This window comes from Trachemys scripta, chromosome 8 (assembly GCF_013100865.1).
Source record: "Trachemys scripta elegans isolate TJP31775 chromosome 8, CAS_Tse_1.0, whole genome shotgun sequence".
Classification (NCBI taxonomy): Eukaryota; Metazoa; Chordata; order Testudines; family Emydidae; genus Trachemys; species Trachemys scripta.
The window spans coordinates 33,782,246-34,070,603 of NC_048305.1; the positions used below are offsets into that span (position 1 = coordinate 33,782,246).

Below are 288,358 nucleotides of genomic sequence, written 5' to 3' on the forward strand. Positions count from 1 at the left end.
TTTTGAGAACTAGCCACGACTCCAAGATCTCTTTCTGAAGTGGTAACAGCTAATTTAGAGTGGTAACATACATTATTTTGTATGTATACTTAGGATTATGTTTTCCAATTAGCATTATTTTGCATTTATCAAACACAGGTGAGGAGAAAATTCAGGACTGGGAGTGTGTTGGGATCATGCTGCAAGTAGTAACCATGGCTGGTGAAAGCCAGAGTGTGACTAGTGTGTTGCTGACAAGCAGTTGGGGTCAGAGCTGCTGGACCAGGCTGTAGCTATACACAGACACTCAGGATGTGACCTGCCTGCTGGTAGGCTGTTTGTGAGCATCCCAGGTTGGGAGTTATAACAGCAGAACACTGTGAGGCACCCAGCGTTGCCGGGCAGTGGCGACACAACCCCTTCCTGGTCTAGATTGCACCCCAGAATGTGATAGTGGTGTAGTCAAAGCAGGATTTATACAAAGCTAGATATTTTAACTGAGATTTACACTGGAAGCACTGGTGGAAGAGTTTTCAGTTATTCTCAAGTGTGGTAGCTGGAAACAGTCAAAATAATGGTTACAGCTTTATTATTTTCTTTTTATTTTGGATAAGGCAAATAGAACAAAAGTAAAGCAGGAACATGAGCATCAGGAAAGCACCCATGTTGTTAGAGCTGGGCAGGCTGGAGAATGAGCAGAAAGACATAGAGCGTGAACCCCAAACGTGGGAAGCAGAGATGAGAACCAAGGAGAGGGAGGCAGAAAGGCAACAGCAAGAAGCAGTACACCAGTTGTTTGTTTGGTGAAGGAGCTCAGTGTTGAAGTACGGGAGAGGAAAGGTTGGGTTGAAAGAGGGGGATGGGAAAAGGAAGAAGGAATTAGATGGAAGGAGGTAGACAGGAGAGATGGGAGGAAAGAGAGGGAGAGGACCGTAGCGGGTAACATGGAGAGTGGGGCTGGGCAGTTGCTGAGTTGTAGCAGTGGGGGAGAGGTGGGATAGAGATCAGTTAATGGCAAGAGCATCCTCAGGGTTTCTATAGTAGCCTGGGCTGCAACAGCTGCAGTGGGACAATAAATTCAGCCAAGGAGTTGCATCACATAGAGGGATCCTTGCCACCCCTCTCCCTTTTCTGCCCAAGTTCCCTTTTCCCTACTATACCAGCAGCAAGGATGGTGAATAGGGTAAGAATCTCTGGGTTGGTTGTGTACTGCTAGGAGAGGGATTACACTACAATGGGGTGATCCTCCAAAGGCAGCTTAGATGGCTTCTAGGCCTGCTGATGCCCTCACTGTGGTATAGAGTGGCCACAGCTGAGATTCTGGTCCATGCTGTGTGAGCTCACAGTATCTGTGGAACCAGTGTCTGAGCGCCTCACAAGCATCAATGAATTTATCTTCACAACATCCCTGTGAGGTAGAGAAGTATGAACATTCCCATTTTGCAGAGGGGGAATAGACATACACCTCTACCTTGATATAACGCGACCCGATATAACACGAATTCGGATATAACGCGGTAAAGCAGTGCTCCAGGGGGGCAGGGCTGCGCACTCCAGTGGATCAAAGCAAGTTCAATATAACGCGGTTTCACCTATAACGCGGTAAGATTTTTTGGCTCCCGAGGACAGCGTTATATCGAGGTAGAGGTGTACATACAGAGGTAAGTAATTTTGCCCATGATCACAAAGTCCCTGAATCTTAGTCCACTGTCTCAATCATAAGAACATTCTTCCTCTTGCTAATACAAAAACGCATAGTTAGCCACCACCCCATAACTCTTTCCTCCCACCCCCAAGAAAGGTAGACTACTAGAAATAAGCCATAGTGCAAGTTCAAGGAAACAGCTGGATACTGACCCAAACAGACTGCATCCTCCTCAGCTGCTGAATATTCACATGGGGAAAAAAATAGTACACAAATGCCCAGATGTGATCTATAATGCTAATTCAACAGCAAGAACAGGAGCTAATAGCATCCACCTCAGCTTCCTACAGCATATTCATCCTGAACGAAACAGGTGAAAACCAAACAAGGACAAATTATCCTGCCATTCCAAAGGGTACAGGGGTGAGTCTTAGTGCTGCTTTACCAACTACTGAAGAGTGTAGCTGGAGCAGTTAGCATTCACCTGAGGTTCACACAGCTTTAGTATAATGAATCATCATAGCCACAGAGAAGGGAACATTTTAAAAAAAGACATGAGGCAATGCATAGCTAGCAAAACCTAAGAATACTACTATATGAGTTGTTTGCCTCCACACAGTGCATCTACTCTGCCTTCTAATTAATAATTTTTTCCCCATTTCTATGGCACCTATCTGGAAGGATCCCAAAGAGCTTCATGGCCTAAGGGCATGCAGCACCATGAAGTGAAGCCACCAAAGATGTGGACACAGTAGCCAACTGTGGAGAAGAGAAAATTTTGGCCAAGAACACCGAGAAAATCTCCAACTTTTACATCAAGTACCATAGGAACTTGGGATATTTAATGTCCAGACAGACAGGATGGTTTTGGTTTTCCAGGTGTCATCTAAAGAACAAACTTCTTGGCACTGGGTTATTTGTCTACTTCAGGATGAGTTAATACAACACTGCTAGGATGTGAACCTGACATATCAGGGAATGTAAGAATCCCAAACCAATGCCATACAATTGATTCATCACCTCATAAAAGCTTGTTTCCTTCCTAAAAGGATGACCCATGTACAAATACAGGTTGCTAGGAGACAGAAATCAGTGGAAGAAATAGCATCCACCTTGAATCCATATAATTTATGTCCTTCCATTTAAAGTGCACAACTCCAAGTTTGTTTACACTCCATAGCATGTTCCATGGAACTCTGTCAATAGAGTTGCATGGGAGCTAAGCGAGGGTAGAAGCTAGCCCCAAGCACCCAATGAAGCAATGGGTAACAATACATGGAAACTGACATTCTTTCCCAAGGTGCCACATGGAAGTGATTTGCCAGGTAATCCCACAAGAGAGTTAGGACAACTGCTGAGTCAGCCTGAATCCCTTCACTCCTACATTAAAAGATTAAATCCCTAAACCAGTCAAATTGCTCTGTTCTTCTGCCTTTTGATCATCTGAAATGTCGGGGGAGGCAGGTTTGCAAATGAGTTTGGTCTGATCCACTGTTATACTGAGGGGAACTGAAATGCAGTTGCAGATTGAGTCTCTCATTAAGCACTTCACTGGAAATGCTCAAAACACTTGGATGCAAAAAGGCTTCAGAGGAATGTCAAGATTCTCTAGTGCAAATCCAGCCTCTTTTCCTCTGCCACCTGATAGAAGAGATACATGGGCTTTACCATTGCTAGTCGTAAACTTTCATTTCTTCCCAAGGAGAAATTTCAAGCAAATCACAGACTAGTGCATTCTCTTTATGTCTCTTACTGCTTTCTGCCTCTCAGTTCTATTGAATTCAATTCTAAACTCCTCTTTTCTAACACTCCTTGTTACTGTATTACACACGGAAGAATATTGATGACATGCCTCTGTAATGCATACATATAGCTGTCTCTTGTTCACTGTAAGACAGATCTTTAGTTTAAGTATCAGGGGGTTTTTACCCACGAAAGCTTATGCCCAAATAAATCTGTTAGTCTTTAAGGTGCCACCAGACTTCTTGTTATCTTTAGTTTAGTGTCCAGGCTAAGTAGCTCAGATGGGTGCTGGGAAATGCACCGAGGGAAGGAGTCCTTCCCACCCAGGTTTCAGAATAGCTGTAAAGCCCTAACGTGTTCCTTCCATTGGGGAAAGTCAGGAGAATACACATAGCAGATCTTCTCGCCCCAACTATATCCCCAACTGCTCCACAAATGCGGATTCATAGGGAGCCTGTAAAGAGCTGGATGAGTGCACCTGCCCCCCATACCCATCTAATCTCCCCTTTCCTTGCACTGCCTTCAGGAGCTCTGTATAGATCAAAAGCTTGTCTCTCTCTCCACAGAACGTGGTCCAATAAAAGATATTACCTCACCCACCTTGTCTCTATAATTATTCTTATTTAACCAAGAGGGAATCTGAGGTGGAGAGGTTCAATGACATGCCCCAAGCCACACAGCAAATCAGTTAGAGCCAAGACTAGAATTCAGATATTCTTGAGTCCCAGCTCTGAGCTCATTCCACTACTGGAAGGTGCCTGGAACTATGGACAAAAGCAATCAGCCTCCCGCTTCATCAAAGCTAGAAACCTGGGCTCATGCAGCAATTGAAGAATCAAAACTTCATCTAAAGGGAGGAACAACCCTGTTGCCAAGGTGAAAAGAATTGCTACCAAAATGTGATCAGAGAGAGAATTATCAACATAAGTACACTCTGGAGCTCTTGCTCTCAGACAAGAGAATTATCAACAAGAAATCTGTCCTATAAGGTAGCTGCTACTGATGGGGAAGTAAAAGGAATGCGGTTGTTCTTATCAGACAGACCTAGGTTGCTCCCAATAGCTGTCAGGTTCAAATATCTTGCTGATAATTTGTCTTAGAACTCTTTCTCATTTAATTTGATTTGTCGTTGTATAGTGGAAGATCTATTCAACACAGAATCTAAAGAAAATTCTTGTTGCCCTCCTGCTGTATTGTTTGTGATCTCTCATTTTCTCGTTGGAAACAATATTAAAGGGACACCATCAACTTGATAAAAATAATAAACAAAAAAAATTGCACTGTCTGAAAATATTGTACCTACTATTGTTCCATGTAACACCTCCAATTACTAGGAGTGAAAGCAATTAAATAACATTTTCTCCCTGTGGTTTTTTTTAAGTTTGTCTATCTTGTGCATTTGGCAGTACTTTGAGTAAGGTCTCTTTTGCTGTATCTACACTGGGGCTCAGGGTAACAATTTCCTACCTCTGCTAATACTTGTGAAGCCCCATTGGTGAGAGCACTAGTGTAGACAAGGCTACAGGGGGCTGCCAGTCATCTAACGTTGTGTCATCTAACCCTGCTCAGAGCAGATCTGAACAATTATATAGACCTTGCTTCCTGCTGGGTGTTTGGGGCCCAGAGTAGAAGAAGGTGATACTAACAAGTAGGCACAGCAGAGATCGGGTGCCAGATCCTCACAGGACAGCTGGCTTTTGAAAATCCCAAAGGCCGAGCATGCAGCTGGATCCAGAGCACTCATGCAACTTCCATGTCCAGAGCAGGAAGCAGATTTTCAAATCTCAAGTTCTGTCCATCCCCAGCTTTGAACCATCCCAGAGTGCCTATAACTCAGCACCCAAGATGCCCCATTCAAGGTTCCTCTGTCCACATGTCTTCCAAGTCTCAGAACATGACAACCCTGCATGTTTTGGGGAGTGTCCTGCATATGGATGGTTTTGGTGCAGAGATGTAAATAAAAGCCGACCTTTTTCTGGTGGCTGCCCATTGTTTTAGAAGAGGCAGAAGCAGTTTGCCAGAACAAGGCAAAGACAGGTGCACCTGATTTAAATACTACCTTAGTGCACAATCTCAATATTGGTGGTTCCATTAAGATTTCAGTTATTGATGCTGTGCAAAAATGTATTGTAATTTCCTCCTCTGAAGAATTGTGTGCCTGGGCTCCCAACCACCCTTCTTCTTCTGAGGGGTAAAACAGGGTTTCCCCTTTACACTGGGCTTGTGCCCCTCCTTCTGTGTCTTGCGCTCACTAGACATTCGGGTTTGCCCAAAGAAATCATCCGGGATGACAAATTCCTATACAGATTTTAAAGATTTATCCCATTGCATCTCTGACCTCCTCAGAACAGATGGTTAAGAAACGTTCTTCAGCCCCCTTTCCCTTTACCCATTTCCTCATTAGGTCACACATTTTATAGGCGTACTCACTATGCCTTATGCCAACACTTTTCTTGAGATTTCTAAATTTCAACTGTACACTTCAGGGGTAACATGAAACCTTTGCAAGACAGGTTTTTAAAACTCAGCATATATCAAAGCTTCTTCAATCCACATTTCATTAAATACATTTAAAGATTTAGCCAAGAGTTTTTCAATCAGTGTGGGGACTTTCTTATTCTCTGGAACTTCATGTACTTCACATAGCCTTTCAAAAATGGTGAGGTATTCTTTAATAAACTTCTTTGCAAGGTACAATTTATCCCAGCTGGGTGATCCTTGGATGGAGGGAATACCGAGGGATGGTGAAATCTGACCCTGCCTGTCTATTATGCTCTGGGCATGCAGTCTTTCCTTCTCTTTTTCTTAGGATTCCTTCTATTATGGCTCCATGGCCCACTGGTGTACTGGTTTTTCCCCCTGTGAATATTCAGCAGCTGAGGAGGATGCAGTCTGTTTGGGTCAGTATCCAGCTGCTTCCTTGAACTTGCACTATGGCTTATTTCTAGTAGTCTACCTTTCTTGGGGGTGGGGGGAAAGAGTTATGGCTAACTATGCGTTTTTGTATCAGCAGGAGGAAGAATGTTCTTGTGATTGAGGCAGTAGACTAAGATTCAGGGACTCGCTGTTCTCTTCCTGGTTCTGTCACAGACCCCCTCCCTTTGTGATCATGGGCAAAATTACTTACATCTGTATGAACACCTCTATCTCGATATAACGCTGTCCTCGGGAGCCAAAAAATCTTACCGCGTTATAGGTGAAACGTGTTATATTGAACTTGCTTTGATCCACTGGAGTGCGCAGCCCCGCCCCCCTGGAACACTGCTTTACCGCGTTATATCCGAATTCGTGTTATATCGGGTCGTGTTATATCAAGGTAGAGGTGTATGTCTATTCCCCCTCTGCAAAATGGGAATGTTCATACTTCTCTACCTCACAGGGATGTTGTGAAGATAAATTCATTGATGCTTGTGAGGCGCTCAGACACTGGTTCCACAGACACTGTGAGCTCACACAGCATGGACCAGAATCTCAGCTGTGGCCACTCTATACCACAGTGAGGGCATCAGCAGGCCTAGAAGCCATCTAAGCTGCATTTGGAGGATCACCCCATTGTAGTGTAATCCCTCTCCTAGCAATACACAACCAACCCAGAGATTCTTACCCTATTCACCATCCCTGCTGCTGGTATAGTAGGGAAAAGGGAACTTGGGCAGAAAAGGGAGAGGGGTGGCAAGGATCCCTCTATGTGATGCAACTCCTTGGCTGAATTTATTGTCCCACTGCTGCTGTTGCAGCCCAGGGTACTAGAGAAACCCTGAGGATGCTCTTGCCATTAACTGATCTCTATCCCACCTCTCCCCCACTGCTACAACTCAGCAACTGCCCAGCCCCACTCTCCATGTTACCTGCTACGGTCCTCTCCCTCTCTTTCTTCCCATCTCTCCTGTCTACCTCCTTCCATCTAATTCCTTCTTCCTTTTCCCATCCCCCTCTTTCAACCTAACCTTTCCTCTCCCATACTTCAACACTGAGCTCCTTCACCAAACAACAAAATGAAAACATTTATACTATAAATAAAAGATCAAATGTTCAACTAATGGGCGCTTACCATGCACCCAACTTCTTTAACTGTATGTTGTACCTGTTTCCTATATGATCTCTCTCTTTTTTTTTTTTACTGTAAATTCTTCAGGGTAAAGATGACAGTCAAATGCCCAGCACATTTGGGATTCTACTGTAATATAAGTTAAAAATAAACTTTGGTCTAGAAATGTTTTACTTATTGTTAAAACATCTACAATTACTGTACCTGAAAGAGGCTGGAGAATGAAAGTATTTGTATTTGTTTATGCTTTCGACCTCACTCTTTGTATGGGCCGTCCTTTGTAGGTGACAAATCTGAGGAATTGTCACAGATTGAAGTGTCATTAGAGGAGATTTTGGAATTAATTGATAAACTTAACAGTAACAAGTCACCGGGACCAGATGGCATTCACCCAAGAGTTCTGAAAGAACTCAAATGTGAAACTGTGGAACTATTAACTAGGGTTTGTAACCTGTCCTTTAAATCAGCTTCTGTACCCAATGACTGGAAGATAGCTAATGTAATGCCAATATTTAAAAAGGGCTCTAGAGGTGATCCCAGCAATTACAGACTGGTAAGTCTAACATCAGTAACGGGCAAATTAATTGAAACAATAGTAAAGAATAAAATTGTCAGACACTTAGAAGAACATAAATTGTTGGGCAAAAGTCAACATGGTTTCTGTAAAGGGAAATCATGTCTTATTAATCTATTAGAGTTCTTTGACAAGCAGGGCCGGTGCAAGGAAGTTTCGTGCCCTAGGAGAAACTTTCACCTTGCCCCCTTCCTCCCCCGCAGCCCTGCAGCAGCTCCCTCTGCTCTGAGGCACCCCCCCCNNNTTTTTTTTTTTACAGCGGCTGCTGCGCTGGGAGGGAGAGGGAGTCTGAGCCACCGGCAGGCAGCCCAGGCATTCCCCTGGGTCAGAGCTGCCTTGAGGCGCCCCCCCCATGGCAGCTCCCCACCCCCCGGCCCGGGGATCTGTGCGGCAGCTCTGACCCAGGGGTTCCCCTGGGCTGCCAGTGGCGCGCTGACTCGGGGAACCCCTGGGCTGCCGGCGGTGCGCTGACCCAGGGGAATGCCTGGGCTGCCTGCCGGTGGCTCAGACTCCCTCTCCCTCCCAGCGCAGCAGCCGCTGTAAAAAAAAAAAAATCTTGGCGCCCTAGGCAATCGCCTAGTTGGCCTAAATGGTAGCACTGGCCCTGTTGACGGGGTCAACAAACATGTGGACAAGGGGGATCCAGTAGACACAGTGTACTTAGATTTCCAGAAAGCCTTTGACAAGGTTCCTCACCATAGGTTTTTACGTAAATTAAGTTGTCATTGGATAAGAGGGAAGATCCTTTCATGGATTGAGAACTAGTTAAAAGACAAGGAACAAAGGGTAGGAATAAATGGTAAATTTTCAGAATGGAGAGGTAACTAGTGATGTTCCCCAAGGGTCAGTCCTAGGACCAATCCTATTCAATTTATTCATAAATGATCTGGAGAAAGAGGTAAACAATGAAGTGGCAAAGTTTGCAGACGATACTAAACTGCTCAAGGTAGTTAAGACCAAAGTAGACTATGAAGAACTTCAAAAAGATCTCACAAAACTAAATGATTGTGCAACAAAATGGCAAATAAAATTTAATGTGGATAAATGTAAAGTAATGCACATTGGAAAAAATAACCCCAACTATACATCCAATATGATGGGGGCTAATTTAGCTACAAGTAATCAGGAAAGAGATCTTGGAGTCATCGTGGATAGTTCTCTGAAGATGTCCACGCAGTGTGCAGCAGCAGTCAAAAAAGCAAACAGGATGTTAGGAATCATTAAAAAAGGGATAGAGAATAAGACGGAGAATATCTTATTGTCCTTATATAAATCCATGATACGCCCACATCTTGGATACTACGTACAGATGTGGTCTCCTCATCTAAAAAAAGATATACTGGCATTAGAAAAGGTTCAGAGAAGGGCAACTAAAATGATTAGGTGTTTGGAATGGGTCCCATATGAGGAGAGCTTAAAGAGGCTAGGACTTTTCATCTTGGAAAAGAGGAGACTAAGGGGGGATATGATAGCGGTATATAAAATCATGAGTGGCGTGGAGAAAGTGAATAAGGAAAAGTTATTTACTTGTTCCCATAATATAAGAACTAGGGGCCACCAAATGAAATTAATGGGCAGCAGGTTTAAAACAAATAAAAGGAAATTTTTCTTCACACAGTCAACCTGTGGAATTCCTTGCCTGAGGATGTTGTGACGGCTAGGACTATAACAGGGTTTAAAAGAGAACTAGATAAATTCATGGAGGTTAAGTCCATTAATGACTATTAGCCAGGATGGGTAAGGAATGGTGTCCCTAGCCTCTGTTTGTCAGAGGGTGGAGATGGATGGCACGAGAGAGGTCACTTGATAGTTGCCTGTTAGGTTCACTCCCTCTGGGGCACCTGGCATTGGCCACTGTCGGCAGTTAGGATGCTGGGCTGGATGGACCCTTGGTCTGACCCAGTATAGCCATTCTTATGTTATTAACTTCACTTCCATTATGTAATAATCAATTTCCCTTGTGTGTGGGTGTTTTTCATATAGCAAAAAGAAGAGAGGGGAAAAAGGAAAATGAGATTACAAAACCACAAGTCTTAGCAGTGGGAACTCAGGAGCAAATATACCATCTCAGACAACTTTTAAATACTTTTTTTTTTTAAAAAAAAAACCTTGACTGGTTTCAAGTTGCTAGTGTTGTTTCTCTCTTAATGATGATTTCTATTCTGGGAGTTTCTGCTGCTGTTATGGGTCTTTTGTTTGAGCAACACCCTCTGTTTTATTCAGATTGATAGAGTTCCCTGTTATCGTAATCCAGGGAGAGCTATTAATCAGGAGACAAACTCCAATCTAGTCCCTGAGGTGACTATTTTTATATCTTTTGCTTTGATTGCTGTATCTTTAAACTTGTGATACATGAACCAACAGAACTGCCACTTAATCTTCTATCCTTAGTTAGCTAAAAGGGATTGTTGCCTGCAATGTTGTGCTGATTTCTATCCAGCATTTTGTCTCAAAAAGCATGTGAGATAAGTGCTGAATGCAGAAGCCACCGCAGGAGGCCAAGACATAATATTAAAAGAATTAATGAAAGAGAGCAAGCCATTGAAGTATAGACTAAATTTTATTGAGAATATGTTACAGATCAAAAATAAGTGATTGGAGTCTCTGCTGCCAGTGACACTGAAAATATTAATGGTTTGGTGCAAACTGAATACCCAAAGCCCTTAAAAATCTGTCTGTTAAAGAGCCTGTTTGTTAAGAAGACTGACAATGAACAGTTCATGCTATCTTAATAATTTGTCTCTCAGGCAAGGTTACAGTCATGGAATTAGGACCTGATCTTCTTCCCATTGACTTCAATGGAAAAACTCAAATTGACTTAAATAGCAACAGGATTGGTTCCTTGGTGCATGGGGTCTATTTTCATTGAGGACTCTGGAATGATGGCCTATGCTCCTTTCTTTGTCCTGGGACTAAATGCTCCCCCTCTCTTGGTTAAACCCATGAGAGGGGAGATGATCTGAAAACTCTGTCCAGTGCATTATCTCTTCTAGGGCCAGGGACTTATTAATATCCGGGGTGTGGGGGGTGGTCCATGATCTAAGGGGAAATCTACCTTCATCCTTGCAGAGCATGGATAGGTGCCTCCGCTGTGATGTTTCCTGGCCCCACAGCATGGCTCCCATGGGCATCTGGATGAGAAATGCTTTATGTCCCCCTGCTAAATCACACAGAGCACAGCTATACTCTCTTTGACAACTGTCTCTGTTGTTTTGATTGACATCAGCCAGACAATAGAAACAGCAAGTAGATTCAGATGACTCCATCATTGACATGATTGAGATATGAAAAATTAATTTAATTCAGTCACTATTACAATGCAATCATAATTTCTATAGAAATGTTCATATAAAAAGTCATCTCAAGGTGTGCTACAAAAAGCAATCCAAAAATCATTGAATATGGCATAGAAAGGGTCAATTTCCCACACACAACTGGTACTTTGTGAAAAACTTTGGGAAAAAAAGCTATTTAAAGACAACTCTTCTCATACGCAAACCTGCCAACCCTACCTCAATTAGATTAAGTCAGTTCTTAAAAAAGTCTGTTTTCTTCTGATGAAGGCTCCTGCTCTACGTGATTCAATTAAACATTTAAAATGGTATGCATCATTTTCTGAAATCTTCCTTGTTTGCATTATCACAGCTTGACAGCCCTTTTATGACACAGATTTCCAGTATTTTCTGTATTTAAGATACTTGCATGAAAACAGGAACTTTTTGTAAAAGCAACACTGTCAAAAATATTAACATATAACATTTAGATTTTATAAAGGAAAAAAAGCAATTAACAAAACCTGAGAGAAATAGAAGAGTTTGTGACATTTATTTTTTAAATTTCAGTGAAAAGATTTTAAAAAATGTGTGTGTGTGTGTGTATATATATACATATATAAAATGTATATATGTTTATAAAAAACCACCACTCACTACTTTCCACTTTGTTCTAAACCGTAAGAACTAAAGACACACCAAACTTTTATTATGGAATTTGAAATACATTAATCATGCCTGGTATCAGGCTTCAAGACAAGTCAAAGCTCTGCCTATGTTTGTCAAATGATTCACTAAGGTTCAGAAACCATGTAAGTGGAGAAATGCCCAAATCCAAAAGTCCCAGTGTGGATTTTGAACACTTGGTCTGAACCATTCCAAAGCCATTATACATCTGCAAAATTCACCTAAACCTCTTTTCTGGTTTTGGTTCCTGTGGTTTTGCACCCCATCTCCCTTGGATTTTACATTTAAATAAAGATAAACTCAGTCAAAACCAGTCTTACTGTACATGCTTTTGTATCAGCACTAGGCAAAAGGGCAAGTTTCTCATATATTTGATGTGAAATTTTAAATTGACCCAGGTTTTCTGGAAATTGGGTTCAGGTTCACTCAAAAGTAGAGATGGGCCTGGACCAAAAACCTCAAACCTAGATCGGAAATGAGAAATGCCCAGTGCTCATATGAAAGCAGTTACAGTAAGACTGATTTTGACTGAGTTTAGCTTTATTTAAATGTGAAACTTCAGGAAGTGTGCTGTGAAACCACAGCAACCAAAACAGGAACAGAGGTTTAGGTGAATCCATTCAAAACAAATCACACTATTGTACATGCCTTTGCTGAGAAAGTGAAATGAAGCCCTTGAGTTTTCTTTGCCCATATGAAGATGCAGAGTGAAAGACAGTATGACCAACTCATTCAATAGTGGAATGCAGTTGGGTTTGACTAATCTCCAGTGATCCTGGGTCAGAGGAAGTGTTTGAGGAGTGCAAGTGTTACGTATAGGTTTATCTATCTAATTCTAAGCAATGCTCATCATGGTAGTAGTGGGATGATGGGTTTTGGGCCTGAACCAAACACTCCAAACTTTAGGAGGCGGGTTGGAATCTGGACCTGGATCCTGATTTGAATTTCTCCTCTGGTGCCTCATATTAGAATGGGCCAAACTCCAGACTCAAACTTCTTCAGTGAATGAGAGGTTGAAATCTGAACCCAGATTAGATCCAAACTTCATGATTGAGTATCAGTCTGTGAAAGGCTGAACCAGATCCAATGCCTAGCTTGATTGCCTTGGGAGTTGAGATCCAGACCTGAACCCTGATTCATGGGGCAGGCCTCATTCTTCAGCCTCATTCTACCTCCTTTGCCCTATCCCTCTGCAGCCGGGCACCATGATGCATCCCATTCCCCTAGGGAAGACCCTGTTAGCAGCTCCAAACCCCTGTGCTGTGGGGCAAGGCCCTCTGACCACCCAGGTCTCACCCCACCCAACATCCCCTGTACTCCCATCCCTCAGCCTGGGCCCCCTGCCCCACTCCACCCCACAGGCCTCCCTCACCCCGCCCTCTGCCCCCTTCAGGTCTCACCTCAGTCCCTGGCTCACTGCCCCCCATCTCCCCACCTGACACGCCAGGCCTCACCTCACTCCCCTGGTGCTCTGCCCCCCCCAAACTCACCTCCCCATCTGGCCCACTGCCCCCTCTGAGACCCCACCCCAGCTCTCTACCCCTCCCCCAATCTTCCCGCCTGAGAGTGACACACGCACCCCGACCCAATCGCACCCCGCTCACTGCCTCCCAGGCGGGGCCCTCCCCTGCTGCCAGCGGCCCAGGCACCTTCCTCTCACCTGAAACTCTGACTCACTCTCACTGCCCCCCCTCCCCCGGCTGTTCCCGCAGCGGCCGCTCCGCCCGCCATCGCGCGGGCAGAGCTCCTAGCCTCTCACCTGCGCAGGGCGGGCGGCCCCGGGAAGAGCCGGCGGAGTTGTAGGGGGAGGTGCCCGGAAGAGCCGGCTAGGCCGTAGGGGGAGGTGCCCGGAAGAGCCCATTTCCTCCTCTCCAGTCGGGACGGGCGCGGCGCAGAGACAAAGCAGCTGAGGCGGCTCCGGGCTCAGGATCCACCGGTGCCTTCTTCCCGTCCGGGACCCGCAGGTAACTTCACGGCCCGGGGCTCCTTCCATCCCGCTGAGTTGGAAACTTTCCTTCCCGCCGCTAACGGGGCCTGGCCCACGGCCCCACCCCCGGGTCACCCCTCCCCCCGCCAGTGGGCCCGGGCCAGACAGCGCGCCCCGCCCCGGGCAGCCCCCAGTCCCGGTAGGCCCCAGGGCGCCTTATGGTGCAGCGGTCCCCGGCCGGGCCGCCGTGGTCTGAGCAGGGCCCCTCGCCCCGCGGGAGCCGCGCTGCCCCAGCACCGCGTGGGGCGGGGCCCGGCGCCGCAGCCGGCCTGGCCCGGCCCGAAGCGGCTCGCACAGCTTACTGGGGCCGCCTCCCACTGTTGGGAGGATCGGGCCCCCGGTGGGGGAAGCAGCTCCCCGCCCCACGCCGGTGCAGCCCGTCGCCTCAGTCGTAGAGCCTGGGGGTGCGCCCAGCCCCCTTCTCCCGGGAGTCTCGGGCGTTAGCGCTGCCCCCAAACTCTAGCTGCTGGCTTTGTTTTAGCTTCCCGGCTCTTTGAGCTCTGGTCAAGTGAAAAATTCTCTAAGCTGTAGCCGCGATAGCCCTAGATATGAGTTGGGTGGGGGAAATATTTCTTATTGACCCCGCTGCTGTTGGCGAAAGAGACACGCTTTCGAGCACACACAGGTCTTGTCTCTGCCACCAACAGCAGTGGGGCCAAAAAAGAGATTCACCCCACCCACCTTTTCTTTGTTTTACCAATACGTCCCTACTCACTATGTCCAACTCCCCATTGGATCATGAAAGACCTACACAAACAGGAGCAAGCTGACTATTGTGAAGGGCTGTCAAAGCACAAGATGACAAAATAGAAAAATAATTTTCCTTAATCTTTCAATTATAGTGACTTTTAGATATTACAGTAACATTAGTAGGGAAAAGTTTTCAGACAAGTATAACTTTGACTTGTTTTGTAAGCTAACATTGTTTCTTGAAACTCTCAATGTACAGAAAATAGTCTGTTAGTACACAAGTAATCCCCAATTTTTTAGTGGGGTGGCAGGTGGCCTAGTATTCTACATCCACTTACACGACAGCTTACACAGTACTTGCATCATGTATTTGGTCCATACTCCCACTGATGGAAGTTGTGCCAGTTAATAAGAGGACTGAACTTAACCCTATATGCTTTGCTCTCAAGGGCAGCGGTTGTAATGGGAATGTGTTGGCATGCTCTTTCATTATCTGTGGAGGACTCTGTCTAGTGGATTTTGTTTTGTAGTTGAAGATGTGTGGCTGGAATGAGTAATGTTAGGCCTGTAGTCTGCCAGACAAGTACAGTACTTCCATTAATGCAGTAGCTTAATCGTCATGTAGGCCTCATGCCAAAATCGACACATTGCTGTGCTGTCTTGTAACTGTGAGGTGGTGTTTCTGTACTCTGTTCACTGTAAGAAACGAGAGAAAGTGGTACATAAGAGCCTGAAACTCACTTTATTTTATAAAGAAGAATGGCTACATCACTGGATTGGTTTTCACTTTAGGCATGAATAGCTTTATTTTAAGGCTGTCTTGTTGTGTAGTCTACCTCTGACTTGCAAAAGCAGTAAAACACATGAGAACTCTAATGATATGCTATAGTAAAGTTACACAAGTTCTGGGTGGGGGTAGAGAACCTGATACAAGATGTATTTTTCTTCCAAAGTTACTTATACAATATCTGTACAGCTACCTGGTGATCCTTCTGAACACTTCTATTTCTGGTCAGTAGCACTGGTCAGTTTCTCCCATTGATCACATGCTATCAAAATCCTTGTCTATCACTTGACTAGTCTTGTATCTGGCCTTGATGCTTGCGGCCTGGCTCCCCTCAAGCCCATTCAAAATGTGGGTGCAAAGATAAGAACATAAGTGGCCATACTGGATCAGACCAAAGGTCCATCTAGTCCAGTATCCTGTCTTCGGACAGTAGCCAATGCCAGGTGCCCCACAGGGAATGAACAGAACACGTAATCATAAAGTGATCCATCCCCTGTCGCCCATCCCCAGATTCTGGCAAACAGGCTAGGGATACCATCCCTGCCCATCCTGGCTAATAGCTATTGATGGACCTATCAAGATAAAGAGGAAAGGCTTGATTGTCCTTCTCCCCTCCTCACTCCATCCTTCAGTCTTTTAATTGGCTTCCCCATCTCCTGTCACACCATACACACCTCTACCCCGATATAACGTGACCTGATATAACACGAATTTGGATATAACGCAGTAAAGCAGGGCTCTGGGGGGCGGGGCTGCGCACTCTGGTGGATCAAAGCAAGTTCGATATAACGTGGTTTCACCTATAATGCAGGAAGATTTTTTTGGCTCCCGAGGACAGCGTTATATCGAGGTAGAGGTGTACAAACTTACCCTGAAAGTCCTTCTCAGTTTTGCTCGTCTTTACTCAACCTATGATGCTAGCCTTAATACTACAAGAATTATACCATCTTCATGCATGAGGGGTAGCAAAACTTCCTGTCTAAACTTGTAAAATCACCATATTTTCCTCCGTCATTCCTCAAAACGTACCTGTGTCCTAGTAGGTACTGGAAACCACAGTCTGAAAATTACTAAGCAGGTAGAGATTTGTAATTCCAGTCCTTGTCTTGCCTAAGAACTGTGCATATCCTGTCTGTTTCCCAGTCTCTTCCTCCCTCCTGTCTCTCTCTTCTCCCCCCCCCCCCCCACCTGTTTTATGTTGTCTATTATTCGACTGTAAGCTTCTGGTGTCAGAGACTGTTTACTATGTCTGTACAACATCTAGCACAATAGGCCCGTGATTTGGCTGATCGCTAGGTGCTAGCACAATGTAAATACATAATAATGAGCTGCCTATGTCTTTGAACAAAGTTTTTTGTTTAAAAAAGGCCTCTTTTGAAAATGAAACACTTTACATAAATCTTCTTAAGAAGAATCATTGTGCCCTTTCTCTTAAAAATACAGACAAAAACTAAACACCAAAACAAACTATCAAATACTATTAAAAACCTTGTCTAGTTTTATTTTTCAACCAATTCTAATAGGACTCTAAAATGGAGTAAATGTTTATGTAAGGTGGGCAGAGTTGGTATTAGAACTCTTATCCTCAGACTAATAACTAAAATATTCAACAAAATTATATTAATATTGAATGTAAAGTTTGTAAGCATCTGAAGGCCCAGAAAGTAAAGAAGTTAATGAGTATATTCACTTCGGTTTCTTCCTGTGAATTTTGAGGTGCTGTTTGGCATGGGTAATGGCAAGAAATTCATACAGTTATGTTTCTTCATTCAGAGAAGTTCCATAGTCCTAATAAAATTAATTGGAGGATAACAGATTTAAGCAAGTCTTTTGCATAGATCAGCTACTTGAGTGCCTCCCTTCTTGCAACTCATTGAGAAATTGATCTTAAAGAATCAACAATGGCAAAGTTTAAACTGGAAATATATTTAAGTAGACTTTTAACATGAATTGAAATTAGATCTTGTTGTTAAACGGTGGTGGCTTCTTAAATCCCTTTCTCATGCAAGGAATTAATTGGAAATGTTACTTACCATCTGTGATGAAACTGAAGTAATCCATAGATTTTTAAGATAAGCCTGGGGTGAGGACTTAGGTGACTGTAAAATGCTGTGAAAATGCTTGTTTTACTGAAGATATAACAATGTTGGATATTAAATTGAGGTTAGTACATCTTTTGAATTTACTGGACATCAAATAGAATATGGCAGGTAGAATACTTACTGAGGTGTTAACCTGAAACTGTAATGTAGGCCCAACGAATGTTTGTTCTTCTCTTGTAACACAATGCCTTTTTCTTGGAAATCCCCAAATGCTTATTCTGCTGAACTTTAAAGTTTATGCGCTAAAGGGTTTGTCAACACAGGAAAGCTATACCAATATAAGCTAAGGAGTGAATTGATACTGGTGAAGCTTCCCATGTGGATATACTTTCTGGTGTGGTCTAGCTTTGGTTGCTGTGCAAGGAGTTCAAGCTAAACCAAAAATAGCCATTCTTATTTCAGAATAAATGTCCACAAGACCAGTTATACAGATTTAATCTTTAGCTGATACAACTTTCTTGTGTAGACAAGTCCTATATTACTTTTCAGGGTGGATTTGATTTAAATCACTAGTCAGGAAGACTTGATTTAATCATGGATTTCTACAAAAAAGTGTATTCTTGTTGGCTGTTATGACCTTAATACATAGTCTTCACAATTCAGGGATAGATGTAGGTTTCATTTTTAGAAGGTACACACTATATATTTTTTTAAGTGATTTATTTTGAAAACCTTTCAGATTAGTTTTACAGCTATATCAGAAAATGAATGATTGTTTATTTCATTTACCAAAGGTAAATGAAGCTGATAGTTCACCTCCCTATGACTTCATAAATATCTCCAATTCAACAGGTTAATGATTAATATTTGAAGGATTTTCTTGCCATGCTGTATTAGGAGGAGAACATCACCAGACAGACATTTAAATTGTTTTATTTAATTAAAACAACGTTATGTATTCAACAGCAAACCTATAATATTTTAACAAAACAAGCATATGAATTTTTGAATTTAGTTAAACATTCAAGTTTTTGTTAAAATTGTTTTTAACTAAAATAGTAAATCGAATATTTAAAAAAACAAAACAAAAATTAAATCTCCTATGTCAGCTAGGTCAACATGAGAAATTTAAAATGTTGCCTTCTGCAGCTAACTCAGTTGTCTTCACCTTCATGTTCCTGTTTGTTCATAATCTGGAAAAGAAAATGGATAGCAACTCTCCAATGTCTTGTCTACACTAGGAAAATGCATCCTATTAAATGCCTTACACACATTTTAATATAATTTAGCATAGGCAAGGACAAGATGTGTATAAAATGACAATCATGCCTTAAAATGTTAGTTAACTTCAGCAAAATATGCAGAAGACTGGAGGAGAGTAAATGTTGTATCTATATTTTAAAAAGGCCCTAGTGGTAATCCAGAGGATTGCCAACCAGTAACCCTTACACTTGCATCTGGTAAACTGGTTGAAATAATGATTAAAAATAGAATTAAACACCTGAAAGGTGTGTGATAGGGTCTAACAAGCATGGTTTGTGGAAAAGGAAATTGCATCTTGCTAATCTACTGGTGTGTTCAAAGAATTCTGATAAAAGGAGTGGATAAAGGAAAACCAGTTGATCTAATTTTAGATTTTCAAAGGACTTTTGACAAGGTCTTTTACAAGAAGCTGCTAAAACTAAGTGCTCCTGGGGAAGAAAAGTATTGTCATAAATCAAACTGTCTGGAAGAGAGAAAACAGAGTAGGAATAAATGACTAATGTTCATCATAGCAAAAGGTTAAATGTGATCCCCAATGGCTGCAGATATCCTGGAGCAGCTGAGAACACTGAATTCTCTGCATCATCCCAGACTCTGCAGCTGAGTGCCACTAGGTTCCACGGTAGGTCTGTCTGTATATTTATTAATAATCTGGAAAGGAGGTGAGCAGTGAGGTACTAAGAAGACTGAAGTTCTTCAGAGGGATTTATAGCTGTTGAATGGGCAACATGATGGCAGATAGAAGTTTGGTGTTGATAAGTGCAAAGTAATGCATGTTGTATTAAAATTTGAGCTATTCATATGCTATACAGAGTTCTAAATTATTTGTGGCAACTCAGGAAAGGGATCTTTTCATCAAGCTGTCTACAATGATACAAACTTCTGTTGAATAGGCTGCTGAGGTCAAAACTGGCAAACAAGGTGGTAGGAAGCATGAACAATAGGATGGAGAATAATACAGATGATGTCACAAGGTCGCTATATAAACAGTAGCATACTCTCTTTCAGCATACCCTGGTCAACCCATTTCAAAAAGGATATTGCAGAATATGAGGGCGTTCAGACACTGGTGACAAATGATTAGAGGTGTAGAAAAACTCGCATGAACAGTAATTGAAAAAACTTGAATTTATTCGTCTCCTTTTTAAGGTGAATAGAGGGGGGACATAAGTGTGTATGAAAGTGACGAATGACACAGAGAATGTAGATCTGGGGCTTGTGTCCTTCCCATCTCAACACAAGAACAATGGGGCATTCAGTGAAATTGATAGAGTAATTTGTAACCGATAAAAAGAACTCATTTTTACTGAATGCCTAATTGTCATTGAGGCCAAAAATTAATAAGAATCAGAGGTGGATAACAATATCCCAGGGTAGACAAGGCCCAAGTGATCAAGTGACTTAAACCTTCCCGAATATATAGACAGCCTTACGTTTTACAGGCATAACTCCTACTATTCCAGTATGAGTGGTTTTTTGTTTTAGTTTAAATCCCTTCCCATATGACACAAACTACAAAGAGCTGGAATAATAGTGTCTATACTGGGGATTGGGTGTGGGGTGTTATACCAGCATAACAGTTTTTTAAATTACACCTTTGGCTAAACCGAAAACTTTCCCATGGAGAGAAGTCCTTACTATGTGCCTGTAAAATGATGATGATACTGACTTAAGGCATAGGCTATGTCTACACTACAAGCGCCACAGTGGCACAGCTTTGGCTATGCTGTTGTAGCACTTGTAGTGTAGACACTACAGCGACAGAAGGATTTTTTTCCATTGCTGTAGTAAAGCCACCATGAAGGCAATACCTAGGTCAGTGGAAGAATTCTGTCTTCGATCTAGCTGCATCTACAGTGGGGGTAAGATCAACTTAACTAAGGGCACTCACAGCGCTCTACATCTGCGAATTAAACCAGTGCTCGGAGACCACAGCAGGGAAAGCGCTGCAGTGTGTTCACACTGTCAGCTGCAAGTGCACTGGCATGGCCACACTTGTGCACTTGCAGCGGCATTGGGAGCGTGCATTATGGGCAGCTATCCTACAGAGCACCTCTTCTCATTCTGGCGCTGTGGCTTGTGGGAAGGGGGCGGGTGGGTGCAGGATATTCTAGGTTCTGTCCCAACACCCCATGATGCATCGCTTTGCATCCCAGCAATCCCTGTGCTTCTGTCCACATTTGGCACCATCTTTCAATGTTTTTTGTACTGCGTGCTCTGTCTTCCCTTTCCGTCTGCGGGAATGGATCCCAAACTGCTGAGGACTATGCTGATGGGTCTTGCCAGCACGTCACGAATTGTAGTCGAGTTCCTCCTTAAGCTACAAACTGACAGTGAGGAGTCTGACGATGATGTCAACTTGCATAAAGCGTACGGCATGAGATTGCTTGTGGCATTCACGGACATGTTTACCACTGTGGAACGCCGCTTTTGGGCTCGGGAAACAAGCACTGAGTGGTGGGGGATCACATCATCATGCAAGTCTGGGATGACGAGCAGTGGCTGCAGAACTTTCAGATGAGAAAAGCCACTTTCATGGGACTGTGTGCTGAACTCGCCCCCACCCTGTGTCGTAAGGACACAAGATTGAGAGCTGCCCTGCCAGTGGAGAAGTGGGTGGCTATTGCAATCTGGAAGCTGGCAACTCCAGACAGATACTGATCGGTCGCTAACCAGTTTGGAGTGGAAAAGTCGACTGTTGGAATCATGCTGATGCAAGTTTGCAGGGCCATTAATCACATCCTGCTCAGAAGAATCGTGACTCTGGGTAACATGCGTAACATTGTGGCTGGCTTTGCACAAATGGGTTTCCCTAACCGCGCAGGGGCGATAGATGGGATGCATATTTCAATTCTGACACCAGCCCACCTACTCTCCGAGTACATAAATCGGAAGGGGTATTGCTCTCTGGTTCTCCAGGACTTGTGGATCACTGGGGGCGTTTCATTGACATTAATGCAGGCTGGTCCGGAAACATGCATGACGCACACAGGCCTGTTCAGGAAGTTGCAAGCCGGGACTTTCTTCCCAGACCAGAAGATCACTGTGGGGGAAGTTGAAATGCCCGTTGTGATCCTTGAAGACCCCGCTTACCCTTTAATGCCGTGGCTAATGAAACCCTACACAGGGAGCCTTGACAGCAGCAAGGAGCGGTTCAACAACAGGCCGAGTTGGTGCAAATTGACTGTGGAGTGTGCTTTTGGCTGTTTAAAAGGCCGCTGGTGCTGTCTGTATGGGAAGCTGGACCTGGCCGATGACAACATCCCCACGGTTATATCTGCGTGCTGTACTCTCCATAACATTTTGTGAAGGGAAGGGTGAAAGCTTCACTCAGGCATGGACCTCGGAGGTTCAACACCTGGAGGCTGAATTTGAACAGCCAGAGAGCAGGGCTATTAGAGGGGCCCAGCTGGGGGCTGCAAGGATTAGGGATGCCTTGAGGGAGCAATTTGATGCTGAAAGCCACTAGTAATGTTTGGTGCCCTGCACAGGAGTGAAGTGCAATGGTTCCAATGTTAGTAGGAATCTGAGTTTGCTACATATGATGCACTGACTTGCAGTGCCTGTTGCTTTCCTGGGCTTCGGTATCTTTTACTTAATGCAATAATAAAGTTTTCAAAGCCAAAAAATTCATTTATTTAAAATTTTTTTTTTATTGAAAAGAAACACAACTACTTGGGAAACAGGGCATGACGCATCTGTGCTGTGTGGGATGAGGGAAAGGGGTGGAGTGGGGAACGGGACAGTTGGAGATTCATGTACGTCCTGTTATACTTGGCCTTCCTGTCTGGAGTGCCGTGCAAATGTCAACTTATTTAATGGTGGTTGGATTGAAATATAGAGTCTGAAAATTCCTCTTCATTTCATTGGGAAGTTGTCTTCAAGAAAATCCCATAAGGCTTATGGGGTGGGAGAAAGCTGGCTGAGGTTGAAAAATTCTGTGGGATTATTGGGTATTTGACTCTTTTTTTTTTTTTTTTTTTTTTTTTAAACAGAACTTTAATATTGTGAACACCCATACATCAGAAGTTTAAGGTGACTAAACCTGAAAAGTTCTCTTGCTAGTTTTATCATTGTATAAGCAAATTGTGAAGACCTCTACATGTTAAGTATGCAAGTCAGATAATGATTAGTGATCATTAATACTAATCACTCATTTGCTACATAAATCAGCAGCTTTCACAAATTTAAAAATTAGTGTTGAATTCATTAGGCAAGGGCTTAATCTAAGATTGAAATATAAGTTATCTATCTTTGCATAGGATACATTATTAGGTGCACTGCACTGTGTACCTTATGCAAGCGTCTAGATTCCAGCAAACCAAATCCATCCAATGACTCACAGCTTTGATTCTTGAATAGTCCATTACAATTGACTGCACACTAGCAGTGCTCTTCTCCAATCACCAATGACTCTCTATTCTTTTCCAGCTTCTGCGGAGTTATTTAATTTTCTTATTATCTTCTAATAAACATAACACAAACCTTAATCTCATCACTTCGTTCTTGTCAGATAGACAAGACTGAAATTAGAATCTAGTGTTTCTGATGTCCACTTTCAAATATGTTCTGTTTAAATACTTCAGAAGTTTAAAAAATGGAAAGTGTGGTTTTAAAAATGTCATCCAGTTGCTCATTTTCCTTGAAATGTGGGTTTTTCACAACTGTACCGAACCATTTTCATGGACTAACAAAATTCATCATCGCAGTGGACGAATGAAATTGGCTCCCCATACATGTTGATGTCAAATTTAGAGCTTTAAGAAAGGATCTTTCCTATATGTATGAACTAAAATCATGTCTGCCTCAGTAAGGCTTTGGGGTTAGTCTTTAATTACAGTAGTATTTTGAAGAATGAGGTGATCTTAACTAAAGATTTGCTGTCTTGGCCTCTAACAAACCAGATAATTTCAGTATGTCTTTCTGTATTTAAAACTTCTAATGAAGGTCTGGATTAGAAGACTTTGTTATGCTAAAGAATGCAGTATACTACACATTCATAGTAATTTAGGAACAAAAATGTAGCTTTATGATATGAGTGAGGCCAATCTTCATTATTTCTAACTGCATGGCTTATAGATTGCACTTGAATTGCAGAGGAAGTGCTTAAGAAGATCAAAACAAAAATACCAGGATTTCTTTGCTTCTTATTGCCAGTAATCAGGGTTGTGTGTGATGTGTGGTGTTTTTGAAAGCCAAGCAAAAATTCATCTTGCAGCATTGACAGATTCTTGTACCAACTGTGATAAAGTTGGCTAATTTGTAGCAGAAACTTGAATGCATATTTGCTGGTAAAACTTGCTACTTTATGGGTATCCAAGGATATGTGTACATGTACGGCACTGCAGTGCCATAGCTGTACTGATGCGGTGGCACTGCTGCAGCATGTCTGGTGAAGATGCTGCATGCCGATGGAAGAGAGCTTTCCTGTTGGCATAATAAAACCATCTCCACAAACGGCAGAAGTTAGATTTGCAGGAGAAGCTGTCCCACCGACGTAGCGCTGTGCATATGAGCGCTTGTGTCGGTGTAATTATGTCGCCCTGGGTGGTTGTTATTCACATCTCGAGCTACATAAGTTATGCTGACCTGTGGTAATGTAGACATAGCCCAAACTTTGCTTGTTTGAGGGTTACCCTTTTCTTTTAGGATATGTGTTCAGTGCATAATTAACTTGGCTGATCAGCACCCAAGTTAGCCTAGCTCAGGTGTGAGGTGGAAAGCCGTACCCCAAGCTACTGGCCAGGTCTACACTACAGACCTATATCGGTATAACTATGTTGCTCAGGATGTGTGAAATACATACCCTCTGAGTGACATAGTTATACCGACCTGACCCCTTGTGTAGACAGCATTATGACAGTGGGAGAGCTCCTTCTTCTGACATAGCTATCGCCTTTGGAGAGGTGGATTAACTATGCTGATGAAAGAAGTTCTTCCTTTGGCATAGGAGTGTCTTCACTAAAGTGATGTGGTGGTGCAGCTGCACGGCTCTACATGAAGACAAGCTAACTGTATCCTCGCTAGTGCTGTACTTCCCTGTGTGTCTGGGGTCACATTCCACAGTTCTTTATGCTGAAGTAAGCTGAGCTGCTCTGATTCCTTCCCAGTGAATTATGGGAGAGCTTGTCTGTACTACAGGTACATGGGCATGTGTGTGTAACAGGATGGCCTACTCCTTTTAAGGGCTGGGGTTCAGGGAGCAGCTGGCCCTGTTCTGGAAAGGAGCCCAGCTGGCAGGTGCTGGGAATCATGTGACCCAGTTGGAAGCATTTAGTGACTGGGGCTGATAATTTCCAGCCAGGGGATTTAGAGAAGTGCCCCAGCTCTGAGAGGCAGGGCTTAAGAGAGGGCTGGGAGCACCTTCCTGCCCTCCCTCAGCCTCCCTCTGTAGGCTGTGTTGAAGAAAGACCTGTGTTGGGAGAAGGACCAGCATATTAAGCTATCAGACGTTCTTAGTTGGAGAACAGGACTGTTGCTTTTTGTTCCAGTTTCCTTTTGTTTAAAAAATAAACAGAGATGGCCCTCCAGGATCAGGCTACACACTGAACTGGGTGCGGCCAGTTGTTTGTCCCAGCTGTTGATCTGGTCCTCAAACCTATGGGGGCGGGGTGGAGAGGGGAATTATGAGAAGGCATTGGACTGTCACACTCCAGTGTCTTGACCTTTGTCCACACTGCAAAGTGGGAGGGTTACCAGCTCAAGTGAAAGACCTTTCTTGGCTTTAACTAGCTGAGACAGCTTGTTTGGGTGGAAGCACCACTAAACTCAGATGAGAAGGTTTTGTGTGTGAATGGAAGGTGTGGGGGGTTGTTGTTAGGGGTAACACTTGAGCAAGAGCATGGGCTAACTCTTCAGTGAAAACATTTTTGCTGGGGAAATTGATCTGTTTGCAGATCCCCTGGCATCTCTGCCAAATGAGCTACTTCAATTATTAGCCATGTGTGGCTTTGTCTCAGGTGTTCCAGCACTTGTGGCACTGAGGCTTATGTGGGTTCTAGCATTGCAGTGTAGGATCAAAATGCACAGGTAGAAGTGTGAGGGTAAAAGTAGCATGCTTCTTCCTTCTGTTATGTGTAGCGTACTTTATTGTTGGCTATTAATTGTTCAATTTGAACACTCGATTGAAACACCCCTCTTCTCCCTCGTCCCAAAACCACTGTGATGCAACTAGATCTTTCAAGAAGTAGGATGTCTTCACTCAAGCTTCTAAATATCTATTTAACTTTAGGCATTCTCTTTAATAAATAAAATATTTTTTGCTATATTTTTTTTTTTTTTTTTTTTTTTTAACCTCAAGTAATGCCTTCATACCAAGTCAGGCTTCCCTGCATGTGGCTAGAATCCTGCTTGAATAGTTTAACTTTTGGCAACCAATAGCACTGGTCTACAATTTTTGAGAAGTCGTCTGCTTCAGAGATAAAATGTGCTATTTATTATTTATTTTGATGTGCTGAATTCAAATATGACAATTAAAACAACTGGCTACTGTTTCTAAGATATTTAAGTTTTTACATTTTATGTCTGTGTATATTGTGTAGATAGTAGAGTTTTAATCATAAATTGTAAACCTAGGTCTTTTCATGTGTTTACGGTTGCTTTTCATGATAATATTTCACCTGTCCTGTTTCTGTAACACTTTAAAAATCAGCAAAAGGTTTATATAAATAAAATTTATTATGAAACAAAAGGCAAAAAACTTATGTACATAGTTTAGTCCTATTCGGTGTCTACTCGGCGCTTCTTGGCTTGTCTCTTGTATTCATTAAATGGAGCGTCTCTTGTCACTGTCCAGCAATAGTCTGCAAGCATTGATGGGCTCCATTTGCCCTGATAGCGTTTCTCCATTGTTGCAATGTCCTGGTGAAATTGCTCGCCGTGCTCGTTGCTCACTGCTCCGCAGTTCGGTGGAAAAAAATCTAGATGAGTGCAAAAAATGTATCTTTAGTGACATGTTGCAACCAAGGCTTTTGTATGCCTTGAGGTATGTTCCAACAACCTGTAGTTGTCTGCCTTGTTGTTTCTGAGAGAATTTATTGCCACTAACTGGAAGGCTTTCCATGCCATCTTTTCCTTGCCACGCAGTGCATGGTCAAATGCATCATCTCGAAGAAGTTCACGGATCTGAGGACCAACAAAGACACCTTCCTTTATCTTAGCTTCACTTAACCTTGGAAATTTTCCACGGAGGTACTTGAAAGCTGCTTGTGTTTTGTCAATGGCCTTGACAAAGTTCTTCATCAGACCCAGCTTGATGTGTAAGGGTGGTAACAAAATCTTCCTTGATTCAACAAGTGGTGGATGCTGAAGACTTTTCCTCCCAGGCTCCAATGACTGTGGGAGTGGCCAATCTTTCTTGATGTAGTGGGAATCTCTTGCACGACTATCCCATTCGCAGAGAAAACAGCAGTACTTTGTGTATCCAGTCTGCAGACCAAGCAAGAGAGCAACAACCTTCAAATCGCCACAAAGCTGCCACTGATGTTGGTCATAGTTTATGCACCTCAAAAGTTGTTTCATGTTGTCATAGGTTTCCTTCATATGGACTGCATGACCAACTGGAATTGATGGCAAAATATTGCCATTATGCAGTAAAACAGCTTTCAGACTCTTCTTCGATGAATCAATGAACAGTCTCCACTCATCTGGATCGTGAACGATGTTGAGGGCTGCCATCACACCATCGATGTTGTTGCAGGCTACAAGATCACCTTCCATGAAGAAGAATGGGACAAAATCCTTTTGACGGTCACGGAACATGGAAACCCTAACATCACCAGCCAGGAGATTTCACTGCTGTAGTCTGGAGCCCAACAGCTCTGCCTTACTCTTGGGTAGTTCCAAACACAAGGTCATTCAGTTCACCTTGTGTTATGAGGTGTGGTTCAGAGGAGGAGGATGGGAGAAAATGTGGGTCCTGTGACATTGATGGTTCAGGACCAGAAGTTTCATCCTCTTCCTCGTCTGACACAAGTGAGAATGATTCTGGTGCATCAGGAACCGGCAGTCCTTCTCCGTGGGGTACTGGGCGTATAGCTGATGGAATGTTTGGATAATGCACAGTCCACTTTTTCTTCTTTGACACTCCTTTCCCAACTGGAGGCACCACGCAGAAGTAACAATTGCTGGTATGATCTGTTGGCTCTCTCCAAATCATTGGCACTGCAAAAGGCATAGATTTTCTTTTCCTGTTCAACCACTGGCGAAGATTTGTTGCACAAGTGTTGCAGCATATGTGTGGGGCCCACCTCTTGTCCTGATCTCCAATTTTGCAACCAAAATAAAGGTGATAGGCTTTCTTAACCATAGTGGTTATACTGCGCTTTTGTGATGCAAAAGTCACTTCACCACAAACATAGCAGAAGTTATCTGCACTGCTCACACAAGTACGAGGCATCTCTGCTCACTTTGGCTAAACAGAAATGTGTCCCTTTGCAAAATCAAACACTGACAAATAAGAGAGCACGACACTGTATGAATTCTAGAGCTGATATAGGGCAATTTGTTCAGCAGAGAGATGTAAGCTTCGTTATGATTGCATCATCCATGACTTCTAGGAATAACATGATGCAATTCATATCATGTATGACGCAATACCAGCTTCAGATTGCATCATTCATTGTTTTGTCTAAAAAGCAAGTATTGTCCAAACCCAGTCATAGATTTATTCATAGATCCAGTCAAAGATGTGATGTAGTCATTTCTGGTTTAAATTGAGATCCCTTCCCTTTATAACTACTTATCCTCCGCCATTCCCAAGTCAAGGGTCGTATATACTGACCCAATAGCATATCTTGAAAACTAGAGCCAATCAACAATTTTAAGCATCATTTTTGTTCTCAGTGACCCAGAATTAGTAAAGTTTGACTACATTTATTTCAGAAGCATTTTGGCTGTGGAACAGTGTAGTCTGCTCAGAGATTAAATCAGACAGCTAGTGTGAAGGAGTGCAATATGACTTTGAATAATTAAAAGGATATGAGCATGGTTCTTGTGCTCCATCTGAGGATGTCATCTATCAGTTTAAGGCTTATTGTAACTGAATGATAAACTACAATATCTCCCGTATTTGCTGTACTTTTACTTTGACACAACTCTTTTAACTCTTTTGAGGCAACATGTTTATGCCGAACAAGAATGAAAAAAGCTTTATGTAAGTAAAGGCATCAGGCTATTGTGTAAGCATTTCGATTTTGAAAATGCTTGCTTTTTGTGAAATCATCATTGTTATAGTCTTGAGAGCATCCTATTAGATGTTTGAGGAGAGCATGTCTTCTACCTCCCCCCCATGAAAGAATTGGATTTCATGCTCGTGATGTCTAACTTCAAAAACCTTGGTTGTACTTACTTATTTTTCCCTAATAAAATGCCAAGCTTCTAACTCTTAAAGTGGAGGGTGAAAAAAAATTACTTAAAAGGAATGCTAAAGTTAAATTTTAAGTAATTTGGACCTGTAAAGGAATTATAGTACAGAAGCTGCCAAGATCTGTTGGGCCTTATCCCTCTCCTACTGAAAAGTCTTTATCCCTGTCCTATTGGTAGGGAGGGGTAGATGTAACGAACTGGGACCGTTCTTAATGTTTTCTCTGAATACTGTGTGGGTGCTTCAGTTTCTCCCATGCATTTCTTAAGTCTCTAGGGGGTGAGATTGTTGCAGAGCAAAGGGCCAATGTGCATAAATGGCCAGAACTCTGTCTCATGGCAACTAATGGCCAGGGCCCTTCCCCTCTGCAAGGTGATAGCTAAAGGTGTTGGAGAACAAAGGAATCAGGCGACCTCCTGGCCCGGGAAAGGAACAAAGCGGAGGAGGAGGGGCTGGAGAGTGAGTCAGTTTGGAGCTGGCTGGGGAAATGGAGGGGAGTCCAGACAGGGCCCTGGCCTCCCCAGGGCCCCCCAAGATGGACCCGACTGATGGGGTCCTTTGTCTGTACCTGCAAGACCTCTCTTGGACTGCATTCCTGTCGTCTAAATAAACCTTTTGTTTTACTGGCTGGTGGAGAGTCATGGTGAATCGCAGGAAGCTGGGGGTGCAGGGCCTTGTCTCCCCCACACTCCGTGACAGTAAAGTACCAGAATGTGCATAGGGATATATATGTGACAGGATCACATAGAAAAAATGCCTTTGCGTGAGGGCACCTGATTCAAAGGAAGAATGTGACAGGGTTTTCATGGGTTACTGGAGGATTTGTAGCTGGAAGAAATTGATGTCCTTACTTTCGATGATGATGAGGGAATAAGGCAGCTGGGAGGGAGTTAGGTTAAAGACATATTTTTTAAAAAGGAAATTAAATGTAAAAAGTTGCTGTGACAGATATGACAGTTTCCTGCACTCTCTTTAGGAAATTTTATTGAGGGCACGTCTACAGTGCCACTCAGAGAGTGGAAGGAAAACCGCTGTTGTGTGGTCACACTGACAGTTGCCCGCACAATAGCGTGTTCGCACTTGCGGCACTATTCGGAGCAGTGCACTCTAGGCAGCTATCCCACAGAGCACCTCTCTCTTTTGCTGCTAAGACTTGTGGGAAGGCGGAGCGGGTTGCGGGGCATCCTGGATCCAGTCCCAATGCCCCGTGATGCATTGCTTCGCATTCCAGCAGTCCCTGTGCTTCCGTCCGCATTTGGCATCATCTTTCAACGGTTTGTGTATTGCGTGCCCTGCCTCTTTTGGGCTGCAGGAATGGATCCCGAACTGCTGACCAGTATGCTGTTTGCTCTGACCAACATGTCACGAGTGGCAGTGGAGTTATTCCTGAACTACAAAGGCAAGAGGAGTGCAACATTGATCTCGCCATGTGTAGTAGCTACAACATGAGAAGACTTGTAGCATTTACGGAGGTGCTGACCACAGTGGAACACCGCTTTTGGGCTCGGGAAACAAGCACTGAGTGGTGGGATCACATCATGATGCACGTCTGGGATGATGAGCAGTGGCAGTAGAACTTTCGGATGAGGAAAGCCACATTCATGGAACCACGTGATGAGCTCGCCCCAGCCCTGAGACGCAAGGACACAAGAATGAGAGTTGCCCTGCCATTGGAGAAGTGCGTGGCAATTGCACTGTGGAAGCTGGCTACTCCAGACTGCTACCGATCGGTCCCTAACCAGTTCAGAGTGGGAAAGTCAACCATTGGAGTCGTGTTGATGGAAGTGTGCAGGGCCATTAATTGCATCCTGCTTTGAAAGACCATGACTCTGGGCAACGTGTATGGCTTTGCACAAATGAGCTTCCCTAACTGTGGAGGAGCGATAGATGGGATTCACATTCCAATTCTGGCAGCAGACCACCTAGCCACAGAGTATATTAATCAGAAGGGGTATTTCTCTATGGTTCTCCAGGCACTTGTGGATCACCGTGGGCGTTTCACAGACATGAATGCAGCCTGGTCCAGAAAGGTGCATAATGCATGCATCTCTTGGAACACTGGCCTGTTCAGGAAGCTGCAAGTAGGGACTTTCTTCCCGGACCAGAAGATCACCATAGGGGAAGTTGCAATGCCCATTGTGATCCTGGGAGACCCCGCCTACCCCTTAATGCCATGGCTTATGAAGCCATACACGGGGCACCTTGACAACAGCAAGGAGCGGTTCAACAACCGTCTGAGCAAGTGCAGAATGACTGAGTGTGCATTTGGCCGTTAAAAGCCTGCTGGCGATGCCTGTATGGGAAGCTGAACATGGCTGTAACATAATTGTATGTTGCTTTGCAGTTCTCTTTTTGCTTTCACTTAATAGAATAAAGATTACTTTCATACAAACACAATTCTTTTATTAAAGGACAACAACTGGAGGAGAGAGTCAAACAAAATTCACCAGCAGGAAGGGGGTGGGGTGGGAGAGGGAAGGTTTCGAGAGGAGGAGGCGTCCTGGGATGGCTAAAGATTTGTGTATGTCCAGGGATCATACCCAGCCTTCTCCTTTGGAGTACAATGCTGCAGGTGCTGTACTTCAGCAGGGCCAAACTGCAGAGGGATGGGTGTTGAGCACAGTGATGGGTGTTGAGTGTAGTGGGAGTACACAGTGCTGGACTGGGAGGAGAGAGAAGTGGAATGCTGCAGGTAGAGAGTGGAGCCAGGAGGTTGATAACAGTGTGTTGGCGTTGTGTGTGAAGTGCATGGGGAGGGCTGGTGCGGAGCTGCTCGTTTGAAGCGCTAGTATCGCCTGGAGCGTGTCCACTTGGTGCTCCATATCGTTTAAGAGCTTCTCCGTGGCTTCTTTCTGGTGTGCTGCGTTCTCCTTTTTATTCCCTCTTCTCGCTGTCCCGCCAGTCCTTCAATTCCTGTTTCTCAGCAGCGGAGTGCATCATAACCTCACGGAGAAAGTCGTCCTTAGTTCTTCTTGGCTGCTTTCTAATTCTGCGCAGCTGTTCTGCCTCCAGTATCAAAGAGGGAGGCTGGGCTCCCAAGGTCATCTCTGTAAAGTTTAAATGCAACATTTTACAGAAGCAGTATTGTTTGCAACACAGACAACACTGATTCAGTGCTTTAAACACAGCCAGTAGTCTCTCACCTGTTGCTAACTGGCTGACCCCAGGCAAGCACACATGAGCCACAAGACCTCCAAAATGGTGAGTAGCTGCAGGGGCAGGGTAAATTGGTGTTCCCAGCACTGTAGTGGAAGCCCGATAATCATTCCTGTCCCCACATTTTCCACAGACTGCGTCCATTATAGAAGGTATCTCACTGCTGAGGGTGAGTGGGAACCAAGGGGGAGGGTCTTCTCCAAAGCAGCTAGGATTGCCCAGTATCTCCACAAGAGTTTCCGGGAGATCTGAGGGAGATTCCTGTGAAGTGAGAGAGTATCAACAGCCTGTTCCGCCGCTCAGACTAGGCATGCGATGGGAGACAAGCCTTCTTTCTTCAACTCAGCATTGCTCCAAGCGGGGGATCGCCTGGTGCATGGAACAGGCATGGCCACCTGGAAAGATGTGCTGAGACCATTGCATGAATCACTGAGCAAACAGGAAGAGGACTTTCAAATTTGCAAAGAAATGTACGGGGTGGGGATGGCGGTTGCTCACCTGAGGGCAGGCAGTAGAGTTCAAACTTATGACCAGAGAGGTGAGAACAGGCATTGTGGGACACCTCCCAGAGGCCATTCGCAGTGCTGTAATCGCCACGGTGTCTACACTGGCACCGCAGCACTGTAGCCTCAGCTCAGAAAGTGCCATGCCTTGTGTCGGGGTGTTCTTCCCCCCCACCCAACCCCACTAAGTGGCTTGGCAGTTTGTGCACCTCGCGAGTTACAGCGCAGAAAGCTGCTTTGCTGCGCAGAAACTTGCTAGTGTAGACACGGCCTGAATTAAGTATTTTTGGAGTCTATTGTCTTAAATGCAAGGTAATATATTGTGAGCCAGGATGCTCAAAAGGACTTTACTGAAGAATGGGGCAGACAGGAATGAACTTTTTGGACAAGACATGTTAAGTGGATTTCATTGGAAATATCACAGGAAGGTGAAAACAAATCCTCCCCCTTTTGCCTCAGGTTATATAAAAATCCAGCCTTTTGAAGCTGTGCCCTGAGGAGAGGCCAATTGTCTGCTGATTACCTGTTCCCAGGGTCACAATATCAAAGGCCCAAACTGTATAAAAGAGTGACACATGGCTTGTCTACACTGGCAATTTACAGCGCTGCAACTTTCTTGTTCCGCGGTGTGAAAAAACACCCCCCTGAGCGCAGCAAGTTTCAGTGCTGTAAAGTGCCAGTGTAGACAGCGCTGGTAGCTAAGCCTCTTGTGGAAGTGTGTGTGTGTGTGTTTATCCCCCCAGCCCCAGCGCTGGCAGAGTGCTGTGCTGCGACCACACAAGGCATGTTAAAGCACCTAACCTTGAGACAAGGTGTGTGAGATAATATCTTTTATTAGATCACTTCTGTGGTCAGAGAGACAAGCTTTGGAGCTGCACTGAGCTCTTTTCCCAGACCTGTGTAATTCAAACTTGCCTCTGTCTTACAGAAGTCGCTCCAATAAAAGATTATATCTCACCCATGTTATCTCTAATACCCTGGTACAGACAGAGCTACAACAACATTGCATAAAGGAGTTACTGACAGATTCATGCGGGTGCTAGTTCTGAGCCATGAACTTGTAACCATACAAAGTTGGAGCCCTTGTTGGGGGGAGGAGGGGGCGGGGCTGATCTCTGGTAAGCTTATTAGTATGCATGTAGGTTGACTTGTTGTTTTTAGTGTTTTCTCTGTAATGCTTAAGAGGAGAGATGGTTACTTGTAAAGAGCTGCGTGGTAACTGATAGCTGTGGGGAATTATGCTGTTTATAGCCTCTGAGGAGAAGGCAAAGCAGACTTGTTTAGGCAGTCTGACTTGCTGGGGAACTTAAGCAAGGAACTGTGCAGTTAGGGAAAAATTGTAGGTCTCAGCCCCGGAGAGGGGATGGCTGGAGAGCCAGAAGCCTAAAAGTTGGTTCCCTTGCTAGCCCACAGAGGGGGAATACAGGCGCAGTTGCCCTGAACTGTGATAGTAGCTTCCTCCTTTTTTTTTTTTTTTTTTTTTTAAGTAGTATCAGTTTTAGAAAATTACTTAGGTAATTTTGGGTTTTGCTTCTAACTGATTAGAGAAACATTTTTCTGTATTCTAGTTTATCTGTAACTTCAAATTAGTAACTTCACATAATTCCACATGGGCCTTTGGCACATCAGCAGTAGAGAAAGAAGCATGTAAAATGCGAAGTTGTGACTGTAAAGACAAACTGTGTGTGTGGGGGGGGTAATACTTCAAGGGCTGGTAAAGTACTTGAAACTTTCAACCACTCATTGAAACTGACTAGAGTTGTCTAGCAGGACCTGAATGCTGTGTTATAGGATCGGAGCAAGGGGAATATCTGAAGGGTTTGACAGATGGGTAGAGGGAATTTGGGGTTGGACAGGTGGCATTTAACTAGGCTAGGTACACAGATCCTAACATTGGATTTTCAGCCTGCTTGTAGCATTGCTAGATCTCTCTGCCTCAGTCACTCAGAACAGCTTAAACTTGTCCTTAAGAGCCTGGTTTGTGCTGAATACCCTTGCCCAGGGGTGGGCAAACTATGGTCCAGGGGCCATATCGGGCCCTTCAGACATTTTAATCTGGCTCTCAAGCTCCTGCGGGGGAACGGGTCTGGGGCTTGCCCTGCTCTGTGCTGTGGCTCCGCGTGGTTCCTGGAAGCAGCGGCATGTCCCCCCTCAGTTCCTACGCATAAGGGCAGCCAGGAGGCTTCGCACATGGCCCCAGTGCAGCCCCCGCAGCTCCCATTGGTCAGGAACCGTGGCCAATGGGAGCTGCAGGGGTGGCGCCTGCAGATGGGGCAGTGCGCAGAGCTGCCTGGCTGCACTTCCATGTAGGAGCCAGAGGGGGGACATGCCGCTGCTTCCAAGAGCTGCTTGAGGAAGCACCGCATGAAGCCTGCACCCTTGTCCCCCTCCTGCGCCCCAACCCCCTGTCCTAGCCCTGATCCCCCTCCTGCCCTGAGCCCCTTGGTCCCAACCCAGAGCCCACCTTCCCATCTGGAGCCCTCATCCCCCTTCCCACACCCTGAACTCCTAATTTCTGGCCTCACCCTAGTGTCCTTGCCCCAACCCCCAATTTCATGAGCATTCAGGTCCGCCATACAAAATCTGTACCCAGATGTGGCCCTTAGGCCAAAAAATTTGCCCACCCCTGCCCTTAACTAACAGGCAGTCAAGCTATTCACAGTGCAACACTTCCTGGTGTCTATAACTGTAGCCAGATTAGTGTTTTGAGTTAAGGGCATTATCCATTATTCAGACTGGGAATTATGTAAATTTTTAACAGTGAGGGTAATTAACCCTAGGAACAATTTACCAAGGGTTGTGGTGGTTCTTCATCACTGGTAACTTTTAAATCAAGAGTGAATGTATTTCTAAAAATTTTGCTCTAGGAGTTGTTTTGGGGAATCTGTGTTATACAACAGGTCAGACACTAGACTATCACAATGATCATCCCTTCTGGTCTTAATCTATGAATAACATTCAAAGGGAAAATGCTTATGGCATATGCTAGACATGTGTATTGCAACTGAAATGTATCTAACTTGCAGATCTACAGTTCTTTCTCTTATGCCCATCCTTTACCAAGGGTCAAAACCTGTCTCTGACTTCCAGATGTATTATTTAGTTTGTCTGAGGCATACAAAGCATGGAAGTAAAGTCCCTCTTTTGGCATTTGGAGCATGTTCCTAGAGGGCAATGGTTTCTCCAGGGGCTGAATGTGACACACACCAATTTCCAGCAATATTCTTGGGAGACCCTATTGAGTTAAGTTTAAGTATATTTGGAATCCATTGCATTGAGTGAGGGGGTTATGTATTGTGGGCCAGGATTGTACGTCACTTCTGAGTGAGATGGGATGTGAACCCTGGGAAGTGTTTGTTATTTACTATTGAATAACGTGCCAGACAGGAATGGACTTTTGTAACAGACTGTATCAAGTGGCCACCTGGGGAATATTGAGGGAGAAATGAATGCAAATTCCCCATCTCCAGTTATGTAAAACTCTAGCTTTTTGAAGCTGCATCCTAAGGAGAGGACCATTCTCTGCTGATTACCTGTTCCAGAGTCTGTCAAAGGCCCAAGTTGTATAAAGGAAAGACTAACCTATTCAAGGGTGTGCTAGTTCTAAGCTGATGCTGTCATGAATTTTACCCCACCAAGAGTTTGTGGTTACAAGGATTGAGTCCTACCAGAGTCCTTGCTGGAGTTGTGGGGTGGTGGTGGTCTCTAAGTTTATTAGCATGTGGGTAGGTTCTTCTGTTTTTAATGGGTTTTCTCTTTAAGAATAAATCTGTTAATCTTGCTTGCTGCTAGTCTAAAGGAAATTTCAGGTGAACACAGAAATTTCTGGTTGGAGTTGATTTTTGAACATGGGTCTCTCCTTTTTGCCTCTCCCCACCACACTCTCTCATACCAAACTACAGCCAACAAGGGATAATTGCATTGGCTTGGAAGTTCTGGTAAAGTGATGAGTAATGAAATAGTTTTGCTTAACTGTTACCCATAGAATTTGGAGTCAACATCCCCCTGAGATGAATAGGGCAATTCACACCACTCTGAGCTATCCTTCTGGAGTAGCAGCCGTGTTAGTCTGTATCCGCAAAAAGAAGAACAGGAGTACTTCTGTTTATCCTTCTGGATGCTCTGATGCATTAGCTTCCTGTGTCTTTGAATAGTTTGGAGTCAGTTTCACAAGAGTTGCCAGTTTTCTTGATTCTATTTTACGAGTGACATGTTTGGTGTCTTTACGGTCTCTAGTCTTGAGAGTGCAGCCTAGTCTTAACTAGGAAAAAAGGTCTCCACATACGTTAGTTACCAAGAATTCACACTAGAATGTTACTACATGTTAGTTGACAAGGCGGTCTATCATCCATCCTCTCCCCCCTCCCCCCCCCCCCATTTCCATAAGCTGGTCAAGGTAAACATTAGAGGGTTTATTTTAACCACCTAACATGTGGAAACAGCCAACTGTCTTGTCCACACTATGATTTTACCATTTGGGGGTTTCCACATGGTAGAACCAAAACACATGGATTTTGTGGCAGATATCCTTTGAATTCAAGAAGCCCCATGTGTACTAATACTATTGTTTGTAGCAAAAGCTATATCAGGGTTGCAAAATGGCTTCCTATAACCCCGTTTAGAGGGTGATTAGTCCAAACATAAGACATTTCAGGCATAAGAAGAGGCAAGGAGTTTGGGTATGTCTACACTGGCAGAGTTACAGGACCGGCAGTTACAGCACCTCTCAGAGTGCTGAAGGGAAACTGCTGTTGTGTGTGTTCATACTGTCAGCTGCCTGCGCAATAGCGTGTTCACACTTGGGGCATTTGCAGTGGTATTCGGAGCAGTGCACTGTGGGCAGCTGTCCCACAGAGCATCTCTTCCTCTTCTGCTGCTAAGAGATGGGGTGGGGATTACGGTTGGACACCTGAGGACAGGGCAGTAGAGTTCGAACTGATGACCAAAGAGGTGAGAACAGACATTGTGGGACACCTCCCGGAGGCCAATCTTAGTGCTGTACTCGACCAGGGTGTCTACACTGGCACCCGTGGCGCTGTACCCCCAGCACAGAAAGCTGTATGCCTTTTGGGCTATTTTTTACAGCACTGCAAGTGTTCATTTTCTGCGCACTAAGTGGCTTGGCGGTGTGTACATCTCGGGTGTTATAACGCAGAAAGCTGCTTTACTGCGTAGCAACTTCCCAGTGTTGACAAGGTCTATATCTCAAACTTTGAAGGATTAGATTTTTATTGGTAGATGATTTCACAGTACACACACTGACCAGTTTTTTTCCCAGTGATAATTGAAACCTACTGGTAGGCAGAAAAACGTTACTTGAGAACTTTGTGTGTGATTTAAGGATATTTACCAACATCACTTGTCAAAATATACGAAGTAATTTGTCTTAACTATTATAAAGCCTTAACTTTTTGAATCCTTGAACTTCTGATGTATGGGTGTTTAGCATATTAAAATAAATGCCAACTCTACCTTTGTTTGTACTGCTACCATTTCTCATGCAAGAAAACAATGAAAATTCAATACCTTTATCTTAATTTGGGGATGGGATGAGCACCATCTCTAATTTTAAAATGTTTCGAAGAATGCATGCGCACACTTACCTGAGATTCCTTCCCCTTCATAACACTCATCCATACTTACCTGGTTGGACTGATTAGACTGTGTTGGAGTCTCAAACAGGTCCTGACTTGCAGCATGGCTGGAGTCCCATGCTGCGTCTCCCCCTGTTTCTCTTTCTGTTTGCTGTTCACGGCATGGGTCTCTGTCTGGGGCTTTTTCTGAGGTATCCCCAGTGGTCTGTAGGATGCTGGTGGGTTTTCTGCCAAATATGGCATGCAGCCCATTGTTAAAGCAGCAGGTCCGTGGTTCAGAACCAGATCTATTGTTGGCCTCATGATATGGCTGGCAAATTTCCTTTGCATTCACATGGCGCTGCTGATTCCTGTTGAATCCCTTTGTACCAGGGATGCAGGCAATCTATTAATAACGTCCATCTTCCTATGGCTGGTTCATATCTGGCAGGTCCATATCTGTTTGCGCAGCCTTCTCTTTCCACAGGTCCAAGAAATCCAGTATCTCCTGTCTGTTCCAGGTAGGAGTATGTCTAGTGGGTGGAGCTGTCATGGTCAGTTGCACAAGGGTGAGCTGCTAGGTGTGCTTGCTAAGGTGGACAATCAGGGAAAGATAGTTAAAAAAACATTCAGGTGTCTTAAAAGGGATGGAATGGCTTCCAGTTCGTGGAACTGCTCGGCATTGGAGCTTATACTTGTGACCAGAGTGGACGATGTCACAGGAAATGGACACGTTATGGGACAACTTCTTGAGGACTGCTAGGGTCACCACAGGTCATGCAATGTCTACACTTGCATTGTGTCAACCTCAGTAGATCAGCTGTCCCTGCATTGCTGTAACTGGCTGTTTATGTAGGTCAGAGACAAATTTGAATAGACATATGCACAGACAAGTTGAGGCAAGGCAAGGCAATGCATGTCCTGTATGACTTATGGTCCAGTATCCGGTCTTCAGACAGTGGCAAATGCCAGATGCTTCAAAGGGAATAGAACAGGGCAATTATCAAGTGATCTCTCCCCTGTCATCCAATCAGAGCATCTGTCTGTAAGAGGCTTAGGGACACCGAGAGCATGGAGTTGCATCCTTGACCATCTTGGCTAATAGCCATTGATGGACCTATCCTCCATCAACTTATCTAATTCTCTCTTGAACCCTGTTATCCTGTTATGGTTTTGGCCTTCAGAGTCCCCTGGCAAAGAGTTCCACAGTTTACTGTGCATCGTGTGAAGAAGTACTTCCTTTTGTTTTAAACCTGAGGCCTATTAACTTCATTGGTAACAGTGCAGTGTAGACTAGGCCTCAGTCTTCAAAGAAGTCCCCCCCCAACAAAAACTGGATACATTTTTTTTTTCTGGTACTTCCGAGATAAATAGGGGAATAACTTATTAATTTATCTCTTCGCGCCCCCCCCCCCCCCCCCCCCCAGAGAAGCATGCTTTCAGGCTTGTAGTATAAAGAAGCACAAAGGAGACCAACCAAAACATTTTTATTTGGAGGTTACCTTTAAAAGTAATTATTCTATGTAGGAGATGGAAGGGTGTAACTTCAAACATCAGGTATCCTTTAAAGCATGGAGAGCCAGAAATTATGACCTATGGCCTAAAAATTAACCTGGAACTGGTTTTGCAAACCTGTAAATTATTTAAATACTGGGTTCCCTAGAATCAAGTTGTTGCTTATCTGTGTTTTTTTGTCTGGTTGTACCATTGTTTCAGCAATCTGAGTACTGTCTGGAGGTAAAGCTAAAACTGGGTATTTCCTTAATTCATTTTGTGTCTTCATCATGTTAGTTATATTCTTGAACCATGATACATCTCTCCAAGAGTATCAGGTCTGTTCAGTGTCTTAGGAAAAATACCAAAGAGAATCATGAAGTGCCACTTGACTGTTCAATGGGGATGTAAACATGAAACCCCTTTAGCTATGACTTCGAGCATGTACAGTAGAACCTGAGTTACAAACACCAGAATTATGGACTGACCAGTCAATTACACATCTCATTTAGAACTGGAAGTATGCAATCAGGCGGCAGCAAATACAGCGCAGTGTTGTGTTAAAAGTAAACTACTTTTAAAAAAAAGGGGGGGGGCGGGGGGGGGGGGTTAAAAAAAATCTGACAAGGAAACTGTTTCTGTGCTTGTATCTAAAGTAAGATGGTTTAAAAGCATTTTTCTTCTTCATAGTAAAGTTTCAAAGCTGTATTAAGTCAATGTTCAGTTGTAAATTTTTTGAAAAAACAACCATAATGGTTTTTGTTCAGAGTTTTTTGAACATTTCGAAGTTACAAACATCTCAGGAATGGAGAGGTTTTGTAACTCTGAGGTTCTACTGCAGAGCCTGCACCCCAATCCCCTGCCTCAGCCCGAAGCGCCGTTCCCCCCTGCACCCTGAACTCCTCTTTTCTGGCCTCACCCCAGAGTCCGCACCCCCAGCCAGAGCCCACTCCAATTTCATGATCATTCATGGCCCGCCATACAATTTCCATACCCAGATGTGGCCCTCAGGCCAAAAAGTTTGCCCACCCCTGTTCCACTGTATTCATAAAGCTGTAAAGCAGCCTTGTAGTGGGATATTTTATTGGAAAGTGTTGGTTCTATCCATGAAATATTGATAAATATGGAAGGTGTGTACAGTACAGCAGTTGAACATGCTCAAGCTTTTCAGCTGTATATAGCAGCATTGCTATAGCTGAATGTAAGGTGACTTTGTATTCAAACTGTTAAAAGAAAACAGCCTCCATTTGGGTTTGAGAAGTAACTGGGGGTTGGAGGGAAGCTGGTTTCTGACGCCTAAAATATTAGCTAGAGACTGAACTTGGTCAGAATAAGACAAACTAACCACCAAAGCACTTTTGATGGCACGCTCTGTTTTGGAATACTATATTTTAGGTAGTTTTTCTAGGCTTATTTAACATAAACGTAACAATCATGTGTCATAACTGAAAACACAAATTTGCACTGAAATTATAAAATGGGAAGCTAATTCAAAACTGGTATTCCCAAAGGCAGTGCAAATTTGACTTAAGCAGTAAGTACTTTTAATGTAGCACTTTCATATAATCCTTGTTTCATTTCAAAATAGATCCGTCATAGCAAATAAGACCTAGTAAGTCTGAAGTTTAACTTTTTTCCTTTCTTCTCTCTCTTTCTCTCAAAGAAATGACTACTGTTAATGCAGGCAGTGTTAACTTCAAATGGGACCCCAAAAGTTTAGAGATAAGAACACTGGCAGTTGAAAGACTATTGGAGCCCCTGGTAACACAGGTAAGAAATCTCAATATCAAGCTCTCAAGTTTTTGGTAAGTTTCAATTTGATAATTAATTCTCATACCTTCAAGTTTGAACTCCAGAAATGAAAACCTGGTCTGAAATAGATAAGTGGAAGGGGGTGGGGGAGAAATCAAGAATAAAAGGTTTTTGCTCAGTCTGATGCTTCTAGTCTTAATCTTTGAAGACTTTTTTTGCTTTTGTCACAACTTAATATAACACAATCCTTCATTTAATCAGAAGTGCAAAAAGCACATATCAAATTGCTGCTGAAGTTTTATTGTACTTGCTCTGTTTATTCTCTTCTCTGTAGTACACTTTTTTTTCCCCAACAAGAATCTTTTAGGTGAAAGACTTACTAAATTGTTCTTGTCTAAATAGTGTTCTTTACAATTGTATCATTAGAAACTGAGATGCTGTAGAAGGTTCTATCTTGCATTAGAACTCTGGTGGACTAAAAGCCCTTACTTTATAGTGGGAACAGCAGCAACTGCTATAGTTAAGATTGCATAACAGCTTTTGTTTGAATTCCATGTTAGATAGAAAGTTTATAAGCAAAAGGTTCACTTTGGGGAGAGCAGCCAAACGGTGAAAATTTTGAGCACAAATGGTTGTTGCCTGGAGTACAAGGCAACTAGATATTTTCCTATTTGAAAATACTAGAAGCCCTTTTTGTACATGTCTATAGCCAAAATTAGTTGGGAGGAGTAAGATAGTTGAAATAGGTAATGGAACAAACTCTAATTTAGAAAAAGGGCCTTGGTCAAACTTGGTTTTCATTTGATACAGAACTCTTTGACAACTGCATACTTGTACTTGTAAAGTGTCTGCTAAACTTGTGTAGTGGGCAGCCGCTGAAGACTTTGCTCTGTGTCTGTGACTACCGTATATACTTATTCATTCGTTTATAAGCTGACCCCCCAAGATGGATAAGTAAAAATAGCAAAAACTGTATGACCCTTTCATAAGCCGACCTTATATTTCAGGGGTTGGAAAACTTGGGCTCATAGCCCGTCAGGGTAAGCTGCTGGCGGGTCGGGATGTTTTGTTTATCTGGCACGTCTGCAGGCATGGAGCCCCTCAGCTCCCTATGGCAGCCGTTTGCCGTTCCCAGCCAATGGGAGCTGTGGGAAGTGGCACTTCCTGCAGCTCCCATTGGCTGCGAACGGCAAACCGCGACCACAGGGAGCTGAGGGGCTCCATGCCTGCAGATGCTCCAGGTAAACAAAATGACAGTGTATTAGATATTCAATTCAATGATTCCATAGAGCAGGGATCAGCAACCTTCGGCATGTGGCTCGCCAGGGTAAGCACCCTGGCGGGCCGGGCCAGTTTGTTTACCTGCCACATCAGCAGGTTCGGCCAATCGTGGCTCCCACTGGCTGCGGTTCGCCGATCCAGGCCAATGAGGGTGGCGGGAAGTGGCGGCCAGCAAATCCCTTGGCTTGTGTCTCTTCCTGCAGCCCCCATTGACCTGGAGCGGCGAACTGTGGCCAGTGGGAGCCGCAATAGGCCGAACCTGCGGACGCGGCAGGTAAACAAACTGGCTTGGCCCACCAGGGTGCTTACCCTGGCGAGCCGCGTGCCAAAGGTTGCCGATCCCTGCCACAGAGTTTAAAATCATCAAATTTTGGTGTCGGCCCGTTTATAAGCCAACCCCCGCTCTTTGATGCGTCACTTATTTACCAGAAATATTCGGCTTATGAACCAGTATATAGGGCAATCACATAATAAAGTGTACTGAAGGAGATGGAGAGAGTGGGTGCATACCTTGTAAGGCCTACAGGATGGAGACACCCAATAAAAATACTTTAGGCACTCTAAAGATTTGCAGCAAACCCTTTCTCATGCATTGGGGAAAGTATTACAGTGACATCTAGCCTGTTCAAGAATATGGAACTTAAATAATTTTGCCAGTTTGTACAGAATGTGTCAGTTCTAGAGATCTGAAAAACTTTCTTCAGTGTGTCAAGATCTTGCAATTAGTCAGGTTCTGTCTCCAAAGCTGAAGTAGGAGTTCATTGGCAAGAAGTAGACTCTACTTCTAGATGAACTTACCATTATTTTCTGTCTCCAAAGTTGTAAAACGCGATTGGATTTCCTACCGTTTAGTTCTGTATCCTTGCAAATTCGGAGTCATTCATAGATTTTTCCCTTCAGGGAAATTCAATTGACAACATCAGAAGAACAAACTTTTTTTCCAGGCATTCTGAGTTCAGGGTAATTCTCTCTCGTGAGGTACTGCAACAGCCTGTACCTGCAGTTCCAGGTGCTCTAAGTGGTGTGACAGGGAAATAACCAGAAGAAGTTGAAGCAAACTTCCTCTTGCATTAAATGTAGTGCATGAACTGAGATTATCCGTTGGTGAAAACTGTCCCTAGTGAAGGACTGTTATCACCACAGAGGGCTTCTTACCTGTCATGGATCCACTGATAGGCAAGTAGATTGACCTTTTGAGGAGCTCCAGAACCACTTCATTAGCCCTTGAAGTTTCTAGAGCATCCATTTTGTTTCACAAAGGGAGACCTGGCATGGGTGAAATCTGTCAGAGGTCCTGCCATTGAAGATGTGTGCTCTACATACTGGAGGTTCCCTTATGAAAAGTGAGCTAGTGAGTGGGCTGTTGATCCTGAAGCTGTGCCACAGAAGTGTAGCTGGAGATGGAAAAGAGATTCCTGTGACCTGTTGTCATAAGTGAATACTTGTGCAGATGTCCTGATTTTTATAGGGACAATCCTGATATTTGGGGCGCTTTTTTTTTTTTTTTTTTTATCTGGGCTCCTATTACTTCCCAATTTTTCACACTTGCTATCTGGTCACCCTAGCACTATGGCAAAAACTGAACTTAAATCCTAAAAATAAAAAAAAACAAAAAACAAAAAAACCCAATAGTTGTACCAGTTCAAATCAAGAATGGCCTAACAACTTTTGTCTAGCTAGTGTTTTAAAGCTACATGTCAAGAAGTGGGACTGTTACAGATGAATCTTAAGTGATCAGTTTCGTTAACTCCCTATTAAAAAATGTAAGAGGCTAAACAAATGGCAGATCTTGTACCTCTTCAGTTTGCAATTTGAAGCTACTTACTGAGACTACCTAAGTATAAAGAAAACCAGAATTTATTCCCCATTTTAAGCACATTTCAGAATGCTACTAGAGCATAATATAGGGACCATAAATCAATAGCGGTATTTGTCTTGTCTGTGGTTAAAAGGCAAGAAAACTTCAATTGTCTGTATCAAGGTGTCTGTGCCGCAGAGTCATGTGCTTTGTAGATCAAATAGTATCTTTCTGCCAGTGTCTACCAAGACTTATTTTTCTTAAAGCAATGGCAGCTTCCTGGCTGGAAAGATTACACTTTTGTATTAAGAGAGATTTGTAAGACACCCCGTAGGTTCTTGATCTTTTTAAAACTAGATGTACAAGCAGTGGTGGATGCAATCTATTCTTATTGGAGCACTACCAAGTAAATGGCTTTGTCCAGAGTTGAGGTTCCACCTTATAGTAACACTACTAATAGAATCCCATCTGTAGGATCTGCAGATATTGCTATTGGAAGACAGTGAATTTTCAGATACACTTTCCTGCTGGCTTTTAAATTAAACCTCTCTTGGGGAGGGTGGGATGGGAGGGGAGAGAAGAGGGGAGTTTGTGGTCACATAGCTAGACTCTCATAATGCACATGCACAAGGGGGCCAAATTAAGGCTGTACACACAATCTCAATTCTTTAATTTTCTGACTTTTGAGTACTTTAGAAGAACATTAAGGCTGCAAAGTAGCTTTTTTTACATGTGCCTTATTGAGGCTTTTAAAAGAGTAAATGGGGGCGGGGGGACAAAAAACAAATTTCATCATGGAATTTTGACACCCACATGGGTCATCTTGAGGCAAGAAGAAAAGGAACAAGACAGTCTGCAAAATATATTTGATGCCTGTATAGGGAACAAGAAAGATGAACTGGAAAACCTGTTATATGAAGCAAATTGTGACTTAATTGGCATAACAGAGCCTTGGTGGGATAACTCCCATGATTGTAGTACCAGCATTGAGGGATACAACTTGTTCCAGAAGGATAGGTATGGGGGGCAGGGGGGCGGGGAAGGAGGAGGGATTGTGCTGTATATCAAGAATGTGTACACTTGCTCCAACGTCCAAGAGAAAGTGAGAGGCAGACCTACTGAGAGTCTTTGGGTGAAGATAAAAAGGGAAAAGAATGGCAGCGATCTTATGATGGGGTGGTCTATTATAGAGCATCTAATCAAGAAGAGGAAGTGGATGAGGCATTCTACAAGCAAGTGACAAGATTAGCTAACACACACAAGCTAATATTAATGGGGGATTTTAACTTCCCTGATATCTGTTGGACGCTTATTATAGCAAAACATAATATATCCTGCAAGTTCTTACTTGTGCAGAGGACAACTTTCTGATTCAGAAAATTGAGGTAACAACTAGGAGGTCATCCATTTTGGATCTGGTGTTGATCAATGGGGATGAATTATTTGCAAATGTGAAAGTGGTTGGGAACTTAGAAGAAAGTGTTTATTGATCTGATAGAATTCAAGATCCTAAGGAAAGGAGGACATGAGAACAGCAAAACAAGAACACTGGACTTCAGAAAGGCAGATTTCAACCAACTCAGAGAAATAGGCATGGTTCCATGGAAAGACCAATTAGGAAGAAAAGGAGTCGAAGGTGGTTGGCAGTTCCTAAAAGATGTAATACTAGATGCTCAACATCAAGCTATTCTGATGCAGAGGAAAGATAAGAAGAACTACAGGAGGCCGATGTGGCTGCACAAGAAGCTGGGAAGAGGGGCATGTCACCAAGGAAGGTATACATGGGAATAACATGGATTGGTAACTGGTTAAAAGATAGGAAACAAAGGGTAGGAATAAATTATCAGTTTTCAGAATGGAGAGAGATAGAGTGGTTTCCCCTGAGAGTCTGTACTGGGACCAGTCTTATTCAACATATTCATAAATGATCTGGAAAAAGGAGTAAACAGTGTGGTGGCAAAATTTGCAGATGATACAAAACTACTCAAGATAGTTAAGCCCCAGGCAGACACTGAAGAGCTACAAAAGGCTCTTTCAAAACTGGGTGAATCAAGAAAGAGATCTTGGAGTCATTGTGAATAGTTATCTGAAAACATCCACTGAATATGCAGGGCATCAGAAAAGCAAACAGAATGTTGGGAATCATTAGGAAAGGGATAGATAATATATTGCCTCTGTAGAAATCCATCATATGCCCACATCTTGAATACTGGGTGCAGATTTGGTTGCCCCATCTCAAAAAAGATATATTGGAAAAGGGTTACAAAAATTATTAGGGATACGGAATGGCTTCTTATGAGGAGAGATTAATAAGACTGGGACTTCTCATTTTGTAAAAAAGACTACTAAGGGGGGATATGATAGAGGTCTATAAAATCATGACTGGTGTGGAGAAAGTAAATAAGGAAGTGTTGTTTACTCTTCATTACACAAGAACTAGAGGGCACCTAATGAAATTAATAGGCAGCAGGTTTAAAACAAACAAAGGAAGTATTTTTTCACACAATGCACAGTCAGCCTGTGGAACTCTTTGCCAGTGGATGTTGTGAAGGCCAAGACTATAACAAGGTTCAAAAAAGAATTGGATAAGTTCATGGAGGATAGGTCCATCAATGGCTATTAGCCAGGATGGGCAGGGATGGTGTCCCTAGCCTCTGTTTGCCAGACGCTGGGAATGAGCTACAAGGAATGGATCACTTGATTACCTTTGTGTTCATTCCCTCTGGGGCACCTGGCATTGGCCACTGTCGTAAGACAAGAAACTGGGATAGATGGACCTTTGGTCTGACCCAGTATGGCCATTCTTATGTTATGACATTCTGATATGTAAGCTGGAGAAATGCAGGTGCAGCAGAACTACCATTAAGTGGATACATAATTGGTTAAACAACTGCAAACAAATAATACCTATTAATAGAATGATGCCAGATTGGAAGGAGGACTCAAGTGGGGTTCCACAGGGATCTGTTCTGGATCCAGTGTCGTTTAGTGTCTCTTTAATGATCTGGATGTAGGAATAAAGAGCATACTGATCACAAAGCTGGGAAAGTTGCAGATACTTTGGAGGCCAGTGCTAAAATTCAAAGTGATCTTGATAAATTGGAGAATTGCACTATAGACGACAAAATGAAATTCAACAAAGACAGATGTAAGGCGCCAAAGTTAGGGAAGAAAAATCAAATGTGCAAATACAGAATGGAGGATAACTGGCTTGGCACCAGCGCTGCTGAGAAGGATCTGGGAGTTGTGATGGATGACTACCTCAACCTGAGTCAACAATGCAATGTTGCGCTGTTTGTCTCCCCCCCCCCCCCCCACCTCCCCTCCAAAAAGAAAAGAAAAAGCAAATACGACTATAGGCTACATTAACAGAGGCATAGCACACCAGTCACGGGAAGTGAAAGTACTGCTCTACTCTGTACTGGGTAGGCCCTGACTGGACTACTGTGTCCAATTTTGGTCACCAATGTATACAAAGGATGTAGCAAAACTGGAAAGACTCCAGAGGAAGTGACAAAGATGATCAAAGGGATGGAATATAAGTCACATTAGCAAAGGCTGAAGGAACTGGGGATGTCTAGTTTGGAGAAAAGGAGATTGGCGGGGGGGAGAGATATGATAGTCTTCAAATACTTGAAAGACTGCCACAAAAAACAAGATAAGTTTTCTCTTGCCACAGAAGGCAGGAAAAGAGGCAATGGGTTCAAACTACAGCATAGCAGATTTAGATTAAATCTCAGGAAAAGCTTCTTAACTGTAAGTAGGATGATGGCGGAGACTGCCTAGGGAGGTCATGGAAGCTCCTTCACTGGAGGCTTTCAAAAGGAGGCTGGATAACCATTTTTCTTAGATGGTTTAGACTCAACAAATCCTGCATCTTGCCTGGGGGTTAGACTAGATAACTCTTGTGGTCCCTTCTAGTCCTGTGGTTCCATGATTCTATGAGGGTTGGAACTTTTAAAGCCACAGCACTTAACGAATGGAGGAACTGATGTCAATAGTAGGTTTTTGTGGACTAGCTACTAAAGGGATGACCAGTCTCTCTGGGTTTGCAGATATTTTCTGCTAGTAGAGGAAAGGTGAAACTTGGGAATCTCCCCAGATTGCTCTTTCCAGTCTCCTTGTCCAGTCAGTCCCAGTATTCTCCCCCCAAAACTTCTTGTTCATATCTGGTTCCTCCACCACCAGTCTAGATGTTGTCCCATCTGCATTTCAGTCAGGTATTCTCCTCCTCCTCCCTATTACCTAGGTGTCAGCAGTGGAGGTATTGGGAGCACAGGAGAAACTGCTTCCTACTCTCATTTCTGGTGCCTACAGCATCCAGGATCAGTAAATGTAGAAAGTTCTCCTCAGCCTCTGCTGCCCTGGTCTGGAATATGGAGACTCATTGGAGAATTTAGCTACCAAATCTCAGGGTATGTCTATACTACGAAATTATGTCAAATTTATAGAAGTCGTTTTTTAGAAATCGTTTTTATACAGTCGATTGTGTGTCCCCCCCCCACACAAAATGGTCTAAGTGCATTAAGTCGGCGGACTGCGTCCACAGTACCGAGACTAGCATAGACTTCCGGAGCGTTGCACTGTGGCTAGCTATCCCACAGTTCCCGCACTCTGCCACCCATTGCAATTCTGGGTTGAGATCCCAATGCCTGATGGGGCAAAAACAGTGTCGCGGGTGACTCTGGGTACATGTCAGGCACCCCCTTCCTCCCCCTCTCCATGAAAGCAATGGCAGACAATCGTTTTGCATCTTTTTCCAGCCCAGATGCCATAGCACTGGGATCATGGAGCCCGCTCAGATCATCGCGGCAATTATGAGCACTTTAAACACCACGCGCATTATCCTGGAGTATATGCAGAATCTGCCAAAGCAAAACCGGGCGAGGAGACGACGGCAGTGCGATGACAAGAGTGATGAGGACATAGACTTCTCACAAAGTACAGGCCCTGGCAATGTGCACATCTTGGTGTTAATGGGGCAGGTTCATGCCATGGAATGCAGATTCTGGGCCTAGGAAACAAGCACAGACTGGTGGGACCGCATAGTGTTGCAGGTGTGGGATGATTCCCAGTGGCTGCAAAACCTTCGCATGCGTAAGGGCACTTTCATGGAACTTTGTGAGTTGCTTTCCCCTGCCCTGAAGCGCCAGAATACCAGGATGAGAGCAGCCCTCACAGTTGAGAAGCGAGTGGCGATAGCCCAGTGGAAGCTTGCAATGCCAGACAGCTACCGGTCAGTTGGGCATCAATTTGGAGTGGGCCAATCTACTGTGGGGGCTGCTGTGATCCAAGTAGCCAAAGCAATCAAAGAGCTGCTGCTATCAAGGGTAGTGACTCTGGGAAATGTGCAGGTCATAGTGGATGGCTTTGCTGCAATGGGATTCCCTAACTGTGGTGGGGCGATAGACAGAACCCATATCCCTATCTTGGCACCGGAGTACCAAGCCAGCGAGTACATAAACCGCAAGGGGTACTTTTCAATGCTGCTGCAAGCCCTGGTGGATCACCAGGGACGTTTCACCAACATCAACGTGGGATGGCCAGGAAAGGTACATGACACTCGCGTCTTCAGGATCTCTAGTCTGTTTCAAAAGCTGTAGGAAGGGACTTTCTTCCCAGACTAGAAAATAACCATTGGGGATGTTGAAATGCCTATAGTTATCCTTGGGGACCCAGCCTACCCCTTAATGCAATGGCTCATGAAGCCATACACAGGCAGCCTGGACAGTAGGCAGGAGCTGTTCAACTATAGGCTGAGCAAGTGCAGAATGGTGGTAGAATGTGCATTTCGATGTTTAAAAGTGTGCTGGTGCAGTTTACTGACTTGGATAGACCTCAGCGAAACCAATATTCCCGTGGTTATTACTGCTTGCTGTGTGTGCCACAATATCTGTGAGAGTGAGGGGCAGATGTTTATGGTGGGGTGGGAGGTTGAGGCAAATTGCCTGGCCGCTGATTATGTGCAGCCAAACACCAGGGTTAGAAAAGTACAGCAGGGCACGGTGCACGTCAGAGAAGCTTTGAAAACCAGTTTCATGACTGGCCAGGCTACCATGTGAAACTTCTGTTTTGTTTCTCCTTGATGAACCCCCCCCCCCTCCCATTGGTTCACTCTACTTCCCTGTAAGCTAGCCACCCTCCCCTCCCTCCTTCGATCACTGCTTGCAGAGGCAATAGAGTCATTGTTGCTTCACATTCATGCATTCTTTATTAATTCTTCACACAAATGGGATAACTGCCAAGGTAGCCCAGGAGGGGTGGGGGAGGAGGGAAGCACCGGGTAGGGTGGGGGAGGAGGGAAGGACAAGGCCACGCTGTACTTTAAAACTTATTGAAGGCCAGCCTTCTGTTGCTTGGGAATCCTCTGGGGTGGAGTGGCCGGAGGCCCCCCCACTGCGTTCTTGGGCGTCTGGGTGAGGAGGCTATGGAACTTGGGGAGGAGGGCTGTTGGTTACATAGGGGCTGTAGCAGCGGTCTGTGCTTCTGCTGCCTTTCCTGCAGCTCAACCATACGCTGGAGCATATCAGTTTGATGCTCCAGCAGCCGGAGCATTGACTCTTGCCTTCTGTCAGCAAGCTGACGCCGCCGATCCTCTTCAGCCTGCCACCTCTCCTCGCGTTCATATTGTGCTGTCCTGCACTCTGACATTGTCTGCTTCCACACAATCTGCTGTGCTCTGTGTGGGAGGACAGCATGAACTCAGAACATTTTATCCTGAGTGCGTTTTTTTCGCCTTCTAATCTTTGCTATCCTCTGCGAAGGAGAAAAATTTGTAGCTGGTGGAGGCGGGCGGGAAAGGGAGAGAGGTAGTTAAAGACACATTTTAGAGAACAACGGGTAGACTTTCTTTCACATTAAACCTTGCTGTTCACATTACATAGCACATGTGCTTTCATTACAAGGTCGGATTTTGCCTCTTATATTGAGGGCCTGCCGGTTTGGTGTGAGAGATCACTCACGCAGTGCCAGACAACAGAATTCGGCTTGCAGGCAGCCATGGTAAGCCAGTGTCTTTTGGCTTCTTTAACCTTCATAACATGTGGGAATGGTTTCAAACAGCGCTCTCATTTCCCATACCAAGTGGCCATTGGGTTGGCCATTTAAAATGGGTTTGCAATGTAAAAGGAGGGGTTGTGGTTTGTGGGTTAGCGTGCAGCACAAACCCAAATTCCCCCCCCACACACACACACCCCAATTCTCTGGGATGATCGCTTCACCCCTCCCCCCACTGCGTGGCTAACAGTGGAGAACATTTTCTGTTCAGCCACAGCTGAGCAGGAACGTACACCTCTGAATGTCCCCTTAATAAAATCACCCTATTTCAATCAGGTGACCATGAATGATATCACTCTCCTGAGGATAACACAGAGAAGTAAGGAACAGATGTTGTTTAAATGCCAGCAAACACCTGGACAATACGCTGTGTGACAGACCCAGACCAGTGGGGTACAGGAGTCTGGTAGAGGGCAAATATACTGGTCACTGGATGAGTAGTTTTTTGTTCCCTGAGTGACCAGAGCAGGGGCTGCACCAGAGTAATCAGGAACCTGCTAGAACCAGTTAAGGCAGGCTAATTAGGACACCTGGAGCCAATTAAGATTCTGCTAGAATCAATTAAGGCAGGCTAATCAGGGCACCTGGGTTTTAAAAGGAGCTCACTTCAGTTTGTGGTGCGAGTGTGAGGAGCTGGGAGCAATAGGCGCAAGGAGCTGAGAGAGAGAGGGTGTGCTGCTGGAGGACTGAGGAGCACAAGTGTTATCAGACACCAGGAGGAAGATCTTGTGGTGATAATGAGGAAGGTGTTTGGAGGAGGCCATGGGGAAGTAGCCCAGGGAGTTGTAGCTGTCATGCGGCTGTTACAGGAGGCACTATAGACAGCTGTAGTCCACAGGGCCCTGGGCTGGAACCTGGAGTAATGGGCGGGCCCGGGTTCCCCCCAAACCTCCCAATTGACCTGGACTGTGGGTTCTTCCAGAGGGGAAGATCTCTGGGCTGTTCCCCAACCCACATGGTGAATCTCTGAGGCAAGAAAATCTGCCAATAACCCATCAAGATAGAGGAGGAACTTTGTCACAGCTGCCATGCTTTGTTATGCAATGATTCCAGACTACGTGCTACCGGCCTGGTGTGGTCAAGTGTCCTACCATGACAGATGGAATACGGCCACCCTTCCCAGAAATCTTTTGCAAAGGCTTTGGGAGTACATCCAGGAGAGCTTTATGGAAATATCCCTGGAGGATTTCCGCTCCATTCCCAGACAGGTTAACAGACTTTTCCAGTAGCTGGGCTGGCCGTGAATGCCAGGGCAAATTAATCAGTAAACAGCTTGCTTTTTAACCATGTCTAATATTTACAAAGGTACACTCACCAGAGGTCCCTTCTCTGCCTTCAGGGTCTGGGAGCACGTCTTGGGTGGGTTCAGGGGCTACTGAGTCCAGGGTGAAAAACGTATCCTGGCTGTTGGGGAAACTGGTTTCTCCACTTCCTTGCTGTGTGCTATCTTCAATCTCTTCATCATCATCTTCCTTGTCCCCAAAACCCGCTTCCATGTTGCGTGCTTCTCCATTGATGGAGTCAAAGCACAGGGTTGGGGTAGTGGTGGCTGCACCCCCCTAGCTTGGCATGCAGCTCATCATAGAAGCAGCATGTTCGGGGCTCTGATCCAGAGCGGCCAGTTGCCTCTCTGGTTTTCTGGTAGGCTTGCCTTAGCTCCTTAATTTTCCTGCGGCACTGCTTTGCGTCCCTGTTATAGCCTCTGTCCTTCATGTCCTTGGAGACTTTTTCAAATATTTTGGCATTCAGTTTACTGGAACGGAGTTCAGCTAGCACGGATTTGTCTCCCATACAGCAATGAGATCAGGTACCTCCCGTTCAGTCCATGCTGGAGCTCTTTTGCGACCCTGGGACTCCATCATGGTCACCTCTGCTGATGAGATCTGCACTCACCTGCACCTTGCCACGCTGGCCAAACAGGAAATGAGATTCAAAAGTTCGTGGGCCTTTTCCTGTCTACCTGGTCAGCGCATCTGAGTTGAGAGCGCTGTCCAGAGTGGTCACAATGGAGCACTCTGGGATAGTTCCTGGAGGCCAATACCATCGAATTGCATCCATGCTACCCCAAAATCGACCTGGCAAGGTCGATTTCAGCACTAATCCCCTCGTTGGAGGTGGAGAAAAGAAATAGATTTAAAGAGCCCTTTAAGTCGAAAAAAGGGCTTCGTCGTGTGTACGGGTCCAGGCTTAAATCGAGGTAACACTGCTAAATTTGACCTAAAATTGTAGTGTAGACAAGGTTCAGTCTCTGCTCACCCATGCTTGGTAGAGACTGCTTAGAAGCTTATAAACTGGCCAGATTTGGACAGTTTTTCCATGGGGCATGGCAAAAGGCACATACCTGACACATTCAGCTTCTGCCAAACTTCAGATTTCTGCTCCACAGCATGGAGCACTAAAATTTCTAAGTAAAAAGACTGCCCCCCCCCCCCCCCCTCCAATCTCATTCTCTGAAAAATTCAGCCAAAATGGTTAAAACTTGGTGAAGTTTTATAAGCAACTGAAAACAGGGTCTTAAAATGGGAAGTGTCAGTCAACTTTAAACTTACAGGTGGTGTTACCAACTGCACCTAGAAAAGTGATTGCTGACAGGTTGCAGTCCTCTAATTTGGCTGCAAAATTACCTTGCTTGCAAAGTCCCTCATCTCTGTCTTGGACTGAAGAAAGACTGTGAAGCTAGCTTTCTGTAGATGTGCCACTTCAATCCTATTAATCTTTTAAAATGTTTTAAAGTCTTAAACAGTTTTGAACTAATTGTTTCAAACTTGGATTCTTCTTATGTGAAGCCAAATCCAAATCCTGGCCTCTTACTGAAATTGCAGCTTCATGATGCACAGAAAAAGATGCACCTAACTTTTAATTATTTTTTGTCTGCGTCTTAAAAAAAATAACACACCCCTCACTAAGCACTTTAGCTTAAGTTTATCATACTTGTCTAATTACAATATCGCTATGCTTGTTTGTAAAAGAACCATGAAAACTACTCAAAAATGAATTTACTGGCAATTAAGTACTTACTTGAAGTCAGCATAGGTATTGCAAATATGCTATTGATTCAGAAAATCCGAGCTATTAAGTTGATAAACTTGTATCTTGTTTCATGTTACATATACTTATTCGGTATACATCTCAACTATAAATTATCCCTTTTTTCAGGTTACAACGCTAGTTAATACCAGTAACAAGGGTCCTTCCAACAAAAAAAGAGGACGTTCTAAGAAGGCCCATGTTCTGGCTGCATCAGTTGAACAAGCAACAGAGAATTTCTTGGAGAAGGGAGACAAAATTGCAAAAGAGAGTCAGTTTCTTAAAGAGGAACTAGTGGCAGCTGTGGAAGATGTTCGCAAGCAAGGTAGGTGGTGTATTTTTGAGATTACTTAAATCTGAGTTTCTCTCAAGTCTGGCTTTTAGCTATTCTTTCTAATGCCCATAATGTTATCGGTGTGGGTTTATCTTCCAAACTTTGTTCTTTAATTTCCCTCAGCTTAAATATCGCTTTAGTAGTTTAAACGGCACAGGTGCCACAGGTAAATACTCTACACTACAAAAGACAGAAATGGATTACATTTTTTAAAGGGCATTTTCAACTTAATTTTGCTCCCGAAATAAACTTTCTTTAGAAGAGGTTTTCTGTAAAAGCTTAGTCTTAAAAAGTACAATTCTTTAAACATGGGGAATGTTTAAAACAAAACATTGCCATACTAAAAATCTGAAGGTGAAACTAAGTGTCCAAGCTGAGAGACTTAGTTAAAAGTAAACGATGCATAAATAGTGACAAGCTGAATTGTAAAAGTTATTGAAGAAATGTTGGTTCACAACATAAGACTTTATATATTAAAAAAAATGCTGTCCCTTTTGGTTGTTGTCTTCTCCAAAGAAGTGTAAGAAAAACTTCTGAAACCAGTCACTACAAAACTTGTGTTGGTAAATTTGTTACTCATAATGACTTACACTTCACTCCTGAGTCTTCATTTTACAGTTCAGTGATGTCCAGTCAACTGATATTAATGGCTACTGTTAGAATTTGTTTTTCATTTACTTGTTTGTGGCTGAAATTGACTAATGACAAAGTATCGTTGAAAATGGTTTGAAGTTTTGGCTCAAACTGGCTGACTGAGATTCTCATTTGCAGCATAAATTTAAAAAGGGACTCATGTGGTGTTGGTTTTAAACAGAAATGTGCAGGAACCCTTGCTTTAAGATGGTCTTCCATCTCTTGCTGCTTGCTTGATCTCTGCTAGAGAGGCAGAGTTTAGTTTCAACTGCGACCCCAGTCAGATACAGTAACTCCTTGCTTAACATTGTAGTTATGTTCCTGAAAAATGCTACTTTAAGCTAATCCAATTTTCCCATAAGAATGAATGTAAATATATATAAATCATGATTGTAAGCTTGGTTGAGGTGGTAGAGTAAGAGGGTGAGATTTCCCAGGGAATGCCTTACTGCTAAATGATGAACTAGCACTCAGCTGAGCCCTCAAGTGTTAACACATTGTTGCTAATGTAGCCTCACACTCTACAAGGCAGCACAAATGGAGGGAAGAGACACAGCATGGCAGAGAGAGACACACACACCATGTGTGTGTGGGGGGAGAGACAGAGAGAGACTGTGTGTGTGTGTGTGTGTGTGTGTCTGAGACATGCATTGCCCTTTTCAGTATGCTGACCCCCCTCTAAGTACATTGCCTTTTTAAGTAGATCAGCAAATTAAGACCGCAGCTGCTGCCAGCAAGTTCCCTCTGTCCTGAGCCCTGTTGTGTCCCCTCCATCCCCCCTGCTCTGTGGAGATGACATACAGGAGCGGGAGGGCGGGGGGACACCCTGACATTAGCACACCTCTTCTCCCCCCGCACAGCAAGCAGGAGGCTCCAAGGCAGAGGGTAGGAGCAGAACTCGGCAGTGGGGGAGGGGGACAGCTCACCTGCCCAGCAATTGATAGCCTGCTGGGTGGCTGCTGCACAGGGAACTTAGGGGTGCTGATGGAGAAACGGGGGGCTGCCGATCTACCCTGGTTCCAAACCCCCACCAGCTAGCTCCAACAGGCTTCTCTTCCTGAAAGCAATGGACAAAGCTGGCGGCTGCCAAACAATGTTAAGGGAGCATTTTGCAACTTTAAACGAGCATGTTCTCTAATTGATCAGCAACGTAACCACGAAAAAAGTTAACTGGGACAACGTTAACTGAGTTACTGTAGTTATTAGTGGTGCTGATGAGTTACAAATGGAGCTTTGTGCAAAGGAGGAAGAAATTCCTCAAGCTTTGTGCTAGTTGATCTTTCCACAATATGTTATAGCAGGGATCGGCAACCTTTGGCCCGCGGCCCGCCAGAGTGCCCTGGCAGGCTGGGCCAGTTTGTTTACCTGCTGCGTCCGCAGGTTCAGCCCATCACAGCTTCCGCTGGCCGCGACTAGCCGCTCCAGGCCAATGGGGGGCTGTGGGAAGCAGCATGGGGCAAGGGATGTGCTAGCTTTCCCACAGCCCCCATTGGCCTGGAGCGGTGAGCTGCGGCCAGTGGGAGCTGCGACCAGCCGAACCTGCGGATGCAGCAGGTAAACAAATGCCCCTGGCCCGCCAGGGGCCAAAGGTTGCCAATCCCTATGTTTATAGTGAAAAGCAGTAATGAAGGTTGTCAAACTGCTTCAATATGACTCCCTCCCCCAGTTAACTTTCCAAAACATAGAACTCTTATAGCTGAAATTTTCTGCACCCGAGTCTGAAAGTGACTCTTTGGGAACAAAATTCCTTCAGCTGTGAGCATTCTATAAGGGTGAAATACTACTTTCACTCTTTAAAGTTTCTCCATTTCTCCTTCCTTTCCCACACCATCAACAACTCAAATTAAACTTGATGTATTAGTAGTGCTAATTGGGCTATGGCCACCCTCCGATTTAAAAACTATTTATAAAGTTTATCCAAACAATCTTTTCTAATTTTTTCTGAGTGCTTATTGGGCATCTGACTCTCTTGGCCCATCCCACTGAAGTTTTGCACTCCTTCCTTGTGATGTTGCATTGTATATTGCTCTGGCATGGCCACAGGGCTGAACTGTTGGGACAATTTGCATGAAGGAGATTGTTAATCTAGCCTATGTGCACTGTGATAAGTATGCAGAGCAACAACAGCCCTTCAGAAAACTTTTTAGGCAAATAACAGTAAATGTTGGGCTCTTCATCCCAAAACCTTTTACTACCTTGCTCTTTCTTGTTCCTACAAAATACAGGTATCTCTGCTCTCATTTGTATATTAAATTGTGTAGGGGGAGGCATGTGGAGCAATTGAATGACTTGATGTATTGAGAGGTGGGTGTGTATGTGTATATATAACTTTTTAAACTAGTCTGACATCCTTTCTCCAGCAGAATGTGAGATAATCTTATTTTGTTCTGGAGCCGTGAAGATGTTCACTGCAATTTCCTTATGCTCACGCCCTTTTCCTTCCCTGCCAATTTTCCCCAAACATCAAGGTCCAATGTACTTGGGAGGTCTCTCTGCCTGTTAATTTTGCACCCCCTCCCCCCCCAACTAATGTGATCTGACTTAGTCTTAATTTTGAATTTTTGCTTCACATTGGGAAATCCTTGTTCTCAAAGTGAACAGATGCTGGTTTTCCTTAGCTTGCATTTATATTTCTAAGCATAAATAGCTGAGGTCTCTACAGAGGTAGAACATACAAGAGTCTGACCAAATCCCTGTGTGCTGTTAGTTTGAAATGTTCCTATCTAAATTGCCATCTGACTTTGCTAGCTCTTCATATCTAAGAATATTATAGGGAGCTCTGTCTCTTGAGAATCTGGCTAATATACAGCATGAATATAACTCTCCTGAAGTGATGCTCGTTCACCATAATTGATTTAATTTCAAAACTAACAGGGTTGGTGTTTTGCCTATGTCTGCTGAATGACAGTGCTTTGATTTTGTTAGGGACAAAATGTTATATTGAGGTCAGTAAACTACATCACCTCCCAATCAAGACTGATATAGAATGGAGAGCTGAATATTAGCATAAAATAGCTCTGGTTCTGTAGCTGAATTAGTGAGCTGTAGTTCTCTATATTGTTGAAAGTGCTTCATTAATGCAATATATGGGTCTTTCTTCTACTCTAGAAATGCTGCTGTGCTGTGGTAGCTCTGCAATGTAGACACTTTGTGCAGCAGTGGGAGAGGTTCTTCGGTTGCTGTAGTAAATACACTTCTCTGAGAGGCGGTGCTAGGTCTTCCATCAACCTAGCAGTTGCCTACACCTGGACTTAGATCCGTTTAATTACATTTGCACACGTTTTTTCACACCGCTGAGTGATGTAGTTAAGTTGACCTAACTTTGTAGTGTAGACCAGCCCTTAAATGTTTATATTGAATAATAAAATAAGACTGGCTGTAGTGTGAGCCTCCTGGGTTGTCAAGACTATATGCTTCTTTGTAGAGGTCTGTTTGGGCCTAAGTTTAAAGCCTGACCTGAACCTGAACCCAGCCCAGGAGTGTCAAATTGTTTTCATACCCAACACTTGTAGGGACTTAATTTTTGCTCCGGGAGCTATGCCCAGAGGTGGGATGGTCTATGCCCAGAGGTGGGATGGTCTATGCCCAGAGGTGGGATGGTCTATGCCCAGAGGATCAGTGGTGTTTTTGCCCCACAGAAGCTCGGCCTGTGAGAACTGGTGAGGTTGGCCCCTGTAGCGGGGAAGCCACCTCTGTCACAGGAACCAGTGGATCGGCAGCTGTTTGTACAGATGCCCTATCTCTGGGATAAGAACAGCTTTGCCACCTTATCCAGAGCATCTGCTTGCCCAGCAGTGCAAGCCCAGGGTTCAGACCTCTGCATGCAGGCCTGGGAGGCTGTCACCCACCACCCCATGCAAAGGAAGGAAAGGGACACCTGTCCCTGATTTTCTTCCAGTTGGCTCAACCTGTCAGCAGCACTGGGATGCTCCTACGTACTGCAATGGTGGTACCATTTCAGCTTCCACTCCCCTTTGAATCAACCACAGTTCCTCTTTGGGGAGTTTGGCAGTGCTACAAAACAATGTCATTCGTGTTCCAGGTACCTTGCTACCAGAGGCAGGGCTGTGATGTCCCCCAGGGATCAGAAGGGCTGGGGAGTGAAGATGGAGTTGAGGGAAGGGGAAGAATATGGGGAGAGAGTTGAGGAGAACAGGACTGTGGGGCAGGGGGAATGGCCGAGGAGGAAGGGCTGAGGAGTAGAGAGGAAAAGCAGAGGAGGATAACAATTAACAGACAAAGTCAGAGGCGGGCTTTAGGAAGTTGGAACCACATGCACACAGCAGAAAAAAAATGACTGAACCTGAGCCCTTAGAGGGTCGAGTGTTTTTGTCTTTTCATACCCAAACCTAACACTTGTCACCAGGTCCAGTTGGGTTACAAGGGTCTAGATCTTGGATCCAGCTTATGTTAAAACTTAAGTACATCTTTCTGAATGGTCATGGGAGTAAAGCTGATCCTGGATGAACTATATTTTGGTTCACAACCACAATCCATGCTGTTCCTATCCGCTTCTTGTCAGCTTCATTGTAGTCATAAGACCGTTTTGAAATGGCTGCATGCCAATGAATATCAAAGTGCGTAAGTATTCTGTAGAGAAACCTAGCGCCCTGGGACCGGAAGAGTGATATGAATAAACCTACTTCATCTAAATTGCCAGCTTGGTCCCTATTCCTTAATTATCACTGTGTTTCTAAAATGTTATTTCTGAACAGCCTGTATAAATTATCCTTGCTTTTGTTCACCAGAAACAATGAGAAATACTGCAAGTAACTGACAAGCAGCTACTACTACTTCTCTATTCCTGAGCTACTGTCTCTAAAGTAGTGCAGCATTAGTCAGTTGGTTCAATCAGGTTCAGACTACTTAAGTGTTAGGTAAAATGTGATCAGCAGTGTCAACTTGGTTCTGTAATCCTATAACTTTGAGTAGTATGTAATAGATAAACCTATCAGAAAAAACTTTAAATAAAACCAAACCCTATGATCCAGTGGTTCTCAACCTGCGGCCCAGTCAGCACATAGCTGCGGCTCATGTGACATTCTCAGAATCATAGAAGTAGTATTGGATGCAGTCCACAATGGTAAATAAGTTGAGAACCACTTCTCTGATTTATAACTTTAGATCTAGCTAATGTAATTCTAAAACTTTAAAAATGACCTTGAAACTCCGATCTAAGCTACAACACTTCTCCTAAAAAGGAGGTAGGTTCTTTGACCGTTCTGGCTGGTGGATATAAGGGAACTGAAGAGGGGATGGTAACTTTATATCTTCTGTTAGTAGAATGTTGGGCTCAAGGGATATGGATGTGCCTTCTAAATGGTTCTGTGAAGATAATGTAGTTGAAAAAACGACTGCTATGGTAAGCATTCCTGTAACTAACTAGCTTCTGAAAGGAACTGGTTAATAACACTACTCCCGTTTGAGAGCATATTCAACTAAACATTTTACTTCAGAATGAAGCTATTCTGAAACTGAACAACAGGACAGATCACGTAACAAAATAAAACAAATCCTCAATTTCCCTTGGTACATCAGAGTGATACAGTTTAGGAAGAGACTAAGGTAGAAAATTTCAAAGGGACAGTTGTCCAAATCCCCATGGAAACTTAATGGGAGTTAGGTGCCTAATTCCTTTAAACTGTTTCAGAAAGCTCAGATAGAGCTCTTATGGTTTAAGCAAACAGATTCTAGTTACTTCCTGAGATATCACAAATTTGTAAGGGCCTCTGCTCACTTTTTGCAGGAAATAAACCAGTGTGATTAATACTGTCACTTGTAGCCAACCAGGTTTGGGAGTTCTCAAATTTTTCTGGCTTATTTTGAAGTGTGACTCTTTTTCTAAAGAGCCTGTAAACATCTGTCTGATCAAGCCAGGCCACGGACATTTCTTTAGAACCAACTATGAAATCCTTATTGTCTCTACCCCTCAAGGAAGGCTCAATGAGGAATGGACAGAATTCCATAATTATCAACTTGCATTTTGTAGGCATGGAAAAAGTGAGTAATCGGGAGTTTTGAACAAAAGGTGGTAGATTGGCAAGCTGCAATAGAAGATCTTTCAGATATAGGGGACCGCATGGAAAGCCTCTTACTCAGTTGAACTGAGCATTGAGGGTGGTATCAGTGGCAAGATGCGGGGTTGGGTGTGTACATTGGGGTGGAGCTATACAGATGGGGCCTCTGATACCAATCTTCTATCCTGGCCTTCAAGTGGTGGAGAATAGGTAGCCCGTGGAACAGATTGGGGTGGAGGGGGGGGGAGGTGAAGGACGTGAACAGTCTGACGAGAGAGGAATATGGAGTGTGAGAGGAGGAGCCGTGGGGTGTGCAGTAATCAAGGTGGGGGATAATTGGAGCATAGTTTGAGGTTTTTAGTGGTGACAAAGCCCTTTGAAAGATATATATATATATATATATATTTTAATTACAATCAGAGGAATGGCCCTTTACTTCACAACTAACTTGTTAGCTTGCTATTTTAAAAACAAAATCCCTTCTCCCCATGCTCTTAACCATTCTAGCTAACATCTGAAGCCAGGTGCAGTATTAATTTTAGAAGTCAACCGTCTTGAGTGGGGAATGAGTGAAGTGGACACTGCTGCCTTTTTTGTATTGAATTTTAGCAACTCAGTCTATTTAGAATAGTGAGAGGAGAAGTATGGATCCTATATTTGGTTCTGACAAGTACATTTAAATGTATTCACTTTACCATACTTTATGCCTACACTTAGTGAAATCCAAAGGAGCATTTTGAATGGCGCATATTTCTTCAAAGACCAGGCACAAGATGAATGCAAAGGAAAGAAATCCTGACTGTTATGATTTACGATAACCAATGATTTCGTCATTTACTTGCATCAGAGATACATGCTCTTAAATTTCTTCCATACCATACAATCCATTCAAAGAAGAACCACCTAACATTTGGTAGATCTCGTACACAAGTTCTTGCTCTCTACTTTTTTCCTCCATTTAAGAGATTGTTACTTAAGCTCTTCAGTTTTTCTATAAAGGCTAAAATAAGTCTTGCTAGTGGGCCATACTATGAAAGCTTGAATGTAACTGCACATCTTAATGTTGAGACTAAAATATGTAATGTTGAGACTGAAATATGCTTAGGTCAGAGTTAATGCTTTCATGCATACATAGTGAGACTGATTTCTTCCCAGCCTTGAAAGTCCCCTGCAGGACTCAAATTGGGTGAAATTTGTCCCCCTAGATATTTAAATAATAATGCTAAATCTGCAACCCTTATGTCAAGATGGCATAACTAGTGTGTGTGTGTGTGTGTGTGTGTGGCAGTCCCATGAGAAATATACCCCTCCCCCCAATCAGTTTTTACCTCCTTGTTGCTTTACAAAAACACTAGATGAAGCAATTGTGTTTGACAGAGGAGACGAACAGAGAATTAGCTTGCTTAAACTTCTTAGCTGCCTACTGCAGGGTTTTTTGCACCTTTTGAAGTAAGTTTGTACTGGCTGCTTTTGGAGCTGCAGGATACCAAACTAGATTGACCAGTGATCCAATACGGTTTTGCAATTCCTATGTCTCAACTTTAGATTTATTTCTGTCCTTAACATCTCCAGTTGAAATGCTGTAACTGGGCAGCTGTAGCTTGATATTTGGAATTTGGTTTTGTTTTACAAAAACTCCAAGATGCTTCATGTGGCAAAACACTGAAAGCAGCATATTGCTCATCTTAAATATGGTTGTGAAGAACTCAGTGGTACCTCATTCTCCGTAGTGATCAGACAGCATCCTATTCTTGGGACCATTCTGTGTGGGTGTGAGCAGGGGTGGCAGTTGAATGCCTTGATGTAAGATCTAATAGCCCACTTATTCAAGAGAGATGTCCAACCTTACATCATTTAATGAAATATCTAACTTTAACTTTAAAGATTCAATTCCAAAGAACTGCTTACCATTTGGAGACACTTCCCAGGATATAACACTACTGAACTTCATAGAGTTCAGAATTAAACTAATTCTAAGCTTTTTAGTCTCAAGACTTTTTTTTTTTTGTACACATTCCTACAAGTTAAACTCTTATCAGTTACTGATTTTTTTTTTTTTTTTTCTTTAGTAACCATGTCAAGGAATAACTGATTAAGCGCCTGTCTGAGAAAATTTTATTTGGGTTAGATTACTATTGGTACATCTTCACTATGAAAACTCAGTATACTATTCCAAGTTCTGTATCCTAGACTCATGGGCTGAAATTCTGGCCCCACTGAAGTCTGAGACTTGTCACAGACTTCTGTGGGACCGAGGAGTTCACCAGACTTTGAAGTTCTTCTGGAAGACAATCAGTTGCAAGAGCACTGAGCATCCTTTCTGCCCGCCCTAAACTTTTAACACTCCCCTCACCCCTTACCCTTCAAATTTGCAAAAATAAGCCAGACTTATATTTTAGGTATGATTATCAATCTCTAAAGCTCTTCTGTCCCCTACCATTCCCCAAAATTCATACATGGTTTATAAAGCTGTCTATGCCAATTTTGGGGTACCGATCACCTCATACATCCAAGTTTAGCAATTGGCTTAGTGTTTAACCATTTATTGTACATTCTGGGATCCAACCCCTGGGACTAACTCTGTCACTGATTTTTAAGTCTACGGAACAGATTGTCCATGGTGGTTCTAAATCAACTGACTGCACCAACATATGGCAATATGAAGTACTAGTGCACTGGGGAAAGCACACTTGGTCAACCTCATAAAAGCTCCTATAAACTTTGTGGATATAGAAAATAAAAATCCTCAGTCTTAACTAAATGTCAGAGAATTCTGAGTTCTTTGTTAAAGTTAACTGATGTAAAATGAGGTTTTATATAGAGTCATAAAGCTTTCATGTGTACTGAATATCTTTTCTATAAATGACTTGTGTTAAATGAAGCAACGTTTGATACTCTTTTTGATTCCCAAGTAACTGTTCTCTTAACTCAAATGTAATGAAAAGTAGAGGCTGTTTTAGAAACACCTCCCTGAACATTCACAATTACATGTTCTTTCTGTGGCAGTTATAACAATTAAATATGTGGAAGAGTGATACTATATTAGGAAAATTCACAGCACCTTTAGGTGTCTTATGATTTATCACCTGGAAATAGACTAGCACATTTTCTGCTGATCCCCAGTGATCCACAGGCCAGTGTCTGAGAATCTCTGGCAGACTCTGAACTGAAGCAAATGTAGGGGCTTGAGGAAAGGAGGACAGTTGAGATCTTGAAATACTAAGCAATCCAAGAATTGCTTTTATCCCTCATGATTCCAAAAGTATTTTTGTGATCTACTTCACTGCAGGTAGTGTGCAGCACCGGGAGAGAAATCTAAATGAGACTACTTGCTCCTCTTAATGTGGACGAACTGACTCTTTCACACTTTTGAATGGTCATGAAGTCAAACTGAATGAGGGTGTCTAATCACGCAAGTGGCTCTTGCCTTTGCATTGTAATAAGATACCAGCTGAAGTTCAGATTTGTTTTACTTAAGTGAGATCCATAGACTACAGTTCAAAAAGTACAGTAGGAATATCACAGTATAATTGTCTTCACTAGGCAACTTGTTTGCATCATTTTTTTTATCTTTATACTGTGAACCACTTTGTAACATATTTGGTGTAAATATCAAAACATTTTGGGGTTTTAACTTCCCTGTGGAGGTAGTTTATAAGCAGCTTTACATCAGTATGATGTAATACCCAACATACAAAGCAGTAGAAAGTGTTTTTACTATCTTGTGAAAAGAAATTGAGATACTTTTTAACAATAAGCCGTGTGGTACATCTTCAGGACCATTCACAGTTTGACTTGTAACAATATTTTCAGCTCTGTTTGAGGCAATGTTTTGTGGCTAGCATTGAAAATAGCCAGGATACCTCCTTTTGCTTCAGAGGGAAACTTCAACTGCCTAAACTGGTGGTATTTTTATAAGGACTATAAATAGCCACACTGGGTCTTGACTGAGAGATCCAAGCACCTAGCTGTCGTGTTTGGATTCTAGGTATTTAAAAGTAGAAAGCTTGGGCACGGAGTCTGCCTCACATAGCCTCTTTCTAGAACGATATACAGGCGCCTCCCGGGTTACGCAAATCCGACTTATGCAAATCCGCACTTACGGAAAAAGTTCCGTAAACTAGAAATAGTGGTGTGGTGGTTTTTTTTGGTTTGGTTGGTTTTTTTGGGTGTAATTGTTGGGTATACTGTACGTTCCCAACTTATGCAAAATTTGAGTTACGCAAGGCGTTGCGGAACGTTTACGTACGACTGGGAGCGTCTGTATATACAGGTTTGAGAAATTGTGGTTAAAAACACTGGAAGTTGCTGGAGACTATATTTGATCTGTTAAGTTTGGTGAAGCTGAATTTAATAGCGGCACCAGTGGGATTGTTGCAGAAATTCCCTAGGGGTAGGCCCTGCTGTACCTTTCTTCTTTGTAGATGAAAGATGCACAGGTTGGTGGGATACAAGAGCCAAATTAAAGTTTTTGTTCGAGGAAGTTCAGTTCTGTGTTTCCAGGTAATTAATATAATTGTTTTTTTCAAAACCTAGACCCTTGTCTACACTACAGGTTACTTTGGTATAATTTCTGTTGCTCAGGAGTATGGATAATCCACACCACTGAGCACTGTAAGTTATACTGACCTAAGTGCGGGTCTGGACAGCATTATGTCAGCTTCTCCTGCCGTCATAGTTACCGCATCTTTCCCGTCGGCTTTGAGTGTCTCCACCACAAGTGTTACAGTGGCGTAGCCATATCGGTGCAGCTTTACCGATGTAAGTGCTTTACTGTAGATGTAGCCCTAGCATTAACTGGAAACCAGGAAATTTATACTCCTGTCTCCTTCTCTCCCCATCCCCCATTTCCCCCTCCCCCCTGGATTTTTCTTCAGAGATAGTCAACTTGAAATCGAGCCAACTAGTTTCAGATATTCTATTCTACTTTTAAAACAACACTTCCTTGTGTGGATTTTAAATGTTTTATCGCTTGTTGCTGTGTGAAAAACCCATGCAATCATGGGACTCTGACTATACACACAGAATTTGAAAGATTAGAGAAAAAGTCTCTTCTCTGCTTCACTTTGTTTATTCAAATGCTTAGTAATCTTGGCTGTAAGCTGCAGCAATTTGTAAGGGAGTGAAATTTCCACAAGTGTATTTAAGTTCACTGTAACCCTTCAAGTTATTGTAAGCATATTTAAACATGATTAGAGGCTTCATGTTGTGTGATGTCTGCAAGCTTTGTAAGTTGAACCCTTGCCATACCTTCTTTACTGATGCTTTTAGCGTGCTTGCTGAAACTTTGGTAATTCCCCCCCCCCCCCACCCCCCCCAAGGTTCTAGTTCCTCTAATTTGAAACAAAGGCTAAAACTGAACTTCGGTGCAAAATCTATGAATCTAGTGTTTGTGACATTTTTAATGCTTCCTGTCCACACTGGGAAGAGTGAAGTGTAGGTACCTTCAGTTTTATAGTAATCACTGGATGTAGTAACCCAGGAGTGAACACTTTCTGATACTTTCTAAGATTGAACTCATTCAGATAAATTCCTTATCTTTCAAAGTGTAATTCTGAAATGAAGTATGTAACATTCTAAACCTGAGAAAAGACATTCTTGCTGATATTTGTGCAGGTGACTCAATGAAGAGTGCCTCAGGAGAGTTTGCAGATGACCCCTGCTCCTCAGTGAAACGTGGGAACATGGTACGAGCAGCTCGTGCTCTCCTGTCTGCTGTTACCCGGCTACTTATCTTGGCTGACATGGCGGATGTCTACAAGCTACTTGTTCAGCTTAAAGTTGTAAGTGTGGTTTTTCATCTATAACTCAGTATTTCATTTTCCATCGTCCAGCGTATGTTAGGCTTATTCTGACAAGCTGTCTTTTTTGTGTGTGTGTGTGTGTGTATTGTCCCTACAACTAGTCTGTTCTTCTGCTCCCAAGTCTGTTGCTCCCAGTGCAAACTGGGTCTGTGTTTTAATGGGTGTGCCGACCCATAATACCATATGTACATGATAGTGTTAATGTTGCTTTATCATACTGGGCTCTGGAATTGCCTTTTTAAATACAGAAAAATATGTGGAAGCATGTTACTTGGAGGAAAAACCTATTAGAAAAAGCTGCCCCAACTTAATCTACTAGCTTTCAAGCACCATATAAACTTGTTCATAAGCCGAATTTTTTTAGTAAAAGGAAGCACCAGAGAAGGGGGTCGGCTTATGAACGGGTATAGAGAGGGAGAGGTGGGACACAGCCCCTTCCCCCAACAGCGGGAGCAAGGAGAGGCAGCAGAGGCAGAAGGGAAGAGGCGGGGCCAGAGTCTCTCTGCTTCTGGCCACACTGCTCTCCCCCCATCCTCCGAAGCAGCTGCAGCCATGCTGCTTGGCCCCGCCCCCTAGAGCAGGCTGTGGCCGCACCGCCTGGCCCGCTGGAGCATGCTGTGGCCGTGCCTCCTGGTCTGGCCCGCCAGAGCAGGCTGCGGCCGCGTTGCCCAGCCTGCCGGAGCAGCTCCAGCCAGGCCAGAGACATCCTCCCAGAGAAGGTGGGAAGGGATGGGATGGGGAGAGTGTGGGGATCCTGGGCTAGAGGTAGGGTCATGTGGGGGGTGATCACAAGGGTTACTCCCCTGACTCCCAGCTCCTCTCCCTCCCCCCCGCCCCCCAAAATTTCCCCACCAGTTGCTGTCCCGGCCCATCAGGGTAAGCAGCTGGTGCGCCAGGACACTGTTTATCTCGAGCGTCCGCAGGCACGGAGGTAAACCTAACCATATTGGCTCAACAGCGGTTTATCCTGGTGGCCCAGGAGCCAAAGTTTGCTGACCCCTGAATTATAGGGTCGGCTTATAAACGGGTTATACAAATTTCCCATTTTTACTTACCTATCTTGGGGGGGGAGGGGCAGCTTATAAATGAACCGGCTTATGATCGAGTATATACAGTATACCTGAAGTTTAAAAAATAACTGCTTGTTAAAGTGAGCTATAAAATGTCTTGGATTTTTCTGCAAATTGTACGCTGGATGGTAAAAATATCTACACTCTCTTGTAGGTGGAAGAAGGTATCCTGAAATTAAAAAATGCTGGTACTGAACAGGATTTAGGAATACAATACAAAGCGCTCAAACCAGAAGTGGATAAGCTTAATATAATGGCAGCCAAAAGACAGCAGGTACAGTAACAGTACTTTTTTTGTTTGGTCTTCAGTGTCTTAGCTCTCTTTCCCACCCACCCCCACAAAAAAACAAACAAACAAACAAACAAAAAAAAGAACAAAACAAAACCACCTTTCGGAAACATGACTGGGCCCCTCTGCATGACTTCTAAGCCCAAGGCATTACTAATAAACATTGCATGTTCTGTTGGTTGCTATGCAATGCACCCACAGTGTTCAAAAATTGAATCTGCATTCTAGTAATAACTCTGTTCAGATGTAGTATAGTACTTATTATAATGAATTTATAGACGAATACATTTATTTTTAATGGAACAGGCACTAATGCAACATTTTTTCCCCTGCTTGTGGTCTCTCCCCCTCCAACCCCCACTTCCAGTGTTAGGGACTTGATTTTAAATTTAAGTTGAGAGATGCAAATGTATGGTTCCCACAGCAACTGTAACTTGGCAACATTGCACAATCTTAATGCCTTAACATTTTGGTACTTCTGTACAAAACAATACATATAAGTAAGGGAGTAGAATTATGTTTCCTGATAAGTAATAACACTGAGTTTCTGAGTGTATAGTCTAAACCACAGTGTTGCATTAATATTGGGTATTTGCATTTATTTAGGGTGTTTGTTTTGGATTGTCTCATTACCTTGAGCAAATAAACGCTTCGGCAATCTCTCCACTATTTTCTATGCAGCCTCCTTTAAAGGACTTTTTGGGGGGAGGGGTAGTCAATATCTGTACCTCTGACTAACTTGGTGAACTCTGGCTTGATCTTAAATGTGTGTCGATTTTGATATGCTTAATGCTTTTGCTGTCATGACTCATTCCTATAGATAAATAAATGTCAGTTACATTGAAAAGTAAAGATGGGTGAATAGTCTTATCAGTTTGAAATGGTGTGGTCTTTCTAAATTAACTATTTCATTAATGTTCGTGCTATTTGTATGAAGTAAAACTTCTAGCATATCACTGACACACTCTTATTCTAGCTTCCTTTATATGAATAGACAATTGGATAATGCCTATTTTAAAAATGTAATTAGTGAAGTGCAAGACATTTTGCCTGAAAACAGTGTGTATATTTATTATAATAAATATGCAAGTGAGATAGGTGGGGGTTTGTGTTGCTACATGATCTGCTATGTGAAATGTTTGTCTTCTGCCACAAGAGCAGTGTTTGTGCTCATCATGCCTCCTCCGCTTAGTTATAGGTCTCTTGGCTTCAGTATTATCCATCCCTCTTAAATTTCTGCTTGGCATGTTTACTTCGCCTTCCTCTTTGCTGTAAGGTATCACTATTAAACTTAATATTTCTCTGTCAAGTGCTTATTGTCCCTCTGAGCATGATGTGACTAGAGCTGTGGGACTCTAAACTTAACAAGATAGTGGCAGAGCTGGGAATAGAAACTGTGATATGAGGCTGATCACTGTTTTAATTTCTTCCACTGAAAGTAGTACCTAATTGGTAGCTAGCTTCATTGATTTAGTATGTTTTGCCTTTCATAAACTGCATTAAGTTCCTCGTATGAAAGATGCTCACAAGTATTGGACCTCCTATTTATAATGGTCCTACTCCAAAAAGAGTATTTGTTTGGGAAAACTCATGCAGGTGTAGTTAAATCCAAATTAGCTGTAAATTGTAGCTACTGGCTTAGTGTCCAGATGAAACGAGGCATGGATGAGAGGTGGCTGGTGAAAGCTCAGACTAAATAAAACTGAGGTGAAGTGGTTGCCAGAGCATACATCAAGCATTATCTTCCTCCTCTCATTGTTTTGTTTGTGCCCATCAAGTATTAAAGGTAGCAATCCAGAAAATGCTGTTAAGCAATCACTTGGTAGCAGTGTAAAGATTTTATTACCTCTTCACTCTGGTTTGGAGATTCTTTCAGATGCAGACCTTGCTACTATCGCCTCAAGCCCAGATTCCTGCAACATTGTCTACATGGGACAACCCTTTAAATCAGGGTGGAAACTGAAGCTGGTCTGTACCGGCTTTTAGAATTTTAAAGTTCTTCAAATGCTTGTTCATATCGATTCCAATTAGGTGCGCGCGCGCCGTGTGCACGATTGTCGGAAGATTTTTACCCTAGCAACGCTCAGTGAGTTGGCTGAGGCGCCCCCTGGAATGGCGCCCTTATGGCGCCGGATATATGCTCTGGCCGACCCAGCGCCCCCTCAGTTCCTTCTTACTGCCCATGACGGTAGTTGGAACTATGGAGCGCAGCTTAGCTGATCTCCACTTCCCTAGTTCTTAGCTCGTTTATACTTGTAGATAGTTTTTATAGAGTAGTTGTTAGTAGTTTCTAGTTGTAGTTATTGTTGTTAGTGTACATAGCAATTTGGGGGTAAGAGGCGTCTCCCCTTCCCTCCCTCCCAGTACCTGGGCTCATGCCTAGGTCTCCGGGTTTCAAACCGTGCTTGGCCTGCCTTAAGCCAGTGCCTAAGGGAAACCCCCATGACTCCTGTTTGAAGTGCCTGGGGGAATCCCATCAATCAGATAAGTGCCGTATTTGTAAGGCATTCAAGCCTTGGACTAAAAAGGAGTGGGACATTCGCTTGAAGCAGCTCCTTATGGAAGCGGCACTTAGCCCAATGTCCTCGGTTCCACGTCGAGACCCGGTGCTGACCCCGTCGGTCCGAAGCGCGCCTCTGGCACCGGAAGCAACAGCTCCGTGGCCCGGCACCGGATGTCTCCGGCACCGCCAGTGCGGCATCACTTGCTGTCTCTGGGACCCAAGAAGCAGCACAAGCACTCCTGTGAAGTTGCCGGCACAGCCTGTGCCTTGCTCGGAGCAATGTCCCGTGCTGGACTGCCTCGCGAAGGCTCCAACTCTGGCACCGTTGATTCTGGCACCACAAGCGCCGTTGAGTCCGGTGCACGTAAGCTCCCCATTGTGTACCGCGGTTGAGCTCAGCCTACCTTCCACCCCAAAGACTTTCTCCACGGCACGCGATCTGATTGCGCTCACCGAGCCGGGACTGTTGAAACCTTCGGTGCCACCGTTGCAGGCTGTTCCCTCGAAAGGGAAGCCTCCATGATGCACCCTCCGTTGCAGAGTGAGACGGGACGGCACCGATCCGGTTCCCAGTCCCTGTCCTGGTCCTGATCCAGACACTGGTCTCGTCCACTGCACTGTTCACAGTCCCAGCACCGATCACTATCTCGGCGCCGGTCGCACTTGTGGCGCCGCTCTGCCTCACGAAGATCATCTTCCCATTACGGTCGGTACCGGTCCAGCTCCCGGCGCCCATCTACTCTGAGTTGATCCTGGCACCGCTCTGCCCGTAGATCTTCATCAAGATCCAGATCTGCCTCCCGGCACTGATACGACCGTCGGTCCCGATCCAGGTCGTGGTACCGCTCAAGACAGTGGTGCCGAACCCCATCTCCGCAGCGCGGGGTGACCATGCGGGACAGTGCGACCCAGCATGAGCGATTGGCTCCACCGTGGCCATCCTGCCCCAACTCGAGGTCATCCCAAGCAGAAAAGTGGCTACCATGACCAAGACGTGGATGTTGCTAGCCAATGGCACCATGAGGGGCAGGATCCTGCTCAGGGACCCCCACAATGGTCCTTTTGGACACTTTGGGCATACCATCAGGCCCAAGGTGTCCCCTCGGGGGCTTCTCGCTCTGCCCACTCGGAACCCTGGGTCCTGGAAGCCAGCGTCAGTCAGGGCCCCCCCCGGGGGGGGGGCTCTGAGGCGACGGCCCTCCCCCCGCCTCAGGCCCATGCCCCTAGCAGGGTGGACCTGGGCCGCCCGGCCCCCTCCCCCCCCCCCCCCCCCCCCCCCAGCAAGACTTGCCCCAGGACCCGTTAGTCCCTGGCATTTCCTCCTCCTCTTCGCCTGACGAGGCGGTAGCGGGTACGTCCTCCTCTGGCCCCCCACCTATAGACCTCCGTGCACACCAAGACTTGCTTCGCAGGGTGGCACAGAACATGGACCTCCAGGTGGAGGAGGTGGTGGAGATCGAGGATCCGGTAGTGGACATTTTATCTGCCGATACCCGAACATGTATAGCTTTGCCGTTTATTCGGACCATCCAGGCTAATGCCAATACGATCTGGCAATCTCCAGCATCCATTCCTCCCACTGCCAAGGGAGTGGAGAAGAAGTATTTGTATATTCACCCCCAACTGTGCTCCCTCATTGTACAGTCTGTTAATGAGAGGGAAAGATACGGCCAATAAGCTCCTGCTCCTAAATCCAAGGACGCTAGATGCCTGGATTTGTTTGGGCGCAAGATATATTCTACTGGTGGCCTACAACTCAGAGTGGCTAAACGGCAGGCCCTCTTGAGTCGCTATAATTATAATACCTGGAACTCGAGAAAGTTCAAATAGCTTATTCCTCAGGAGTCCAGGGAGGAGTTCGGGGCCTTACTAGAGGCGGGCAAGAAAGTAGCCAGGACATCTTTGCAGGCCTCAATAGATGCGTCAGACTCAGCGGCTAGGACTCTAGCCTCGGGCGTAGCTATGCGCCACATTTTGTGGCTGCAGGTCTCCGGTCTCCCACCAGAACTGCAGCAAACTATTCAGGACCTGCCCTTTGATGGCCATGGTCTATTTTCAGACAAAACTCATTCCGGAATCTGAAGGATAACCGGGCCATCATGCGTTCATTGGGCATGCATACTCCGGTGATGCAACGTAGGCCCTTCCGACCCCAACCACAGCGCACCTACCCTAGCCCCTGGCCGAGACAGGACTTCTCTAGAAGACACGGCCGGGGTGGTAGGAAGAAACAATCTGGTCCTCATACGGGCCAGAACCAGGGTCCCCCCAAACCATCGTCTGGGTCCAAACAAAACTTTTTTGAAGGTGTGCCCGAGGGCGGAGCACCAGTCTCCTTACAGGATCCTTCCCCACCTTTCACCATCCGGCTCTCCTATTTCCTCCCTGCGTGGTCCCGCATAATGTCAGACCGTTGGGTCTTACGTATGGTGGAAAGTGGATACCGCCTTCCATTTGTTTTGTCCTCCCCTTTCCCACCCTCCCTCCCCGTCCCTCTTCAGGGACCCCTCTCACGAGCGGCGACTCATACAGGAGGTGCAAACGCTCCTAACTATCAACGCTATAAAGGAGATTCCAAAGGAACTGAGGGGCAAGGGGTTTTACTTCCGCTACTTTCTAATCCCCAAGGCAAAGTGGGGGCTACGACCCATTCTGGACCTGCACGGACTCAACAAATTCATGGTAAAGTTGGGAAGTTCCACATGGTTTCCCTGAGGACCATTATTCCTTCCCTGGAGACTGGTATGCCGCCCTTGACAAGAAGGACGCGTACTTCCACATAGAGATTTACCCGCTGCACAGGCGCTTCCTTCGCTTTGTGGTCAACCAACAGCACTTCCAATTTACCGTCCTTCCCTTTTGGCCTATCCATGGAACCAAGGATCTTTACAACGTGTGTGGCCGTTGTGGTTGCCTCACTCCGTCGACATGGGATCAAGTGTTTACATACCTCAATGACTGGCTCATTCGGGGTCGCTCCAGGTGCAATCTCATGTTCAGTTCACCATGAGCTTGTTCAGACAGCTGGGCCTGCTGTTCAATGTTGAAAAGTCCACTTTGCAGCCAACCCAAAGAGTAGACTTCATCGGAGCAGTCCTGGATTCAAATCTCGCCCATGCGTGCCTACCGCACGCCTGCTTTCCATCCATGGCGAGCATTATCCATGGCCTCGAGAGCTTCCTGACCTCAACAGCATGGACATGCCTCGGTCTCCTGAGTCACATGGCGCCTTGTACCTTCGTAACCAGACACGCCAGACTGCGCCTTGTCCGCTTCAGGCCTGGCTGTCAACCGTATACCGCCCAGGCTGGGACAGCATGGGCACAGTTGTCACCGTACCACTAGAAATCTTAAACTCACTGGACTGGTGGCTGAACTCCACCTCGGTATGCGAAGGGATGTCGTTCCATGCCCCGCAGCCCTCCCTGGTTCTAACCATGGACGCCTCATCTCTGGGCTGGGGCGCTCACCTCGCGGACCTTCACACACAGGGCCTTTAGTCCACACGAGAGATCCCTGCACATCAACATATGGGAACTGAGAGCAGTACACCTGGCGTGTCAGGTGTTCTGCAAATACCTTCAGGGCCGTTGTGTTGCAGTTTTCAGACAACACAACGGCCATGTTTTACATCAACAAACAAGGGGGAGCGTGATTGTCCCCCCTCTGTCAGGAAGCCATTTGCCTGTGGGAATTCTGCATAGCCCACTTGATCGACCTGGTGGCGTCGTTTCTCCCAGGAGTCCAAAACACCTTGGCAGATCCTTTCTGGCTCACGAGTGGTGGATTCGCCCGGACGTTATCCATTCTGTTTTCTGGAAGTGGTGGTTTCCCCACATAGACCTTTTTCGCCTCTCGCAAGAATCCGAAGTGCCAGGTGTTCTGCTCTCTCCGGGGCGCTCTCCGGGTTCTCTATCGGACGCCTTTCTGATGCTGTGGAAAGGCCACCTGTACTACGCCTTTCCTTCATTTCCGTTGGTCCATAAGGTCCTTCTCAAGTTGCACAGAGACAAGGTCCACTTAATCTTGATCGCCCCGGTGTGGCCCAGGCAGCATTGGTATACCACTATCCTCGATCTGTCGGTGACCACTCCATTTCCACTTCTGTTGTGACCGGACCTGATCGCTCAGGAACACGGCCGACTCTGTCATCCAGACCTGCAATCCCTCCATCTCATGCCATTGATGCTACATGGCTAACTCAATCTGAGCTACGTTGCTCCTGCTCAGTGCAGCACGTACTTTTGAGTAGCAGAAAGCCCTCTACTAGGTCCACATATATATGGCCAAGTGGAAGCGTTTCTCCTGCTAGTGTTCCCTGAGCAATACTGCCTCTATGGAAGTGCCAGTACCTACCATCTTAGATGACCTCTTGTCCTTAACAGCAGGGCCTGGCAGTTTCATCCATCAGAGTACGCCTAGCAGCGATTTCGGTCTTCCACCCAGGCAAAAATGGGTGCTCAGTCTTCTCCAATCCCATGGTCAGCAGGTTCCTCAAGGGATTGGAATGTCTGTACCTTCAAATTTGGCACCCGGCCCCTGTGTGGAACCTCAACCTGGTCCTGTCCAGACTCACGGTTGTCCCGTTCGAGCCGATGGCCACTTGCTCGCTCCTGTACCTTTCCTGGAAAACAGCTTTCCTTGTCACTATCATTTCGGTGAGACGTATGTCGGAGCTTCGAGCCCTCACATCGGACCCACCGTATATGGTGTTTCATAAGGACGAGGTACAGCTGCGACCACACCGTGCCTTCCTTCCTAAGGTGGTGTCTGCCTTTCATGTCAACCAAGACATCTTCCTTACGGTCTTCTATCCGAAGCCGCACGCTTCTTGACGAGAACAGCTGCACTCCCTAGACGTTCGCAGGGCCCTTGCATTTTACATCGAATGAACGAAACCTTTTAGGAGGACGACCCAGCTGTTTGTAGCTGTGGCAGACCAGATGAAGGCCCTTCCGGTCTCCACCCAGCGCATCTCGTCCTGGATCACATCATGCATCTGTGCGTGCTATGATTTGGCTGGTGTCCCAACTACGCACCTTACTGCCCGCTCCACTCAGGCTCAAGCTTCGTCCTCCGCCTTCCTGGCTCATATGCCCATACAGGAGATCTGTAGGGCAGCAACTTGGTCATCTGTACATACCTTTGCTTCCCACTATGCCATAGTGCAGCAGTCCAGGGGTGATGCTGCATTTGGTTCAGCGGTCCTTCACTCCGCGACATCTCACTCCGACCCCACCGCCTAGGTAAGGCTTGGGAGTCACCTCATTGGAATCAGTATGAGCAAGCACTTGAAGAAGAAAAGATGGTTACTCACCTTTGTAACTGTTGTTCTTCGAGATGTGTTGCTCAGATCCATTCCAAACCCGTTCTTCCCCCTCCGTCGGAGTAGCCGGCAAGAAGGAACTGAGGGGGCGCTGGGTCGGCCGGAGCATATATCCGGCGCCATAAGGACGCCACTCCAGGGGGCACCTCAGCCAACCCACCGAGTGTTGCTAGGATAAAAATCTTCTGACGATCGTGCACGTGGTACGTGCACACCTAATTGGAATGGATATGAGTGTAACATCTCGAAGAACAACAGTTACAAAGGTAAGTAACTGTCTTTTTTGCTTCTAACATAGAAATGCATCCTCTTGAGCGAGGTGCTGCCTAGATGCCATGGTAACTCTAATAAATGATGGCTTGGGACTGATCTACCTGAGATGTTTTCCTTCCTTTGCCATACTGCTGCCACCACCACAGTCAGTGAGGGTGCTTGAGCTAGAGCCCACCACACTTTCTCTGTACCTAGTCCAAAATAACCTGGCCTTAGGGATGTAAATACCGTTTAAAAAGTTAACTATTTAAACAATTAAAAATATCGTCTGGGTATGGCGGCCAGGGTGGCCTGTCCCGGGATTAACCTTTTACATCCCTAGTCTGCCCATTTACCTAATCTTTTGGTTTTTTATTCTAGTTTGGGGAGAGACTTTGTCAAGAGTTACAAATCGATTTAAGGCCTGTACCTGTAGAGCCCAGGATAGGAACTGCTTTGTACTCTGCATTTACTTAAGTCAAAGATATATAGTATAAATGTTGAAAGGGAAGTTGTAATTGTAGGTGTTAGTAAAACTAATAATAAACTTTTCAGAAAAAATTTAGTAGCTGTTTTGGGGAATAGATGTATGAATTCTGTATGAGGCTAACAAAGTATATTGGGCATAATTGCTTATTATTCCAGCAAATTGAAAAGCTTCCTGCCTCTGACTGTTTCATTTAAATGTATGTAGACATTAAAAAAGCATCTATCCAGTGCCCTGAGTGCCTTTGCCATATATGGGGAAAAATAAAAAATGAATGCAGCTGCCTCCCTGAACATTAAAAGAGAAGAGGAAAACCACTCCAGTTGCAGACTTCCCACCCTCACTGCATGCATTCCAGCCCAATGCCTGGAAAATGTTCTACAAAAACTATTTCTTATCGGACTGCTGATGGCAGCTACCTGCCTTATTACTAAAATCACTAGGTTTTTTTGTCTTGTTTACAGCGGGAGTGCAGTGATTATTTCCCTGTATTTGTCCTTTTAGGGAAGAGGAGTAGTATGTTATCTGTCTTACCATTCATTGTAGCTCTGTCTATGTCTAATACTTTCTAATAGTAATAATTTTCACTCTTACTCTGCAGACCTCTATCTTCATTGCTAGTAATCTCTTTATTAGCTTCCCTGATATGGCTTAGCTTTCAGGGGAGTGGTAGTCTGTGTTCGTACAGCACTTCTCTTAAATGGGGAAGGTTCTGGTTTTTAAGGAAATATAACTATGCCAACAAAAGACCTGGTGTAGATGCAGTTATACCAGCAAAAAGTCTTGTAGCTTATTCATTCAGGAAACTGGCTTAAACTATTCTTAAGCCAAAGAAAGCTGTCTCCATTAAGGAGGCATTGGAGGTATAGCTATACCAGCAACCCCTTTTAATTGTAGGCAAGGCCTAAATATCTGCAAAGATTAGAGCAGGGGTTCTCAAACTGGGGGTCGGGACCCCCTCAGGGGGTCGCAAGCTCTCCACCTGCACCCCAAACCCCGCTTACCTCCAGCATTTATAATGGTGTTAAACATATAAAAAAGTGTTTAATTTATTTTGGGGGGGGGGGGTCACACTCAGAGGCTTGCTATGTGAAAGGAGTTGCCAGTAAAAAGAGTTTTGAGACCCACTGGATTAGAGCGACAGACAGGATTGACTATGACTGAATGTGGGAGAGGAGAGACTCAATATTAGAACACCCAGGGAAGATTTTAAATGCCCAAAACAACTTCTTAAATGAGACTGAAGAAAACACAGGGCATTTCTTGAGTAGTCAAGTACATTCCTCCTTAATACAATTCACAGTTGATTAGTCTTCCCATTCTTTCTTATGTGCATGCATAAAAGGAAAACACCAAAAGATGATCTGATAGATTTTGCTACAGCCCGAGAATTTAAAAATAGAACCTGATCCTAAACCATAGTCCCTGACAAATGTGCATGGCACCTTTGGATTCTTGACGGACGTGTGTGTGTGTGTGGTTTTTTTAAATAAATGGTGTGACCCTATCCTGGATTGTTTGTTTATTTTATTCAATGGCAGTGGGACCCTTTCATAGTCTACATGCACAAGAGGAAAGAGTGAGGCATTATTGCCTGAGTTACGTATCCTTTTATGGAAGGAAAACATGCCTTTCTCATGTTCCATTGGTTTTTCTCAGCGCTCTGAGCTGAGGGGTGAAAACATTATTTACTTCTTTCCTTTGGAAAAGAATGCTTCAATTACTGGTATGCTAGTGATCTTTCTCCTCAGTTACATGTAATGCAAAATGCACTCCCATATCTAGTGTACAGTCTCATTTTCTTGGAATGTAGTTGGCCATACATTTAGATTAATTCAAATAAAACATGGCTTTTCACTATGATTTCCTCCCCCCCTACCCCCTGCAGTCTTTAGTGAACTTCAGCATTAGGGAAGGGAGGGAGAAGGGAAATATTTAACTACAATGCTAAGGTGTTTGGCTCAATGTTTGGCTTAGAGTGGAAGACTTTGTATTCTGTAAGCTGCTGTTACAAAAACTTATTGTTACTGCTCTAAAAGATTTAAGCTCATGTACAGCAAAAATGTTTCGAGAACCAAGTGTCCATCCTTTAAAACATCTTGAAATTACAAATGAAAAACCCAAAAGGTGAGAGCTTTATGGCCTTTGAATAAATGTTTGAGACACTGAAAATTCAGATTTATAATTTGACTTCTGTGCTTATACACTGCTATTGTGTGAAAGATATTAGATAAATGTGTCCACATCTTGGGAAAGGAAAGTATCTGGAATTTAGTCAGCTCTCACACTTGGCAATAAAAACTAGCTTGGCTCTTACCACTAATCTAAAAGAATAAATGTTACCTCTTTTTGAAGATTTAAGAGGAAATACTATGCGATTATTTGAATGTAGAGTGAGGTTAACAAAATGAAATTTGTCACTCCAGCCTGTTACCACTTAACAATCCAAAACCAGTGCCTTTGTAACTACTACATCCTGCTGTTAGTTTATCTGCTTTCCTAAGCATTAGGAATTGATGCAATATGGCAGATGATGTCCAGGTCTATTGTCAGTATCATAGGTCAGGGCAATTGCACCTGTATTTTTTCCCTTATGGTCCTACAGAGGCACCCACTTCTAGGCTTCTGCTCTCCAGCAAGTTACCTGTTTTGGTGGGGAGATGCAGCTCTCTCCTTTTTGACAGGAGTATTTCGAGGCTGCACAGTTCCCTGTCTACACTGTGAATTCCCCAGCAAAGTTGGACTGCCTAAAGTAGGCCTGATTTATATCCTCTGAGGAGAGAAGCAAACAGTGTAACTGCTACAGTTAAGTTATCACACAGCTCTAAGCAAGCATTTATTCTCAAGATAAAAGTATTTTACAGTTTTATAGAAAACATAGAGGTTTTTTTTGTTTGTTTGTTTTTTTTGTTTTAAATTACACACGTGCTAACAAGTTTACTAGAGCAGTTCCAGCAAGGGCTCTAGCAGGTGAACAGTCCTTCAAACCTCACCAAGGGGTTTTCTGTGGATACAAGTTCATGACTGCCTTGGCTCAGAACAAGCATTCCTATAAATTAGAGACTCACTCCAACCCATTTTGCATCTTTGCTCTGCAGAGACTGCGAATAGGTAATCGGCCAGATAAAGGCTGATTTCAGAGGTGGGTAGTTAGTGTTCTCCTCAACTGTCCTGGAAACTCACTCACCTGCCTGACCCATTATTTTAAGTTTTTTGAAACTCAGTGCTTCCAAGTGTTGACATTAGTGCTCTCTTCTCCATAGAGGTTAAATACAACCCCACAATAATACATACATACTTGCATTTTTAATACAGTGAATTCATAAGATACTTACAATTAATTCAGTAAGGTTTGTTCAGGATATTGCAGGAAATTGCTATATCTGTCAGTCAGCATTGAAAACAATTATCTGCTCTTATGTCAAGTAATAAATATCTTAGCTTGTAATTTTAAAAAGCAGGATTATGAACGGCTGCATAACATCAGTCTTTATGCAACTATTCTAAAGGTAGCCAAATTTTGTATTAACTGCATGCATGGGAAGTAATGTTGCTTAACTGAGGTGTAACCTCATGTTAAGCAAAGATCATGCTTCTATGCCTCTTCAGGGGAAAGTATGTAGATACTGAGTATCAGAAATGTCTTTCAATATTGATTACGTTTTCCTTGCAGGAATTGAAAGATGTGGGCCATCGTGATCAGATGGCTGCAGCTAGAGGAATTCTGCAGAAGAACATTCCTATACTTTACACTGCTTCTCAGGCCTGTCTGCAGCACCCAGATGTAGCAGCTTACAAAGCCAACAGGGACTTGATTTACAAACAACTGCAGCAGGCAGTTACAGGCATCTCAAATGCAGCTCAAGCCACAGCATCTGATGATGCTGCCCAACAGCAGGGTGGAGGGGGAGAGCTGGCTTATGCACTTAACAACTTTGATGTAAGTATTGAACCTCTTTCGAAAAAGTATAGCTTAAATCTGCTTGTAAATCAGTTAAAGACGAGAAAAGCTCATGGGAGTAACTTTGATAACCATGAAATTGTATTTTGAGGGAGGATAATCTGTTAGTATTAAAGTACAGTAGTCTCTATATATTGCTATCTGAAAGATCACTTTGTACTGAAGACCTCCTATTTTTGTGATCATCAAAATCTTTACATTGATATTAATAAAATTAGAATTTATGGTGACTGTAAAATACACGTAAGAGCCATACTGATTCTGACTGGAGATTTGTGAATTGCCAAATTCAGAGCAAACTAGCCTTGTACGAACAAAATAAGAGACTTAATCACAATATCTTCTGGTCATTACTTTGAAATTCAATATAGTTTTAATGATTTAATACACTATAGCATGACAGTAAATATTCTCTACTATCTAATACATTATTGTAGTGTAGTAATAAGTAATGTGCTCTTAATAGCATGGGCTCTCACTACAATGCCACAAGCACTGTGCTGAAAAATGTAAGTATCGTGACCTTTGAGGATTATTCAGTTTGGAGATTATTCAAGGAGGAGGGATGTATGCCACAAGTGCTCTGAGAGACTAGTAGAAAACTACTGTTCCAAAAGTCCAAGCGATATGACTCATGATGTGCTACTTGGGTGCATTGGGATGAAATTTTACTGGAAACTCGTTTAGTATGAAGTATTTTTACTGGCACTTGTTTGTTTGTATTACTAGATGGAGGTCACCTCAATCACATACTTTATTGCATGCTTATTAGAGAGATTATTTGGGATACTAGATTAGCTTTAAAACTATTACTGATGGCAGCCTTGGTCTTGGTTTCTGTAGCTACAAAGACCTTTGAATAACAAAGAAGTTTTTAGTAATATACTTCATAAAAACCTACTTTGGGAAACATTTAATACAGCTGTTTTTAAGTCTCTGTCACTTCCCACTATTCAGCTAGCCTGCCTCACTTTGGCAACTTTTACTTCCCCCTTTTTGGCCCTACCTCTTTTTCCTTTACCCATTGTCCTCTCTGAACATTTGTTCTCATACCCCTCCAAAAAAAGGAAAACAAATTAATCTAAAACAAATGCATATATAAATATGCAATAGACATGTGGCAGCCACCTTGCTCACTTTGTTTGTATATTAAATCTCTTTTTCCCATACATTTAATCTCTAGGCTTTGCCTACAGTAGGGAATATGTACAGAAAACTCCACCTGTGGGTGGGTCAGCTGAACCAATGTTTGCAACATTTAGAAGTCTTAATATAGACTTTGGGCTCTAGCAGCTGCTTTTGGCCCCATATTGATTATAGTTGCTCTGAGTACATTTAATTGACATAGTGCCTGAAAATGGCTTGCCAGAGTCAGCCATCTACACTAAGGTTCCCGATGTTGCTAACATTTGTGCATCTGAACCAAGGTTAGCAATGGTTAAAGAGGCATCAGAGAAATTTCCAGACAGGTGTTTTAGGTTGTATCCTCTTCTGGACTCTGTCTTCCATTATACACTTAACCTAATGGAATCCTCAGTCTTGACTGGCACTTCTGGGTGCTAACATGAGATTGGCAATTTTATGATTAAGCTTTATTAAATAAAAGCATTCCATATTAAAGAGTAGGTTTGGGGAGATGGTAATGGTAGAACTGCGCTGTAGTTCAGCCTTTGGCTTTGCTGATTTAGCTCAAATTGTTTAATGTGGTGTTTCTAAGTAGGACCAAGTACCTAACTTTCTTTTTTCTGCTAATTTAAATAGAAGTGGCTCAAGTGTTACATGGTGGGCTTTCTGGCCCTCAGACTTCAGGTAGTGAGTCTTCTCTTGCTGTGTAGTCAGTGGCTGCTATTAGGCCAGTGTGAATAGCTGTAATAAGGCCTTTGCATGCCTTCACTTCCGACTAGAAGAAGGGGGAGAAAGAGAATAGGTGTTCATTTATACCAGTGGTTCTTAAACTTTTGTACTGGTGACCCCTTTCACATAGCAAACCTCTGAGTGTGACCCCCTAATAAATTAACACTTTTTAAAATATATTTAATACCATTATAAATGCTGGAGGCAAAGCGGGTTTTGGGGTGGAGGCTGACAGTTCATGACCCCCTTCCCCCCCATGTAATAACCTCGCAACCCCCTGAGTGGTCCCGACCCCCCCAGTTTGAGAATCCCTGACTTATACAGACCTTCATCTCTCCAGGTAATTTCCTGCTAACAGTAGTAGAGAGTTCTTGTTGTATAGACTGTGCTTCTGGCTTACTGTGGTGTTAGAACTATGGTATCTTTTGGTACTTATTTAAAATTATATCTAGAATGCTGATTAACTATATCTGGCCCCAGTGCCGTATTAGATCAGTAGCATGTCAATGCTTGTATCGATGGGTCAGATTTGCAGTAACACTATAAATGTGTAGGAAGAATGCTGTAGTGTGCTCTAAAGAGACCGTACGTGCTTCAGAATTCCTATAAGTAGCTGTGGTGTCTTGGTAGAGGGAAAAACTGGCTGCTACATGAAGTGAGTGCTCCTGGAGCTTAGTCCATGTTATGAACTGACTGTCTGTATGTCAGTTCAGAAGCTTCAACACTTTTTTTCTAAAGCACCTAAAATGGCAAACCTCTTCTCCCCCCCCCCCCCCCCCCACCCACCCTACATTGTCTGCTGCAGACTTAACTCTTTCAGTATGAGCTGAGTTGCAGTAAGACTCAATTAATATAAACCAGTGATTTGCTTGAAGATATTGCCTTCTGTGATGTTTAAATCTTACTGTAAATGTTTCACATCAAAACTTTTGCTTTTGAGAACTTATATTGTAATCTGTCCCAATTTATCCAGTCCCTTCCCTCCCCCTCTATGTAATCATGCAGAGTATCACCATAGTTAATCTACACTAGATAGACTTCCAAAATCATCTTGTTTATGATGGGGGTAATTGAATTTGACAGCTGAAATAATTAAATCTTGTACAGATTGAAACAGTTACCTAGAGTTCAGTAGCATGAACCTGATTTATCCTGGCATTTTTTAATTTGTAATTCCTGTAACATGCTTTCTTGTGGCCAAATTTTGTTTAGCTGTCAACATACAGTGCTAGTCATTTCTTGCAGTAACGTAATCCATTGGGGAAGCCTCTACAAATTTACTAAGCTACCTAGGAAAGTTTGTTCTCATCTGTCACAAGCACACTTTTTTGGTTGTCTTTCAGGACAGAGAATGGATTTGCTGTAACTATTCCAAGACCGGCTCATTTTGATGGAAAAATGGTAACAAGTGATGTCAGTTACTGATTACTGTAAACTTTCCTTTACTAGAAACAAATTATTGTGGATCCTTTGAGCTTCAGTGAGGAACGTTTTAGGCCTTCCCTGGAAGAGCGCCTGGAGAGCATCATTAGTGGAGCAGCCCTAATGGCTGATTCATCCTGCACACGTGATGACCGACGGGAACGCATAGTTGCAGAGTGTAATGCAGTGCGACAGGCCTTGCAGGATCTACTTTCAGAGTACATGGGGAATGTAAGTATTCTAGACATCGTAATTTTAAGGTGGTGGTTTTAACTTCCATATATGAGGACTTCAAAACTAGCAATGAAACTGTATTAGTTGATCTTAAAAATAATTCCCTTCATGCAAAGAAGATGCTAATACTGAAAATGAAAACAGTGGGACTTTTTTTTTTTCTTTCCTTACTCTTCCAAGAAACTGCTTATTGCCACAAAATCCTAATTCCAGAAATTGTCTTTAATGTTTGAGTGAGTTCTTAACCAGTTAGTGGTTTAAATTTGTAACATGAAGAAGAATTAGAATGTAATACATAATTAGCAGAACTTTTGATAATTTGGGGATGATGGCAGGAAGGTGTTTTTCAATATCTTTTTAATTAACCTTGTATCTCTCAATGCATAATTATTTTTAACCAAATATCTGCATTTCAGGATTGATTGTGAGTTACTTTCACTCAACTTGATCAATGGTGATGCTTTAATTTTAATTTCACACAGTGAGAATTGCAGTACTTTTCTGGCTCCAAAAAAAAAAAGCCATTGTTAGCATTGGATTCAGAGCAGTTTGCCCTCAAGGAGTTGAAGTTTAGACTGTCTAAAATGGTTAAAGTATCTGCTATTTGTTTTTTCTCTGTAAAGAACCTGGATATGCTTATTTCAGTCATGTCACTCTGAAGATTAGATCAGCCTACGTATTTTGGGGAACCATGGCTCTTAATGTTTTTCTACTGTCTAACTTTTTGCTACTTAAACCAAACTAGGTAGGAATAGAGGGTAGCCTTTTGACATGTTGAAAGTTGAATAATGGAATGGCTCCATGTTCTGTAATATTAAGCCTTGGACCTATTAACAAAATGTTCTGGAGAAGGTACTGGACTTGAGATGGCAATTTGCAGATGGCAGAATTTATTTAAATAAATGAAAACAAGTGAACTTCTTGAGGGACTGTTAAGTACCCTACAAAACTAGATAAATGGGCTTATATGGTGGCAGATGAAATTAATTATTGATGACAAAGACAAGGGAATACGCATTTCTGAGTTAAAAATTCACTAATTAGAACCACTGGGGAGTGGTATTCATTTCTGACCAACCTATCTAAAGGCTGAAGTAGAAGGAATCCATAGACAGATGACAAAAGTGATTAATGGCATGGAAACACCTCCAAGTGTTTGTGGAAAAACAAAGATGGATTAGGACTGTTTAGTTTAGAGAAGATTTTTTTCAAAATAAGTAAGGGTAATGGAGATGGTAAATGCTGTCTTACAATATAGAACAAGGACAGTCAAAAAACTGAAAGGTAACAAACATTAAAAGGGAATACTTTTTACAATGTACATTTAAACTGTGAAACTCATTGCCACTAGACATTAAATGCTTGACAGAATTCAAAAATTAAGTATTGATATGGAAAACTAAAACATCCCCAGTTACAGTAGCTCTAACTTTTTAAAAAAAGGGATATAAACCCTTGTATTTCAGGTCAGAAGCAAACCACTAACTTACGACATTTAGGGGAAAAATTCACCCTGTGGGCAAGATATATTACAGGGTGTTGTACATGTGAATCATCTAGGGTGGCAGCTAGATTTGAGAATGTATGCCTACCAGTTGATAGCTAAAACTGTAGCAAGAGGTAAATATCCTGATTTTTTTGATGGAGGAAAGAATAAAGATGTTGAGACTCAGTCAGCTGCCAGTGTAAGACTTCATGGCTGTGGATTTCTTTCTGCCAAGATGGGTATCCTATTTGTTTAGCTGTGTACTGTTAACCTGTGTGGTATGCTAGTTAAAGGTATATCTTCTGAGCTGGGAAGAATGTATTCTTATTTATCTTTAATTTCACAATGTGTTAAAAATTGTGATGCATAATGAATTTTTTTTTTTTTTTTTTTTTTTAAATCTCTGCCATACTGTGATTATAGGCAGCCTATCTTGGAAAAATGAGATTAGAAGCTCAGTGAAATCAAGTGGAAAAAGCAATAGATAAGTCATGGTAAAAATTTGGGACACTGTTTAAAAATGTATATCACAGCTAGAAAAATCTCAAAAAATGTTTAAGTCAAAGAATGAATCACATAGACAATTTTAAATGGTCAAAAAGGAACAATGCACTGCCACAGAATCCAGCTTTATCCAATTGATGTAGACTTGTTTTTCCTATTAAAAAAAAAAAAGAAATTAAGTTGGCATAAGAGCATGATCAGGCATTCAGTCTTTCCTTCAATTGCACAATACTAATTGTGCAGCATAAATCTTATTTAAGTGATAGAAGCAGAGGTATTGAAAAGTGCCAAGTTTTGAAATGGAAGACTGAGGTAGGATCATACTGAAAATGTGTTTGGGGATAGAAATGTCCTTAGGTGGACACACTTCCAATCTTAGAGACTTTATTTCTAAAGAATTTTATAGCTTCTGGGATGCCTTTCAGATGTTGTAGGCATACTAAAGCTGGTCCTAAATAGTGTATACTCTGATTTAAATTGTTGTGGGGTTTTTTGAGGACAATGGATAAGCAGATTAATTCTCTCATCCCTTCAGTTCCACCTCTAAGTGCTCTGTAAAAGGTTGTGGGGATCAAGCTCTTACTGTGATGTGGAATCAAATGGAAAATGTCATACCACTAGAAGTGCAGAGTTTTAAGCAGCAAGACGTGTATTCACCAGACTTGTCTGAGGCTTCTCCAGTGTCCTTGGCACCTGCTGGCATCATCATTAAGGTTCTCAGCTTGGTCCTAAAGCAGGGGTGGGCAAAGTACGGCCTGTGGGCCGGATCTGGCCCACCAGCCATTTAAATCCGGCCCTTGAACTCCTGCTGGGGAGCAGGTTCTGGGGCTTGCCCCCTCCGGTGCCCCAGTCGGAGAGCAGGTTCGGGGGCCACTCCATGCGGCTCCTGGAAGCAGCAGCATGGCCCCCTCCCTCTGGCTCCTACACATAGGCAGCCAGGGGCCTCCGCTCTGCACGCCGCCCCTGCAGCTCCCATTGGCCGGGAACCACAGCCAACGGGAGCTGCAGGGGCGGTGCCTGCAGATGGGGCAGCGTGCAGAACCGCCTGGCCGTGCCGCCCCATAAGAGCTGGAGGAGGGACATGCCGCTGCTTCCCGGAGCCGCTTGAGGTAAGTGGCTCCTGGAGCCTGCACCCCTGAGCCTCTCCCCCATGCCCCAGCCCTGATCTGCCTCCCACCCTCCAAACCCCTCGATCCCAGCCCAGAGCACCCTCCTGCACCCCAAATCCCTCATCTGCAGCCCCACCCCAGAGCCTGCAACCCCAGTTGGAGCCTGCACACCTTCCCACACCCCAATCCCGTGCCTCAGTCCTGATCCCCCTCTGAACCCCTTGGTCCCAGCCTGGAGCACCCTCTTACTCCCCAAACTCCCCAGCCCAGAGCCCCCTCCCACACCCTGAACTCCTCTTTCCTGGCCCCACCCCGGAGCCACCACCCCCAACCCCAATTTTGTGAGCTTTCATGGCCCACCATACAGTTTCTGTTCCAGATGTGGCCCTCAGGCCAAAAAGCTTGCCCACCCCTGTCTTAAAGGCATGTAATGTGACCGTTGCACTAAACTGAGGAGGGAATCTTGCCCCCCTGTGGCTGATTTCAGAACTGTGGCTTCTTCACTTAGTTCCATGCATATTTCCTCTCCCTCTTTATCCCTCAGAGCACCTGTCCTTTATCAGCAGTGACATGTTTTCTAAGCCATCAACATCTTCCTCCATAAGTTTGGTTTCTCCACTTCATCGCAATCCAGTAGCCACTGCTTTATAACCTCAGTGCCAGCTCTGGTGGGGGATAATTGCTCATTAGTTTATATAACAAATTTACGGATATAAGTGCCTGATATAAAATTATCCAGGCTGCTTGTTTCACACTTGCAGTTTAGAATTTACTCTTTGGTGGCGAAGTTGGCGGAGCCTGTTCAGGGATAATGTGGACTTTAAGGAAGTATGCAAAAGACATAGAGGATTGGTATTTTTCTTTGATATACATGCTGTTTGCTCAGAAGTGTTCTGAGGCGAAGGCCTTTTGTTTTTGAGGCATTTTCTTCCAAGTCTTAACCTTTTTTTCTTAAGGAGGAGGATTCAGCAAATAACTAGAGCCCTGCAAATCTGCAGATATCTGCTTTATATCCGCGGAGCATGTTTGCAGATTGCGGGTTGGATGAAGGGCACAGATTTTATATCCACGTAGGACTCTAAAAGAAAAAAAGTTACTTGTAATCTTCAAGGCTGGAATTTGTGATACTGGTATCTTTCTTTATGGGAGTGCTCTCACATCTTCTATAGTGAAATAGTTTTCCCCGTTGAAATTTTCTTTTTAATTATCTACAAGTTTTTGGTAATAGTGCTGAGTGGAAGAACAAGAAGAGAGGGCTAAAAAGCCAGCTATTGCAGTAGGAGGACCGAAAGCTTTGGTCTAGCCTGACTCACTGGGGAGGAGCATAACAATCCAGGTTGTATTTGGATGCGAGAAACTGAAGTTGAGTTTCTCAAAAAACATTGACAACCACAACTCAATCTATAACATACAACTCTCTCAAGATTTAAATAAGTTTCTTAACAGTTAACCGTGGTAGATCATTCAAGTATTTGAGTCCTGGAAGGATTTTATTAAATGAAAACAAAAATGCTAAAGTGTTTGTATGTAGTTTGGCTGTCCAACAGCCACTTATAGTCGTATCAATGTGCTATATATTCTTCTTTCCTCTACCTCCAAGAACCCACTTGAATGATGCTCAAGTGAACGTCAAGTTTAATCTTATCATATTAAGCAAGATGCAGAACACGCATTTAAGTACCAAAAAAAAGCACTTATACACGATTGCCAAAATTAATACATAGGTATCTAGAGAGACATAAGTTGAGGTCCTGCAGTGTGTCCTAATCAGACACTGTATAGGATAGAACCATCCTGAACCAACTGCGATTGTGACATCACTTCCATTGACTGAACTCCAGTAACAAACTGTTGGGGAAAACACCCACAATACCAGAGACAGAGATGATTCTTGCCAGTCTCTCCCTAATACTTCAGTATCACCTGTATTTTATCCAGATTGATCTTCAGACAAGTAGCTGTCCTCCATATCTCCATGTCTCTTGCCTTTGGCCAGGCATGCACTAGCATTAGCTGGAATAGGTAAAATAGGCATATGAAACTGGGTATCGTTATACCAAAAGTACCCTCGTTCTTGCCTCCTCAGTGACCCTTCTAATGGACTGAAAAGGGCAAGATGGGATTTTTGTGCTGCTGCTCCACACCACCACCACACAGGCCTTGTCTAAATGCAGAAATTGCACTCAATTTAAGGGGGGTGGGGTAGGGTGGGGTTGCATCAATTTAAGTAACTCAGGAACTGCTTTGTGTGTGGACGTTCTTGCCATAGACTTAAACCTGGCTGACATCCATTTAGCTTGCTCTGTTATTCAGGATAACTGTTGGGGATCATGATTGTGATTGGAGGTTACCAAAAATATAACTGAGTTTAAAAAAAAAAAATGCACTAGACCAGTCCATGGAGGACAGGTCCATCACTGGCTATTAGCCAAGATGGTCAGGGTTGACACATCATGCTTGGGGCAATACTAAACCTCTGACTGCAAGAAACTGAGTGGGGAAGATGGGGGGGATCACTCGAACTGCCCTGTTCTGGCACTGGCCACTGTCAAACAGGATACTGGCCTAGTAGACCATGGTTCTGATTCAGTATGACATTTCTTATGTTGGAAAATAGGCCATGGGACATTAGATGAAAACCTTGTTAAGCACTGAGGTTTTCACTCAATATGATAAGTCTTCTCTCTTCTGACTACACTGAGCTTGTAATAAACAGCGATGCACTGATTTTTGCCTTACTGTGTTACTTAATTACTTTGTTACTGAGCTAGAAAACTAGGGTAGGATGTAAAGCTTTAAAGCATACATTAAGGCTTTGAAAAGATGTGTTAATGCTTCATGTAAGTATTCTGAGGGGTGGGGAGGATTTGGGTATCTTTTTTTTTTTTTTTTTTTTTTCCCCAGGGACCCTCATCCCGAGGAGGTGCGGGCAGGATGATTTCATAGGAGTTATCAGTTCAGTAACAGGCACAGCATATGTTCCATGGAGAATGTGTGTGTGTGTGTGTGTGTGTGTATGTGTGTGTGTATATATATATATATATATGATGCTGGTGCAATCAACTAATTAAATTTTTGACACAAAACAGTTTGCTGCCTCTTAAACTTAGAGATAGTGAACATATAGGAAGCTATTTACCATAATCACTGATCAAGCCTCATTCCTGTTGGTTGAGGAAAGGCTCTTTAATCTACTGCAGCTAGACACTCAGTACAATAGTGCCCACCGTGTGAGGGAATCTGAAAACTTGAGGATGGATTCAGCCAAAGTATGTGCCATTCTATCCTTGAGCTGTGTGAGAGAGATGGTGGTAGTGTCGGATGTCTTCACAAGAGTTGGGAAGCTTGTCTCTTTAACACATGGAGCCCTGAGGAAATTGACAAGCTAGAACGTACGCAAATGTATTAGAGCTTTGTGCTGTTTGGGTGTTAAAGCTTTTCAAATCTCCACTTCCCACTGCCCCCTCCCCTCGCCCCCCACAAGTGGTTCAGGTGCTGACAAATAGCACTGCTGTGTGATATAGAACATTCACTTACCAGTGTGTGTAGTGCTGTCCAGCCTGACTATTCCTTTAGATTATTTGTGGCATGTGGAGACAGTAAATGATTACAGTTTATTGCAGCCAAATCTTTGACCATGCAGGTGTATCAGTACCTGAAAGTCTTAGAACACATTCCATCAGATCCAAAGCAGTCTCTTCAGTGTATATCAGAAATGATTGTATTGCAGAGAAACAGTCAGTGCAGGCGTATGGAAGGCAAGTCAAAATTAATTCTCCATATTTTAAGCCCAATTTAGGAATGCACTTCAGCAATCACCCTAGATCTTGGATCCCCTTCCTTTGGAAATTATTACAGCATATTCTTGAAAGAATGGGAATCAAGGCTGATGGTACATGAGAGAGAGAGAGAAGTTATTTAATAGTAGCTGTGGTTGTTAGCCTTACCTGTTAGTATAGAACCATGCTGATTAAATTGAAATAACTGGGGTCTCTGTGTTACTGCTCCCAGTCACCTCACATGGAACAGTTATACAATGAGGGAATGCTTGTGGGCACAAAGATCATGGCTTTAAGGAGATCAGACTTAAGTGCTAAGAGTTGCCTACACGTCCAGGAGAGGAGATCGGCTGCCAAACTGCTTAATCCCTCTTCTTTTACACCTGGCTCCCTCCACCCCCCCATTCAGCTATGAGCAAGAGGTTTTATTGGCTGAAGTCTTTACAGTATTTTGGAAAAATGCAGTATAGTAGTTTTGTGAGGCTTTTCTCAAAATATGAAATGCAAACAAAATTGGCATGGCTCATAACTTCATACTAGCTGAGCAAGTTTTAAGGGTCTGGGGAGAAAGACCTCTTCTGAAGTAACAGGCTGATGTGCAGGTCTCTGATAATGAAGTGACAAATGCCACAGCTTCCTGAGTAATTAACTTTTTGTCAAAGCTGTAAATTGTTTAAAAAAAATAAATAAAAATTAGAATGTTAAATTTGGATTTTTCTTCAAAATTCTCTATTCTGTGAATTAATCTTTTGGGGGAAAAAAATCTTAAATTCATACAAAATGCGAAATCCTCAATCCTCTTAAATATACCTGTCAAATAGAATTGCACTTATTAATGAAGCCGTAAACAGTGCTACTTGAGTGGCCTTTCAAAGGCAAAATGATGGAGCATGGATGGAATAAAACATACTTTTCACAGTGACTACCGATCTGTAGATAAATAGGATTTTAGCCTCCAGCATGATCATGCTCTCATCCTGGAAAAGTATTACACACACAACTTGACTTTTTAATTTCCCTCTTGGATGGAAAAACAAGAATCTGACAAATACATTAAATCTAAGCCATAACTCCCCTTATTCCTTTTACCCCTTCAAAGATAGACTATGGATTTAATGTCTTCCTGCAAACTGCTGACTAGAAGATTGGGGGGGCGGGTGTGGAGGGGAAGAGTTCAGGCACTCTTTGCATTTCTTTATAGTTGTAGGTTTAGTGCTAGTGGCAAGTGATACACACCTATTGCAGCTGGGCATGAGGGGGAAAATAAAGCATAGAGTTTTAACTTGGACAAGATCATGCAGTCAGTGAAAGAGTCCGGAGTAGAACCCTGATCCGGAAGTCCTGATTCAAAGTGCCACGCTCTGACCATCAGACATGTTCTTATTATACTTTTTTTTTTGACTGAATGTTCATATGTAGCTTGTTTCCATGATGCTGATATGTCATGAATATTCTGGGTTAATTTCAAAGTGTGGTATTGTGTCCAAGGTCTCCAAGCCTACACTGATCCCATCTCCTTGCCTAGCTCACACAGTGCCAGCAGGGAATAATAAGCATTTCTTGCTACTTCCAGTAATGACTGGATTGAACAAAGAAACAGGCTATTTAAGGGGGCATACTGTCTGGGGAGGGGGGGAGAATCTTGGATGCATTCCTCTCATGGCCTGAAGACAAGGTGAAAGTTGGAGTATCTTTGGGAGAGTAGCCAAATGGAACAAAGACTCCTGGCCCCATTCTGTTCTTTGCAGGGAGGGAATTAATAATAATCCCTTCAGTAGCCAACTCGAAGGGTTTGGATCATGGCAGAATTCCTTGCCTGTTGGCAATAGAGGGGTGCAATGTGTTAATGTGCACGTGCTTCCTTGTATACTTGGAACCATAGTCCATGCTAGGGTGGCTTCTTGTGACCATAGTTAAAGTTGAAGAACATCTGTTTATGAACACTAAAAGCATTAGTCGTCCTGTTTAAACAGGTAGTGACTGGAAGGAATATGGAAGGGAGGACTTAGAGTAAGAAAAGGAGCCTGGCCGGGGGGAAGCAGACAACAGGGGCAGGAGAGGAAGAGCAGAGAAAACAGTGTCTCCTATAACCACAGCCAGTTCTTTGTTACACCAGTAAATAACTGAATGTGTTACTTTGTGCTCTAACCTAGTTAAATGGCTTGAGTGATAGCTTAGCTCAGTGTACCTCCATCCTTTGCATTTCTAATGTGCCAAACCATAATAGTGTCTAGGCTCATGGAAATAAAATGGGCATTTTATAGTTCACATTTCAGAAAGGTGCTTGCGTGGTGTTTTCTTGTTGTGGTCTTTATTGGGTTAAGTTAAATGGAGAACATTTTGCTAAGATTCTAGAATGTCTAATTCAAGGTTATTTGAAAACATTTACGATCTTCTGACCTTTAAAAAAACATGCATTACTGAAAGATCAAGAACACTCTCACTGAATTGACACTCATGGTAGAACACACAAACCCCCAAAACTGCTACTTACTACAGAGTGCCTGTAATTCCCATTAGGGATGAGGTCCTGTTGTGCTAATGCCATGCAGATACATACAGAGATGTGTTCCCTACCTAGAAGTTGTATTTCCTCAAATGCTAATATTGTACAGGTCCTGTTTCTTAGGCTGCATATCAGCAGACTAAGAGCCAAACTGTTCTCCATGTCCTTCTAAACCAAAGATCTCCATCTTTTTTGTGCCCAAGATCACTTTTTGAATTTAAGGACAACCTAGGATCTACCCCTCCCCTTCCCAAGTCCCCATCATGCTCACTCCATTCCGCCCTCTCTCTGTTGCTTGCTCTCCCCCACCCTCACTCACTTCCACCGGGCAGGGGTTTGGGAGGGGGTACGGAGTGTGGGAGGGGGCTCCAGGCTGAGCCTGGAGCAGGGGGTTGGGATACAGGAGGGGGTGAGGGGCGCAAGCTCTGGGAGGGAGTTTAGGTGCAGGAGTCAAGTATCAGAGGGTTAGCCATGTTAGTCTGGATCTGTAAAAAGCGACAGAGTCCTGTGGCACCTTATAGACTAACAGACGTATCGGAGCATAAGCTTTCATGGGTGAATATCTACTTCGTCTGACGAAGTGGGTATTCACCCACGAAAGCTTATGCTCCAATATGTCTGTAAGTCTATAAGGTGCCACAGGACTCTGTCACTAGGTGCAGGAGAGGGCTCCAGGCTGGGGCAGAGTGTTGGAGTGCAGGAGGGGGTATAGGGTGCTGGCTCTGGGCGGGACTCAGACATTCTAGAATGTCTAATTCAAGGTTATTTGAAAACGTTTACTATCTTCTGACCTTTAAAAAACATGCATTACTGAAAGATCAAGAACACTCACTGAATTGACACTGGGACAGGAGGTTGGGGTGCAGATGTGAATATGGAGGACTGGCTCAGAGGGGGGGGGTTGGGGCAGGGTTGGGGTGCAGGAGGGGGGCTGGGAGCGGGGCTCAGAAGGTGCATGGGGTGCTGGCTCTGGGAGGGGGTTGGAGGTTGGGGCTCCCAGTCAGCGGCACAGTGAGGCTAAGGGAGGCTTCCTGCCTGCCCTGGCCCCATGCCACTCCTGTTCCTGGCCAATGGGAGCTGTGGGGGTGGTGCTTACAGGCAGGAGCAGCACGGGAAGACCCCTGGCACCCCCCGTCCCCCCTCGCTGCACTACCGGAGATCGCGATCATCTGGGAGAGTGCCTAGGTTTGTGACCACTGCTCTAAACTTAAATTTTTCATGAATGAACTGTACGTACACTGTTTTAGGTAAAATAAAAAGAGAGAGTGAGTGATTATAAGTGGTAGGCACAAAAGGTCAGAGATGGTTACCAAAGAAAATAAAAGGTAAGCACATATGCTAAATCTTAAACCTTATTACACTAGGCAGTATTTAGATCGAGAAGTTCTCACCCTACTGGATGTTACAGTTCTTAATACACAGGCTTCCCCTTTGAAGCCTGAGGCCAATCTCCTTAGTTGAAATCTTGGTCTTCCCAGCATTCTTGTTCCTTCTAGTGTAAGTGGGGGAGGGGAAAAATCATGAAGCCATTCCCCTCTATTTTATACCCTCAGTCCACGTGCCTGGAAAATACTAGCTCAGACATGTCCTGGTGGGCTTTGCTGAGCCACAGAGTTGGGCAATCCCCTATTGTGTGATGCTTGGGCAGGCCTCTTGCAATATTGTAAGAGCCCTTGATTACAACTCTCCTGCTAATGGTCGTGTAATACCCTCCTGGGAGTGGTTCACCTCCTTACATTTCAGTAACAACCATGAGGTCCCTTCCAACCCTAATATTCTATGAGTCTATGAGACATAATTTCATACACACTAACAATATACGTATTTGGACAGAACAGTAGATTTCAGCAGATCATGACTTTTCATATGACCTCTTACATGGCATGTTTTGTATGAAATGTATCAATTATATGACAGGGTGAATATGGGGGTTCCAGGGTGCTGCTTTGAGGTGCAGTGTGCCACAGTATGTAAAGCTCCTAGGAAGTCCAAATCCAGGCCATCTAAGCAAACAGCAGCCACGTGGCATTGAGGGCCTGCTAAATAAAGCACGAAGGCCAATGAAAGTAATTGTTCAGCTACCTAACATGAACAGACTGGATCATTTATTATAGTTAGCACAGTGCAACTCCCTGAATAACAAAGCCTACTGAAGATAAGACTCCCATTACTATTAGCTGGCTCTCTTAGCTGGCTCTTCCTAATAACTGGGCTTCCTTCCCAAGGAGGTAAAAGGACGCCATGATATCATCTAGAAGGAAGGTTGCAACTATGGGATTGTTTCCCTCTGCTCCAGCTTGATGTTCTCCTTCCCTCAGATTTTCTTCCTCCATAACAGTACAGAGGCTGTCAGACTAGGGGTAGGACTGTTCTATTGTGTACCTGAAAGTCCCATCTACGGACCTCTGGGTATGTCTATGCTGAAAATGGTACAGCAGCACAGCTGCAGTGGCACTGCTTCAGTGTAGTCACTACCTAAGTCAACAGGCAGGGTTCTGCCATCAGCATAGGTAATCCACCTCCCTCAGAACAGTTAGCCAGGCCAACAGAAGAATTCTTTTGTTGACCTAGCACTGTCTTCACTAGGGATTAGATCAGCATAACTACATCTCTCAGGTGAGAGAATTTTTCACATCCCTGAAAGACGTAGCTATGCCGATACAAGTTTCCCATGGTAGACCAGCTCTAGATCTCTCTTAGCTCCTCCAGTTCAGCTACTCTGGCTTCAAGAGTCCACACTGTGTCTGAGGGCCATGAGCTGCTTGCACCATATGCACACATACGTCACCTGCCCACAAGGCAGGTAATCGTACATGTTGCATTCAGTACAATCAACTGGATAGCCTTCATGTTGCTGCTGGAATTCCGCTTTTTTACTCTTGCAGTTTTTTTGTGGAGCTGGTGTGGTTACTGGCCTAAGTTTTTATAGTATGTTTGTTAGGTGTGGTTCCCTCGCAAAACTCCTGTTTGATGAATGTGTGTGTGTGTGTGCTTTTTTTTTTTTTTTTTTTTTTTTTAAACCAACCCCATACTAACAGGTAAACATCCCTTTTTTCCCCTCCTTTAATGGAATTAAAGAGCCCCAATCCTGCCAAGTGCCAAGCATCCCCTATAAAAAGGTATTGAATACCCTCAACTTCCATCAAAACCAAAGGGAGTTGAGGGCACTCAGCACCTCACATGATCAGGCTCTAAATCGAAATCATATGTCCAATAGTAAACAAGAATCTATCAGAACCATAATTGATCACAGTGGCAGAACCACATTTAAGAAGCCATTCAACAAGGAGTCTGAACAATGCTGTAAACAGGATTAGATGGATAATTTACTCTGGAAAAAAGTTGCTCATGGATTCTATTCAGGATAGTCCAACTTACTGAATACTATGATTAACTTCATGCAGCCGTATATTTGAACATGGCTACAGAGTCAAGCCCACATCACTCAAGTTTCAGATTAACTTCCATTTCATTTTACTGGCATGAAGGTCAGACTAACTATAAGAACTAGCTAACTATAACCTATAAAGGCCACTCTCCAGTCTGCCTCAACTGCCTTTTAGCTGCAAACTCATTTGGCGAAGGAATTCTTGACTGGCAAATTATACAGCACCACATAATAAATTAGGGTAGAGTGACTTATAAGGTATCCTATGAAAGATTCCTCTATTTCAGAAATGTAACTGTTTGAACATGCAATCATATTACAGTAACGTACTTTTTTCTTTAAAAATATAAAAACCTTTGCTGGGTCACTAGTGAGGTGTGAAATAGATGCACGACTCCATGATCTTATCACAAAACAAAAACAGACTTAGCATAACTTGTGCTAAGTAGTTCTATGCCCCCCCCAGCTGATCACCCTCCCAATGCCTCAAAGCATGTTATGCATGTCAAACTTATTCACTTAAGTCTAGCCTCTCCCATCCCCAATCCTGAGATTACAATTCCTCATCGCAACATTTGAGCTGAAACAAGACATGTCAATGGAAGTAAAAGCTGGAAATTATTATGAGCAAATAAAAACAGAGAATTTAAAAGTTAAATTGCAAGTTTGAACAGACAGGGACCATTTAAAAACTTTCAAGTTTCACTCAACACAATTTCTGCTGTACTGCCAGTATTCCTTTGTATTTCCCCATACTAACCATAGAAAATACCAACACAATCACCAAGGTTATTTACTGCAAGGAGTTACATAAGCCAGTTGGCTTTTTTATTATTAATTAAACCAGTACCCTAGGTATACAAAGTCTGATAGTTCTGACCAGCTATCACATACCAAAACAAGCCACTGTAAGAGTTAAAACATTAACATGACATGTTTACATTTTTCTACATTTCCCCTTTGAGTAACATACTTGCACCATTTTCCACGGAGACACACCTGTTATGCTGTCAGAACTTAATGCTCTGAAGCTACTGAAGAGATGAATATATGTAGTCTTCCCTTCTCTCTCCCCCCCCCCCCCCCATATGGGTTTTGGACCAGAAGTCAGGCAAATGAGCGCTATTAAGGGAGCTAAGCGTTTCCTGTCCCTGTCTAATGAATACATTCTTTTCTCATTTAACATAGGTACCATGTCCAATGGAGATAAGCATGTTCCCTATAGATTAAAACAGCAGGAAGACAGAATATTATTGTTTGTTCTCTTTTGGAAGAAAGACTGAGGCAATTACAATTTGTCACTAGGTTTGTCAGATGGGTTCTTAAATCATTTTAACATTTCTCATTCTCTAAACTGCTTCAGCAGCAAAGCTTAATTGATAGTCCTAGAGACACTTTGCGCATCATGATGAGAGATATTTAGTTAACTGCAAAGCCTTTTTGTCTGAATAAGAGCGAGAATACTGTGTTTTAGAATTCTTTGGGTTTCCTGTCGATTTTAAGTATAATCTTCTCATTTTAGAGTAAAACGTGGGTATTTCAGGAAAGTGTGCGCACTGCATCAAGATTTTCATGCGGCTTTTCACAATCAGAGAGCACAGAACATAGATTCACTTTAACGAAGTGGGGGGGAAAATGTGCCTTCTAGAGCCTTGGATTGGACTCTACACTTTTGAGAATTGGCCGACCACAGTGAAGCAAAATGAAATCTAGCTCAAGATAGCCTATTACTACAGCCTTCAGAACAGTGTGTGTTAAACTAATCTGAAATCAGCTCTGTTAATCATCCAAGGAACACAGGCATCCAGTAATTAACTTGTACATCACACAGAAGTCAGATGTCCTGCCTCAAGCCAGCTGAAAGTAGAAAGGAACAGAAATGCAGGCAGACAAGCCAGAAAAATTCCATACCTTAAATCCTTGCATCCTCAGTCTTCCGGAGTTACTTACAGAACTTCTCCACTAATAATGCAGAATCTGTCTGATTGTATCCATAGGAATAGCACCTCAACAAAATAGTCAACCCATTTGCTATGTCCACTGATAATTCCCCACCACCCCCTTTTTTTTAAACACTATAAAGATTTTTAGTCCTACAATAGACAAGACAATAGAACTGAAAGTGTAGTAGTACAGCCATTTATACCAAGATACGGCATTCAAAGAGACAGTTGCCAAAACAAAGCTACCACAGGATTTTGGCATGTTATCCATTCGCCATTTGTAAAATGACAGTACACCTACCCAAATGTGTCTCCCACTAAATGGCTTCCAAGTGACTACTGGGACTCAGTCTTGAAGAGTGATTCCAAAATGGTAGCCATAGTTGATTGTGGGAGCTTCAATGATGCCTGGTCCTTGGAGACTTGCAGGCCAGCAACACTAAATAAAAGCACTACATTTGCTAGTATCCTGGAATCTTAAGTCCCCCTCCCATATTTTATCTTTCTTCCCCCAACCCACCAAAAAGTTTTGCAATTCCATCAGAACAATGAAATGAAAATAAAAGTAGGGTGAACATTCCTGCTTAAACTCCATGAAGCCCAGTTGTTGCTGGACCCTCCATTCAACATCTTAGGCGTTAGGAGACTCAAGAACCTAAAAATGGGGAGGAGCAGAGGCGAGAGCAAGAAGAGATTGAAACTGACAGCAAAAGTTCAAAATAACATTTACTTTCCAGTTTCCCCAGTGTGGAAAATGTGGGGCATTATTGCACTATTTTCATGAATTTTATGCAAAACTCAGTTTACCCACCTACTTCAGTAATGTGCGCTAGCTAGATTCAAAGGGTTAACTGCGGCACAGAGCTCTCCACCAATTTGACCAGGAAGAGAAAATGATTGAATTGACTCAGTCGCCCAATACTTCACCAACCATAGAGGTGATAAGGCCCAGCTGGCACCCCCTCTTTGGAAAAGGATCCTCCCAATCAATCCTTAAGGTGGGACAGCTGAAGCAAAAAGGGCTTGGTTCTGTTAATTACAAGCTCTGACAAACTGGAAGAGGCCTCTGGTAGAGATGCTCTGGAGACGGAGATAGGAGCAGCAGACATGCAGGTTCCCTCCAACTCAAGGAGGAAGGCAGCCTGGGCTAAGCAGAGCCTGCTTACCGAAGCTAGGAAAGGTTAGGTAAGAGTCCTATATATAGTCCTGCTTTGCTATTTTAACTCTTCCTTGACCACTGTGTTCCTGTTAACAAGTAAATTGTTTTTTTTTAAAAACACTGAATTGTGCCACTGAATATGCTTTCTGGTTACAAAGCTCCTGAGAGAGAGAGACACTCCTCCTCTTCCAGGGAACCAAACTAATCTGGCTCTGCTTAACGAGCCATGGTGCAAAATGGGGTGCTGAGGCCTAGGGGCCCAGTCTGAAGGTATCAGTCATGGGAATCCCCCTTGAGTGAAGTGGAGGCTCCGTGCCTACCACTAGGAGGTTACACTCACACAAAATTGCAGAAGGGTACAAGCCATAGCATGTACCATGATCCATGACATCCAGCATTATACTTAAACCACATCTTCATGAAATACAGTTTTCCAATGTGTAAGTGTTAACTTGGATCCACTGTTTTATATTGTCAGATGGTTTGTGAAATACAGATCAGTGCTTTTACTGCACCGAACCCTGAAAAATGCTTAGCATTTGATCAAGTCTAAAATAAGCTTATCTAGTGAAATTTTTTTTTTTTAAATATTCTTTTTGTTTGGTGAATTCTTTCCACACATTGTGTAAGTGTCACGGATATACATAGTGTCAACTCAAATTACTATTTTCAATAATGCACATATGACAGGAGCTCAGGTGTGTACCATACAGACAAAAAGATTCAGAATGGGCAAGGCAATATTTTTCCTGGTTGTGTATGAGAACACAGCGCCTAGTCAGCCGCAAAAACAGTTTGTCTCGACATTCAGGTTTTAGTGTGTGTGCCACCGAGTCAATTCCCAGTATATAACCTGAACAAATGGCTACACATCACGTAATATTTGAACTACAATCTGAAGTTGAGTTTTAACAAGTGTAACTTTTTTTTTTTTTTTTTTTTTAAAGTATGTAAAACAGTGTATTTTGGTTAAAGTGCTTGGGAAATCTCAGCTCGGTTTACAAAGGCTTGTGTATGTTCGCTCCACATTGAGGGAGGGGCAGACTGGGTAGTAAACTTACACTGATCAGGCTTCTGACCTGGGAAGACCATACAGTTCTGGGGAGCAAGGTGGGGGAGCTGGAGGGAATTGGCTGGAACCTCTCTGTTGGTTCATGGGTGGCTGGGAGAAGCATTCATGTAACTCAGTTGGGTATGTCCCTGTCTGTGGATGTCTTTGTAAATGCAGTACCTGCCAGAGGTTTGTAACTTGACAACAGCATCACTGTGTGAGAGGGAGCCCAGGTTGGTGGAACAGAGGTCTCAGCTGTCCCACAGTTCATACTGCACCCCAGGAAAACCCATCTCTCACACACATCTTCTTCATCTCAGAAACTCCCTCTTCCGTTTTATATGTGGGCGAACTTTCCTGAGTCTTGTTGCAGGATAGTGCATGCCACATGGATTCCTTTAGTGTCTTGAAGTTTGTGTGCTCTTTTCCTCCATCATCCTTTTTGTGATTGGAAAATTTGCCTTGAGAGAAAGGAGAGAGCTTATGAAGACACTCAATGGATTGCGCCTTGGCTCTTTTGGGACAAGAGGAGATAGGTAACATAACTGGTGGAAATTCAAAAACATGACTGCATGTAAAAGGGTAAGAGCATATTATACCTACACATCAGAAGTCCGTTTTCCCCCGCCCCAACTTCTCTCCTGGAAAAAGAAAGATGTGCATTCTGAAGCCTTGCTCTGGTCATATTGCTCATGTTTAGTGCCTTTAGCATCCTTACTAAGCTGAGATGAAATTCATTTTCAGTTAAAATTCTTTTGGCCCACGATCTACCACACTTGATATCATCAGGAAGATTTTCATCAGGTTACAGTCTTAGATACTTGTAATCTGCCATCTTTTATTTGCCTTTTCCACAAAGGTTGATTGTTTTTTCTCCTTATCCAGGTTGCCTATTGAATGCTTTCTTTGACAAGAAAAAGTTGTATTGATAAAAGGGAAAATACTGATAAAAACACACTAGCCTCCATATAAATTCAACCTTCTACTCCCTAAATAGCAAGTCTTCCCTATTTTCCCTCATACACATTTACAGTATACTTGTTACTACACTGCTATTCCATCCCAAGTGTAACTTAATTCCTAAATTGGTTAGTTGCTTTGCTACTCATCTGATTTTTAAACAATGGGGACTACCTCAGGTGTGTCAAGCTTATACTAGATAAATATTTTAATAATTTCTCATTAGCTGCAACAATAGTGGTCTCATTAGTTGGCTTTGTAAATAATGGCATCATAGTGTCTCTCTAAAGTAAAATGCAATACAGGTCGCATCTTAATTCCTTTTTAATTCCATAGAGTTTTAGTGAGTTAGTTGCTTGTTGTAGGTTTAACAGTAAAAGGAATTCAGAGTGAGGGACATTCATGCTTGGCTCCTCTAAATGAAAGTGCATATTATCAATCTTTTGTTGTTAATTCTTGGATTGATGGTAAAGATTTTTATTATTCACATGATTTCAAATCTGGTTTTGGAGTAAATTATGACTTCACTTGTGAAAGAGAGGGGGTATTTTTTTCCCTACTGTCTTATGATAACATTAAGGCTAGAAATCTTGAAATGCTTGTTAACAAACTCCCCAGATGATGACTCATCTGTTGGTGATGCTACTTCCAAATCTTTAGTAGCTTGGGCTTCCTGTTGAAGACCCCTTTGGTTTCCAGTTTTCTCTTCACTGTAATCTGAGTTGAGGCTGTTGGTCTTCTCTCCCCCTCACCCCCCCTAAAGGATATATTCAAATAGCTTTTGTGGTTTATTTATGTACATGCTTGTAGTAATGAGGAAAGTTAATATAGCCTTTATCTGTCTTAGTGAGATTGTATTGCTGGGATTGTTTTATTATCCATTTGTCTGGTCTGTCTTGCCAGGAATTTGATGGCTTTATTCCCAGATTCATAATGCATCCTCTTCCGTTTGCGAAGTGCACATTCTGCCTGGGCCTGGCTTACTTCTGAGAGTTTTGCATTAGAGGGGTCTTGTGATATTCCAATTATAGTGCTTCAGACAACTTTTCTCTAAGCTTCACAGGGTGGGTGGTGATCATGTGCGTGTAATACCTACAATAACATATTTTGGGGTATTCTTCTTATAACAGCTTCAGTGCTTTACTTGCTTTTCATATTTCTTGCTAATGATTCAAATAACTCCTCAAGAAGAAAACCTTTAAATGTTGTTTAGTGTAGGCTACTAATTCACTTTAAAGTGAAGATTTTACTGCAGTGGTTCTCAAACTTTTGTACTGGTGACCCCTTTCAAATAGCAAGCCTCTGAGTGTGACCCCCCCCATTATAAATTAAAAACACTTTTTAATATATTTAATACCATTATAAATGCTGGATGCAAAGCGGGGTTTGTGGTGGAGACTGACAGCTCGCGACCTCCCATGTAATAACCTCACGACCCCCTGAGGGGTCCTGACCCCCAATTTGAGAACCCCTGTTTTAGTGTTAAGACTTCATTGTATGAAGAAACACTGGTTAAAAACACTTACACATTTAGAAGTATGGAAATCAAAAGTAGACGAAAGGTAATATTCAAATATTCTCGTAGTTAACACAACCTTTAAATATTTCCAATTAAAAAAAACCACCTTTTTAACTGTGGTCTAGAATTCCCTACCCAGCCTCAAAATGGAAACTACAGATACTTACACCCACCTATGCCGCATTTGAAATATGCGCTACAAACCATTGTACTCCCATAATTTATGCTGCCGTGACCATTCTCGTGCTCGTTATGGGCCAAAGATATCAACATCTTCCCTCTTATTTTATATTAATTGATCAGAGATTCTTTCTTCTCCATCCCAACTTCCCAGTGTCACCAAATGACCACAGCAGATTGCATCTTACAAAAAAATCTTGTACCAATGTCTTGATGGGAAAAATGAAAACTTCTCAGTTTGAGTTTCAGCTAGTGTTGTACATAGATCTTTTGGAAGTATTGGTTAACTTCCAAACTCTGAACTATACTCCTGACTGGTAAAGGCTAAGGAGAAGAACTAAGTCCTTTATTAGAGGCTAGTCTTTGACTCCCTTCAGGAGAAGAGTGTATTGCTTTATTTGAGGAAGCAATTAAGTGTTTGGCCAAGAAACAGTCCCGAACATTTACAGTCTTTCTCACTGTCAATCTGTTTCAAACCTCACTTTCTGAGAGAGTTCATTTTGAGATGGTGCAAAGCAATTCTGGTAATACTTAATCCTCAACTTAATTCCTCCAATAAATCTGTTTTCAGGTCTGAGCATGGTAAACCTGCTAGTTGTATTGGTATATCTCCTTTGGACAGTAACTGATCAGGTAACCACATTTTTTAGTCTTTTCCTATCTTCACTATAGCTTTTGACATATAGTTGGATAAATCTGCAGTCCCTGTTTAGAGGTGAAAAGAGTTGCTTGTGACTGATGTCATTCCATTCTTTGAAAGGTCTCGACAATACCGAGCAACTGCTTGTTTGCTCAGACAGCTTTGTCTCATGGGTGTTGTCAGTCTCACTTAGTATACTGAATTTTTCCATCTGATGGAATTGAATGGCTTGCTTCGTAGCTGAATTAGACTAGAATTTGGATATGGGCTTGGCTGGCTAACAGTGAAATTAAGGTAATGCTTGTAGACTTGGCAGATATTGTATTGGCCCTCATGTGCTTGCCACTTGTTACTTAAGTTTGTAATTTAGGGTTTGTTGGGTCATCAGCTGCTCTTGAGTGCTCTAGAAATAGCAGTAGTCAAGACTGCAGCTGTTTCCTTACTAAGTGCATTGCATGGGAAGTGCACTACAGCAACAGTTCAGAGGCTATACTGTCCTCCGTCTAACTTCCAGGTAAACATTAAGATCCTGATTTTGACCTCCAAAGCCCAAAATGGTTTGGAACCCGGCTGCCTCAGTCTGCATCTCTTTCTAAGTGATGTTGCAGGAATTGAGATTAGCAGAGATGCTAACACTAAGAATCCTTTGGTTTAAAAGGAGGGGACTATTGGTAGAGTATCTTGTGTTGGGTCCTCTGTTCTAGAATGTCTGGTGTAATCCCCAATTTGATTACCTTCAAAGCCTTACAGCAGGCTTTCAAGGTAATGTATCTTTGGGAGGAGAGTTGGCTCTTTTGCTTGGAGTGAAAGATATGAGGATCTATAGTGGAAGTTACTTTATGCATGGTATATTTTTGGAGAAATTTTGGGTACAGAGGATGACTACACTCATCCTAATTCTATGATGACAAGAACAGAACCTGTTCCAAGTCCATTTCTATTTTTTTAAAATGTGTATTTGGTTCTTTAAATACTCTGGTTGATGTATTTTATGTCTAAGATGGATGGGTGGATGTCTCCATGAAAAACTTTTTAATATGCCCTCTGCATGAGCTTCTCTACAGATCCATATACCTACACTTCTTTTCTTTTTTCTGTTTTTGAAATAAAGACGAGCCAAAGAGTTGAACTAATTTTTAAACCAGCTATAAAAGCTATTTTACAAAATTATTTTTTAAGGTGGAATAATGGTGCTTTCCCTACCTCCCTCTGCTAAATCTCAAGTAATCCCTAAAATGTTTAGTGATCTTCCTCTTCCTGTGTTACAGATGTTAAAAATCAGGCCTGTAATTTGAACCCTGGTTCAACTTTATTTCTAGAGTACCTATTTGTTTCTCTGATCCATATTTTTAGTCATTAAACTCTTCCCCAACTCTTCCTCACCCTGTGCCATCCAGTTGATTAGATCCAACATTAGCATCGTTTAAAGTACATTTTACCGAAGTAATAGATAAACACAGTTCTCATGTTGTAAAGAACATGAAACAGATGTGTCAGTCTAGACCAGTGTTGCTCAAACCGTGGGTCGTGAGCCGGCACTGGGTCACCTTGGTCTGGTCAGCACCGCCGACTGGGATGTTAAAAGTCCTGTTGACGGTGCTGCCCAGCTAAGGCAGGCTAGTGCCTACCTTTTCTGACACCATGCTGCGCCCTGGAAGCGTCCAGCAACGGGTCCGGCTTCTGGGGGGGTCACGGAACTCCGCGCACCAGCTCCACGTTCTCTTTGGCTAGAAACCTGGGCGGGGGGGCGGTGCCTGTGGGCGAGAGTCGCGCAAAGCTACTTATGCACCTGCGGCTTGGAGCCGGACCTGTTGCTGGCCGCTTCCAGGGCGCAGCGCGGTGCCAGGAAAGGCAGGAAGCCTGCCTCTGCACCCTGGCTGTGCCGCTGACTGGGAGTTGCCAGAGGTAAATCTGTGTCCCAATCTCCTGTCCCAGCCCCCCCAACCTGGAACCCCTTCTTGCACCCCAAACCCCACATCCCTGGCCCCACCCCAGAGCCTGCACCCCCAGCCAAACCCCCTGACTCCCTCCTGCACTCTGACCCAGCCCTGAGCCCCCCAAACCTGGAGCCCCAGCCCCTCCTGAGAGCCTGCATCACCTTCCCTGAGCCCCTCCTGTACCCCAACCCTTTGCCCCAGCCCTGAGCACCCCCAAACCAAATCCCTCCCACACCCCAGCCCCCTGCCCTAGCCCCATCCCAGAGCCTTCACCCAGAGCCCTGACCCCCTCCCACCCACCAAACCCCTCATCCCCAGCCCTGTGGGGTCATGGGCATCAACAAGTTTCTTCAACTGGGTCCCCAGAAAAAAAGTTTGAAAACCACTGATCTAGACAGTTAATTGGCCAGGAGTTCACTTTTGATGTTCAGTGAAAGTCTTTGGTAAACTATGATTTTGTTGCCAGTGTCAGATAAAATATATCAAAGTATCAGGAATAAGCTATTGAGGTTTCACCCCATAGACCTTTTTAGGTATTTCTAGGCTACCTGTTAAACCTTCTTGTGTCACTCATAAAAATAGAAATCACACCATGGGGCTCCTATCACTTCAAAACGGAAAATAAAAATAGCCTACTCTGGAATGACTTATGTTGAGTCTCTCTTAGAAGCTGACATTAACCCTTCTTGCCCTAATTCAGGGATTGTCAAACTTTTTTATAGCATGTATCACTACATCCTAACTGGGTTTTTTTATAGACCATCTTGTAGTCTGCACAATTGTGAATATCTCCTCTCTTGCTTCTAACATCAGAACCCTGTGGTAATTAGAGCAGTTTCAATGGGGAAGTAATGTTAGGGAAGTATTGAGTGATTTGTAGCTGTCTAAATGAAATTTAGCAGCTGGAAACGGAAAGCATAAGTGCAGAGTTAGTGGGCTGATTGGGCCGTGATGGTGGAGAATGACCAAGAAAAGAACAGTGGAGGGAGATAAAAGGAAGAGCAGAGCTGTAAAATGGCAGAGGGGCAAACAAGTACTGGGTATTGAACATATTGAAAAATAATCTCTTTGAATTATTGGGATTCTTCTATGGTTATCAAATTCTGATTATAATATGGGAAGAAATAGGATTGTCTTAAACTCCATTTATAGATAGATGTCTGCATCTGTTTTCCCATTGATTTGACCATCCAATATTAGTAGTCTCCTTCTGCAACCTTGTATTTACTACCTAAGTTAGCCCTTAGAACAAGCATGCTCTGTGTTAAGGTTTTAATTTGAGGGACAGGTGCAGAGTAATTCTCCTTGTTTTCTTATTATCCTTTCTTTCCTTCCTTCCACTACCACCTCTGTAACTCTGTTCTTTTAAAGCTATAGAAGACCTTATTCTCCCTGCCTAGTCACTTTTCAGGGCTACCACCTGGCCTGCCTATGTGAGTTCACTCAGCTCCCCATGAAATACTTATTCTCCTGCAGATACAACATGATTTACTTCACTCTCTTGCTGATTCCATTCCGGAGGGGAGCAAGTTGAGAACTGGAGAAACAGCTTGCTGAAAGAATGATTTAAAAGAAGCATATTTCTTGAAGGGAGGAGGTGGGAGTTTTGGTAATATAAAGATCAGTATCTTCTATATATTTAGAACCTGAAGGATAAAACCATTGAACTTGATTCCGTAATACTGAACCCTTAAGAGCCTGTCTTCAGGATTCCATTTCTCCCTTCATCCGGGCCATTCAGGTTCCCTCAACTCTCAACCTTTATAATAGTTATAAGTAAGACGAAGATTTTGTCATGGTTATTTTTAGTAAAAGTCATGGACAGGTCACGGGACCTGTCTGTGACTTTTGCTGCTGCGGCCCCATGGTCCCGTTCTCTCTCTCTCTCTCCCCTCCCCCTCCCCCCCACGCCTTTTGTGGTGATTGGGGGCTGTGGGGTTCCCCCTCTGCCCATGGCGGCTGAGAACTGCAGGGTGACCATATTTCCCAAAGAGAAAACGTGACATCCCAGCCGCTCGTCCAAGGCGTTCCTCTCCCCCTGCGTGAGGCTTTCATCTGTCGCTGGAACCCTGAGGAGGGCCCCTTCAGGAGTCTGTCACCTGTCGCTAGAACATTGCAGGGGGTCCCCTGTTGCTAGAATGTTGCCATGGCCCCGCTGGCTGCCAGCTCCAGAGTCCCGCAGTCCCTGGGGTTGAAGCAGAGAATGTCATGGAGGTCTTTGGAAGTGACTGATTCCGTGACTTCCATGACCTCCGTGACATAAACATAGTCTTAGTTATAAGCTGTTGCCATTTACATGTTCCTTCTCTCTTCCTTCCTCCCCAAAAAGGTCATTGAAGGCCTGCGTGTATGCTGTTATCAATAGTTTTAACACAACTTAGTTTCTAGAGCAAGCTTTTCTGGAGTTCTGAGTAAAGAATGTGAGGAAAAACTTCAGATGAGATCACCTCTTCCAATGGTCTTGTCTGACTTGCCTCAAACTATTAAAATTAAACCTGGGGCATTTTGTCTGTGAGACTTCAAGCTGATTTGTTTTGGCAAATCAGGGTCAAAACCTTGCTTGTAATAGGTGGCTTTATTTAGGTGCAACAAGTACATAATGCAGTCATGTTGACTTTAATATAAATTTGGATTGGACAACTTTAATCTTTAAAAGCATTTGCCTTCTGGCTAAGAAAAACTTCACTGCCCATTTTAGAATCTCATTGTTCGAGGTTTTTCTCAGTGCTCTGGCACCCCATTAGTGTTTCTTTTCATTGTATAACCAGATCCTTTTTTTCTTCACTAATAGGAATGGTGTTTCAGGGTTCGATACACTCTTGCTTTTTTTTTTTTTAACATACCATTACTCAACAATTCAATTAAGATTGAAGAAAACACTTTTCATTTGTTAAACTAAATTTTGAAATATTAAATGACTTAAGGTGATCTGAGAATCTGGTGGCAGCTGCATATTCAGGTTTTCTGAAATACAGTTCGTACTCTCTGAATTTCTGGTTGGTAATAGGTGTGAAGACTTTTTTGGCGGTGCTGGCAATATTTTGTTTCACTCTTACTGTTGAGTTACTATCAATATAGTCTCTCTAATCTTGGTAGTCTGGTTCACCTTAATGAACTGAACTATAATTCTCTTTACAGTTTTCTGTGAAGATGAGAGAGGATCAAATCCCTAGTTTACCCACATGGTGTGGGAAGATGGTCTGTCATTGATTCATTTGGCTTCTTTTTCAGAGAGCAAAGGAGAGGAAGACATTACAGTAGCTACTCAGCGAGGTTTAAAACCTTAGTCATTTTTTGTTGGTAGCTAAATTTCACAGTTTCAATTAAAATAACCCCTAATTGGCTTTTCTCTTAGCTTCACTAACGTAAAAGCTGGCAAGATCTACCTATAGCTTCAGGAAATTTTTGTTCCAAATTTCTCCACTCTCTCAGGACTCTTGAATTTGTATCCTTGTCCCCTGGTAACCACATAATGTGGTTTCAGCATGTCTGTCAGAGTTCCATTGTTAATGTTCATACTAGTTAGTTTTTTTTTGTTTGTTTGTTTTGTTTTGCAGCAAAGGTTCTAATTTGCCTGTTCTGTTTAACTTGAACATATTATTAGACTTCTGGATTGTTCTCCAGAGGATCTAACTAACCTCAGAAATCGAACAACTGCTTTTAGTAGCTTTTTGCGCCATTGGATCTGGCATGAGCATTCCTAGTATGGTCTTCCATTCCACAGTTCTATTCTAAAAGTTGAAGGGGCTTCTTTACAAGGGATATTTTGCTTCTGTTGGGATTCCTGGGGGATGGAAAGGTAGCTGAGAAATCTGCAGATAATGTTGATTTCATGCCTAGACCTGTGGTATAACCTACCACCTCATACTGGGCGCTTTGCTTTTAGGCCAAGAACTCCTACTGGAATACAAATAAGACCCAGTATTTCCTGAGAAATTAGGTGGCAAATTCTGGACTCCATCCATTTGATGTTAGGGATTTCATACTGGGGTCCAAACAACTGCGTAAACTGCCATTAAAAGGCTTTGACATTCTTGCTGTTTTTCTTTCTGAAAATCATTCTAGCCTTTCTGAAGTGGGGCATCCATATCCCTGAGGATCTTGCCATTTCCACTTCAACTTCTGTACATGATGGATTGATTTAAATCACTTTGATATAAATTAGCAGATAGGAAACCTTGACTTAAAGAAAATTTAATTTTGTTTTGCATTTGTACTTTAATTCTTTTCCTAAAGAGATCTAGATTCTCATTGGTTGGTAACTATTAAAACATGTTTTGAAACTAAATTAGCTTTTACACTAAATAATATTAGTAAATATGGTACTACTTTTTGATAATCAGGAGGATAAACTAATCAATACACATTTATTTAAGCAATTATATAGCTTAACATACATTTATTCAGAGTTTTAATTTTTACATTTGTTACAAAATGGTGGATAATTCATTTCCTATTAAATCATTTAATTTTTTTACTCTATTTGAATGAAGCTGCGTTTGGATGGAAATTGAAATTTAACTAAATGTAAAACCCAACATTTTAAATTTGTTTTAAACTTGCTGGATAAGAGTGTTATCAAAATATATTTAGTATTTGAATCTGCTTTATTAAACATAGGAAGTATTATCTGTAGTTGGTGAATTGAACTGCTTATTTCTGTCCATGACATCCTTCAAGATTTTAGATCCAGTAGATCTCATTTCCTCCCACCTCATTTTTAGTCATAGATTAGAAGAGAAAAACAAGCTTTTCTGCTTTTTCGGCTCCCAATCCATTTCTTAATTTTGAGTGAACTGAACTAGTTGAATAAACCGAAATTAAGAGAATATTAGGAGTTGCCTACAGAAGAGGTTGCTGTTGTCAAATTCTGGTTCCATGTGCTTAGCCAATAAATTTCGCCAGTTTCAGGGTTTGATTTTCTTTAAAATGTCAGCAGCAAACATGCACGATTTGATTTTCTTTAATCATTTTAATACATCATAGTAAATTTAGGACTTTGGCTCTCATAATTTCAGACTTAATTTTGAATTGGTTTATTTTAGCAAAATGTGTAAACATCTGATTTAAAATAAAAATCCTAGATTTTTGAACTTCGATTTTTGGTTTATTTTATTTTGTTTTTTGTCTGCAGTGTCTCTATATCTTTGAGGCTTCACCCTTCTAGTCTAGTCTTCTGTGGGTTACCCATTAGGGTCTTGAGGGAATATAAATGCTTTAATTAGGCTTAGAGTGATTCTGAGCTACTTAAAGCACTTCCTGTCAGTGACAACATACTGCTTCTACAAGGCTGACCATGATTACTGAGTTCTAATTGGAAATTGGCCTGGCCCTAGTTTCATTTCGTTAGCACATTTTTGCTGAGGGAGATGCATGTGGAAGCAATCTTATTGAAGAATAAGCAAGAAATGCTGATTATATTCCGTTCAACATTATGGTGTAGAGTTCAGAACTATTGACACAATAGCTAGTACATTGGTGCTGGGAGCCTAAAGTGTTTAGTTGTTGGGTGGGAAGATGCAATTTCCAAATGCATAGTGGTAAAAATGCTATACTTAAGTCTTTTTGCTTTCAACATAATTTTGTCCTCATCTTAGCCGATGTTTATAAGAAAGCATAAGTATGGAACAGTGGAGCCTGGCAATTGTTTGAGTAATAAGTCTCTCTTCTGAAAATTTCTTCCTTGAATTATGAAAACTCTTATTTTGCTGAGCTTTTACTGTTTATTCACTGCTAGTATCAAGTTATGCTGTTTAAAATCTAGGACTCACTGTTTCTGATGTATTTCCCAATGAATTTTGGTTTCATTACCAATCTTCCCTCACCTCGTTACAGTGGAATAAATAACTGGTCATTTAAGGCCAGAAACTAGATTATTTGTTTTTTTTTTAATTTGCAACATAAATTAAAAAAAGTATGTCACTCCAATTTAAAACAAGTTTCCAGCAAGCATGAAACAAATCAAATAAATTACAGTACAGACCCGTTTACAAGTGTAATCTGCTTCATGCGTGGTAGCGCCATGCCTCCCAATGCTACCTATTTAACACGCGAGACTCGTTAACACGCGGTACAGGAACTTGCTATGTAGTGCTACAGATTTGCTCACTAGCTCATTGACACACAAATCGACAGGAATTGCGGAGCGGAAACGTGTTGTATGTCTTTACCGCCTACCGGGGGATGACGTGTGTGTGTGTGTGTGTGTGTGTGTGTGTGTGCGCGCGCGCGCAGCAAAGTTAAAGCGCTACTGCGACAAAGGACCATTCTGCGCTTTAAGGTCCCTGCCCCTTTTGCCCCCCCCTCGGCCGCCGGCGGGAGGGGAGGGCAAAGGGAGCAGCTGCCCCGGGATTGGTGATTTTAAAAGGGCATAGCATCGGTGTCCTGAGCCCCGGGCCCTTTAAATTGCCACTGGAACCTGGGGCGGCGCGGACCAGGCGGCCAGGAAGGGCTGGCTGGGAGATGCTGACCCTTAGCCCTGATCCTTCTGCCCGAGGCCCCACCACTTCCAGGCGCCAGAGCCGCCCTGTACCGTACCTGTAAGTGTCCTGAGTTACTTTCACCCCTGTGTTGTAGTAATAGTAGTAGTAGTAGTAATGTTTTTATTAGATTACACATTTGACTTCATATTCTTGCAAAGCGCCGTTAACAGATAGGCCTGCAGTATTTGGGATGCTGTGAATACATATGTAATCCTAGATAATTATACGTGTGGTGTGTATATATAGATATCTTAAGATATTTCAGCATGACCCTCTTAACCCACAGTCCATTAACACACAGTCGTGATGGCTTGACTCCCGACATCCGCGTGTAAACGGGTCTGTACTGTACCAGCCTCATCTAGAGTCCTTAGTATTTAGAAACCCTGAAAGAGAGGAAGGGATAAGATAAGTTGAGCTCCCCATAGAAATTTGTATGAGGAGAAGAGGAAGGGTGGTGAACAGGATTCCTGAATAGTGGGTTTGGTAGAGATGGAGAATTTGCTTTCTTAATTGTGAAAATTTGGTAAGTGGAATAGTTTGCACTAAGAAATCTGATACAGGTAAGTAGCAGAAATGTGAACTAATGACTAATAAACCTGTAGAAAGGGGTTTGTAAAGAAAAGACTTAAATTCTACAGTAGACTGATAAATGCACCAAATATTAAACTGACACTATTTTCTATGTCTTTCTAGCAATTATGAAATTTAAAACAGAACTGTCCTGTTTTTCCCCCATTTCAAATAGGAAGTAGAAACTAAAACTGTGTTAACTTAAATAAAACTGACAGGCATAATCTACAACTTTTAACAATAGCACAGCAGCTCTACTCTAGATCTCAAACAGTGAAGCCATTAATGAACGTATACCAGTACAAGAAAAGAGCTGCAAATAAAGCCTTGTAATAAGGTTCTTTTGTAGTATGTGAAGAAGTAGGCACTGTCGTGACTACTTACAAAGTAGGGGATAAGCTCTGCTTTCTATTATAATGGCATAAATCCAAAGTCAGTGGAGTTACTGAAAAAAGAATTTAACTGAATGTAGTTGATTTCAAATATTGAAAGAAAAATATGATTGCTGTGTCCGATAAGCATTTGTTAGCTTCACCAAGTAAACTAATATTTGTGCTATGCAGTAGTTCTCTGTGAAATAGTTGTCCAGCATTGCCATTTTTGGACCAATAGTGAGGTGTAATATAGTATTTTTACTTGCTACATAGTTGAGTAGATTTCCCTTACACATTGAATATCTAATCTGCTAGTATTGGTTCATTTAAATCTAGCATGTAGTATGCTTCTCGTGCACCTGGACATGTGCTTACTGAGAGCAGTGTGCCAGTAAAGTAGACATCACTAATGGCTGACAAAATTCCAGTCAGCTGCTTACTCACAACTGCCTGATATGTTTAGAGAATCTGTTAGGTATTACCTGAATATTATGAAAGGAAGCATCTAAATGAATGAGGAAACATGAATGTGTTATCTTCAACTGTTACATAGAAGTTCAGAAATCCTTAGTGTGAGGGCTGGGTGCTGTGCTAGTTAGGATGATTTAAGCAGTTTTAGTTCTAACAGCTCACTTCTTTCATGGAGATCTGTTGGCTTCCACCATCTTTGTCTTCAGGTCAACAACTTTTTGATCACCTTATGCAGTCTATTGGGCTATCATGAAAAAGAGGAAATAAGAATCTAGAAAGACTTCAGAAATTCACTGACCATTTCTTTGTTTAATCTAGACTTCTCGAGTTTGAAATTCAAAGATAGTCGTTAACTGTAAAACAGGCATATCAACAATTTTTTCCTGGATGGGTCAGTCTGTCTTCATTCTCCATATTAGCAAGCAACGGGCTGTGATTCAGAGGCACGCTGGTGGTTTGCTACTGTGTCAGCAATTTTTGTTAGGCCTAGGGTTACCATACGTCCGGTTTTTCCCGGACATGTCCGGCTTTTCAGCAATCAAACCCCCGTCCGGGGGGAATTGCCAAAAAGCCGAACATGTCCGGGGAAAAATGCCAGCCGGGCACTTCCTCTCCTGCAGCGCTCTGCTCCTCTCCTGAATTAGACTTCGGCTCTGTTTAAGAGCCAAGCTGCCCGAGCCAGCACTACCAGCTTCGGGCAGCCCCCGTACCTCCGGACCCTGCGCCGGCGGAGCAGAGCAGCTGGAGCCGGGGAGGAGAAGTGCCCAGCCGGCGGCTGGGGTCCGGAGGCATAGGGGCTGCCCGAAGCCCGAGTGCTACCGGCTTCATGGTTTGCCGGGCAGCCTCCAGGCCCTGCACCCCTGGCTGGGCGCTTCCCCTCCTGGGCTCCAGCTGCGCTGGGGAAGCGCCGGCCGGGGGCGCAGGGTCTGGAGGCTGCCCGGCAAACCGTAAAGCTGGTAGTGCTCGGGCAGCCCTTTTCGCGTGGCTGGGAGGGAGGAGGGGGAGTTAGGGCGGGGACTTTGGGGAAAGGGCGGAGTTGGGGTGGGAAAGGGGTGGGGACAGGGCCCGTGGAGCATCCTCTTTTTTTTATTTTTTGAATATGGTAACCCTAGTTAGGCCTGACATATTCATCAAACCTAACATGCTGTTGTCATGAGATATACCCAAAGAGTGGCATGTAATATGTCATTGGAAAACTAACACTGATCATAATATTCTTGTGTGAGGTATGCACAGGCTGTATACCCATAATTTTTAGTATGTGCTAGAATTAATTTCTTTAAAATGTGTTTTTGAAGTCATGCAGAAGCCCAATCAGCCTTAGACAAAGGAATGTGTACTTGTTAGTCTGACTAGCCTGATAGTCAGGCAGAGACAATTAAGGCATATTTACATAAAAGGTAAACGAAGACATTAACTTGGAGAGTTGGGGAGAGAGTCCCTTAAATACAGGGGTGTGAACCTTAAATAAGTAAATGAATCAACTGATACGCAATATTACTGTGTTACAAAAGCGTATCAAGTCAGGTCTTTTATGAAAGCTGATGGGACACTGATCAATATTATTTTAAAATGCTTGTATTAACACTATATGAGGAATTGTGGATACTCACTGGTATTATGCTTTAAAGGCTGTGAATGAACACACAGAGAAACTGGTTTTCCCCCAGACAGGATGGAAGGCAGCTATCTACTTGTCTCCAGTGAAATTAAGCAAGGTGTGTCTAAAAACAATAGAAGCCTGAATTTCAAACTGAGGGCTTGAAAATAAAGCTCTCAATTACTAATTAATTACTTCGCAAATTGCAAGGATATAGACCTTTGCAGGTGACTTAAGCAAATAATTCATCCACCTGGGAGAAATGGACCCTTCTTCTGAGGGTATTCTAGTTTGCTTCCCAACAGGTGGAGGCAGTTGGGTTTAAGCATCTTATTTCCTGTGCCCATACAAAAGACAAGGGGTTATTACCTTTAGTATCCAGTTCTGTTTGACTATGGATGCCTTCAGCATGGCTGTTCTCAATCTTCTCCATGAACTTAAAGGTCAACTTAAAAGTGAGAGATCATCCAAATGACCTCAGACTTTCCTCTCATATCTGGTGTGTTAATCTTATGCAAACAGACAGGGTTTCTTGGGAGCAGGACATTTCCTATTTAGTATCTCAGGGAGAAACTCTGACCTAGAAAATTTGTGTGGAAATACCTGTTAGAAAGAGATGGTGGTTATAAAGACTGAGTTGGTATAAAAGTAACTCATAAAAGGAGATCATCATGGTCATGCTTTTGCAGACTATGGTGCATCTATGTTTGTCAGGTCAAAGATGAAAGACCTGCCACATCTTGTTCAGCATATGCTCTCTGCAGTCTAGCCTATTCATATGCCTGGCTATAGCCTTCCTGAAGCTCTAGGTCTTGGTGTTTGGTTTTGAGCCTAGATGAATGAGACTGACAATTTTATCAAGGTCACTATCCCCTTATTTCCAGGATTCATTGCTGCTGTACTGCCAATTTGGGTATGTCTACATTGCAATTAAACGCCAATGGCAGCTGATTTGGGCCAAAGGGCTGTTTTAATTGCAGTGTCCCAGAGACCAGGCTCCAGCAAGAGAGAACTTTTACACTGCAATTAAACCACCCCTTACCCTGAATCAGCTGACACAGGCCAGTTGTGGGTTTTCAATTGTAATGTAGATATACCCTGAACAGCCCAGAGCTATATGTTCCTCAGAGCCTTAATTTTAAACTAGGTGTGCTTTTCTCTACCTGCCACCCTTTAAGCCTATTGTGGCTACCATCTTCTTAGAGTTCTGAAATCTAAAGACTGTTGCTAATAATGATGAAGACTATCCACAGGGTGAGTGAATTAGCAACCCTTTTCTGTCTACTCTTGGTCTTTTTTTTAATCATCATAAGGTGTGCCTTAGAACTATACCTGCCTTCTTCCTCAGGAAATACATCCCTCCATCTTATCTATATCATTATTTTGGCATATTCCTTATCTTAAATCTTAGTTTTAAAATAGTCCAAATAGAACTTTAGATGTGAAGGAAAATCTGCAGACTCCTAAAGTATCTGGAAAGTATTGGACCACCTTTGCCACTTACCAAATGTAAGGGGCCTGTACCTTTTATTAGGAGGCTGTGTGCTCAAGCTGAGAGAGAATCCTCAATACACTTAGTTTTAAAATAGTGTAGCAGTTGTAACAATTGAAGTTCAGACTGAGTAATTAGGTTGGACTTCTCAGATTTATATTCTTGATTTATAATACAGAATTAATAGTTCCTGCCTGTAAAGAATTATGACCTTTTCAGTGTTTATGATCCTTCTTGATGAATGAACTCTTACTTGCTGACTTCTTTTAGAAGACTAAGCTGCATTGAATTGGTATAAAACAATTGCACATGTCCTACATGACCAAGTGAGTATGTTGATCCTAGCTTACAGGATGGAAAATGTGGGGAGGAAAACAGTTTTTCTTTAGTTGTTGACTTTTGAAAAAGAATCTTAAGTACTCAATTAGTAAAATGCATGTGAAGAAAAATGTCTGAAAAGTTAAGGTCAAAGCAAACTTGAACTGATTTAAAAGTGACCTACAAAGAATTTTTTTAAATGGGAGTGTACTCATTGGTGCTTCTGTATGCTATATAAAGAGGGCCTGAAAGTTTTTATAAAAAATTTTGGTATTCAGGAATGTCAGCTGGTTTTGCTGACAGATCTACTGAAAGTCTCAAGATGTGAATGAAGGGTCATTTTTCCAAAATGCTATTTAATAATTAAATTAATAATTAAAGTTAAATAGTCCAACTAAAACGCCTTTGTTTGCAGTGTTGTAGCTATGTTGGTGCCAGAACATGAGACACACATGGTAGGTGAGGTCATACCCTATTCTTTTTGTTCAGAAGAAGAGCAACTTTTTGGAGCCCAAAAGCTCTCTCTCACCAACAGAAGTTGGTTCAATAAAAGATATTTCATCCACTTTGTCTCTGCAAAACTGCCTTGTTTTAATTGCTCAACTTTCACTTTTTTTTCTCTCTTGCAATATCACTTCAGTAGTTCTCAAGTCATCTCTGTTCACATGGAAAACTCGGGTCCTGTCTGGAAGGCTAAGGCAGGAGAAAGCTTCAGTTTTTAGATTTTTTTATACATCAGAAAGAATAGAAGAGGCCACGAGTAGTTATTTGTAGCTTTCCCTACCCTTCCACAATATTGATGGTTGCCTTTAACTGGGGAAAAAAAAAAAATGTGCTTAATGCCCCAAGTAAGTTATTTTTTTGCTGAATTCATCTAACAGTGTATTCTGTGCATATTTTAATTGGTGATAAAGGCCTGGGGAAGGAGCTTTTAATGTTAAGGATTGTGTTGAATGTACCCCACCTCCTGTTTGTTGGGGTATTTCAGCACATTATCAGATTTGCCTCAATTTTCAAATCACTTTTGCAGTTCTCTTTTTAAGGTGTTAAGAATTTCTGGCCAGAGATTCGGTGTTCTGCAGTATTTTTGTCAAAATTACTATGAACAGCATTAATCATATTGTGCATAACGTTCCTTAATTATTACTAATTGCATATAGGAGGACTTAAATGGAAATATCTTTATTGATTTAGATTAAACGTTATGCAGTTTTTTGAAGGCTGAAAGGAATTTAGGGGGTTGTTAGCCAGCTATAGTAAACATTTTGATATTCTGCATTTTTAAAAAGTAGTTATTTTATTCATTGTTTTGCATATACAAACCTTTCTTTAAGGAAATGTTCTCCTATCGTAAATGTAGCTACAATTAAACTATTTAGATTTTGTTTGCAAATTAACTAAACTTTATCTGTCATTTTAAGTTTGCTTGATTTAGTTCTTGACACTAAATTTCTTTAAAAGTACATAAGTTAACATTCGCCAATTCTGAATCTCTTTAAACGATGAAAGAAAAGCATCTTTGTTGATTTAATAATCAGCGTTTGAGAATATCACTACAAGTAACCTGTACTGAGAACTGGACTGGATAACTCAAGACAGTGATAATGGGCTATGGAACTTTTTCTTTGAGGTCAGCAACTCATATCTGGTTCTGTTTGGTGATAATTCAAAGTTGAGACCAAACCACCAATACATACTATCTTTAAATGATTTGGGTTGCTTGTCCTTATTGAGTTTATAAGGCCCTGTCTGAATTACCCACCACCCCAATTGGCACCATTGATTGTTGATTGTGGCAGGAGAGAGTCCAAGGACTGAACAAGAATAGGGAAGGAACTATTCTCTCAACCTTGTAGATGGCTACTCCAAGGTCGTGGTTGAGGCATACTGTCAGTGATGTGTGGAAGGTATTGCTGTACATTAAATAGATGAGTACAAAGGGTTCAGTCTCCAGAGCCATTAATCTGTCACCTTTCATGAGCAATAACTCATATTCCCTCTGCAAGAAACTTTCTAGACTCAATAAAGAATCAGTCTGCATGAAGAGTTCAGATACTCAGACTTTTTCAGTCCATAAAGTGTAATTTAAAGCAACATATTGGTGTACAGTAAACAGACTGACCGAAACGTCACTATTGAGATTTCTAAGCAGTTTGCTTTGAAGTGGTGTGACTCTTTCGAACACCGTTGGTATGACTACTAATTTTACATTACCATAAAACTGGACATTTCTAGATATTTGTTTGAGAAGGCAGGAAAAAAGAGGCAAATTCAGTTTTACGATATACACAGTTTTAATAACAAAATCTTTCTGTACACTGCACTTCAATTTACTCCATTTTGTATTTTCACCCCCGCCAGAAAATGGCTCTTAAACATGACTTGAATACAATGCATTCAGGACTCTGCTTTTTAATCTCTGGTCTCAATGTTGGTAGAAAAAGTTCACTAATGTTTTAAAATCTGTGTGGTGGGTGTTTGTGTGTTTGTGTTTTTTTTTTTTTTACCATCATGAAAGAATTTAGTTGAAAGTGTAGGAGATGGAGCCTTTCATATGCTTGCTTCACAGATCTGAAAGCTTGTTGTTTTGACCTTAGTATGAATTTACCTATCTAATATCTTAGATAGTAGATATGATTTGATTAGATCCTAGTACCTTTCCCTAGTACTTCTTTCTAAAAAAGGTGTTTAATACAAAATATGAAATGCATGATCCCTAACTTGACTACACAATGGCCTTTAACTGTACCACTAGCAGTCAGTGGATGATTGTTTAAAAGAAAAAAACCGACAGCCTCAGTTTATGGATAAACCTCAGTTCTAGTTGTGGAAAGGGGAATTGACATGAATGAATTGGCACAACTAATAAACCTCACTGGATTTTGTTTTATCTGTGGGAGAAGGAAGATTCCATCCCTCTCTGAAGCGTCATTATTATGTGGAAATCCACTTCTGTGGAAGATGAAATCTAATTTTCCTAATTGATTAAAAAACTCATGTGTTTCGATTAATGTAAATTACTCAAATTACAAAATTCAATCAACTTTTATTTCATTAAACTAGTACAAAAATTAACTTAGGCACATTAGGAGACAAGTGTTAGTGCAGATTTCTGTCTTTAAAAAGCAAGTTGATACTTCTGCTCTCAAGTGTTGGCAATAGGTGACTGTCTTCAAAGGGCTGTAGCTCGATGTGGACACAAACACTTGGATTTTCACATAAACTAGTCTGTCACTGAAAACTAGCTTAATTCCCCCAATGGTTGTGGGCCCGGGTAGCCTTGCATCTGATAAGTGTTAACCTCCTGTTGATTGAGCACTATCAAGTAGTACAGGAACAAGACTTGACTCACCCAATGCCTTATCAGGCAGTTCTTCAAAGTTAAAAATAAGTGAGGAAAAAATCCATCATTGCAGAGAAATTACTAGAGATGGGAGAGCTTGTTCTTCCTTATTTCTGGTCCACTCAAGTACTATGATTTAAACTGGTTCCAGGTGTTCAGTTCAAATATTACTGAGACTGAAGGTGTGGGGGATTGGGGTGGGAGGAATGAGCAAATTGGGTGGCGAATGGAGCAGAGGGTGAGTGGTCTTAAGAGAATGCTCTGGAGAATGACAAGCAATTCTTAAACTGTCTACTCACGTTACTTGTGTGTGTAAAAGTGCTAAGCGCCCAGAATTCCAAGTAAACGTGACAGGAGCTGTGACTGCGTGCAGTGCATCTGAACATAGACTCAGTAACCAAAAGATGGAATGTAGATTGTGGTCATTACTCCTGCTACTGGAACACAAGTTAAACCAACCACCTTGGCTTGCACTCACTAAGAAACACAAGAAATAAGTGTTTGCCAAATGAAAGAAAATTATTGTGGTGATGGAGCCACAAACAATTGAGAATGGAAAACAATTTTAAAAAGTCACTTGGAATTGCTCCTTCTAATGAGTTCTTGCATAGGACACTGGCATAGCTCGCTTCTTACTGCTTATTAGAGAAACCTGGTTAAATTTTCATTGCCAGCATTTGACATCATCTAGATTATATGATGCCTGCTACATTGGATGTACACCTCTACCCTGATATAATGTGACCCAATATAACACAAATTTGGATTTAACGCGGTAAAGCAGTGCTCTGGGGGGGGGAGCTGCGCACTCCGGTAGATCAAAGCAAGTTCGATATAATGCAGTTTCACCTATAACAGTAAGATTTTTTGGCTCCCGAGGACAGCATTCTATTGGGGTAGAGGTGTAATATTCACTGCTTGGGTCTAATGTGTGAACGTCCAATAGTCGTTCACTGAATATTGGGTGTTGACTTCTCAAGTCAAAGGCTAAATGCTGCTAGGGAGTGGCAATTATGTTCTGAGGCTGTTGGGAGATCACTTTGTTTAAGATGGGTCATGCAGAGGCTGTTAAATCTTATCTTGCCTCCACAGATTACATGGCATTAGATTGTGTGTGTGCTTTACTGCTTTACCATCTGTAGCCAAGGCTGAGTCTAGAGTACTGGTTCAAAAGGAGGGTGGGTGCATTGGCTGAAAGCTGATTCCTGGAGGTCTGAGGGAGGGGAGAGTGCTGAAATTCTAGAGAGGATAATGGTTACTAATGGTTGGGGGCAAACAGTGTTCTGTTGGTTTTTGGAGCATGGCAAACAAGTGGAATGGGTTTAGACATAGCCCTATTGACAAGGTAGGCTGGAAGCCTGGTAGCCTTCCTTAATCATGACTGTAAACTATGCTAAAAATGACTGCTAATAAGGGCTCTTGTGTAGGATTGCTAATGCAACACAGCCACGTATTCCTAGGGGTAGCATGACAGCCATAATCCCACCCACTACTTCCTTCTCCACACTGGAGTGAAGTATTTCAAGTGACTTTTGGACCATGCTACAACAGTAGGATCTTATTGGATAAGGAGACGACATATGCTTGTGTTAGGGCCTGGGTGCAGCAGAAATTAGCCCTGCCTTCCTGCGTGGGGATACCATAGCAAAAGCATTTGACTACCCACCACTGCTGTAATGATTCTAATTCCTGAGCACATCTGTTTGCACCTACAGGTGCACTTGCAAAGACTTTTCTGAAAGCTAGCGCTTCAAGGGCTTGATCCTGCCCGCTAATACCCAATAATTTACACCAGTATAGCTAGTAAAGCTATTGTGCTTTCACGTACATGCTCAGATTTTTATCAAGATATGAAATGATGCCCGCTCACATATCGGAGGGAAAGACTGAAGCTTAGATGTAAACGAAGGGCCATGAGCACTTAATATTTTAATAAGATTAAATAAATCTTTTATTACAAGTAGTTCAATATACTTGGTGCCAGTAAATCTACTTTTTCAACTTTGATCTGGCCTCTCACTGCAGGTAGGATTTAATCATGTGAACATCCCCTTCTCTTCCTCCTCCTATCACTTCCTCTGTCTGCATAGAAGGTACTCTATATGGCTGAAAGTAGTTGGGATAGTTGTAATGCAAGATAATCAGTCTATATTTGGATTCTAACAGCAAATGGGTTCATTAAAAAAAATTATAGGAAACTAGTCTTTACTGAATGCACTTGCCTTAATAGAATACAAAATCATGGAGAATAAGAAAATGTATATATTTTTTTCTTGCTAATTTATGACACTGCAGTTTCATGTAACATAAAGGGGATAGGAAGCATGTGGATAGCATAAGAGTAATTTAAAAATATTTATGAAAAATTATCTGAAGCCCCATGTATTTATCTGAGACCTATTCCTTTCACAATAAAACATTACAATGTTGTATAATTGTACCCTAAATACATACGTGTGTGTGTGTGTGTGTGTGTGTAAACATAATGCTGAGTGATAGTCACTGCACAAGTCTGTTTGCTTATCTGTTGTAAAAGTTTTTTTAGAAGTTTGGTACAACACATAATTAACATACCTTGAATAAATCAGTAATTACAGTATGTCAACACTGAGGAATTGTTTTCTCCAGTTGTGTGCTGCTGCCAATTGTCGAACGCTGCAGCATTTGACACAGAACACATTTTAAATATATATACATATTTATATATATATATATATATATAAATCCCTCCCCCCCCCCCCCCCCCCCGGTCTAGTAACTTTGGTTAAAGTTTACAATATTTGAGCAATTTTCTTAAAAATATTGTAATTTTATATTTATTTGTGGTGTCTGATACCACTGTGGCTGCATAGATCTCCAAATATTTACATGTAATTTCATAATAGTGTTTATAGCACATGCTACTTCTGGATAAAAGAAAATGAGTTTCCAAGGTGAGTAATTTTATTTAAAAAAAAAAAAAATGCAAATAGCATACGACGTTAAATTCAATCTCATATCACTGAAGAATAAAATGAAACATTTTTCAATTAAATACTTTCTAAGCTAATTATAATTTTATCAACTGAACAATTAAATAAAAAAGTTTAACTACTTTGACTTTGGGAAGATTGGGGGTTTCACAAGAATAGGATAAGTGAAAGCTTATATTGCAGGGGCTAATTCTGTCTCCAGAGAAACCAGTCGCGTTAGTGCATGAAAATAGCTTCTAGGCAAGATGAAGAAACTGCTATGGGGAGGAGAGGAGAGGCTTCTTCCCTCCCTAGTCCCTTTTTACCCCAAAATTGATATTTACTTTTAATTAAAATTTGCATTCAGGGTATTTACACACGAGAAGCTGTTGAAATACCCTTCATTCATAGTCCCAAATAATTTGCCTAAATTATTTGAAAAGCTATGCCAATTATCAAGTCAAACCAGAGGTCTAATAAGAGTTAAACACATTTAATACTTAGAATTGATTGCGTTGTATCAAGCCTTCCTACATAAGCACTTGAGTACTTTGTAAGCATTTGGAGAGTCAGTTTGTAACTGTATAAAACTGCTGTGTTGCAAATTTGCTGTGAGCTTTAGCAAAGATACATTTAGGCAAGGCTGACTATGGATATGGAGGTAGGAAAACAGTATTTAAAATCACCAGTCTCAATACACTTGAAAAATCCCTTTCCCATTCTTCTCCGATTGTAGATTTTAGAGTCAGATTATCACAAAAGGAAAATCTTCCTGTAAGTCTACCTTGAAAAGTGAACCGAGCCAACTGGAATGTTTGTGATCACATAGCTACAGTGGAACAAATGTAATGCATGTTCCCTCACAGATCTGTGTGCATCTATCTAGATTCCTTTCATCCAGACTATTTTCATTAGAAAAAGTAGACTATGGAGACTTAAGTATAAATGTTTACACATAGTCATATAATTACATAACATGAAACATTTTACATGTTTTGAGGTGAGCATCTTTTTGACTTTCAAACATTGAGTGCAAATTTAATGTAATCATTGCTTTAACACTGAAAATATGGTTTTATTTAAAAAAAAAACTCTAAAATACTGCACCACTTCAAAAACAATGCTTCCATTAAATAGTTTGGAAAATTAGGGTTTATGTCAACATTTGTAAAAATTAGAATCATATGCAAGTCCCCATCAATTTTAAAATAGATTACTTATCTGGTTTAATTTTTGATGACTTGTAGATATTATACTTCACATTCTTTATATGGCAGCTGCTGACACTTGCACTGTCCATAGCCATTAATGATGATGAAAGGTCCTTCATGGGTGGGTTCATATTCATTATATGGTCCTTGGTCTGACATGTTTGACATATGTAGCCGTGTTTGGGATCGGAGTTGCCTGTGGTTTTGAATCATTGAACACTGCCTAATTCTTCTTAATGTGGGAGGGCAGCATTTTCTGGAGATGAACACTATAAAAATGATAAAAAAGAAAGAAAATAATAAAGCCATTGTTCCTGTAATTACCCGTTGAGTGAAGATGGCATTGTTTGGTTCAGTGAAATGTTCTTCAGTAGTAACGACTATGCCTGCAGTAGTTGGAATTTCTTTGTCTCCCATATGGAAATTTGATGAGCTTATTCTTTTTGTATACTCAGTAGTTGGAGAGCTGTAACTTGTAACCATGGATGTAACAATAGTTGATAAATTCCAGCAAAGCTGAAAACCGTAAACTGCATCTAGAATATCCTCTCCTTGGGTGTGGTCTGGGCTGTGGCATAGTATGGAGTGCTCCCACCGACCTTGAAAACCACTCAGCCATGTGGCTAATTCACATATCTTTGGACTGCATTCCCACAGATTGCTGGAGAGGCCCACCGTAGTTATGGATGTAAGTGAATTTAAGATCTTGGAATCCAGAGTGGTTAGCTTGTTGTTATCCATTAGGAGTATTTTAAGATTAGGCATAGTTTCAAAAACTGTCAAATCAATGGCTTTGATTTCATTTCCAGTCAAATCTAGCTTTTCTAAGGTGCCCCAGGTCCACTCCATCCCACATGTCAAGTTGCTAATTTTGTTCCACTGCAAGAAGAGCGTGTGCAGACTGCTTAGCCGTAGGAAATGAGCAAAATTAATCTTTGTCAGCTGGTTGTGCTCTAGGTGAAGCTCCCTCAGTTTGATTAATCCTGCAAATCCATTGCGAGCCAAACTTCGCAAGCGATTTGTGCTCAAATCCAGAAACTCCAGACTACGACAGTCCCAGAAAAGGCGGACTGGGATAGTCCGCAGGGAGTTGGAACGTAAATGCAAGGTCTGCAGTTTGCGAAGTCCATAAAACAACTCAGGATGCAGAGAGGATAACTGATTAAAAGAGAGGTCCAAATTTTGCAGGTTCAGCAATTGGCTAAAAGTTGTGTTTGGCAAATAAAAGATTTTGTTTGAATTTAGGATTAATTCCTTAAGTTTATATAGTCCTTGAAAAGAATCTTCTCTTACTGTTGCAATTTGATTATGATCTAAGTGAAGCCAAGTAAGTTGACTGAAGCTTGCAAATTGATCCCTTTCAAGTTCAGAAATATAATTGTGCCTCAGTGACAAACCTAGAGAGCCCTTGTCAGTGGTGTTTGGCACTGAGTGAAACCCCTGAGAGTCACAGTAAAAGAGCAGCTTCTCACAGCGACATTTTGGTGGACAAGCCATGCCCAAGGCAGGCAGCAATTTTAAAACCATACTCATTGCATATAGTGCTGCCAGCATAGGAGCCCCTAATGGCCACTTGAAATGTAAGCCTGCAGAATATAATTTAGGGAAACAACAAGATAGGATATTCTTATCAGATCATGTACACTTAGAACATTATGGTGAAAGATTTCACTGCAGATTACTTTCATGCATCTCTAAAAAGCTACTTCGGAATTTAAGAACTAACTTACTGAATACAGAGTACTTAAATATTGTCCTTGATACAAATCTTTATCTACATTATTGAAGATTACAAGTGACAATGTGAACAAGCCTTTAAAAGGCTTCAGTTCAGAAAATCTGTTTTTAGTATCTCTGTTTTTCTGAAGCATAACTGTTTTTCATCATAAAAGGTATATATAAATGTGTAAACTTACCCATTCTTTCGAGTACATTGGAGGTTGCATTCAGTCGTAGTTTTAGACTCAACGCAGTGAGTCTGTAAAAGGCTCTAATGTAAGATAGCCTTTGAATAATTTACTGTTTTCTAGTGTCCTTTGATATTAGTGTAAGACTGAATCCACCATACTCTCTCAAAATACTCCTTTTAAATTCGTTGGCTTGATTTCATGTGACAGGTCTGTAATTGTGGAATCAATGCTGAATATAAGTTGTTGTTGTTTTTCCTCCTCCTGTGACTGCTCAGTGGTTTAATTGAAGCTCACCTTCTTTTTCCGCGGCTGTGGGTTCTTTTAGTCTTAACTTGTTGATGGCAGATGGGTGGCTTATTGCTGAGAGAAGCTCCTGTAGTAGCATGAGTGCATTTACTGAAAAGCTTTTCAGGGAAACGGTACAAGAATGGATTTGCTTATGCGCTGCGACCACACAGAACTGTATATAGGCTGACGTCACCTAGTGACGTTCCCTTTGTTTGGGTTTTCCAGAAGCTTTTCTGTTTTAAAGCATTATGGTGCATACTGTGATCCTGTTAAACTACTGATAGAGGGGAAAAATCAACTGTAAGGAACACTTCATCCATACAATTCAAGGAGTAAGAATGATTTGTAATGTTTTTTTCTATAGTACATTTTGCTTGCTATCTTCAGACAGCCTCAAGCAGTGTACAGCTAGAATTGTGAAGGGTCTTTTAATGCTGGCTCTTGCTCATTTTGAATTGTATTTTCTTGCACATAAAGAACTTTAATAGAGAATGCGCACATACTGTTTGAGTAGTAATAGGAGAATGCTGATTAGCACCAACTGGTACAGTGAAGTGAATTATCTGGCATTTTAGAGCTGTATACCACTACATTCCTTCTTTGTCTTTAGAATGAACAAGGAGGAAAACATTTTTGCTTAGATATTGTTAGCTTCACTTCCCCATATTCCAAGTTGTTCACATCTCCAAAGTAACAAAGAAAATAATAAACTTATGATTAAGTCTCAATTTTAACAAAACTGCAGATGATTGTTGTTGTTTCTGGGGATTGGGCAGAGGTAATGTTGTATACTCTGCATTCAGGCTGGGGCTCAAATCACGTTTGAGGTGGTGAGGAGTTTGATGGTTTGCTTCAGTCACTAGTAAGCTTTTTTTTTTTTTTCTTCTGTGAATAGAAGTTCACATTAGTTTTGCTGGGAATCTGTGCAACAGAACGTCCAGGCCTGAACAACAGTGATGTTGCATGTTTAGAATTAAGATGCACTGGTAGAACTGTGTTCTTGGGAAAGCTTGTAAAGCTGTCTGCCTGCACAGTCGCTGATCAGTCAGTGTCTCTCATCAAGAGCTCACACATTCAACTAGATTTAGAGAAACTATACTCTTGACTAGCTGTATGCACCTAGGGCACACAAAATTACCACTTATTTTCAATGATTAACTGATAATACAGGGTAAATGAGCTGCTGAATTTTCATGGCTATTTTTTGGTAAGGCTGCTTTAACCCGGATAATTTTGTTTTTAACTTTCCTCTTCTGTTTCCTTGAGTATGCTATCTCTTTTTTTAAATTCCTTTACCCTGTGACTTGGAGCTATAATGCAGTGAGGTGCATTTTAAACTGTTACAACAGCCTATTCATTTTGAGCCCCACACAGTGACATGGAAATGTCTTCAATGCATGGGCTGCAGAGAAGGAAAACCTTTCATGTTAATGTAAGATGGCCTTAAGGGACTTTCATAATGATAGGGAAGGTGCGAAACTCAAATGCAGGACTTAAAAACAAAAAAATTCTTTCCACACTTCAGAAAGCAGTAACCCTGATTATAAAGTGTTTTGTGTTTAAACACAAAACACATGTGCCTTCTTTCCCTAACTCTTCATTTTCTTTGATCCTGTAGTGAAGTTGTCATTTTGTGGCGAACTGTTCTGCTCTAAACAGAGTTATGACTTCATTGAGGCATCAAGTAGAAGTTTGGGTGTGAGAGAGAGCCATATGAATACTAATTGACCATAATAAAGAAAATTAAAGCATGCTGGTTGTGTATTAAATTACACATTTCCAAGTTTGCTCTAGTCCAGTGTTTCTCAAATGCGGCCACTAGAGCCTTTCCTTGCGGCCACAGCCATCTGGGCTTTGATGGGTGGCGGGGGAGAAAGCAGTGGCCCTTCTCCCAGGGCCGCCAGCAGAGGTTGTACCCCCCTCCGGAGATACAAACTCTGGAGGTGCAGGCACCTGGTGAATTCCCCACTTTCCCAGGGATAGGGGAGGCAGGCTTTGGCCACGGGGCATCAGGCTCTGTCTACATGGTGGCAGGCTGTGGTTCCAGGCTCACTACCCCTGCCATCGTCCCTGGGTCCTGCTGCCTCCCTGCCCACCTCCCCATTCAGGACTTAATTTGTTCAAGGGTTTCCTGGGGCTGAGTAACTCTGCTCTGAAAAGTGGTATTAACAAACATACCCATATCACTTTTCACAGCAGAAGACTTACCAGATTGCAAGTATTAGAAGAAGGAAAAAGCACAACCAAAAAAAGCAAAACAACAACAACAACAAAGACAAGAACATGTGAAGTGCCTGATTTGTGTTTCTATTTTGTTTAGGTCCAGTAAAGAATAGACACAACTGTAAAATATTTTTATTACTGAGTCTGAAAAAACCCTACATAAATAAATTACACAAATTTGGACATGTGTATATGCATATTTATTTGTTTGCCCTACAGTTAGTTATTTTAAGAAAAATGGTCAGCACAGCCACCAGCAAGAGTTGGTGGCCACACTCTGAGTCCACCAAAAATTTTGTTGAGAACCCCTGCAGAAGGCATTACTTGCAAACAAATCATACAGGCTAATTAAAAATGGAATTAACTATTTTAAATATTTTGATTAACAAAAATATACCCAGCATAAGCTCTGAATTGCCTTTTTCCTTAAGGAGCCACTATGAAAGCATACCTGAAATGACGTATGACATAGCAACTAGCTAGATAAAAAAAATTTTGTTTTTGAAGGATTTTTACCTGTAATCTTTGTAAAATTCATACTGCCATTGCAAGAATATGGCATTCTATATTCAGAAGTTGAGTTATGGCATAGAATTGATATCCTGTGTAACTCTTATGAATGTTACCAGTTATTCTTTCAGATTTCTTTCAGATCAGTTGTGTTGCTTCTCTACCAGTATCACGTTGGTGGTGATACCGGTTAACACAGATGAGAATTACACAAGCCTAGTGTGGTGTTAAACTAATGCTTAGGAGGGTTACTGTATAAATGCAATAAAGCAGTTTTCTTTTTCTTCGTGAAGCATGTTGCCCTTCTGCCATGTAGTGGTTGATGTTTGGCACATTGCAGGTTGGCTTTCTGTTTCAGAAATCAGGGACATGTAGTCTCTAGGTATTCAAGTAGTCCCTTCTTTCAGGAATCTCAGCCCACATCCCAAGGGTCCACTGTGCTTCCAGAATTGATTCTAGTTAAAAGCAGAGAATAAGCTCCTGCTGCTTGCAAAATTAACAACACAGCTTTACTTGTAAGCGTGAAAACTTGCTTGCATGCTCAGAAAAAAAATTAAGACTATGAGTAGCAGGGTCATCTACTGGTTTCTCCCATAACAAGTATTTTGCAGCAAAGTTGAAAGGGTGTATATTTGGGAAGGGGAAAACAGCATTTCTCTCCCAGTAACACTAGTGGTACCAAAAAGGCCTCACAAGAATTCAGTTTCACCCTACACCTTGATTTTTTTTCAGAAGAACTGGATGCTATGGTAAAGGAATCCACCAGAAAAGTACATAGACTGAAACTTTAAGGTCAGAACGGACCATCATGATCATCTAGTCCAGGGGATTCTCACAACAAATTTTTGGTGGCCTCATAGTGCGGTCACCAACTCTTGCTGGTGGCCGCACTGACCATTTTCCCTAAAATAATTAACTTTAGGAAAAACAAATCAATATAAAAATATAAATATAATATAAATATAAATATGTCCAAATCATTGTAATTTATTTATGTAGGGTTTTTCAGACTCCATAATACATAATTTACAGATCTCTCTATTCTTTACTGGACCTAAACAGAATAGAAACACAAATATGGTGCTTTGCTTCTTGTTTGGTTGGTGGTGGTTGGTTGGTGTGGTTGGTTGTTCCTTCTTCTTTTGCTTTTTTGGTTGCGCTTGCTACCCGGTAAGGCTTCTGCTGTGAAAAGTGATATTTGTATGTTTGTTAATACCCCTTTTCACAGCAGACTTACTCAGCTCTGGGAAGCCCTGGGACAAATTAAGCCCTGAATGGGGAGGTGGGCAGGGAGACAGCAGGGCCCAGGGACAATGGCAGCGGTGGTGAGCTTGGGGATGGAGCCCCAAGCCCCATGGCCAAAGCCTGCCACCCCTACCCCTGGGAAAGTGGGGAATTCATCACCTGCCTGCACCTCCAGAGTTTGTGTCTCTGGAGGGGGGCAGGGCCCAACCTCTGCTGGTGGCCCTGGGAGAGGGGACACTGCTCCCCCCAAAATCACAGCCAATATGGTTGTGGCTACAAGAAAAGGCCCTCAACACTGATTTCTAGTCTGTACTTCTGCACAATGCTGGCAACAGAACTTCACCCACCCCCTACTGTAATAGGTCCCTAACTTCTGGCTGAGTTACTGAAGTCCTCAATCATGATTTAAAGAGTTCAAGTTAAAGAGAATCCACCATTTATTCCAGTTTAAACCTGCAAGAGACCACTGCCCCATACTGCAGGGGAAGGTTGCGGGGGGGAAGAAACAAGGCCTCTGACAGTCTGACCTAGGGGAAAATTCCTTCTCAACACCAAATATGGTGATCAGTTGAACCTTGAGCATGTGGGCAAGATCCACCAGCCAGACACCTGGGAAAGAATTCTCTTTAGTAACTCAGAGCCCTCCCTTTCTAGTGTCCCATCACTGGCCGTTGAAGGTATTTGCTGCTAGCAGTCGCAGATCAGCTACATGCCATTATATGCAGTCTCATCAGAACATCTCCTCCATGACCTTATTAAGCTCTGTCCTGTAGCCAAGCTCTTTTGCCCCTAATTCTCCCCTTGGAAGGCTGTTCCAGAACTTTACTCCTCTGATGGTTAGAACTTTCATCTAATTTCAAGCCTAAACTTGTTGATGGCCAGTTTATATCCATTTGTCCTTGTGTACAATTGAACCCTGAAGCTGACATTGCCATATAGTTATGCTGACAAATTGGCATATTGTGGAAGCCTTCCTAATGTATTAAGAACAATAAATATACTAATTTCACATGATCTAGGTTGTGTCTAAGCTAGGTGACTTTTCTCATGCCTTCAGGTTTGAAGAAGCTAACTATTACCTTTCTATGTGAAGCTACTATGATTGCATTCAAGTGTGTGGCATGATATGATTGGAGAGAACACTGATGTTCTGTCTTAAAAAAAACGACTTCACTAACTTTTGCTGGACGCTAGTACTTCAGATTTATATAAAAGAATATTTGCTACTGCTCTTTAAGTATACTTTGTTAAAAAGTGAAGGCAAGGATCTCCTTTGATGCAGCTGTAGGGCAAAGAAAATTAGCCCAAATGTTTGGAAAAATATGGAGGTGGTAATATTACTAGACACATGGTGTTGCTTAAATGTACTACAGTGAAATTGGGTTAGTGATGAGCTCATTTAAAAGGAAAGGGAGAATGGGCATGTGCAAAAATCAGAAACAAAAACCTAGGCTGATACATCATCTACCTGCAAGCACATCTCATTCTAGACTTATTCTGGCCACATACAAGGGTTATTCAGATGAAGAGGTTGGGAGGGAGGAGCTGGGGAAGACAAGCTTTATATGCGGTCTTAATTTGACTGACTTCTTATGCACAAAATATGTGATGATCTTGGCTGTTGTGTAATGAATCTGTAGTCACCTGTGCTTTTAACTTATTTTACTGGGCAAGAGCTGCAGATTTTAAACCATTCATTCCACAGTATACCAGTTCATGAGTAACCAAGGGCAAAGACTTCCTTTTTGGTACTGCTCTTGGAGAATTAATGATGATTACCTGTTCTGTTCATTCCCTTTGGGGCACCTGCCATTGGCCACTGTCAGGGACAGGATACTGGTCTTGATGGACCTTTGGTCCGACCCAGTATGGCCGTTCTTATGTTCTTATCCCACAAAGGGGGTGACATCTGGAACGGAGCAAAAGTACCACTGAGAGACTTTGGGGGTGGCCATACAAGAAGTAAGATGCAATTATACTTGTTTAAGTGAGATTCTTGCTGAAGCAAAGAGGTGATGGAATGCAGGAGCTCTCTGAAGTATGTTTTGGTGAACTGTAGATTAGTATTAGCAGATGCCCTACAAGTAGTGTATAAAGAAATTGGAGGTGTGTGGAAAGATACAGAATCTTTAAGCTCCAGATTTATAAGCACTGTTGCATTTTCTCACCTGTTATCCCTTTCACACATGCAACCTCCAACTTCAGTCAGGTCAAAATACTATTTTACAATCTGGAATTGTTTACAGTCAGTATGCTAGGATAGTGAAGGAGTGTGGAAGGTTATCCTTTTTAGACCCAGATGTAAGTGAAGTGCTAAGGAAACTGTTCAAGTTTCTAGGAAAGTGTCTGCTAAACCATGATAGACTGAGCACTCCCAAAGTAATGAGCTGTGCTAGCATTTCATGGTGAAATTGCTGCACCTGGAGGTGTGCTTCTATGTAAAACTTCCTTCAGTACTGGCCGGCCAAAAGGAAGGTGTGCTAAACACTAATCTCAAAAAAGAACCTCACTAATTTTGACTGGGACATTTTGCATATTACCCAGTTTGCTCACTCTACAATTCACAAGACAAGCTATCTATTTTGAAAAAGAAAAGCCCTCTTTCAAAATAGATTCCAGTAAATATAGTTTTGGTTTAATTGATGTTTCAGTCTACCAGTCAAAATACTTTAGTTCAAATATTAAAAGCAATGGTATCTTAGTTATGAACTCTCACTACAGATCTGTTAAATAGCTGCGATATGAGGTGAAGCTGCTTTGGTTCGCACACTAGTGAGTTTCTACTGTACTACTTGTAGGTTTTTGTAATTTAACCAACTCTTCTTTTCCTTTGGAGTTCTCATTAAAGAACCACAGCTACGCTCAGGTTAGAAAATAAATGGGTTTCTGGGTAATTACCATATATTAATGCGCATTACCAATCCTTGCTGCTTTAAATGGTCATCCCTCCATTGGCCCCCACCATCTAATTTCTGTGCTACTTTTAGCTTACAGGCTGGTTATAAATTTTTCTGAGAGATTAACAGCTTTAGGAAAACTTGATTAGCTTTTTTTATCCAAATAGAGCTTAAAAAAACCTAACGCTTTGTAATTGAGCAAAATGAATTATTCCCCTCAAGGTTTTAATGAACTTTTCCTTCCCCCATTTAAAGTTAAAAAGTGATGGCAAACACTCCCCTCTTGAATGAAGTCGGCAAACCCACAGCTGAGGATGTTGATTTCTCAAAATGAAATCATCCGCAAATCTTGTTCTCAACCCAGAATAGATGATAGATTCATGGTGGAGTACTCTTAACTCAAAGTCCTTTAGATACTGACATTGCTTTTACTTTTTCTAATGGGAGAGCTCTCCTGCTGACAAAATAAAACCATCCCCAACGAGGGGCAGTAGCTTTCTCCCACTGACAAAGCGCTGTCTACACCAGCACTTTGTCATTAAAACTTTTTGTGGTCGTTTTTGTGGGTTTTTTTTTGTTTTTTTTTTTTGTTTTGTTTTTTTTTTTTACACACCCCTGACCGACAAAAGTGCAATATAAACATAACCTTAGACATGGTCTTAGTTCAATCACAAATTGCTGAGCTGGATGAAGGACTCACTGGGTGAAATTCTACAGCCTGGGTGATACAGGAGGTCAGACTAGATGATCCTCGTGGTCCCTTATGTATGAATCTAGACTTATGTAGTCTAAACTGCACTAGAATTCTGCAGGTGGCTTTGATGCAAATATGGCCCAACAAGACTATGGGTCCCAACTTCCAGCGTTCCATTTTTCACTGGTTGCGGTAAAATGATGCATTGGTTGCTGGGACCCTCACCTCTTAAAAATATGGGTAGCTGAAATATGCTTCATTTTATGCAAAGTAGGTGCATATTCAGCGGTCTTATTCAGCATTGCCTAGAGCCTGTGTACTTGAGAGTGCTTTGTAAAACTAACAAACTGGAAATAATTTACAGCTTCTCATTTTAATTTTGGAACAACTTGAGGCTGTACATAAGTTAAATTTTACTTCCTGGAATACCCAAATATTTGGGTTTCTATCTTCAAGTTAAAGTGGTTAGAACATGGGTTCTCAAACTTCATTGCATCACAACCCCCTTCGGACAGTAAAAATTACTACATGACCCTAGGAGGGGAGACGGACGCCTGAGCCCTGCCGCCCTGGGTGGGGAAGGGTCAAAGCCCGAATCCCACTGCCCTGTATGGGGGGACCAAAGCCAAAGGGCTTCAGCCCCAGGCAGAGAGTGCCTGTAATCCGAGCACCACTTCCCAGGGCTGAAGTCCTCAGGCCTAGGAGGTGGGGCTCGGGCTTCTGCCTTGGGCCCCAGCAAATCTAAACCAGTCCTGGCGACCGCATTAAAATGGGGTTGTGACCCACTTTGGGGTCCTTACTCAGTTTGAGAACCGCTGGTAGAGAATATATAGTCCTCTATTAAACAAGAGACGTGACTGAAAATCTGGATTTTGACAGGGCCGCCCAGAGGGGGGCAAGTGGGGCAATTTGTCCCGGGCCCCCAGGGGTCCCCACAAGATTTTTTTTTTGGGGGCCCCTGGAGCGGGGTCCTTCACTCGCTCTGGGGCCCCTGGAGCTTCTTCTGCTCCGGGTCTTTGGTGGCAGTTCGGCGGCGGGGGGTCCTTCCGCTCTGGGACCCGCTGCCGAAGTGCCCCAAAGACCCACGGCGGGGGGTCCTTCCGCCCCGGAACCCACCGCCGAAGTGCCAGGTCTTCGGCAATTCGGCGGTGGGGGTCCCCCACTGCCAAAGACCCCAGGCCCCCTGAATCCTCTGGGCGGCCCTGGATTTTGAACTACATTTTTGAACTGATCATGTTGCTGTAGTGGAGAGAGAGAGAGAGAGAGAGAGCAAGAGAGAGCTCCTGAGACATGAGGCCTGATATAAAGGACCTGGTGTAAGCCCTAAGGCCCAAACAGGTCAGACCCTGCTGATTATAAAGCAAAGTTAGTAAGAGTCAGGATATGAGCAAAAGTCAGGCCTGGTTACAAAACATGCCTGCTTGTAGGTTCACGGTCCGGAACATAAACTTGGCAAGAACATGGCTGATATTGCAAAAACATAAATGCTCCTAAGTGCTCGGCACTGGACACTTGCATGATCACATTCCAGAAGGATCATGCCAGAGCATCCTGATACTAAGTTAGAGTATAAACTCACTCCCTGAAGATACAGGGACACACTGACCCTTCCTAAGGATAAGGTCAGGATGACAGGGTGATGGCTAGAGACGTTTTGATTGAACCAACATGTACAAGGCAAGGGGTGGCAACTAACTGCATCAGAGGCACAATACACATTTTGTCTGCATCAGTGGGTCACTGAGGTCTGGCCGAGGGGGCGGGGGGCAGAAACCCACCACTTACTCAGCTATCCATTGTCATGGGCATACATGTATTAAGTGTACTTGTAGCACGAATAGGGCACTAATACCATGTTTTGTCAGCAATAAACCTGGCCAAGCACCTTAGCCACCGAACAGAGTCTGTGGTCTTCCTTAACAGTTCAGTCGAAGTCTGTTGTATGGGCTAACTGGCCAGAGCCAGTGCAGCACGCAGAGAGAACCCACACGCCGCCAACAACTGACAACAGTTGTAACTTGAAAAACACAGTGAAATCATGCAGATTTCAGTAAATAACTGCTACTGAGATGTCTGCTTTTGGTTAGTGAACCATAAACATCTATTCCCTAGGTAACACAAACAAATTGATTATTTTTTGGGTTTGCTAGCCTAAGACACAATTAGTAAATTCAGAGTTTAGGCTTCATCTTAAACTGAATCACAGCACATGAATCTGCTTCTACAGAGTTTGCTATTAGTCACTTCAGTTTTGTTTAAACTTATCATAAATATCAACTGAAAGCTTTAGGTGAAGTAAAGATAATGTCATAAGGAGTAAACCAGAGCTATTTGAACTTGATGCTTTTCTGGTTGAACTCTCTCTACATGTAAACTTTAAACATGAGGAAACATAAGCATATAGTAATTAGAATCATTAGTTTTTCTTCTATATAATTTAACATTTATTTTTTTTGGCAGGGGGTGGGGTGAGATTTTAATAGGCTGCATTGTGACGCTAGGAAGAGGAATAGCTAAACTAATTTTTGTTCCAATAGTAACTTCAATCTGCAGTGCTTCTTTGTCTTGTAACCACTTTGTGACAGAGAATCAGTTCAGTTGACCATGGACATGACTGCTCTTGGATATCATGGTTGGTAACAAAGGCTGGTCTATACTACAGAGTTAAGTCGATGTAAAGTAGCTTACATCAACTAGGGTGATCAGACAGCGAATGTGAAAAATCAGGATGGGGGTGGGGGGTAATAGGAGCCTATATAAGAAAAAGACCCCAACATCGGGACTGTCCCTATAAAATCGGGATCTCTGGTCACCCTAACATCAACCTAATTGTGTCAGTGTACACACTACAGCCTTGCTCCCGCCAATGTAAGTGCCTTGCTACATCAATATAACTCCATCTCCACAAGCGATGAAGGGCTTATGTCAGTGTAATTAGGCAATGCACTGTCGTGTAGACACTGGATTACTTACATTGGCTGTTGGCTGTCATTGTTGTCAATTTCACGGCTCTGCGCTGGAGCTGTGAAATTGACAAGAAAGCCACTCTCAGCTCGGGCTGTCACCTCAGAGTGGGTGGAGGGTTCCCACTAGAGCAGGGGTAGGCAACCTATGGCACGCGTGCCGAAGGCAGCACGCGAGCTGATTTTTCAGTGGCACTCACACTGCCCAGGTCCTGGCCACCGCTTGGGGGGGCTCTGCATTTTAATTTAATTTTAAATGAAGCTTCTTAAACATTTTAAAAACCTTATTTACTTTACATACAACAATAGTTTAGTTATATATTATAGACTTATAGAAAGAAACCTTCTAAAAACGTTAAGATGCATTACTGGCATGTGAAACCTTAAATTAGAGTGAATAAATGAAGACTCGGCACACCACTTCTGAAAGGTTGCCGACCCCTGCACTAGAGCCTGGCTGCTGCCTGGGCTCCCAGTGCCCTGCGCCCAGGTTCCTGGCAGGGAGTGGGGAGCTGAGAGCTGGCCACTGTTAAGTTGGTGGAAGTGCTTCTGGTGAGGACATGCACCGCTGAGAGAAGGAGGGCAGTGTGGACATGTAAGTCAACCTAACATAGGTCACCTTTAGTTTGTAGTGTGGACATGCACCCAACAGTGATCAAAATAAACCCAGCCTTGCTGTTCCCAGTTGGGGTTAATCCCATCAATCACATAACATCTGTTTTATGCAGAGCTCCAGATCTTTGATTAAGATTTCAAAGTTGCTGATCCAAATCTTCCAAATCAACCTATCATTTGATAATTAGCATACACTTACATTAATGGTGGTTAATGTGTTCTTTTCTCAGCGTACACACACATTAATGGCGGTTAATCTCGTCTTCTCTCAGCAGTATAATTACATTGAGCATAGTGCAGAACTTCATAAAATTGCTTTGTGGTTGCTTAAAGGCTAGTTTAAAGCTATATACTGTATATTCAGAACTAGAAACTAACCATATGTGTTAAGATCATTGTTAGAATTTCTTAATATAAGTGATTACATTTGAGCTCAGTATTCTCTCAGCCTCATGTCTGCTTAATCAAAGCCAAGTTGTAACCTTATTTCTCCTTTGCAACACTGCCTAGATCCCTACTTATGGAATCCACTGCTCTTCCTTACATGGGTTTTGATTTTGAGATTGGTGTTGGATTTTTGATTGAAGTTTGTGTTGAACTTAAATGCTTTTTTAAGCTTTCTGTATTTAAAAGTACTTAAATTGTGGCTTATGGTTTTGGCTAGATGTGAATTGTCCACTATGGTTGATGTAAAATGCAAAACTCTTTAGGGAATGCTTCTTGTCCCATGAGTGACCACTTTGGGCTAATCATTTTAATACTTAAAATATTTGGGTGACGGTCAGCCATCAAATGGGTGTGTACTGTCTACATCTTTTTATATCAAGGTGAGAGTCAGAGCCATGGGCGTTCATGCTTTCTGATGGAGGTTTTAAGAGTTTCAGGACTTAATCAGAGCTCTCATACAGGACGTGCTGTAAGTCTGAATCCTAGTAGATCCAGCACAAGAAACTGTGTGGTTGTCAGATGGATCAAGAAGGGATCCAAGACATTGTATTTGAAGACTTTTTGGATTAGTCTCTAGCTTAGACTTCTGAAAACCCCTCTAACTTCTCCCATAGTTCCTCTAAGGAGAAAATGTAGCGGAAGGAAAGCATGAGATGAAAAGAAACACCAATAGCCTTGTTGAATAAGGAGGTGAATCCAAAGGTCATTTTTTGCTTTGTATTGGTATAACCTGCTATTTTTCTTACTATTTAAAGAAGTGAATACTGTCTCTTGTCCAACACAAAATATTGTATTTACCTTAGCCTCTCTTGCTATACAGGCTGGACGCAAAGAAAGAAGTGACGCATTGAATTCTGCAATAGACAAAATGACTAAAAAGACCAGGGACCTGCGTAGACAGGTACAGAATGAATAAAATATTAATGTAATGTTGTAATAGTGTTTATAGAAATAATGCAATTCTGAATGTTCCCTATTGGAAATGTTTTGTTTATTTGAGTACTTTATGTTCTGTAATGGCAGTAGTTTTGCTCTTTTTTTCTTGTCTAGTTCATTGAAAGCTAGAAGCTTGCAGTGCTTTGTTTGGGTGACAGTATTAGGGTTTGAATTGTAATCCCCTATAGATAACCATACAGAGAAGATATTTTGGATGTTGAATTAAAATAAAACATTTTGGACTCAAATTACAAACAAGTACACCTGCAGCAAGAGTGTGTATAATGGTAACACTTAAGGACAGTTCACTATTAAAGGAGAAAAAGTTCACTTTAAAACCAAATGTGGAGGTAGCAAAATATATAGGAGAGTTGAGTTTATTTTAACTTTTCAAAATCCTTACATTGAATTAAATACAAAAATAATGGTGTTGATTTTAATATTCAGCAGAAAAAGCGCAGATTTAGTCACTGAAGCTAAGCCAATATCTCCACATTAATATTTATTTAAAATGTGCCCAAACGAGTTGTTGCACTGACTTAACCAGTTTGATTAAATTGGTGCAAAAACTGCATGGCCAACCCCAATAGAGAAAGCCCTGGTCACACACAGCAACAGAGGGAGCAATTACTAAACAAATATTCAAGATCCTTATTGTGGCAAATATTTTCTTGTTAATAAGATGCAAGAAAACAGCAGTTGAACTCTGTGCCAAAAAAACCCAACTAATTTTCATTTTAATTCTTAGCTCCGCAAAGCTGTTATGGATCATGTGTCCGATTCTTTTCTGGAAACCAACGTTCCACTTTTAGTATTGATTGAAGCTGCCAAGAATGGGAATGAAAAAGAAGTTAAGGAGTATGCACAGGTTTTCCGTGAACATGCCAATAAGTTGATTGAGGTAAGGTCATACAAACCAACTGAAGTTACCAGTTTTACGAATTTTAGCTTAATTTCTAATTTGTTTTCAAACTGTATTCTAGCTGTTAACACATTTTATAGTATAAATAGGCTTGGAAAAATTGATTTAATTTTTTCTAACTTCAACGATTAATATTAATTTTGGTTTGTACCTTTTTTCCCCAATTGTTAGATATCAAGGGGAAGAGAATTGGTATTAGGGTTAGCGCAGCGGGGAAGTGGTGTTGCAGGGGCTTCCTGCCTAGCTGAAAGGGCCAAGACACTCAGGCTCAAGTTGCAGGGGAGGCTGCAGTCCTGGCCTGGCAGAGCAGAGACCTCCCAGCCAGGATGGTGAGAAGGACGATGAGCCCTGGCCATGGAGTGCTGCTGCTGAACAGTGCCTGCCTGGGGATGACTCCTACACTTGTGGCTGGCAAGTGAGGGAGTGGGGCCCTGACAGCAGAGTTGCAGAAGGTCTGTCATAGACCCACTCCCTCACTCGCATAACAGTGGGGCTGCAGTGTACACTCTATGCTACCACAGTGCCAGTGACACCCAGTCCCTGCAGGCACAAATGGGGGAGGCTGTATTCCTGTCCACTGTTACCTACTGATCGATATTTTTTCATCGATTTCAGCATGTCATCGGAAATTGATGTTTATTGATATCTATCGATTTTTAGATCGAATCTTCCCAAGCCTAGGTATAAACCTGCATGCTGACAGTTTTCTACAGACTAACTCACTTATATAAGTGGTGATCCAACCGTTTATTTTGCCATAGCTTGTGTTTTTTAGTGATCACATACAGCATAAAGAGATGCAGCATATTTTCAAACCATACTTTAAATATTTTGTAAAGTTGTAGTTTCAATACACACTTCAAAAAGTGTGGATTTGTTGTTTGTCTGGGTATACTAACTGAGATTATTCTAAGCAGAGACATAAGTAGTCAGTGTCTCCTTCATGCAGATGTATTGAGTCCAAAATATATGTAAATTTCATTTGAAACATCTATTATTGCTAGGTGAAATTGGTCTTTATGCAAAAGCTTGTGGAATGAATGCTACAAACTTCTGTACAAAAATAAGGCTTTGGATACAAAACCTTAGATAAGGTCAACATAAGAATATTATTTGAAAACATAAGTCGTCAAATGGAAAATTTTCCTGTCTGTAAGACTATTTTCTAAGAACACAAACTTAAATGGGAGACTTACCAGTTTTTATTAAGATACATAAGACAAGTCCATCTACCATAAAAGTTAATGTCTTTGGCAACTGGTATTGCAGTTAAGAAAAAAAATTCAAGTTCATTCCAGGTCTTACTGCATATGTCTTAGTAATATTGACCTGCTGTCTTATTATTCACACTTAGTTTTGTGCAATATTGCAAAAATTATAAAGGAATATAAATCTACAGTTGTAATTGTTTACTGCTTATGCATAGTTAGTTTTTGCCAAACCTGTAAAAGTTCTGTTCTATTAATACTGTCAAGTGGTCGGTTGAATGATTAATTCTCACCACTAAGCTCAATTGCAGTCGAAAAAGTCAAATGCTGATCCAAAATGTACTTATAATAATGCCATTCTGCTGTTAAACTACAAATTAGTCCATGTGACTTTTACAATAATCTTGGGTCTTTCACACAACTCTTATTTATTTTTTCTTCAGGAACAAGGCAGTTGTCAATCTTTCATTGATCTGACTCTTGCATTATTTCTGCAAGCCATTTTCTCACTAGTTTAAGGGACTCTTGGCACCATCGCATGTACACATAAGAGAGACTGTAAGGTCTTTCAGCACAGGAATCACATTAGGCTAGGTAATGTTTTCCTTGAAATAGTTAATATATAGTTAAACAGTTTGGAGGTACTATTCATAAATAAAGCAAGGGGGATTAATTTAGGTTGCCACGACAACCTGAATTTCCGGACCACCTCCTAATACTTTTTGATTTAATTGGCTTATTCGGTGACCTCATTGCCCCCAAAAACCTCTTTTGGTTTTGGTTGGTACTTTGTGTAAAGCTGTTCTGCCTTTTGGTTTCTCCATACATTATGCTTATTTGATTATATGGGAAGTGTGAAAAATTAACTGTAATTGTCTGGCAATATCCTTCATAAAATCGCATTCCTCCTGAAGTGTGGGACTTTTTTATGCATTTTTGGAATCTGGAAATCACCTTATCATGTATGTCAAAGGAAATTGATAAGTTTTTGATAAATATGCTGTGATACTTCTCTGGGCCCTGAGCTAACTGTAGACACATGCATCTAAATAGTGGTATGGGGGTATTCAGAAACTTGGGAGAGCTTTCCAAAATGTCCCCAAATTGTGCATGTCAAAGGCAAAAACAAGCTGCATTGTAGCTCTCTAAAGTACACCTTGCAGATAATTCACATTTACCTTAATATATTCACTCATTTGGATAAGAGGTCAAATGCAAACTGATGGGGACACTCAGGGTCTAAGGCAATGAACACCAACAAAGAAGCTAAATAGGGACTGTGGTGTGGCTTAAACACTGAGAAAATAAAAGCAGTTACTGTTATGCAACTTTTAAATTTGGCTTTTGACTTTTATATGCTCAGCGTAGTAGCTTTAATGTAGTTTTAATGGCATTTTCTTAAAAGATGAAATAATTCAAACTTTGCCTTCACTATTTAACTAGTCTAGTACTAGAATAAACTCACTTACTGCTATTCTGGAATAGCATCCACACAGGGAGTTACCAGCATAGCTATAAAGGTATAATTATACCACTGTAGTTATGCCAGTCAGTTTCCCCATGTAGACGAGCCCTCTGATTCTACTAGTTCTAGATATGTATGACTTGAAGAGCACTGAGCAGCTGTCATTCTCAGCACATGAGGCATTATTGATCTTGCTTGTGTTTAAACACAAAGCTGCAAATTAAATTTTTTGGAGAGTCTGTGTAGTCATACATTCTGTTCTTCAAGAAAACGCTCTTGTGCAAGTATGCATTAAACAGAACACTTCTGACTGGAGTCAGACTCTACTAATATGATGTGCTACATACAGCAACTCTTCAGAGATCTTTTGGTAATCGCTTGCTTTCAGAAGTGTAACTATGCCTATACAGTAACATAATCTATTGGACTTGTTTACAGTGCACCACAGTACAAACTACAGGGGAGTGAATTGCAGAGCACACCAAAATGTTGTACTCGAACTGTGCCACTGGCACGCAGCAGGCATGAATTAAAAGGTACTTTGCTCGTGTTAACATAGTCCTGTCTGAAGGAGGACCATGTTAACATGAACCCTAGTAGGTATCTTTTAGTTTGCTCCAGCAGAGTCCATATAGGGCATTGAGAGAGCAACGTTTTGATGCACTCTTCAGTTATCACCCCTGTAGTCTGCAGTGCAGTGCAGTGTAGGCATAGCCTAGATCAGGGGTCGGCAACCAAAGGCACGCTGCTGCCTGCCATAGTTCCAGCCCCACTCAGGCCCCCCACCACTCTACCCTGCGAGGACAGGAGGCAGAAGCTTGGTCCTGTGGCAGCCAAGCTTCCCCCCTCCCCTGCTTCTTCCCCCAGCATGGTGCTTTCCTGCCCCTCCTTCTCCCCTTCCCTGCACCGATCAGCTGATGGCCCTTGCAAGGGGGAGGGGGACGAGTGGCAGCCTGCTCGCTGCTCCGTAGAGGAGGCAGAGAAGAGGTAGGGACGGACCTTGGGGAAGGGGGTGGAACAGGGCATATTCCTTCCAGCCCCCTTCCATGAGCCACTCAGGGCAGGGGGCTGGGAGCACCCCCATGAGCAGAGCACTTCTGCCCTGAACCCCCCCACATACACACCCAGCCCTCTGCCCTGAATCCCCCACCCCCCCAGGTCTGGGGTCCCAGCTGCTGGCCCCTTGCCAGCCAGCATCCCAGCCACAGGCCCCGCTCAGCCTGCTGCCGGCCTAGGTGAACAGAATCCCAGGCTGGCGGCGTAAGGTCAGCATTTTAATTTAATTTTTAAACATTTTGAAATCCTTGTTTACTTTACATACAACAATAGTTTAGTTATATAATATAGACTTATAGAGAGAGACCTTCTAAAAACGTTAAAATGTATTATTGGCATGTGAAACCTTAAATTAAAGTGAATAAATGAAGACTCGGCACACCACTTCTGAAAGGTTGCCTACCCCTGGCCTAGATGTTTACAAAGCTCTTCCAGGAGTGTATGTGCATTATACTAGAAACATTAGCTTCTAACCATCAGTCTCCTTTTTCTTAGAATGAATAGAGTGCTTTGCAGGATCATACATAGTGTCAGTTTGCCTGTGAAGGAAGAAACTTAACTTTTTTAGGACTGCATTTGAATTAAGACCCCTTTCAAAGACCTCTTGAACAGAATGAGCTGTTTGTCTAATCTGATAGTTGCTACGTAAGGCTGTTTTAGGAATCTACTATTGCGCAGAGGAAAAAAATCTACCTACATCTTCAGAAACTGTAGTACTACAGGAGGTTACTTAAAATGTTTCAGTAGAAGACACCCTATTTAGTGAGACTACATGTGACTACTTTTCTCTGTATATTGCAGTATAAGTGTGCATGGTACTTTATCATGATAGAGAGATGGAACACCCGAGTTGTGTTGTGCCTCATGCTATAATTGACAGATTATAATAGTTTTTAAATGTAAAGCTCATTATTAAGGATGGCTTTTCTTAATGTGACTTAACTAGAGCACTCTTCTAAAAAAACTGGAAAAGAAATTCCAATATATGCTACCCTAAGAAATCCCCACATGGAAACCAGTAGTCTTTACACCTGGACTTTCAGAACCCTGGCATGGATCTCTACCATTTGATCTACAGGAGTAACAGCCATCCTCTTTGTGGACCAGCCACGAGAGGGGAATGCAATACATATTCTGCCAGTGATTTACACAGCTATTTTCTAGACAACAATAGAACACTGCGGATCAGGAATCCTAGGTTCTTGGCTCCAGGTTGGAAGTATTGTCTAGGAGCTAAAGCAGTAGTTTCATCTAAGTGTGCACACTAGTTTGGCAAGTTCATTTTGAAAAGCAATATGGATGAAACTTGAATCTCTCATATTGGAGATCTGGTTCTAGTCTCAGCTCTTCCTGAAGTGACTCTGCAGCCTTTCTCTCAACTTTTTTATAATGGGGGAAAGATACTTGACTGCCTTCTGTGGCAGGGGGTACAAATGCTTGCTCAATAAGAAGGGTTTTGATTTGCACAGTAACAAAATACACATCAGTAGAGGTGACATTTGAACTCTATGCCTTCTGGCTCCCTAGGCTAAACTTTGTTGCATGCTCTTCTGTCCTCCTGGCAGAATGTCACCTGCCCTGTGGTGCAACTGTGCAACCAAAATGTGGAACATCCTACAAAAATCTGGCATGCTTGAGAGGTCTGTGCATCATAGATAAACAAAAGTTTCCATGTCCCAAAGAGCTTCAGTTGGATGCCCAATTCAGTTTGGTGACTCAGATTCCCCCTCTATTGAAACTTACTATTTTTTTAATTTGAGGGCTATGTATGGATTGCCTCACTTCCTCCTACAATACTGAATAGCATGCTTCAGATGGCTTTCAAAATCACTGATAGCTAATTTAATGGGTTATCTTTTACATTGCATTATAATGGAATTAATACAAAAAAGAAAAATTGAATATCAGGAGTTATTTTGAGAACAGATATGTTAAGGTGATATAGGAGAAGTCCTGCAGAAATTAAGTTGAATTATAATGTCCCTAACTAAAAATGTAAGAGGTTACTTCAATAGCCTCAGCAGTCAAACCTACAGCCAGGGTGGGTTGATTTAAATCACCAGTTTTAATCACGGTTTAAATCTGCAAGCAAGAATTCCTGATTTAAGCAATCATTTTAATCATGTTTTCCATTTGTAATTTTTAGTTATTTTCTTAAAGAAAAGTAGATTTTCTTTGGTAACCAATAAAACATGTTGATTTGCAACTAAATATAGCCTTTACACTAAATTTGGTGGTGCTTTTTGCTATTGATGAGGATACGCTATCTATGCATATTTAAGCAATTATGTAACTTAACTTACATTTATTCAGACTCTCAACTTTTCCATTTTTGTTAGAAAATGAAGAAAAATTATTTATTAGGTTGGTTTTTTTTACTATTTGTGTCAAACTCTATTTTGATGGAAATTCAGGTTAAGAATGTACAAAAATAGCACTTGAATTTTTTATTAAATAAAACTACCTTAAATGCGCTGGACACAAGGAAAAAAGTTTCAGTGTTTTGCATTTAAAACTGATTTATTAAACAAAGGAAGTGTAGTGGTGAATTGAACTGACTGTTTGCAGGTCACCATGTCCTTCAAGATTTTCTGCACATTTAGGTTTTATTCATAGTTTGGAAGGAGAAAAGAAACTTTCTTGCTTTTTCAACTTCCTGTTGGTTTCTTAATTCTTTTGACAATAGTGTCTTATGCACAGAGACTAGTTCAGTTCAGTGACTAGCTCATTCCACTTGAACTAGTCATTGAACTAAACCCCGGTTCCAGGACTTAGCCAATGACTTCTACTTGTTCAGTGGTTTGCCTCACTTTAAAATTGGGCAGAATTATTTCTTTTGGTCACAATGTCACACTGGGAGCTCATAGTTGACTGATTATCCACCACGACTCCCAAATCTCTTTGAGACACTGCTTCTCAGGATAGGGCACTATCCTGTGAGTATGGCCTAATTCTTTGTTCCTAGAGGTATACATTTACATTTACCCATGTTAAAACACATTTGTTTGCTTGCACCCAGCTTACCAAACAATTGAGATTGCTCAGAATCAGTGACCTGTCCTCTTTATTATTTACTGTTTCCCTCATTTTTGTTACCTGAAAACTTTATCAGTGGTGCTGGGTTTTTTGTTTGTTTGTTTGTTTTTTGTTTGTTTTTTGTTGTTGTTGTTGTTTTTTTCCCCAGGTCTTGATAAACATGTTAAATAGCATAAGGCCAATAACTCATCCCTGTGGGACCCCACTGGAAAAATACCTGCTTGATGACAATGTCTTGTTTACAATTACATTTTGTGACCATCAGGTAGCCAGACTTTAATCCATTTAATGTGTGTCATGTTATTTTTTTATCTTTCTAGTTTTTTGTGCTGTACCAAGTCAAACATGTGCTGGTTTGCATTAATTATCCTCTTTTAATTCTTTATTAATCTAGTCCCATATTAGCTGCTCCATTATCTTGCCTGGGATCAATGTCAGGTTCATTGGCCTATAATTACTTGGGTTGTTCTGTTTATCCTTTTTAGAAATCGGCATATTAGCTTTCTGTATCTATCCCAGTACTCCAAAACTTACTGAAAATCAACATTTATGATCCAAAGAACTCCTCAGCCAACTATTTTAAAACTCTTGGACACAAGTTTTATATCTGGACCTGCTGACTTAAATGTATAACTTTAGTAGGTAACATAACATCCTCCAGAGATGCTAGTGGAATGGAAATAGCATTATCCTCATATGATGAGACTGGATCTATTTTTCCCCAATATAGAATAGAAATACTGAATGCTTCCGCCTTTCTTGCATTTGTGGTTAGATATTGACAGATATTTGGCTGTGTGCGCGCACGTGTTTTCTTTGTGTGCCGCCCCAGCCCGGCGCAGACACCTGGCACAGCAGACCTCAAGCAAACTACACAACGACCACAAGATCCCTTAAGGGATGAAGACACCTAGCCAGATCTATTGTTGACAAAGCATGGTACTAGTAGTATTCCGCAGACTCTACTGTACCGTGAATACATGTATTCCTGAAACAACGGACCAGCTCAGTGAACAGCTGGACTTTTCATTCCTCTCTAAGGCCATACAAAGATACTTTCTCTGAGATACATTTTTATACCTCGATACAAACAAGTTGGTACTGCCCTTTGACATAGTTATTGCCCCGATGTTGCTGGTTATCAGCCATTATCTTGTACATGTTGGTTTGATTAAAACATTTTTATTATGTACGATCATCCTCACCTTCTCTTTTAGGAGGATACACTATCACTTTTAGGATTGTATTCCTGTTACCCTGGGGTAATGTTTTTGCACCATCCTTGATATGAGGATGTTCTGGTACTTAATACTGGGATGTTTTTGCCAGAGTACATTTTGATAAGCACTTCTTAGGAATGTGTATTTGCAATATTAGACCTGTTTTTGCCAAATTGTGAGCAGGTTTTCCCTCATATGAGGCCTCTAATACAAGGGCTTATATTTCAGGCGCTCTTCCTACTATAGCATTATTATGATAATTCTACCATTTTCATCTAGAAATAGGTCAACATCATTGTCAGGGTTCTTTTTGATCCTATTATATTTAAACTCCTTATTGCCCTTAACTCTGCTGGCCCTAGATTTCTGCTGATGTGCCTTTGCTTCCCTATCAATTTTCTATCATTCCTAGGGCTGGTCTACACTGGGGGGGAATCGATCTAAGATACGAAACTTAGCTACGAGAATAGCGTAGCTGAAGTCGACGCATCTTAGATAGACTTACCTCCCATCCTTACAGCGCCGGATCGATGGCTGTGGCTCCCCGGTGGACTCCACTTCCGCCTCTCACCCTGGTGGAGTTCCGGAGTCGACGGGGAGTGCGTTCGGGGATCGAATTATCGCATCTAGATGAGACGCGATAAATTGATCCCCGATAGATCGATCGCTACCTGCCAGTGCGGCGGGTAGTGAAGACGTACCCCTAACTTCAGTGCAGCATGGTCAGTCTGCAGGTGGAACCGCCGTCCCCAAATGTATGGGTGTAGCTTCTCCAGAGCATACACAATGGCATAACATTCTTTTTCTGAGACTGACCAGTGGCTTTCCCTCTCAGAAAGTTTTTTGCTGAGAAACACAACAGGATGGAATTGTTGATCTTGTCCATCCTGCATTAAAACTGCTCCTACACCACGCACGGATGTATCTGTGGTTATAACAAAAGGTTGATCGAAGTCCAGGGCCCTTAGTACAGGGTCAGATGTAAGGGCCTCATTAAGCTGGTTAAAGGCTTTCTGATGCTTCTCAGTCCCCTGAACTGTATTTAGCTGTTTTTCCCTGGTTAGGTCTGTCAGTGGGGTGGCAATTTGGCTGTAGTGTGGTACAAATCGTCGGTAATACCCAGCCAAGCCCAAGAAGGATTGGACCTGTTTCTTTGACTTAAGGACAGGCCAATTTTGGATAGCATTTACTTTAGCCTGTAGGGGGTTTATAGTTCCCTAACCCACCTGGTATCCAAGGTTCGTTACCCTGTTTAGGCCTATTTGACATTTTTTGGCTTTAACGGTTAATCCTGCCTCTCTTATGCGCTGGAAGACAGCTTGGAGGTGTTCCAGGTGTTCTGCCCATGAATCTGAGAATATGGCAACATCGTCAAGGTAGGCTACTGCAAATTCCCCAAATCCAGCCAGAAGGTTATCTACCAGTCTCTCTCCTGGGCTATAACTGGAGAACCTTGATTTCTCAGGAATAAAAGGTCTTTATAGAATTAACATCAAGGTAATTAACAGTCCCCAGGCGCGCTCAGACCATAAATAGCCCCTCCCATGATGCTTCCATCTTATTGGCCTAGAGCGCTTTCAGGACCATGACTTGGTCAGCTACTGTGAAGGAACGCTCTCTGGCATGTTTATCATACCAGGCCTTTTGCTCTTGTTGAGTATCCTATAGGTTTACTTGAGCAAGGGTTAGAGAGTCCTTGAGGGTGTTTTGCAGGTTGGTTACAAAGTCCAAAATGTTAGTTCCTGGGGAAGATGTAACCCCCTCCCATTGCTGCTTCACCAACTATAATGGCCCCTTAACTTCATGGCCATAAATGAGTTCAAACAGTGAAAATCCCAAACTGGGATGTGGTACCGCCCTGTAGGCAAAAAACTGCTGCAACACTAGATCCCAGTCATTGGAGTTCTCATTCAGAAATGTATGTATCATGGCCCTCAAAGTCCCATTAAACTTCTCCACTGGGCCATTTGTTTGGTGGTGGTAAGTGGTGGCAACCAAGTGATTTACCCCATGAGCTTCCTAAAGACGTTTCATGGTCCATGCCAGGAAGTTAGTTGACAAGTCTGTGAGGATGTCAGAGGGCCAACCTAACCCGGCAAAAATGTCTGCAAATGCCTGGCTTACACTTTTAGCCCTGGTGTTGCTTAGAGCTACTGCTTCCAGCCATCGGGTGTCAGAATTCATGAAACTCCGTATGTACTGCTTTCCTCTGTGTGTCATCTTAGGGAAAGGACCCAGAATATCAACAGCTACATGATGAAATGGAACCTCAATTATGGGGAGTGACTGGAGAGGGGCCTTAACCTGGTCTTGGGGCTTTCCCACCCTCTAACATACTTCACAAGACCGCACATAGGTAGAAACGTTCTTGCCCATTCCCTCCCAGTGAATTGACTTCCCCAGATGGTCTATGGTCCTGTTCACCCCAGCATGGCCAGTAGGGTGATTGTGGGTTAAGCTCAAGAGCTTTTCCCTATACATAGTTGGAACTACCAACTGTCTCTGAGAATACCAGTCCTCCTTGTGCCCACCAGAAAAGATTTCCTTGTATAAGAGTCCTCCTTCTACAACAAACCTGGACCAGTTGGAAGAGCTGAGAGGCAGTGGGTCGCTCCATGCCGCCGTCCAAGCTTCCTTAAGGCTTTCATCTGCTTCCTGCTCTGCCTGGAACTGCTCCCTTGATGCTGGAGATGCTGGTTCCTCTTGGGGTTGTGGACTTGGTCCCACCGGAAGCGATGCAGGTGATGAGGTTGTTTCCATCGATTGTGAACAGCTTTTCGCTGGTACACTAGTTGTATTTCAGGCTCTAGTTGAGCTTCTTGCACTGGTTTAGCTGCTGCTGCTGCAGGTGCAGGCTCTGTGGCACCTTTTGATGCTGGTTCTTTTCTGCCACCTCCACCCATTTGGCTCAGATTTCCTCCACCTTGATTACAGTTTTGGGCTTCCCATCTAGGATGTATCTTTCTATTTCTTCAGGAACAACATCTAAGAACTGCTCTCGTTGTATTAGGAGAGACAGAGCTTCCAGAGATTTAAGATTTGCTCCTGATATCCAGGCATCCCAATTTTTTACAATGTGGTAGGCATGTCTGGAAAATGCCATGTCTGTTTTCCACCTTAGGGCTCTGAACCACCGACGGGCATATTCGGATGTTAGCCCCATTCTAATTCTGGCCTTTTGTTTAAAAAGTTCGTACTCGTTCATGTGTTCTATAGGCATTTTAGCTGCCACCTCTGCTAAGGGTCCACTGAGTTGCGGCCTCAGCTCCACCATATACTGGTCTATAGGGGTGTTGTACCCAAGTTAGGCCCTTTCAAAAATTTTCTAAGAAGGCTTCTGTATTATGGCCTACCTGGTATGTGGGGAATTTCTTGGAATGGGGAGCAATACCTGGAGAAGGACTGTTTAAGTTTACCTGGTGGACCCAGCTTAGTCCTTCCCAGCTCTAAGCGCTTCGCCTGCATTTCCACCTCCAAGCGCTTCTCCTGTCTCCTCTCCTCTGCTTTCGCTGCCAGCACTTTGCCTCCACTTCCAAGCGCTTCATCTCTAGGATTAAATTCCTTTCTGCCTCAGTTAGAACTCGGCCTGAGCAAGGACATCCCTGCATCCTGGCACTGGGATCTTGGTTGGGGGAGGGCTGACCCTTCCCTCCTGGGAAGTCCCCGTTCCCCCATCCCTTCCCTTCATTTCCATCATGGATCTGGATGTCTGAGCTTGATTTGGGTCTGTCTTCTCCGTGGCGTGCCGCTTTGGGAAGAATGTTTTTTCTAAGGTTTTGGTGCCTGACCTCAACCTCATGCACAAGGCTCCCCTACTCTAGCCTAGCTATTACATTGCCATGAAGCTAGAGAGGGGAAAAAAATAAACTGCTTGTTGGACTCCCTGGCTTGGCAGGTTGAACCCTTTGCGTGCCTGTTCTCCCTCAGGCAGCAAAGGAAAGGGCGGGGAGGGGGACTCCCTGGCTTTGCAGGTTACCAAAAGGAAAAAATATGTCCTTTTACAATCCTGAGGTCTGTGCTTCTGGTTCAAAAATGATCCCACCGCTCTGACACCATGTCAGGACTGATTCCCCATTCTGGTACTCCGAGTGCAAAAGGGGGGGAGGGGGCCCCACAAGGATTCTAAAAATTAATACTGGCCACTCCAGGCTGGTATTAAACTCCCAAGGTTACAGTTCTCTCTGACCTTTGATGGGTAGATGCTGCCACCACCCAAATGCAAACCCCTTAGAATCCAGGAAGTAGCACTTGGGAATTCCTTCCTGTGGGGTACCCTCAAGCCCTTTCAACTCCCCTCTGGGGAAGAGCTGAGAAAGAAAACAAAGGACATTAGTTGTTGCCCCCAGCTAATTAAACAACATATGCACAAACTTCTTAGGACACCAAAAATCCAATCTTGTTCTTAAAAAAAGGGTAAACTTTATTAAAAACAAAAAGAAAGAAAATACATCTGGAACTTAGGCTTTTGCAGAGTTAAAAAAAAACACTTAGAAAAATTAAACATCAAGAATAACCTTCTTGAGGTCCAGCTTAAAGGTTACAAGGAAAACAAAAAGCATTTGAGGTTAGCACATAGGAGTCCACAAGCCAATAAGAAATCAACTTAATTGCGTCTTTATAAACATTCCTGATTTACTTACATATCTGGGTTATTAAATAAGTGATTCTAGATATGATCTGATGATTTTCATATTCGGTCTTCAGCTTCTCACAGCATAACTGCTCCCTGTTCCCCTCTTTCCTGGAGAACCACAACACCCAAACAAAGAGAAGTTTTTTTTCCCCCCATTTTAAAAAGTTCTAGCACTCCCATTGGCTCTTCTGGTCAGGTGCCCACTCCTTTCCTTTTACCTGTGGGCTAGTTAATCCTTTACAGGTAAAGCAAGTAGAGAATAGCTACTAAGAGGAATTTTATAGCTAACTGGCAGTCTGGGTGTCCACAAAAGGGAGCTACCCCCTCTCATTTATCACAGTTACTATCGACTTCTCCTTTCTTCCATTTATGTATTTATTTTATTTTATTTTGTATAGCAGCCTTCACTTCCCCTCTAAACCAGGGCAGGTTTTTTAACCAGCCCAGCCTGCTGATTGTGGCTTTTGGGGCCTTTAGTAAGATGTTTTTGAATGATTCCCAATTGTCATTCACATTTTTCTGATTAAATTTTCTCCCAGCTGATTTGGTTCATAATTGTTTTCAGCTTTGTGGAATTGGCCCTTTTAAAGGTAGGGGTGTGTGTGTGTGTGTGTGTGTGTGTGTGTGTGTGTAATATTACTGGTCTGGACTTTATTCTGCCTGCACATTATAAATGTGATTAAGCTATGATCACTTGTACCTAAGCTACCATTAATTTTTTATTCTGTGATCAGGTCCTCTTGATATGTTAAGACAAGGTCTAATAAAGAATTCCTCCATGTTGGCTGCAACATTTTTTGAGGTAGGAAATTGTCATCTATAATGTTTAGAAATTCCAGGGATGCTTTAGTATTGGCAGCATTGAGACCTGAGCATATGCCATTCAAATGGAAGTCCCCTCATGATCACAAAGTTTTATTCCTACACCTTATAGGCACATTAGGAGGCAGTTATCCTGTTCCTTAGTGTGATTTGGTGGTCTGTAGCACTTACCAACTAATACCCCCAAAACATCCATTTTTGTAATTTAAATCACTGATTTTTATCCATTGTGTTTAAGGCAGAACCTGCTGTTTGCTCCTTAGGGGAGACAGCAGAATCTTCAGGCTTACTGTGTGATTCTTCAGTCCCTTCACTAGACAGTCCTGAAACATGGCTTCCATTCCAACCAAAGCTGTCTGTCATTGCCTGGTTGTGTTTTCCTTTCCCTTCTCAAGAAGTGTTCTTATATGCATGTGTTACCTTAACAGCTGGACTTTGACCAGCAGAACATTTGGCTGGTGACAACTTTGTAAATGTCAGGAGACAACTTTGTAAAACCAACTTCAGTGCTTCAGTTCCTATTACACCAGTAAATGTTGAGTAAAGAAAGAACTTGTGTCTACAACATTTTTTAGTATGTCAGAAAAACAAAACCTTTAATTTTTTGACTTTTGCCAACTGTCTTGTACTATGCAATTTAATTGGAAGACTTTTTTTAGCTTTAAAAAAGGATTGTAGCGATGCAGTTAAAAAGGTACTTTAGAAAGAAGTCCCTGAAGGAGGCTTGCAGTAGGTATTTGTCATCTAGAAATGCTATGGACTTGACTCAAGGTCTGCTGAAGGATATTTTGGGATGGGGATGTCCCCCCCAATCCCTCCAACACCCCTGTGTCCAGTGTGTTCTGCTCTTAGGTGGGATTTTACCTTAAAGCCTTTACTTCAAAGAAGCCTTGATGTAAGACCAGGGAGCAGAGCTCTCTTTGTGTTCTTTCACAGGCATCAATTTCTTAGCTGAAGGGTGGGGGAAGAGACTATGCTGATTATTGAAAGGGATTACATAGGCAGCTTTTCTTAGGGCATTAAGTTCTCACATGTAGAGATTATTTTCCCATTGTCAGTGAGGACTTACTCAGTGAGAATCAAATTACAAATTGTTTTTAGTGAGAATGAAATTCTGGTGCTTCCTTCTCCATCAATGATCTATTTCAGGGATTAGTGAAATTTTTCCATTTGTGACCTCAAACTCATTCACTCTTTCCCATATCCTACAGTAACTTTCACACTTGGTCCCAAAATTCCTGCCTCAAAAAACCTTAAATGTGGTAATTTATATACTAGTATATACTCATCTTAATAAAAACATCATGACTTATGCATAAGCCAGTGAGATAACTCAATTGAATCTAGTTGCTGCAGTTGAAGGTTATTTCAACCAGAAGGGCTAGAAAATAACTTTTTCCTAACATGAAAGCTTAGAATCTGTTTTTTTTTTTTTTTTAAAGTAGACACCTGGAAAATGGTTTCAAACGTGACCAGAAATCACTGGGAGTTGCAATCCCCACAATGAGCCCCTTGGCTTCAGGAATGATTGAGACATACCTATTGCATACATATTAGATATGTAACTTATTTGGGTTCAGGGTATTACCTACATTTAAAGGTTCTGACTACATGACTACACAACTTTATATATACAGAGAAGGAAAATGATTGACAATTACTGACTTTGGGCAAGCTTGGCTGAGCTGCAACTAGAAATTAGGTCTCCCAAAATCATCCTGCCTTTCTAGTATCTATCATTCCACTTAATATTTTTGTTTTTAATCCTACTCATGTTCAAATTCTCCGCTTCCCCCTATTTAATAGCAAATGGGATATATATTTTTTGACTTGTACTGTGGGAAGTATGGTTTGTTTCAGGGCTTGTCTACACTTACATTTTATAGCACTCTAACTTGCTGGCTCAAGGGTGTAAAAAATCACCCCCCTGAGCGCAGCAAGTCTGAGCGCTTTAAAGTGCTAGTGTAGACAGGCTCGGAGCTAATCCCCTTGTGGAAGTGGATTACTAGGAGTGCTGAGACAGCTCTCTCCCAGCGCTCGCGTGCGACCACACTCGCATTTCAAAGCGCTGCCACAGGAGCGTTTCCGCAGCAGTGCTTTGAAGTTTCCAGTGTAGACATACTCTCAGTCCCGTTGTAAGTGAAAATCAGAAGTTTAAGTCAGATGAAAAGTCATATTGAGAAGAAGCAAAATATTTAGCATCAGAATCAAATATTGCCATGAAACTATGTACTTCTGAATTCTTGGACTTTAATCTATTTAGGCTCATACCACAGTCCTTACCATGGTATCTGAATCCCTACTTTCTCTGGTCAGTGAGCTACTTCATCAGAAATCTCTGAAAACCAAAATCCCTATTTGATTTGCGATTTTGAGTTCAAAGATAAGTTTGTATTAGAGGAAAAAATGGCCCCAGATTCAGGGTGAGGAAAAGGCTAGACACAAATGAGAAAAGATTATTGAATTGTGCATTTCCCATGTTAGAGAGAGAGCAAAATATATAAAGTCTGTATTCAACCATATAGGAGGCCAAGTCCACTTTTCTTTAACTAATTTAGCTATGGATAATCCAGACAGTTTAAAACAAATGTGCAGTAAATGACCAACATTTCTTTAATATACCATCTAAAATCTGATGCATCTTCCAGACCTAGCTAACCTCCCTCAGCAAGCTAATTATAATCAGCCAATCCTTGCATATTAATTGATTTGATGCACTTAATATCTTTAGAACACTATCTTCTCACAGCTTCATAATTGCAAGCAAAATAGAAAAACCTCAAAGAGTTGTTCTCTTGTATTTCTCAACAAAACAAGCTGTACAAACTCAGCACAGCACACACACATGAAAACAAACTTTGTGTAGCATCTTACACAGCATCTGAACCCTACACAGAATCGTGCATGATAGGTTTAATAAAATGTTGGTATATGAAGGATGGGCACTGAAAGGGTTCACTAATTCATGAGGGCAATATCAGAGGGAGAAGAAAAACTGGGCATAGGCAAAGGACTTCTTTAAGATGAAATCTGAAAAGAAATAAAGACCAAAATGGAGGGAGAGAAGATGTATGAGCTGAAACAAGCTAATGGAGAGTTTGAAATGAAATAGATGATGCATCTTTAAACTGAATCTTGAGATGAATGGGCAGTTGGCGGTGGCTTTGAGCATTCTGCTTATTCACTGGTCTTAAAAGCGAGCCATACAAAGGCGCTGCAGTAGTCAAAATAAATGGAGATAAACCTGAATGAATATTTGTCAACAGAGCAAAGTCATGACAATATTGCTGTATATGAAGATTGCTGAAGAGGTGGCAATTGGTAGATTTACAAATTTTAAGCTTTCAGGCCAAAGGAAGATGCCAAGGTTATGGACAGTGGAGGCAAATGGGAATTAGAGGAGCTGGCATTGATTATGGGTATTAGTGTCTGTCTCCCTCTCCCATTCCTCCATAGAAGCACCACTTCTCTTCAGTGACAGGCAGAGACAATGAGTAGGAAAAAGTCATTATAAGGTGTTGTACAACTGTACTTGCCTTATCAGTGTAAAAGTGTTTGATTTTTTTTTTTTTTTAAAGTCAAGATAGGTGGAAAGCAGTAAAAGATAAATTACTTTCTACTCTAGATATTTCAATCTTTTCATCCCAACAGCACTTACTTAAATAGCTTTTTTACGTGGTTCGTGAATGGCTAGCTGTGTCATAGCATTTTAATTCTTCATCTATATGTTACCAACAACAGCTTAATGCAATTGGCGCGTACCTGAATTTTAATCTTATTAATCACTTATAGTATTGAAGTTGAGACAAGTAATGTCATCAGATTCATTTGTAAAAGGAATTTTCCTCAAGGGCAATTGGCAGAGGCCCTGGAGGGGAGGGGTGCCTTTCTCTGTAGCGTGGGGCACGGGTCACTTACTGGAGGATTCTCTGCATCTTGAAGTCTTTAAACCATGATTTGAGGACCTCAGTGGCTCAGATACAGGTTTGATACCTGGAGGAAAATTCCTTCCCGACCCCAAATATGGCAATCAGCTAAACCCTGAGCATTTGGGCAAGACTCAGCAGCCAGACACCCAGGAAAGGATTCTCTGTAGTAACTCAGATCCCACCCCATCTAACATCCCATCATAGACCATTGGGCATATTTACCGCTAATAGTCAAAGATCAATTAATTGCCAGAATTAGGCTATCTCATCATACCATCCCCTCCATAAACTCATCAAGCTTAGTCTTGAAGCCAGATATGTTCTTTGCCTCCACTTCTCCCCTTGGAAGGCTGTTCCAGAACTTCACTCTTCCAGAACTTCACTCTTCTGATGGTTAGAAACCTTCATCTAATTTCAAGTCTCAACTTTCTGATGGCCAGTTTATATCCATTTGTTCTTGTGTCCATATTGGTACTTAGCTTAAATAATTCCTTTCCCTCCCTGGTATTTATTCCTCTGATATATTTATAGAGGGCAAGCATATCTCCCCTCAGCCTTCTTTTGGTTAGGCTAAACAAGCAGAGTTCTTCGAGTCTCCTTTCATAAGACGTTTTTTCCATTCCTCAGATCATCCTAGTAGCCCTTCTCTGTACCTGTTCCAGTTTGAATTCATCCTTCTTAAAAACGGGAGACCAGAACTGCACACAGTATTCCAGATGAGGTCTCATCAGTGCCTTGTATAACGGTACTAACACCACCTTATCTCTACCAGAAATACCTTGCCTGATGCATCCCAAGACCGCATTAGCTTTTTTCACGGACCTATCACATTGGCGACTCAGACATCCTGTGATCAACCAATACTCCGAGGTCCTTCTCCTCTTCTGTTACTTCCAACTGATGCCTCCCCAGCTTATAACAAAAATTCTTGTTATTAATCCCTAAATGCATGACCTTGCACTTTTCACTATTGAATTTCATCCCATTATTTTTACTCCAGTTTACAAGGTCATCCAGATCTTCCTGTATGATATGCCGGTCCTTCTCTGTACTGGCAATACCTCCCAGCTTTGTATCATCCGCAAACTTTATTAGCACATTCCCACTTTGTGCCAAAGTCAGTAATAAAAATAAGATTGGTACCAAAACCGATCCCTGAGGAACTCCACTAGTAACCTCCCTCCAGCCTGACAGTTTACCTTTCAGTATGACCTGCTGTAGTCTCCCCTTTAACCAGTTCCTTATCCACCTTTCAATTTTCATATTGATCCCCATCTTTTCCAATTTAGCTAATAATGCCCCATGTGGAACCGTATCAAATGCCTTACTGAAATCGAGGTAAAGTAGATCCGCTGTGTTTCCTTTGTCTAAAAAAATTTGTTACCTCCTCAAAGGAGGAGATCAGGTTGGTTTGGCACACTCTACCATGTTGTATTTTGTCCCAATTACCATTGACCTCAATGTCCTTAACTATTTTCTCCTTCAAAAATTTTTCCAAGACCTTGCGTATTATAATGTCAAACTAACAGGCCTGTAGTTACCTGGATCACTTTTCCCCCCCCCCTTTCTTAAAAATAGGAACTATGTTAGCAATTCTCCAGTCATACAATACAACCCCTGAGTTTACAGATTCATTAAAAATTCTTGCTAATGGGCTTGCAATTTCATGTGCCAGTTCCTTAATATTCTTGGATGAAGATTATCTGGGCCCCCCGATTTAGTACCATTAAGCTGTTCGAGTTTGGCTTCTACCTCGGATGTGGTAATATCTACCTCCATATCCTCATTCCCATTTCTCATCCTACCATTATCCCTAAGCTCCTCGTTAAAGACTGAGGCAAAGTATTTGTTGAGATATTGGACCATGCCTCGATTACCCTTAACCTCCACTCCATCCTCAGTGTTTAGCGGTCCCACTTCTTCTTGCTTTGTTTTCGTCTTATTTATATGGCTATAGAACCTTTTATTATTAGTTTTAATTCCCTTTGCAGGGTCCAACTCTACCCTTTTGGCCTTTCTCACTTAATCCCTACATGTTCTGACCTCAATAAAGTAGCTTTCTTTGCTGATCACTCCCATCTTCAACTCCTTGTAGGCTTTCTGCTTTTTCTTAATCACCTCTGAGATGCTTGCTCATCCAGTTTGGTCTACAACTCCTGCCTGTGAATTTTTTCCCCTTTCCTGGTATGCAGACTTCCAATAGTTTCTGCAACTTTGACTTGAAGTAATTCCAGGCCTGCTCCGCCTTTAGATCCACAAGTTCTTTAGTTAGGGAAGTAGATTGGATTGATTTCCTTAATTTTTTAAAGTTAGCCCTTTTGAAATCAAAAGCCCTAGTCCAGGGGTCGGCAGCCTTTCAGAAGTGGTGTGCCGACTCTTCATTTATTCACTCTAATTTAAGGTTTTGCGTGCCAGTCATACATTTTAACGTTTTTAGAAGGTCTCTTTCTAAAAGTCTGTAATATATAACTAAACTATTGTATGTATGTAAAGTAAATAAGGGTTTTAAAATGTTTAAGAATCTTCATTTAAAATTAAATTAAAATGCAGAGTCCCCTGGACTGGTGGCCAGGACCCGGGCAGTGAGAGTGCCACTGAAAATCAGCTCACGTGCCACCTTTGGCATGCGTGCCCTAGGTTGCCTACCCCTGGCCTAGTTACAGATCTATTTTTGTTTATCCTTCCATCTAGTTTGAACTGAATTAGCTCATGATCGCTTGAACCAAGGTTGTCCCCTACAATCATTTCTTCTATGAGGTCCTCACTACTCACCAAAACCAAATCTAAAATGGCATCCCCTCTTGTTGCTTCAGCAACTACTTGGTGAAGGAATCCATCAGCTAGCGCATGCAGGAAAATCTGAGCCCTATTATTATTACTAGCACTTGTCCTCCAGTCTATATCTGGGAAGTTAGTCTCCCATGATCACACAATTCCCATTAGTATTTACTTCATTAAAAAGGTCTCTATCCATATCCAGTTCAGATCCCGGTGGTCTATAGCACACCCCAAGCACTGTCCCAGGGGAGGCTCTAGTAGCTTTCTTCCCCAATGTGATTTTTTGCCCAGACAGACTGTCTTATCCATTCCATCACTTCTTATTTCTATACAGTCTACCTCATCATTGATATACAATGCTACTCCACCACCTTTGCCTTTATTTCTATCTTTCCTAAACAAAACATACCCTTCAATACCTGTACTCCAGTCATGACTACTATTCCCCCATGTTTCTGATATCCCTATAATATCTGGTTTCACTTCCTGCACCAGTAGCTCTAGTTCCTCCATTTTGTTACCTAGGCTCCTCGCATAAATGTACAAGCATTTTAATTTTTGCTGTTTGGCTTCACTCACATTCTTTACTCGATTTAGGCACAGACATTCTACCACCAGTATCGCCTACTAGACTGGTATCTACGCTACCCTTCCTCCATGTCCATTCTCCTACCCACGGCTGTATTCTTTCTTTCTTCATTTTCTTCCCTCTCAATGTTAAAATCCAGCATGGAGATTACTTGGAGGTCTCCCAACCATCTCTCCCAAATTCCTAGTTTAAAGCTCTCAATCACTTGTGCCAGCCTCCATCCTAGAAATCTATTTCCTGCCCTACTCAGGTGAAGTCCATCCCGAGAGAACAGTCCTCTGTCCATGAATGCCTCCCAGTGGCCATACATCCCAGAGTCCTCCTTATAGCATCATTGCCTGAGCCATCTCTTGATCATCATAATCTTGTCACACTTTTGTTACCCTTCTCTAGGAACAGGCAGAATCCCACTGAAGATCACCTGAGCCTCGAATTCCTTAAGCGTCTTCCCCAGCCTGGCATAGTCTCCCTTGATTCGTTCCAGCGAGAATCTAGCCATATCATTTGTTCCCATATGAAGGACAATCAGTGGATTCTTTCACACTCCCATTAGGATCCTCTTCAGCCTCAGGTCCACATCCCGTATCTTAGCACCCGGCAGACAGCACACCCTTCTGTTCTCTGGATCAGCTCTGGTTACCGGCCTGTCTATTCTTCTTAGTAAGAAGTCCTCAATCACGTAGACCTGCCTTTCCCTGGTGATGGTGCGATTCTCCGATCTATCCCGTTCCCTCTGTCTGCAAGTCCTCTCGATTCCTATTCTCCCTTGTAATTCCTCTGCAACCCATCCTGTATTCTCCTGGGGCTCATATTTGGTGTTCTCTGTTGACTCTTCCCCTCTTCCTATAGGACTCACTGCTCTTCTCTTCTTCCTTGCCCTCTCACCTTCAGTGACCACCTGCTGTGCCCCTTCTTCATTTTCCAACTCTGCAAACCTGTTTCTGAGCTGTATTTCTCCTTCACTAGCCCGTCTTTTCCTCTGCCTGGTTCTCATAGTCACATGCTTCCACTGTCCTCTCCAAACAGTCTCCCCTCAGAGTTCTTTGGTCCTGCTTCCATCTGCAAGTCTGAACTTTTCCCTACAGCCTCCTCACATCTTTGCTCCATCATCTGCTTGAACCCCCTTCTAAACTCAACCAGAGTTTCCACCTGCATCTCCAATCCTCAGATCTTTTCTTCCATCAGCTGTATCAGGTGGCACTTCATGCAGACGAAACTCTTTTCAGATACTCCCTCCAGGATCATGTACATACTGCAGCTTCCACATCCAGTCATCTTCATTGTGTCTTCCACTGCTTCGGTATCTGTCATAGCCTTCCCACCTAAGTCCTGGTAGTCCGGGAAACACAAACCAAACCAAAACACCACAACCCACAGCAAAGCAAATCCCTAACTAGCACCAAAACACTGCCAGAACACCACACACTCCCTTCACTAGCCTGTCTGTTCCTCTGCCTGCCTCTTCCCCCCGCCCCTCCCCCCAAAAAAACTCCCCTTGCAAACTCCACTCAAACTCCCCTGTTTACAGCTCTGTTTGCTGGCTCCTGTGCCGCTACAGCTGTTTTAGGTTTGGAGTTTTTAAATAGATATCCGTATTTGTTAAAAAGTATGATCAAAGAAATGCAGCTTGCACTTTAAGTGAAAGGTAGTGGTTTGTGATGATGTTTAGTTTCCTCGGGGTGTTGATTCCACTATCTGGGACCTGCCACCGAGAGAGTCCTGTGTCCTGCACAGATGAGCTTTACTGTAGAGAGTTCTGTTGTGCCACTGTTGTGCCAGAGTGCTGTGGTTGTTGTCCAGTCTTCATCCTGGAGTTTAGGCAGTTGTTTACATGCCCTGGACCCAGGCCATGGAGCACCCTGAAGATAAGGACTGAGACTTGATTTGAAATTCTATTGGAAAACAGTGTGGAGAGCAGAGGATAGGTTCAGTATGCTCGTGATACCCTATGTTGCTGAGAGAATACACTGCAGTGTTTTGTACTGGTTGGAGCTTCTAAGTCTGAAGGCTTTGTGCTCAGGTATATCACATTCCTGTACTCAGCTGAGCAATGAGGAAGATGTGAATAACCGAGGGCAGGTCATCATCCACCACAAGGGGACAGAGTCTCCTAGCGAATGGAGATGATAGCAGCATCTGCAAGTAACACTGTTTAAGTGAGAGCTTAGAAAGTACTCTTGGATTTCTAGCTGATGCTAAACTATGGACTGAGTTAACCAATTGTGGATGTATACGTTCATCAAAGGAGACTGCAAACTCTTCAAAATACTTTCTTTTGTCCACCAGCATCATTTCTGTTTTGTTCAGCTTCAGCCAGCTGCTGTTCATCTGTGAACTGATCTTGTCCAATCATTGGGCCATCTTGGTGGCAGTGGTGTGTTCATATGTGGCAAAGGATAATTAGAGCTTTGCATGTTGCTGGTGCCTTGGGTTCATGTCATTTGACATCTTCACTTAGTAGGTGCTGAATCGGACCAGAGAGAGAATTGATCTTTGTGGGACTCATGAGAGGGGTTTAGTGGTGGTGCAGTTTCCATCACCACTCGTTTGGTGTGCCTCTCCAGGAAGGACTCAAACCATTTTAGCACATTATCCTGGACTCCTCTGAGACAACACTATCTCACAATCAGTGGTGTTAAATGCTGCAGGGAGGTCCAGGAGGAGGAGAATGGATGTCTGCCCTCTATCAGTTGACAGGAGTTAGATCTGTGAACCTCACCAAAATAGTTTCATTTCCATGTCCTGGCTTGAGTCTGGATTGTGCTAGGTCTAGAATATTAGCTTCAGTAGGTGAGCTTATAATTGGGCCATGTCTAGCTTCTCTGTGAGCTTGCCCAGTATTGGGGAGACTTGATGATGCATGGTGATTGGTCAGAACAGATATATCCCATGTCAGTTTCTTCTAGTTGATTGGGCTCTTGCATGTTGAAAAAAAGAGGGGCAGTGAAGATTCCTTTTCTGAATGGTGTGCTGTCTCTGTTGCTCAGAAGTAGCACCAATTCATGACTCTCTCTCACAAGCCCAGGAACGGCAGTGTCAGATTCACAAGTTTTAGGCTGAAATTCCTTAAGAGTGTCCAGAACTACTTGATGAGTGAATGTACTGAAATCTGGGAATGCAGGTGGGCTATTGGTTGGTGGGTATAGGTAGAGCAGATCCATGCTGTCTGAGAAGGCTTCCCGAATACGTGTGATCTCAACCTCCTACTTTGCTATTTCCTGCTTGTGGTGCTTAGTTCTGATGCAGGTTGCAGATGCTCAAGAATGAAGCAGTTTACCATCCTAAGTAGCTCCTTGGGGCAGGTTTTGGCGGCTTCGGTGGAGGCCGATAGGAAGGTTTTCTTGGCCTGTAATAGTATTTGCATAGGTTTTGCTGATGAAATATCTAATTCCTGTCTATAGTAGCTTCTTTTTTTTGCTGTCAGCGTTCAAGTTTCTGTCTGTTTTCAACCAGTGCAGGGTGTCAGAAAACCAAGATCTATGTGGGCAATGGGGAGGAACAGTGGACCCTTGAGTCCAGTGTGTGCTGATTGCCAAGGTTAGCCATACGATGATGATGATGATGATTCTCCAGGTCCTCCGTTTCTTGTCCTGTGGGTGTAGTGCTGCTATCTTTTAGTAGGCTTTGGAATTTGTTGAAATCAATGATTCTTCGTGGTTCAGTTAGGATCACTGGTCTTTCCTTTGATTCATTGATCATAGCCCAGGAGCTGGAAGGTCTCTGGTCCTGCCTTGTTAAGGAAATTGCCTCACTCCATGGCTGAGTCACACTCCACTGAAGAAAGAAATTGTCTTCCAGTATGGGGAGGCTTATCAGTGTAAGACACTGAGCTTTCACAGGAGCTGGACCTAGATTATGAAACTCATTACCTGAAGAAATAATCGCCACAAGCCTGGTCATGTTCAGAGCTAAATGAAAAACTCTTCAACTTTTCTTTCCCTTGATGATAAATTCTACACATACAAACTCAACTTATAAATTAGTAAAGTTGTCTCCTACAGGCTTGGAAGAAAAGGTGGAGTTTTAATTTTAAATACTAAGGAGGTGATTGAGTATTACATTAATAGGGGGCATGTGAGTACCCAGGGCTCTAATTTCATTGTTTCCCTGTTTTGCATTTCTGTCACCTGCCCAATTAACTTTCCCTTAAAGGCAATCAAGAACCTTTTAAAACTGTCTCCTGCCTTTTGAAGCCTGAAAACATTTTGCCTACCAATTTTTTTTCCCTTGTTTATAATGAAGCTTAAAATTACAATTGCTCTTGTTTTTGCACCAGCATAATCAAGTGTGCACAGCCCTAAGAATAGTATTTATTTTAGCTTTAGACCAGAGTCAGTGTACCTTTTGACTAGTTTTTTCTATATGCCTAGCACAGTTTAAAAAAAAAAAATCATCATGACCCTAAATGTTTAATAGGCTAGTAACTGTCTCTTGGCTTCAACACTTAAAATATAAACGCTCAAAGGTATCCACTGTGGAACTTTGTCTCCTTTGCAATTTATTGTATGATGTGTAAATTAAGTTATGTTAAGGATGGTGTGTTGGGGATGGATTCTGTTAACATTTGTGAACAATGCAGGAAAATTCTAATTGAAATGAATTTTGTTTCATTTTGGATGTTCAGGGTCCAGGCCCTCTTTTTTTCATTTTTTTTTTCAGTGGGGGAAGGGAAACCTGCTCTTACGTCCCTGTTTGTTAAATTAGAAAAGACGGGGGGAAGTGCAGCAGAGGGAGCTAAAGAGTTAAAAGTAGCACTTTTACTCTTATAGTTGACAAGAGTTAGTGTGTTCATGCTTTCTCTGACTTTTCCCCCAGCCCATTCCAGTATAGGAATAATTCTTTCAAAATTTTAGTTTTTGACAGAAGCAAATTGTCCCACATCTTGTAATATTTTGCACAAGTATAGCTACCATTATTGTAGGTTAAAACTCTTAAATTTTAGCTCCTTTAGTTTGTAATATACAGATAAATTCTATTAAATGCATTTCTGTCAACAAATATCATGGAAATGGACATTTTCCCACTAAAGAGATTGATTTCGATGAAACTGCATATATTGATGGAAAACTTTCCATCAAATATTTTTCAGACAACTCTATTAATGATACATTTGTTTTAGTAAAGATGTAGGAGCCAAATTACTAAAAATCCCCTCTTGTACCAACAAGTGCAGTAAGGGAAAAATCTAGCAATTAAGTGTTTTTTTTAAGAAGCATAAACACATTGCAGATACCTTTTTCAGGATTTGGATCCTTTTTCTAAACCATCTGACTAGAGTTCTTCCTACAGCGTGGCTCTTTACGGAACCTGCTCTAAAAGTGACCTGCAAAGGGAGGAGAAATCAGGTGCTGTGGGGGGGCTTGGCTTACCTTTCTTGCTTTCTGTTGAATGCCCGAAGTGTTTTCAGAAGTCCTAATACACACCTGAGACCTCAGTCTTCCAATAAAAACACGGAAGCAAGACTTGACTTTTTTCTAAGGTATTTCTAAGGTAACATAATCAGGACTCCTTTATGCATTGGAAACAAGTGGAAAAGGACGCAAACTTGTTCCTTATACAGTAACTCCTCACTTAACGTTGTAGTTATGTTCCTGAAAAATGCGACTTTAAGTGAAACAATGTTAAGCTGATCCAATTTCCCCATAAGAATTAATGTAAATGAGGGGATTAGGTTCCAGGGAAACTTTTTTCACCAGACAAAAGACTATATATTACACACACACACGCGCACACACACTATAAGTTCTAAACAAACAATTTAATACTGGTACACAGTGATGATGATTGTGAAGCTTGGTTGAGGGGGACGAGTCAGAGGGTGGGATATTTCCATGGAATGCCTTACTGCTAAATGGTGAACTAGCAAGTGGCTGAGCCCTCAAGGGTTAACTCTCACACTCTACTGTACAAGGCAGCAGGAGAGGAGGAAGGGCAGACAGAAACACACTGTGTGTGTGTGGGTGTGTGTGAGAGAGAGAGATGCGCATTTCCTCTTTAAGTATGAAGAGTGGAATCAGAAGTACACTGCCTTGTTAATTAGATCAGCAAGCTGAGACTGGACAGCAGCTGCTGCTGCCTGGAAGCTCCCTCTGTCATGTCCCCCCTGCTCTATGGAAGATGGGGTAAGCGGGGGGAAGGGGGACACCTGACATTAGTCCCCCTCCTCTTACCCCCCTCCTCCACCCACACACACACACACACACACACACACACACACACACAGAGCAAGCAGGAGTCTCGGGGAGCAGCTCCAAGGCAGAGGGCAGGAGCAGCACATGGCAGTGGGGGGAGGGACAGCTGCAATTGCTAGCCTGCTGGGCAGCTACTGCACAGGGAACTTAGGGGAGTGGGGAGCTGATAAGGGGGCTGTTGGTCCACCCTGGTTCCAACCACCCACCGGCTAGCTCCACCGGGCTGCTCTTCCTGCAATCAGTGAACAAAGCAGGCAGCTGCCAAACGACGTTAGAAGGGAGCATTGCACAACTTTAAACAAGCATATTCCCTAATTGATCAGCAACGTAACAATGTTAACCGGGATGACTTTAAGTGAGGAGTTACTGTACAGATCTCCTTTAAAGGCTGGTTGATGAGTCTTTTTAATATCAAATCAGTACTTGTAGAAAAGCAAGCTATCTATCTAGGCTCAGATATTAAATGATTGAAATTTTCTTTGCCTTGAAAAATCACAAACTTCTAGCAACTATCCTTGATTTTCTTCAACTGTTTTTTAATAACAACCCGAGGTCATCAGGTTGCTGTTCTTGCAGTATTGAAACCAATGGAAGCAGACTGTTCCGTGTACTTTAGCTTCTACGCAGCTTTATGATTGAATTTCTGTTTTTAGCAATGAGAACAACTCTCTTTAGAATGATGGACAGGAGTAGTGTTGAAGAGATCTTTACTTAGTAATGAGTTGACAAATTGCTGATTACACATGTCTTTCCCTAAAAATGAATAGGTTTTAGTTTAAAAGAACTTTTCACTTAACTTCTCATACTCCAGTACCATTGTTAATGAATTTCAAGTTTAAATTTAAAGATCTGAGACACATTTGGAGTAGACAGCTGTCTAGAAAATTCCATCCAGCTTTTAGTTTCACTTTGCACCAGTAGGTTAGTTCAGCATGTAGCAAAAAACTATGTTGAAGTGTTTGTATTTGTGCAGTTGTCACTTGCCACATCCAGGCAGAATTGTCACTGGGAGGTAAACTAAAGCTCATTCATCCAAACATTGGCAGCAACAGTAGTTAGCCTCGAGTCAGTCCTGCCTTTTAGGATATACAGGGCAGTTTCTTGGAGATGGTTACATACTCTACAAAACATTAGTGCTTTGACATTGCACTAATTAAAAAAAAGGTTTTTAATTTGATCTGTCTGTACTACTAGGGGTATTTCTAAACTGAGACACTTGGGGCATATTTTTCCCAGAATGTACAAACTAACAATGTCATAGTGTTTGGTTACATTCATCACATCTCTCTTGTATCACATTTGCGACACTGGTAATTGTAGAGGTTTGACAGTATTGAGTTGTAAGAAATCAGCTTTTTTTTTTTTTTTTTTTTTTTTTTTGCCCTTAAACACAAGTGTTCTTTTTAAATCTAATTTTTTAGCCCTCTTGTGGTGTCAGTTAACCATTGTGCCACCTGTCTACCTGTCTTTTGGAAAAGTGGGGTGGATTATTCAACTAAATCTTGTTGCACAGGACTGCTGTATTATTTCAGGTACCCTTTAAATCTATTTTGGAAATACATTCTTCGAGAGCTTACTCATGTCCATTTCATATTAGGGAAGTGTGCTCGCCACATGCACCGGTGTCAGAAGTTTTTCCCTCAGCAGTATCCATAGGGGACTGGCTCTGGTACCTTCTGGAGTGGCGCCCACATGGCGTGGTATAAGGGGTGCTGCTGGCTCCCCCAACCTCAGTTCCTTCTTGCTGCCAGTGACAAGTGGAATGTCGACTGCTTTGGCTAGCATTGATTCCTTCTCTGTTCTTGCAAACTTTGAAATACTGTAAAATAGCTATACATAATTAGTTTTCTTATTTACCCTTAGTAGTAGTTCTTAAACTCTTCATTAGTCCTGAACGGGACCTGGTCGGGGCATGCCCATCAGCGATTCCCATACCAGCTGCCTGAGGCTCTTAGGTGAAGGGCACATAAGTGATGAGCTGTATCCCCAAGTCCTTCAGACTTGGGCGGGGGAATGGGATAGCTCAATGGTTTAAGCATTGGGCTGCTAAACCCAGGGTTGTGAATTCAATCCTTGAGGGGGCCACTTAGGGATCTGGGGCAAAATCATTACTTGGCCCTGCTAGTGAAGGCAGAGGGCTGGACTTGATGACCTTTCAGGTTCCCTTCCAGTTCTATGAGATAGGTATATCTCCATATATTAAACCTAGGATGAAGAAGGAGCATGATATCCGTCTAAGAGCACTCTTAATAGAGTCGGTACTCACTCCAGCACCAGAGCAATGGTCCAACACCGCACCAAGCATCGTGGTTTCCATGTGCAGTGCTCCCCCGGTGCTGTCCACAAGCCAGCACCGGTCTCCCTCCACGGCTCCAGTCAAGAATCTGAAAAAAGACGGAGGGAAAGATCTCCTACCTCCTGCAAGGGAAAGGAGAGGGCAGAGGGTGAGCCAAGACCCATGTCGAACAGCTCAACATCCCCCCCCCCCCCCGGGAAGTCAGGCCCCAGCCCAAGTAGAGCAGTGCAGCCCATCCCATTCCTTGCCTGCGGCTCCAGATAGCAGTGCAGGCCCTGGCCAACTTCAGGTGCCATTGACGCCCGAAGCCCTTCAAGCAGCTCAGGACATACCAACGCTCCCTGCAGTACCCCGGTCTCTGGGAAAACACACATTGGGACCGATGCATGTGTCCCTGCCTCAATGGTACCATGCCCCATCGAGAGGGACATCCTGCCAGCGTTCGCCCGTCTGCAGCCGTCCTGCCTCAGGATCGGAGAGGCAGGCTCAGCGGAGCACTCTTCAGTCCCTGCACTGGGGGCACCGATCGAGGGACTCGAGGCATACCTTGCTGGTAGATTGGCGCAGACCCTCTGAGGCACACGCCACCCAGCAAGTATTCCAGGACCGGCCCCGACCATTTTCAACGGTCCCGGACTGATCGGGCACCAGAGACGGCCGATCACCAGGCCGTCATTGCCCATCTCCAAAAGGGAGGTCACCCTACTCAGGCCGATCCTCCCGGCAGCCGGCTCATGGTAGCTCCCGGTCCTGTTTGACATCCTGGAACTGGTCGAGTAGCATGAGGCATGGATCGCCGGGTATCTGACGCAAATCCGCCGAACACCATCGGTCCCAGAGAGCCTGACCAAGACAGTCTTGCTCGGACAGGTCAGCTCTGGGACGCAGCGACCAGCACCGGTTGGACAAGAGCCATCTCTCAGCCCGATCCTGGTTGCCTGGGACTGACCACTCCGCTGGTAGCTCCGGCTTGGGGAGAGGTTCCCTGACTGGAGGACAATCTCCAGTACTGACAGTGCTGACTACGTTACCAGCACTGAATCCTGTACTATGGCTCCAAGCGCAGTGGCTGACGCCATGGTACTCGTGGAACCCTTGGGGGTTCACCCAGCCTTTCCAGGCTGCCCGATTGGTGTCGGGAGCCTCAGAGAGGCCAGCGGCCTCAGTATCCCGTCCCCTTCCGGGGGGTGGGGGGCAGACCCAAAGGTCCAGGAGGACCCAGAGGAGCAAGCTGCTGGATCACCAATGGAGGTTCCCGCGACACTGGCATTGTCCTCGTCATCACCACACGAGGCTATCATGGGGCCCCCTCACCTAGTTCCTCAGGAAGATGCCAAGGCACACCAGGAACTTTTGAAGAGGGTCACTTCTAAGCTGGAGCTTCAGGCAGAGGAATTGGAAGAGCCCGCAGACTCTGTTTGACGTCCTCTGCTCTTCAGCTCTTGCAAGGGTGGCTCTACCCTTTCATGAAGGGGTTTCTAAATGGTTCTCTCAAATTTAAAGCCTTGACCTCAGAACCTCCATACATGGCCTTCTACGAAGATAAGGTTCAGTTGCGGCCCCACCCAGCCTTCCTGCCAAAGGTGGTCTCCATATGAACCAGGATATCTTTCTCCCCGTGTTCTGTCCCAAACCGCTCAAGACCAGTGAGGAAAGGTGTCTTCATCCCCTGGATGTCCAGAGGACCTTGGCCTTCTACTTAGAGCGTACCAAGCCTTTCCGAAAATTGACTCAACTCTTCATCGCTACAGCAGATAGGAGGAAAGGTCACTTGGTGTCCTCGCAGAGCATCTCCAATTGGATTACCTCCGTGCATAAGGACCTGTTATGACCTGGCAGGGGTTCTGCCACCACTGATTGTCAGAGCCCACTTGACAGTTCAGTTGTCTTCGGTGGCCTTCCTGTCACACATCCCTATCCAGGACACCTGTAGAGCTGCAACATGGTCCTCTATTCACACATTTACCGCTCATTATGCCATCACTCAGCAAGCCAGAGATGACGCTGGGTTTGGCAGAGCTGTGTTGCAATCTACACGTCCGTGAACTCCTACCCACCTCCAAGGGTACTGCTTTGGAGTCACCTAATATGGAATGGACATGAGCAAGCATTCAAAGAAGAAAAGACAGTTACCTTTTCTGTAACTGGTGTTCTTTGAGATGTGTTGCTCATGTCCATTCCACAACCTGCTCTCCTTCCCCACTGTCAGAGTTTCCAGCAAGAAGGAACTGAGGGTGGAGGGAGCCATTCCAGAGGGGTGCCCCTTATACCGTGCCATGCGGGCACCACTCCAGAGGGAGCCAGAGCCTACAGATACTACTGAGGGAAAAACTTCTGGCACCAGTGTATGTGGCAAGCACACACACCTAATGTGGAATGGACATGAGCAACACCTCTCGAAGAACACCAGTTATGGAAAAGGTAACTGTCTTATGTACTTTACCAATTTGATTTGGTTTTAAAGGAGACTTAGTAATTAGCTGTATTTCTAGACTTTTATGACTCATCTATTTTATCCTTTGTGACAAAGTTCCTCCTCTGTCTTGGTGGGTCCTGCGCTTATTGGCGGATTTGCTCGCCTCAGAGATTCATGGCAGCCCTCAGTTTAGCCACTTTTGCTAGTGGCTCAAACCTGCTGTTCACTCAGCTAACCTCATCACTGGCCAGCATGGGGAAAGGGTGGAGAACAATCCTTGCAGTCTCTGCTGACCCACCTAGTGGGTCAGGGGATAGGCCAGGGACCTTCCCCTCTGGTGGGACCCATAGTCCAGGTCACCTCTTCTGGTCTCAAATAGGGAGTTGAGGCGGATGGGGGGAACCTGGGCCCACCCCCTTCTCCGGGTTCCCTCCCAGGGCCCTGTGGATTGCAACTGTCTAGTTTCTCTTGTAACAGCTGCGTGACAGCTACAACTCCCTGGGCTACTTCCCTATGGCCTACTCCCAACACTGCCTTCTTTATCCTCACCACAGGACCTTCCTCCTGATGTTTGGTAACGCTTGTACTTCACAGTCCTCCAGCAGTACGCCTATTCACTCTCAGCTTCTTGCGTCTCTTGCTCCCAGCTCCTCTCACGTGTGCCTCACTAACTGAGGTGAGGTCCTTTTTAAACCCGGGTGCCCTGATTAACCAGCCTGTCCTAATTGATTCTAGGAGCTTCTTAATTGGTTCTAGGTGTCCTAATTAGCCTGCCTCCCTTAATTGGTTCCAGCAAGTTCCTGCTTGTTCTGAAACTGCCCCTGTTACTTTACCCAGGGAAAAGGGACCGCTTAATCTGGGACTAATATATCTGCCTTCTATCACTTTTCTGTAGCCATCTGGCCTGACCCTGTCACACCTTATATATTAATCTATCCTCGCACCATAGTTTTGAGGTATTCGCCTCCTGTTACAGATTGGGGACTAAAGCATAGAGACAGTGACTTGTCCAAGGTAACATAGGAACTTTGGCAGAGCCAAGAACAAAATCTAGTTCTCCATTGCCATAACTACAAGACTGTCCTTCCTCTCAACTGCTACGTGCTCTTTGAGAAAATCTGCCACAATACACCTAAGAAATATTGAAGAAGAATGTTAAATGCACATTATAATGCAGTTTCCTTCTTGATTAGCAGCTTAGTACGTCATTTAGAAAATTGAGGTTTTTGTCAGCCATTGTGTAAATCATTTGAAACCATATACTTAGGTTACCTGTTGCAATGAAATTTCATATATTCTCCTGTAGTTACTGGCAGTCCCAGCAGGATAGCTACCAAGGAAGGATTACCAGCATCAAGGAGCTAAGGGGAAGAAATGAATATACAATACAAAAGAAATTCCTTAAAATATCACTAAACATCAGATTTTTAATTTGATTTCCTTTTTTGCATTCAAGGTTGATACACTATTCTTAATTCAGCAAGTTGTGCTTGGAGAAGCCAGAGTCTCCCACATTTGGCTGTTGTATGCCGCTCTCCAGGCAGTTCTATACAGCTTCCATTCAGTATTCACTTGTATGTGTTGTGCTAGAGGACTCTGGGGTCCTGAACACTACTGAGAATCTGTTCACTTAATTAGGTACAGACTTAGAAGCTGAATCACCTTAAAATGTAGCCCCTAGGCAATATTGCCAATCCAGTGAAGGTCCTAAAAATCATGGGATTAATTACAAAAAATCTCAATTACATTGACCAGTGGTCACTAATTTCAGCATGTGCTAGGGATAATAGACTCCCTAGCAACTGTAGAAATTGACACTGTAAAAATTATGACTCTTTACTTAAATTTGCCAACTGTGAGCATTCAGAGTCACAGCCGCTCATTTTAGTGACAAAAGTAAAAATTTTACTGTGTACTTTTTTACTATCATTAGCTTGCTACCAACACCACTAACGCTGAGTGATTCTGTTCCATCTTATGCATCAACAGAATTGTTTGTTCAGCAGTTGTCTTATCTTCATTGGGTTTTGATAGGTATAATAGAATATGTAGGGGTATAAATGACCACCAGAATCTTTTTTGCTGGTGATATGCAAGATGGAAAAGAGCTCAGTTTGATTCTCAGTATGCAGGCATGATAGTTTAGGGAGAAAATCCTTATGTACAAAACTGAGCCTAATTTGATATGGAGAGGGAAAACACTGAACCATACAAAGTCATTTTTCAGAGCAGAACTGCAGTTTAAGGGATTTTTCAGTGTGCTGTTTTCACACTCAGTGCAGCACAATAAAAATGAGTTTTTGCTAAATCAGGAACTTTTTATACCCCTTTGAGCCCATACAGTCCATAAAAACTGCTGTCCCACCTGCCAGTCCACTAAAATTTACTCTGTCACTCTTAGTTCAATTTTAAGATGTTAATTTTTTTCTATGAAAACTAATTAAACTAAATAAAAGCTATAAGGCTACCATACCACTGATATTCCTAAAAGCTAATAAAGCCTAAACTGTAGTATTGGAAAGAGCAACTCTATTATATTATCATTTTTCTTGTCCATTTATGCACTTGGATGAATAATAATCTGAGATTATTCCACCACCATTGGGTACTCAGCCATTTAGAGTTTGAAATGTACCACTGATCTGGAGAGTGTTTGATCGTACATCATTCATAACTCAATTAGGAACTGAGGGTGTAGGGTGAGAAGTCTCTGCATCATGAATTCGCTTCTCGGCTCTCTGTGAGCTAAGGGGTGAAAACATTATTTACTAATGGAAGTGGCAAGACTCTTCACTTTGATTTATTGATATGTGATTAGTACTGTATCTGTTGTCACTGCCCCAGGAATGTTTTCTAGATGTGGTAAAGACTATGGTAAAGGAAGTGAATGAAAGGCATTGAAAAAAGTGTAATATCTGGCTGTAGTTTCATGTTAACTTTTATCTAAATTTTTATGTATGAATAGGTAGTATACTTCAATTAAATAAGAAAACTACCCCAAATTTTCTCTAAAAATGTTTTGTTAGATATCTGGTGCATTTGTTGGCTTTACTGAGCATAACTTGTTCTCTCCTTTGAGATTTAGTCACTACTTTGGGCAGGTGCCTTTTGGCATTTCTAGTAGGATGGTACACAATGTTCATCTTAGTTCAGTTGTCTTTGTGCTATTTTTACATCTTTCTAGGCTCAAACGTAACTGTATTGGAGCTCAAAATAAGCTTGTCATTCACCCGTCAAATAAGGAACATAATTCAACTTCAGATTTTCCTCCCCCGAGAGCAGCTCCAATATGCAGAATACCTTGTTACTAAAAAACAAAACAAAAATATTCTACGCCCTCCCCCTCCCCCCACCCAACCCCCGCCCCAAAGGTGGTTGGAAACAAAAGGTCTTTGTTTCAAGATGGACCACTTAAAGAGAAACTGTCAGGTTTTAGGCTAAAAATTTGATTTACTGTTTTAGAATCACAAGACTCCATGCAAATCTTGGGGAATAGTTGGTGCTCTTGAGCTCCATCTGTCAGTGGTTTTTCTCTGCATTGTGGTGGTGGTGGACGTTTCCCAGAATATTGTAGTTTTAAAGAAGGTCAAATTGTTAGCCTAAACTGAGATTCTTTTTATGCAATAATAGCTAATTAAGTTTCCATATACAGGAACTAAGTCACTTTCCGTGCAACAGTACTCTTTTTAAAGAGTAGATTAAGCTTCATGGTCCTACTGCAGTTATGCACTGTATGTGTATGTTGGATCTTTAAACATTTTGACTTTGTATGCTCCAGCATTTTCATGTGGTGATTGTTCAGGGAAGAGGGCTTTAGGTACAGTAATAAGTACTATAAGGCTTAACCCTCAGATGGTCAGCAATTTGTTCATCCCTACATTTTAAAAATAAAATAGTTGGCTTACAGTTTTTTTTTCTTATGTAGTTTATAAGTAGGAATGGGCATTTAGCTGTGACTTCAAGTATCACTAATGGTGCCCTTGTGACAACCTCTCAATTGAGTAAATGGGAGCACTGATAACAGCCTTTCTTATTTGAATGACTATTTTATGATCTGCTGGCTTGTGACAAAACAGATGTTGCTGGTGATTGCAAAGCTGTATTAGATTGAGTTGTAAGAACTAGGAGAGCATTTCTTGAAGGCTTCCTGATCACAGAACAAAGAGGTTGTAATTTTTGCGTGTTACAACAGTAATAAAAACTGCTTTTCTGAAAGTTTTTTTTTTTTCCTCCCCCTCTCCAATATAGGTTGCCAACTTGGCCTGTTCCATCTCAAACAATGAAGAAGGTGTGAAACTAGTTCGCATGTCAGCAAGTCAGCTTGAAAATCTCTGTCCTCAGGTAATTTGCAAGCTTGAGTATTTCATAGGTGTACGTGGGAGGGGGGACTATCTGAAGCAGTGGAAGTGGACTGAGTATTGAAGGATGAACAATTGGGATAGGAACTTCCCTAAAAACATATGCCAGAAGAGTTGGCCTGTGATTTTAGGTTACCTGATTAGCTTACTACTACATTTACTAGTAAATAATATGTGGCCCACTAGATTCGAACAGTTATGTCTAGACAAACTGCTAGACAGTAAATAGTGAAGATATGCAATATATATGCATGCTCATGTTGCAGAAGAATGTGGTATGAAGAAAGTACCATTGCATCTATCAAAATTAGTAGGTTTAAGATACGACCATAATATGAAATGCTAAATACTTTACATGCCCTTTGCTAAGTTGTTATAAAATGATCTTGTCCAAGTAGTAGAACGCATGAACTTGTTAAAAAAGATCCTCTTTGATAGGGAGAAAAAAGATAAAACCAAACAAACTTTTGGTTAAGATCACATTTTTTTAATTCACATTTCTTTATTGCAACCAGGAAAGCAATAAAGCGCTACACTGTCCCATTTAATCATCTAAGCCTTGATGTCATAAATACCTATGACAAGGTAGTAGAAGTGAATTGAAGACATTGGTGCTTATCAATGCTTATGATGGCTTAAAGGAAGGCCAGTGACAAATTCAGAGATCTGAAGTACAGAAATAAGCCATTGCAAAAGGATAAGTGTGAATAGGAAATATATATTTTAAAAATATAATGTCCTGTTCATCCATTGTCAAACTTCACCTTTTGTGACAAGGCGATCTGTCTCCTTTAGCTGCTTTGTGTTTTCATATATGTTTCCCCTCTACCCTCCTTCCCTTAGGAATTCAGGTCACTGCTGTTCTGGGTTTCTTTGTTTTGTATGGGATGAGTGTGAGTGAATGGGATATGACTGGTAGTAGTAATTATTTTTTTTTGTATCATTCTTAGAAAACCAGCAACGTTTAGTTAAATAAGCAAATACATGCACCTGAATGCCAAACACACACAGTTAAGTCTCAGAGATACAGGCAATCCTGTTTCCTTCTCCCACCAGAAGGCATGTTGTGCCTTATGTGACTATATTATCTAAGTAGAAGAAGAGAAGAAAATCAGATTTCATCCAACACTAAAATAACTTTGACCATTCTCACACATTTCCCTAATGGACAATGTACATTATTATCTTGTACAGGGAAAATAAGATCTTGCAGTTCAGGAATGAAATGATTTTGGCAATTGTAGGAAGTTTGCCCGGCTCTGGTATACTCACATTAAAAATGCAGGTACATGGATCAGTCTTTCTTTTCAATAAGTGTTAGTCAACAAGATCATGTTTTTTGATAAACCTCCTAATTGCTAGGTATTGGTCCATCTCCATGTGCCCATGTTTCAGATGATGATTTTGAAAACATTGGTCTACAATTTTTGAGAAGTCGTCTGCTTCAGAGATAAAATGTGCTATTTATTATGTATTTTGATGTGCTGAATTCAAATATGACAATTAAAAACTGATTGGCTACTGTTTTTAAGATATTTAAGTTTTTAGATTTTATGTCTATGTATATTGTGTAGATTTTTAATCATAAATTGTAAACCTAGGTCTTTTCATGTGTTTATGGTTGCTTTACATGATGATATTTCACCTGTCCTGTTTATGTAACACTTTAAAAATCAGCAAAAGGGTTATATAAATAAAATGTATTATGAAACAAAAGGCAAAAAACTATTATGTACATAGTTTAGTCCTATTCAGTGTCTACTCGGTGCTTCTTGGCTGGTCTCTTGTATTCATTAAATGGAGCATCTCTTGTCACTGTCCAGCAATAGTCTGCAAGCATTGATGAGCTCCATTTGCCCTGATAGCATTTCTCCATTGTTGCAATGTCCTGGTGAAATTGCTCGCCGTGCTCGTCGCTCACTGCTCCGCAGTTCGGTGGAAAAAAATCTAGATGAGAGTGCAAAAAATGTATCTTTAGTGACATGTTGCAACCGAGGCTTTTGTATGCCTTGAGGAGGTTTTCCACCAACAATCTGTAGTTGTCTGCCTTGTTGTTTCCGAGAAAATTTATTGCCACTAACTGGAAGGCTTTCCATGCCGTCTTTTCCTTGCCACGCAGTGCATGGTCAAATGCATCATCTCGAAGAAGTTCACGGATCTGAGGACCAACAAAGACACCTTCCTTTATCTTAGCTTCACTTAACCTTGGAAATTTTCCACAGAGGTACTTGAAAGCTGCTTGTGTTTTGTCAATGGCTTTGACAAAGTTCTTCATCAGACCCAGCTTGATGTGTAAGGGTGGTAACAAAATCTTCCTTGATTCAACAAGTGGTGGATGCTGAAGACTTTTTTCCTCCCAGGCTCCAATGACTGTGGGAATCTCTTGCACGACTATCCCATTCGCAGAGAAAACAGCAGTACTTTGTGTATCCAGTCTGCAGACCAAGCAAGAGAGCAACAACCTTCAAATCGCCACAAAGCTGCCACTGATGTTGGTCATAGTTTATGCACCTCAAAAGTTGTTTCATGTTGTCATAGGTTTCCTTCATATGGACTGCATGACCAACTGGAATTGATGGCAAAACATTGCCATTATGCAGTAAAACAGCTTTAAGACTCGTCTTCGATGAATCAACGAACAGTCTCCACTCATCTGGATCGTGAACGATGTTGAGGGCTGCCATCACACCATCAATGTTGTTGCAGGCTACAAGATCACCTTCCATGAAGAAGAATGGGACAAGATCCTTTTGACGGTCACGGAACATGGAAACCCTAACATCACCTGCCAGGAGATTACACTGCTGTAGTCTGGAGCCCAACAGCTCTGCCTTACTCTTGGGTAGTTCAAAATCCCTGACAAGGTCATTCAGTTCACCTTGTGCTATGAGGTGTGGTTCAGAGGAGGAGGATGGGAGAAAATGCAAATGCAAAAGGCATAGATTTTCTTTTCCTGTTCAACCACTGGCGAAGATTTGTTGCACAAGTGTTGCAGCATATGTGTGGGGCCCACCTCTTGTCCTGATCTCCAATTTTGCAACCAAAATAAAGGTGATAGGCTTTCTTAACCATAGTGGTTATACTGCGCTTTTGTGATGCAAAAGTCACTTCACCACAAACATAGCAGAAGTTATCTGCACTGTTCACACAAGTACGAGGCATCTCTGCTCACTTTGGCTAAACAGAAATGTGTCCCTTTGCAAAATCAAACACTGACAAATAAGAGAGCACGACACTGTATGATTTCTAGAGCTGATATAGAGCAATTGGTTCAGCAGAGTGATGTAAGCTTCGTTATGATTGCATCATCCATGACTTCTAGGAATAACATGATGCAATTCATATCATGTATGACGCAATACCACCTTCAGATTGCATCATTCATTGTTTTGTCTAAAAAGCAAGACTGTCCAAACCCAGTCATAGATTTATTCATAGATCCAGTCAAAGATGTATTTTAGTCATTTCTGGTTTAAATTGAGATCCCTTCCCTTTATAACTCACTTATCCTCCACCATTCCCAAGTCAAGGGTCGTATATACTGACCCAATAGCATATCTTGAAAACTAGAGCCAATCAACAATTTTAAGCATCATTTTCGTTCTCAGTGACCCAGAATTAGTAAAGTTTGACTACATTTATTTCAGAAGCATTTTGGCTGTAGAGCAGTGAAATCAGTAGTTCTGTTCCATATTTAGTTATTTGTAAAAATGGGCATGCTAAGTCAGACTCCTAAAACAGCCTCAAATTTTGTATCTCTATGGATAATAGATACAACTAGACTAGGTATAGACGCTCTGTAAAACTGGTTCAATTCATTTTACTTTATATGTAGACAGAGCTCTGCATGTAATTCTTTTGAGCCTGTTGCAATAAATAGGATGTCACTATTACAGAGCAAGCTGCACTTCTGTCCCCTTACTTGTCTAAGTCTACCCGTCAGATGGCAGACCTCATGCCTTTTACCTATCCTGGAGTTGAAATCTGCAGTTCTTCTTTGAGTGCTGTCCCTGTGGGTGCTCCACTCCAGGTGATGGTGCATCCCAGTGCCATTGATCGGAAATCTTCGGTAGAAGTGCCTGGCCGGGACACATGCATTCAGCTGCTCTCTCGCGGCATCGTTAGGGTCTGTCTGAGCGTGCACGTCCTGCACCCCCCTCAGTTCCTTCTCAGCCGTCCTTGGCTGAAGATGTTCAGCACTGCCCCGACTCCCATCTTCAGCCGAGGACGGTTGAGAAGGAACTGGGGGGACGGCGGGGGGACGCATGCACTCAGACCCTAACAACTAGACCCTGGGCAGAAGTAGCCTATGAATAAATTGTGTTTACCCAGCAGGTCTGACTGAATTCAGGAATCTTTGGGAGTCTGACCAGTAAAGTACTATCAGACAGCATTCTTTAAAACAGATAATGATTTTGGTTTTAAGTCCTTTTTCTCTAAATGCTTTCTTCCTACTGTTTTAAATACACTCTAGGTACATGTCTATATTATTTAATGGTTTACCATCCCATGATGGTAACCTGAGCAGGCCTAGCTACTTCATAAACACCCACAGGTGCCTGCATTTCAGCCTGGTTCTCCTGAACAACTATCCCCCTCTCTTGAGTTTCTTTTTAAAACCGGTCGTTTCTTTTGTTCTCCTGTGTTCTGGGGCCTTTGCCTGTACTAGCACTGCCTCTTAACCCTTAAATGTTTGCATAAAAGTGGCTTATCTTGAGCCATTCTTTACCTTCCTGTTAGCCCCCTGTTAAACTACACCAATATATTTATATGGTAAACATCCCAATAACCAGTTCAACATACAGTAGTCACAGGTAGAAAACTGCTTAAAGAAGACAATTTTAATCTTGCTTGTGAAAGACAGAAGAAATGTATTATACAACTTACGTGTATTAGAAACACTGAGTTGATGTTACCTATAAGATAATAGACCATAAATGGGCACTTTTTTGGTCTTGAAATATCTTATCTAGAAGCGTAAACCACAAAATTGATGTTTCAACATGTGATTCCCCCCAATTACAAAGCAGTTGTCAAGAGATTAGTAATGGCCCTAGAGAGAGCACACTGCTATGCTGCATGTGCCCTGATTGATTTCTTAATACCATGTGAGGTTGATCCAACTTGGGGATCCATATAGACCAGGGGTAGGCAACCTATGGCATGCGTGCCGAAGGCGGCACGCGAGCTGATTTTCAGTGGCACTCATACTGCTCGGGTTCTGGCCACCAGTCCAGGGGGCTCTGCATTTTAATTTAATTTTAAATGAAGTTTCTTAAACATTTTTAAAACCTTATTTACTTTACATACAATAGTTTAGTTATATATTATAGACTTATAGAAAGAGATACATTAACGTTTTTAGACTATTACTGGCTCGCGAAACCTTAAATTGGAGTGAATAAATGAAGACTCGGCACACCACTTCTGAAAGGTTGCCGACCCCTGCTATAGAGTAATTGAAGAAGGTTGTTTTGAACTGTTTCGTTGGGCATGGTGCTGTTTTAGGGCCCTGGTAGCACCTCCCCTTGCTCTAACAGTAGCAAAATGTAGTCTTTTTGGATTACAGATAGTCTGTTTTAAACAAGAATAGACCTCACAATATTAGCATCCTCAAATACAGTGTTTTGGAATGTTAGAGTTTGGAGCCTAAAGTTACCCTGCAAAGGTTGCAAACGCTAATAGACTTAAAGGCAAGACTTATTCTTGGCAAGACATGCTTCTTCTTCGAGTGATTGTTCACGTCCATTACACATTAGGTGTGCGCGCGCCGCGTGCACGGACGTCGGAAACTTTTTCCCTTAGCGGCTCCCGTCGGGCCGGCGGGGCCCCCTCCTTCCTGCCAGAGCGGCACCCCGCTCCAGGGTATATATATCCCTGCCGACCCGACCACTCCAGTTCCTTCTTACCGTCCGTGGCGGCGTTGGAACAACTCTGTCTCTCGTCTGAGAGTGTCCCTTAGCAATAGTCATTAGAGTTATCTAGCAGTTATCAGTTAGTTTGTTGTAGTGTTTAGTCAGTAGTTAACAGCTCATTAGAGTACTTCAAGTTCCTGCCGGGGTTGTTTGTTCAGCCCCGGCACCGGCCCTGGGCGGCGGGGTATGCCACACACCCAAGGCTTCAAGGCTTGTGCCACGTGCCGCAGGCCTATGCCATTGAGCAACCCCCACGCTTCGTGTCTTCGTTGCCTGGGGGAGGCTCACCAGAAAGAGCGCTGCAAGATCTGCAAGGCCTTTAAGCCCAGAACTAAAAAAGAGAGGGACTTTCGCCTTAAGCAGCTGCTCATGGAGACGGCGTTACAGCCCTCCACTTCGACGGCACCGTCTGCCTCCGTGCGGAGCGCCCCGGCTTCGGTGCGGGAACCGGCGCCGGCGGGTCACCCGAAGGCCGCGGCACCGACCCAGCGGGGAAATACACGACGCCGATTGTCTTCGCCGGCGAAAGCGAAGGGCCAACCTAAGGCCCAAGGTCGCTCCCCGCACAAGAGGGCGGCACCGGTAAAGACCTCGAGTGCCCCTAAGACCGATACGGCCCCAACACGGACCCCGGTAGTGGCTCCGGCGCCGAAGGGCCCGTCGAGCCCCGGGATGGGCGCGTCGAGCGAGGATGAAGGGCTGGAGGAGCTCGTGGAACAACCCTCCACTCCGGACACGTTTGAGGCAGCTAAGGACCTCATTGCCTTGTCCGTCGAGGCCCCGGCACACGCTGAAGGCGCCCCGCCTATGCTGCCGCGCAGAGGCAATCCGGCGATGGTGCGCCCATCACGGTCGCCGTCTCGGCACCGTTCCAGGAACCGGTCCCGGTCGAGCTCCGCCTCGGTGGACTCCCGGTTGCCCTCGGCGCAGGAAGCACCGCAGCAGTCGGGCTTCAGCAAGCGGTTGGCACCAACTCAGCAACCGAGCACGAGTCAGCACCGCGAAGCGTCGGCGGTTCGTTACCCAAGGCCGACCAGCCGTAGCCGTTCCCGGTCCCGCGATCACCGGTACCGTTCCAGGTCCAGATCGGCGAGGGGCTATTCCAGGTCCTGGTCGCGGAGGCGCTACTCCCCAAGACCGGACCGGCACCATCCTACGGCTCCACCGTGGCCTTCCAGGTCCCCGTCCGTGGTCTCGGGGACTGACTCAGACCGGTACGGCGGGTATGCCCATAGGTCACAGGCCAGCAGGGACTACGGTCAGTCCCAATGGGGCCAGCCGAGCCAATGGCCATTCTGGACACCCTGGGCCTACCACCAACAAGGGCCCCCATCGAGAGCCTCGAGATCCGGGCCATCCCGGTACCGATCCCGCTCCCCGCGGCACCATCCGCCATCGTATAGGGAGGCAACAGTCTCTAGACCACCGGAGCGGGAAGGAGTGGACTCGGCACCGAGTACGGTACCGTCCCAATCCCACGCTGCGGGTCAGGCCGCAGAGAAACAATTGGCTGATGCCGGATTGCAGGACAATGAGGATGGGCAGAAGGCCCCGACCTCTTCCTCCTCGCCAGACGAGGCGGTAGCGGGCACACTGGTGTCCGGCCCTCCCCCGATTGACCATCGGGCACACCAAGACCTGCATCGCCGGGTAGCCCTCAATCTGGGCTTGCAAGCGGAGGAGACTGTAGAGCAGGACGACCCCATGGTCGATATCCTGAGCCCAGAGGGCCCCTCCAGAGTCGCTCTCCCGATTATACGGACAGTACAGTCCAACTATAAGACGGTGTGGCAAACACCGGCCTCCAGTGCGCCAACTGCAAAAGGCGTGGAGAGGAAATACTTCTCCCCATCTAGAGGGTTTGACTTCCTCTTTCTACATCCGTCCCCCTGTTCGCTGGTGGTCTCGGCGGTCAACGAAAAGGAGCGGCATGGCCAGCAAGCTCCTGCCCCCAAGGGCAAGGAAGCTAAGAGATTGGATTTATTCGGGAGGAAAATCTATTCATCGGGGGGCCTTCAACTGAGGATCGCCAATCAGCAGGCGATTCTAAACAGACAAATTTTAACTCTTGGGCATCAGTTGCCAAGTTTAAGGACTCCCTCCCACCTGACGCGCATCAGGAGTTCACGGCCCTGGTGGATGAGGGAATGGCAGTGGCCAAGACCTCATTACAGGCCGCACTAGACTCAGCCGACGCTGCGGCTAGAACAATTGCGTCGGGAGTCGTGATGAGGCGTTCAGCGTGGTTGTAGGCTTCAGGTCTCCCGCCGGAGGTGCAGACCACGCTGCAGGACCTCCCGTTTGAAGGTTCGGGCTTGTTTTCCGACCAGACGGACGCCAGGCTACATAGCCTTAAGGACTCACGAGCGACCCTTAAGTCGTTGGGTATGCACACTCCGGTAACGCAGCGTAAACCCTTTAAACCCCAGCCGCCGCAAAGGCAATACCACCCTCGCCCCCGACACGAGCCGTACCGCCGTCGAGGCAGGGATAACAGGCGGAGACGTAACAATACGCCTAACCAGGGCCAGAGTCACGGCCAGGGCAAGCCACAGCCAGGGAATAAGCCAGGCTTTTGAAGCTACGCCCGAGGACAGGGTACCATATTCCATACCGGATCCTCCTCTGTCTTTCAAAGACCGCCTGTCCCATTTCTACCGGGCATGGTCGCGCATAACATCGGACCAATGGGTCCTGCGCACAGTGAAGGCGGGCTATACCCTCCAGTTTTCCTCGCCCCCTCCCTGCCATCCCCCTTCCCCGTCCCTCTTCAGGGACCCTTCTCACGAGCAACTTCTCAAGCAGGAGGTTCAGACCCTTCTCGCTGCTGGAGCAGTAGAAGAGGTCCCAACAGACCTGAGGGGAAAAGGATTCTACTCCAGATACTTCCTGATCCCCAAGGCAAAAGGAGGCCTCCGCCCTATTTTGGACCTGCGCGATCTAAACAAGTTTCTGATCAAAGCTCGCTTCCGTATGGTCTCCCTGGGAACTATTATCCCATCCCTGGATCCGGGGGATTGGTACGCTGCCCTCGATATGAACGATGCCTATTTTCACATCGCAATCAATCCGGCCCACAGACGATTCCTGCGCTTCGTTGTCGACCAGCGCCACTTCCAGTTTACGGTCCTGCCCTTCGGCCTGGCGTCAGCACCACAAGTGTTCACAAAATGCATGTCCATGGTAGCAGCCTTCCTTCGAAAGAGAAGGATGCGTGTGTTTCCGTATCTGGACGATTGGCTACTTGCGGGCAGGTCGGAGGCCGAGGTCCGGTCTCACGTGACGCTGGCCTTGCAGACGTTCGACAAGCTCGGCCTTCGGGTCAATGTGCCCAAGTCCACGTTAGTCCCCACACAGAGGCTGGACTTCATAGGTGCAACCCTGGACTCGGTAACCGCACAAGCGAGCCTACCAGAGGCACGGTTCAGGTCAATTCACAGAGCCGTAAGCACGGTCCAAAAGTTCCCCACGACAACGGCAAGGTGTTGCATGCAGATTCTGGGGCATATGGCAGCTTGCACACACGTGGTCAGACATGCCCGCCTGAGGCTCCGGCCTTTACAGTTGTGGTTTGCCCACACGCATCGCCCCAACAGAGACCCATTGGATCAAGTAGTCACGATCCCAAACCAGGTGCTCGGCTCGCTACGCTGGTGGCTAGATCGCCAACAGGTATGCGAAGGGATCCCCTTCGCTGCCCCACAGCCCACTCTGACGTTGGTAACAGACGCATCGGACTTGGGTTGGGGGGCGCACCTGGGAGAACTGCGGACCCAAGGGCTGTGGTCCAGAGAAGACAAGCTGCTTCACATTAATCTGAAGGAGCTAAGAGCGGTTCGTCTCGCCTGTCAGACCTTCCGCGCCACCTTAAAAGGTCACAGCATGGCAGTCCTGACGGACAACACTACCGCCATGTTCTATATAAACAAGCAGGGCGGGTCACAGTCTTCTCCCCTCTGTCACAAGGCACTCCAATTATGGAACTTCTGTATAGCCCATGCGATACACCTCATCGCGACGTATCTTCCGGGGATTCAAAACGGTTTAGCAGACCGCCTCAGCCGATCCTACCGAATGCACGAATGGACGTTGAGGCGAGACATCCTGCATTCGATCTTCCGGAGGTGGGGCTTTCCCCGGGTGGATCTATTCGCCACCAGGGACAACAGCCAATGCCCTCAGTTCTGCTCGTTCCAGAACCTCAGCCGGGGGTCATTAGCAGATGCTTTCATGATCCCATGGGGAGGGAGCCTGAGATATGCCTTCCCTCCGTTCCCACTCATACACAAGGTTCTCCTCAAGATCCGCAGGGACAGGGCGACGATCATACTTATCGCCCCGGCCTGGCCACGCCAGCATTGGTTCACGTCCCTGCTGGAGCTGTCAATAGCCGATCCAATCACCCTCCCCCTCCTTCGCGACCTAGTCACGCAAGACAAAGGTCACCTACTCCACCCGAACCTGTCTTCGCTACATCTCACGGCATGGTATCTCTCTGGCTGAATGATGCAGAACACAGGTGCTCTCACCAAGTCCAGCAAATCCTCCTTAATAGTAGGAAGCCCTCTACAAGAGTGACCTACCTGGCAAAATGGAAAAGGTTCTCCCACTGGTGTGAGCCTCAACGCATACAGCCTTTACAAGCCTCAGTTCCGTCGATCCTGGACTACCTACTGCACCTCAAGAATCAAGGGCTTGCGCCCGCCTCAATTAGAGTTCACTTAGCCGCTATCTCGGCCTTCCATCCGGGAGAGTTGGGAGTGTCAGTGTTCTCCAACCCCACAGTGGCCCGATTTCTCAAGGGGCTGGAAAGGGTGTTTCCCTACTCGCGCCCGCTTGTCCCGGCATGGAGTCTGAACCTAGTCCTAACAAGACTCATGAGTCCCCCCCTTTGAGCCCCTAGCCACTTGCTCCCTGACGCACCTCTCGTGGAAGGTGGCGTTTCTCGTGGCCATCGCTTCGGCCAGAAGGGTATCGGAATTGAGAGCCCTCTCTTCGGAACCACCCTATACAGTGTTCCATAAGGATAAGGTGCAACTGAGGCCGCACCCCAAATTCCTCCCAAAGGTGGTATCACAGTTTCACATGGGGCAGGACATTTGCCTACCTGTGTTTTTTCCTAAACCCCATACGGACCCTCACCACCGCAGCCTACATACCCTGGATGTCCGGAGGGCGTTGGCTTTTTACCTGGAACGGACCAGGCCATTCCGCAGAACACTCCAGCTGTTCATTGCTATTGCGGAACGTATGAAAGGCTTGCCTATCTCGACACAGCGCTTGTCGGCATGGATTGTGCATTGTATACGCACTTGTTATGAGCTCGCCAATGTTCCGGCCCCGGAGATCCTGGCCCACTCGACTAGAGCCCAAGCGTCCTCAACGGCCTTCTTGGCGCAGGTCCCTATCCAGGAGATCTGTAAGGCAGCCACCTGGTCGTCCGTGCATACGTTCACAGCCCACTATGCGATCCATCATCAGACCAGAGAGGACGCGATGGTCGGTCGGGCCGTGCTACAGTCAGTTGTATCTTGACTCCTACCCACCTCCAATGGTAAGCTTGGGAATCACCTAATGTGTAATGGACGTGAACAATCACTCGAAGAAGAAAGAACGGTTACTTACCTTCTGTAACTGTTGTTCTTCGAGATGTGTTGTTCACGTCCATTACACTTCCCACCCTCCTTCCCCTCTGTCGGAGTCTCCGGCAAGAAGGAACCGGAGTGGTCGGGTCGGCAGGGATATATATACCCTGGAGCGGGGCGCTGCTCTGGCGGGAAGGAGGGGGCCCCGCCGGGAGCCGCTAAGGGAAAAAGTTTCCGACGTCCGTGCACGCGGCGCGCGCACACCTAATGTGTAATGGACGTGAACAACACATCTCGAAGAACAACAGTTACAGAAGGTAAGTAACCGTTCTTTCTTACCTCAGAACTTTCAGACTGTTGGCTGAGCAAATAGATGCAGTGTGAACTTAGACCTATAAATATCACTTTACAACATTATGTAAATAGTAAAACTAAAATCTAGTTTCTTTGGAAAAATTATGCCTCTGGGTTCAAAATAAGTCAGATCAATCAGTGTTTACAAAACAATATATAAATGTCCTGCACCATAAAGGATGGGAGGGAAATATCAATACCTTGATGATGATTGTTGTAGGAAAGAGTGAATTTTTTAAAGGCAGTGGTATGGCTGGAAGGCTGAAATCTACAAATGTACAGTAAGTTTAAGGTATTGGCTAACAACATTATCTTACAATAGCTTGGCAATGTAGTGACCATTTTGAGCATAGGGAGTTCCTGTTTAAACAGTTGCTTCTTATAGAATTCCAACGGGATCCTGTCAGATCCATACAATCAATTGTTTAATCATAGCAGCTGCATCTTAATTAGTTGAAACTTGTCAATCCCATTACAGACTTGCCTTTCTAAATCAATGCAATAGAAATGAGGAAATACAAGTCACACAGTGCAAAGACACCCCCCCTCCCCCCCCACACACACACACCCAACTCCCCATAGTATTTGATTATGACAAACGTGGAAAAATTGCATATGGATAAAGAATTGTCTGTCAGCCTAATACAGTGATCTCCAAACTGTGGAGCACGCCCCCCTAGAGGGGCATGAAGGAATGTCAGATGGGGCCCAGGCCAGGCCCCACAGGGGGCGGGGAGGGAGAACCACCCAACCCCACTCTGCCACAAGCCCCACTCAACCCCCTGCCACAGCCCTGCTTCCAGACCTGGTCCCAGCTCCACTCCTGGCCCCAGCTAGAGCCTCAGCTCCATTCCTGGCCTCGGCTCTCAGCCCCAATCATGGCTCTGCTCCCGACTGCAGTTTCAGGGGTGGGGGGATTGGCGTGGACAGGTTCCATTACAGGTAACGGGATGGGGGGGGGGTGATGGAAAAAGTTGTGGGACCACTGGCTTAATATATGGGCTCAGGGGCTCTGAGTCCTGCAGTTTGGCTACATTAAAAGCAAGAAGATAGTTCACTTAAAAGCTTCTTACAAATAGGAAAAGTTAAATTTGCTACATCTGGACAAATTGGCAAAAATCAGGTCTTCCTAATGACTTTTCAGTCATAGATGTAGATCAGGGATCGGCAACGTTTGGCATGCAGCTCGCCAGGGTAAGCACCCTGGTGGGCCGGGCCAGTTTTATTTACCTGTTGACGCGGCAGCGGGCGAGCGATGTGCTGACCGCGGCTTCTCGCCGCCCCCATTGGCCCGGGATGGCGAACCACGGCCAATGAGGGCTGCGATCGGCCGAACCTGCCGCGTCAGCAGGTAAATAAAACTGGCCTGGCTCGCCAGGGTGCTTACCCTGGCGAGCCGCGTGCCAAACGTTGCCGACCCCTGATGTCGATTAACATGTTCCTTTCCAATGCACGAGTCTCCAGTTAATCAGTGCCAAATTTAAAGCCAGTGGAGACCAGTTGCAATATTGATAACTCTTTATTGGTTCAGGAAAAAACATTAGGACAATCATACATTGGATCAGCTGAATTCCCCTGCACTATATTTAGAGTATATTGTGTCTTTGTAAACTACATTAAAACTTAGGTTAAGAGGAAGTTTATGTATAAAGAATGGAGCATTCCTAAGCACACCAAGGAGGTGGAAGACCTGGTGAACAGTGTCATCTTTCTTCCTGAAAAATTACCTTTTGAGTTCATCTAAATTTGTTCTTCTTAGTGTGAGGATGTGTATTACTGAAAGTCTTCTGCTAATGTGTTAAAACAATTCTGACTTCCCAAGACCAGCATCACAAAACGTCCATGTACTCTACCATGTTCAAACAAGCTTTTATATGTGTGCGAGATAGTGAAAATAAAAACAAGTTCATGATGGGTGTAAAGTTGGGGAAGCAACCGAAGCCTTAGTCACAGAAATTACATATTGCACTAAAAACCGAATATATAATACATTCTTCATAAAGATGTTGGGAGAGGAAGCAGCACATCGTGGAATATTATCAGTGCTGGTTATAAAGTTATGTTTCTATCCATTTGCATCTGAAATGGATGAGACCAAAATGAACGTAAGAAAGGACAATTTGCTGCAAAAATGGAAATTCTTTAAATGTAGATCTGGGGTAAACGAATGGAAAGCTTTTCTTAATTTCCACTGTGTTTACATCTCAAACTTCAGGCCTGAGAACTGGTGTGCATTTTAAAGATACTTTTGGTTTAAATGTTGTAAAATTACAACATTAGTGAAGACTTTGAGGCAACAAGCAAATAATTTACACGTTCTGTAGAACTAATCTCCAGGGCTTTGGGGAGAGGCGATAGGAGGGAACCTGGCTAAGGGCTGAATCAGCAGAGTGCTGTATCTTGGAACTCCAGTACATAAGTTTTAAAAACTTGAAGACTTTGAGGAACAGAGAGATTTTGTAATGCCACTAACTCAACCCACACATTCTGGGATAAATGTTTTGTGCTTTCTCCAAGCCTTTAAATAGGTTGTTAACTTACTATTGGATAGAATGGCAAGCACGTCCTCACACGAGTTGCTTTGGTGATTTGAAGTGTAAAAGACTTTGTAGCTTGTTTTTTTTTAATGACTTAGCTCTTAAACAGTTATACTAATCCTTGTGTTGGTAAACCTCCTAACTCTTTCATCCCCCTTTGCGCACACACGCACACACACACCCATGACACTGATACCACTAGCTTTCCTGCAATCTAATATTCGCACTTTCTGGAAAGTCCCGCAGCCCACCTCCAGACATCCAGCTTCTGCTGTCTTCCCCCAAACCCTGGAAATATGTCCTTCACCTGAGCCTCTCTCAGCCCCGAACACCAGTTTCCATTCATCTATCTGACTCAGATACTGGGTACCATTCTACTGGTTAAGATAAAACTAAAATGTAATTCGTGGAACTTGGTTAGATCTTTCTTTCAATAATAAACTCAGTCCCCCCGGAATTCAACTCTGTTTAGAAATGTGAAAATCTGTTTTTGGAGAATTTAAAATGCATTTTGAGTTAGGGATATTTGAGTAGAAGATTTTGATAGAGGTCAAATGTTGATAAGAATAACATGCATAGCACATGGTAGGTGTGCAGAAAGCTAATAGGGGAACTTGAACTTGAAAGGAAGTAGAGTTTTAGAGATACTTTGCAATGTTGTGATGTGATGCTGTTATTTAGCGGCTGGACATTGACTACTCTCACTTCATTTATGTTTGGAAAGAGGCTTGAATAAACCCAAGTAAAGCTCAGTTGTAGACGTTATCTGAATGTTAGTCAATGCTAAATGTTAGTGAGTGCTAAATTTCCCCCAGGTTGTCAGTTGTTGCCACCAAAGAGCCTCCTGGAGAAAGCCCCTGACAGAAAATTCACTAGTAACAGAAAACACTTGTGATCTCTCCTCTGCTGAGGGTCATAGGTGACTGGCTTAACCCAAATGTTGGGGGTCCTGGGAGCTAATTCAGCACATCTCCTTATAGCCTCTGCAGGCAGGGATCCTAAGGAGCCCTGGTGGTATTAAAACTTTCCTACCTCTGAGGAAACCCTGAAAGGACAGGAGGTGACATCACCTGCCCTTCCGTGGGGTCAGTGCCAGCCCTGTATTAGTGCAAGGGGGCCTGCCTGGCCTACCTTGCGCCTCCATGCAGAGAGTTCAGCGAATCAGGCCTATTAAACAGATTTTAGCTAATTCCTGGGTAAAGTGACCCTTTTAAAATAAATTGGCCCTTTATCATATTAACATCTTGTTATTAACTCTGTTCCACATCCTTACATTCATATTTTTGAAATGCTTGAAAAGCAACTAATTGTTTATAGATATCTGATGAAACAGATGGTAACATATGCTGATCACACCTACTGACACAGCATATAAAGTATATTAGTGTGAAAAATCCCATGCAGAGGCTGGCAAATACTAAACAAAGCTTTAAAATTTTAATGGTTTTAAAAAAGAAATCACACGCACCCTGCTGCAGGTTTTTCTGCTGCCATTGTGCCCATGGTTACATCTCCAGCCCACTGGTAGTCCTATTTGGGGAAGAAGGCTTCCTCCCCCCTTTGTGCCAGAGACTCTGTTACCCAAGCAGTACGTGCTCCTTTCTCCTCCCCTTTGAAAGGCTAGTGTATCTCCTCCAGATGCAGCAGCCAAATACTGACCTAACCCTTCCAGTGCCTAATTCAGGAGTCTTGAAGTATTCCAATGGCACTTCTGTCGAAATAGAGAATCTGAAGTAAAAGCTAAATACAAAAATAAATATACCTAGACAGTATAGAAACTGATAATGTAGCATTTGATTAATTCAGGATACAAAATGCACAAGTCTCACTAATAACAGGTTTTTACTCAGTAGCTCCTTGAAATTTGTTATAGGAAATGAGATTGAGTCACATCTAGATACATGAAGACTTTTAGTATCCAAATACAAGTAACTGTAATTGCAACCATAGTAAAGTAAGATAGATATAGCAGAATGGCCTTATGAATTGTGCATATCACAACCTTCTGGAAACCATCAGGTGTGCGGATGGAAAGAATCGGCAGAAGCACGGTAAGTGGGATTGTCGCTGTGATCCTAATGTCCCAGCTAGCGGTTGGTCTGACAGTTTTTTACAACCCTTTTACTTCAAGTCCCCACACATCTGGAACCATATTTGATTGGGTTTCAGCCTCCTGCCCACATGTTACACTGGGAAAGAGTAATGAGTGTTCTGACTGGTCGTAGAAGTTATTTACATCAGTACATCTCTATAAATAAATGTGGTTTCACTTCATGGTTGTGTGCCAAAAAGCCCCTAAAATCTGCTAATTTAAGATCAGTTTGTTGTTTTGTATTTTCTCACAAGATGCATATTGCTAAATCTTATAGCCCTAGGTCAAACACTTAGACCTGGTCTACATGAGAAAATTAGGTTGGTTAAATCCCCTCAGTCAGGGATGTGAAAAATCTACAACCCTGAGCTGCGTAGTTAAACTAACCCAAGTCCCCGTGTAGACAGCACTAGGTCAATGGAAGAATTCATCTGTTGACCTAGCTACCGCCTCTTGAGAAGGTAGATTACCTGCACTGCCAGTGTCTACACTGAAGTGCTACAGCAGTGCAGCTGCAGCGATGCCGCTGTAGCGTTTTAAGTGTAGACGAGCACCAAGGCTAACTAGTCAGAGCTAACTGCTGGGCCCTGTTACGCCTCAAGCTTATTGCAAAGCCTATTTCAAATACTTTTACATCTTCTGTTCCTGTGAATTATAGCTTTAATTGTTTTTATTATCACTTCCTTAAGCACCGTAGCATTTCCTAACGTATAGCTTATAGTTTGATCCCGGGTACGAACCTCTCAAGATCAGGTCAGGGGTCAATAGGCAGACTCGCTTTAGAAGGGAACCAGCAGGATACAAATGGGATGAAGTCAAGAAGACAGCATAAGAATCCTGAGCTGATATCCATTTTGATATCCTGGGCCTAGACGAGAGGGTGGGGAAGGAGGAGCTGAAAAGCAAGGTGGCAAGTAGCCGTAAGTGTTACTGTTTGAAGACTGAATGTGGGCAGAAATTGCTCTGTAGATTGTAGTATGAGAACAGCTGCTAGTTTAAAAACAGACTGATGTGCTTCGGGGGTTTGGTTTATCTTCATTGTTCTAACTCCGTGAAATACAAAGTGGGAACAGCACAAATGTTGAAAAATAAATAAGTCTATTTAAAAGTTCTTCCAGTTCTTATACTAAATGGGACACACATAAATTTAAGGGCTTGTTTATTTACTGGTGTAGTTATGTCTGAATAACACCCCCTGTGGATATGTCTTTTAAAGAAGTATAAGCTAAATCAGAAAAAGGTATTTCTAATTCTAACGTAAGTATATCTTCATGGGAAATTATAGCAGTAAATTTCTTTTTTTATGTAAACAAGCCCTAAACGTCCTTTTAACTGCTGTAACATTACCAGAGTAAACATTCTAGTGTGAGCGGCAAGATATTGACTACTCTAAGCCCATTGGGACAGATAATGAATTACAGATGAAAGGAATTCATCTTTTTGCTCACAACTTTAACTTTTCTACTGGTCACTACCAGCACATCTAGAAAAGACAAAACCTCTCATTGTTTCTTACATTTGGCTTCCAGGTGAGGCACTTCCATTTCAGTGCCTCAAGTCATAGTCATAGTGAAGTATATTGAAGGTTAGCACATCGAGGCACATGATTCAGACACTGGAGTTGGATATAAATGAAGGTGACTTAATTGTCATTAAATGCATATCTGCAGTTAAGCGTGCCTTTGTGGAAGGGGGGAGGGGTTCTGGCGGCAGAATGGTAAATGGCTTTGTCCACATTTAGAGCATGCAGAGTTTTAAATTTTGAACACTTTTTGCCACCCTTAAGTAAGCCACCTACGTTTTCTGTAAAGCAGAGATTTTAACACTGAAGTTACGCTTATACAGGTGTTAAAAGCATCTGAGAAAGAAGGCTAAGCTGTTCTTGCTTTGCACATTTTTTTCTCCGAAGTAAGTATGTTGACCATTGGCTGTCACCCAAGCCCATTTTTTCTCTTTTGGCTTGAGCTGAACACTTTACTTTTTCAGTCACTTTGATTGCAAAGCAGGAAAGTCACTTCTCCATTGACTCTATTTCCTGTCAAGCAGCAGTAAAAATAAATTGAATAAAATAGGGAGTGAGGATGTAATGCAATTCCCAACTTTATTACAGCTTTTTTTAATTAGACACTTCCACTAACCTCTACACTTGGCTCTGATCCCTTTCCAGCAGAAACAGGCAGCTGTCTGTCTCCATTAGCCCTGGGAGGAGTCGTCGTCCTGCAGGAGTGGTGACTGACAGCTTTTGAGTTCTTATTGCTGCAGTCCCCAAATACTAACATAACTAGATTTTTCTTCCCCTGCCCCCCAAATTCCATTCCATCTTTATTTTTTCTCCCCCACAATCTTTCAGTCCACGTCTACTGACTTTCTCCCTCTCATACTGTATCTCCAGCTTCCAGCAGCCAACTTGGCTCAGAGCCTCAAAAAAGCTGTACTCCTTGAGCTGGGCTACAGCTGCAGGGAAACAGACTGTGTGAAGAGAGCTGTATGCGCAAAAAAGTGAAGTCCATCACATAGGTTATTCCAAAAAGAGGACTGCTGATCACTGCTTCTCCAACTGCTGCTCAGCCCTGTGCACCGTTCCCTAACATGTCCTCCAATTCCCATGCTCAGCAAACAGTTACCTATAGAGTCATAGACTTTAAGGTCATCTAGTCTGACCTCCTGCAGAACGCAGGCCACTGAATCTCACCCACCCACTCCCGCAACAAACCCCTAACCTATATCTGAGCCATTGAAGTCCTCAAATCATGGTTTAAAGACTTCAACCTATGACCTGCTGGTTAGCTTGCTCTTCGAGCTCTCCAAAATAAATCTACAGTTTTTGTCCCAGGTGACAGATGGTTCCTGTATGTGTCCATTTTCTTCTCCTTTGAGGTGGGTGGCTGATTGTTCTGTAGGTGTGTCTATGGTCTAAAAATGCAAATGCACATGCTTGAAAAGGGCCTATCGATACAGCTACAATCAATCCAGAAAATGTATATTTAAAAAAAAAAGCCAAGAAGCCATGAGCGGTATTCTGCTTAGACCACAAACTGTATGTACAGAATTAAAGGCCTGATAGCCCAGATGGAATTTGTGCATACTACTCCAGGTTGGCAGCCACATTGTGGGTGGAGATGGAATGTGCCTCAGTAAAAGACAATTGTGAAGCCACTACCGGGCCTTGCACTAATGTTAGCCAAACCTTACAAGCTGGATTCCAGAGTTTCAGCTGAGAGTCTGGCACAGAGCTTCTTCCTGGTGAGGTTTCCCCTTAAACTTCACACTGATCCTATAGTCAGCCTTTGAGTTTTCTTTATCTGTTTCTCATCGCTCTCATGCTGCTGACTACTTCCCAAGTACAAGGGTTCATAGCCATACCTGCTTGTTGGAAAGAGAATCTTACCTCTCAACTTTTAATGAGGCACTTTCACTGCCTTAGCCCTCCCTTTTTGTGGGGGATATGTGGAAAACCAAAATCACTTTTCTTCTAGTAAGACTCACTGCCTTTTCTGAATGGCTTTTGTATAGTTCATTTTTTGTGTTCAATTTTGTCAGCATTAGTATGTTAGAAATTGCAGCTTTTGAGAAAATGCTTTATCGAGGGGAATATAGGGCCTGCTCTGATAACTGTAATCACCTCCATCATTGCAGGGAAAGGTAGCTGATCAGGGTGCAAGATTTAGTGACTATACTTTTTTCTAAGGAAAAAATACCAAGACAGTTTTCTTTTTCAGAGCATACATTGTGCAGATACAAGCAGCATGTGTGTCACTGGCATTAATGTTAACTGGTTTTAATACTCCCTGAAGTATGTTTTTATGCTAGCAATTGCAAAGGGAACTAGGAGAAGGATAAAATCAGGATTCCAATGCTCTACACTACCAGCTTCTGTTTTGGTAGTCATGGTTACTAGCAAAATACAGGCTGAGAGAACTTCTGGAGGGTTGCCCATTTTATCCTTCTCTTCTAGGGTTCTCATTACTCAGATTCATGTCTGGAGAGTTGTGGGTGTCTAGATCCTGCTCTTTTGACTGACAGGCTGATAATTCGTTAAATAAACCATGCTGGGGGGAACAGGTCCAGCAGTTCCTGTACCAGACCGTGAGTATAGAGTCTTGGAGAGAGAGGTTCTGCTTCCATCTTATCTGCCAGAATGAAACACAACTGACACTTGGCCTTGACTGAATAACAGGATCCTAAACATAGGACATACTGCCCTTGCATCTTCCTATTGCACATCCAATACAATACTGGCTGTGATGAATCTGATTTAGTCCATACCGTAATTGTCGTAGGATGAATTACAACTTATTCCTATTCAAAACAATTGCTGAACATTTGTGAGGTTTAAAAAAAAAATAGTTGGGAACCCAAATATCTTTGAAATCCATTTTCTTAGGCAATAGGAAGTTTCCTTCAGAAACTTTCAAAACTCTAGAGAGCCATATTCATAACAGTTTAGTAAATGAGTGTATTCAGTACACTCAAGTGTAAATTTTCTTCATTACTTTCCTGGGGTGGAGGGAAAGTAAAACTTGTGCTTGTGAAAGCAAGGGACTGAGCACACCAGACAGAGTGCAGTCCCTTCAGTGCCATTTTTCAGCCCTTCATCTCTGTTAGGCAGCTTGCCACTCATGCTAAATTGTAATTATTTGCTTACGTTATAGAACCTATCAAGCTCATTTTCACTTGTGACTTAAATCAGCCCAAATCTTCAGGGCTGAAAAAGAAACATAACATAGTAGTCTCCCTAGCCCAATATAACTTCTCTGCATTTTTTCCCCAATCGTTGCTAATTTCCAAGATCCCGTGAGTAAGTAAGCCTGCTTCTCCAGTCTGATTCATTCAGTGCCGTTATAACATGTTTAACATCACCATCACTCTGTAATTAGTGAGTTATATTTAAAGAATGGGTTGTGACACTTCTGAATGAATCAGGTGGAAAAAAATGGATTTTATAAAAGCAGGCGCATCTGTTGCTTACACTGTTTTGCTCACAGCTTTGGGAAATGATATACAGCTTTAAAAAGGCGCAGTGGAAAAAGGTATAGACTAAACTTTAAGTTAATTCGTTCCAAAGCTTGTGTTTGAAAACAAAAATCGGTATTGTTTTTTTATCATGGCTGTAGGAGTTTAGGCTAGAGGGGACCAATAGATCATCTAGTCTGACCTCTTGGATATCACAGGACACCAACACCACCCAGCAACCACACACTAAACCCAGCAACTGAAATGAAACCAAAATATTAAAGCCCTCAGGAGACTAGACTCTGCTGTGCCCCAGGCAGAAAATAGGAGGAACCATGGTGCATCAGTGCTTGAGGTTCCTGCAATGGCAGGAAAATGATTAAATGAGACACCCAGATAATCCTGGCAAGTGACCCACATCCACATGCTGCAGAGGAAGGCGGCAAAACAAACAAACCCAAGGTCACTGCCAATCAGACCTGGGGGGGAAATCCTTCCTGACCTCATATATCGGGATCAGTTGGTCCCTCAGTATGTGAGCAAGAACCAGCCATCCAAGCACCGAACAAATGTGCTCGATGCCACTTCAGAGCTCTGGCCCGTGCCATGCAATGTTTCTTCTCCAGTTGTAGCCGTCCCTGATTCTTCACAGGAAGGAGATTTTAAAAAACCCAAAACAAAACACTGCCAGAATAGAGTGGGTGGGGGTGAGGGAAATCCCTTCCTGACTCCTGTCAGTGGCTGGCTGAAACCCTGAAGCATGAGCATTAGGAACATAGACATAAATTGGAAATGAGCCCCAGGATTGTTGAACCATTCCTCCTACCATCACAGGCAACCCAGTCATACAATCTCACACAATTTGTACAGCGTGCTCTCAAAACCAGTTAAGTTGTTTGCCCCCTCAACTCCTATTAGGAAGCTGTTCAAGAATAACAGCCTTCTGAAGGTTAGAAACCTCCTAATTTCCAGCCTGAACTTGTTCATGGTCATTTTATATCCATTTGTTCTTGTGCCAACATTGTTGTCTAGCTTAAATAGCTCTTCACCATCCCTGAAATTACCCCCAATGTATTTATAGAGAGCAAACATATCGCCCCTTGGCCTTTTTTGCTAGACTAAACAAGCTAAGCTCTTACAGTCTCTTCTCATAAGACAGAGCCTCCATTCCTCTGATCATCCCAGTAGCTCTTGTCTGCACCTATTCTAGTTTAAATGAATCTTGAACATGGGTGACCAGAATTGTACACAGCATTCCAAATAAGGTCTTACCACTGCCTTGTCCAATGGCATTAATGCTTCTTTATCTGTATTGGAAATGCCTCGCCAATACATCCTAGGATTGTATTTGACTTTTTCATAGCTGTATCACACTGGTAGCTCATAGTCCTCCTCAGATCAACCCCTACACCCAGATCTATCTCCTCTGTTGCTTCCAGCTATACTGTCTCTGCTCCTCCATGGAGCTGCTGCTGGCCACAGCTGCTCAGAACCACAAACCTCCTTATCAGCACAGAGCCATGTACGGGCTGATGGGGTGTCCCTCCCCCGCCCATCATGTGTCCAGTTGAGCAGAGCATGCCCCTTGTCCCAGCTCCTGCTCCTCTGAGAGTGTCCAGGGGACAGGTTGGGACAAGGCTTTGTGGCTGCTGGCCAAAACCTTTTTAAAAAAGACTATGTATCTGACTGAAAATAGTTCGTAGGCAAAGATTCCTGTGCAGTGTTTGAAACCCGAACATTGGAGCACTAGAACCCTTAAAGTGAAATGAGTTTTAAAGTAGTAGAATGGATTTTTTTTTCATTGTCTACGCTTAGAGAAATGCAGAAAGTAAAGCACATAAGTAGTTACCAACTACATTACATTTCTTTAAATTCTTTCATTTGTAATCAGTGTTGTCATTATCTGGCTAGTCGGGCTACTTGTGAGCTAGTTTTTAAAGTGGCTTTAAGCTATTAATGCAGTAGGAATCTGGCAACCTGAAGTCCATTCACAAAACATTATGCACTAGTTGGGCCTTTGCTGCCGATGCGGGGTCTACAGTTCTTCAAGTATCTTCTCTGACTTCATATTTGCACCTCCTCTCTGGTCTGACTACTATTTCTCTGCTGCCCATGTATGGAGTACACATAGAGACTAGCACTCGAAGAAGAAATGGAAGTTCCTTACATCTAATTAAAAGCTCTTCGAGTTGTGTGGTGCCTATCTGTATTCTGCTCCTCCTTCCTCTCTGCTTTGGATCTTATTGGATTTGCAGTAAGAGGTATTCTTAAATATAGGTACAATGTTAGCTACTCTCTAGTCTTCTCTCCAACCCTGAATAGATCATCATCATCATCACTCCCATAACCACATTGGTCGTTGGGGCAATCAACCAATTGTCTCCACCCCTGACGATTGTGTGTCAGTGCTCGAGTCTCCGCAAAGTCCATTCCTGTCCACTCTTTTGTCAGTCCATCTCTTCTTCTGTCTACTTCTTCTTCTCTTCCCCTGTACTGTCCCTTGGGGGATGATCTTGGATAGGCCTGATGAGCTTGTTACATGGCCGCACCACTTCAGCTTGCGCTTCTTCACGGTTGTCAGGAGGTCTTCATGTGACCCAGTGCATTGGGTGATGATGTTGTGGACCTCTTCGTTAGTGACAGTCGAAATAGGAGAAGCCCAGGATTTTACAGAAGTATTTCATCTCTACAACCTGTATTTTCTGTTCAAGTTCTGCCGTAAGGGTCCATGTGTCTCACGCATACAGAAAAATTGAGATGACCAGTGCGTGTAGCAGTTTCAGTTTGGATCTCAGGGAGATGTTCTTATTCCTCCAAATTGGCTTTAGCTTCGCCGCTGCTGCTGCTGTTTGTGCAGTTCTTGCCAGAATTTCTGCCTTTGATGATTGCCCCCAAGTACTTGAACTGTTTCAATGTCTCCAGCTCTTGTCCACTGACAGTGATATGTGAGCTGATCCCGTCACATTTGTTTGTGTTCAGCTTGGTTTTCTCTGCAATGATTTCCATGCCATATTTTGCAGAGGTTTCATCCAATCATTTCACAAGGTTGGCACATCTTCGCTGCCTACCAGGCCATCAATGTCATCAGCAAACCGAAAATTTGAGATTGTTCACGCCCCCCAATGCTGACTGATATCCTGAATAGACAGACTTAGTAAAAACCTTGTTACTGGGCTAGGAATCTCATGTGCCAATTCATTCAGTATTCTGGGACGGAATTTATCCCCCCTCCACCCTATTTCAGTGCATTAAACTATGTTTTTTCTTTAGTGTCAGATGTAGTAATTTCCATTTCTCTTCTTGGCTTCTGGTGGCAATATGATGGGATAATGTTTCCAACTAGCTTCCCTAAAATATGGGAAATAAAACTTTTTGGATAATGCTGAATCAAGGAAAGGTTCTAAGATCAATGTTTCTTACTGAAGTTCCAGAGGCTTTTTACTCTTGAAATTGAGTGAATAGCGTGTATAATATGTACTCTATAGTCTCTCTATATACTCTATATTCAAAACTTAAGCTGTTGGGATTTGCTGAAGTCACATTGTATTTTTTCCTTAGTAGATGGAAGCAATTTGAAGGCAGGCTTGAAGAAGCCTCTCAGTGGTTGACTGAAGAAGTGGGAGCAATTTGGGGAGAGGTAGCAGATAAAACAGCATGAACAAACTTTCTGCCTTTTCATTTTTGGGCTATCAAGGTCTTGTACAGTTAATTCCCAGAACAACTAGGCTGCTGTAAGATTTATTGGCTGGATACAAAGTAGATTGATTTTTTTTTTTTTAATTCATCAAATTCCCAGATAATGTGTAGTTCTAATTATGGAAAATGTCGCCTTTTCTGGAGCATTTCATTCCCTTGGTCAGTGTTCTGGCCAAGGTATTTAGGGGACACTGCCTTCAGATGTGTCAAGCACACCCTATTCCATCTAAAATATACCACTTCTGGTGTTACTCCTGAGGGAATTCTGCGCCACTGCATGCGTGCAGAATTCACGTCCCTCCGCAGATTTCTTTGCTTCCCCGCAGAAAATGATGGGGAGGCAAAGTGAAGCTGCAAGAGTGGTCACATGCCCCATCCCCAGCAGCAGCAGGCATTTTGTTTCCAGCACCTGGAAAGCCAGTAGAGAGATCAATCACTGTGTGTGTGCCTGGGGATGCGTGGGGGCATGTGGGTCATGTGCCACTGCCTCCTCTCACCCCACCCCATTCAGGTGAGCACAGCTCGCTGACTCTGCCTGGATCCTAATGCTGGTCATCTTCCCCATTGTGCTGGATGCCCTGTTTTCTGTACAATGGTGAGTGCCCGGACATCCCCTCAGCAGCAACTGGGACTCTCCTGTTAAGCAGGCCCACTGGACCCCCAGCCCACTGAGCCCCAAACAGCTGCACCTGGACTCGCCAAGCCTTACTATCCCAGCACCTGGACCACCCCCCTGAAACCCGCATATGACCCCCCGCTGAGCTCCAACCACCTTCACCTGGACCCCCCTGCAGAGTCCTATTGCCCCTGCACCCAGAACCCTCCAATGAGCCCCTGTGCATCCAGATCCCTCACTTAGCTGCCCGCATCCAGATTGCCCCACACCTGGATCCCCCCACTAAGGTCCTCCACACTTGGATCCTGCGGGGCTGAGTCTGCCTGCCCACCCCTGGTGTTCCTGGCACAGAGGGGCAGGGCTCCTGGGTATTTCTGGAGCAGGCCCGGCCCTTGGGCTGTGTCAGGTGTCGGGTGCAGCCTCACCGCTGAGTCCCTGTCCTGGGGAGTATGGGGGCTGCAAGATGATCTCTGACGTCTGTGCTCCCTACTGTCATGCTGGAGCATCCACATTTATTTATTGACAAATAAAATTTGCAGCATTTTGCTGAATTTTAAAATATTGTGTGCAGAATTATTTTTTTGGCTCAACTCCTTCAGGAATATGGTGTGAATAATAACAAGCTAGTTTCAACTTTCTGCAAGTATACATGCATGTAAAATTAACTGCTCATGATATACATGGAAGAGAACACAAACTGGACATGATTATGGCTGAATTAATTTTAAATTAAACAGATATTTAACAGATATTTTATTAGCCCGACTCTGATGGCTATCAGATTGACTGACTGAATGTAACTTACTGATTTAATTGCACGGAATAAAAAAAGAGTAAATTCTGAACATGTAACACATTTTACAGGTTATCAATGTTGCATTGGCTCTTGCTGCGAAACCACAAAGTAAACTAGCGCAAGAAAACATGGATCTCTTCAAAGAACTATGGGAAAAGCAAGTCCGTGTATTGACAGATGCTGTAGATGACATCACTTCCATCGATGACTTCCTGGCTGTTTCAGGTAGCAATACGGTTCCCTACTTGCAAAGAGGCAATCAGCTGTATACTGGGGCTTATCTCAGGAAATCAGCAGTTGTTCCAATATTCCAGAAGTTATTTTTCTCCACCTTTTTGGAGAAGAATGATCACAGTGCAGCTGTGATATATCTGAGCAACTATGCATGCAAGTTCAGCGGTGTAAGGTGTGAAAATGTGAAGTGTGGGCTATTGATGCAAGTAGAACAAGGCATGGTTGAGTTATAAAATATGAAGCAGATTAACTTCAATGGGTACCATATCATGTGTAAATATATTTTTTCTGATATATAATTTGGCAGATACAGCAATTAATCAGTGGTAAAGATGTTTAATGTTTGTAAATTATATATATTGTAATTGGTATGCACATTAGAGATGCTAAAATGGTTATGTGGGATTGCTCCATGATCCAGTCTCCTAATCTTTACTGTCGTTCAGAGACTTGGCTTGGACACACATTATCATCACTTTAGCCCCTAAAGACTCACCTGTGCATGAACAGATAAAAGAAATAGAAAATAAATATTAAGTGCAAATTAGCTATGAATTAACAAAAAATAAATCCATTTAATTTGCCTCATAAAAGTTGTTCTCAGTGTGTAAACACAAACTAATAGGTGCAGTAAATGACACTCACATAAGAAAATGTTTGTCAAAATGAAAATTCTTTATCTAATTACGATAAATTGGAATTTTCTTTTGAAAGAGTTTGGTAAATGTATTCCTTATTTACCAGATGTGTCTCATACTTGCTGAGGCATTTGTCTACAATAATGAAACTAAAATCCATAATTCACCAGTGCAGCTCCACCAGCAGTTACAATATAGACATAATGCAGGCATTTTTACCTCCATTTAAAAACATCCGAGTCCTGACGACTATAGTTTGCTGCTACCGGTGGAGAATTAAGGATCCAATTTTCCTTGTACAACAGACTGAACATCTCAAATGGTGTGAAAGTACCAGTATTCAAAAGATGTTCATGGAGGTAAGTTATGTAGGAACTGTAGGAGAGAACTTGAAGCTCTAATTTAAAAAGGAGTTTACAATAAATGTTTGCATTCTGACATCCTATACTTTTAATACCAACTTTGTCTTTGGGATGAGCTCATAGTTGCTTGCAAGGCAGTTGAATACCATGGGGCTCTACATCTTACATCTCCATGGTTGTTACAGTATTGGTAGTTGAAATGGCACAGGAATAGAGGAGCATAGTTCTGGGTAAGGATACTTGTTTTTAGAATAAGTAATTGATGGTCTCATGTTTATGGCCTGTTTGGAATGTGCCAGTGAATATAAACAAATTATAAAAATTGTCAGGGCTGTGCAACATCCTTCTTTATAAGGCCTCCCAGCATGTTTCAATTGTAGATGTGCTTGGAAAAGTTCTCAAACTGCCAAAACAGTTGACTATGACCTATTCCCTCCCAACCTCTCACCCCAAGAGAGACACTGGTATTAAACTATAGGAGAAGCAAACTATATTGTTAGACCACTAAGTTTAATTATTCTGAAAGATTTCAGGGTCTTTGCTGATCTTGGTGAGTCACTAGTAGGGTGACCAGACAGCAAGTGTGAAAAATCGAGACCGGGGCTGGGAGGTAATAGGAACCTATATAAGAAAAAGCCCCAAATATCGGGACTGTCCCTATAAAATCGGGACATCTGTTCACCCTAGTCACTAGAAATATTAAGTACCTTTCTCAGGAGCAGTGACTGTCTGAATAAATCTGAATAAAGAGAAACAGATTACCTCAAATATGCTCTTAGCACAGAATGTCTTTGAAATACTGGAACTTGAGGGCATTGGAGATGATTGAGAGCATTCAGCAAATGGACCTTGTATTTGTATTCAATGAATTCTTAAGGAGATAGATTTGATTTGCAGCAAAGTGATAAGACTTTAAATTTGATTTTAACTTTTACAAACTTTCCATATAAAAGCAATTTACTTTATCTGTTTACCCTTTCTAGCTTACATACTAGCTAACATTTCAAACCTTTTTGGATAAATTAGTGATGGGTATAGTTTATTTGGGGTCATTAAATCATTACACAAAGTCTTCTGGTAATAGACATAAACTGAATGTAAAAGGACTGTTATACAGTGTATCTTGCAGGACAGTTAATTGTTCTGCTCAGTGTGAAGCTGGCGTACTAAATAGGAGATTGACAAGTGTTCATTTCAGGTAGCAAAAGTGTGGGTCACAGAAACAAGTGTATACTTAACTCACCAAGACTCCCAAGTTCTTTATTTGCAGACGACTAATTTTGTTGCTACTATGCTATCTTCTTATCCAACTGGAGAATAAGTAGCAGCTCAAGATTATCTTGGCTATCAATACCAACCCATGCCTGGGAGCACCCTCTGCATCGGGGTTCCACTTGGCACCTTGCATTTCTGTAACTGTTGTAAAAGTGGTTACAGGGCAATGAAGTCATCAGCCCATTATGTCCACATCATTCACTTAGTTCACTAAGGTTAATGTCACCATAGAGACTTTAAGTGGTGTCTGGCATAATTTTATTCATTGAGAAACTTTGAGCAATAAACAGTGTAGATTTGTTCCGATATTGCAGCTTTATCTACTGTTTTCACTTCCAAGCTCTCTGTCTCTACTTCTTTAAATATTTGTATTACATTTTCTCTTTGCCGGCTCTCCTGTACCTCATATCTGTTCACTGAATTTTCAAATTACTAATGAACACACTTTCCACTCTTACAGCCAAATTCTGCCCTCAGCTGAACTTGTGCAACCCCAGTTGCTTGTGAAATACCCAAGTATAAGTGAGGCAGAATTTTGCTCATGGTGCTTCAAGAATCTCTTGAAATGTGATACCTGGCCTTGCTAATCTTATATAAGCTTAATTATTGTTCTAATGCCTCTACTTGAAAAATGTAGACAGCTGCACCGCTGTAGCACTTCAGTTGTAGGCATTGTCTATGCTGACAGGAGGGGTAGGTAATTGGTTTAAGTAATCCACCTCCCCGAGAGGTGGTAGGTAGCTAGGTCAATGGAAGAGTTACAAAGGGATCTCTCAAACTGGGTAACTGGGCAACAAAATGACTACATTTATCAACACTGAATTTCAAAGTAATGCACATTGGAAAACATAATCCCAACTATGCATACAAAATAATGGGTTCTAAATTAGCTATTACCACTCAAGAAAGAGATCTGGGAGTCATTTGAATAGTTCTCTGAAAACATCCACTGAATGTGCAGCGACAGTCAAAAAAGCAAACAATGTTAGGAACCATTAGGAAGAGGATAGATAATAAGATAGAAAATATCATAGTGCCACTCTATAAATCTAAGTATGTCCACACCTTGAATACTGTGTGCAGTTCTAATCGCCCCAACTAAAAATATATATATAATGGAATTAGAAAAAGTACAGAGAGGCAACAAAAATGATTGGGGATCTGAAACAACTTCCATAGAAAGACTGATTGTTCATCTTGGGGAGGGAAAAAGACAACTAAGGGGGAATAAGGAAATTTACCCCTTATAACAGAAGAACCAAGGACCACCCAATGAAATTAATAGGCAGTCGGTTTAAAACAAACAAAAAGCAGTACTTCTTCACACAACGCATAGTCACCCTGTAGAACTAGTTGCCAGGAGACGTTGTGAAGGCTAAGTCTATAACTGGGTTCAAAAAAAGAACAAGGTAAGTTCCTGGAGGGTAGGTCCATCAGTGGCTGTTAGCCAAGATGGTCAGGGATACAACCCCAAGCTCTGGGTGTCCCTAGCCTCTGATTGACAGAAGCTGGGACTGGATGACAAGGAATGGATCACTTGATAAATTGCTCTGTTCTGTTCAATCCCTCTGAAGCTTCTGGCATCGACTACAGTTGGAAGACAGGATACTGGGCTAGATGGACCATTGGTCTCACCAAGAGTGAACTGTTCTTATGTCTAAGCCGATCTGACCCCCGATGTAACTTTTTAGTGTAGACCAGGCCCAAGACTCTTCCACTAGTTTACACAAATCTTTTACCAGTTGACTCAATATCCTTTTCACCTTTGTTAGAGTCTTTCAAAATGGCTGTTTCACTATCTGTATTAGGAATGAAAGAACTCTGCAGGTGTGAGTTGGCAATCTAATATGATTAGAACAGTGGTAGGAAACATTTGAATCTATAAAAAGCAACAGGGCAGAAATGCCTTACTAGTACGGTGTTTCAGAGCTAGATATTTTTCTGGCTAGCAGCACAATGTTCAAATGTTAATGTTAGATAAAAATGGCACAAATGTACAAAACTGGTATCTAACAATATCAGAACATCAGAGCTAAGACTCTCAGAGCTGGATATTCAAATTTTAGGCAGTTTTGAAAATCTCAGCCTAGGCTTTTATAATTTACCCCTGGAGGAATTCTAAGCCACTGTGCATGTGCAGAATTCATGTCCCCCACAGATTTTCTTTGCTTCTATGCAGAAAATGACAGGAAGGCAAAGGTAAGCTATAATAGTGGTCACATGCCTGCTCCCCAACAGCATGGGCACCTCGTTTCTGGTGTCCAGAGCAGCTTGGGGGGGGGGGTAAATCACTGCAGAGGCCCATGGGTGTAGTTGGAGGGGCATTGTACCCCCAGAGGCGAGGTATAGGAGGGTACAGGGGGTCATGTGCCACTGTGGCTCCCCCGACCCCCAAATTTCTGCGAGCACAGAGCTGCCTCTGCCTGGGACCTATTGCTGGTTGTCTTTCCAGTCTGGGTGCTGATCACCCTGTTTTCTGTACAATGGTGAGTGCCTGTGGTGGGGCAGGGCAAGTGGGGGGAAATGTAAGAGGGATGGAATAGGGAAGGGGAATGTGGGAGTGATGGAGATGGGGGGGAAGCGGTAACCCAGCAAGTGGCAGCCCCTCGGCAGAAGCTGGGGCTCCCCCGTTAAATGGGTCCATCGATCCCCCTGTACCTGAACCCCAACCCCACCAAACCCCAACCAGCTGCACGTGAACCCCACCTCACCAAGCTTCACTTCCCCCTCACCCAGACTTCACTGCTGAGTCGCTGTCTGGGGGGAGGAGGGGAGACAGGAAGGACTGCAGGGTGATCTCCCACCTCCGTGCAGCCAGTGTCCTGTGCTTCCCATTGCGACCTCGGAGCCTACACATTTATTGACAAATAAAATTTATTTTATGTTTAACACAGTACTGTACTGTATTTGCTCTTTTTTTGTCTCTGCTGCTGCCTGATTGTGTACTTCTGGTTCCAAATGAGGTGTGTGGTTGACTGGTCAGTTCATAACTCTGGTATGCATAACTCTGAGGTTTTTGTTGAAAGAATGAAGGAGCCTGAAAGTGAGATCTTCCAGATACTGTTCAATTTGATTGCCTAATTTCAAAATAGGATGGGGATTAATCATTTGATGATCTTTTGTAGTAAAATTGTGATTTGTATTTCTAGACTTGTATAGCAGGATTGTCCAAAGCTATTTACGTATATTAGAAATGCCTCATCCTGTTAAGAGATGTTGATCCTGTTAGAAAATTAAAAGGCTTGGATGAGTCAGAGGCAAGGTGTCTCATTATCCCATCCACGTACAAGGCAAGTGGAGAGGATGTGGACTAGTGCAGTCCAGAGGAAGGAATCTCAGAGCAGACAAGGCTGGGTAGACATGAGCTGAATTCTCAACTCTTGTGTTGATAGAACCAAGGCCTAGGATTGGGATAAATTTGGATTCCACATAGTATGTGAACTAGGATTTTGACAACCAGTTTGGAGAGGCATCTGCCCACTGATTGCAACAAACTTGTTTTAAAATATAGTTAATGCTTCAGAAAGTGTGGTTGGAGCTTATTTTAAAGAGAAGGTATTGAAGCTTCATGTGCTGAAAAAGTGTATTTTTGGGAGGTGTTACACAGAGACAGACAGACAGACAGAAAGGAAAATGTTCATGTCTAAATACTTCTTCTTTTGCCATCAGAGAATCATATTTTAGAAGATGTAAACAAATGTGTGATTGCTCTCCAAGAAAAAGATGTTGATGGTTTAGACCGAACAGCTGGTGCAATTCGTGGACGTGCAGCTAGAGTCATTCATGTTGTAACTTCCGAAATGGATAACTATGAACCTGGAGTCTACACAGAAAAGGTGCTGGAAGCAACAAAGTTGTTGTCCAATACAGGTAGGAATAAACACAGTGCTCAATACTGATGTATGGATTCAAACTGCATACAACTACAAAGGCAAATGGATACAAACATATTAGTGCAACTTACAAGAATAAGGGTTCAATTTCATAAAACCTGTCTGTGCAGAATTTCTTTTCAAAGTAGGGCCGTCAATTAGTCGAGGTTAACTCATGCGATTAATCACACTGTTAAACAATAGAATACCAATTGAAATTTATTAAATATTTTTGGATGTTTTTCTACATTTTCAAATATAGTGATTTGTATTACAACATAGAATACAAAGTGTACAGTGCTCACTATATTATTTTTATTACAAATATCTGCACTTTAAACATGATAAAAGAAATGATATTTTTTCAATTCACCTCAGACAAGTATTATAGTGCAATCTCTTCTTCATGAAAACGCAACTTACAAATGTAGATTTTTTTTTTTGGTTATAACTGCTCTCAAAAACAAAACAATGTAAAACTGTAGCGCCTACTAGTCCACTTAGTCCTACTTCTTGTTCAGCCAATCACTAAGACAAACAAGTTTGTTTACATTTACAGGAGATGCTGCTGCCTACTTCTTATTTACAATGTAACCTGAAAGTGAGAACAGGTGTTCGCATGGCGCTTTTATAGCTGGCGTTGCAAGGTATTTATGTGCCAGATATGCTAAATATTCATATGCCCCTTCATGCTTCGGCCAGCATTCCAGAGGATATGCTTCCATGCTGATGATGCTCGTTAAAAAAATAATGCTTTAATTAAATTTCTGACTGATCTCCTTGGGGGAGAACTGTGTGTCTTCGGCTCTGTTTTACCTGCATTCTGCCATATATTTCATGTTATAGCAATCTTGGATGATGACCCAGCACATATTTGTTTTAAGAACACTTTCACAGCAGATTTGACAAAACGCAAAGATACCAATGTGAGATTTCTAAAAATAGCTACAATTCTTGACCCCAAGGTTTAAGAATCAGAAGTGCCTTCCAAAATCTGAGAGGGACAAGGTGTAACACATGCTTTCAGAAGTCTTTAAAAGAGCAACACTCAGATACGGAAACTACAAAACCCAAACCACCAAAAAAGAAAATCAACCTTCTGCTGGTGACATCTGACTCAGATGATGAAAATGAACATGCATCGGTTTGCTCTGCTTTGGATTGTTATTGAGCAGAACCCATTATCAGCATGGATGCACGTCCTATGGAATGGTAGTTGAAGATGAACAGACATATGAATCTTTAGCTCATCTGGCATGTAAACACCTTGTGACGCCGGCTACAACAGTGCCAGGCAAACTTGTTCTCACTTTCAGGTGACGTAAACAAGAAGCGGGCAGCATTATCTCCTGCAAATTGTAACCAAGTTTGTTTGAGCGATTGGCTGAAGTAGGACTAGAGCCTACAAGTCCAGTCAAAGTTTTACATTTTTTTTATTTTTAGTGCAGTTATTTTTTGTACATAATTCTACATTTGTAAGTTCAACTTTCATGATAAAGAGATTGCACTACAGTACTTGTATGAGGTGAATTGAAAAATACTATTTCTTTTGTTTTTTACAGTGCAAGTAATTGTAATCAAGAATAAATATAATATAATTGTTGTAGAAAAAATATGCTGTGTTTATGCCACTTCTGAATTTGGGCTTATGATATGGACTTGTAGGGTCCAGTGACTTGCATCACTCCATACTTCACAGAATGATGCTCCAGAATTTGAGCTTGTATGTCTTTAAAATTGCAATCATGAGAGCTAAAAACAAAACAAAAAACAGAGGGCACTGAAAAAAAAACAGATGGAAACCAATCCAATGTTCTATTCCTGAGTCCATATAGAGTCTGAAACAAAAGCTATTGAAGGTTATGAATGCCCTTCGTTTCAGTAGAGTATTAAACTGTCATTTTTAGGTTTAGTTTTAAATTAGCTCTTAAATATTTAGCAAATACTTCCTTCTTATCCCACAATCCCCAACTGCCTCCCATACCACCCAGGTGTAGTACTATAAATCTCCTGGTTTTTCCCCCAACATCCTCTGCCATGCAGATGTGGCGCATATTTGAAACTAAAAATGTGGTGACGTCATAAAGTAAACTGCAATTAATATCAAAAGAAAACCTGAGCTATTAACTGATTATTGTTAGCTTTTCTATCTTTAATAACCTCAGTTTTTAAAATTAACTGAAGCTGCTGCAGAATTTCTAGTGTCAACCTGAGTACCACAGAACTTGCCCATCTTTCATTAGAGTACAGGGGGAGTAGGGGCAACATTGCCGAATGTGCTTGACTTATTTGTTTTCTTAATTCAGTTATGCCCCGTTTTACTGAGCAAGTGGAAGCTGCTGTGGAAGCACTTAGTTCTGACCCTGCTCAGCCAATGGATGAAAACGAATTTATTGATGCTTCACGATTGGTGTATGATGGAATTCGGGATATCAGAAAAGCTGTATTGATGATTAGAGTGAGTGACTTTGTATTTAACTTATTTTTACAGCATTCTACTTTCATTTACTTTACTCAGCATTTATTGAACTTAAGAAAATATATCGTTCCTACACAGAGTGGAGAGTATAAGATTTTTTCCCTGACAACTTATTAAAATTATGAATCTAAAAGCTGTTAATCACTTTATAGAGGACTTCAAAATGTCTGCTGTATGTATGTTTTATCTTAAAATGCAAACTTCACCAAATAGGTCTGTGCATCACTGATGATTAGAGCTGAAGTGCTAAACATCCTTAATGATGCATCTATTCATAATAAAATACTTACGCATATGCTAAAACTAGTGACCCTTGGTTTAGACGATAGAAAATTAACTCTTGCTATGTTTGACTTTATTTTTTTATTTAAGGAAAAGAGACGTCCAATTTAATTTCTGAAATCTTAAGTAAACTTCACAAAAATTTCATACCAGTTTCTTGAAGATGAGGTTAGGCAATCTGGGTATTGAAACTCGTCTTGTTCTTAGAGAACCTGAGAAACCAGGCAGCATAGATAAATGGGGGCTAGCTTGTTAGAATTTCATTTCCATTTCTGTGCTTGCAATTTGCAAATGCAATTAATTAAACTTGGATGTCTCCCTACCTGATAAGGAAGCAGTCATCTAAATGGTATTACTTGAAGGAGCAAAAGGGCACCTGCAGTGATTTGAAGACACAAAAAGGAAGTATCAGGCTTACATGTGGGCTCTTCAGACCTTAATATGAACCAGAGCTTAGTGATCGCAAAATGGATGTAAGGTTTTCTATCCCTCTCCCCTTCTTCCCATGCCTCAACAGTGAATGTCTCTCTACCCAAGACAATGTTTGTAAGGTTGGAAATGAGCCTCTCCTGTAGAGGTTTCATATTGTCAAATGTCTTGGTGGTGAATAAATTTGCAGTATGTAACCCCAGCACATCACTGACTGTAACAACCCTCATAATATTCATTTGTTACCTTTGCTTAAACTAAAACCTAAGGAGGGCAGAGAAAAAGTGAGAAACTATTGCAGGAAGCAGTTTTAAGACACTTTGGTATATACCCCTTTTCCATGGAGCACCATTATTAGTTGGGATCCCGCTTCCCTCACATGCTACAAATTAATTTTATTCACCCCCTTCTATGAGTCTTGCTGCTCAGGACAAGGAGGTACAGCTGCTAATTCTATGCCTGCAGCAATCAGCAGAGCTGGCAGGACCAGGAATCCTGACATTCTCCCTCATGCTGCTCATCTGTGCTGGGGAGAAGCCACATTTATGATGTCAGGATTCCATGGGTATATTGCAACTGCCAGTAGCTAAAGGCAGTTCAGTGGTGACACATAAGTGACCTAAAAAAAGTCAAAATGTTAAAACACTCAAGTGTTTTTCTGCTGAAGGGCTTGAGTTGTACAACTTACTTAGAATAAAATAGAGCCCTCAAAACTGAGATAACAGAAGGAGCGCCATTTTTACAGGCTTTTCTGTTTCAAATTGAAATTCAGAAGCAACCCTGCTCAGAAAAGGAATGCTGCTGAGCAAAGTCAGCGCAAACAAACTATTTAAAGTTGAAACTAGGGTCTAAATGGGGAAATCTGTTGACTAATTATTCACGTATCCTTGGAGGAAAAGTCACTGAAAAGCCTAATAGGGGTTTTTTTGTTTTGTTTTAAGTAATATTTTTTTCAAAGCTAAAATCTTCGTGCATGAGCAGAACCCTTTTTTCTTCTTTAAAGGTAAATACTTCCCTTCTTGAGTCCATGTTGCAAGACAAAACTACACATCAGAAACCTCTCATGTATTCACTTGGATTTGTTGTATTTAATTTGGAGTACAGGAAATCACTGAGATATTGGTGGAGAGTGGGAACATGGAGAGAAGGTTATGATCTGAAACAATAAAGCTGCACAGCTGTCATTGTCGTGTTAGTGTGCATTATCTCCACTGTTTCAATGGAAGAAGTTCATTAGTTTTGACTGACAGTATTATTCAGTGGTAACAGAATGAGATATCAAATGCTAAATGCTGTAGTTGCCTTGTACCTCAATTCCAAGACTAAAATTAACCCACAAAGGAGCTTGTGGAGGGCAAAAATGCCTTCGCTCCAATTTCTCCACTGAACTGTTAACCTATGACAACTGATGCAAGTTTTTTCAGTGCCATTGTTTTAATGTTCTCTGTCTTCATATCAGATTTGTTCCATTTTAGAGTCAAAAGATAGCCTGGGTTCTGAAATTCGGGCTGCATTCTTTCTGGCTCAGGCTTTGATAGTAGGTTCTATTAACACATAGTTAACATTATTCCTACGTAAACTAGAAAAGAATCCAGTTAGCTGGATGATATCTGAGGCTCTAACAGGAGTAAATAATAAAAAGGTAAGTTTAAGTAAGTTTAAGTATTCAGAGAAGAGTGAACATACTCAGATCAGTCCATCTAAGTGATAAGTCTTTTGTACATAGTCCTTCAGATAATAAAATGCATTTAATATTGCATCAGTATTTAGTTGTATTTTCAGGTGTTTTGGTAACCAAAAACAGTACAAACACACAAGAATATTTCCTCATTTGCTTAGAGAATAGTACCTTACATGCCTTTACACTGATTCACATTCGTTCTCACATTCATATAGGAAAATGAAGAAATCTCTTATGTAAAGTGGGGGCTGGGAAAGGTACTAGGTTCGGTACAAGCTTACTTGACCAGCCTGCATTTTTGGCTAAATGGTTAATACAACCATCTATAATCTTCCTTTGTATTGTAAGATGCCTGTATTGGAAAACACATTATAAAAATTAAATTGTAGGAAAGGAGCAGGTAAGAGCTACTTACATTTTTCAACCTATTAATAGCAAATATTGCACTATTCAGTCAAGTTCCTTATTACTACAGCCCTGCAAAATTGTCATAAAAATGTGGCAGCCTAGGTAAAGATGTAGTATTTTAATATAAGTAGATATTGTTTAAACATAAGCTTTATGAAAATTTTGTTGCAGTTTATACTGACAGCAGCAAAAATTCCAATTTGGAATTAGGTCAGCTGAGCTTAACCTATAGCATAAAAATTGACCCTATTAACTACAAATTTTAAGCTTTGCCTGGAGAATGGTAAGAATAAATTTTGGTTTATGAAGCTACTGTTAACCCTGTGGAAGCTTTGATTTTTAATTGTCCTAAACAATAGAACAGCTGCTATTTTGAAATAGGCTTTAAAAGATGTTGGGACTTGAGTTTTGATGTGGGCTTTCTGAATAAAGCAATTAAGCAGAAGGTATACCTTACGTAATTTCGGGTTTCAGAGTAGCAGCCGTGATAGTCTGTATCCGCAAAAAGAACAGGAGTACTTGTGGCACCTTAGAGACTAACAAATTTATTAGAGCATAAGCTTTTGTGGGCTACAGCCCACTTCTTCGGATGCATATAGAGTGGAACATATTTTGAGGAGATATATATATACACACATATGTATATATTTGCTAATGTAATTTGGATTCCGTGTAACTGTCTTTTCATGTAGTCCAAATCTTGAGTACATTCCTTTAACCTTATTCCATGTTTAGCACACGTTTTAGGGCACTCTGCAATTACTTAACTGTAAACTTCAGGTTTGAGCAGTCAAACATATAGTCATACAAATAACATAAACTGGAGAGAATTCTGACTTAACCTCAGTTGAAAGCCTAAATAATGCACTGTAGTTATTCTGTCTCCTCCTTCTACCCCTGACGTTAAACAGCTGACCAGAAGGTATTTTTTATTGGGTGTGGATAGATGGATTCACTTCTGTTGATCTTGACTGACTTGTGATGAATTCTATTTTTCTTTTCTTAGACACCTGAAGAGTTGGATGACTCTGATTTTGAGACTGAAGACTTTGATGTCAGAAGCAGAACAAGTGTTCAAACTGAAGATGATCAGCTCATTGCTGGGCAAAGTGCAAGAGTAAGGAAAACATTTTAAACATATCTTCTACAAGAAACAGTTTTAACTAGTTCTAAAAATCCAATTTTTAAATCTATCACTTAAGAAGCCTGGTCTGGTTCTATTTCTCTCTTGAAAATGCTAGGTCAGAAAACGGACATTAATCTCTTCCTTTCCACTGCCTCAAAAGGCAGCTAAGAGAAACATTACATTTTAAAAACATCAGTGTCTGCTTTGTTTTGGGCATTCTGAAAGACCAGAATCTTCTTGATATTGGTAAACTACTGTAAACTTTCACATCACAGATCTGAAATAGTTGCTCCCATTTTTTTAGGCATGTGAATTTTTGGCTGGTAAACAAGTCCATCTGTGGCAAATTGATGTTTTGTTTTGTTTTTTCCTGGTTGTTGGAACTGCAGACTAGAAATAGATATTGCCACAAGCTTAGACATTTTCTACAAAAAGCCTTTTAGAAAATCCACTGGACTTTTAACAAAGGGTCTGCTGAAAGACAGCAGCCTCAAAAAATTATTCAGCCAACTTCTTTTCCTATGACAGTTTAAGGAAGAAAAAAAAAAAAAAGAGTGCCCAACACCAGAAATCTTTTGTGGCATCATCCCAAGAGCATAAAACACTATTGACCTAAGGTACAACTGTGGAAATAAATGCAACAGTAAAGGCTGTATTACTTTAAAATACCATTTCTAGTTTTTCAGCCATTAATTATTCAATATTGTACTTCAGTGCTTTCATTTTAAAGTCACTTAAAACCATACAAGAGCAGTTGGTCCTTGTTTATCAAATTTTTAGCACACTTGGCTTTGGAATCATACTTGCAGGGAGTGTGTTCTTTCCTGTAAAAATTTTCTCCACTTCCCCTCTCCCACTCGCTCCAAACTTAAAAAAAAAAAAAAAAGAAAGTTGTCAGGTATGTGTAGTGTACTTTGGGCACAGCCTGATACCAGGTGTCTGTCATTATTTCATAGAACCATTAGGGTTGGAAGAGACCTCAGGAGGTCATCTAGTCCAACCCAGTGCTCAAAGCAGGACCAACACCAACTAAATCATCCTAGCCAGGGCTTTGTCAAGCTGGGCCTTAAAAACCTCTAAGGCTAGAGAGTCCACCACCTCCCTAGGTAACCCATTCCAGTGCTTCACCACAGTCCTAGTGCAATAGTGTCTCCTAATATCCAAGCTAGACATCCCCCACTGCAACTTGAGACCATTGCTTCCTGTTCTGTCATCTGCCACCACTGAATTCCTTTTCTCCTGCTATTGTAATGGAAGCCCTGCTACCCAGCTCTATAGTGTTCCTACTTTTCCTGGAAGAAGGGTAGATTTGAGTTTCTATCTTGCATGTTGGGGGTAAACACAACCTAATAAACCACTTCAGCTATGTGTTGGAAAGCTCACGTTGTAATCTTCGTTCTAAACTCTCTGGAAATACCCATGTGTAGCTTGCAGGATAGATTGATTTAAATCACCAAGTGCAAAGTCTTGATTTAAATAATCAATTTTAACCAACTTTTCGCTTTGTACTTAGTTACTTTCTAAAGAAAGTTGTGTTCTCATTGGTTGATATAACCATGAAAACATGTTCATTTACAACTAAATACAGCCTTTATGTAGACTTGGTACATCTTTTTGCTATCTAGAAGGGTACATTATAATTATACTTTTTATTTAAGCAGTTATGTAGGTTAATATTTTCAGATTCCTAATTGGACATTTTTAGTATTAGAAAATAGTGAAGGATATATTGCTTATTTACTAGATACTTAACTCTTTTTTTTTTATGATTTGTGTCCTGCATCAGCATGGTACTGGAATTTAAACAAACACATAAGATAGCATATAAATCTTTTATTAAACAAAACAACCTTAAATGTTTTGGGTTGTAAACTTCTCTTATCAAAACCTATTTCATGTTTACAACTAAGTGATTTGTTAAAGGAAAAGAAGGGTTAACTGTAGTCCGTGAATTAAACTGATTATTTCAGTTCAGCCTGGGTAAATTTTCAAATATGTGTACGTGAAAGTGACTGGAGCTTAAGTTCCTGCTTGCCTAAGTCTCTTGAAAACGAGACAACAGTCTCCTAAGTTACTTAACCTGTCCTTCAGACTTTTAAAACTAATACACCTCTACCCCGATATAACGCTGTACTTGGGAGCCAAAAAATCTTACCGCGTTATAGGTGAAACCGCGTTATATCGAACTTACTTTGATCCTTCAGAGTGCGCAGCCCCGCCCCCCCAGAGCACTGTTTTACCGCATTATATCCGAATTCATGTTATATTGGGTCGTGTTATATCAGGGTAAAGGTGTATATCTCATCACCTCCTGCCATGTATTTTATTCATAGTCTGGAAGGGAGAGACAAGTTTTCCTGCTTTTTCAACTTCTAGTTGATTTCTCAACTTCAACTGAATTAGAATATTTTCTTCATTTGGACCTTCTGTGACTGCAGAAGAGGCTACTGCTGTCAAAAGCTGGCCTAGCACTTCAACAGGCTGTTCCAGGTGCTTAGCTAGTGACTTCCAAAAGTTCAGTGGAGTGACTTTCTCAAAAACAGCAGCAACAAACATGTACTGCTTGAATGCTTCATCTCCAACCCTGAAATTTATTTTGGTTGGCATGATTGATGGGTGATCATTATATGCACGTCATAGCAGCATCTTCTTATTCAGCATTTAGGCATCTACCCTGGTATGTTGGGTTGAGAATATTGGCAAGAAAATGAAGTGGAGTAAGGTTGTTGAGCCATCTGCTTTACTGTCTGCAATTTAACTTCATTGAGTATTTCTTCAGCATCTCCTTGAAATTTTCCAAGTTTCAACAGCATCAGCAGTACAGCAGCAATTTTTCTGCAATTTGTCCTAGGCTATGGAATTAGTATATTTCAGTATAATGAGTATATCGTCTACATTTCTCTTTAGTCTGTTGCCTATTTTATAATTTACTAGCATAGTAAGGCCTAGGTAGTCCATAATAATAGTGCAAAAAGTTTATTAACCAGTGGATCCAGATTGTTCAGACAAGTCCCATGTCATCTTGAGAGACATTGCCTTCTCTGAGAAGCATTTTTCATAATGTTTCATTCTGACAGCCAGGGCTTGCATCTTCGTTTGCACTGTTTGGCCACATGTTCCTTTTTTACACAGAGGTAGAGGCATTTCTTGAAAATATTTCCAAATAGGGTCTCTTTTATGACCTGCAGCCATGGTAATTTTTTCTCCAGTTCTCTGGTGTTGAGATCAACACTAAGTCTGCGCTCTGAAGAATGTTTTCCCTTCTTCCTGCAGTGTCCTGCTTTGACACCAGTGTTTCTCCTTTCTGGTTGCATGCTCTGCTCCTTCTCCCTTGTTCCCTAACTCTCACATGACCCCTATCCTCAGAAAAACAAAATAACAGTCCAAGACTTTTGCTCATGTAACCCACATGCCTTTTGCACTGCAGTATCTTACTTGTTTAGAGATAGATGGAGGCAGTTGAGATGTTAATGGTTTTCTGTTTGTGTATCTGTGTATACACACACAAGGAGAGAGACCAAGGCCATTTACTTGGAAGTGCCCAGAACTATCCAGAAGCAAGGGCTGGTAGTCACGGAGCAGATGGGTGTTTTTCCATGAGTGCGATAGTAAATATATAAATATTCATAACTTGAGAACTGAGCCAATCAGAGCTCAGGTAGGGAGAAGCTATAAAATATGAGTGTGAAACTACCCAGGTGGGCTCAGTGGATAATTCTGATGAGATATATGATGATATCTCCTTGAGTCAGAGGCTGGGTCCCAACACCTCTGATGACTTTGCCAGTCTGTTGCAGCCAGTAGCACAGCCCTTTGGTCCCTCCAAGGATCAAGCCCTTAACACAGCACATGACCGATCTATTTATAGATCTCTATTTCTAGAGCTTGGCCTCCAAAGTTAGCTGTTTTCCTCGATTATTTCTTTATGTAGAAGAGCAGCCTTTAACTCAGAGATCTTTAATAGAGGCTTATGGATTTATTATCTTTTGAACATTTTAAATAAGCTTAAATCAGATTTTAAACAGGTTTATTTTCATAATGAAAAACTTAAAATAAAATAAAAATCTGATTTTAATTTAAAACAAAAAAACCACATTGATTTTTTTATCCACCCTGATAGCTTGTCATTAAAACTATTGTATTTCACACAAAAAGATATTCTGTCCTCATTCATACAACTTTCCTTTGTGAAAAGGGAAGAAAAAATACAGTCGTACGCCTTAAACTTCTTTGAAGGTGTCTAGCAATTTTATTAAACAACAGACATGATTACAGTTCTTGAAAAACCAGCCCAGCAGCTTTCTGTCCAGGTAGCCCTTATTCTGTAGTGTTAGTAGATAATCACATAGTCGTAAACTTTGGTTCAAGATGAGAAGAAATGGGCCTATCTGCCCTTTAGGTCAAAAGAAGCCTATTAAAGTTTCTCTCTATGTGCATCACTTAGATTGGTTATTAGTGACACTGTTCTAAAAAGTCCTTTTTACAAATAACTGAATAAGGAAATATGGAAAATCACTTTATTTCAGGCTATCATGGCTCAACTCCCTCAAGAGCAAAAAGCTAAAATTGCTGAGCAAGTAGCAAGCTTCCAGGAAGAGAAGAGTAAATTGGATGCTGAAGTGTCAAAATGGGATGACAGCGGTAATGATATTATTGTATTGGCAAAACAAATGTGTATGATTATGATGGAAATGACAGACTTCACCAGGTGAGCCTCTTTCATGTACTTCAATTTGTACAGGTGCTAACTTTCTCAAATGTTCATCTTCTCTCAGTAAAATGCCCTGGCCAATATAACCCTAACTTTTGTAAGTGCAAATATTTGAAATTCCTACATTTTTACAACTTTAGCTTTGAACGTAGCAGTATTGTCGGTGTGTTTTTAATTTAAAAACTACACATCAGTACACTTACTGATGTGTAGTTTTCAGAACTTACAAATTGATATAAATTGACCGGATAATAAATTGGCTTGTCTGTTCACAAATCTGGACTAGGGTCGTTTTCCTGAACATGTTTAAACTTGTCTTGCGGTTTGAAATTTAACAGTAAAGCTTTTATTTAAGCTGATAAGGTTTTTCTCAGGCATTGATTCAACATTCCATAAAAACTAGATAGTCACAAAACATATCTAACTTCTGAAATATACTATTACTTATGGTAATATTACACTGCTTGAAACAATAGGTATAAATAGCCTAATAAAGTTGTGGGTTTTTTTTGTTGGTGTTTTTTTTTTTTTTTCACAAAACATGGGCCCTTTATCAACTTGACAAAGATTTGTGAACTCATTGGGGAAACTTGACTTACAAATGAGAGAGCTATTGATACACTATAGCAAGTGTGATAACTTTCCTGTGAGCTGCTTATTTTTATTATGCATGTCCACCTTACCCACGTGAATACAGTTCAGTTAAGGAGTTGGGAAAACGGAATATGAGAGAGAAGCAACATGCTTGTTTTGGTGCCAAAAAGTAGTATCTGCTTTGTTTTGCAGAGGTAAAGGACCACTAAAAAATACATCAGATGTGATTAGTGCAGCCAAGAAAATTGCAGAGGCTGGGTCAAGGATGGACAAACTGGGACGGGCTATTGCTGACCATGTAAGTCATAATTTATCTTCATAAGCCTCCATCACAACTGAGTAATTGTTCTGTGTGGATCCTTGAGAAGGATTGGCGGCTTAACTACCTATCTAGTTTTCTACAATCACTTTGTGAATACAGCTCTTCTACCTTGTTTCTCCCAACTGCTTTGCTGCCCCATCAACATAAACCCCTGAACACATACAGATACTTTTAACAGCTCATTGTTTTAAATCAGGCACCTAGTTTCTTTACATTAGCTGAAAAGAATAGAATTTGGTTTTGTCCTACTCGAGATATCCCTGAGTGCTTCGCAAAGCAACAATGTGACTCTGTAGGCAACACAGTAAAGATCTTCCACCTTTTCATGTTCTCTGTATGTATGAATATCTTCTGTCTGTGTGTTCCACTCTATGCATCTGAAGAAGTGAGCTGCAGCCCACGAAAGCTTATGCTGAAATAAATTCGTTAGTCTCTAATGTGCCACAAGTACTCCTGTTCTTTTTGCGGATACAGACTAACACGGCTGCTACTTTGAAACAGTAAAGATCATTATGCTCCCAGTAATAGATCAGGCACAGCCTTGATTTTAATCTTCCTGTTTCTGCGGAGATGTTTGAGAGTAGAGTTAACAGTGAGTTATATTTGAAATGCTCCACAGGGTCTCTATCTTCTATATGGATATACAGGAGAGATGGGCAGAATAGGTTTATTGTTTGTGTTTTATCCAAAGAGGGCCACCATTCCCACTAATATTGCACTACAGTGTCAGCAGGGTAGGCAGCTGTTTCCTTATTCTGTACTTGAACTCGCCTGCTTAAAGCCCATTGGCAAGAGGACTATCAATGGAGCTTTGCTTTGTCACTGCAAATGTTAACAGGGTTTAGCTTGATCAATCATATAATGAACTAAGTGCTCATGTTATCATACAAGGTATTCATACCACAGTGACAATCACAATAAAACAAAAATCTTACTCTATCTGATAACATTTTTGATAAGCACAGACATCTAAGGCTAAAGAAATCTGTGGTGTTCATGATAGTCGATGCTCCTGAGAGGTCCTGAAATACAAGTAGCTTAGGTTTGAGGTTTGTGATTAACCAAGTTTTACTTTCGCACAACTATAGGTAGTTTTGTCAGTCTCTCTCTCTCTCTCTCTCTCTCTCTCTGTCTCTCTCAATACAAATACACAGCATGTGATTCAAGAATGAGACCTGTTTTGATTTAAGAAAGAATTAACTCTTAAAACCAATGCAGATGTTTTAATTGTTTCATCCAGGTTCCAGAGACAATTGTTATGACTGATATAAATTTATTAGCTTTACTGAATGTTTAATATTAATAAACTGACAGCAGCTCAATGGAATAGCATGGAAAGGCTGCTTCAAATGGTTCCTCCCTCTTCCTCCCCCCCCCTTCACGTATCAGCAGTGAGTGAAGTCCTGGCATTAAGGTGAAGAATGGGGAGATGCCACCTCTTCAGACAAGCAGGGCAAGATTTCAGAATTAGCTTGCCTTCGGAAATCTACAGTGAACTCTGTTAGCTGAAGTCGTCTATTGCTACAAGTTAAAGTAGTGTTCCACGCACACACTCAGATGATGAAAAGCCATCATGTGCTCTCACAACAAATAGACAGCAAAACTCTTTAAATGCATGTTTTGGATTATTTTGATTGGAAAAGTCTTTCTTTTTAAAAAATTGACAGGTATCGTGAGGAGATGGGGAGACAAGCAGGTGGTGACGGTTAGTCATATTGACAAGACTATAACTTTTTTCATACCCTATATTCTTAAGCTTTCAGCTTATATATTTCATTGGGTCTGCTTGCATACTCATAGGCCTTGGCTACACTTGCAGCAGCATATAGGGTATGTGTAACTACATATGGCAGGGAAAGGCTCGGACAGGAGGGAAAGGCTTCAGCAGCGGGAACACTCTGTTTTTGTCACCTAGGTCATGCCTCTCAGTCTACGCTACTATTATGCCCGTGTGTGTGTGTTGTGGCTGTGCTCTACGTGCCACCATAAGTGTGGATGCATCTATAGAAACAGTGCAGTAATCTGTTAATGTAGAACTATTTTCAATTACAGAAGACTTGCAATACAGCCATTTCAATGGAGTGTTAATGCCTTCATATGCCAAGAGCAGGAACTGAACTAAGGGGTGCACTGTCATGTTGTGTTAACCACATGGCACTAGGTGAATTGTGCCCCTCATGTTAGTGTGTCAGGAAATCCTAACTCCTGCTCTCAAATAGTTTTATAGCTTTTATGGCCTCAAAGGAAATGAGCTGCTATTTAAGGTATTTCAAATCAGCTGAAAAGTGTCTAACTTCAGATTTTCCCAAAGGTGTTTCATCTTTCACTCAAAATATCAGGATTTTTTTGAATCGGGGGAAATATTAGTAAGTTGCAAATACCTCAAGAAATTGAAATGACTGCAGCACAATGGAGGTTCTCATAAAATTCATTCTCCTGTCTCTACAAGAACACTTACAAATCACTCTGACAAATTTCTATTGCTTCCAGTCTTTGATAGTTGTAAGAGGTACATCAATTGTCAATTTGTGAAATCACAGTGAACCAGTAGGGAAAGCTTATGCATTTCCCCAGCTTTCCAATAAAATAATAGCAGCCTCTTCTAGCACCCTTACGTTAGGCAAGATTTTGATTATGCCTAATGCTCACACAGTGTAAGGCTGCTTTTGGGAAAATGTCTTCTGATGCAGGATTAGTGCTTTCTCATTTGACTGCTGCTGCTGTGTGTGGCCAAAATGATTATCCAGTGGCAATAAAAAATTTTCCTCCACTAAATGTCCTCTTACAGGTTTTATAACTGCATGATGCAAAACTCATGTATTATGCATGTAGTGGAATTTGCTCTCTGGGCCACTGGCACTGTGTCAAGGTTTAACCCACAAAAATTACAATGTTCAGATTCTAAAATGGGGTTGTTATGCTGGAAAGGAAAATGGCTCTGCCTGCCAACTTGAACCTATCAATTGCTTTCTGTTAGTAAGCAAATTCCAATGGCGAGGCCTTGTTTTCTTTAAGAAAGTTTGGTTCCATTTCTTAGGAGATCTTGTAAAAATGTGAACACATTTTTACTGCGTGGTGTTTTTGTCAGGTGTCAGTCTGTATGATTAGCAATCCTGGGTTTGAGTTCTAACAGCCAAATCTTGTTGTGCTTTTCTAAGTGCCTCAGCAAGTTTTCCAGTTTTGAGCTATTGGAGGCCAACTGATGAATGTGAATGACATTGACTTCCTCTAACAGTCACAGAGATGGTTACCTCCTTAATGGGAGCCATACCACAGCAGATTAATGCTCCATCTAATCAGAGACAGGATACTGGACAATGGCCAATACAAGATCCTTTTGAGGGAGCTGCAAAAAATGTCATGGGAGTTGAGAATAACTTGCTCATAGTGGCCATTTCTTCCTGACATCCCCTCCCCCCCCCCCATCAGTTAATGACTAATTTATGCTGTGAAACATTACTTAATTTTCTTTCTTTCACAAGTTAATTGACTGATAAAGAAGTGTTTATTTTTTAGCAGTTTTAAATGTTGCCTTTTAGTTTAATTAAACATCCTTATTGCCATAACATGAAGGGGCAGCGATACATTGGGTGCTCCTATTTAATCTTCTTGATACCATTCCTTATCTTGTATACCTTCATCATATTCCCTTTCATTCATCGGATTCTGTGAACTAAACAGTCTTGGAACAAACTTCCCATCCCCACCCCCAGATCTGCAATTAGGTTTTAGAAGTAGAATGACCGGAACTGAACACAGTTTTCCAGGTGATGATGTTTGTATGGTGGAATAACACCATAATACATTACTTTCTATCCCATTCCATATGCAGCTGAACAATATTTTCTTTCTTTACCATTGCACAACATGCAGCAGCCCTCATTCATTGAGCTATCCATAGTGAGGCCAATGTCTATTTCCTTAATTTAGAACTCAATAAAATGCCAAAGTAGTTCAAACTATTCCTTCCAATATGCAATGTGTTGTAGTTGTGAGGCAGGTGAATGCCACCTAGAAGAATCTGGCTCTGTTTCTGCTTCTGTCAGAGACTTCGTATGTGCCACTGGACAAATCACTTAAACCAACCTTTTCACAGGTGACTACTAGTTATGTGTTCCTCATTTTCTTGGTGCCTATCCTGAAAATCAGGCTCAGGGTGTCTTAAAAGCTGCCACTCACAGCTACAACTGAAGTCAGTGGAACCTGTGGCTACTCAGCAGCTCTGAGAGCAAGGCAGTGTAATCTGAAGGAATGTTCAGTGGTAGGAGTCAGGAGGTCCTGATTTCTAGTCTAGACTCAAGCACTGATTCAGTCTGACACTGGGCAAGTCATTTGGTCTTCCTCTTTCTCCATCTGTTGTCGGTTGTTGGCTGCGTGCGTTCTCTCTGCATGCTGCACTGGCTCTGGCCAGATAGCCCATACAGCAGACTTCGATCGAACTGCCCAGGAAGACCATAGACTCTCTTCAGTGGCAAAGGCACTTGGCCAGGTTTATTGCCAAAAAAGCACGGTATTAGTGCCCTATACGTGCTACAGTCTCTCAACTTAATACATGTATGCCCATCACAATGAACGTGGCTCAGTGAGTAGCGGGATTTTCCACTCCCCCCTCAGCCAGAGTAAGACACCCATTCAGTGACCCCTCTTTTATACACTGTTACAAACAAGTTACGTGTTGCCCCTCTGGTGTGGTTAGTTACCACCCTTTACTTTGTACACGTTGGTTTGATCAAAACATCTCTAGCCGTTACCCTGTCATCCTGATGTTATCCTTAGGAAGGGTCACTGTGTCCTGTATTATGTTAGTGGAGTGAGTTTACACCATAACCTTGTATTGGGGTGTTTTGGCACAATCCTTCTGGAATGTATTTATGTTAATATATCGTGCTTAGGAGTGCTTGTGTTTTTGAAATGCCAGCCCTGTTCTTGCCAAGTTCTTGTATCGCATAGTGAACCTGAAAGCAGGCATCTGCCTTGTAACAGGGCCTGACTCTTGCTAATTTTGCTTAATATCAGCAAGGCCTGATTTTTTTTGGTCACTTTAATTCAGGCCCCAGACCCCATGCTTCAGGCTCTTTCTACTACAAGTGTGTAGCTGCCTATCTTCCAGGAAGTGGAGGATTAATTGTCTGTACAGTGCTTTATATGTTGAGTGCTATAAAAAATGCTAAATGCTCTGGAAGATGCAGGTCTTTAGGTGACTGCAGCCAAACTTGAGTCACCTAGCACTCAGAACTAGTGGAGATTATGTGTTGACGTTGGGCTTAATCTTTCTTGGCCTCAGTATACAGATCACTTTAATTTTGGCATTTGATAATTCTTGAGTGCTCAATCCTGCAACCTTAATGTCCTTTCAGTGTATGTAATTGATAAATATGCTAAACTCCAGTATTGGTACTGAACTTTGTGACCCTTTCCTGCTAACCTTTTGCCATGTTGAAAATTGACCATTCTTTCTTTGTTCTGTGTCCCTTTATCTAGTTGCTAACATGACAGGATGTTAATTCTCACCCTATGACATGGTTTTCTTACCAGCCTCTCGTGAGGGACTTTGTCAAAACTTTTTGAAATTCCAGATTGTCAGTTGGTTCTCCTTTATCCACTATTTTGTTGACACACACAAAGAACTCTAATAGGTTAGAGAGAGAAAGACTTTTCTTTGCAGAAGCCATGCCAATTAGCTGTGCTACTGCCACTTTTAAAGCTGACTACAATACGTGCTAAACTCCAGTCTTCCTATACACTAGGCGATTGTGCATATACCCTCTTCATCTCAAATGTGCAGAGCATATTGTGAACTGTGGCTGCCACTCGGATGGGCTCCTCTGTTTTTGATATGGGAATGAGGCTGAGAAACACCAGAGCACTTGACTCTTTAAGGTCATTCAGCATATTATCACCTTGTTCTATCAGGGGACCATGTTCTCCTTCCACAATGCACCACAAGAGCTGAACAAATGGGCTTCTCTATTGCAGTACTGTGCCCAGTAGTCAGTTTATTACACAGCTAAAAAATGTGCATCTATGTGATTTAATGCAATAGCATTTGCTGAAGCACTTTCAAACCTTGTCAGGAATCGAGTTACCACATTGATAAGAAGTTTGAGGTAGTCAGGACTACATATCTGTTCTTTTGGAGATACTACTTAAGAGGAATTACAGGGGTCATTATTCACTAATGCAAGCATTTCATTTAAAATGGAAGATCAGCATCCGAGGCACAAAGACACTATTCTTAAGAGTTGCAAGTAAGATTTACAAATGCTATCTTGAGATCTTAGGATGCAAAGTGCTGTATCAGTGCTTCACAAATACAGTTTCAGTATCCATGTGGTGTGCAGATACTACCTGTTAGCAAAAAAGGCAAGGAAATTTGCCCAAGATCACACAGCAAGGCTAGTGGAAGAGCAGATGAGAACATGAAAGTCCTGTCTCCCAATGCCAAGGTTTGAGAACACATTTTGATTGCACAGTGGATTTACCATCTCTTGCATCCAAAGAAGTGGGTATTCACCCACGAAAGCTCATGCTCCTATACATCTGTTAGTCTATAAGGTGCCACAGGACTCTTTGCTGCTTTTACAGATCCAGACTAACACGGCTACCCCTCTGATACTTGACATCTCTTGCAAGTCAATGACTTCTCATCCTACAATCTCAACATTTAACAGATACTAATGTTTAATTACTTCTAAATGCAAATTTTGCTGCTAGTTAATTTAGGCTTAAATAAGGGGTTTGAACTCAAATGCAAGAAATTCTTCAGAATTATCATTTGCCTTACATTACTAGAAATATTGTGTGGAGTTAGTGGTATGTCAGAACTGTTGTACAGAGATTACAAATGTGTATTCCATTTTTAATATGGTCACTCATTACCGCACTGTTTCTTTATTCACTTTTTTCATACCATTTGTCAGTGAAAGTAGATGACCGGATGTCTATAAATACATAAATTGAGTGTATTCATCATGATAGATACATAGCTGAACAAGTTAAGCTTCTTTTGGATTTACTGGTGTCAGGGTAGTTAGCTTTAAAAAATAGTATTCCTGCTTTTCAAAATTCTGAAATAACAATTTTCTATTTTCAGTGCCCAGATTCTGCCTGCAAACAAGACCTTCTAGCCTATCTACAGCGTATTGCTTTATACTGCCATCAGTTGAACATCTGTAGCAAAGTTAAGGCAGAAGTTCAAAACCTTGGAGGAGAACTGGTGGTCTCTGGGGTATGTAAGATCGGATATTTCCATTTCATGTTTTTCTTTCTAGGTTGAACAGTTTTCCCAGTTTAAGCTTTTGTGTTAAAGGCTTATAGATAAAATGAACGGTACATGGATTTATGTCCAAACTTTAAACCCTTGCAAATATTATAACTGCCTCTACTTGAAGGCAGAATCAGCATCTTAATAATCTTCAAACTAGTTTTCAGCTTTCATTACTAGCCAATAACCCTCAGCAAGACGTTTCACTATAAATTTGTAATGTTCTACCACTTTTTCCACAGGCTATTGATTTTACATACAGTGGGATTAAATCATCTTAATCAGCATAATTTTATGTATATTTCTTAATCTACCCCATGTTTTCATAGAGACTTTGAACAGGGTGACCTTGTAATTATCTAGGGGTATTTATTTCAAAATAACTATGCCCTGAAGTTAAACTTTTTTAGTTGCTCCACTATTTGATGACAGCTGAAAGCTGCTGTAAGGCCAACCTCATTCCTTACTCTGGACATCAATTTAGCAAATGCATTCTTGTCTTCATTGTATTTCAGATTTTTTTCTCATTGAGAAGAATCTGGATGCTGTAGATTACATAGGAGAGAAACAGCTACATTTATTAAATCTTTTCCCACGCTCTAACTTGTTTATAATAGTCACTTATGTTCTAATTGGGTGAAATCAGCAATGATGCTGGGGAGTTAATACAGTATTTAGTCTGTGGAGGGACAAAAGGGATTGGTAACACAGTACTAACAGTTGAGTCATTAGAAGTCAATTCAAAATCTGATCTTTCCTAAGGTGTTTCATATACTAGAAACCTTTGTACAGTTTCTCATTTGTGCAAGTATCTTGTACAATTTCTCACTTTACTGCTTTTTGCACTGACAAGTGGCTGCTGTAAGGAATATAGGAATAGTGAGTGCTGCATAATTGCTGAGAAAAATGGGAAACAAAATGTAATTGAAACAGTTCTGGCAACGTAACAAACTTTTACATAATGTTAGCACCTTCATGCCAGAGAGATTTCTCTGCCACCCTCTCACTACTGGCAGCAGGACATGCTCAAACTGCCAGAAGTGAGGAACTGAGCGATAAGATGCAGCAGAACATGTGTTGCTATGTATCTGTGATGCATGGCTGTTATCTGTGAGGCTGAAGGCATTGTGGTGTCAAAATACTAGATACGTTATTATACAAGAATGTGCTCTAGGGTTTTACTGTGATTATAAAATTCCTTTTTAATTTACATATCCTTCAGACATAAATCAGTCCATATCAGTAGGCTAGTATCTTTACTACAGTCCCCTTATTTTTATCTCTTTTAATTGAATAAGAACATGGCTAAATCTTCCTAACACTTTTTGGCCTCTAGCACATTATTGGATGAAAATCTGTGCTGTAAAAGATAGTCCACTGCTTCCCATTGAATTGGGCACTCTGTCTTTAAAAATAAATATTAACAATTTGTACCCTGAACTAAAAATACACACACAATTCCATAGCAAGAATTTGGCAAAGCATCACTGAACAACTAGAATTAACTATGGCAAAGAAAATCCAGGCAAGAAAATTCAGGAATTTAGCTGTTTCCCTCCCACATGTTTTGCATAATTTTGCGGATTTCTTCACATTTGGAAAAATTCTGTAAAGAGCAGTGAAGATAAAAATATATTTTCCAAATTGTTGGTTAGGTTAAGGAAAGCAAGTTAGATTGATTGAACGGAGGGGAGCACACCAGGGCCCAGCACAGACTTGCCATTCAGATCTGGTCACTAGCTACCAAATTGCGAGCAGCCTGGGGAAAGGGCTCTCTTAATCTGTAAAGCATCAAGCACACTGGAACTATATAAATCATAGGGAGAGCCTGAAGTACTTATACCGCTTCTGGATCATGCAGGCTAAAAGCTGCTTCAGACCATTCTAGGACCTACAACAAGTAGTCTTTTGAAAAGCTGTATTTTTATTTTTAAAAAAGGACACAGACCATGAGAACAGCAGACCCTCTGAAAAAGAAATTTTGCAGTTAGCAGCTCCCTGAAACAATCAACTCAGTGAATCTGCAGCTCTGCTTAGAATCCAAGTGCTGAAACCTGCTTCCTGTGCAGTTTATTATCCTAAAATGTCTTGAGTTCTAGGAAGGAAATACTTGATCTGTACACTTACATGAGCTTGATATAGGTGGCCAGTCTATGCAGATGTGATGGGTCACATTATTCAATGGTTAGGTCTCTTTCAAAGCCAGGACACAGTCTTATTTTTTCCAGAGACTCCAAGTCTTAGTGGGTGCACCAGTTTGTTGGCAAAGCAGCCAATAAGCAGTTTGACTAGAATGAAAAGGAAGCACACAGTGCAACTGCACAACCCCAAGACTGGTTGTGCCAACCAGTTCTTAAAAATGTAGTAATTTACCAAGAGGTGAAAACATTAGCTTAAGTTTAGTAGTGCAGTGGGCTGCCAAAGGCAGCAAGTGGTATGATACCTGCTTAATACCCAGGCTTTCAGTTAGAACAGAAATTTTAACAAAATCAAGGGTCACTAAAGATCAGTAATGTGGTCTACAGCCTGTTCTGAGTGTCCCAATCAATCTGACTGTTAGTTTGCCATGGGGTTTATGCATGTGAACTCTCAAGTGTATGTAGCTATTCCTTTTGTTATACGTATGGGCACTCATGGCAATAAAATAGACTTAAAATATATTGTTTTAAAATGGCAGTGAGTTGTTATAATAGAACAAGCATACGCTGCATAGTTTTGGGCTCAAAGTAGACTCCTAGAATTGGAGAGGATAAGCCATTATTTCAGCAAGACTGTGTGGTATTGGTCTGTTTTGATGCACACAGCCTTCATGCCCTAGATCATGCTCAGAGATTTGCCCAGCTTCCTCCCCTAATTCAACTCTCATCTGCCCCACTGTCTGCTTTCTCCATTGCATTTTTGTATGTTCTTTCTTCTGCCCCTGCTTGCCATAAATGCAGTTCCTTCAGACTGCCTCTTTCTTTCAACTTCTCTTTAAAAAGGACCTTGACATGAGCAACGGAAAAGCTGAGTTCCATTCCTCCCCTTAAGTTCTCCTTTTTTAATAATAAAAATTTCTAGGTAAATAAACTACATTTGGGTGCCCAAATTACAGCCCAAAGGCAGCTTCTATCTATTACCATTAATATGAAGAAACATCCAGCAGAAACTTGAGATCCTAGCATGTAATCCTTCATGCCATACCTGTCTGAACTGCAGCATTGCTTGCGGGCATCTCTGGTCTCTGTAAACCACACCCCTATATGAAAGAGGAGAACAGCTGACATAATCTACTCAATTTTGTGCAAATTGGGTGTAGCCCTCTACTCTACTGGGTTCATCTATACATTGGTAATTTGGCAGGAGTTAAAGTTCGGTCTCCCAGGGTATAATTTTACCCTTCATCTTTTCCTTACTCTGAAAGAACTGTTTTCTCTAATGCAGCTTTCTTCATTTTAATCCTGCTTGCATGGACTTCATCACTGGCTGAAACTGCTTAATAGTACCTTCCTCTTAATGTGATTTAATATGCCAGTGTGATTTAAATATTTATCAATCAGAGATTAAGATATTATCATAGCTATAATACACTTAATTGAAGTGGAAGCTGCTGTGATAGGGCAGCCACAAGACTGACAGCAAACAGCCAAGTACAGATATTTTAAATAGTCCATAAATATGAAAAAGGCACCATTGAGTGCACAGAAATACTGCTCATTCGTCTGATGGTATGAGTCAGTTTCTCATTACCAAGAGTCAGAAAACATAGCATCACTTCTGGAAATCCTGCTGAGGGTTCCTTAATAAGAGGATGAATTACCTTAAAATATTCTAAAAATTCAAGTCACAAAGCTTCTGAAACATCTTGTGTTTGCTTAGTTCTTGCAGTGCGTAGCAGGTCATGGGCATTGCCAAAAACAGATGATAATTGTGATATCTATTGTAGGTGGACAGTGCTATGTCTCTGATCCAAGCTGCAAAGAACCTGATGAATGCAGTGGTGCAAACAGTGAAGGCTTCCTATGTGGCATCTACTAAATATCAAAAGTCCCAAGGAATGGCTTCCCTGAACCTTCCTGCTGTGTCTTGGAAAATGAAGGCTCCAGAGAAGAAACCTCTGGTCAAGAGAGAGAAACAGGATGAAACTCAAACCAAAATCAAAAGAGCATCCCAGAAGAAACATGTTAATCCTGTGCAGGCTCTCAGCGAGTTCAAGGCAATGGAGAGTATTTAAAGAGAAGTTTTTCTTTCAGACCACTACTGCTACTTCTAGAACTTTACTTTTAATATTCTTAGGATTTCAAAAGTTTACTATTCATTAAAATGTATTTACTTAATATAATTTGGATAACTTTGTTTAGATTACATGGGGAAATACTCAAATTTATAAATCCTATCAATACAACCTCAGTCTGCAAATGTTTTAATATTAGGTTGCTTTTAGACTTCAGGGGCATATTTCTAGGTGACAATTATTTTGTATAACTGTGCTAAACTAAAATATATCCTATAACCAAAGAATCTTATGATAACACTAATCATTAACCTTAGTAGCTGGTCATGTTACGTCTTTCAATGACTGCAGTTTTACATTGTGATCAAGAGGAAAACATCACTCAAAAGAGAGAATTAAATTACTAATGGATGCATTAGTGTATTCACACATGGTGTGTGTAGGGGATAAACTTTGTGTGTTAGAATATGAGGATAGCAGGTGCTAGCTGTGCTTCTTATACAATAAGGCAGCAGTGGAAAAACATCTGGAAAAGTAATACACTGTCGCACACTTTTCTAACCTGAGTGGATTTGATTTTTCTTTTTTAATTTGGAATAGAGCTTTTTGTTGCATTTGTTTAAAATTGCTGTTTTCCAAGACACTACTTGAGCTGTGGGTATTAGAGCTATTTGACAGAAAATTAAAGCCCATTAAAGCATCTTGAGGGTAAAGTATTTTCTGGTTACTTTGCAATAGGCCTTTTGTTAAGGGTTTTTCATGTATGTCTCTCCAGGAGGAGAACCCATAAGAAATTCAGTAAAACATATAATGCATCATGGAGGAAACTGATTACTTTTTTTATAACACAAAATGAGAATTTTAATGGTTGGTTACAAATTACTAATGTACTTTGCCGCAGGACACTAATAAAGTTGCTTTATCAGCTGGTATGTTGTCGTGCTGTAAATTTAGCATTTTTCCCCCCAGCATTCAAATGCAAATTCATCATTGTACTCATTTCTGATAATTGCTATGCATCCTGCCTTGGGCTTGCAAAGAAATCCAGCGAATAGTGTTTATTCAGGCTACAATTTAGACTTTATATTATTTGTGATAACTTTAGCTACAAGGTATAATTTTGCTGTCTTATTTAAATTTTATGAATTTTTTTTTTTTTTTTTAAGTTAGTGAATTGTACAGGCCAAAGTTTGTTGTATTTAAAAGCACACTTTTAAAAAAGGAAAATGACCTGTTCTGGATTTAATCATTTTGACGGTAATTAAATTTTACAGAGCTAGTCATTGCTGTGTTAAGAAGGTATGACTCGATTTACCTTGATCAACTTAGCAATTTACTACGCTTTTTAAAATAAATCAGACTTAAAATATATTCACGGTATTGCTACTACAGTACAAAAATGCTGATCAGAATAAACATTTACATCACTCCATATAAGGTTTCTGTAAGGATATTTTTGCTGAATTTATTCTATTTTCCAAGCAAATTATATCTTGTCCTCATCAGTATAAGTGTACTATCTATATTATACAAGAGCTTTTATGCTACCCTACAAATGCGCTGCATTTATAGATACTATAGGCAAAATAGATCTGTTTTTAAAAGATGACTCAAAGTATGCCAGAGGCACTGGCATTCAAGGGTTAATGAGCTAGTTTCTTTGCACACAATGTTGGAAGAGTCATTTTTGTTCTTAGGGTTAAAATAACATTATTTAAAGGTTATCTGCCCTAGGCTGTTCGGTGACTCTCACCAAAATAAGCACATTACCTTAGTTTTTTTTAGCTAATCAGATTTTTTTTAAACTATCTTTAGATGTGCAGCAAAATTAAAGTAGTAATCTTTATTTTTATTTAAAAGTTGGCTAGCTATTGTATTTTGTATGCAGAACTTATAAGTCATTAAGGTAGCAACAAATTATAATATAGCCACAATTGATTTAAATGTAATTTGAAAATCCAAATCAAATGCCACAAAGCCAAATTTAGCAAGAGACTGAACTAGTCCTTCGTGGGGAGGATCAAAACAAGCTAGAATGGTTTAAGGGTTATACCTCGCAAAAAGGCAGGGTTTTCTCAGGCAGAGGATGGGGGAGAGAACTCAACTGTTACTGAAGTTAGTGTGGGGGTGACTTCTGGGGTGGGGGAAGAGACTACGAAAACTGGAGGGCAATTTAGAACTGAATAGGGATTGGAATCTGATTGCTTGTGTGGCTAGGCATGACTTCCAGGCCTGTTTTACAAATCCATGGTCAGCACTGACAATCCCAGCAGTATCATGGGGACTGTGCCATCTGCTGCCTGAGGGCTTCTGCAGAAGCAGTGTAGGCCTCTAGCCAGTAGAGGCTGTTACATTGAGCAGTTGTCGAAAGAGGTTTGGAACTGCCTCTCTCTCTCTGTGCCTCAGCTGCATTCCCAGCTGCTAGAGTGCAGAGGAGGGAGCCATTACCAGCTGTACAAAGATGGAGTGAGGCCTACGAAGAGACAGGATATGCCCTGTGCGCTCCACTTCACAAGAGGGTGAGTTGCCTCCAAGAAGTGGGGCTTTCCATCCTCCCCATGGAACATGGTAGAGGAATGTAGCAGATCACGGTCTCTACCATTTGCCCCGTCCAACTCCCTCCTAAAAAACAAAGGTGAGGGCAGGTAGGGGAGTGCCTTTTGCAGGAGGGACATGGTGGATTACAGGATTTTATACAAACCTCAGAACATCCAAACCTCGTGAAGCCCCAAGTTACAGTCTAGAATCTACAATTCTCCATCATAAGCACATACTTCTGATTCCTTGGGAACTCATAGCTTTCAGGATCCTGGCTTGTTTGAAGGATCGTCCTTGGAAATTTTCCTCACTCCCCAAAGTAGACAAATCTGAGGGGGCTGAATTGCTTCCTGGAATGTGTGTTGAGGACCCGTAGCATTCTGGAGGCCCACCAAAGAGGTCTGGATCATATAAAGCTCTAATAGTCAAGGTAGGAGGCTGAGGCAAGGAAAAGGATTTTAGCAGACCTGGAGTAAAGTGAAACTTACCTCGGCAGCCTTCCTAGAGGTAGAAGACGAGGGAGAAAGGGAAAAGTTTGAAGTCCAGAAAGACACAAAGTGGAGGTATGTGATAAAATGGAAGAACCAACTTTTCCAGTTTCTAAAGCTGTTTGCCTTTGAGCTTGAGAGTACCTACACCTATCACCTGCCTCTGCATTAGCTGTGAGTCCATGAAGTGCCAGATGTCAGTGAGGCTTCTCCAGTTGGCCAACAGCTCTTTGGAACAGAGCAGTAGATCAGTGCGGGATTCATCCTCCAGTGAAGACCTGCTGAAGGATTATAATGGGGCCTACTGGAGCTTTCTGTTTGGAGGGCAATTTAGAATTGAATGGGGATAGGAATTGAGCTAATGCCAGTGTAGATAGGTTTGGATTCCACTAGTCCCATTTCTATCAGGACTGTCCCAGGTTTTACAAACCTAGGCTCAGCATTAACAATTCCAACAATCTTGGCCAGCACAAACCTCTTTATACTACTGTGGAGCTCCAGACATTGATGGGAGGGGACACAAAGCCCCTATAAAATTAGTTGCCTGTACTCTGAGGCCTAGACCCCAGGTATATGATTCTGGCTGGGCATTGCCGTGGTGAGTATTAATATCCGTCTGAGAATTGTGGCCTATAATGAATTGGTGGCTTAGCTCTGCAGTAGCATAATCCTCTAGCAATGTCCCGCTTTTGGCTGATCTCGAACGCAAGCTCTTCACATACCTAATGGGACAAGAATGGAGGTGAGCCCCATTCAGGTAGTGTAGTCTGTTCTTTTAAAGGGCTCAGACAGCATGGTGATGTGGTCCTTCATGAGCACATTCATTCCTGTTTGCGGGATTTACAGTGTGGAACTAGCCCACTGCGTAACCAGTGGCCTGCTGTTAAAATCTGATGCATATCTTCTTTCCGAGAGAGCTGCATCATATGCTGTAGTCTATTCAACCGTGTTATCTAAGGCAGGGCTGACGACTCTTCTTAGCATGTGCACAGCATGCTTTGGGTGGCACATAACCTGGAGTCATCACTGAATTGATACAGGCAACATTGTCTCAGTGGATGGTGCACGTGAGTGGGAGTTTTGTGAGGTTCTGGTCCCAGCTGTGCTATTGAATGGCTGCATGACCTTTGAAACCGCTTTATCTTTGTACCTCTGTCCCCAAATTTAAAATGGAGATAATGATCCCTTCACTACGTAAGGCTACACGCTTAAATAGATGTGACTTTTCTAAAGAACAGGTCAATTAAATTGAAGTATTCTCACTGGTTGGTGTGAGAGAAAACGTATGGAAGTAATGAGATGACTTGGTTTAATATTGCATTTAATTTGGTTTTCAATTTTTGTTATGGGATACACAGCTACATGTTTTGTTTACAAAGACTATGCTCTCATACGGTCACCGTTCACCCTAATGAGCCTTGTCTAAACACAAATGGCCACCGGCTTCACAAAGATCTGTGTTTTTAATCGATTTAGTTAAGCCAGTGCAAACCCCTGTGTAGTCACAAGTTGATTTACATCAATTTAGCTTAGGTTAATTCAGTTCAATTGATATTGACCAGTTGTAAACTGGTGCAAAACCTCTGGGAGACACGTAACTAAAATCAGTTTTTAAATCCATTTAAATTGGTACAACTTTTATACACAGATCAGGCTTAAATCTCAAAAGTTCTAGAGGGGAAGGCACAGATCAGATTACAGCCAGCTGCCCTTACCCTGGACCCTGAGAGGTAATGTTGAGTTGATGCTGCCCCCTGTATTTTAAGGTACAAAGTTAGAATTCAGCTGCTGAAAACTCAGCAAATCAGAATAGCTTTGTATTGAAATCAAAACTGCCTATGCTACTACATGCCTTGGGAGTTAATCAAATCGATGGCTGAATCAAGTAACACACTTAAGTTCCTTCTGCTGAAGGATTCCAAAGCACTTTACAAACTGTTCACTGGTAAGTGAACTGAAATTCAGCCACCCGTGTCACTGCTCTTTGTAATAGCTCGTTGCCTTAATTTCTCTGTGTGCTTTTATCTCTTGACTACTCCAACCAACCTTTGCTGTGAGCTCCTCAACCAGCTCCTTAGGGTATGTCTACACTACGAGAGTATTTCGATGGTACTTAAATCGAATATGTGGAATCGATATTACAAAGTCGAACGTGTGTATCCACACTAAGGACAGTAATTCGACTTTGTGAGTCCACGCTAACGGGGCAAGCGTCGACATTGGAAGCGGTGCACTGTGGGCAGCTATCGCACAGTTCCCATGTATCGAGGGTGGTTTTGGGTAACTGTCATCATCCAACCGTCACTCCCGCCCTCCCTCCCTGAAAGCGCCAGCGGGCAATCAGTTCGTGCACTTTTGTGGTGAGTGACAGCGCAGACGCCACAGCACTGCGAGCATGCCGCCCGCTGCGACCATCGCTGCAGTTATGGCCGTTAACACCTCGCAGCTTATCATCCACCTTTTCCAGAGGCAGATGCTGAGAAATCGGGAGAGGAGGCTATGGCAGCGCGCTGAGGACATGAAGTTTGAGAGTGGCACAGACCTCTCGCAAATCACGGGACCCGGCGCAGTGAACATCATGGTCACAATGGATCATGTTGATGCTGTGGAACGGCGATTCTGGGCCCGGGAAACAAGCACAGACTGGTGGGACCGCATAGTTCTGCAGGTCTGGGATGAATCAGTGGCTGCGAAATTTTCATATGCGGAAGGGAACTTTCCTGGAACTTTGTGAGTTGTTGTCCCCTGCCCTGAAGCGCAAGGACACCCGGATGCGAGCAGCCCTGACTGTCCAGAAGCGAGTGGCCATAGCCCTCTGGAAGCTTGCAACGCCAGACAGCTACTGGTCAGTCGCGAATCACTTTTTGGCGTCAGGAAATCTACCGTGGGGGTTGCTGTGATGCAAGTAGCCAACGCAATCTTTGAGCTACTGCTATCAAAGGTAGTGACCCTTGGAAATGTCCAGGTCATCATAGATGGCTTCGCCGCGATGGGATTCCCAAACTGCGGTGGGGCTATAGATGGAACTCACATCCCTATCCTGGGACCGGACCACCAGGCCAGCCAGTACATTAACCGAAAGGGCTACTTTTCAATGGTGCTGCAAGCACTGGTGGACCATAGGGGACGTTTTACCAACATCAACGTAGGATGGCCGGGCAAGGTTCATGACGCTCGTGTTTTCAGGAACTCTGGTCTGTTTAGACGGCTGCAGGAAGGTATTTACTTCCCGGACCAGAAAATAACTGTTGGGGATGTGGAGATGCCTATAGTGATCCACGGGGACCCAGCCTACCCGCTAATGCCCTGGCTCATGAAGCCCTATACAGGCGCCCTGGACAGTGAAAAAGAACTCTTTAACTACCGGCTGAGCAAATGCAGAATGGTGGTGGAGTGTGCTTTTGGACGTCTCAAGGGGAGATGGAGAAGCTTACTGACTCGCTCTGATCTCAGCGAAACCAATATCCCCATTGTTATTGCAGCTTGCTGTGTGCTCCACAATCTGTGTGAGAGCAAGGGGGAGACCTTTATGGCGGGGTGGGAAGTTGAGGCGAATAGCCTGGCTGCTGATTACGCCCAGCCAGACAGCTGTGCAATTAGAAGAGCCCAGCGGGACGTGCTGTGCGTCCGGGAGGCTTTGAAAGCTAGGTTCCTCAGTGAGCAGGGTAACCTGTGACTATTAAGTTTGTTTAAAGAGAAGCTGAACCTGCCCCCATTTCTTTACCCACTTATTGTTGACTATCCTCTCCAGCTACATACCCCGTTCACCCCCCTTCCAACACATGTTTAAAAATAAAAGACACGGAACTTTGTTAATGGACACCGTTTTCTTTATTACGCATTTCACAGTAAAGTGTTGAAAGTGGGATGCAGACTGTGGTGGGTAGCAGGCGTACTGATGGAAAGAACGCTTCTAAACTGGAGGAATGACAGGCTCCTGCTCCTAGAGAGGTCCGCAGTGGTGGACTGGTTGTTTCAACGGAGCCTGCCACCCCTCCTTTTCGGGACTCTGTGTGTGGAGGCTGTGACGGGTTGGATCACAGAAACCCCCTTGGGAGCTGCCACCCGATGTGCAAAGACTCCCCCTGCTTCTGTTTTCCCTGCCAGCTCAGGACTCCAGCACCCTGTCTTGCTGAGCCAGACACTCCTGTCTGGCTCCAGACACAGATCCAGGGTCTGAATCACCTGTCCCAAAGCTGCAAGTTTACCTGAAAACAGCTCACAGTAGTGCGCTTGTCTTTAGCACTCAGATGCCCAACTCCCAATGGGGTCTAAACCCAGATAAATCCGTTTTACCCTGCATAAAGCTTATGCAGGGCAAACTCATAAATTGTTCGCCCTCTATAACACTGATAGAGAGAGATGCACAGTTGTTTGCTCACCCAGGTATTAATACATACTCTGAGTGAATTACTAAATAGAAAGTGATTTTATTAAATACAGACAGTAGGATTTAAGTGGTTCAAAGTAGTAACAGACAGAACAAAGTAAGTCACCAAGCAAAATAAAATAAAATGCGCAAATCTATGTCTAATCAAACTGAATACAGATAATTTCCTCACCAGTTCCAGAGTGCTCCCTTTTACACGCTAATCTCCTTTTAGCCTGGGTCCAGCTATCACTCACACCCCCTGTAGTTACTGTCCTTTGTTTCAGTCTCCTTCAAGTATCCTGGGGGGGGGGGGGGGTGGAGAGGCTCCTTCTTTAGCCAGCTGAAGACAAAATGGAGGGGTCTCCCCTGGGTTTAAATAGACTCTCTCTTGTGGGTGGAGACCCCCCTCCTCCCTCCTATGCAAAGTCCAGCTCCAAGATGGAGTTCTGGAGTCACCTGGACAAGTCACATGCCCCTGCATGACTCAGTCTTTGCAGGCCGACGCCATTGTCCACATGGCATCTTGCATGTCTCCAGGAAGACTTCTCATGTGGATTGGAGCATTCCAAGATGCATTGTTCCTCAAGTGTCTCCTGATCAGGTACTTAACCTGGCGAATTCCTTCCTAAAGAAGCTGACCAAATGCCTCACAAAGCTTACTTAGAAATCAGGCAAGCATACAGCCCATATTCTTAACCTCGAGTAGAAAATGATATATATGTACAAATAGGATGAATAGATATAGTAGACCATAACCTTTACGGAGATATGATACATGGCACAGGCAGCACAAAACATATTCCAGTTATGTCATACATACATTTATAAGCACCCCCTCCCCATAAAGCCTTATGGGGTACACTGTCACAGAGGCTATGTGACTTTGTGGTGGGGGAGGACGGTTACAGATCCCCTGCTGCGTGGCTCTGTGATCCAGGACAAGGACCGCTGCATAAGATCTGTATCCGCCCTCCCCCGCCATAAAGTCACATGCCCCCCCCCCCGAACATGAAAACCACCTCCCAGACTGACCAGGGTGCCTAGTGACTGCAATATGTGTGTGACCTTCTGCTGCACCTGCCCCCATGTCTGTACCCTGGCAAAGGTGACTATCCTATCCAATTACCAACCCCTTTCCCCCCCTTCAAATACAGTCTCCCCTAAAAGAACATGATGGATACAGTAATTAACAGAAACATATCTTTTATTAACAACTACATACTTAGGGGATGAAACTGGGACGGGACCTTGGGTGAAGCGGGAAGGAAAGGACTTATCAAATTTTTGGGAATGAGAGCCTTCTGGTACTTGAGCAGTCTGCAGGGGTGGAGTGACAGTTTTCATGGCACCTGACGCCCCTCCTTCTTGGGACTTTGGGTGAGAGGGGTATGGGAGTTTGTGGTGGGGGAGGGCAGTTTTAGAGAGACTGCAGCGGGGCTCTGTCGTCCTGCCTCCGGTCCTGCAGAACATCCACAAGGCGCCGGAGCGTGTCCGTTTGCTCCCTCATTAGTCCAAGCAGCGTTTGAGTCGCCTGCGGTCTTCCTGCCGCCACCTCTCCTCCCGTTCGCTGTGTGTTCACTGGTATTGCGACATGTTCTCCCTCCGCTGGGTCTGCTGTGCCGACTCGGCTTGGGAGCAGCCCATAAGTTCTGAGAACATGTCGTCCCGTGTCCTTTTCTTTCTACGCCTAATCTGCGCCAGCCTCTGCGAGGGGGATGGCAGGGTAGGTCGGGAGACATTCGCAGCTGTGGGATGGGAAAAAGGGAATGAATTCCTCACAAAGATAATTTTTGGTGAACAATGAACATAGTCTTTCTCTGTGAACAAGACCATGCACAGCATCTATCACATGCGCACTCGGGACAAGGTCGAATTTTCGGCCTTCACATTCAGTGCCTGGGGTCTTGCAGTGGAGATCAGACAACTGGGGCAGGACAGTGGAATTCGGGTAGCAGGCTGACATGGTAAGCTGTAGACTTTTGGCTGCTTAAAACTTAAATTATAGCTGTTCTCTCCTTTCAAGTTAAAAGCAATGCTCCTATCGTTGGCCAGTTCCTGCTGCCGGCAATCCGGCAAACATGAACTCTGCCCCTTTCCCACCCCCTCACAGCTGTCCCCAGGAAAGATCCCTGTATGCTGCCCCTCTCCCGCCTCCACCGCGTGCCTGTAAACCCCCGGTGAGAGTTCTGTAAAGGAACAGGCAAGCAGTCCCAATAGTAACATTCCCCTAATTCTAAGCAGGTCACCATGAGCGACATCACTCTGCTGAGAATTTCAGAGACCGACAAAGAACGCATGCTGCATGAAAGCCAGCAAAAACCAGGGCCGTATGCTGCCATGCTCTGCAAGGCAATGATCCCAGAGTACTTGATGATAGCCTGGCGAGGAAAAGTTTCCTACTACGGAGGACACAATAAGGCCGCTCTCCCCAGGAACCTCATGCAAAGGCTTTCCAATTACCTCCAGGAGAGCTTCGTGGAGATGTCCCATGAGGATTTCAGCTCTATCCCCGTACATATAGACCTTCTATTCCAGTAGCTGCACTGGCAAGGACTAAAAAGTTGAATGCCTAGGGCAAACTAATCATCATAAACCGGACATTGTTAGATTCTTTTGCAGTAGTTGCACTGCCAAAGACTAAAACGATAAGCGCCTAGGGCAAACAAATCATGAAAAACCCATTCATAATATTCCTGTTCTGTTCAAAATAAATGTTTACATGTTTAAAACACTTACCGACTGATCCTTCCCCTGATTCAGAGTCCAGGTTAACGCCTGGGGACGGTTGGTAGGGGATCTCTGTGAGGGTGATGCAGAGTTCCTGGCTGTCTGGGAAATCAGCGTTGTAAACGCTGTCGACTGCCTCGTCGTCCTCCTCACCTTCCTCATCTTCCCCGTCCGCTAACATCTCCGAGGAAGCGGCCGTCGATAATATCCCATCCTCAGAGTCCATGGTCAGTGGTGGGGTAGTGGTGGCGGCCGCACCTAGAATGGAATGCAGTGCCTCATAGAAACGGCATGTCTGGGGCTGGGATCCGGAGCGTCCGTTTGACTCTTTGGTCTTCTGGTACGCTTGTCTCAGCTCCTTGATTTTCCCGCGGCACTGCGTTGCATCCCAGCTGTATCCTCTCTCTGTCATGGCTTTTGAGATCTTCTCGTAGATTTTTGCATTCCGTCTTTTCAATCGCAGCTCCAAAAGCACGGACTCATTGCCCCACACATCGATCAGATCCAAGACTTCCCGATCGGTCCATGCTGCGGCCTTCTTTCTATTCTGAGATTGCATGGTCACCTCTGCTGGAGAACTCTGCATTGTTGCCAGTGCTGCTGAGCTCGCCACGATGTCCAAACAGGAAATGAGATTCAAACTGCCCAGACAGGAAAAGGAATTCAAATTTTCCTGGGGCTTTTCCTGTGTGGCTGGTCCGAGCATCAGAGCTCGGACTACTGTCCAGAGCGTCGGAGTGGTGCACTGTGGGATAGCTCCCGGAGCTATTAGCGTCGATTTCCATCTACACCTACCCTAATTCGGCATGGCCATGTCGAATTTAGCTCTATTTCCCCTCGTTGGGGAGGAGTACAGAAATCGAATTTAAGAGACCTCTGTCGAACTAAATAGCTTCGTTGTGTGGACAGGTGCAGGGTTAATTAGATTTAACGCTGCTAAATTCAACATAACCTCCTAGTGTAGACCAGGCCTTAGACTCCAGAATTCTGCTTTCTCAAGTGTCCTTGTTTTTAAAACTCCTCCAGTTCGTTTCAAGTATTTTGGTGCTCTCTCCTCCCCTCTTTGCTTCAGCTCCTTAAACTGCCATCCTCTTGCTTCCTCATAATTGGTTCTCAGTAGGTGTGAGTGCCTTCTCATGGGTAGCTGCTGCGATGTGGCACACCCTTCCAGGAAACCTGTCTTATCGACACTCCATCTCACTTTAGATCTTACCTGAAGCCTCTCAGCTTGCTTGCCTGCCTATGCCGCTGCACTCCCCGCTCCATGGTGTTGCAATTGGCTTTGTAAAGAGTTTTGGGATGCAGTTGGTAGGAGGATCCGGTACAGAAGCAATGCATGAAACGCAGGCAGCAAATGAGGATATCCTGGTCTAGAAAATCAAATGGGTTTAGTGAATGACAAAAACGTGCTCCCTCTGCCAGCTGCACATACCGAGATGTTTATAGAGAGTCTGCAGGACAAGCAGGTAGGCTCCAGTTCAGCAAGGTGCTTAAGAATGTGCTGATCTTTAAGCACATGAGTACTCCCATTGACTTTAGAAGGGAATGTTGCTAACTCTTCTGATATCTGGTGTTTTTCTTAAGAGTCCCAGCTCCTGGAGTCAGAGGATTACATGCCTATCTCAGCTTCAGTTTTTAAAAACATTAAGTGCTGAGTATTTGTCCATGTGGATCTCACTTCTGCTGCACATGCGTTTCATGCTGTTCTTAAACATCTTACATGCATTGAGATGTCTTGTTTGTTCTTTTCTATCCCTTATGATTGTGAAGGAAAGCTTGAAAATGTAAGCCCTGGAGACTCCTCTCATGATTTCTGAATGCATGGTATATCCCCCTGCTAAGTAATAACATAAGGAGTCCAGGCTTATTACAGTAAATGTTCTCGTTATTAAAGTAAGCCTTATTTACAGAGCTAATTCAGCAGCAGTTAATATTCTAGCCATGTGCCGCCTCCTACGCTGTTGTTTCCTGCAACCCATGCTCCTCCCTCCACATTCCTTGCAGGGTGTTGCAACACTTGGGATTGATAGCCCCAATTTGGTACTTATGCAGTACTATGGGGCTGCCTCAGCACTATTTGGGGGGGGGGCAATGCACTCGGAGAACGGAGGAAGGAGGCCATCTCTTCTACACATCAATAAATGTTGGGAGTTAGTTACAGGAGGAGAGCCAAGTGCCAGCTGAGGCTGATTGTGATGGTGTCATGATTAGCGGCCATAGTTATGGTGTGTTTGGACACATACCATGTTTAGAGCCATCCATGCCGCTAAGTACTTTGATGTGCAGGTAGAAGGTATAGTGTAGCCCAAATTTCCACATTGTGTCAATGACAGAATGTTTCTTTCCTTCATATAGTTGCTGTTTCTATGCCATCTTTCTCATATCTTTGAAGTCCTGGATGAGAGTGAAATTTTTCTAGTAAGTGAGTAAGTATCAAGTTGGCTATGCTAAGGCAGCTAGATGTATGCCAATAAACCTGATACCATAGTATCCAACACCGCCTCTATTTCATTCAGCACCATGTAGGAAGAAGATTGGAAGCCTTATACTTGCATACTGGTTCTTTAGCTTGCATCAGTTCTGCTGATTCATTTATCTTGTTGGAGGACTATTCCTCACGTTTGGCAGGAGTGGATGAGACAAATTGCTGAAATCCTTACCCCGACACTTAATTACATCAAGCAGTAATTACTGTAATTCTTTTCAATTGGCTCTCTAATAAAGTTATAGCTAGACTTCTGCGTTAAATGTATGGGCTTGCATCTTGACATCCTAACAAGAGGTAACATATTACTCCTTTCCTGAAGTAGTGCTGGCTTCACTCAATAGGTTTGGGTTATGGCTGAAATTATCTTGTTCTTTCACCTCTCCATTTAATTGCCAGCCAGTCAGCTTTGTTCCTATTCTGGGTGCTTGCTAGACTTTATTTCCCACAAGAAGGAAGCACGTGTGGTATTAAACCATTGCCTATGGAACTTCTATTTCCAAATTGGCTTGCACAGACTTCTGGTAGCTTTTTATGTAGACCAGATCAGGAATCTCTTGACAAACAACATTTTTTGTTGGAAAACACCAAATTTTTTCAAAATTGAAACATTTCAACAAAACTTTCATCTGGAAGATTTCTCAGTTCTAGGATGGAGTGGAGACAGACCCAGAGGTGAAAATAAGCTGGTACGGTCCAGTACAGCATAGTGGCAAGAGCTGACCGTACCAGCAGGGGGCAGCTTCACCGGGGCCCGGCAATTTAAAAGGGCCCAGGGCTCCCAGCAGCGGCCGGAGGCCTTGGCCCTTTAAATCACTGCTGGAGCTCCAGGGTAGCAGTAGTGACAGCCAGGCGCCCCGGGCCCTTTAAATCAACACAGGGCCACGCTGAAGGGCTGGCTGGAGGAGTCTGGCCCTGGCCCCAGCCCTACCCCATCTGCCTGAAACCCTGCCCCTTCCGGTTGAGCTTCCTTCCCCACACCGCCCACTCAGGACCCCGGCCGCCCTGCGTACCGGTAAATCCCTTAAGTTACTTTCACCCCTGGATGGACACACCTAACCACCAGGCTATGCTGGGGTGAGTCTCTACTTGCTCTGAATCAGACAGAGAAGGGACTTGAATCTGGATCTCTTATGTCCCAGGTGAGTGCCTGAACCACTGGGCAATTGGATATTTGGGGTTGAGGGTGTCTGTTGTGTTTTTTTTCCATGAAAATGTTCAGGTCTTGTTTTCATGCTGATACAGAACAAGAAAACTTCAGAACTGGTGCTATTCAGCAAGTCAGACATGGTGATCTAGTGGTTCCTTCTGGCTCCAAACATTTTTTGCAAAATGGAATTCTTGTTTTCCTGCCAGCCTGACATTTAAAGATCTTTTGATGTGAAGGGAATTTTAAGTGCAATTTATTTTCTGTACAGGTACAGCAGACAAGGCCCAACTAGACCTAATGGATCGAACACAGGCCTAGGGGCTGTCTTAGTTCCTGTTCCAGACTTGCACTGAGTCAGTGTAGGTGACTGCAGGGAAATCACTACAACTCCACATTTTTTAAAATGTCCACCAATTTGGGGGGTACCCCCTCAGGATTAGTAGCTAATTTAATGCCTGCTGTTCAAGAAATGCTGAGCACCCAAGATAATGGGAGCTGTGGGTGCTCAGCACCGCTGAAAACCTGTCCCAAGGAATCTAAAGTTGGCCACCTACACGCAGTGACTACTTGTTACAAATGTTTTGCCCTCGCCTCCATATTACAGCATCTGTAAAATGGGAGCAATAACATTGCTCAGCTTCGTAAAGTGCTTTGAGACGGACAGGTAAAGGAAAGCATGATATAAAAGTGCAAGGACTTAGGTAAACATCACCTCTCTCTCTATTTTTAACTGGTTCCAAAAGCATCCAAGATGACTAAGTGAGAGATTACAAAAAGTACCCCTTTTCCCCTTTCAAATTGCTCGGTCAGTTGTTCGTGTGGGTCTTTCCTTCAGCACCAGGGGAGAAACCAATACTTTTAAAGATGGAAAATGATCGCAGAACCATAGAAATTGGCTGGGGCTTCTGTGAGCAAGTGCAGGATCTGAAACTGCTGTTTTTAATTAACTAGAATTCAAACGGACTGCCCCTTTAAGACCTTCCTCGGTTATTAGCATTTGTTATTGATAGCTGGTTAACAAATCACTTTGTTTTGGCACCGTTGTTTCTAACAAATCACAGTTAAAACAATCTGGTTTGGTTAAAATAGCATTTGAAAAAGCAACCTAGCTTTTTCAACCTGTGTACGTGAGAAGCTTTCTAAATCGAGCTCTGAAACATTCTGCACTTCTCTGAGGCAGCTGTTACCTACTGAAAGAAATTTTTTTTTTTAATTTCCTTGCATCAGTTTCTCTGGTGAGTTGATATACTTCAAGAAGAACCTGAAGTTGCATGTCCCTACGGGTGCTCCACTGCGCTCTTGCCCGGAGAATGCAAAGCAGAGTCCGGTGTCTGTACTTGTGCAGAGCAGCACCTCGTGCCTCCAAATGAGGGCATGTAAGGAGGCAGGGACCTGCCGCCATGCAGCTCCTGCTATATGGAGGAATAGACTGTGGCCCTGTATTTGATCCTTCAGACCTTGCTCAGACTACGACAGAGAACAAGGGTTATCCTGGCCAAAATGTGTGGATTTTTAACCTCCTCTACCTCTCTGTGGCAATGCCTTTCCCACTTCATCTAAGGAAGTCTCTCCTGTCACAGAATTCTGGGACCCTGCTCCATCCCAGCCTCTCCACCCTGAACCTGAGAGCATGGTTCCTAGATGGTTCTTGGGCAAGGAACCTACCTGTTCAGATAAGGTCTAGTCAGTTCTCCTATCTGGAAACCTAGTACTCACAATACTTGCTTTCAAAAGTGGGAACTCCTTCCAGTCCTGGTGTTCTCATCACTCTTAAGTATCGGAGGTTCCACTCTCTAAAATCATGGACTACCTGATGGATTTGAAGACACGAGGTCCATCACTGACTTCAGAGTACATTTGGCTGCTGTTGCAACCTTCCACTCGAAGGTTTCTCAGTTTTTGCCCACCCTGCTATGGCCAGTTTTCTCAAGGTCTTACACATTTTTCCCCCCGATTTGGTCCCCAACAGGACCTTAATTTGGTTCTTGGTGCCCTGAGGAAACCCCCTTTTCAACACATGGCCACCTATTTTCTCCTCTCCCTCAAGATTTTGTTTCTTATAGCTAGACAAATGGGAGAGCTTGGTGCTTTCATGGCAGACCCACCATTCTCTACTTTCTGTAGAGATAAGGTTATACAGTGTCCCCATCCTTGCTTCCTCCCTAAGGTCTCTGTAATTCCATACTAATCAAGAGCCATCTACCAGTGTCCTACCCAAAGTCTAATGGCTCCCGAGAGGAGGCCAGCTCACATACACGAGCTGTGAGGAGGGTTATTGCCTTCTACTTTGACAGGACAAAGCCTTTCTGGGCCTCTCCCAGATGATTCGTATCATTTGCAGAGAGTGAAAGGACCACCTATTTCCACTCACTGTCAAGGTGCATTTTAACCTGCTATGAATCCAGTAGGATGCAGCCCCCTCAGAGTGATAGCACATTCTACTAGCACTCAGTCCACATCTGTAGCTCTACTGAATGATGTTCCCATAATAGAAGTCTGTAGGACTGCAACTTGGTCTTCCATTCGCACCTTTGCCCAGCATTACACCATCTACCCTGCTTCCAAAGATGCTGCCACCTTTGGCAACGTGGTCCTTCTTCAAGATGTTTTGTCCATATAAATGCTCCACCTTTCTGCCCCTCAGGAGTGGAGACTCTGCTTTGCTATCCAGAAGGAACTAAGTAGCGGTGGGCCTGTGCCTCCATATGCCCTTGTCTGGAGGTGCGAGGTGCTGCTTTTAGCAGGGGTGGGCCCATAGACACTGCTTTGCATTCTTTGGTTGAGAGCACCCAAGCACGCCATCTCGAACCCATTCCTATAAGGTAAGAAACCTATTTCCTTGACCAGTGAATGTGTTTTAAAATAAACTGGTTTGCGCCCTCCTCCCACTAAAGTACTGGTGACCCTCTCACTTCGCATTATAGGCATATGAAACTCCTGTTCTGTGCACGTTTCTTCTGATACTGATGAGGTTGGTGCTCAAGCAGAGGGAAATCAACCAAAGCAAAATGTATTTGTGCCTTAGCCAGCACTAAAAATATAGCAAAATGTTTACTAAATGGGAAGGAATCTGTAGAGGATTGGAGGTTTTTTAACTCCGATGTTATTGCAGACCAAGGAGCATTCCCAAATATGCATGTGTCACACCTGTGGTTTGATCTCCCTTTGATGTGCTTTTCCTGCATCTCTTTCAGGATACATTGTGTGCAGTCGGGGTGCAGCTACTAACAAGGGAGGCTGACCATAGGCAGAGTGGAATATTTGATTTTACAAAAGGTAAATGTTGACGCTTCATCCGTGCTGCTGAGAACACTGTTAAGTCAAACACCAGCCCCAGATTAGGCAGTAGTAGAGTGAAAAGGAACCCTTTAAATGTGAATCCTCTGACAATGGAGCAGCACTTCACAGCCCCAAGGCTCTGATGGCTATGCCTGGCGCTAACTGAATTATTGGCAATGGGATTCATTTGTTTAGAGGTGTGTTCATGCGCCCACATTTGTGCCAACATGATTGCTGGGCAGAATCTCATTTCAGGTGCCAAAGGATTACTAGGGTGTCCCTGAGAGAGAAGTCTGATTAAACTAGGAGCAGAAGTCATCCTGCAGAACTCTCCTAACAGAGGACCTTGTCTACGAGAGCAAAAGTCATCACTGTAATACTTTGGCTGCATCAGTGGAATCAGTAGCATAGACAGGACTTGGGCAATTTTGCTACCCATGGGTTGGTGTGCCACATGGACGTACCAAATGCACAGCACAGCTGTCCCATTGGTACAGGAGTGTCTCAGTGGCTTTTTGTCATTGATTTGTGGAGGGCGTGGCCCAGATCCCCAAAGGTAGATAGGCACCAGCTCTCATAGGAGTGCCAACCCAAGCATTCAAAAATCATGGGTCAGGCCCCCAAAACCCGAGATTCTAAAAATAACAAATGTTGGGTTTTTATTTGCCGTCTGGTTCTTGAGCCTGTAGGGGTTAGGTTTTCCAGCACTTCTCTGCAGTGAGATGGGTTAGAAACATCCTTTTTTAACTGGAAGCTGAGCCTCCAGTAATCACTGGACTCCAGGAGCTGGAGCTTTAAGGAAAACAAAAGCCATGGGACTGGTGACAGGCAACCCCTGCCTTAAGAGACTGACTCCAATAGCCCCAGCTGTACTGAACACAATTCTGGTCCTCCTTTATTTGACAGCTCACCTCAGCTATGATTATGGTCCATCCCTTGAGTGGCTGCTTAAGGAGACAGTGAACTTAGAAATCACCCTTCTGTGTCTCTTTAGTTACTGTGCTTTACAAGCAACACTCGTGATGGCTCTGAATGACCGAGGGAAACATGTCTTCCCGCTAAGCTCTGGGTTTTCAGTGTTTGCTTTGTGGATAGTCAGTTTCGCTCTTTGCCTGGACCCACAAAGGGATTCAGAAGAGTGCCCACCAGTGGGCTGTGGCATGCTCTGGTGTGGTCTCGGTCTTTCCTGTTAAAGCTGTTCCACTTTGATTAAAAATTGTAACTATTAATTGGACAAGAGAAAGTGAGGATCGCTCTCTAGCCCAGAGGCTAGAGCTTTCACCAGAGTTGTCGCAGGTCACTGTTCAGATCCCTTCTCATCAGGCCAAAAGAGGAATTGAATGGCACTCTCCCATATGTCAGTGAATACCTTAACTACTGGGTTAAAGGTCACAAGGAAGGCCTCCTCTCCCTCCACCCCCAACTATTTTGTGTGGAGTTAGGCAGCCTCTGAGCACCGGTACCAGATCAGGCCCCTCAGGAACACACTGTCCTATACCCCTGTCTGTGGGTTGCACTGGGCTTGGGGCATGCACATTGCAATCTCACTCTGGAACGTGGGTACCTGGGGTACTTTTACAGCAGACATTTAGGCACCTACCGGTGGCAGCCAAATAGGGATTCTGTGGCTCACAGAGAATCCTATATCTGGACTTCAGGAGTCTAAGTCCCCTTGTGGATCTGGAGGTTTGTGTGGGCAGAGCCATGACCGTTTATGTGCTGGGTATAGGCTATGCTACCATCGGAAACTGTCCAGCATTCCTAGTGCATGAATCAATGGTATTTAATAACCACACACGTCTTCTGGCAAATTAGCTAAAGCCCCTGTCTTTGCCAAACCCAGCACCATTTAAACCAATTTGCCATTTCTAGGCTAACCTGTGCTTGAGATATCACGAACTTAGAGAAATAAGGGAAAATTTCCCCAGATCCTTTATTTTGTTAAACCCTCATCTCTCACTAGCTAGAAATTTCAAACCCAGCCTGTGTTTGTGCCTGTGACCATGCCAGGTGCATTGCTCTGGATGTGAGAGTTTGGAAGGGGCTCTGCTCTGCTGCTGTAATGGAAAGTTCACTTTAACCTTGATGCTGGAGAGATCAGTTTCTCCACCTGATACAAAGCCCACCACTTGGTACAGGAGCTCTTGGTGACTCCACTGTTAGTTCATGACATATGCACAGAAAAGTTAAATACAAATATAAAACACTTTTTGGAAGGTTGCAGCGTAACACTGTTTCTTAGAATTCAGAATAACACACAGGAGCCTCAAAACAGAGAGTGACAAAGCAGGCTGCTCCCTAAAAATAGAAAGGCACAACTCACCCCACCTTAGTCTAGGTAGTCTTTAGACTCTCTGCTACTAGTTCTACGTCACACATCAGTCTTCCCTACTGAGCCCTCTGCTTGCAAGCAGAACCAAGAAATACCCCTGAAATGTAAAATGACAGCCTACAATTTTAACTGTTTTCAATGCAGCATGTCCACAAAGCTCTTTTGTTGAAGAGAAACTCCACATGAAATGCAGAGCAGGCTCTCCTGCTATGATACAGGAGAGTTTGTAATGTGCTTATAAAACAGATGTTCCTGGCACGTTCCTCTTGTGCTAGATGGCTCATACAACACAGTGGCATCTGGAACGTACATACCATGACTCCTGAAAGTATAGGTCTTCCAAAACGTGAAAACTCTGGAGCAGATTCAGAAGGGGATGCGTGAAAGATGGGAACTTGGGGGAGTAGCCAATAGATAGAGGGAGGCATTTTCCAAACTACGTGTTCCTCAGCTCCAGCCATTGTCAGAGGTGCTATGGGCTGGGCCAGATCCTCCATTCCTCCTGAGCCGCGCTTGGGGCAGGAGCAAACTGGTGGGGGACAAAGGTGGCTTTAAGCACCCATTTTACCACCTGTGGGGGGGAGAAGTGGCACAGCAGGTGTTTGTGTCATGGGAGGTACACAGCTGTTCAGAGGGTGGGGCCTGGCCTTTGGATGTTTGACTGGTGGCGGTGGCCAGAACCATAGACTGCATGATTAGTTCATTGCTATCCAGTGCTGTATGTTCTAGGGGTTGTTGGCCCTATGGAGTAGCTCGACCTCCAGTGCCCTCAGCACAGGGCGCTGTAGGAAGGGGGATGGAAGCTCAGAGACACCGATGGCTTCTGTAAGGAACGTGGGAGCAAACACTGAGCAAGCACCCTGCAAATCAAGCATGTTTGTTTTGTGTGTGTACAGCACCTAGTACAAAAGGGGGGGGGGGTCAGTGACTGGGGCTGCTAGGCCCCACGGCAATATAAATATTTATAATAATATCGCCTATTCTCAAAGCTGCCCGTTTCCCACTAGTGGGAGCTGGACTTGCTGTAGCACTAGCTGGAGCTGGGGGCCTGAGCCCCCTAGGCAGCTTGGAAATCTCAGCTGCAGAGAGGAATAAATAAGAACAAAGAGCTGAGCTCAGCGAGTGGAGAGGTTCCCACATGTTTTATTAAGGTCACCCACCAAATGCATTTGTCTTTCTGGAGGACCTGCCATTACCCCTGCTCCCCACTTCTCAGCCCTTCAGTCCCCTGCTGCCCTCCCCTTCGCAGCCCCTCCCTTCCCACAGCCATGCCTTGATCACTACTAGGCTGTTGACTGTCTGCTCACTGGTTCCAGCCACGTCGTCTGCTGCTGCTGCCTGGATCCCTCTCCTCCACCATTTTCTGCTGTTTGCGGAAGTGAGAGCATTGTGGAGAAGGGGAGGAGTGCTTCGGGGCATGCAGGACCCATCTGGTCCCTTCCCATGCCCCGCTTCTTTGTGGGGACCCACTATTTGAGAAACAGAGCGCTTTTCATCCCTAGATCTCAGTGCTTTACAAAGGAGATCAGTATCATTATCCCCCTTTTGCAGATGGAGTAACTGAGGCAGAGCAGGGGAGTGAGTTGCCCAAGGTCACCCCACAGCTAGTGGCAGAGCCAGAACTAAAATGTAGCAGTCCTGAACCCCTCTCCAGTTTTCTCTCCATTAGGCCATGCTGCAGAGATCCCTGCTGATGGCTCTGGGCCAGTGCCGAGCGCTGTGATTTTTAGTGGTGCGGGATTGTTCCTCACGACCTCTCACTCTGCCTCAGGGAATAAAGCTGGGGATGGGATTTAGCAATGTACGTATCCTCCTGGAACCTGTCCAGGGCCCCTGGTGCCCTCGTGACCTCTGCCCCACCATTGTGAAAAGCACCATGCTAGCAGAGTGATCGCAGCTGAACAGGACCTAGGTTTGATGTGAAGGGCAGTCTCGTGTGCCCATCCTGCTGGGGCCTTGGCTGAGACAAGTCTGCTACACACACCCCTGGCCTGTAACACCTCCATTTTCCGGAGGTCTCCCACCCTCCAACTGACCAGGCTTCCCTCACTTGGATATTCAGTCCTAGGTGCTAAGGCAACAGTCCCACAAGCTCTGACTGGAGAGAACAGTGGGTCCAGGTGTTTTCTAGTTGGACAAACTGATTGTCATGGGGTGTTGGCAGGACAATGCGGTACTTGTTTGTGTCCTGCAAGCGACTGAAATAAGCTAGGACTATTTCAAAAGTGGTGGGAGTTAATTGCACACTTAGCAGGCACTTGGGGTGAGCTGCTCTGTAATTATCATGCATTGCTCTCCAATGGAAGGGGTCCTGTCGTTTCTGAAACAAGCCTGTAATTAACACTTGGTGCTAGCTGTAGACCAGCCCGGGATCCATTTATCAAATTTGCGGACAGGTGAAATTAACACTGACCTGCTCCTTCCCTTGTCAATTAGCGGGTAGCGCTGAATGACAATCTGCCTCTCAGCTGGGGTTTGGACATGATTATATGCTGAATGTGGGGAGCAGCTTGTGCTCTTGTTGACGGCATGAAAACTGCTGCTGCTATGGACTTGCTGTCATCTGAGTGCTGTGAGCCAGGATGCCTCGCTGCTCCTGGGTTGCTTTGCCAATGTCATCAGACTGTGTCCAAAGTGGTGAGCTCTCTTCTGGCAGGAGAGGGTGGGGGAGCAGGTTTGGGCTCATTTAAAACCCACTTGGAACACGAGAGTTCAGAAAACAAGTCACCAGGGATGTGCATCACAGGGATCAGCAAAAAAATGCTGCGGCCTCTGGGTTTTCTTAGGATGGATCAGAACCTGCTTAGCTGGTGAGATCTGACAGGAACAAATGCAAGGTTGGGGTCGCTGTTGGTTTTGCCGTACTTAAAAGCCCACAAAAGCATAGCCCAGGTGTCCAACAAAAGGAAGAGCCCAGTCTGATCAGGTCAGTGCACAAGTTGTGCATTAACGTTGCAGATTTCCAGGGTACACGTGAGCCCCGTGCTGATGCAGTTTTGGGTGGGCGAAAGTCAGCAGCAGCCCCCAAGGTATACATGGGTGGCAGAAGTGGGAAAGCAGATGGTTAGTTACAGCACAGCTAGAACCATCAGGAATTTTTTTTACTAACTTTTCCCTCAAAAATGCCATTTCATTAAACCTGAAACTGTTCCCAAACCAGGACTGGTTTCAGTGAATCTCCCAACTCAGAATTACTGACAAAAGTTTTGAAATTCAGTGTCCCAATTCTGTTTTCAGAACAAAGAGTTTCAAGTTGCTGAGTCAAAATGATTTTGTTTTGGAATGTTGGTACATTTACCCTTAAAGGCTGGAGAAAAATGTCAAAATTGAAAGTTTCCGTTAACCTGAACCAAAACGTCGTTTGGATTCTCAGTTTGACACCATTTTCAGGATTTTGACTTTTCATCTTGATTTGGGACAGGAAAACGTTTTGATACCTTGATTTTTTCCCCCCCAATTTCTCCCCACCTCTAATCACATAGTGGGCTTTGTTCTGCGGTGCATTCGGAGACATGGCAGCTAACCTCCAAAAGCCCATTGTCAACATCGGTGTGATAATCCCCAAGCACCTCTGTCTAGGGGGCTGGCATTGGGATGCTGGTTTGGAGCAAACTGCTGTGATCTACAGGCTCTAAAACACTGCCCTTGCTTTTCCTTTGGCTTCTGCAGGGAATGAGCCTGTGCTGGAGGGTTAACTGCTGCCAGGGTATGTCAATGATCTTTCTTACACAGAGTGTTATGCAGGGGACCCCCTTCTCACCCTGTAGGCTGTGCAGCCACACATCCCTTCCCAGTAGTCTCTGGAAAGGAAGGGGCTGTCTTCAAAGGCTAGTCATTGTTTGAATGGCTGGAGGCATCTTCATTAGTTGGGAGCAGGGGGAGAATTGAGCTATGGCACAATTCTGTTAACAAGCAACCTCAGAGTCGGCCCTTGTTGGAGCCTGCTGCAGAGTGCTCCCTGTATGGGTTGGGGCCAAGACGTGGGCAAGGGTTCTGGCACTGACCGCTTCCTGCAGCTCCATATGCTCACACTCGCATGCAGGTATTTGCACCTGGGCTCTCACCCCCTCAGAACTAGGGCGGTGACTGTGGGGCCATCCCCTCCCACCTCGGCGTGCACACAGCCATGGCCTCCTTAGCCCATGTACTCTGCCAGCCTGGAGCTCCAGTGTGCCCAGCCCTCCTGTGGCAGAGGAAATCCAGCCAGGCAGCAGCAGAGAGCCCCAGGAACCCGCTCTCCCGCAATCCCTCTGCTCAGGGCGCCTCCCTCACCCGGCCACACTCTGAGCTTCCGCTGCATCCCCAAATGACACTTAGTTTTCCTGCCCACTCCCATAGCTCTGCCTCTGTTCTGGAGCTTTCCCTTCCATCTGTTCAGATGGCCCCCGACCAGTAGCAGGCCGCTTCTCTCCTCTGGCTCCACCGTGTGAAGCCCCAGCCGCTGCTCCCTTCCTTTCCGCTGTCCCCTCCTTGCCCTCTTCCAGCCCAGTTGCTCTTCTCTCCCCAGCCCTGCTCCTCTGCTCTGGGCCTGGCTCCATCCATCTCCCCTGACTCCTGCTGGCCTGTGCCGAGGCCCACCTGCTCTAAGGAGCTCGGAGAAACAGTTTCCCCTCTGTCAGGAACTATTTTCCATGTCACCAGCGCAGCCAGTCACCCAGGGCACTGCAGGAAGCTAGTGGCTGGAAAGGGTGGTAGAATTGGGCCTCCCGAGCCATAGGCATAGCCTGGGGCCAAGAGCAAGGCCTCTGGGTGCTGCAGTAGGACAGGTACGATCTGCTCACCCAGCCAAATTGTTCCTCACCTTCGGCTAGTGGGAGGGAGACTACTGTATGGCTGGGTTCACTGATCTCCCCAGTGTGCAGGTGGGGGTGGGGGGTAAATAATCCCCAGTTAATAGCTGCCCAAGGACTGGCCCATGGCCTCCCAACAGGTGGGGGCAGAGCGGGGATGAGAACACAGCCAGTCCTTGCCCCTGGGCCTGTGCTGGCTCCCTAGAGCCGCTAAGAGTGCCTCAGGCCAGCATGCCACGTACCACGACTCAGCACTGGGCGAGCACAGCCCAGCATCAGCTCCGAAGGGGAATGCCTAGGCAGGGTCAGTTTCCTACTGCCACCACTGTAAATAGCCAGCACAGCTGGTCCAGCGCTGCAAGTTGTAGGATATGTTTTAAAGCATTGTCCTGGATTGAAAGATCCATGTAATAGTGACTCACCATGACATGGGCATTGATGGAAGGGTTGTGGCGCTTCCTCCTTGGGTCTGCTGGGCACCCAGGGCAGGCAATTATCTGGAAATTCATTGTCTGTCAGGTCTTCTAGCTTAACAAGCAGAGACACAGCAAACAAAGGGCAGCTGGGACATGCTTACAGTCCTTCCTGTAGAGTCAAGATGTCCATATGGACCACAAGATATTGACAGGAGGCTGCCCAGAAAGGAAGCTCAGAACAGGGTTCTGTGTTGTGCTGCTCTGGTCTTTCATCTGCTCTTCCCACTGTGCAGAGAGTTTATCCAGCGTGTTGTCCTTTTCCTGACCTAAAAGGCAATGATGTGTCTAGACACTGCTGCGATGGGTGCCACAGAACCACCTTTGGTGGAGAGAGTAGAAATACTGCAGCAAGCGGTCATCTCTGCACCATAACGGCTGTTTACACTGCAACTCCCGTTTTCATGTATGAATTTGGGTGCAAATTTCTGCACTGCACATGTGAACGGCCCAGGTATGTATTGTGGGGAGTCAGACAATCTAACACATTCAATCAGTACAGCTACACCTATAAGATATCCCTGATCTTAACTCCTGGAAACCTCTAAGTCATCTTATATAAACTGGGGCATGTTCCTAAGGAGAACTCTGCTTTAACAAAAGGCCATAGGAGGTTCCAGAGGTGAAATCAATGGTAGTTTTGCCATTGATCTCAATTGCGATTTCACCCAATGTATTTTGTCCCAGTTGGTCACAATGGTGACAGCCTCTTCCACACAAACATCAGCCAACCAACAAAAGGAACTGGAAACAAATCAACCTTAAAAAAAAAAAAAAAAAAAAAATTATCAAACAAACCAAGAACAAATCCCAAGCAGAGTTTTGATCACCAAAGGGAGCAAAGCTTGTGATTGCATGGAGTCCTCTAGGGATCTGGCTATTGATTAGACGCTCATTTACTACAGTGATGGACAGCAGTATAGAACCCTGTGATAGAATCAATTCTGCAGTTAAGCCTCTGCCACTCCAGTGTCTTCAGGCCATCCAGTGGGGCAGGATGGGCGTAGCAGAGCGACTGGGACAAGAGGACAACTCTTCATTAGATTCAGTCCGTGCTGAGGGAATGATGGCAAAAGAAATGACAATTAAAACTTAATGTCTTCAAATGTAGCCTATGGCCAATTTTCCAGGGAGTGGCCATGTGGGGAGTTTGAAAACTGAATCCTTCTGTTAAGATCATTGGGCACCAGAACCATCTGACCATTACTTAAAGGACCCATTTGTAAATTAATTTTAACTCTAACTAATCACCAATTTACTTGTGAATTCTCAGAAAACCCATTCTGTGCTCGGTGGGTGAGAGCCGAGAGTGTGGTGCCGACAGGCTGCATTTTCTGTACATAGCAGAGAGCTGGAATCCCTGCTCTAAGGGCAGAGTTCAGCCTCAGCTGTGAAGCCAGTCTAGCTCCTCCATGAAGTGGCGAGATCTCCCCATACACACCCCACCCGCCCTTGCAGAGGTCAAAGATTGACTGGGATTACAGGTGACATCTTTACCCCTAGATGGACTCTCAGACACTGGGATGTGGCTCACTGGTAGAGCAGTGTGAAGGGGTAAACCTGAACTGCCTCTGGGGTGGGCGAACAAAGATCGATGCCTGCCACACCCCACCTCCATAGGCCAGTGGGATGGGGCTGCAGGACCTGCTGTGTCACACCAATGCACCCCAGCTAACATTGTCGAGAGCCTCGTGTGCGTGTGGCTCCTCATCAAAGCCTTGACGCACAGGGCCACATTTGGCTCCGTTCCCAGTATAGGTCACAGTAACTCCATTGCCACTATGCTAATGAGTGAGATTTGAATTTGGCCCAAGTGGGATCACTTCTTCAAATCCAGACAGTTCCTAGTGGCTTTGTCAGGTGTTTTTTCCTGGTTGTTAGAACTACCTCCCTCTCGCTGCTGCTTTCAGCCTGCACTGAGCTAGATCTGCCACTCTTTCCGCCCCCCCCAGTGCCATGCATGTCCCTCACAGCTGTGACCCTGCCCATCTTGGAGCACTCTGCATTGCAGAAAGGCAGAGACCCCGCCTGAAGAAGCCGCCGCAGGGGCTGCTCTCTCTTCAGAGTCAATGAGGTAGCAAAAATCTTGAGGTAGCATGTTGCAAGTTGTTCTGTAAGCCTTTCAGGTCTCCGCTCGCCCAGCTGTGCACAGGCGAAGCAAGCTTCCAGGCCAGCCCTGGGGCACAGTGCACTTACAGAGCTATGTAAATGGCCACATAATTCCCCATTGAATGAGACTGGCAGCAAAAAGGGCTCCAGATCCTCCACTTTAATTAAGAGGAAATAGCTATATCTCTCACCTGCATTCTTGTGAAGGAAACTTTCTAAATGTGACAGGCACAGGGAGACCTGCCTGAGTCTGCAGACAGCCTGGGTCAGTGAGGAGGTGGGCCCCTCAACTGTGCAATACACTCACACTGACGCCCCGGGCAGGCAAACGGAGCATGGCCATTGCCTGCCAGAGCACTGCTTCTCGTGTTAACAGAAGCACTGAGCCCACGTGATTCCCCGTTGGTGGATGTGGGGGCAGCTATTGTGGCGTTCCAGCTCTCTCAATTTAGTCCCAGTGCTGGGATTCCAGCCCCAGCTGGAGCCCATCTCCTCGTGACAGCATGGGGAGAGAGGGGTGAAGGATCCCTGGAGCTGCAAGAGCAGCAGAGGCAGGGCTGGGGGTGAGTGATGAACTGTGGAGGCTTCACGTGGGGAGCACAGAATTTGTTGGCTGGAAGTTAGGGGAGAAGCTGGAAGCTCTGCACAGTTAGGTGGCATCTTATACCAATGTGTGTATTGTGATCTCAGCTGGGTCTGGTGAGAGCTGCAGTGGGGCCAGAATCACCTTGCTCTGTGCACTTGGGTGACTTAGACACCAGCAGCTGCATGCACGTTGGGGGAGCAGGGGAAATTCAAACGTGGAAAGGCAGAGTAAAGGCGCTATATAATCTTTTTTTTAATTTTGGGACCAATCTTGTGATCTTTGAATTTTTGAGCCTGGCCACACTGAATAAGCCAGGAGAGGTAAGGGTAGCAGTCATTGAGGCTTACAACTTGAAGAGTGAGAGGGGATTGGATGTTTATGTAGGGAACGAGACTTCCAGTGTTAGAAAAAGAACAGGAGTACTTGTGGCACCTTAGAGACTAAAAAGAAGAACAGGAGTACTTGTGGCACCTTAGAGACTAACAAATTTATTAGAGCATAAGCTTTCGTGGACTACAGCCCACTTCTTCGGATGCATATAGAATGGAACATATATTGAGGAGATATATATACACACATACAGAGAGCATAAACAGGTGGGAGTTGTCTTACCAACTCTGAGAGGCCAATTAATTAAGAGAAAAAAAACTTTTGAAGTGATAATCAAGATAGCCCAGTACAGACAGTTTGATAAGAAGTGTGAGCATACTTACAAGGGGAGATAGATTCAATGTTTGTAATGGCTCAGCCATTCCCAGTCCTTATTCAAACCGGAGTTGATTGTGTCTAGTTTGCATATCAATTCTAGCTCAGCAGTCTCTCGTTGGAGTCTGTTTTTGAAGTTTTTCTGTTGTAATATAGCCACCCACAGGTCTGTCATTGAATGACCAGACAGGTTAAAGTGTTCTCCCACTGGTTTTTGAGTATTTTGATTCCTGATGTCAGATTTGTGCCCATTAATTCTTTTGCGTAGAGACTGTCCGGTTTGGCCAATGTACATGGCAGAGGGGCATTGCTGGCACATGATGGCATATATCACATTGGTAGATGTGCAGGTGAACGAGTCCCTGATGGTATGGCTGATGTGATTAGGTCCTATGATGATGTCACTTGAATAGATATGTGGACAGAGTTGGCATCGGGGTTTGTTACAAGGATAGGTTCCTGGGTTAGTGGTTTTGTTCAGTGATGTGTGGTTGCTGGTGAGTATTTGCTTTAGGTTGGGGGGTTGTCTGTAAGCGAGGACAGGTCTGTCTCCCAAGATCTGTGAGAGTAAAGGATCATCTTTCAGGATAGGTTGTAGATCTTTGATGATGTGCTGGAGAGGTTTCAGTTGGGGGCTGAAGGTGGCGGCTAGTGGAGTTCTGTTATTTTCTTTGTTGGGCCTGTCCTGTAGTAGGTGGCTTCTGGGTACTCTTCTGGCTCTGTCAATCTTTTTTTTCACTTCAGCAGGTGGGTATTGTAGTTTTAAGAATGCTTGATAGAGATCTTGTAGGTGTTTATTTCTGTCTGAGGGATTGGAGCAAATGTGGTTGTATCTTAGAGCTTGGCTGTAGACAATGGATCGTGTGGTGTGTCCTGGATGGAAGCTGGAGGCATGTAGGTAAGTATAGCGGTCAGTGGGTTTCCGGTATAGGGTGGTGTTTGTGTGACCATCGCTTATTAGCACAGTAGTGTCTAGGAAATGGGCCACTTATGTGGATTGGTCTAGGCTGAGGTTGATGGTGGGATGGAAATTGTTAAAATCATGGTGGAATTCATCGAGGGTTTCTTTTCCATGGGTCCAGATGATGAAGATATCATAAATGTAGCGCAAGTAGAGTAGGGGCGTTAGGGGACGAGAGCTAAGGAAGCATTGTTCCAAGTCAGCCATAAAGATGTTGGCATACTGTGGGGCCATGTGGGTACCCATGGCAGTGCCGCTGACTTGAAGGTATATATTGTCCCCAAATGTGAAATTGTTGTGGGTGAGGACAAAGTCACAAAGTTCAGTCACCAGGTTTGCCATGATGGTATCGGGGATGCTATTCCTGATGGTTTGTAGTCCATCTTTGTGTGGAATGTTGGTGTAGAGGGATTCTACATCCATAGTGGCCAGGATGGTGTTTTCTGGAAGATCACCAATGGATTGTAGTTTCCTCAGGAAGTCAGTGGTGTCTCGAAGATAGCTGGGAGTGCTGGTAGCGTAGGGCCTGAGGAGAGAGTCCACATAGCCAGACAATCCTGCTGTTAAGGTGCCAATGCTTGAGATGATGGGGCGTCCAGGATTTCCAGGTTTATGGATCTTGGGTAGCAAATAGAATACACCTGGTTGGGGTTCTAGGCATGTGTCTGTACAGATCTGTTCCTGTGCTTTCTCCGGGAGTTTCTTGAGCAGATGGTGTAGTTTCTTTTGGTAATCATCAGTGGGATCAGAGGGTAATGGCCTGTAGAATGTGGAGTTAGACAGCTGCCTAGCAGCCTCTTGTTCATATTCCAACTTATTCATGATGACGACAGCACTTCCTTTGTCAGCCTTTTTGATTATGATGTCAGAGTTGTTCCTGAGGCTGTTGATGGCGTTGTGTTAGAATAGTTAATGGTGAGAGGCCAAGCCTGCAGTCAGAGCTGTGACTTCAGCATGTGCAGTATCCCTTCGCCTCACTAGGTGCCCAAGGCAGGTACTAAGGGCCAGTAATACACACCTTTGCCTCTCCTAGTGCAGCTGAGCAGCACTGCCTTGTCTGGGAGCTGATTGATTTACTCGTACTTGAAGTAAGTGTTTTGTGATGGCTGTATTTTATCCCGGAGATTTCAGCATGCCAATGAGCCTTTGAGGGCCAATCCTGTCTAACCTGACTCATCTCTTCTGTCTAGCTGGGTACTGTAGTCTCTTAGGGCATCAAAATGGGCCGTGTGATGACCAAATGTTGATACACGGAGAGCTATGCTGGCTATCTGCCTGGCGCCTGAGGGCCACGCCTCATTTCCATGTACTTTCACATAGGGCCCAGTTCACATCTGCTCCTCTCAAGGAAAACCTACGTTGTCTTCAGTGGGAGTTTTGTCTGAGTAAGAAGTGCAGGTTCAGAGTTGTAATTTTTCACAGAAGAAATTAATACATGCTGCCCTCCATCCGTGGAACAGACTTGCCTAATGGAGGGGATACTGGACTGGGAGTCAGGAGACCTGGGTTCTGTTCCCTGCCCTACTACTAACCGGCTGGTCACCTTGCAACTCCCCGTGCCTCAGTTTCCCTATCTGTGTAATGGATGCTCCTTGCCTCCTCTGTAAGGCACTTAGAGACCTGGGTATTTACTCATGCATTTATCTCCTTGGCAGGATGAACAGAAGTTAGTGGAATTCAGCAGCCATCAGTCCCAGTAGCCGGCCAGTCTTGGCTTCACCCTGCAGAAACAGGGAGGGGCAGCCCATAGCTATGTGTTCAGACTCTAAGGCTATACATGTTCTTAGGACATCTTTGTACATGTTCCTCTTGGGGTTTCTATGTAGAACTAGGTTTGTTTTTCAGCACTAACTTATCCATGCTGCAGAGGGAATAAAACTAATTTGGCTACTTCAAATCTAGGAAATTTGCTAACTATATGGTTTAGTAATTATGCTGAATTTCCCATTCAAGTCTATTTAAAAAGAATTTTAAAACCTGTTTCTAAGGCCAGAGAGTCCTGCATGAATTGTGGCTGACCCTCATGAGCATTTAGTTAGTTTTGATATGGAAACCTTTTGAAAATGTGAGGCTAGGTCTGTGTATAAATCCAGCTCTCGAGCCTGCCCCGGGGCAGCTTATGATATCTGTCACATGATGGACGGACCCTGTCAGTCATGCTCAGCAGTTAATGAATGTCTCGTTTTGCCAGTGGGGCAAATGGAACAGACAGTGTCACGAGCTGACATCCAGTGCTCCTCTTCTCCTTGCCTCCTTCCATAGTGCTGGACCCCCTAGAGCTGCTGGGTGGGGCTGGGTTACATTAACTCTGCTTCAGTTAGACCTAGGCTGCGAAGAATTCCCATTTAAAAATATAAAGTTAATGAAGAATATCCATATGAATTCCAAGAATATTTTTTCTATCAAGTTAAAGGTGAACTGGAACATACCAAAATAAACCAAAATAGTGCTTGGTCTGGTCTAGATACAGTTTCTGTCCTGGTATAACTATGGTGGTTAGGGATGAGGGTTTTTTTTAACAAGTATAATTAGGCTAGTTTAAATTGTAGTGTGGATGAATTTACACTGATCTACACGTGCCTTTTGTTGACGTAGCTTATTTTCCCTTCCCATATAGGAATGAACTGTACTAGTATAAACACATTTGTATTAGTATAAATGCTTCTACGCTAGAAGGGTTCTACCACTTTGACTGTACCAGTATAGTTAAAGCGGTACCACTTTTGTGTATAGACTTGTCTGAATATAACATAAGAACAGCCCTACTAGGTCAGATCAAAGGTCCATCTAGCCCAGTATCATGTCTTCTGACAGCAGCCAGTGCCAGGTGCCCCAGAGGGAATGAACAGAACAGGTATCATCAAGTGATCCATTCCCTGTTGCTCATTCCCAGCTTCTGGCAAACAGACTAGGGACACCATTCCTGCCCATCCTTTATCTATTTCTTTTTTTGAATCCCTGTTACGGTCTTGGCCTTCACAACATCCTCTGGCAAGGAGTTCCACAGGTTGACTCTGCGTTGTGTGAAGAAATACTTCCTTTTATTTGTTTTAAACTCCTGCCTATTAATTTCATTTGGTGACCCCTAGTTCTTGTGTTATGAGAACTAGTAAACAGCACTTCCTTATCTACTTTCTCTACACCAGTCAAGATTTAATAGACATCAATCATATCTCCCCGTAGCCATCTCTTTTCCAAGCTGAAGAGTCCCAGTCTTATCAATCTCTCCTCATAAGGAAGCCATTCCATACCCTTAATAATTTTTGTTGCCCTTTTCTGAACCTTTTCCAATTCCAATATATCTTTTTTGAGATGGGGCAACCACATCTGCACACAGTATTCAAGATGTGGGCATACCATGGATTTATATAGAGGCAACATGATATTTTCTGTCCTATTATCTAGCCCTTTCTTAATTATTCCTAGCATTCTGTTCGCTTTTTTGACTGCCACTGCACATTGAGTGGATGTTTTCAGAGAACTATCCATAATGACTCCAAGATCTTTCTTGAGTGGTAACAGCTAATTTAGACCCTATCATTTTATTTGTGTATTTGGGATTATGCTTTCCAATGTGCATTACTTTGCATTTATCAACATTAAATTTCATTTGCCATTTTGTTGCCCAGTCACCCAGTTTTGAGAGATCCTTTTGTAGCTCTTCACAGTCTGCCTGAGTCTTAATTATCTATCTTGAGTAGTTTTGTATCATCTTCAAATTTTGCCCCCTCACTGTTTACCCCTTTTTCCAGATCATTTATGAATATGTTGAATAGCATTGGTCCCAGTACAGACCTCTTGGGGGACACCACTATTTACCTCTCTCCATTCTGAAAACTGACCATTTATTCCTACCCTTTGTTTCCAATCTTTTAACCAGTTACCAATCCATGAGAGCACCTTCCTTCTTATCCCATGGCAGCTTACTTTGCATAAGAGCCTTTGGTGAGGAACCTTGTCAAAGGCTTTCTGAAAATCTAAGTACACTATATCCACTGGATCCCCTTGGTCTGCATGCTTCTTGACCCCCTCAAAGAATTCTAGTAGATTGGTGAGGCATGATTTCCCTTTACTAAAACCATGTTGACTCTTCCTCAACAAATTGTTAATTTATATGTCTGACAATATTGTTCTTTATTATAGTTTCAACCAGTTTGCCCAGTACTGAAGTCAGGCTTACAGGTCTGTAATTGCCGGGATCACCTCTGGAGCCCTTTTTAAAAATTGGCGTCACATTAGCTATCCTCCAGTCATCTGGTACAGAAGCTGATTTAAACGATAAGTTACAGATTACAGTTAGGTTTCAGAGTGGTAGCCATGTTCGTCTGTATCAGCAAAAATGACGAGTTCTTGTGGCACCTTAGAGACTAACAAATTTATTTGGGCATAAGCTTTCATGGGCTAAAACCAACTTCATCAGATGCATGAAGTGAAAAATACAGGAGCAGGTATAAATACGTGAAAGGATGGGGATTGCTTTACCAAGTGTGAGGTCAGTCTAACGAGATAAATCAATTAACAGCAGGACACCAAGGGAGGAAAAATAAATTTTGAAGTGATAAGAGAGTGGCCCATTACAGATAGTTGACAAGAAGGTGTGAGGAACAGTAGGGAGAAATTAGTATTGGGGGAATTAAGTTTAGGTTTTGTAATGACCCAACCACTCCAGTTTTTATTCAGGCCTAATCTGATGGTGTCCAGTTTGCAAATTAATTCCAGTTCTGCAGCTTCACGTTGGAGTCTGTTTTTGACGGGTTTTTTTGTTGAAGAATTGCCACTTTTAGGTCTGTTATTGAGTGACCAGAGAGATTGAAGTGTTCTACTGGTTTTTGAATGTTATGATTCCTGATGTCAGATTTGTGTCCCTTTATTTTTTTGCATAGAGACTGTCCGGTTTGGCCAGTGTACATGGCAGAGGGGCATTGCTGGCACATGATAGCATATATTACATTGGTAGATGTGCAGATGAATGAGCCCCTGATGGTGTGGCTGATGTGGTTAGGTTCTATAATGGTGTCCCTTGAATAGATATGTGGACAGAGTTGGCACCGGGGTTTGTAGCAGGGTTTGGTTCCTGGGTTGGTGTTTTTGTTGTGTGGTGTGTAGTTGCTGGTGAGTATTTGCTTCAGGTTGGGGGGCTGTCTGTAGGCGAGGACTGGCCTGTCTCCCAAGGTCTGTGAGAGTGAGGGATTGTCCTTCAGGATAGGTTGTAGATCCTTGATGATGCACTGCAGAGGTTTTAGTTGGGGGCTGTAGGTGACGGTTGGTGGCGTTCTGTTACTTTCTTTGTTGAGCCTGTCTTGTAGTAGGTGACTTCTCAGTACCCTTCTGGCTGTGTCAATCTGTTTCTTCGCTTCACCAGGTGGGTATTGCAGTTTTAAGAATGCTTGATAGAGATTCTGTAGTTGTGGGTGAAGACAAAGTTCAGCCACCAGGTTTGCCATGATGGGGTATCTGGGATGCTATTGTTGATGGCTTGTAGTCCGTCTTTGTGTGGAATGTTGGTGTAGAGGGCTTCTACATCCATAGTGGCTAGGATGGTGTTTCCTGGAAGATCACCGAAGGATTGTAGTTTCCTCAGGAAGTCAGTGGTGTCTCAAAGATAGCTGGGAGTACTGGTAGCGTAGGGCCTGAGGAGAGAGTCCACATAGCCAGATAATCCTGCTGTTAAGGTGCCAATGCCTAAGATGGGACGTCCAGGATTCCCAGGTTTATGGATTTGGGTAGCAGGTAGAATATCCCTGGTCAGGATTCTAGGGGTGTGTTAGTGTAGATTTGTTCCTGTGCTGCTTTAGGGAGTTTGTTGAGCAGACGATGTAATTTCTTTTGGTAATCCTCAGTGGGGTCAGAGGGTAATGGCCTGTAGAATGTGGTATGAGAGAATTGTCTAGCGCTCTTGTTTATATTCTGACCTATTAATAATGACCACAGCAGTAGTTTGCAATTTCACATTTGAGTTCCTTCAGAACTCTGCATGCAGAGTTGCATGGTGTGATTTTTAAACCAGTACAAAAGACCATTTAAACACTCATATACCTACCCCGATATAACACTAATTCGGATATAACGCGGTAAAGCAGCGCTCCGGGGGGGTGGGGCTGCGTGCTCTGGCAGATCAAAGCAAGTTCGATATAACGCAGTTTCACCTATAACACGGTAAGATATTTTGGCTCTTGAGGACAGCGTTATATCGGGGTAGAGGTGTATTTAAATTTAAATCTGGTTTATTTGAATTTAGCATAAATTGGTTTGTTTGAACTGCAGTATGCCACCCTTAAATGTGAATAAGAGCATCAATGCAGAGGTTTGACTGAACTGGTGCAACTGTCATATGTAGACAAAACTTAAGATTTACTGTATTTGCCCCCTGCTCACTAGATGTCTGAGAATTTCTGTGCAGGACTGCCTATTGTGATGTCATTACCAGAACTGAGCAAAAAAAAAACTGACCAAAACTTTTTTCGTGCAAAATTCAGATTCTGCACCACTGAAACATTTAATAAATTCATGTTGATTTTTGCCAAATAGTTATGATTAAAAAAAAGTACGAATTCTGGAAAAATCAAAAAGTTTAATTTATTTGGCTCAATTATCTTTTGTTTCAAAATTTCCTTTGGTTTATTTTTTTAAATTAAAAACATTTTAAAAATGCTCAAAATGATTTTTTTTCCATTTTGTGATTTGCCAAAAAAACTTTTTCAGTTTGACCTGAAACAACAATCATTTTCAATTATTTTCAGAATTGCAAGCGAACTGAAAAATCTGTTTTTCACCCAGCTCTGGCTACTGGCCTGCTCCAGTCCTGCAGTAAAAGCAGAGTCAAGATCTAATAATTACTAAGGTTAAAAATGTCCTGCGGTGATTTCAGCACATTCTATGGGATCCATTGCCAAGGTGGGTCTGCCAGTGTCACCAGACAAGGCTGTAGCAGGGTTTACAGGTGTCATGCTCACCTCGCTGTTTTGTCCTACCAGGATACTTACTAAAAGCTGCAATGCTAATTGTGGGGAATTCTGAGTGCTGCTATAGTGGAATCGGATATTCCTAACATGTTCCAGTTCTGTAGTATGTAACAGCCCTGACCACCAGCATGCTCAGAAAGTGGCACCAACTACAGAAAGGTAGAGGAGCAGGGACTGATGATCGTGGATGTGGTGCCTTGCTGCTATGGGGGTTGGCTGCAGTGCAGTGGTTTCTCCAGACCTCATTTCTAATCTCCACCGAGGAATCCTGTCCCCTCAAGTAGGCCCTGGTCCAAAGTCCCCTGAAGTGAATAGGAGCTGTTTGCCATTAACTTCACTTTGGATCAGGCCCTGAGTTTCCCCAAGGCCCTGCTGCCCTAGGAAGAGCTAGGTGTGAAAACTGTAGAACTCAGCCTGTGGGTTTGGGAATCTTTTTGTCCCCGTCTCTTGTCGTGACTGAACTGTCCCAAAACTTGGGAGTCGTGCCCTGATGGGAGAGCTCTGATTGAGGCCTCTGACTGTTGCAGTCGTGGCATTGCAGGCAGACACAGACAGACAAAAGCAGAGAGGTGCCCTCTCAGCTGCGTAAGTTACACCCTGGTCAGTAGGGGTGAGTGTAATGTACCCATGGAGGGAGCAGCAGGGCAGGGTTGAATTAGGAAAAGCAACTCCCATGGTTTTGTAAGCAAGCACTCTATCCTGCCCCTAACTCATAAACAATTCCGCCCTTCTACACCTCCAGGTCTGAGTTGCAGATGTTGACCAACAGCCCCACCCCATTAGTGCCCCCCTGCATGTAGCCCAAGTACTCACATGGCTGCAGATGCACAATCTATTGCTAACCATGGAAATGTTTTCTCGTTAATTTTGGCTGGAAGGAGAAAGCAAGAATCACCAACATCCTGATTAAAACCCCATCGTGCCAGGTCTGTCTGCCTCCCACCTCCTACCCGCAGTAACACTACCCCTCCCCTTTGGGGTGGGGGGGAGCCTCGTTGGGGTGTGTGTGTGTGTGGGGGGGATACATGGCTGTGTGATACGTGTGTGTGTGTGATACGTGTGTGTGTGTGTCATGAGATACATGGCTGAGGTGGATCACTTACACAGTCACCGTCTCACAGAAGCAATAAAAATAGCTTGTGGTGACCAATTCTCAGCCTCCCTGGCCCTTGGAGTGGCTTTACCTGCACCTCCTGGACTCTTAGCCTTGGGGCCATGCCCTGGGACACGGTGCAGGCCTCCCCTGCTGAGCCCCCAGCATGCTTTCTGCAGGCTGAGCTGCTGCCTTTCCCTAGCAGTGCTGCCCCCCGTGTTCTTAGCATAGTAATGGAGGCCGGCGGTGGGAGCAGGGGGCAGGCAGCTAATTGAGCCATTGCTTATGCTTTCAGTCAGTTGGTGGCCAGCTTCTGCCTGTCAGCTGAGCATCTGCCCCCCAGCTCTGGCCCAGTCACAAACTCTGAACAGTGGTGCCGGCAGTCACGGAGAGATCTGCCACCCCTCACCACCGTGGGTCTGCCCCCTGCACGGGGGCACTAATGGGTACTCTGGCTGGCTCTCAGGGGGGTGGCTGAGGCTTGGGGCAGGTGGAGGCTGATAGAGCTGTGGTTGGTGCCAGGGAGCACTGGCAGGACATGCTGAGGGGAGCTCACCCTGTCACTGACTGTAGTGCCCCGTTGGTGTAACAAATCAAACACACATACCTGGAACTGGGCAGTTGTCCCTGTGCATTAGAGCCAGGCATGACTTCACAGCAGCCAGAAGCCTAGACTGACCTGTGCAGATCTGCTGTGTGACCTTGGACTAGTCAGTTTACCTCTTTGTGCCACCACTACCCTCCTTCCCTGGGTGTTCTCAGGACCAATTTTTTGGTGGCCTCAGCATATAGCCCCCAACTCTGGCTGGTGGCCGCTCTCACACTTTTCCCTAAACTATGTAATTAGCTTTAGGAAAAACAAATAAACACATCCAAATCATTGTCAGTTATTTATTGCTAGCTGGTAAGTCTCTTGTCAACAGTGATATAAACAAACATACAAGTATCACTTTTCACAGCAGACTTACTCAGCCCTCCAAGCCTGGGAACAAATTAAGCCCTGCATGGGGAGGTTGGGCAAGGCAGCAGGGGCCAGGGGCAATGGAGGTTGGTGGGTGAGGGGCTTGAGCCCGAAGCCCCTTGCCCAGAACCTGCCACCCCACCACTCCAGGGCTGAAGCCCAAAGCCTGAGCTCCACTGCCCCTGGGAAGTGGGGAATTCACTGGCTGCCTGCTCCTCTGGTGTGTTGCCCCAGGTGTCTCCAGACCCAACCCTGTGGGCAGCCCCAGCAATCAACACAGAGGTGTCAAGTATCAGGGGGTAGCCGTGTTAGTCTGTATCTACAAAAACAACAAGGAGTCTGGTGGCACCTTAAAGACTAACAGATGTATTTGGGCATAAGCTTTCGTGAGTAAAAACCTCACTTCTTCAGATGCATCCGAAGAAGTGAGGTTTTTACTCACGAAAGCTTATGCCCAAATACATCTGTTAGTCTTTAAGGTGCCACCAGACTCCTTGTTGTTTTTAACACAAAGGTGGTACATCCAGGAGCACCAGGGAGGGGGAGGGGCTGCTGTATTGCGCTCTTTTCCCCCCCATCTCCTCCACACACACACCCAGCAGGCTGTGGCTGTAAGAAAAGCCACATGCAGCCATGGTGGCCACATTTGAGAAACTCTGGCCTGTAAGCCCTGTGGGGGAGGGATTGCCCCTCACTGTGTATCTGGGCAGCACCCAGCACAATGGGACCCCAATCTCAGACGGGGCCTCTAGGCCCTACCGTAATGCAACAGGCATGGCTAGCGCCTGTGCTGCTGATGCATGAGGCAGTATCGCATCCAGCCCAGTCTCCTGTAGCTGGGAGGGTTCATGCTGCTAACAAAAATACCAGCATTGTTATACAGAAAGCAAGACAATGCTCATTAAGGGGTACTGTTCAATCTACAGCCCAGGGTGATAATCACTATGATTAGGCAGTCACTGTTTATTACTTAGTGGTATTGCCGTGTATTATTTTCTACATTAAAGGGAAACTGTCATGATACATCTCCTGAAGTTTAACAAGCCACGCTAACAAAACCTTCCCTAGAATAGCCTGAGCCTAACCTGGGAGGGGCTGAGCACTCAGGCTCCTATCCCCAGGAGCTCAGTACCTCCAAAACATCAGCCATTTATCTCTAGTTCACAGAAGAAAGTGCTGCTCGGAGCAGGTTCAGAGTCAACATCGGAGAGAGAAATTCCTCCTAAAATGAGAGCAAACAGAAATGGCTCCCTACAGTTCATCACAGACATGCTCCACCTAGGCTGAGTTTGTCACTGTTAGGATTACAGAGGGTCTAGAGGCCCCCATTGTGTTGGGTGTCGCACAAACACATAGCAAGAGACTGTCCCTGGCTCAAAGAGCTCACGCTCTAAATACACAAAGTGTGGGATAGGCATGGGGGTGGGGGGTGAAGTGACTCACCCGAGGTCACCCAGCAAGTCAGTAGCAGAGCTGGGAAAAGAGCCCTGCTCTGAGTCCCAAGCCAGCATCCTGCCTGCTGGCCTATGCTGCTTCCTGAAGATAAGTTGGCCTGCTTTTCTTCCCGTGTAACTTACACTGACTGTAACGTACAGGCCAAACTGCGCTGAAGCTAATGCTCTGGCATGTTGGAGAGGGGTTCGGCGTAGTGCTGTGGCAGACCGCTTGGGAGGCTAGTTTGAGCTAGGTTTGGTAGGAGACGTGCATGGATTTTGTGCCATTGTAATAAGTGAGGTCACGTTGCTGTCTTGTGGGCCATAAATCCAAACACACAAGGGGACCAACGCTCTCTTATTGGCAGAGCTCCAGGAGCTGCTTCCGACACTGCAACAGCTTGTGCTCATCTGACTGATTCCACCAGCCTTGCTGGTGTGCTTGGGTGACAGCTTTATGGTGGTCTTAAAGGGACATAATGTCCCAGGCAGGCCGAGGAGTTCGGAGTTGTGCCCATTTGTATGCTGCTGTCTAATTCACCAGTCTCACATGAGAAAATGGGCCGATAAATCACCTGTTTTCCCCACCTGTAACTCTGCCATATTAACTGCTCACATAAAAATGGACAAAGCATAAAACTTACCACTGTGTCCTGATTACAACAGGCTCAGGTCTGCGCACCTGCTAGCATGCAGAGGCCTCTGTTCCACATGGATCACAGGAGGGCGCCTCTTGGGCTCTGATCTGGGCCATCCCTGCTGTATAACAGCCTCCCACTAATATGGACTGTGTCAAAACACCTGCAGCTGCCCTGCTGCATGTGTGGCAAGGCATGTGCGTGGAGTGGACTGAGGGTAGGATGTGGCCCAAGTTGCCTCCACATTCAAGTAGCATTATTGGCAAGGTCACTTTTCCCCATAGCAGGTCCCAGCTGAACCACACGCAGGTATAGGACCCAGGTGATTCACCTCCAAGTCTATCCGGGTCCTACCTGAGCACATCCCAAACATTAGCTAGTTTATCCTCCCATTCTTCAGAGATGGAATGGAGACAGAATGAAATGACTGGCCCAAGGTCACGTGGGAGCCTGGGGCTGCGAACAGAACCCAGAATTGCTGCGTCCTCATCTGGTGACTTCCGTAAGCTCCCCTTCCTCTAACCATGGTAGCTTGAAATGGCTGTTCCCCAGCTTGCTGCTCTTGTACTACAGAGCAGCGATTAGAGGGCGACATTCATAAATGGTGAAGAACAAGAAGAACGGCCACACTGGGTCAGACCACAGGTCCATCTAGCCCAGTATCCTGTCTTCCGACAGTGGCCAATGCCAGGTGCCCCGGAGGGAATGAACAGAACAGGTATCATCAAGTGATCCATCCTCAGTCGCCCATTCCCAGCTTCTGGCAAACAGAGGCTAGGAACACCATCCCTGCCCATCCTGCCTAATAGCCACTGATGGACCTATCCTCCATGAATTTATCTAGTTCTTTTTTTGAACCCTGTTATAGTCTTGGCCTTCACAACATCCTCTGGCTAGGAGTTCCACAGGTTGACTGTGCGTTGTGTGAAAAAATACTTCCTTTTGTCTGCTTTAATCCTGTTACCAAATAATTTCATTTGGTGACCCCTAGTTCTTGTGTTATGAGAAGGAGTAAATAACACTGCCGTGTTTACTTTCTTCACACCAGTCATGATTTTATAGACCCCGTTAGTTGTCTTTTTTCCAAGCTGAAAAGTCCCAGTCTTATTAATTGCTCCTCATATAGCAGCCGTTCCATACCCCTAATAATTTTCGTTGCCCTTTTCTGAACCTTTTCCAATTCCAATTTATCTTTGTTGAGATGGGTGACCATATCTGTATGCAGTATTCAAGATGTGGCTGTACCATGGATTTATATAGAGGCAATATGATATTTTCTGTCTTATTATTTATCCCTTTCTTAATGATACCCAACATTCTGTTTGCTTTTTTGACTGCGCCTGCACAGTGAGTGGACGTTTTCAGAGAACTATCCACAATGACTCCAAGATCTCTCCTGAGTGGTAACAGCTAATTTAGACCCCATCATTTTATATGTATAGTTGGGATTATGTTTTCAAATGTGCATTACTTTGAAATTCAATAATGATAATTGCATCTGCCATTTTGTTGCCCAGTCACCCAGTTTTGAGAGATCCTTTCATAGCTCTTTGCAGTCTGCCAGGGACTTAACTATCTTGAGTAGTTTTGTATCATCTTCAAATTTTGCCCCCTCACTGTTTACCCCTTTTTCCAGATCATTTATGAATATGTTGAATAGCGTTGGTCCCAGTACAGACCCCTGGGGGACTCTGTTAATATATAGGTCTGTTTATTAGCCTGGGATAGAATGTTGGGTTTGACTTTTTGATACTCTTATACTAATATGTGTAAACAAGGGATATTGCTTCTGCCTAGTCAGATGGATTTGTTAGTACAATGGGAACAGATAAGAACAGTTAAAGTGTTACTCAGGCACACTTTTAGATTGCCTCATCCCCTATCTCAAGGAAAAATCAAGCAACCAGTTGGGAGGGGCAAAGAGAGGTGTGTGTGTGTGTATATATATATATAAATATAAATAAAAAAGTAAAAAACATTAAAAGACTGAAGAAATGCCAACCGGAGCACAACCTCACTCCTTACGCCTCTCGTGGGGTACAAAAGGGGTGGGATGAGGACCCCAGACCCAAAATGAAACATGACCCTAAGTGGTAAGGGGTGGAACTGTGGGTGTGCATTGCTGGTATATTTGGGCCTGCTAAGGAGGAGGTGGGAATGGGGAGGCAAGGCTCTGCGGCTTCAGAGCTGGAAATGGGGATATGGGGTAAATGTTATGCGGTGTCAGAGCTGGGAATGGAACACTGGGAAACACTGCCAGCGTGTAGAGCTATGGACATGTTTGCTTGGAACTAACCCCAAGAAACCTTGCATTGTCTACACTTTGGACTTCTGGTCTTTTGCTGCTTGCTGTCTGCATGACATAAACCAGGGAAGTGGGAGGGTTGAGGGAAAGCCCTCTAACAGACACCACTGTTTACCTCTCTCCATTCTGAAAACTGACCATTTATTCCTATCCAATGGTTGAACTGGACTAGGTTGACCAGACGTCCCGATATTTCCTTGTTTGTCCCGCGTCCCGACCGACGTGTGGTCGGGACACTGGACAAACAAGGAAATGCTCCAGAGCCCGGAAGTGCTCGCGCCCCCACCCTCGCCCCGACTCCGCCCCCTCCTCTCCCGATTGGCTCCCTCCCCGAATCCCCACCTCTTCCCCAGGCTCACCATTCCTCCTCCCTCCACAAGCGCTGTGGGGAGGCCCCGGAGATGCAGGGGAGCACGGGGCTGGGGTGAGTGAGAGTCCGGCCTGGCCCCGAGCAGGCAGGACTCAGTTGGGTGGTAGGGAGAGGAGGGGGGCGGCCCGCGGGGCCAGGCGGCGGCTGTTCTCCCCCCGGGCAGCGGGACTCGGGAGCAGCCGCTGCTGCAGCTCCCACTGCCGCGGGGGGAGGAAGCGGCCGATGGCCAAGCTCGGCGGTTGTGGCTCTGGCGCCCGGGCCCGAACACCCCGAGCCCGGGCCTGCTGTGGGGACCCAGCAGCGCGGACGCTGCACCCAGCCCCTGGCCAGTCGTGTCTGGGCTGCTGCCCAGCTGGTGCTTTCCCGCGGCGGCCCCGGAGTGGGGACATTGGCAGCCCAGCCCCGTTTGTTCCCCTGCGGGACCTGAGTGGGATGGGGGGGCTGGGGCCTGCTGCCCCCACTCCAGGGCCGCCGCAGGATAGCACCAGCTGGGCAGCAGCCCAGACACAACTGGCCAGGGGCTGTGCGCAGCGTACGCGCTGCTGGGTCCCCGCAACAGGCCCGGGCGCCAGAGCCCCAGCCGCCGAGCTTGGCCATTGGCCGCTTCCTCCCCCCGCGGCAGTGGGAGCTGCAGCAGCGGTTGCTCCCGAGTCCCGCTGCCCAGCGGGGGAGAACAGCCGCTGCCTGGCCCCGCGGGCCGCCCCCCTCCTCTCCCTACCACCCAACTGAGTTCTGCCTGCTCGGGGCCAGGCCGGACTCTCACTCACCCTGGCCCTGTGCTCCCCTGCATCTCCTGGGCCTCCCTCCAGCGCTTGTGGAGGAAGGGTGTTTTTGTTTTTGTTTTTTTGCTCCCCCCGTGTCCTCCTCCCCCCCCCTCCCCATATTTGACTTGGGTGATCTGGTCACCCTAAACTGGACAGGCATGTGTAGGGGAGAGCAGAGAGACATACCTGCTCATCCCCAACAGGTGTGCATCACCAGGAGTATGTGTGTCTCCGGGCTTTGCACTGTAGTGTGAACTTTCACACATGCTCAGACACTGTTCAACACTTCCATTCCTCTCCCAAAGCCACACTACCCCAAAGCCTGGCCCACACTGCTGAGTCCTAGCTGAATTATTCCAGCTCTCCTCTAGTCTAGAGCTTGGCATGACTAGGGTGACCATATTTCCCAAAGGGAAAAATGGAACACCTCATGGGGCTTATGGAGATGCCCCCCTCCTCACCCGAACCCCTTCCCCCCCTCACGGGGCTGGCCCCTGCCACTCACCCAAGCCCCTTCTCTCCCTGCAGGTAGGGTGACCAGATGTCCCGATTTTATAGGGACAATCCCAATTTTTGGGTCTTTTTCTTATATAGGCTCCTATTACCACCACCACCACCCCCTGTCCCGATTTTTCACACTTGCTGTCTGGTCACCCTACCCACAGGGTTGGCCCCGACCACTGGTTGCTCGAACTCTGCTGGCTTCCCATGCAAGACTGCCACTGGTTGCTCACACCCTGCCAGCCCCTCGCCCAACCCCCTCATGACAGAGCCCCGCCTTCCCCTCTGTGTGGGGCTGGCATCTCTTCTTGCCGCTGCACGGTCCTCTGACCGCACTCCACCCCACTTTTTTTTTTTTTTTTTTTTTTTACAAAAGTGGACATTTGTCCCATTTGCTCTTGAAAACTGATCAAGTTGGCAAGAGCAAATGGGGCAAATGCCCACTTTTTCCAAAAAAGTCGGGATGGCCAGGACAGGGCTTAAAAAAGGGAATTGTCCTAGCTAAAATGAGACATATGGTCATCCTAGGCATAAGCCATCAGAGACTGGGATAAATAGAGTTTCCCTAGTGTTTCTTGTCACCAGGGCCGGCTCTAGGTTTTTTGCTGCCCCAAGCAAAAAAATTTTTGGCTGCCCCCCCCCCCCCCCCCGGTCCCCCCCCCCCCCCCACCCTCCCCCCCCAGCACTGGGTTGCCCCCCAAACGTGGGATCCGCTACCAGCACACGGCGGCCAAGCCCTGGCCCAGCCGTGACTCTGTCCCCATGCGGGTGGAGCTGCTGGGCAGCACGGAGTGGGAGTACTTCCAGGTGGCAGTGCGACTGCGGGGCGGCGCGGAGAACACGGCCCCTCCCTGGGCTTCGTGGCGCTGCTGGTGGCCAAGGTGGATCAGTTCATGCTCACCGCCCTCACCCCTGACATGCTGGCAGCCGAGGACCTGGAGAGCCCCCCGGACCTGCTGCTCTTCAGCCTCACCGCGCCCTGGCCCAGCCCCGGTGGGCGGGAAGGCGAGGATCTCCGGCTGCGGGGCTACCTGCTCAGCACCGACGAGCCCAGCTGGCCGCTCACCTCTTCACACACTGCGGGAGCCCCTCTCACCGCTGCCGCAGCCCAGGCTTGGCTCCAGGGGACCCCACTTCCCTCCCTCCCCGGCTCCTCACACACTCTGGGCAGGGCTGCCCAGAGAATTCAGGGGGCCTGGGGCAAAGCAATTTTGGGGGCCCCTTCCATAAAAAAAAGTTGCAATACTATAGTAACATGTATTTGGAAATGTAAAAAATAACTAGTGAAATAGATTCAAAAATTAATTTGTAATAATTTGAAAATACACTAAATACATTATTTAAAAACATTAAATGCTTTAATGGTATGTATACATTTGCAATTACATAATGGGCTGGTGCTGGTTGATGGTTGTGAAAGTGAAATGAATTATATTAAAGAAATAGAATGAATTAAAGAATGCTGTATGTACCTTTAAGTAGAAATGAGAAATGCTGCAAGCCAGGGGGGCAGGAAAGCAGACATTAACTGCTTAACTTGCCACTTAAGGGCAATTGGTGAAGCATTAGTCTTAGATCGATAAGTGTTAACAAGGAAGCAGGTTATGCATATTGTGCTCCATGCATATTTTACAATTTTGCTCTCTCTGTCCCTTTGTTTAGTTTACACCCTTTTATCTGTATAAATAAGACTGTTTGAATCTTGCATGGAGGCTCACATTATCTGAATGTATTAGCAGAGCGCTGTGCTAATAAAACAGAGTGGTCTGACAAACTATGAGTCCTGAGTCTAACTTTGACATGGTGATGGTTGGTGCCAATGGGCTGTCGCTGCCTGGGGGTGGTGCTGCTGTTGCCCAGGGCTGGGTGGGGAGCTGGGCTCTGGGTTGGGGGGTACCCGGCTCACAGGGGCTGGGCTCAGGGCTGTGGGGAGATGGGGTCGGGGTGTGTCCAGCTCAGAGGGGCTGGGCTCGGCACTGGGGGTCGGGGCGGTGGTGGGAGTGGGGGCCGGGGGTGCCCCGGCCCCTTACCATGCTCCTTACCCCTCTCCCAAACATCGCTGCAGCCGCCTGGTGTCTCCAGCGGGGCCTAAGTTCCCGCCGCTCGGACGCAGCTTGCAGCCCCGCCCCCTTACCGGCTGAGATGCCGGGGGATGGGGGAAGACGGAGGCGGTGGGAGCCTTGGACATATCCGGGGCCTGGGGCAAATTGCTCCACTTGCCCCCTGGGCGGCCCTGACTCTGGGATCCCCTCTCGCCTCCACCGCAGCCCGGGCTCGGCTCCAGGGGGCGCCGCTTCTCTCCCTCTGCGCTCCTCACACAGTCCGGGAGCCCCTCTCGTGGCCGCTGCAGCCCGGGCTGCGGCAGTGGCTAGAGGGGCTCCCGGACTGTGTGAGGAGCGGCGGGGTGGGGGGGAAGGGAAGGGAAGACTCGGTGCAGCAGTGGCAGCAGGACCCTATCTCCCTCCCTGCATCCCGGGCGCCGCTTCCCTTCCCCCCCACACACACTCCGGGAGCCCCTCTAGCCACCGCCGCAGCCCGGGCTGCAGCGGCCACGAGAGGGACTCCCGGAGGGGTGGGGGGCCGCCACGAGAGGGACTCCCAGAGTGGGGGGGGGGAGGGAAACGGCGCCCGGGATGCAAGGAGGGAGATGGGGTCCTGCTGCCGCTGCCGCGCTGAGTCTCCCCAGGGCAGCGCTGTACAGGGCGCCGCCGGGCCAGGCAGGGGGCGCGGATCCCAGCTCCCGCTGGCAGGGCGAGTGGCTGGGCCAGGGCCGGCTCCCGGCAATGCCGCCCCAAGCAGAAAAATAAAAATAAAAAAGGGGGGGGGGGCGGAATGCCGCCTCTTAGAAAGTGCCGCCCCAAGCACGTGCTTTGAGGACTGGTGCCTAGAGCCGGCCCTGCTTGTCACCAGCAAGGACAATGGGTTTGCAGTTTTCAAACCATTTGCTGTAGCTTTGGAATCCCCTCTACGCTAAGAATCTGGGGGAGGAGGAAAGGGAGGGTATCCCTCTCCATGTTAACCCCAGAGCTAGGTATTTGTCCACATGCTTGATAACATGTAACATATGGAACAACGCCAGGCACTGGGCACCTCAAAGTAATTGAACTCCGTGAGTTAAAGTGCTAGACATTGAGGAAACCACTGGGCTGTTAGTTGCAGCTCCCTAATTCTACCCCAGCGCTATGCTGGCCCCAGCATAGGTCTGAGCAGCCTACAGGCTCTGTAATCTGTGACCCAGGAGGCCCTTTGAGACTAGCCAGGGTGCAGTGGTGCTTTGGGGGCACCAGAGGAGCTCTGCGAGCTGAGGGCTCTCTCACACCTGGGCAATTTTCAGCTCACGAGATCTGGCCAGTTTCCAGCCCCTTGGTGCTGCTGGAGTGACTCACAGGGGCCGGAGGATCTGACTTGGAGGCGGGATTTGGCCAGTACTATTCCTTCCTCCTCACACTCTCCCATCTCTCTCTATCTGTGCACATCTCTTCATCCTTTCTCATCGCCTGGGAAAGATGTAAACAAAACTACTTCTAGACCTTTTGCAGACAGCCTCGTGCATAAAATTAAGAGAAACTTTTAATACTACTGGATTCCTGGGAAAATCAGACCTCTCCCTCCAACACCTTCATTTGCAATAAATGTCTCCACGGCAGCTGAATCAGAACCTCCCTTTGCCCCTGTCAGCTGCATTTCAAGGAGGCAGTGTCTGGCTGCAGCACTAGTAGGGCTAGGTGGGACAGTGATTCCCGGGCAAGTGCTTGTGATGGGGGGACAATTTTCCTTTGCCCCAAGCAGGAGTCGCAAGATGCTACCTCATCTGCGTGGGCTGACCCTGATCAGCTGCTTTGACATGTGAGGGCAAAGTAGGAGATTATGGGGCGGTGGGATTTTGCTTCTGGGCACCTCGTTAGTAGGCGAAGCTCAGAGGTGGGAGGGACTGGCTCACAAGGAGAGCTGAGAAGAGCTAAGTGTTGTGTGGTTAAACAATGATTTATGGGCTGCAGCTGCAGCCTGCAGATACCATGCAAATGCCAAAGAGAGAGGGGCTCATTTCGAGGAGTGCATGTGGGCAGGAGTCTTGGGAGGACGTTAAGGAAGGTAAGATGTAGGACCTGGTCCCACAGGAGCCAATGGGGGTGTTTCTATTTAACTCAATGGGTTTGGATCAGGCCCCAAATGAGGAAATCCATCCTGGCTGTGAGCTGTGTGAGGTGCTGGCATAGTTCCCCAGCGGACGTGGGGGAAGGCCCTTGGCTTGGGGAATGCTGGGTAAGAAACAGTCCTGCGCTGGGGAGAGATGGACTAGATGGGACTCATCAGCCATCTGGAACTCTTCAAATTCTAGATGCTGTACGAGTCCAGGTGTTCGGGTTACTGTGGTTGTTCTGGGCATGCCCAGCTCTCTGCTCGTGCAATGCCATTGAGATGGATGGGTGGATTGTTTTAAAATATGCCTCCCCATATTCGTTCTGGTTTCATTGGTATTCTGAGCTATTAGCCTGTGTGGCGTGCCCAATAAAATCAGGGAGGTGGCTGTGCAGCGGTGACAGGAAAGGACAGACTAAAATCAGGAGCAGGGTTTTGGTGACTGGACCACAATTCTTTGTTGTGCTCCTGTGGCAGATGATGAGTTAAGGGCAGAGACAAGAATCGTCTGCTGGGGAGAGCGTTTGACACTGTCAGTGATCCTAACCAGGAGTGAGCACCCAGCCAATGCGAGTAGCAGCATGTGAGGCATGAAGAAAGAAGCCTTATGTTTTAAGGGAGAGTAGCTGGAGGCCAGAGGAGTGAGATGGTGCTAGGGTGGCATGTTAGTGCTCTGGCTATTTGCAAGGCAAATGGTGATGCTGAACTGCAAGGCAATGTGCAAACAGGGTTAAGCTTGGGTTTTCTGTGCTCCTTTCTCCCCACTCCCAGCATGGCTGGTGGCCTTCGCTTCGGCACAGAGGGAAGACCTTGCTCACCATTTCCTTGCTTCCCACTCTGTGCTTCGCTGACTGTAACAACAATGCATGGTCCTGTGACAACACAAGCCCTGTGGGTGTTTGTGGTGTCGTCTTCTGGGATCTCAGCAGGGACCCAAGAAGAACCAAGAGCCTGTGCCAGAGAGGGGAAGGAGGGGCTAAGGGGCTGTATCTCCATGTTTGGGGAACTCCTCAAATCAAGGCACCAAGACTTGGTAGTTCTATTCCATTCCATTATAGGTACTTATACCACACTCCTCACCAGAGTATCTGAGCGCCTTCCAGCAGGGCATTAAGTGACATGACTAACATCTGTCCTGTGTGTGTTCTCTCATTCTCTCCGCAGGAGAGAAGTGTATGCCGGGGAATGTTGTCTTGTGGATTATATCTACCATATATAAATAATATACACACATGCAGAGAGATTGATCTGCATTTGTGTCAGAGAAGGGCTTGCACTTGAAGCGATAGGTGGGGAGGTTTGGGGTGCTCCTTAGTTCCTGGAGGAATTAATTCCATAGCCTTGGACCAGCCCCAGAGAAAGTTCTGTTTTTCACACAGACAAGCTTTGCAATTATTGTTGTGAGGTCTGTTGTGCCAGAGGAGCAGACCTATCAACCATGTTCTTTGGCTCAGAGCATTAGATGGCCTTTTAGATACCTTGTGCCCAGGCCATGGAGTGCCTTGAAGATAAGACTGGAACTTTGAGCTTGTAGACAGTGGAGGACAGGTCTGATGTGCTCTCAGTAGCCTGTCTTGCTGAGGAGATGCACTGTGGCATTCTGTACTAACTGGAGTTTCCTAAGCACTGAAGGTAGGTTGTGCCCCAGCTATATTGCACTGCTGTAGTGCAGCTGAGAGGTGACGAAGATGTGTATAACTGAGGCTAGGATGAGACCGAGTCTCCTAGCCAACTGGAGATGATAAAAAGCTTTAATTGCAGATGCTGCTACATGAGAACTCTTTGGCAGTGAGAAATCCAGGAGTGCTCCTCAACCAGGGGCACCAGAATGGGGGAGGGCAGGCGGCCATGGCCCATCCACTTTTTGTCAGGGGCCCCGCTTCCCCGCCTCCAGCCAGGCCAGCAGCTGGAGCCCAGACAGCTGTGGGGCACCGTACCGTGGACCCTTCACCTGCCTCATATATGGGGGTCGAGAGCAGTCCTCTCCCCCTCCCCCACCCAGGGCAGGAGGGTCTGCGGTGCCCCACAGCTGCCTGTGCACGACTCTTACCTGGACCCAGCTCCAGCTGGGGGGCCACAGCCCAGCCAGGGTGAGAGCTGTGCAGGCAGCTGTGGGCTGCTGCGCTTTGGACAGGGCCAGCTCCAGGCACCAGCCCAGTAAGCAGATGCTTGGGGCAGCCAAGGGGAAGGGGCGGCACGTCGGGCTGTTCAGCGGCAATTCGGCGGTGGGTCCCTCTGGGAGGGAAGCAGCTGCTGCTGAAGAAGAAAGCAGCACGGTAGATCTGGAGCCGGTCCTAGCTTTGGACCCTCCACCTGCCCCAGGAGTCCAGGGGGTAGGGACATGGGTTGGGGGCTGCTCTCGACCCCCCTCACCCCTGGCATGTTGAGGGTCCGCGGCTCCCAACCTGCTCTGGCTTGGCTGGTGGCGGGGCCTCAGGCAGCAGAGGAGGAGCAGGGGGCCATGGCCCCTGACTTTGGGGCAGGCTGGGCCACCCTTGTCCTAAACTACAGATTGCATTGACCAGCTGTGGATGTGACCCTTCAACCAAAGGAGACTTCACTGTGGCTGCAAACACCTCACAATACTTTCCTCTGCCTAGTGCCATTACCTCTCTCTTGCTCAGGTTCAGCTTCAGCTAGCTGTTCTTCATTCCTGAGCTAATCTCATCCAAGCATTGGCCATCTTGGTGGAAGTGGAGTGGTTGAATGTACAGAGAAGTACAGCTATGTGTCCATCTGCATATTGCTGGCGCCTGACTCCATGACCTCTGACCGGTTCCCATAGTAAATGTTGAATAGGATCAGAGAGAGGATTCATCCTTGTAGGACTTCACAAGAGGGGACCAGGGGGCTGGAACAATTTGTACAGTGGGGGTGCTGAGAGCCATTGAACCAAACTGTAAACCCTGTGTATGATGGAAACCACTTCAAGCCAGGGGATGCGGCAGCACCCTAGTTCCAGCACCTATGGAGGGGACTAGTGGTGCAGGTTGGTTTCCCACCACTACTCGTTGGTGGAGTCACCATTTTAGTGCATTCCTCTGGACCCTCACCACCGCTCTCTCACAAGGCAGCAGTATCACACAACTGACCACGTCAAATGCTGCAGAAGAGGTCATGTTTGGCATGGAGCAGGCAGGTGTATCCTGGTGTATGGAGGTCAGACTGTGACCTGCTAATGCAGAGCCAGGGCTTTGTGGCAGGCTGGGCTTGTCTTTCAGGAATCCTCACTCGCAGCTATCCTGTCACTATGTCAGGGGCTTTGGCTACAGGTCTTGCAATGGACGTGGTTAGCTGTTGTGTGTGGGAAGTGGGCGAGTGGCGGACAGGATTTCTAGTGGGCCACACTCTGTGTGGAGATGCCCAATAGGAGATCGCATGGAAGCTTCAGCCTGTGCAGAATGCAGCTGTCGAAATGCCTGGCAGCATGTCTTGCATGGGGTACACTGCACCTGTGCTATTTGCATTGGGCCCTGATCTCTTTTCTGGGTGCAGCCCAGGGGTTAATTATAACCACATACCTCCTTACGGGTTGGACTGTGTATCTTAGAGATCTGCCCATCTCGCTGTGTCCTGTCATAGCTGGCATGCTCACATGTGTGATCCCTAGAGGAGCAGATTCAGAATTGCCCAGCTCCTATTCTACTCCATGGAGGGGGAGTTACTGGGTAAGAGCATGCTTGAAAACCTGATTGCTTCATTCGGTGGCTAAATGGGAGTGAGTGGAGCTCCTAGAAAATCTGGCCCTGGATTTATACATCTGGGGCTGCTGATAGGGTGTCCCTAGTGCAGGGCACTGAACCCAGGACTTTATCCCTTTTGTCCTATGGAGGCCACATGCACTGACCTTCTGGACGTATTGCAAACCCCAGACTATGTTTTAGGGGGTGAGCTGAATGGCGAGGGTTTGGTCCTGCCCCCACTGGAGTCAAGGGCAGCTTTGTCCTTGGTGTCTGAAGGCTGGGGAGGATGGCAGTGTTTATGTTGACGTTGTGTTGGCTCAAATTTATTTCGTGCTGTGTGCTGGGATATTGATTGTTCCTGCATCTGGAGTTTTATGGACAGTGCATAAGATAAATAAAAAAAACCCTCATAGAAATATGGAAAAAGCCATGTGTTTGGGGAAGTGGATTGTAAGTATAGTGAGATGATGGGGAGCCGGCTGGGCCATACAGAATGTGGGAGCTGATGGAGGCTGCAGAAGCTATTGTACTTAATTCTCTTGAATGTTATGCTTTGTGTGAATCCAGCTCATTTTCTCCTCCATGTTAAGCAGTTTGCCTCAGTAAACCAGTTTGAAATGACTCCCCAAATACCTCCTGTGATTGGAACTTGCTTGTTAAATGAAGGCACAAGATTAGCCTAGTTCAATTAGTTAATATTTGTGAAGCACTTAGAACATGTACAACTGTAAAGGGATCATCGTGTTTACAGTGTTGTAGCTTTGTTGGTCCCAGGATATCAGAGAGACAAGATGGGGGAGGTAATAGCTTTTATTGGGCCAACTTTTGTTGGTGAGAGAGACAAGCTTTTGAGCTACACAGAGGTTCCTCTTCAGTCTGGGGGCTGGTCTTCACTACGGGGAGATCGACGCTGCTGCAATTTAGCGGGTCTAGTGAAAACCTGCTAAACTGATGGCAGAGCGCTCTCTGGTCGACTCCGGTACTCCAGCTCCTCGAGAAGAGTAAGGTTAGTTGACCGGAGAGCATCGCTCATCGACGCAGCACAGTGAAGACATCGGGGTAAGTCGACCTAAGCTACATCAACTCCAGCTACATTATTCACATAGCTGGAGTACCATAACTTAGGTCGACTTACCCGGATAGTGAAGACAAGTCCTGGGGAAAGTACTCATGCAGTGTTACCGCTAAATACAAGGTGGAACAGATTGTTTAGCATAAGTACTTAACACACATTATGAAAGGCCATTCAAAGTGAAGAGGCTCGTTAACACCTCTGCAGTCATAAGACAAAAAAGGGAGGTTGATAGGTTACAGATTGTTGCAATAAGCCATAAATCCAGCATCTTTATTAAGACAATGATTTTTAGTGTCTAGCAAAGTTAGTAATTTAAGCTCTAAAGCTCGTCTTTTGAACGTGTTGTGCAGGTTTCCTTTGAAAATGAGGACTGAGAGGTCAGATATGGAGTGATTATTTTGTGACAATTGTTCGCCCACGAGTTTGTCTTTTATCATTTTTCTCTGTGAGCTCATTAGAGACCATAGTGATTGTCTGGTTTCACCCACCTAGTTGTTATTGGGGCATTTAGGGCACTGGATGAGGTATAGCACATTGTGATCAGAATGTGTAGAATCAATGGGTCTTGAAAGGTGTGTTGTGGGAGTGTTGATCATTGCAGCAGTGGAGATATGTCTGTGGGTTTTGCATCTGTTGTTCTGGGAGGGATTGGTGCCGCTTTGAGTTGGTATGTCCTGGTTTATGGGGAGCTTGCTTCTGATGATGAGCTTAGTGAGGTTGGGGAGTTGTATGAAGGCTAGAAGAGGGGGTTCAGGAAAGATTTATTTCAGGATGTGGTCCACATCAAATCTGGGTTGTAATTGTTTAATGATACCCCATATGGCTTGTAGTGTGGGGTGCAAGGTGAAAACTTGGGGTGTGCAGTTGGCGGGGGTTTTTTCCTGTATTGAAGCAGGTTCTCTCAGGGTATTTGAATGACCAGTTCCATGAGGTGATCTACTTCTCTGGTGGAGCACCCTTGTTTGATAAAAGTGGTTTTAAGTGTGTTAAGGTGTGTATCCCAGACTTTCTCCTCAGAACATATTCTGTGGTATCTCAGTGCCTGGCTGTTGAAAACAGATTTCTTGCTATGTTTGGGGTGGTTACTGGATCTGGGAAGGTAGGTGTGGCGATCTGTGGGTTTCTTGTATATAGTTGTCTGTAGGGTTCCATTGTTGAAGCTGATACTAGTGTCCAGGAAGTTGATGCTGGTGTGGGAGTAGTCTAGAGATAGTTTGATAGATGGATGGTGGTTGTTGAAGTTGTGGTAGAAATTTATGAGGGAGTTTAGGTCATCTGTCCAGAGGATAAAAATATCATCAATGTATCTCAGGTATAGCATTGGTTTTGTGGTGCATTTATCCATAAATTCTTCCTCAGTGTGGCCCATGAAGAGATTGGCATATTGGGAAGCCATCCTAGTACCCATGGCTGTTCTCATGGTTTGGACAAAGAGTTTGTTGTTGAATGTAAAACGGTTATGGGTAAGGATGAAA

General features: G+C 43.6%; 2 protein-coding genes and 1 long non-coding RNA gene across 3 annotated transcripts; 1 reads left to right on the plus strand and 2 right to left on the minus strand.

The window, feature by feature from the left end:
• The first annotated feature begins 13,759 nt into the window (after window positions 1–13,759).
• CTNNA1 (catenin alpha 1) lies at window positions 13,760–234,895 on the plus strand. The gene is made up of 18 exons (XM_034780411.1): window positions 13,760–13,912; window positions 41,470–41,576; window positions 54,850–55,045; window positions 67,321–67,487; window positions 68,733–68,852; window positions 81,109–81,375; window positions 84,700–84,903; window positions 140,495–140,575; window positions 141,359–141,511; window positions 177,420–177,512; window positions 204,142–204,298; window positions 210,252–210,452; window positions 212,761–212,912; window positions 216,740–216,850; window positions 221,386–221,567; window positions 222,357–222,462; window positions 229,580–229,714; window positions 233,676–234,895. Exons 2-18 carry the CDS (start codon window positions 41,472–41,474, stop codon window positions 233,961–233,963), a joined length of 2,718 nt encoding a protein of 905 aa, XP_034636302.1. The 5' UTR covers window positions 13,760–13,912; window positions 41,470–41,471; the 3' UTR covers window positions 233,964–234,895.
• LOC117882264 lies at window positions 113,662–116,837 on the minus strand. The gene is made up of 3 exons (XR_004646965.1): window positions 116,581–116,837; window positions 115,130–115,211; window positions 113,662–113,935 (listed from the first exon to the last, which is right to left on the minus strand). It is a non-coding gene; the product is annotated as an uncharacterized LOC117882264 (long non-coding RNA).
• On the minus strand, window positions 124,468–128,215 carry LRRTM2 (leucine rich repeat transmembrane neuronal 2). The gene is made up of 2 exons (XM_034780412.1): window positions 127,799–128,215; window positions 124,468–127,468 (listed from the first exon to the last, which is right to left on the minus strand). The coding sequence occupies exons 1-2, from the start codon at window positions 127,800–127,802 to the stop codon at window positions 125,922–125,924; spliced, it is 1,551 nt and encodes a 516-aa protein (XP_034636303.1). The 5' UTR covers window positions 127,803–128,215; the 3' UTR covers window positions 124,468–125,921.
• Window positions 234,896–288,358: the final 53,463 nt, after the last annotated feature.

Bases quoted from the DNA above. Each gene is read 5' to 3' on its own strand.
- CTNNA1 (XM_034780411.1), top strand. From the start codon at position 41,472: ATGACTACTGTTAATGCAGGCAGTGTTAACTTCAAATGGGACCCCAAA. The intron at 67,488-68,732 runs GTAAGTGTGGTT...ACTCTCTTGTAG, and splicing joins TACTTGTTCAGCTTAAAGTT to GTGGAAGAAGGTATCCTGAA. The intron at 81,376-84,699 runs GTAAGTATTGAA...TTCCTTTACTAG, and splicing joins ATGCACTTAACAACTTTGAT to AAACAAATTATTGTGGATCC.